This window comes from Falco peregrinus, chromosome 1 (genome assembly GCF_023634155.1).
Source record: "Falco peregrinus isolate bFalPer1 chromosome 1, bFalPer1.pri, whole genome shotgun sequence".
NCBI lineage: Eukaryota > Metazoa > Chordata > Aves > Falconiformes > Falconidae > Falco > Falco peregrinus.
Window position 1 is genome coordinate 123857457 of NC_073721.1, and position 282142 is coordinate 124139598.

The window sequence follows — 282142 nt, forward strand, 5'->3', positions numbered from 1 at the left end:
GATGGAAGCTGGCAGATTACACCAGATGTGCATCTGCCTTTAGGCTCCAGCCGGAGAGCTAAAATTAGCTTTTAGAAAAGAATGTGAAAAGCAACCAAGATGCATTTTTTTTTTATTGCACGTTTTTGTTTGTCATGTATTTTGTTGGTGTGTTGTTTTTTCTTCTAATAGTAGGTATGTGACTAATTATCTACATTTTCTCTGAGCAGTTGTTACTGAGGTTTATTAACATCTGGAGTTTGACCTGGACCATCAGTGTGTGGCACTGGTAGCAAACAGGATTATGATGTGGCAAAGGGACATTCTTATGTGCATAAAGAATTCTTGGACTCCTTCCTGCTAGGGATGCTTGGATCCCTCAGAGATGGGTGTGGGGTTTATGAGGAGGGGGAGGAGGGGTTACTTGCTGGTTTTTGAATCTTGATGGGTAACACCCTACCCGTGGGGCAAATAGCAGGCAAATCAGAACCAGGAAGTGATGTGGCACATGCACAGGAAAAATGATGGGTGGGGAATGTTAACCAAACTCGAAAGGAACTTGGGATAGGTGCCAGGCCATGTTCTGGTTCAAGCCTTTTGCTTGGCTCCTAGTTTGTCTCAAGTCGGTGGCCCGCTCAGTAAACCCCATACCTCTGAGAAGACTGATGCAGCAAGAGGCAGGAAGTCTCTTGTTTTTGTTTTTAGACATAATTTGGACCAGGATGTGATGGGGATTGTCCCTTAGATGATTGCTTACTCATGGCTGTTGTATTGCTCAGCACCCTTCCTACTCTCTATCGTGCAGTTCATCTTGAAAGCAGCTAACGCTGTCAGCATGGTGCTGATGTGATGGGAAAGGTTTCTAACGGATGCTTGGTTTGGTCAGTACAGTCTAACAGCAAGGGGTGACTCCAGGAGCCAGTGCTCAGCCAGCAGCTCTAACACTTCATGAGTTTTAAGGCAAATCTAGGAGTGGCTAGGCTTGGAAAATCACTGAGGTCACCAGCTGTCCTCCATGGTCATTAAACTTCATGGATAGTGGGTTCCTCTTAGAGCTTGATGTGCAATTTTCACTCCAGTATGGCTCCTTGTCTTCATAGCAGGGTGTTCTTTAGATACCTAATAGTGTCAGTCTTCTGTGCTAGTCTGGCCGCGAGCTGATGAAGATCCAAGTTTAGGGGGACAGTAGATCTTGAATGTATTTATACCTCCTTGGATGTATTTATGCCTCTGCCTATGAGCCCCGAAACCAATCGGTGCCGGATCAGAGCTTTTCCAGCTTCTTCATATGAGAAGGCCAGTTAGCCCTGCCATCGCCCTGGAATGATCAGGCCATAGCAGTGGTCAAGCCCTGCATCCTCTCCCAAGATGCTGGGCTTCAGGAGGTAGGAGGGCCTGTAAGAGGTGGAGGACAAGGATTCCCGCATTTCACGTGAGATCCTGTCCCACCGCAACAGCTGTACTGACCTACGACATCATGCGAGAGGTGCAAAGTGACCATAGTATGAGACAGGGTTTATCTTTTGAAGGTAATTATTCAGAGGAACCAAAGACTGTGGATTAAAGAATGTCCTTCAAGAAACGCTGAGTATCTGAGCCCAGGGAGTTGTTGGGTACATATGATCTGATGAAATAATTAGGAAAATATGCCTGGTTTCCTTCAATGAAACGTGCAAGCTATCTCTAAATGTTCATTCGTTGTGTAGAGATTTTACTGCATGGATCCTAATTTTTCACAGCTGTAAACAGAAGACAAAGGGTGGTGGAAAAAAAACCCCAGTCTTAAGTAGGAAGGAAGAGGTGTGTGATCAGAAAACCTTTGGCAAGTTAAGAGGATTAAGAAAGGCCCCAATGTTCTGATTTTAAGTTTTCTGAGTTGGACTAACATCATGGATTAGATTTGGGTGGTTAAGAGGAAGAAAATACCTCATTAAAAAGAAGCAATTGGGTTTAAAGTTGTTGCAAGACAATGGCTGAAACAGCTCAACTGGAATGGTCTCGCTTGCTTGATTCTGGGGTTTTGTGTGTGTTTTAAAGCCCTCCCCCACCTCCTCACTGCCAATCTCAAAGCCTACAGGATTTGCTTTAAAATATATCGCCTTTTTTCCCCCTCTCCTCTCTTGGCATTGCTGTATTTGGGCTGTGTCGTGCTCGACGGTGAAGCTGGGCTGATGGCAGGAGCAAGGAAACCTTTCCTCTGGGGGCTGTGAATGCTGAAAAGTGGTGCTGAAAAAAATAAGAGACCGGTCTTATTTTTATCCAATTATTTCAAGTCCACCTCTTCCTTTATAAAAGCAGTGTTGGATTTTTGCACCCTTAGTCTTTGCAAGGTGGTAAACTGGTGGTAATTAAGCAGATGACCGTTGCAGTGAGATTAAATTCTGCAGCTGAGAAGGGGGCTCGGGGCTGAACTCTGGTGGCCAGCAAAATTGTGGGAAGATCGGAGGGGATCCATGTTTTAGAGAAAGAATAGAATAAATACTGACCTGAAAGAGCAGAGGCAAGCAAAGTCAGCATGGCAAGAAGGCAGCCAGGAGGTTGTAGGGTGGTAAACAGCAAAGCGCAAAAAAAAAAAAAAACAACCCACCAAAAAACCCCAAACCACACAACTTAAGCTGTGTCTGTGACCCCCTTTCCTGAGAGACCACCTGAGAACCGTTTAGTGCTGGCTGAAGGCTCACGTGGCAGGGCTACCCACGATTTAAAACTCTCTGGTGGCTCGTTGGCAAGTTTCGATTTGTTCTTGGAAGCCACCAGGAGAAGAGCTGAGAGTGCCGCGGCTTGGGCAGGTGCAAGTCCCGTCAGCGTCCTCCCACGTGGAGCTCAGGCCAAGAGGGTGTCAGGAGGTACCGTGACCCTCCTCGAGAAGCTGGTTTGGGTTTGAGAGGGGCTCGGGCTCTTCCCAACGGCAGCATGTGCTGGCAGCAGCCAACCTCCGCCGACAGGCCGGGACCCTGCTCACTTGGACCACCGCGCCGTTACCTCGACCTTCTCTTGGCCTGCCCTCCAACCAGGCAGGCCTTCTTCATTTTCATGCTGAAAGCAGAGCGGTTCCTCTGAGAACAGCTCTCGCAGTTGTAACATCTTGCCAATGGAAAAAGTGACACTAAAAATAAACTTGTTTCGGAAAGAAGCAAAGGCAGCTTCCAAAAATCCCAAACTAAAAAGAAAAAGGAAAAAAAAAAACCAACCACCAAAAAAACCCCCGCCACCACCCCAGTCTAGACAGCTGCACTAGGTGGAGGCAATAACAACCAAAAGGAATAAATTAAACTGTGGTTAAGGGGAGAATTTGTCTCCCCTGATTGCAAGACAAAAGAAACCCAATTCCTTGTTTGTAGAAAGAGATGTTTGGGAATTTCTCAGGCCAGCTGAGGGCCTATTAGAGTGATGTGAACTGGAAATGGAGTTAGAGGGCTTTGGCTGGTTGCATGACCCAACTCCGGACCACACACAATACGCGAGGCTTTGACAAGGCGGCGAGTAGTGGTAGGTGGCAAAACCATCTGTTATTCCACTGAAGAAGAAAATGGATTTCTGCTGCGTGGCCTCGGCACCATCCGTGGCGGCGACGGGAGGAGAACGAGTCCCTCTCCTGCCACATGTCTGCCTCTGGTTCTCAGAACTGCCTAGCAGCTACAGCTGTGTTGGTCATTAACGGAGACGAGTTGTGACCGTGGTTTTAAAATCCACAAAGTGGTGGATTTCCCCGTTTTGTCCTTCCAGTTGCAAACAAACTGAAGTGGGTCCTGCCCGTGCTCTGGGTGGGTTTTGCTGCTTTTAGCTTCGTGTTATTCCTGGGTGTTGTGGCTGTGCAGTTCACAAAGGGGTTTGTGCTTTTTCGGTGTCCCAAGGCTTACACGTATGTGTGTGTGCCACACAAACGTCGACTTGTGTGCCAGCTATTTGATTCAGTGTGGGCAGGATTTCATCCTGTGTCAGTGCTCACAGAGACTTCAAGGGGAAAACTTTACCATGTTTGTTTATTTTTTAACTTCTAAGGGAACAACTGAAAACTCATCTGAAGAAATAGCCGTGGTCATGTTCTCAGTCGCCTTTGTCCTCTTAATGAAATCTGTCATTGGTCTGCGTATTATCTGTCTTGTGAAAATGAAATATCTTTTCAAGAACGGACATTTAAAACATAGGAAGGAAATTAAATGTTTCTGGTTTGGGAACCGTACCTGGAGCCTGCCTGCACGTCAGTTCCCATCCTGTGGCACAGGGAGCAGAGGGAGGACCTGTGGGGTATCACACGTCGTGTTTTCTGTCCTGGAAATCGGCGGCTGATGGACACAAATGAGGCCAGCTTGCCCACGTGCCATCATTAAGGGTCACTTGATATTTGATAAAAGCCTCAGTGTCCAGACCGAATTCCAGCTTGCTTATTGAGATTTTTCCTACATGAAACTCATCCCGTGATTTCAGCTGAAACCCAGATTTTTCTTTGCCTTCCCTGCAGCCGTGCACTGCAGAGGGGCTGCGTTTCGGGGGCAAACACAACATGGGTGGGTTTGCTACAACCGGTTGGTAAAGTAGCTCAAGTACACTGACATCCAGCTTGGAAAAAAGGGTTTGCAGCTGGCTTATTTATTCGCTGCTCGCAAGTTTCCTTTTTCTAGTTTAATTATTGTTTTAAAATTGGATTGTTACTATTTTTTTAAGGTAGTAGCTAGCTGTTTGCAGCCAGACACACAGAGCTGATGAAATCCCAATACCTTAGCTCAGCGGGGTTTTGATTCAATATCAAACCTGGCTCAGAATATGTGGAGTGTTGTGGTATTTTTGAAGCCCCGGTGAGGGCACTGCTGGCACAACAGGCGATGGCGGAGGCTAAACTTGGAGTTTTGTGCTCAGAGAGGTCCAGTGAAGTGTCCCCGTCCGTGGGCTTGCCTCCCGCTCGCGGTCTGCGGCGGGCTGGGTTTGTTTGCTTGGGATGTGGTAACGCCGCGTAAACGGTTTGGGTTGGGTTTGGCTTGTCGTCTTCCTGTGTCAGGCAGGTTGCACTGAGCCGTGCTGGGGGCTTAGCCAGCTTTTCAAAGGGAAGGAGCCCGGCACGAGCGCACCGGCTGTGTCAGTCCGTGTTCTTTATCTCCAGTGATGGTCTGCAAAACATGGGCTAGGGAGAGGCGAGAGGCGGGTGCTAGCTTCCAACCGAGGGACCAGCTGAGCTGTTGATGCACCCTGTTGTGCAATGCCAGGGAGCGGGCAGGGAGGGAGGTGGCGTGGGTGCTCCAGGAAAAGAAGCTTTACTTAGAATTTGCTCCTACATTGGCACAAAGCGACCCGAGATGCACAGCCACGCAAAATCCCTGCCTTGACAAGTGCTACTGCCGATAGGAAAACTTTAAGTATTTATGTTTGCCTAGAAGAAGGCACGCTGCTGAGCAGCAGATACGCTAAATAGTCAGCTCATTATTTCCAGGTGAGCTTAAGGGGGAAGCCATGAAGATCACTGCAATAATAAATCCACCCTGTGCAAACAGAAGATGAACAGGATGCTGGGAGCCGTGCAGTTTTTCCCAGCTGCTCTGCAAACATTAAACACCCCTGTGAGGTGTGGGAGCTGGACTCTGCCACAGCCGGGCTTACTGTACACACCGCAGAGCCCGGCACGGCCCAAGCAAGGCAGTGGGCAGATAATCATCAAGGTGTTGCTGTATGAACGGTTGATAAAAGGCATCGTGCTATTTCTCTCCCACCTGACCTGCTTCCTCCTCCCCAGCCCCTTTTGATGTTTGCTTTCATGGTGATTTCTTACAATGTGAAATTCATCCTGGTTTTAATGGTTTGGGGATGATGTGTTTTTTTCAGATGAACAGAACAAGGATGTAGAGCTCTGAAAGATGCCTCTGCTCTTTATCAGCGATTTCTTTCAAGTACTAAATGCTTTTTCTTTCCCTTTTTGTTCTGTAAAGGTGGATTCTTTCCCTGAGCTGTTTACTAATTAAAATTTAGTTGGTAAAGAATAAGCATATTGTCCCTGCCACGGTTTGATCTATTGTTATTAGGGCTCTGTGTTGTTACAGATGAGATCAAAGAATTTAATTTATGATGGGTGGATAGGTCAAGTTCAGTCGTCTGAAGCGAGTGCTGGGTAGAAAGCACAGTCAGACAATAACGTCTTAAGCAGTAGCCCGGATAATAAGCTCTTTCTTATAATGCAGCCCCACTTTCTCCATATTTTTTTTTTTTTTTTTTACTCAAAATCAAGGTGTCCTTTGGATATAAATATTTGAGGACAGTCAGATGCAGTCTGTTAAACCCTCTCTGCCTTTATTTGGTACAATATCCACAGGAGATAATACAACACCAGAGGACTCAGAGGCTTAAGATAGAGGAAAAATCACGGGACCATGGTGGCGTGTTTCAGCCAGCCCAGTTCACAGGTTTGTGTCATGTCTGCATGTAGGCTGCAACTTCCTATGATATTTTTAACATTATTTTAAAATACTCCTTGAGCTTGCAGCAAGAATCTCTAATTAAGATCTAAAGCTGATGCTGCAAAGTCTTAGTCACACCCTAATAACAAAAGGGGAAGGGGGCGGGGGGAACCAATTTATTGGGTCTGCTTATAGTCTCTGGCTGCAATATTTTTCTTGAACTCTGCTCAAAGAGGAATGGGTTGGATTATTTCCATTTCATCTTTATTTATTACACATCAGCATGCAGCACTGTTATGAAACCAAGCAAGACACCCACCTCTCCCCTATGCCTATGGAAACCATGAGGACTGGCTTGACATGCAAGATGAGTAACCTGGGAGCAGTTTCTGGACTCTATTATTAGTATGTGTCTATGAATGCATGGTTAATATAGCTGGATACGTGGTTTGTGCTTCCCTTGTATTCTGCCCAGCTGGAGCCTGGAAGTTGTCTTGGGTGGGAACCACATCTCCTGGCGCCTGTTTGGAGGGCGCTGGGCACACCAAGGGCTGGTGGAAGAGGCAGGGTAGCTCAGGGCTGGCGCTCTGCTCGTAATCAGGCAAAAGGAACTTTTCTCTCAGCTCCGTCACTGAGCTTTGCCTCTCCGTGTGTTTTTCTGTCCTAGCAAGAGCTGTGGTTGCTTTGGGCCAGGTAAACTCATCATAGGACAGCTAAGCTGTAGCCTGGGTGAAAGGGGCAAAATATCACTGCATTAAAAAAACAAACAAAAAAATCCCTTTCCATGGACTGCTTCACGGAGAAGGTAACCGCGTTAGCTCTGTGGATGGGTCTCTGTGGGCAAGTAGTCCCCAAGCCCCTATGTGACAGCTCAGTTTGCTGGCCCAGAGGGTCCATGTCTTCCTGGCTCGTGAAGCTTTGGTTTTGATCGACACTCTCATCTAAAGACCTGGGAGCCCTCTCCCGCTCTGGGCTTCTGCTCCATGTCCCTCTCTGTCTTGGCTGGCTATTTTTTGTCTAGTTGGGTGGTAGTTTCAGCTTGTCGTGCTGATGGCTCCACCTCCTCTCTGTCTGCTCCTGCTCCCAAGCTGCAGCCTCCACTCCGCAGCTGCGCATGGCACTATGGCCATGACCGGGGAACTGATTTGGGATTTAAAAACTAAAACCATGGAAGTTACTCATAAATTGGGGTGTTTATGTGGAGTTATTTTGAAGCCAGAGCAGTTCCTCAGGCTGGTTCCGAGTGTGGCCATGCACAGGGCTGTGCTGGGGGGGCAGAGGGATGCTGTGCACTGGGAGAGGAGGGGATGCTCGGGGAGGGGATGCCCCGTGCCCGCATCTCAGGGGGGTTCCCACCCATGACGTGACCTCGGGAGACTGGCTGCAAACCACGTGTGGTACAGAAACAGCTTTCTCCGGTGGCCGTGTCGGAGGACTCGCAGGATTGGCAGCAGTATTTCAGCTGTGTCAACACAATCACAGTATTTTCAGTTCCTGATAACATCCTCAGTTCCTGATTCACCCTTTCTAGGGACTTTTTTTTTTTTTTTTTTTTAAACATTGGGAGGTCAAACTCTGTAAGGTGTAACTGCAGCTGGTACAACCCCGTGCTGCTGCTTTCGTTTAGGAAATGCTTGGTCAGGGCTGTTCTCCAGTTGCTTTCTATTTTCTCGTTCATCCGTACCTGCAGACTGATAATCCACAGCCGTAACAGCGCAACATGGGAACAGATGATGCTCTTAGGGCACTTTTTTAACCCAACGCGAAGCTGTGAGTATGCGATACCTCGGCATGTCCTTGTAAATCTTGCAACCCGGGAGTTAGATCCAAGAAGCTCATACACTCCGGATAAGCCTCAGGGATGCTCACACACGTTGTGTTGCTCATCCAAGCCCAAGCCCCAAAACTTTTAAAATTTTCTCATTACAGCTCTGTCTGCCAGTCAGCTTGGAAGCTTTAAAAGGGGAACTGGTGGGTGGTACAGTGTCTGTCTTAGTGTCTTCATTGCATTTACTGTCTCTTCATTTTCTGGAATAAAAGCTTAAGATTTTATTTCTCATGACTTTACAATGTATCATCTTGGAAATCAATCTTTGCCTTTAGTTTACTTAATAATACTGTCAAAAGTCATCAGCTAGAAAGCATTCGGTGGCGATTACAAGAAATCTTTTCAAACCCCACTCCCCTCTATGATGAGAGAGACAGACACAAAGAAAATCTTTTACAACTTATTTTTTCTGTCTTAGTAAAATAAAAGCAGCCCCCTGAGAGGCATTAGTAACTGTTGAGAACCAATATTTAGAAGTAGTAATTTATCTTTGTGTTTATAGAAACCACAATTAAATATTTTTAAAATCTCCAGAAAATTATAATTAGGGATCTGTAGCCAAATTTTTGGGGAGGGAGGAGAAAAAAAATATGTAAAAAGGCTTTTAACGTCTAGGGATTTGTGTTGTTTGTTTCTGTTGACTAATATATACAGTAAACTGCCTGAGTCCTGAAGTGACTCATGGGCTGTGCAGATGGTGAGCTTTCCTCCGGGCTCGCTGAGTTAATTGAGTAGGAAGAGATGCTGCGTAACCGCCTCCTCCGGTCCCATGTCCTTGTCCCCTGCTGCAAAACAAGAGGGTGTGTGAAAACCCCTCCTGGAGACCCAGCTGCAGGAATATTGGGTTTTCCAGGCAATTACATTGTTGGGAAGCTTGTGCTCTGACCCGATGTGAATGAAACGAGATTAGTTGGGGTCTTCTGGAGGCTGCCAAGGTGAAAGCCAAGTGGAGGATGCAGGCGCGTGGGAGCAGAGCAGCTCCTGGAGGGCAGCGTGGCTTCCTTAGCGTTGAGTTTCTGAGGGCTGGTTCCTACCTGGGAGGGGTCTTGATGCGAGCAGTGCTCTGTCTTCCTTTCTCACTGCCGTAGCTAAGCGTTTGCCGCTTTCATGAAGATTTTGAGGGGAAAAAAGTAAAAATAATAAAAAAAAAGAAACCCAGACACACCACCACCACCCCCCAAAAAAAAAAACCTAACCAAGAAAACTACCCATGCACAAAAAAACCCCAAACCCAACCTACAACCAAAACCCCCTTACCCTGGGTGACCCCCTTTGTTGCCTGCCCCTGCTGCTCTCGCTGTTGTGCGTGGACCATGTCCAGGGAAGGGCAACGGAGCTGGGAAGGGGCTGGAGCACGAGGCTGATGGGAAGCAGCTGGGGGCACCGGGGGGGTTTAGGAGGCTCCAGGGAGACCTTCTCGCTCCCTACAACTACCCGAAAGGAGGGTGTAGGCAGGTGGGGGTCGATCTCTTCTCCCAGGTAACAGGCGACAGGAGACGATACTGCCACAAGGGGAGGTTTAGACTGGATATTAGGAAAAACTTTTTCGCCAGAAGGGTGGTCAAGCACTGGAACAGGCTGCCCAGGGACGTGGTGGAGTCGTCATCCCTGGGGGCATTTAAGAGACACGTAGAAGTGGCATTTGGGGACATGGTTTAGTGGTGGGCTTGGCAGTGCTGGGTTAAACAGTTGGCCTTGATGATCTTAAAGATCGTTTCCAACCTAAATGACTCTGTGATTCTTGTGCGCAAGAGAAGGGGAGCTGTGCTTTGTCTCGGTAATGAACTCTGACTGTCCAGGAAAGCATTTATTTTTGCAAAATTAAAAAAAGGGTGGGGGAGAGGGGGAGTCAATGGGTCTGTTTATAGCTATATAAAAAAGGCAGAAAAGTTAATGCTAGCATATGTTGCTTCATGTTCCCAGAGCAAAAACATTTGCAGGATAGTAGTCCAGAGCGCAGGTGGTAAGCGATCAGTACCTTTATTTATTTATTTTTAAGGGATGGCAGGACAGCTCACGCAAGGGAGGAGGTGAATGTATACAGCCCCTATCGACACATTATATTAATGCGTGGATACTGTAGGCATTGCATTACATAGACTTTATGGGTCTGTACCCAAGTACGAGGAGCTCTAAAGCTAAATCATCCATTTAGCAAGTCTAAGTTCTCCTCTGCTTGTCCTTCTACCTGCTACGGGCATCAACAGGCTGGGCTGGGGAGTGTGCCCACCCAGCCCCCCGTGCAGAGGTCCTCCCAGGAGCCTGGGACAGGGTTTCTCCATCTGCCCTCCCCCTACCACAAGGTTTTGTTCAGCAAAAGGTGTGTCCCCCCAGCATGGTGGCTTGGTGCTAAAGGAATGTGAGAACAGGGGGTGCAGTGGGGCAGTCGGTGGAGGACTGTGCGGGGGCCCCTCTCTGAGTCACGGTCACGGCCGTGTCTGCGTGGCCGTGGAGGGTGGGTGCTGTGATGGGCAGGGCAACAAATGGGCAGTAGCCCTTGGGACTGCTGGGTTTGGTTTAGGAGATCCTGGCTAAATGGCACAAATACACCACTTCTGTGTCACAGCTCCTGGCCTATAAAATGCTGAAAATACTTTCTTTTTTCCCCTTGTTGATGCAGGTTTTCGGGGCGAGGGACTGACACCTGGCACGAGCTTTTAAACCGTGTAGCCCAAAAGGTACAGGCTCTAGTAGGTCGCTAACCACGTGCTACCATGATGATGGCACCCAGACATGACACCTCTCTTTACAGATCTGCACAGACTGTATATTTTTCTTCAGGGATGCACATTCCTAGAGATAAATCTCTTTCCTTAATCTCAAATATTTGGTTGGTGATTACTTGTGTATCTTGCAGATTTCACTGGAAGTGTCCTTTGGTGGTTTTGTGACAGAAGATGAACTTTTTATCTTTTCTGTTGCTGTAAGTGATCAAATAGAGACAAAACCCCATTTCCTGCCTTGCTGTGTCTTCTGAGGGGGAGGTGGGGGGCTGCTGGTGAGAGATCATCCCCCTTCAGAGGACGGTGACCTGGACTGTGAGGCCACCATCCAAACACAGGTAACTGGCCAGATAACTGGCAAGGCTCCAGGACCTCATATATCCTCCCTGCCTTCAGGATCCAGGTGTTGCAAGTTACAGAGCTGATTCTCCTGACATCAAGTAGGGTTTCCTCAATTTGTCAGACCAACAGAAGGGTTGACCACAAAGATCCAGGGCTTGGAGGTGTTGTGATGATTTGATTTGCAGGGCATGTAGCACTGATGTTATCTTCCATGGTGAGGGAAGGTCCTAAGTGCTTGTTGTATCAGGCCCATAGTTTGCTTTCCCATTCAGACCAGGGCCAGGTACTCCAGTATAAGTTGGGAACTTTGGAACTGGGACTCATAGGCTCTCTGCTTCCCATCCCCCCCATAAGACTGTCCAGGAGATGGTCTGGTGTGACAGCAGGCAGGACTCAGATTGGTGTGACAGGCTGGGCTCTGCTGGGACCCTGCCTGTTTTCCCTGGGACTGTTGTCCATATTGACATTTTCATGGAGCACTTTGATCACTGACAAATTGTTTTCTGCCAGAAATGTTCCACCAGAGAGTTTGCAAACCGACCTTAAGAGTAGGTTAACTAATAATTAATGATGCTTTTTCTACATGCATTCCCACAGGACCCATTGCTGGTGGCTTGACTGAAAACATGAATGAGTTAAGCTTTACTCCATCTCTGCAAGTCAGAGAAATATGTCATTATTTTTTTTCGATAACACAAGCAGTCGTTCAGCGTGCTAGACTGGATGCAGCACAGCGCGAGTCAGGAGTTTTGCTGATTTTCCCGTTAACAGAGCTGAACCTTATCCCGGTGTAAATAGCAGGACCCTCCTGTGCCAGGTACGAGGTCAGCCCCCATCCACCCCACGTCATGTCGCACCCGTGAAGAGGCCACCTGAAGACCAGCTGAGCCAGGCTGTCTTGGACTGGGTGTAGTAAAGAGGGTTGGGGAAAACCACGCCAAAATTTGAAGGCTTTCCTGATGTCTTTATTAGCAATATCTGTTTTAAAATCGAGTGAGCTCTGGCTGGGGTCTCTATCTGTTCCAGCTGTAGCGTTATGGCACGAGGACAGAGGCACTCTCCTGAGTGTGAAATACTGCGAGGAGTGAGTTCATTTTGAACACGAGGGTGGCCTGGCAGCGGGCAATACCATGGAGAGAAGCAGTTAGACCAGGAAGGAGTCTGAGCATTTCAAGTTCTCTGGTTTTGAGAGCATTTCCTAGGTTTTTTAATTCATCGGTTTGCTTGTTTTTGTAACGGGAATGATGGCTTGCGCTGGCGGAGGGCGCTGGGGGAAGATCAGTCATTGCTGTTGTTGAGGCTTCACCGATAACCTCTGCCTGGGGCTGGATGAAGCTGCAAACGCTGAACGCTGCCTGGTCTTCTGCGATGGGAAAGCGCTTTTTTTTTCCCTCTCTGGTTTATGTATTTTCTTAATGCGTGTTGATGCTGTGTGTTATTAAAATCGATTACCTCCTTCACTTATTTCCTTTCTTCTGGACTCAATTACTTTCCATCTCTCTTTTTTCTTTTTTGCAAAGTGGGTTGAAGCTGATACGGAAGAAATAATATCCAATCTCTGTTTCTTAAGGTACAGGACCAGTCTGTCAGGCTGTTGGCACAAAACAACAATTGTTTTATTGTTGGGGTAAGTAAATAAGAACAAGAAGTCTTAAGTATTGGCATATGTTGATACTTGGCCAAAAAGGTCTCTAAACAATACATTTTCTATTCATTCCAGAAACCTCATACTCCGTTATTTTTCATTTAATGCTGTTGGCAAATACCCATGTCACCATCTAATTTTGACTGTAGTTCAACTTTTTTAGTGCAAAGCTAATCCTCATTATAGTTGTAAACATGTGTTTCATTTGGCCTCGTGCTCATGTGCTAAAGTGACAAAAGCAATCTAGGGTTTCTATCAGAAATGGAGATGTATAGGTAAGCATTTTGTTCGGTCTACTTCATCTTTTATACAGTGAAAATCAGCCCAGTTGCTTAATAGGGAAGAATGTTTTTATAAGCCTCTCTGTGCTCTCGTGCTTGGCCTGTTTCCTGCTCTGCATCTTTTTTTGGAAAGATGGGACACACCAAGGAGGAAAAGAACAAGTGAAACTGTGAACGATCATGAGAGCCATTAGGGTCTTGTGTGGCGGCTCTGTGTGTGTCTTCTACATCTTCATGTGCTCTTCAGGCACCAACTATTTTTTTTTACTTTTTATTTCAATATGCCTCAGTTTTCATGGAGATCTAAAAGTTCAGTCCTTAATGAGGCTTTACTCAAAGTGAATCTTCTTTAAAATGAGACTTCATGTAAGGGATCACAAAGCAGCATCCCTGAAGTTACAATTCACTTTCAGGCAATTTTATTTTGCACGGTTTATAGTTTTTAAAGGCAAAATTCAGCCTGACTTCCCTGCCTCTAGTGGAGCAAGTGACAAACTGTTTATCAAAATAATCAGATTCCCAGAAGCCTGGCGGTGACTACACCTGAGGTTTAAGTGTTGTCGGCAGTCACCAAACTCCTTAAATGCAGCACCGCAAAAAAAAACCCCAAAGCCCTGAGCCTTCCGAGGACAACAAGGCACCGCTTCTCTGAGTCAAGTGGGACCGGACCTGGTGACTATGGTTTCTTTCATAAGGACAGGATAGAATACAATAGCACAGAATAAGATCTTTCCAGTTGGAAGGGGCCCCCAACAATCATCTAATCCAACTGCATCAATGTCCAACAACAAAAATTATCCCATTGCAGTGAAGCTCCTGACTGAAGTATAGATTCCTGTTGGCTCTTTTGCTAATTACTGCTAAGTTACGATGTCACCTAGGAATAGGTCAGAGGGAGAAGGCTGGAGGCACATGGTGAAGGAGGAGCTTTGGTCCTGGCTATGGTCTGCAGTGTGATGGGGGTCAGCACTGGTGGTTGCAAACTATTGCCGTCCTGCAGTGGGGATGGTGAAATAGGAAGTCTCCTGAGAAATTCCCCAGCAGACACAGTCCATCTGCTTGGACTGGGGTGGGTACCACAACTTCAGCAGCTGGCAACTTGGTCAAGTTTGCCTGTGCCAAAAGAAAAACAGTTTGCCGCAAAACATTCCTCTATGTTCAAATACACGCTTTGGCCACAAACATTTCTCTGTGTTTGCATATACCACTGAGTCGCAAATTGTCTTCTTGTATTTAAATAGGTCCCAAATTCAATCCATACATTTCCAGCCATTATCACCCCATTATCCTTTCTCTTTCTTGCTATTTTTCTCACCAAGCAGTGGTAAACCCCAGGCCCTTTCTCAAACATGTGGTTGATATAAGAGGAAAGTTCTTTTCAAATATTAGAATGGTTTTAAATATTGTTTTATAGCAATCGTGGTCATCTGCAAGAAATCAGTTTTCAAAGAAGTGTTTGATGGACTGACAACCACTTGAGCCTGGGATGAGATTCAATGGTCCAGTACAAACTGGGTTAGGACTCACTGTTCCGGAGAGCACCGGAGTTTAGATGAGACTGATGGAGCTGAATTTTGAAACTACCCATTTGCCTTTTGAAATTTGTTGGGATCCAGGCTGGCAACAGCAAAATAACGTTTTACACCATGAAGTGGTCACCCTGATTTGACAACGATGGAAAACTGCGGCTGTCCAATAGCTGTTGGAGCGCCTGAAGCATCCGTCCTACGGCACTTGTCACCACGTTTAGCACAACCGTGTTGGTAACCAGGGCAAAGAACTGGACGAGTCTTGTGGTGACTGAGGCTGGAGGAGACCTGGTTTGTGTCAGGCAGGCTTGGAGGTGCAGCACACGGAGATTTCACCCTGATGGTGCCGTGGGAGAAGTTCAGGGCTCTGACATCTCTGATGTCTGCAGCAGACACGTGACCGTGAAATCGGATCCTAGAGGAAAAAAATCTCTTTTCTGCCTTTTAGCAGTTCCCTAGAACCCTCATCATTTAGGTGAGGGGTTTTGGGGGACATCGCTCTTGAGCCTAGGTGCCTGCTCTGTGAGGATCAGAGCTAGCTGAGACCTTAAGAGTACGGAGGAAGGTGGCATGCTGTGCACAGAGGGCAGCGGTAAGGAGAAATGAGAAATGTGTCGGACAAGTCACACCCTCTTTCACTGGCCCAAGGGACAAATGCAGTCATGACCTCCCATCCTCTCGATTAAAGCTCTGCAGTTTTTACTGCTTCCACCCAGTATATCTATTTTTGTTATATAGCTTCCCCTAACAACATTTATCACCCTCCAATGCACGCAGGTTTGTTTCCTACATGCTTCAATTTATGCTTTTTGCCATTAACTGCATGTTGTTTTGTCTGTCGATTTAGAGGACTTTCAATGTGAAGTTTCAGTGTGTTAATATGGAAGAAACTCAAAAAAAACTCTTTCTTGGCTAGAATTCATCGGGTTCTCAGCAGAATGGTTGTGTTTCGAGTTGCTATATTCACTGTGCTGCATGGCTGATGTACCCACAGGATGAGCTACCTGCTGAATTTTCCATCGTTTATATGGGTTTTACTGGACACCCAGGTTCAGAAGCAGCAATGACTTGGGGTTGCTTTGGTTTTTCTAGTTTTCTTTTTTATTTGTTTGGGTGCTGGAAAGGAGCAGTCAAGGCTTTAGTGATCAGGAGCCGACACTGGCGCTGCTTTAAAAATCATTCATGCTTTTCAGGTGCCCAGCTTCCAAACTACTTAGGGCACAAGGGGAAATGTAAACATTGTTCTGTTATTCAACCTACTACACAAGAGCATTGAGCCTGACAAGGCTGCAGGTACCCCCGTGTCCCGTCCTTACCTAGATCAGACGCTGATATCCCTCCCCAGTGACACACAATCTGGCAGGCTGCTTTTCACTGTAACAATTGGCCACTGTAAATGTTGGTTATGCTTCTTCATGCCTGCCCTGCCAGAGCTACTTCCAGGAGCTTTTCGCTGCATTTCTCAGGATTCAAGCTTGTAGCAGATCTTTCTTAAATGCCGTTTGAGGGCATGTTGCATTTAATTGATCTGTATAAGGAGGGAGGTGATTTTAGATATTCTTGTGAACCTCATATCAAAAGGCTATCCAGACTTTTTTTTTTTTTTTTGCTCTCTAAGATAGATATACGTGGTATTAAAAATTGTGAGACTTCGTGGTAGAGCAAAGGTCATGATGGATGAAGCTGTTTGTAGAGCCCAAAGCTGGCTGCAGAGCGTGAGATGGATTTCAGGTTGTGCTGTTAATAGGCTTTACGCTGGACACGGAGCAGGTAACGGGGCTAACGAAGCTGAAAGTGCTTGTCGCAGAAACGAACACAGGGAGGGCCTCAGCAGGAGAGAGCGGTGATGAGCTCAAAGGTCGTTATCGAGAGCAAAACTTGGTGTCTTTGCTGGTGCACTGGTCTTGGAGGGAAAGCAGAGGAGGAGCCATCCCCTCTGGCCCGCCACTGGTACACCCTGCTCTGCCTTTGATGAACATGTTCCATATTTATACCCAGGCCAGCAGAGATTGCAGGGCCAGGTCTGGCAAATACTAACGGTCTGACTTTGCAACAGCGTAAGAGCTTTCAAAATGCTAATTTAAAGTATAAGACATATATAAGAATTATAAGCAGTAATAAATGTGTTCCAACCCAGGCAGGAGAGAATTACTTCTTCTGATCAGCTGGCAGAGCTGGATTTAGAACAGGACTCTGGGCTTTGGTGTAGTTTGAATTAAGCTGGATTTCTGCATTTTATTATTTTTATAGTCTCTTCCCGTCCGACAGAGATCTCTATTTCTTTGCTAACGTAAAGCGTATGACTCTGTGTTGCGTACACTGTGCATAGCTCAGGCAAGAAGGTGGCAGCAGCCCACTCCTCTGCCAGGGAATCATTGTGCGTGATGGTTCAAGGCTCCCCAGGCTGGTGGATGCTCCCAGGATGGTCCTCCCCAGCGTGCCGGCATCCGAGGGGAGACAGCCTCTTCCCAAAAACCTACCCTCTCTTGCTGTGCTGAGAGACCTTCTCTGCTGGCCCTGGAAGCAGTAGGGAAGTGCTCCCATCTAGAGCAGTTTGCTTCTCTTTGCTTACCTTTGGCCTCTGGGTCAGGAAACCTTAATAATTTCCTTTTTATTAATTTAATCCATAGTTCCTAGTAATTACCATAAATTAAGCCTGCTGGGGGGGAAAACACAGCCAATAAAGTACAGAAACTGCTAGCTTTATTTGGGTAACGTCAGTACCTGGAGGATTGTTTCCTGTAGGTCAGTCCCTTGGTTGCTGTGATTAACTTCGGATCAGACCAGACCGAAAGGCAGAGAGTTTCCCATCCACCTTTTAAACGAGGCTCAGCCGTGCCAGGAATTCTGCTAATGCACAGGGTCCTATTAAACGCTTAACCTTGGTGTGAAGTGAACTTATTCCTGCCCCCGTGCAGGTACCGAATGTTTCCTGAGGACTGTTTCTGTCTGGTTGGAGTGGACTCGTCTGGAGGCACCGGTTTGTTCTTCTCGATGGTGTTCACCCCGGTGAGCTGACAGCAGCGGGCACGGTTCTCCTTTTAACCCCCTGGAGCTCAGCATATGGATGCAAATCGTGCGTTATCTCCCGAGAACAACAAAAAATAATAACCTGGATATGCAGCAGGAAAATATATAGCGGTGTTTTGCAAAGACCCTTCTTTGGTCCTCCTTAGCAGCACCTTTGGAAATGGGGCACTTGGAGCGTGATGAAGAAAGTGGGAATTATAACAAGCCCTTGGGATGAGAGGCTGACTCCGGGAGCCCGCGGAGGCCCCACTAGTAAAGGGTTGCTGGTTTCCTTTTCTAACTGGGCTGAAGCCAGGCATTCCTGAGTGGCACCGGTCCTCCCAGCGCTGGAAAGGAAACGTTCCCGTTTGTTAGCTGTGGAAGTGCACGCCTAAGCCAAAGGTTACCAGGCTGAGGTGATATTTTTGCATTCCTACAATGTCTTAGCTTTTTTAAATTAAATTCTTGCAACATGAGGATTTAATCCCTTCTGGTATATACGGCGTGTGTGTGTGTATGTGTATGCATGCATATATATATATATATATAATTTTTTTTTCCTACAAGAATTTCATCAGGCAAGTTATTTGTGTTTTTGAAAATTGGCTCAGATACAGGGTCAGTAACTTTCCACCCAGAGCCCATGGAAAGGTTTGGGGTTTGAGGCTGAATAGAGGGTCAAGTTTTAGGGCTGTGCTTGAATCGAAACTGGATCTGGGGTTGAGAGCCACGAGCGATGAAATCTGTTGAATTGTTCTTGATTTTTTTTTTTTTTTTTATTAAAAATAATGGAAATAAGCAGTTTTCCTGTGCCCAAGTCTTTTAAAAGCAGAGTTCTACCACATCGAAAATGGTACAAGGAAAATTAGTGGTTTCCAATATGGAATTGAGTTTGAAACCCAATCCCAGAAGGGTAAGTTTGGAGTCATAGACTGAAAATTAAGCTCCAGCAAAACAAAAGGCATTTTGATTACAGTACTGTGATGGGAGGCGGGGGGAAGAACACAAACTGTACCCTCTTCCTGCTGGTGCGGAGTTAGAAATTGCTTCGGACCAGCTGGATGCCCCCGCCGGGGCTGTGGGGTGGTGGCTGCAGGCGAAGCCTCTGTGTCCTGGGCTCCAGCCGCAGGCATTCCAGCCCGGGGGGCTTACATGAACTCCAAGCTTTAGCTTCAGAGCACAGGCTTTTTCTGTGGTTGCCTTGAGCTTGCACGCTCTCTGTCCTGCTTCTGTCGCCGGGAGATGAAGGTAGCGTTTCTGTCTTGGTAGGGGAGAAAAGAAAAAGAAGTTAATAACTCCAGCTGTGATCGAGTGTATTTTCCCTTCTGCTGAGCTGCCTTGGCAGTCTTCAGATGATCAGGCTGTTCTAAACCCATCTGCACCAATGCCCTAGGGAAAATACCTGCAGCCTGTTCCTGTTAAGCCAAGGATCCCGCAGCTCTGGCCATGCAAAGGGGACAGCACTGCAGCTGGATCCACACCGTAGCATAAACATGAACCAGACCCACAGCACCAGGAAATAAGTGCCCGATTGCTCTAAGCCAGGGTCAAGTTTTTAAGCATTGACTTTCTACTGAGGTGCCTTCAAAAATCTGCCTCTGTTGCACTGGGGAACCACAGTATTTCGTTTCTGTGAAGGCTTTTCTCCACCAAAGCGTGTAGCTTGAGCTCAAATCTGTGTTAATGCCAGGGGAAGTGCCCATGCGTGTATCGCTAAAAAGACCTGGACGATGCAGGTTTGGCTGTATCCTGGCTGAAGGTGTCTTGGAGTGAAGATGCTTGGCTGAAACGAGGGTCATGGTGCTCCAGGAGCTGGTTCTCTTCTGGTGGCTGTGCAGCTGGGGACGTCCCGCCGTGTGGCTGTCATGGCCAGCTTGGGTTTGCTCAGTGATGGGAAGGGGTGTCTGGAGCTCTTCCCTCGCCTTGGCTCAACTGAGCCTTTGTGATGGGAGAAAATGCAGGTTTTTGCTCAATGAAGGTACATCTTTTTTGTCACCACTTCTTTTTTTGGAAGAAAAATGGTTCCTTCTGGTCTTGACATCTGCTGCTATTTAAAGGAACAACATCATCACCATCACCCATCCATTCCTCCTGGAGTCTCAAGGTATGTAAAGCGTTTTTCTTCCCATATTTCTGATTGAAAATGGGTATTCCATGACTGTGTCCCTTGAAATGCCGTGTCGGTGGTGGGAAGCTTATTAATTAACAGTTCTGCAAGCCAGAAGCTGGCAATGCCCTGGGGGAGGGCGGCGGAAGGTTCTAGGCAGCATTGAGCCCCCCAGGGCAGGTGGGTGGTGGCCATCTGTGGGCATCCTGCAAGAGGAATCTGCCCTGCTTGCAGCTCTCCCATTGTGCTGGTATTTGCATTCTCTGGAGAATCTCTTGTGACCTCCAGCGGTTATCCTTTGGGCTCTGGTGAACAACCAAGTCAGAAGAAGAATTTCCCAGGTTAGCCCCCTCTGTGACTTGTCATTCCCTCGTCATTGTGTGCCCACGTGCACATCCCTACGGTCCTGCAACTAAGAGAGCAATGGGAAGGTGCTCCTGGAAGCTTCTCCGAGGGTCCAAGCCATGGAAAAAGCTCATAAAAACATCTCCTTGAAGCCTGACTCTTGTGAGAGGCTGTGCGTAACCTCCATCTTCACCCTTCACCAAACAGCTTGTATGGGGGGAAGGCTACAGCTACAGAAACGCCATGAGCACCCCCGAGCTTGTAGGGAGCAGGCAGCTCCTCTAAAATCTTGCTCTGTATTTAGATTTTTGCAGGTTTAATGGTGATGGTAATTATTTCTTCTAATTGCAAGCCACTGCAAACGAAGCAGCACTCTGAAGCCAATAAAAGGAGACTGCTGTCTGCGCAATTAGCCTGTTGTTCTGACGTCCTCCTCGAAAGATACCTTGCATTAATTAAAAGTTGAGCTGCTCAGCTTAGTGCCAGGAGAGCTGCCACTGCCTTCCTCCACCCTCCCGCCCTGCCCTGGGCGTGCAGCCACATGCACGCGCAGAGCAAATGCAACGACTTTGCTGATCGCCAAGTGCTTGCACCCGGAGCTGGCCAGTTCTGTCCCAGTGTTCTGGCACAGGGACCTGCACCTTCAGGGATATTCGGTTCCTTGTGCTTTCCGCATCTAAAACGTTTGTCTTGTGCTTTGCCATCCTGAGGAAGCAAATTGCTTCGAAAAGCATCAGGAAGGGTTCAAAGCCGAGGGCTAGGGATGGCAGCACTCTGGTGCTGTGCGTTTGTTTTCCTCTGCAGGCTCCCAGCAAATAACCTTTCAATTGCCAGGGCAATAAAAAATGTCAGGGGTGATTAAAGATGTGGCAGGTGGTGCATGTATCTCCATGCAGTGAAGTCCCTCAGATTTTCCTTGGTCCCACTGGGACAGACTCTCCGAATACTCATTATTGGTCTCCAGTGCTCCCCACAGTTGCTGCCTGAGCAAGCTGAGGTTGTTCAGCACCCAGCAGGATTTGGTCCAAATTCAGCACATCTCCCCGAGCTTCTCATATTCATTTCAATCTGAACTGTGTCTGTCCCTGCAGTGCTGGGTGTCCTGCCTGTGGGCTGAGCTGGGGAGCCTGTGGTCCTTACGCAGTGCCTCATATATTTGTTACATCTGGTATTTTTCTATGCAAAACGTTTTTTTAAGAAATAAGGTGGTTTGTTTTTTTTTAAACAGACTAAACTTTTACTGGGGCATCTGGGTTTGCAAATATTTGAAAAAGTTGATTATATTATTTTTTTTTAAAATTCTGGGCAGTAAAAATAACCCAGCTTCTTGCCCACTGAAGTCCAAGAACTATTGAAAAAATGTTAAAGCAGATCATTGGGAGGTGGGGGCAGGGTGTATATAACTATTTTAATGGTACTAGATGAACAGAAGACACTTTTTCTCATTAGAACTGGTTCAGCATCCTAAATTCTAGTTACTGATTTCTTGGCTGATGTAGACCTATGCGATTTATTAAGAATTTCTCACAAAGTTTCAAGAAACCTTTGGAAGTGTGAAGCAGAAGAAGAGGAGCTTTTGTTTTCCTTCTGAGATATTAATATTCTTGCTGAAGATAAGAATTTGCTATTTTTAACCAGGAGACTTTAACCAGCCTCCCTCAGGACGCAGGTAGCTGAAGTCAGGCGCTGCAGAGAGCAGCTTGAAGGTTCCCCGGGAGAACTGAAGGGATCTGAGGAGATTTAACATGGCCACTGCAGCTGCCTCAAGCTTTTGCCAGGTATTGCCGCTTGGGAACGGCTGTAAGGTCACAGGAGCTGGCCTGTTTGTGTGTGACTTTCTGACCTGTTGAACTGTGATTTGATTTTTTAATATTTTTTTTTCTCGTGCCTGTTACACTCAGATATAGTTTTGGCAGAAGCTGAAAGAAACCCCCTGGGGTAGAGGGCGGAATCGGACCTGCATCTCTTGCATCCCAGCTGAGTGCCCCAACAACTGCATGTGGTACAGAAGGATAACATAAATGCTTTTAAAAAAAAAAGATAATAAAAGGAGTGGTGGGGGTGTGGGGGTGGTTTGTGATTAGGAATGGGTGGGAAAAAAAGCAGCCTTTTATTCAGCGCTGATCTTGTGCCTGCGTGCTAGAAAACCCTCTGAATGTGAAAGCTCTGGGTGCCAAGGTGGCAAACCCTCTTGGGAAACTTCAGATATAGCCAAGAGAGAATCTGGCATGCCAAAACCAGGTGGGTTTTCAGCTTATTGTGTGGCTGGACAAGCCTTGGTGCTGGCAGGAGCAAGGTGGCAGAAATAAGGATGAAGGTCTGGGGCTGGCAGAGCCCCGCAGCGGCAGCTCGTCCCTAGCCTGGCTCGTGGCTGTCGTTGCAGTCACCATAGTTGGGGTTTGCTGATCCGTAAGATCCAGTGGAGCTGCAGCTTGGCCAAAGGGTCCGTCGCTCATCTGACCCAGGCTGAGATGGCTCAGGGACCTAAACAACCAGAAACTCAGCCCTGTGCGAGGAAGGGAAGGAGTTTCACCTGGTTTAGCCAGCTGAAGCGGCTCTGGGTGAGGCTGGGCTGACGGCGGTGCCGCGGGATGGTGCCGGTGGAGGATCCAGCCTGGCCCTTGGGGTCAGAGCAACCATCACCTCGGCACAGCCACAGCACCAAACCACAGCCCTGGACACCCCTGCTTTGCAATCTGGCCTCGCGCCTGGATTGTGAAAGTGCGGTAAAGGGCAGATATGTTGGTTTGGCCTTAATGTTTGTCCCAAGCATTGGGAAAAAAATTATCTGGAGAAGCACACAAGGACAAAGTCCTGAGATATTTGGTTTATTTAGTTTTAGTGAAGTGGTGCTGGGCTTGTCTCTGCCTGCTGCTGGTGCCAGGGTTTCTGAAACCCTCCCCTGGCTTTGCACATGTATCCACACACGTGTGTGGAATTAGTCACATATATGGCCTGTTCAGTGAGATTTTAAGCATCCAGTAGTAGTACAGAACAAGATGGACACTTACAGATTTTGACCGTTTGCTCTGACCGCTGGCAGCCCTGTGGGCTCAGAGTAGCTGAACAAGCTGCTTCCCCCACTGGCCTTGGTAACCCGTAGCTGCGCTGGATCACATCTCTGCAGAAGAGAAATTCACTCTGTGCTTTGAAGACAGCAAGGGCTGAGGCATCCGCCGCATTCCTTCCTGACGTGTTCCAGCGGTTGGCTGCCCTCATTCAAAACCAGATGTCTCCTCTCCGATTTGAATGCTGCTGACTTTGAATTCCTGCCATTAGACCTTCTTCCGCCTGTTCCTGAGGGAGGTGAAGAGCCCCAGGTTATCAGATATCCAGACGGCCACCGCCACCCAACGAAGCACGCACCTCAGGTGTCCTAATCCAGCTTGCTTTCCCTCAGTGTTACTAAAGCAGAGCTATCGGGGTCAGAAAGATCAACGACATCGTAAAACACTTCAAGCGTATTCCTTTGCATTGTGTCTTGGCTGTGATGGCCATTTACTGGAAGCAAGGCTTTAATGTGCGCAGCCCTGGTCTGGTTTTCCCATCGCTGACTCTTCTTTGACATACCTGCTCGGTAAAATGATGTGCTTTTGTCCTTAGTTCAATTTTCCTCCTCTTAGAAAGTGATAAATCTGTTAGAACGTGAATTTGCTTTTTTTTCCCCTCCTTTTTTTTTTTTTTATTTATTGCTTTACAGCTTGCTATAAATATTCCATAGGATCATCTTACGATGATGCTGGTTGAGGCTAAGAGGTTGATCCAGTTTCTGGCTGAGCAATGGACGTTACTTCCACAAGAAGCTCCCGGCAAGGCCTGGGGAAGGCAGTGGACAGCCTGACCACCGGTGCTGCTGAAGCTGGCATGTGAGTCCTGACAAACAAGAAACTAGGGATTTTCTTCTTATTGATAGTTTAAAAAGTCAGGCTTGGGTTTTTTCTCTGCTCAATGTACCGAACAATTCAGTTTTTCTCTGTGGTGCTGTCATTCCACCTCCTTCCTCTATAGATTTTGCTCTTAATGTTAATTTGTTTGCAGCCCTACCTTTGGTAGCCAAGGGAAAAACACTGGCAGAGACAGTGTGTGAGACCAGAAAATTTCCCAGAAGGGGTCTGATTCTGCAAAACCTGGGGCTTTTGCTTTCAAGATTGAATGTTGGGCTCCTCTAAATGGAGGGAGCACCTGCTCTCTCGTTTTAAGCAAGATGGGCACTTTCTGAAGCAATTTAGGAAGATTAAAAGGAAATGAGGCTGTGTTCATAGAGCCAATGGAAGTATTTGCGCTCTCTTCCACCCTCTAAGTACATCACGATAATTCAGAGAAGTAGCACGTGCTCATTTACAGAATATGTGCTACGGAAGAATTATCACTCGTCAGAGGAGATATGTGCCTAATGCAAAAAAGAGCCCAAGATTGCAAAGGTGCTCGGTGCAGCCTGTAGCTGAAGCATGTTGTGATACCCCTGGGTAAAGATCAAACTGAAAAGGACTTGCCGACATCTGATTCTCCTCAATTTTAGTTGGATCCAAGTCTAGCAAAAGGGCATTTTTATGTCTGGTCACAGTCCAAAAAGATATAGCAAAATCACCTGGAGTTACAAATGTGTTGCAGAACCTGTCCCTAATCACATTAAGAGCTCTAAACTGTAAGGCTCAATTGTTTGCCAAATGAAATATTCTCCTCCGGTATTTGCAGAAAGAAATTACAGTCTGTGAGTAATGTTTTTCATTTGGTATTGAAGTACAGTTTCTGTTTTATGGACCCAATCCTGAGCTTGGGGAAAGGGCTGTTAAAAAGGCTTTGTTTTGTTGGGGAATAAGGGCAAGGTTACTCCGTATTCACACCCACCTTGGGACTGGCACCCTGAGACCTAGGGGCTGACCCCCCCCTTGTCCCCATGGGGCTGGCGCTGCCTGCCTGGTGTGAAGCCGTGGTGTTGGTGACACCCAACAGTGGCAGGTCTCAGAAGATATATTTTGGGCTCTCGGTTTCCAGGTGGGCTTTTGAGCCCTTGAGGTTCACGATGCCGAGCTTTCTTCTGCAGCTGTGACAGAGGTGGTGGTGCTTGCTGGATTTGAGGTAGTGCTTAAAAAGAGGGGAAGGCCGTGTAGCCACAGGACTCTGGTCTCCAGAGGTTAAATGACAGCCCCTAAGGCTGTGAGGCTCACTGCAGAGATGCCTGGCAGCTGCCCCAGGCGTGCTGGCATCCCTCTGGCTGCTTCCATGAGTCACGGTGACCACTGGACTCTTGGCTTCAAGCTCCAAGCGCAGCTAGCCCTTTCCTTTGGCCCACTCTGACACGAGCAGCTGTTGGCCTCCAGCCATGGACTCTGGTCTGCAAGTCACCCATGGTTTGCACGTGAACTGGGCTCAGTATCTCCCAATAAACCGATGAAGTGGGTGACACGGAGCTCTTGCAGCGGGTGGGGAGGAGGGGAGAGTGAAACCCAAGGAAAACGTTCAAAGCACCAACTCACCTGCCGAGAGGGGAAACAAAGCGAGATGGTTTGGAGCACTCCAGTCTCGCCGCCATCGCGGATGTACCTTGTGCAGACTTGTACCTACGAGCCTAGAGCCGGGAGCGCTGAGCCAGCGCCGGGGCAGCGGGGAGATCTGCTGGCTTAAACCAGCCCTGCTGCTGCTGAACGAGCTGCCCGTCACGCCGCACTTCATTCCCTTCGCGCTGAAACGCTTGCCGAGAGTTGCCCCGTGTCCCAGGGGAAGGAGAACCCAAACTGGCTTTATACCACCTCATATTTTAAGCTAGGGGCAGGAGGGGTGGGGAAAGCACGGTAATCCCTTGGGAAAAGCCGAGCAGTCCCTCCCGGGCTGCCCGGCGCGCCGCAGCCTGCCCCTGGTGTGCCCCCTCCTCGTCCCGGCGGAGGAAGCTGGGTCAGCAGCCGTGCCCTGGGGATTTTGGCCTGACTTCTCGCACTGTCTTAATATGCCCCAGCTGGCAGCAATAATTGGAGAGTTATTAAATAACTGTCTGCAGTGACATACAATCTGCAGAGCACTGTACCAATTATTTTTCATTTGCTTCCCTCTATCTCAACGTGTCTCTATCTACCCATCCCGCCCTGCCCGCGGTTCCCATGAACAATTTACTGTAGTGATTGCAGGGTAGCGAGATCTTCTGCAACAAAGAAACTACTTTATTTTCTGCCATGGTTAATGCCCCAGTTTAATGAGTCCTTCATATCATTCTCACCACCCTAAATTAAAGGGTAGGCTATGCAATTAAACTGTTTAGGTTTCAGAATGCCCCTCTCAGAGTTATCTGCAAAATGGCTTGAAATGCAGCTGCTACTAATATTGCTCGTATTAAAACTGGCAAAGGAAAAACCGCTTTCATCTCCTTACTTTTAGTGGTGTGCCTTGACTTTCAATTAAATTAATTATTTGCACCATCTTGTTCCTGATCATTGTCCCACAAGATTTTGCTAGCCAGGAAATATTTTATGCAATACATAACTGTAGATGCTTAGACTTTAATGTTTGTCTTTCAGGAGTGGGGAAAGAGGTGGGATTTGCAGCTCTTAGTCTAATTGACACCAGTATTAATCCAGAGTAAAGTCATAGTTTGCAGTGGATTTACTCCAGATTTAAGCTTTGTTAGATCAGAATTTGCTCCCTTTTTATCTTTTTATTTTTTTAAATAGAAGCTTAATGAAGAAAAGAAGTTCCCCAAAACCCTTCTCCCCAAAGCTCTTCTTTCCATCTGGAGCCTGTTGCTGTATTACTAAGGGTCAGACAATGACCTGCATTAATAGAGCATCCTTGAGGACCCCCAGATTCTTTCCATCAGGAGCTGCTTCACCCATCCCTGATATCCAGCCCACTCGAGATGAAAAGTAGCTGCTTTTTAAGAAGAAAGAGGTTTGTCACTGCTTGGTTTGGGAGCAGAGCAGGGACGCCGCCAGCACCCAGCAGCGCTGAGCAAACCAGGGGGTGACACCCACAAAGCCCTCCCAAAGCCCACCTCACGCTCTGTGGGATTTACCAGGGTAGGGAAGGTTTGGGTCCATGGAGAGACACAAGAAAAACGCTGAAAAACTAGCTGAGGGACCGGAGGGGGTGACTGCCTGTTTATTTTTAGGCAAAATGTATTTACTCTCTGGATTTAGCTGAGTCAGTGGAGGTGCAGATCCCAACCTTGCAGCCCTTGCAGGAGCCGCGGTTTTCTGCACCCAGAGTGCAGCACTGAAAGCAGCAGGTCAGATGCATCGGATGGGAGATTCCCAGCATCGGTGTAAGCAGACGAGTCCAGCCCGGCAGCCTCATCTTCTGAAGCACTCACACAGGTAAGTGCTGTCGTGTGAGCAGGATTGCCTCTTGCAGAAAGTACCGTAGACTCCAGGAGTCCCAATTTCTTTTTTCCTTTTGTCCCCAAAATGTCAAAACAGAGGCATAAGTGACAGAAGAAATAGCTCTTTTCTGCCATTTAGCTGCGAAAGGCTCTGCAGCAATCCAAGGTATTATATTTGGGAGGCATCTGCAGTGAAGTTTCTTCCTGCCCCAAACCTGTCAAGTTCCAATATTCATTTTAATGATCTCATTTTATAAATAATGGAAAGAAAAACAATACATTCAATAGAAATGAGATTAGAAAATGGGAGGGGAGTGAATTACAAATGCAAGAGTCTGTAGTTATTCCAAGGGAGATAAATCTCACTTTAAGTGGTCTCCAGTGAAACAGTGTCTTGCTAAGAATAAGGAAAAAAAAAATGTTTTTGTTGATAAATAAAAGTGTGAGGCAGTGGCAGGCAGCGTTTTCTAACACCAGCTGGTTATCATGGTATCTTGGGACTAACGATACCTGGGGTTTATTCTTGGCCTTGCCAGTGTCCCTCTGCAGTAAATCATTTAACACACTGTGCTGAAGTTGCAGCACAATCTGGAAAATCAAACTCCAGTGAACAAATGTACAAATGACATCAGCGTGTAACTCTCGGTAAAGTTGTCACTGCCAGGCTTCTACTGCCCTGATAGGATCAGGAGGTCTGGAGTACGTAATGAATTGGAAGGTGCAAATTAATGTCATTTCACTGGGAGAAATACTTGAATTTGGCGCTGGATCTCGTGGCGATGAACCTCTTGTATGTCTCCCAACACAGATGTGATGCCAATGATGGCTTGAAAAGGCTTTTTTTTTTTTTTTTTTTTCAGTCTTATGTTGTGCATTTGGTCAGATTTTCTCTCTGCACGAATAGCAGGCAGCAGAAAAGGTGTTTGCTTTGCAGAACTCTCCCTGAGTCCCTTCTCCACCTGGTCCTCAAGCTGCAGTGAGGAAGGGCTTGGGTCAGGGATGGATAATAGCGACTGAACAGCAAATAGCCAGCAGCGTGGTAATGCCACCACGTTTGTTCTCACCTAATCGAAAACAGATTGGCCTTTTCCACCCCGCACCTGATGACTGGGAGGGAAGCACTGGCATGAGCCGTAATGGGATGGGGTGAGGTATCTCTAGAAAGGATGTAAACCCGCGAGCTGGCACGCGCCGCGCCAGGGTATGGAGAGCTGCGCGAAACGCCGCCGTGATCAACGGCCACATGGGCTGGAGCTGGAGAATGGCCGACCCTCCTAGCTGGGGAGCTAATGATTCCCTTCAGGATTGCATCATTAGATTCAAACTGAGTCATTATGAGGCAATTTGGGAAAACAAGTTAGAATTCATTACTGAGGAGACACGTTGGAGCTGTTGCAAGAGCCTCCCGTCGGGTAGGTGCTCCAAGGCACAGCCAGCACCTCGCTCCCGGGGCCGTGAGCAGCTCTGCCTCCGGGGCAGGAGCCGAGATCCATGTCCAACGTGGGCTGGCAGGATTCTCCTCTTATACCACCCGCAGCTGCTTTCTGCTTGCCTCCTGCCATCTGCCTTCCCCAAGACACCCATTACCAGGATAAACAAAGCCCAGAGCAGGCAGAGACACTGAAATCATGAAATCTGCACCTGTGCAATACCTGGGCCAGAGCCTCAGCATCCATCAGCAGGTTTGGCTTCCTCCCCTCTGGTGGTCTAGCTGCTCATGGCCCCTTTGCTCTGGCTGACCGATCAGATGTTTGCCCTCCCTGCTCACTGCCTGGTGCCTCTGCCAGTGGGCACAGCTTTGCACAGTTCTTCGCAGGGTGAGTCTCTTCTGCCGTCAGGAAGCATCTTCGGCGGGCATAGCAGAGGGGCTGGAAACAGGGCTACCTGCAAACTGCCAGACAGTTTGTAGCCGGTTTAGCATTTCTCTTGGAAACCCAACAAAACCCCATGGCTGTTATCATCGGCATTTGGGCTACAGCTCATTCTGCAAAGCCGCCGCTGAGCCACAGGAGGATTTCTACCGCAAGGTCACCAAGTGTTGGCTTCAAAATGCTGGGTGAGGACAGCGACGTCCTTGATGAGGGCAGAGAATGTGGAGCGAAGGACGAGAAAAGGTTTGACAGAACAGCTAGAGAAAAGGAGCTTGGGGATCAATCCAAGGCTCGGTTGTGCTTTGGCATGAAGACCGACACTGACACGCCTACCTGATCGTCAGTAAGCAGACATCAACTACTCAGGAAGTTTAAACACATACCAGGAGCGCATCTTAACATCAGCTTCATGACTAAGAAAACAAAGGCATGGATGCAGACCAGGGGTGGAAGGATACAGCCCCATTACTTGCCTCTACTGAAAAGTTTTATCCTGAAATCACTGCTGTGAGAGACTGAGCTGTGGCCACTGAAGGTGAGCTGGGGTCTGTTTTGTAAAGTTGTCAGGCCTGGCTGTTACTGGAAAAGCAGATACTCATGTCTTTGCACGTACAATAAGCGAATTATTTGCCTAGTGAGGGGGAAAAGTAATGGAGAAATACAGTGAATAATGGAAACTCCTCAAGAATTAAGTATGGTGAAACAGAGACCCCAGTGAGGTGAGCCAGCCGATGGGTAGCAAAGACAACAGAGGACAGACCCACTGAGCATCTCCCATCAGTCATTTTCTAGGGAGCTCCACGCCACAGCTGTGTGAAGAGATGATGGACGGCTGATCCCAGGTAAAATCTCCGCCACCTCAGCATGACTCACCAGGAATGAGGAGATTTAAAGGAACAGAGCAAGGTACAGGGTGTAGAAGAGGATTTCAAACACAGGGCTCAGGGCATCGCAGCTCTGGCTGCTACTACCCCACGCGGTACTTACTATAGGACTGGTAACAGAAAAGGCTTTGCACGTCCTCACAGCTGCATCTGCCCACGATGCCAAAGCCACACAGCACAGGTGACAAGCTCACCAGAGAGTCTGGGGCACTGGAGTGGCAGTCCACCCTCCGCCCAGTGGCTGCAGGCTTGGGACTGGCTGTACGGGGTTGCCCCTTCGAAACTAGTGCCACAAAATCAGGTCACCTTTGTGAATTACAGGTTGCACCTCAAAGGGTGGGTTTTTTTTTTTTTTTTCCTCAAACTTCTAGCAAAAAGCAGCAGCTCCCGATAGGGTCAGTTGTTTGTATGAAGGAGAAACAGCAAAAACTTGGTGGATTGGGGTATAAAAGGTTTCCTTTGCTTCCTCAGCAAACAATGTCTTACCGCAAATAACTGCATACCCCCAGCCCTGTTCTGTCCTGGGCAATGCTTAAACTGTCAATAATCATAAGGCTGCTGTCACAGTGCTGCTCAATGGGGTTGACAGATTATATCTCTAAAGTCCCTTTATTGGACCTTGTTCCCAGAAAAGCTTGCAAATTGCTCTGATCTTACCAGACAAAGGCGTTGCTCACTCTCGGAGTCCTTGGATATCCTACACAATAAGGTAGGAATTGGTGAGAATTACCTGAGATAAAATATCCCTTACAACATCAAAGTTCCTGATCTTTTAGCTGTCAGCCATAGGTATGTGAAAGTCCTGACAGGCTGAAGATAGAAGGAAGAGATAAAGCAAAAAAGAAAAGGGGAGAGGGGGGAGAAATGAAGAAATTCTCCAAATGAAATGTTATATCATTGGATTTGGCACAAAGATTTCAGTGCAGCAGGTCTATACGGCTAACCGGGGCTTTAGCCTTTTGAAACGAGCAAGCAACAGCTAATGCCAGGTGGCCAAGGACGGATCCTGATCTTCATCACACTGATGGGTAAGGGAAGCAGGAGTAACAGAGATCACGATACAGCAAAATCACGGTCGTACAACCTCCCCCATCTTCCCCATCTCCATACTGTCAGCTGTTGGTTGCTTTTTTCCAGTTAGACAGCTGAAGTGGGTCAGCTACCAAGGGGGGAATGCTGGTGTAACACAAGACACAGTCTTTTTACCATCTTTGCTCTGTACGTTTAATAATAAGGCTCCCTGTGGAGGGTTGACTGCCCTGGGTTGTTCACAGTGGCTGTGGCAGGAGAGCTGGGGTCGGATTTTTACCCAGTGCAGCCCAACCTGGATTAGTAATCCGATTGCAAAAGCCCATGTCTTTGGCAGTGAAGTCACAGGTTAAGTCTGAGACAGATTTTTACTGAAACAGAGTCAAAGAGGTTGAGCTGAAATGAGATCTGGCTTGTTCCTTTAAAATCCTGCCCTTTCACGCTGTAAAGACTGGACAGACCTTCCCTCTGCCCACTACTCCCGCACACCTAATCCTCCTCCCAGGACTATATTTTAGAGCAGATCAAATACCTTTAGGTTCTTAGAAAAGACTGGTTTTGGCAAATACACAAAATACTTTTCTCAAATGACATAAATATTGTATGTTATTTGCTGCCTTGCCAAAATGCAAACACACACGTGCACTCCTAACTAAGCAACATTCTTTAAAAGTTAAGATCATTGCTTAGAAAGAAATATATAGGATTTTATAAATCCAAATTGATCACACACTGTGTGTGTTGAAAATATGTACAAAAATGGGACCCCAAAACTCCATTAAACCACCTCTGAGACAATACATCACTGCACCTTTATATTGCACAGAGGGGTTTAACAACCCTTCTCCAGGAAAATATTTTACTAGGTAACAAAAAAAAAAAAAGTTATTGAAAACACATATATTTGATACTTTTGGCAATTCATTTTACTACTTGCATTTCCAATTCATTGGTATAGTTCATGAAAAAAAAATATTTTTGCAGTTGGGTCATGTTATTATTTCTCTAATTTTTTTTCTACTTGAAAGTCATGATATGATTTCTTTCTGTGAAACAACAAAGACAGACAAAAGCTTCTTGCCCACTTTGGTGATTCTGTAGATGCTTCAGGGAAATGGGGTCTGCTGGAAATGTAGAATACACACAGACGTGCCTATAGTAAATTATGGCATCTTTCTGCATTTCTGTATAACCAACATTATATCTGAAGCAGCTAGAAAAAGAGCCAGGAGAACTTGTATATTGAATCTCCTAAGGAACAAAAAGAAGGTATCATTTACTAGGCAATACTAAAATCTTTTAAAAAAATTAGACAATTTTGCATCAGATCACTCAAACTGTCCCTGGCACTCACCTGTTGTGTGACTTGGATGGATCACTTCATCTCACCCTCTAGTACTCCTCTTGGCTGTATGGACGCACCTCTTCAGGTGAAAGCCTGGAAATCCCAGAAGAGGGCAAAGGAAGGGAGAGGAGGAGATAAGCTCTTCTAAATCAGACTAACAGCACATCTGCACTGCAAACTGAACTTGGCCTCAGATTCAGGTCTGCCACGTCCTTTTCCTACATAGAGAATGACTTTTCACCTAAAGCTGCTTGTGCTCATGTTAGCTGGCCGGCATGGAAATGTGGACATGTGCTGGGCTTTTGCTTTTCCTTGGGCAGATAACATCACCATTTTGAAACAAACCTAAACAATAGGCGTGACCCTTCGGTGCCTGTCTGCAATCCATCCTCCTATCTCCCTCCTCACCTGCCTTTTTTATAGAATCACAGAATCATTTAGGTTAGAAAAGACCTTTAAGATCAAGTTCAACTGCTAACCCAGCATTGCCAAGTCCACCACTAAACCGTGCCTATAGAATCATTTTCCTTCCATATCTCCAAGAAGACTTTGGAGCCTTTTGAGTCTCCGTTTACTAATGTGCAAAGAGCCAAGTGACATAGGCCCTTGGAAGCACTGGTGACAGCAGAAGCACAGAGCCACTTCACAGGCTGTGGTTTCCCAGGGTGGCCTCTGATTCCTGAATCCAAATGCTGCTCATCTGTGAAGACCAACACTGAACATCCATACAAGGATTTCTGCTTATTTAACCAAACTCGTCCTGGACCATGTGTGTGCTTACTTCTGAAGAGCTTCCTTCTTACCACACTACAGGTAAGTCTAACCTTTGCCTTGGCAGAGATACTGCAAGTACCCACGAGCATGATGTGTCCATGTTTGTCCGGAGAACAGTGATTTTCCATTTTAATTGCTTCCTGTATGACACGTTTTGTCAGGTCCCAGCTTCCTGCCAGTTGATCTCCTCACAGCATTTGTTTCCTGCTGTGCACATAATTACAGCCACTAAAGTCCATCAGCAAAAGTGCGATCAATTTGAAAGATTAATGAATCTCATGCTTTCTCTCTCTCCTCCCCCCAGAGTTAGAAAGCCCACTCCGGAGTTTCCAGCACACATCTATCATTACACACTCCTGGGTCTCAGGTAAATTAGCAACCTGATTCTTTTCCCTGCTGTCACTTAGAAGAAAAGGGCTTCTTATTTGCCATCCAAGGAAAAGTACAGTAAACCTAGAACTAGATAAAAGGGAAGTAATCAAATATATTTAACTGTACTCAGCCAAATCCCATTATTTGTATAGATGTTAGCTGGTGCATTTGAAGAATTAGGATAGCCTTGTCTCTAATAGGAAATCATACTGCTTGATTGAAAAACACAATTTCTGAGCTAGTGTTCTACTTAAAATGAGAAGTTCACCTTTATATATACATATATATATATATGGCGAGCTTGGCAGATACTAAAAAAAAAAGTTACGTGTTGTTGCTCTTCCACTGAGCATGTGCATTTGGGTGAACACCACATCCCTCTGCTTTTCTTTCATAGAGGAGAAATGTCTCACCAGTGGGAAGTTTCCTTGGATTGTCCTTCTCACATCTACCTGAAGGAAGTAGGGAAAATAACTTTAAATAAGTCACCTCCTACATACCAGAGGGCACCATCTCTTCGTTGTTGTGGGGAAGAACAGCTTATGGGGTATAGGGAAAACGTAGGGGCAGACTGAGCAGCTACGGTAAAGGAACATGCTGGGAGTATCTCATGGAGATAATAACTGTGGTGAGGGTTGCAGGAGACCACAGAAAGCCTTCAGCTGGTGCTAGGACCACAGGTTTTGAAAATATATGGACGACATCAGGGCAGTGCCTATGCAAGGGGTTCTCCTTCCCTTGGCAGCTGGTTGTGTGGGAAGGGAAGAATGTGCCACCTCTAGACAGCTGTGATCGATGGTCACCTGCGCAAGTACCTTCCTCTTCAGAAACCTCTCCGGTACCAAAACACACAGAGTACACGGATCAAGACTAATCTAATTGGGAAGTAAGCAAAACCACCTCCTTACTCTCTTCCACAGGACCAAATTATCTTTCAGGTTTCCCTGTGCAAGCAGCACAGGTTTTGCTGTAAAACCATTTGATTAAGGTGTTCCAACACAAGTATTGAAATTTGGGTCCAAAGATTGAGGAAAAGTCTTCTCTCGGCTGTGCTCATGACAGCACACAGCTTTTCTCAGCTCGGTTTTGTGCTCAGAAGACACTGGTTAGTGTGCTAACCAGCCATGTAAGGAAGTGTGGCCCTGCAGGAAGCCCTGGATCTTGAGGATGATGAACTAACTCACCCTGATGTAAATGGGCACAACGAGATGGGGCACATTGCGGTCCCAGGCTCCAGTTTTACTTTGCTCCGATTAAACGTTACAACTCAACATCGCTTTAGTACTTTAGGGAGAAGAAGGGGGGAGACAAGAGTCCCCGCAATGTTTTTTTACATGCCTGAGTCAAATTACCCTCCCTTCTGCGGGGCTTCTTCTGAAATAACAGATCTTACTGTAACCAAATATTGCCATCCAGGAAAGCCATTTTGCAACCAGCAAGGAGGCTTCTTCCTTCTCAGCAGCCACTGAAAGGCCCTTTGTTCTCGGGCTGAACACCTGGAGAGTGTTATCAGCAGTGGCCTCTCCGGGCTGGCCCGTGAAGCAGCTGCGGCAAGACCCAGTGGCATTGGCATTGGCAGCAGCACCTGGGAGCTGCTGGCACCCAAAAGCCATCCCATCTGGGCCATTACCCAGGTAGCTTTGGGTGGTCCCCCTCTTCCATGGGGACCGGGGAAACCAGCCTGGTCTGTGTTTTCTTTCTTTTCCCATGCTAAAATGAAGAGCCTCGCTACAAAGGGTCTTTAGACAACCTGGAGGTGGTGACACCTCTGTAGAGAAAGGAGAAGCCTTGGGCATTACCATGCCTTTCTGGACAAACTGGTAATGTGAGTGGCCAAGGGCTGACACAGAGCACCGGCATCCTGGACACATGGTTTGAAACTACACCTCGAAGAGTACAAGGTGGAACCGTTGACTGGCATGTGGGGTAGGGCATCCATCAGAGAGGGAGTCGCCTGATGTGACCCAGGACAAGACTGCACACCAGGCTGGCCCCGGGCACAGTTTTCTGCTCTGTCTGTACAGTCAGCACCACAACAAGACAATCAGATCCACATCTGCTCAGAAACTCGAGGAAACCCAACTCATTCAACCCAGCACATAATTCCCTGAGGGCAGACAGTCCTTTTCCATATGCCTGACAGTAGAACTGTACTGCATAAACCATCACTGCCCGGCACATCAGCCTCCAAAACCAGAAGGTTTTCTTTCTTTCACGGCATTTGACATGATTAAAAGAAAAAATCTGACATGATAAAAAGAAAAAAAGAAAAAAGGGGGAGGAAAGCTAGAAAGTCAGAATGCAGGGGCTGTCTCCTGGAGACAGGGTCACCTGGAGAGTTGCCTGCACCACTGAGTCTGTGCTGGGTCTGTGAGAATTTTATGCAGCCTCAGTGGAAATTATATCTGCAACTTACGAGTTATCTAGCAGGTCCAGGCCTTCAGGCCTTTCTCTGAGTATTCATTTTCCACTGAAGTGGAAAGGCCGAACAGCCTGTCACAGAAAAAAAAACAACCACAAACCAAAAAACGAAAAACAAAAAACAAAACACCATCATTCTTCCTTTCCTGATAATCCAGATAAAATACTGACTCCTACAAGGGAGTCATATGTTGGGGGATTTCAGCAATGCCTCATCGCAGGATGTGCAGCTCTGCAAAGTATTCTTTCTGGAGTAGTTCTGCCAAATATTGAAAGCAAATTGCATAATGTGAGAAGGGGCAGACAGCAGTGAAGCTTCATCATCTGTGGTGGCAGTTCAGCATTATCACAAGTTCTTCCATACACAGCGGCATCGTTTTGGTTTTCTTTGGTCTGCAGCAGTGAAAGAACAAACATTTCAAAAGGTTCAAATGAGACCTTTGAGTGCCAGCACTGAGTCCCTATGAGGTTCAGATAAACTGACAAAATAACATCCTGCAAAAGCTTTACCTGGGACAAACCACCATTTCTGTGTTCACATTCAGGCAGTTTGTAGCATACGGGCCACTTTAAACCTTGGTCTCTGTCCAGACAGCAGTACCAACTCTCCCATAACTTTATGTTTGCATCTCTTTCTAACATTCCTCCCTTTCTTCCTCGCGAAGGGAAAATTTCCAGGTTTGTTCCTTTTAACTTTGTTTGTGGTAGCACTCTTGACAGAAGGACTTAGTGTCTATTTAGTGTCTTTGCAAGGAAAAGGGAGAAACTTCTCGGTTACATAAAAGTTTGTATCAAAATTCAAGAATCCGGATTAATTATAGGAGACTTGCCTTGTATCATTCAATTTGTTTGAATAGCTTTAAAGATTAAGCAGATCCAAGGCCTAACAGAACCAGAGCCAGTAAGACAATAGCTGAGATTTCCCTTTGAAACAAAATATACAGGTGGTTTCTGTGAGTTTCTGTGTCTATCTGCCTGGCTTTTTTATTTTTATGCCGTATCCAATATCACAGAACCTGGCAGTAGAAATCATATAGCAATTTGTGAAAGCTTGTTGCTGTTCTAGATATCATATAGTCTGTTCCACACCAGCAAAGACAAAACCAATGCCTTTACTCCTCGAGTTTTCATTCAAAGGATAATGATCTCTGGTAACAAAATATTTGGCAGTAGCATTATTTAAAATGCACAGAGGAAATGTTTGTCCCTAATTCAAGGGACTGTGGTCACACAGTCTCTATTCACTTGCTATTTGCCAACGAATGCCAAAGGCTAATCTGTAAAAAGCCCAGGGACAGAGTTAAGTTTATCACACTCCATCCTTAACTCATCCCATTGTAAAGGAGAGGAAAAAAACAATAATTACTGAATTTCTTCGTGGCCAGAGAACTTACAAACTCTGAGTTATGCCCAGCAGGCTGTAATGGTTCCTCCGGTAAATATCTAATTAGGCGGTTGGGGTGTTTTGTGTGTTTTGTTTTGGGTTGTGGGGTTTTTTTTCTTTCACCGCATACTTTTGTGTTTAAATTCCCTTTGCAGTGAACGACTTCTCGAGTTTTCCAAATTTCTCACACGCACAGAAGAGGGAAGTAAGAAAAAAAGCGGAGGGGAGATTTCGGTCGTGGGAACAGGAGTCAGAGACGGAGATTTGCAAAAGCTAAAGGCAAATCCTCCCCGAAATCTCCATCTGAAACACCGCAAACCGCAGCCACGACCTGCCCGGGACCGCTGGCTGTCTCGGGAGGGAGAGACAGAACCAGCCCGAGGGGGTGTCCACTTTTGGGGGCGGAGGGGTCTCTCCTCAAAAACCCAAAGCGGTTAAAACGCGGCGAAGGACACGGCCCCTTGGCAAAGCGACGGGTCCGTCGGTAGTTGCGCAAATCCCGAACCTGGGAAGCGTTACCGGCCCCGGCCCGGCATCCCCGCCCGCCCGGCACCGCGAACCCCGCTTCATCCCCCGGAGCACCGAAACGTGCTGAGCGGGGTCAACCGACGGCACGATCGCGGCTGGCCCTGCTCGGCGATGTCGCGACGGTGCCCAGCACTCCCGGGATGGGGAGAAACGGCCCCGGGGGTGGGGGAGAGGAGCCGAGCATCCTCCCCGCTCCACTCCTCTCCTGTAGGAGGGATGCTCGGCTTCGGCGAGGACGGCGGGGAGGTGAGAAACCTGCGGGTCTCCGGCCCAGAAAGCTCGGAGCTGGTGCCCGGGGGATGCTACCTGCTCCGGGGACGGTCCCAGCCGCTGCCCAGCTCGGTCCCCGCAGCCTCGCTGGTCCTGCGGGCACCCCGGGGACGCCCCCACCCTCCCGGCCGAGCTGAAAACCGGCGAGATTAATTTTTTAAATTTATTTATTTATTTATTTATTAAATGGAGCCACGGCGAGGTGCTGGGGCTGGGCTGAGTCCCCCCGCGCCGGGAAGGCCGGGGTCAGCCCCGCACCCCGGCTCAGCCCCGGCGCACCTGCCCCGGCCCCGGGGATGCGGGTCTCTGCCCGCGGGGACGGAGCCGGGCCGGGGCGGCTCCTCCCCCGCACCCCCGAGCTCTCCTGCCCCTTCTCCCTCGTTAGGAAAGTGTTAGGAAGTTGCTGAAGTGCGAAATGAGCCTGCGAAATCTCGTTGTCCTCATTAAACTCTGACAAGGAGGGTGACAAGAAGCAGCGGAGGGGAAACAATGCGGGCAGTGTTGGGGAGAGCCCCGCGCCGGGGGCAGCTTTTGTGCCCGCCAACAAAAGCTCTTGTTTGCATGTGTTAAAGTCCATTAAACCGCGGCAGCCCCAGGTGCAAACGCCAGCCCGGAGAGGCCGCGTCACCTTCCGCGCCCGCTGAGCGCGGCGGCAGCACCGCGGCTCTGCCCCGAGCGCCGGCATTGTCGGGGCGGGGGCTGCGAGCGGGCAGCGGCCGGGGGCACGGCCCGGGCGGCGTGTGCGCGCCGGGGCCCTCCTAATGAGCGCCCGCGGCTGCATCTTCATTAACAGGCGTGTAATGCGAGCGTGCAAACCTGGGTGGGTTGCACTCGCTTTTTTTTTTTGTGTGCCCCCAGATTTGTCTGTCCCCCGCCTCGCCGTTAGTGGAAGCGAGGGGCTCTGCTGCGGGAGGGTGGGACACAATGTCGGTTATTGTGCTGCTCAGCCCCTCACCGGAGAGGACACGGATGGGACCCCACAGGCCAGGGTTGTGGATGAGCGGACCCAATGTGAAAGAACCCGGCGGACATGTGTCATGATTCGGTTTGTTCCATCGTGGCTCGTCAAGGTATGTTGGAACATTGTAAAAAACAGCAAATCCCTGAGAAAGGACCCCCAAGGTTAGGAGGGCAGCAGTTTTCCAGCTCCTGGTTCAAACGGCAGAATTCAACCCAAAAGGTGGAAAAGAGAGGGACTGTGCAAAGATTAGCCATTAAAAAAAAAAAAAAAAAAAGCCTTGCACAGGTCAAAGCCTATAAAAACAACCTCGCTGCAGTACGACTGGCACGGCACTTTGCCCAAGAAAAAGTATTTCCAGGTTCTGTTGCAACAAGTCCGCATCACTTTATCCCCAGTGGGTCTGCCTGGGATCTGCCCCACAGCTATTTTAAAATGTGCTGTTAATAACAATTCATTACAGTTGATAGAACTGGGAGACTTGCCTTTTATTTTGCAATTAGACATAAAGGCTCTGATCTGGCAAATGCTGTGCACTGTAAGCATGTGAGTAGCTCTGCTGAAGTCATCTGGGACTGCTCATGTGCTTAAAGTTAAGCCTGTGCGAGTTTGCAGGATCAAGGCCTGAGACAGTATCTTCTCTAAGGATATTTGTTTACCTGCTCTGTTCTGTATTTCCTAGATTCGTTACTGTGCCCTGCAAAAAAAGTTTGTCTGGGAGGACCTGAAGAGACTAGAATCAGCTGGGCACAGCTCACCAGTGGCATTATGAAGCCAAATGATTCTTCCCGTAAACAAAAATTGTTTGCAGGAGCTTGATTCGGGAAGACATTATGGTGTTGGGTACGTTGCATTGCGAACTGTTCAGCTGTGCAAGCCTGTGTGTACTGAGGCGTTAATGCAGAATTGTTGGGCATTGGGCCCAGAACAGATGTGATGATGAGGGAGAGCGAAGAGACAGGGAGGAAGGAGCAGAAGAAGAAAGCACGTTTTAGGCTCCTCAATTCCTGACTAGGCAACCACGGCTTCCAAAACCTGGGCACTGGCCCCAAATCCCTCTTATCAAGAGAAAGTAGGAAGCAACACGATCTGTGGAGAAAACAAACATATTTGTTTTTTCATTTGCCAATCCTGCAAACAATAGCTGTTTGTGGGCAAATAATCCTCAGGTCTGCATCGGTAGATCAATGCAGGGAGGGGTTCCCATCGGCTCCGCCGTGCCAGACACACTGAATGGTTTGTAATGAAACAGGTCCTTGAACTTCTTCACAGCGCAGACACTATCTTAGTAGGTTATCATGCACTTGCTTCTGTTCCTGCTCCCACTCTCCTCATCTTCCAACACTAGGTAGGCCTGGCAGGGAGAAGTGAAGGCAAGAGGAAATAGGAGTTGTTTTAACATAAAAGGCTTCAAAATGTTCAGCTGTTTGTTATTTCCTTGCCACTAACTTTTCCAATTTACCCTTGGAGCCAGGCAAACTAAAGGGGAGGCCAGTCCTTGTGCACAGTCACAGTTTAATACCTATGATATGCATGAAGAAAATTAATTTGATTGAGGATTTCGCTTCATGAAGTAATTACAGTGCAAAGTATAAATAGGCTGTGTTTTGTCTTGAGCCGCCGAAGTCCTGGTTTGCATCATGAGGTCATATTTAGGATTACAAATGCTCACACAATTACCATCTCACAGTATCTTGCATCGCTCCTCTTCCCCTTCACTGAGAGATTTTGTGGAGGTGGAGGGGAATGGGAAAAGAAACTCTCCTTCAGCCCCAGATGTGTTAAAATGGAAGCTTTAACCTACAGGGCACAAGAAGGGCCATGCAAATACGGGGGGAGTGCTGCCTTCATGGGGTAAGGCTGTTTCAGGCTCCCAGATACAGCCAGTGCCAACAACCTTTCCCCACTAATACCATTCAGCACAGCCCAGGCAAGGCTGGAATAACTTAACACCCCCCCACCCCCACCCCCCATGTAACATACACGATTTCCAAAGGATCTTCAGTACAGACTGATTTTTTAATTATTTTTTTTTAAAGGCATCTCTCCGGATTCCAATCTTTTTGAAATTGCATGTGAATACTTTGATAACCTGAATAGAACTTGTCTTGGTATAAAACGGCAGATTTCTTCATTAATTTTGTGTCATTTGCAATGTCTTTCACAGCTGAAGACAGCAGTTCAGTCATCACCATTTCTCCTACTTGTTTAATACAGCTGCTGATCAGGTTTGGCTTCAACGAACTCAGCAAAAACCTGTGTAAAAGCCAAACTCTTAAGCAGCAGTAATTGCCATTAGATAGCTACATAATTGTTTAGACAGCTAAAGAAGCAAGAGCCGCCTTTGTTACTAAACAGCTTCTTCCAATGGGTATCTAAGGGACTGTTTCTCCATCTTTGTATTCCCTGCATCTGGAATAAAGAAGCAAGCCTGGTAAGAGGGGACCAGGTTGAGGGAGCTCACTAGAACCTATTTGTTTCTGGGGTCTGGAATGGATCTTGGGATTTTGCAGACAGAAAGTATTTGGAAAAACAAAGCAAACCAAAAAACAAAGCATATGTCTCGCTCCCTTCAAATGGCCAGCCTATATCAATTAAACAGTCCACTACTGCTACCAGGGAGCCTGTAAAATGTCAGTCATATAGTAGTTCAAAACAATCCATCCTGCTGCTAACCCATATTGTGGTGAATTTGATCAAGAGTGATGAAATTTATGATTTTAAAGTTTGCTTAGAAAAATTAACTCAAACCCTAGAAAACTACCCACAGAAAACAAAGTTACAGGAATAGCAAGTTTACAAAATCTGGCACAGAAAAATAAGAAAATTCCTTTGATTAAAGTCACTGGGGAGCAAGGCCCAGTCAGCCGTGTGTTCTGCTTCATCTGGACGTTTAGGTGGGAGATTTTCAGGTCCGGCTTGTTGCGCAGTTACTGCCGTAGCTGAGCTCAGTGGGAGCTGACATCTGAATGCCTATCATCTAAAGTACTCAGTCTGTAGGTGACTCACATCGGGAATCCAAAACGATGAACACTTTTTTTTTTTTAATTTATCACTGCCTGCTTTCTTTCCTCACTGATAATACAGGGTCAGCATCACCTCAAAATTACTGGAAATGGAAATGCTGCATGTGAAACACTCAGACACTGCTGTCATGAGTACCATGGAAAAACCATACGGAAATGAATAATTTTGTGCCCAAAGCACAGTTTGAATAACAGGCAGTAAAAAGCCCCATCGCTGCACATTAAACAAGAGGAGAATAAATCATGAGGGGAGCTGCTCTCTGAGGAGCAGCAATCATTGCCAGTGTGGAGTGAGTGGGATGCCTGTGGGAAAAGGGCACGGATAACTCAATTGCAGTTCATCAGGATGCACAAAAACAGGCAAATTCTGATCACTCCTAGCTGTGGAATGCTGGAGCGTACAGCCTCAGTAGCCTATTAGAGTATATTGTTTCACACACATATTTATGTTTGTGCGTGTATATGCTTCAGGGTATATGTAAAATAAGCAGAGTAAGCTTTGGCTCTGTGCCATGTTAACTGCTCTACACAGCTATGAGACTTCTGGCCAGCTTGAAGCATAGGCTGAGGTCTAGATGCAAAATATCATTGAAATATCAGCTGATTAACTTGCATAGTAACTCTCAATGGCTACACCGCTGCTGACTGGGCAAACCACTGTCCTGGAGGTGAGTATGTGCCCCACTGCCAAATCTGTCTTCGTCCATGGGGCAGGATACCGAAGTTGTCCAGAAGCATCATGCTTTCAGGTGATCTGCAAGCACCTTCACTGATCCTCTGGATACAACCCCCCTGCACTCCCTGTGTGCAACATAGGACTCATGTATACAGGAGTAGAGTGTATTTGGAGGAGGAGCTACCACCAGCAGTATTCCCTTCGTTATGTTTAAATGAGGTGAGGAAGTCAGAGAAATTAATTCCTACAGAGACCCTTGGCATCCATAGCAGATAGGGAGACAGCTACATCATAGCATGAGCACATCCTGTGACTGCGCTTGGCACGGACGGACAGACTGGCACGGAGAAGTGCAGTCAGGTCTAATTCATGGTGGCAGATTTAAGAGAGTATATGTCTGACCCAACAGAGGCAAGGCAATCTTTGCACTGGCTGGCAGAGAAGAGCTGGTGTACTCACAGTCTAGAGACTTTCTGTGAGATACAGCTCTGCAGAGCGGCGCAGCACCAGGGAATTCACAGCTATTGCGTTCAGTGCAGCAGGTTAAGGATACATATTGCAGACATCTCTGCAAACACTGCTGCAACAGTAGAACATAACAGGGTGACTCAATAGTAATGTGACCTTGCATTAACAGTCACTTTTCCTCTTGTGTCTGTTTCTGACACATTTATCAACTGTTACAAACTTAGGTAAAACCCGTTTTTTCAGTGCTTCGCTCTGAATGGTGGTATGGCCCTCCTGGAGCATGGGGATGAATATAAAACATCTCTCACTTGTTCTGATTGGGGCTCTGCTGTTGCTTTTAGGGCATCTCCTGCTGAGCTCACCATTCAGCAGTCTGGAGGAGCAAGTGTTTCCACCTCTGTGGATCTGACACAAGCACCAGCGACAAAAGACACATCTCCTGGAGCTGGTGGAGTTGTTCCTGTTTATGGTAGGACTGAGTTTGCCCAACAAGGGACCAGTCATTGTCTGCAAAACTCTGTGACGGTGGAACATTTTGTTACTCTCCTTGTGACGTTACTAGGGGAAATATTGCATACAGCTATGTATATTGGTTAAAGTTTATTATTTCAGCTCATTGATATGTCACTGACTCACAATTCATTCACTTTGTACAGCCTTTTAAAAGTCTTACACACACCCTCAAACCCTGCATGTGGAACTTTTGCCCTAGGTATATCTCACACTGCACCAACATTAACTTGAAGAAGCAATAGCACCTAAAATAATTTCCCCCAGGAATATCTTGTAAAAAAATCTTCCTCATGAGACATGAGACAAGGTCATTCCACATGAGACAACCCATTGGAATATCTCTTTAGACACTGCTTGTCCTGGAACTTCTTATTCATCATTGTCTTAATCCAGGTATTTTGTGCTTAACTACCAGAGTACTTTCCACTTCAGTTGAGCATTTCTGTGGGCAAAATCAGACAGAAATGGATAAATTCTGTTGATATTGTGTCATCTTTGTAATGATTTCCTCCTCACTCCCTGATATTTGAACTATCAAGTTATCACCTAGAGTGTTGTGATACGTTCTGCGAAAAACAGAAATGGCAAATTACTAGAGGCCCAAGAAAGTTCTGTTGCCAGCCCATGCCACTGGCCCTAAAATGGATCAGTGGCCATGTCTTTTCCAGAGCTAATAGACAGAAATGTCTTCTGCCTCAGACTTCAACTTGCACATCCTATCAGTCACCTGATTGCTTCGTTGATGACATCTAAGGATAACTTGGATCCAAAGTTGTCTTTATTGGGACCAGGAGTGTGTTGGGGCTTGGTTAAAAGATTCTTCTAGTTTTGATGCTTTTGTAGCTTTTTCAGGAAATAGGGACTGGATAGCTTAGAAATAAACATTTCTGCTTTTGTAATGAATCCCTTTAATTTCTGAGAATGCTCATTTGATTCCGCCATTGCATTCAAGGATATTCACCCAAGTTATTTATAACTGAAGCACCTTCCTATCTAAAGAGAAAATTTTATCTCGTAACCGCTAGGCAGGATGAGTCCTTTAGTACTGGCAGTTCAATAGAAATTGATTCAGTGTGTGTGTGTGTGTGTAAATCTTCCTTTGTGCTATTGGCAGCTCTCAGGAACCAAGCACCATCAGGCAGGTTTTCACCTGGGCAGAGGACCTCCAGGAATATCCTGCAAGCTGCGAGAAGCAGGGTTTGATTAATCAGTGGTACTTTCCCTTCTGAATCAGCGCTAACTCTTACGCCGCTATATCACAGGCTATCTGCCTTTGGAAGCACTGAGTACTTTTATGCATTCTAACGGCAAAGTGCTGACTATTGCTGGGGATTACAGATTCTGTGAAACATTTTGTAAGATAACTTCTGGCATCTTGCCACTTGTTATATGGAAAATATGTTGTATTATCTTCCATGTGTGTGTGGGTGTAAGGGTGCTCCTAGCATCCTGGCCCCCAGCCTACAAAGGCTTACACATATTTTATTCAGAATGAAGTTAAGCAATACATAATGAACTTGTTCAGGCGCAGAGCCTAGATCTGTCACTTTAGACATGTTCCATATCCTTTAGGACTTCTTGAAAGACAGCATCTTTCTCGATGTTCCGAGTATGCTACTACGAGCACCGTGCTGGAGGTTGCCCGTGTGGGATGCAAGTATGTTGGTTAACATTGTAGGAAGTTACAGCCAAAGTCCTGTGACAGGGATAGTCAGACTGAGGTGCTCAAATCGGTCCTAGACTCGTGTATGCACCCTGGATGTGGAAGAGTTGCTGTTAGCTATACATCAGACATTTGATGTAACGCTTCTTCCTTCTCTCCCTGATCAGCCCTGGAAGGCTCTGCAGGGGCACTGAGGGAAGGACAGGGTGTAGCAGGTTGGGGCAAGGAAATCAGGGCACCAGGAACAGCAGAAAAAGGCCCTTGTCGCTGGAGGTAGATGGTGTACCATGACAAGTGAGGGGAGAGCCTTCCAGATAGTCTGCTTCTGGCACCACGCCTGGGAAGAGTAGAGGCATTCCCGTGGAGACCCATGCAAGCATCCTCTGGTGACTGACTTCTGGGTGGGTTTTGGTGGGACAGAGAGGCAGAAGGCAGCAGAGGGCACATCCTCCCACACCCACCCTGATGCCACCCCTTGGAAGAAGCTGGGGGGGCTGCTGTGTGCCCCTCAGCCCACCTGGCTGTGGCGCGGCCCCTTCCTTCACCATCCTCAACCGGGGAGAGGGCCCGACTGATGGCTGCCTCCGAGCAGAGGGGTCTGCGGGTCTGCCCCTGCCTCGGGCCTGCAGGGAGCCCTGAGACAGCCCCAAGGTGGCCAGGAGCCCTGAGGTAGCCCTGAGGTGGCCAGGAGCCCTGAGGTAGCTCTGAGGCGGCCCCGACGTGGCCAGGAGCCCTGAGGCGGCCCCGAGCTGGCTAGCACAGCCCTGCTAGAAGCCCCGAGCTGGCCAGGAGCCCTGAAGCATCCCTGCGGTGGCCCCGAGGTGGCCGGCATAGCCCTGTGGGGAGCGCCTCGAGGCAGTGGGGAGCCGTGAGGCAGCCCTGAAGTGGCCAGCGTGGCCCTGCTGGGAGTCCTGAGCTGGCCAGGAGCCCTGAGGTAGCCCTGAGGTGGCCGGGAGCCCTGAGGCGGCCCCGAGGTGGCCGGTGTGGCCCTGTGGGGAGCCCTCTGAGGCAGCGGGGAGCTGTGAGGCAGCCCTGAGGCAGCTGGCACAGTGCTGCCGGGAGCCCCCCGAGGCAGCTCCGAGGTGGCCAGGAGCCCCGCGGCGGCCGGCGCAGCCCTGCCGGGAGCCCCTCGAGGCGGCCGGGAGCCCCGCGGAGCCCCGAGCCGGCCGGCGCGGTCCGCGGGCGCCCCCCCGCCCCGGCGGCAGGCGCGGAGCCTCGGCGGGGCGGCGCCGCCCGTTACCTGAGGGCCGCGGCCGCGCGAGGGGGCGGGGCGAGGGCGGGGGCGGGGCGAGGCGGGGGCCAATGGGGGCGGGCGGCGGCGCCCGGCGCGCGCCGCTCTTAAGGCGGTGCGGCGGGCTGTCAGCGGTAGAGGGCGGCGCAGGCTCGACGGCGCGGCCATGGCCGCCCTCAACGGCGCCGTGGAGAACGGGCAGCCTGACAGGAAGGTGCCGCCGCTGCCGCGGCCCCTGCGGAGCCTGGAGGTGAAGTACACCAAGGTGAGCTGGCGGGGGAAGGCGGGCAGCGGGCTTTGCCGCGGCATCGCCCATGCTTGGTAGAGTCAGGCTGGTGGTGAGGTATTTTTTTTTCTTTGTAATATAGAATTTTCTCCCTTGCTTTATTTATTATTTTTTGTTCTTCCTGCTGCCCTAGACAGTAAGCTTATGGGGGTGTAAGTGCAGTTGAGTGATAGGAGCAAGCAGGTGACTGTGGCATTTCTGTGGGAGCTGCTGTTGCTCCAATCCCTAAGGCCCAGGAAACCAACTTTTTTTTTTTAAGGAGAAAAAAACCCCAACAACCCACCACACTCGTGGTGCTGCCCAGTGGCACTTCTCCCTGGCTGTGTGGCAGGCCTGGGGCCCACCGGTGGCAGGCCAGCCGTGTGAGGGCCATGGCGTCACGCTGGGCTGTCCCCTCCGTGACGGCCATCTTCCCGAGAGCCCTGTGCTGCTCTTGCACGCCCACCCGGTAAATGCTTCTAGCATCACATTAGCTCTCAGCAAAATCGGATTTGGATGGGGTGAGCTTGGGCAGAGGCAAGAAGGGGTTTATCTGTGAGGAAGCTGCCTGCCTGGGTTGTGTTCAGCTGTCCTTGACCTGGTGTGAAGCTCCCGTCTCTCTGGTGGATGGGGCCCTGCTTGGAGAGGGGCAGCACTAGGGTGGGCTTGGGTCGGGTGGGTGATGGCAGCATGGAGGGGGGCCAGTGTCCTGCGGGACTGGGCCTTGTGAAAGGGCTCTGTGGTGGGCCTGGGGCCACCCTGCAGCTCCTGAAGAGGAGTGCTGTTAGCACACATCTTGGTGGTGGCTTGCTGTCCCAACAGAACTCTTCCGTGGCCTCCCCGCGGGGTGAGGACTCGGGCAGCAAGCTCACACAAACCCGCACCTCTCCATCGAGCTTCCCTTTCAGCAGTCGCTTCTGATCTTTTGGATTTAACTTAAGGCTCCTGAGCTCAATAGCTCGGTCGCTCAGAGGTGAGGCTGGCGCTGGTGCAGAGCTGAGCACTACTGCAGAAATCCCTGCTCCCTAACGCAGCTGTGGCTCTGTGATAGCAGAGTCGCTTTTTGTTCCACAACAGCCTGACCCCACTGTCCTGCGCAGTGGGGAAAATATTCCGGCTGGTTACGCTGCTCCGCAGCCTTGACTGCCGTAACTTGAATTATGTGGCTGGACTAAAAGAGCTGGAGGGGCTCAATGAGCATATTAATTGCTGTTACGTTTCTGTATGAAATAAAAGATAGCAGAACTTAAAGTTTTATTTCTTGTGGTGAGAAGGAGTAAACAGCAATATCTTATCCAGTGAGGTGTTGACTTGAATTATGCATCTGAAGACTGAAACAGATTAGCAATTAGTGGTAATCACTGGATGAGATTAATTTTTAACATCCCAAATTTATCTACTCTTTCTTTGTAAGATAAACTTGTCATTTAGCAGCAAATTGGATCTGCAGCTGCTGACTACAGAATGGTGTAATGCTGCACAAACAGCTCTCTCCTGCATCCAAAATGGACACGGCCGTTAGAGTTATTCTTAAACATCCAAATGTTCTGGTTTTTGTTATTTTTATTGTTGTGAACACTTTTAAATACTCCTTAGGGAGCTGATCCTGCAGCCATGTATGTTTTAAAACACACAGTTTTTAGTCTCCAGAGTTTTGCTGGAGATTCTGTGCACTAAACGTATCAAGGTACTCTCTTAAAAGGGGAAACCAATGTTAATTAAAAGTGTGAGTTGGACATTTGATCTGATGCTTCCAGTGCATCTGAGAAAGTAATGAGCAGCAGTCAGTTTTCATAAAACTGTGAGGGGTTTTCTAAAAGCCCTGAGTTTCACCAGATGTTTACAGCTGATGGCACACTTTGCTTAGTGGAGATTTTTATTTTCGGTTCTGCGACTCATGGGGCTGGGGGAGAGGAAAAATTCTCAACAAAGATCTTACTCATAAGAGCAGCTTAATGCTTGTCATGGATTGTGTGATGGAAGTTATCTGTCCACAACTTTGTGTCTCAAATCCTGGGTATGAAGTATGAACGGCTAATATGCTATTCTGTTCAATTTCAACTCCTGGCACCAAAGACTCAGGCTATGTTGTGTGATTCCCAGAATGATGCCAGCGTGTATGTTGCATTTAAAACAGCCTGATCCTGTCACTCTTGTGTTTTACTGCTTCTTACAGAAACGTCGCTTTCCTGTCCCAACCCTTTCACATAGAATTAAGGTTGAATGTGGAGGAAAAGCTGCATCCTTCCCCAATCCTTAGTTTGTGAGCATATACCCAATTCTATAATGTTGCAGTACCTGCCCTATCTCCCACACTTATAATGGGACTTTTCGTCAGTGAAACAAAGGAAAACTGAAGTTAAAATGTGTAAATGTTAAAATGCAACATTTGGATCATGGTGGTAGTTTAGGAGCATTAGTGTCAAATTAGTTAATATTTCTAACATTGTATCTTTCCTTGTGGCTTCACTTGGAATTGTTTTTGGCAAAATTTTATTTTTCTCTGCTTGTCTGCAACAGGTGGGTCCAAAAGTTCAGCTTCTACGCCAGTCACAACTTGAATGATTTTTGCAGAAATAGTAAGGAGAAACTCATTTGGGGGGTGTGTGTGTGTGTGTGTGGAAAAAAAAAAAAAAGCTGCCCAAGGAAAGAAAACTATGACCCAAAGCAGTGGGAATTCCAAATGTAAGGGATGCAACATTAATCTCCTGGTGGTGTGTAGAGACTCATAAACAAGATTGCAAATGTGGATGACTTCCAAGTAAAAGTACTAGCTTACAGCCACTAACAGGCTACTAATAAAGATTACTTCATCTAATCTTACTTAAAGTATATTTATAAAATATAACACTGCCAAGTTAGATCACAGTGTGGATAAGATGCATGTTGAATCAATTAATTGTATATAGGTATTCATGTTCTGTTTACAGTGAGTAACAACACTCTAGTATTTAATGCATTTTCAGTTACGCAACACTGGGACTGTTTGTTCTTGCTCTGGAAATGCAATATTTTGAAACACTTAAATCTTGTCACAGATGACTCCAAGTGACGTGGGAGGCTTGATCTAGCCTGTGACAAGGCATGATGGGGTAGAACTGAGCCAGTATTTACCCACCTCTGATGGGGGGTGGGGATGCGGGGGGCAAGTTGTGGAAGTAGCCCAGGACCAGATACAAACAACCAAGTAACACTGTACACTGACATCTCATTTGTAGCGTGTAACAAGGGGCTCCTTTTGCCTGAACCATACGAGCTTCTCTCGGTATCTGCTTGCTGTTCCCATGGAGATGTATTTCAAAAACTGTCTGTTTCTCATTGCCAAGTTATGGTGTTATACTGTGTGGGCCCCATCCTCTGTCTTCTCTTGCTCAAAACTAACTGGGTGCACGAAGGTTTTTTCATCTGTTCTCTGGCTGAGGTTCTAGTTTGGATAAATGCTGTCTGTATCGCAAAACAGTCTCCCTGGGAGAGAAACTGAACATGCCTGACTCTGCCATCAATGGAAATTGAAGAGCCTTGGACCTTTGAGGAGTACTTGTGGGTTTTTTGCATTGTCTACATTGTTTTTTATTCTTTCTCCTCCCTATCCCACTCTCCTTCCTCTCTCTTCAGATATTTATTAACAATGAATGGCATGAGTCTACAAGTGGAAAGAAGTTCCCTACCTACAACCCTTCAACGCTGGAGAAAATTTGTGATGTTGAAGAAGGAGACAAGGTAAATATTGTTGGAAAGGCAGTGCAAAAGACAGTTTCCGAGGGACTCCCTTTTGTAGGGAAGCACACAGAGGAAAAGCTGTCTTAATGACAATGTACATCTGGCCAGACTGAGCTGGAGGTCTGGGACACTGGATGTGCTGCTCAAGTATTACCCAGGGTGGGTGGGATCAATCCTGTCCAGCTCTGCAGAGTTCCTTTCCCTGGTAGGAACTGCCTGCTGAACACTATCAGAGAAATGAGATTTAGCCTCATTCTTGTGTTATAGACTGGAAGAAAGCAGCTGGTCTGAGAAATAGCAATGATGGTGTATGCACATCCCTGACAGAACCTGGGCCTTGTGTTGGGAGTGGTTTATACATGGTGACCTGGCAGCCTGTTGGAGGCAGAAACTCACTCTTATTTTTAAACACAATCAACAAATGACCAGAGTGCTTGGGGGAATTCAAGCTCAGTCATACAAACACTGCCCACTTTCTGCTAGAGGTGTGGTGTTGCTTTTCCAACTGGTATCGTGGGTTCTGGCCTCCTGCACAAATGTGGTAACTCACAGTTAAAACCAAACCAGTATCTCTCAAGAGCTTTAGTAGTCCCTGGCCCTGGTGTGCTGTAAATTAGCCTGGGATGTAACTGCTTGGATTTGGTAACAGTCTGAGGTGAAAAACAATCAGATGTGACACTTCATCCAAAACAGCCCATCGCATATGGGCCAACTTGGCCTGATCTATGGGAGAGGGCTGGCCCAAGAGCCAGCTTTTTGCGGTATGTCATGGGAAGGTGATTCACAGCTTCCCTGCTGTACCAGGGCTTTGGCTGTTCATTGATGTGGGCAGTAAGTGATGAGTGGTGTGGGCATTTCTGCTTGTACTGTGGTGTCTTTTTCTGGGTATCTAAACCTGTCTAACAGTTCTGAGGCAGAGTGCCTGGTTTCCAACCAGGTAGCTGCCTTGAGCATCCTTTCCTGGCAGGATTGATACTAGGGGCAATGTGTTTTCTGGTATTATACTGTGTAAAGTGTAGAGCCTGACTCTTCTGGAGATGGGAGCAAGCTTGCTTTGCAATGCAAGTCTCCAGCCTGCATGAAAATAATAAGGTAGCCATTCTTTTTGTATGGCACCAAAGCAGCCTCTGAGACATACGGCCATGGGGGATCTGCATGGGACAATTGCAGATCGAGGCAGAACCAAACAATGTAATATGTAACTTCTTTATACTAACTGGGCAGGACACAACTGTGTTTAATTGCAGTGGCATGTAAACAGCAGAGTTGAAGCTAACTCTGATGCAACCGTATATTACTAGGCAGAAATGATGATGTTATTGTTCTGAGCTAAGTGTCTCCTCAAGCATTACAGAGTATTATGTGAGTATCTCAAGCCAGCTTCTTAATGGCTTGGTTAAAGAAAATTGTTATGCAGAACTAAAAGGCCGGTTCTGCAGCTTGCCTTCTTGAGACTTGTCCCTGCCTGAATTCAAGGATAACTTGCAGCTGTGGGAGATTCACTGTACACCTCTCCTTGGGGCTAGTAAGTGGAGCCCTCTGCCCGTGGATACTCAGCATAGGTGGCTGACTCCTTGGTGCACAGAATAATTGCAGGCAAGAATATAAGTTATCTCCACCTTGGGGTGCTGAAAGCTTCTTCCACCCCTCTACATCACACTTTAAAAATAATAATTTTTTTTCTCTAAGTAGGTTTTTGGAAGAGACTGAGTGGTGTTAGACCTGGATCTGGATTAGTTAAAGCAGAGTCATGGGTGAGAAGCATCCCAAACTGGCTACTGGTGACACTTGACCATGTCCCACTGTCCTGTGGCAAACTGAGTCCCCTGAGACTTCTTTTTGCCCTGATTGAACATCCCCTCCTAGGTCTGTAACTCCAGCCTGTTAGAGTTACTGCTGAAAGCAGTGAGTTGTGTTTGGTGGTGCTTTCCAGCATCGTGCCACCGTACTTGGTTGTGCTGGTCAGTACCATGCAGGGGTGGCAGTTCCTGGTGCTGGCTCTGGCTTCAGCTGTGCTGTGCCAAGGTTGGCTCTCCATCCTGTGCAGGCTGGGAGCAGGACTCCACTTCTCTAGCCCTGAACAGAAACCTGCCCCTCCCTGGCTGTGCAGAGTGTGTTTTGCTTAGGCTGCATGTGAGGGGTGGGAATTTGGCAGCTGATATCTCAGAGACTGCAATTTAGTTTAGTGCTGAAACTTGGCCAATGCTTTATGAGGTTTTGTTGTTTGTTCTTTAGTTATAGAATTTACCTTAATGGGGTAGTTGGGGGATAAAGGAAAGTCTTGTGTGGAAAAAGAAGCACCAAAAAGAAAATGGCAAATGCTTCCTTCCACAGGAGGCTTGGAGTCTTTCTGCCTCCCAAATAATGGCTTAGTGGCAAAGTGTTTGCTAGGTTGGTAACAGAGAAGGAATAACGTCATTAGACTTCTAGCCCCAGAACTTCCACCCTGTCTTCGTGTTACCACGTGAAGGCAAAAATACTTGTGCCACTGTCATTTCTCTGGGGCTGTCAATAGCACTCGAAGACAAGCTCTTTTCTTCTAGCAGCATGTTAACAAGGGGGGAAAGGACTCGAGCGCCCAGCTCAGCTGGCTGCCACAGAGCATGGGGAGCAGGTCTACAGCTGTGACTGTTAAGCAGACTTGATGCCATGGAGCATCTGTCATGATCATTAAGCAGTTCTCTCCTGTGTGGATCTTCGAAGGGTTGTAAGAGGGTTTTGTCCACAGTCATCCTGCCCTCCTCAGATTGCAGTGGCAGGCTGAGGTAAGAGGCTGCAGGAATATTGTTCCCTACAGCAAACTTGCAATGCCCTCAATAAAGGCACTTTGGGCTTCTAAGTTGCTGTTTGTACTGTTTTCAACTTAGGCTTAGAAGTTAGAGCAACACAATGTGTAGATTGTTTGCAGGGGAGGGAGCAGGTCAGGGAACCTCTTCTAATTAAGAAACTTGGCATGCTTATGCCCTATGCCAGAAATGTGCCTTTCCAAAGACATGCATAGTGGAGTCTTTTGGAAAAAGTTAGTACCTCAATAGAAGAAAGACAATTTCCAGTGAGTATGCTCTATCCCTGGCATGTCTCCTTACTGGCCAAACTGAATTAGTGTTGTGCACACTGAGCCTGAAACAGAGCAAGGCGCTTTTGCAGGCATTTTCTCTACTCACAGACCCAGTGAGGTGATGGTCTCCACCATGCTCAGCAGCCTGCTGTGGAGGCAGGAGAGAGGAAAAAGGGGCAGGAAAGAAATGGAGCAGCAATGAGCAGGACTTCAGGTGGAGGAGGTAGCTTAGAACAAAGAACGGTGTGAGTTTGTTCAGGGGAAGATGATATGCAGTTGTGTAACTGGGGGTTGTATCATAATGCAAACATCCAAGGTGGGTATGACAGTTTGCAGGCATTTCCCAACGCTGTGATGCTTGACTTCGCAGTCTTAATATTCTCTTAGTGGAGTTTTTTTGTATAATGCTCAGTAACTCTGTATAGATCAGAACTGAGCACCCGAATGCACAGAACTCCTCCTTGTTGTTTGTGTACCACAGTGTGTCCCTGGCACCTTGACAGTTACAAGTCTTTGTCACGCCTTGTGCCTACCTATTGCAACATGCCTGCAATGAACATGCCATTCAGACTCCCCTAATGCCTAGTCATAACAGGATGGATTAAGAATGGCATTTCAACCTTTCTGAAGAATTTCCTTGTTTTTGCTGGTCTCTCAGGCCTATTGAGGCTGTGCAGACTCACAAGATCTCACTTGGTGGTGTTACCCCTGAGGCTGTTCTGGGAAAGCCTTTTTGGTTGTGTGATAGTGACTGCAGTCTCCAGGCTGCTTTGTGTAGCCAGCACATGCGAGAATGAAGACAACTAGTATCTGCAGGGCTCAGGTGCTCCCATATTTAGATGGTGGGAAAAATCTGGGCATGCACTGAAGTCCTCTGCCCACAGAGCCAATCTCATCCTTGTTCTGTGAGTGCCAGGGCAGTGGAAAGTCCCTCAGTACCAAGGGCATGCGGTGCTGTGGCCTGTGCCACTGCAGACCCAATGCTCTGCACCTTAGTTCTTCCAGCCTAGTCACAGAAGCTAATTAACTGCTGCTAAGGGAAGACTTGTTTAAACCCAACACACTTCCTGTGTTTCTTTGTCTGCTTTGTCACATAAAATATTGCCTTTTTTCAGCTTTAGCCTTCATTCCAGCAGGCAGGATGGGGAGTACCTAAGTGTGCGGTGGCTGGTAGCGCCTTCTGGCTTTTGTGGTGTGCCAGTTTGAATCTGGATGAACTCAACTGAAGTGAACCATTCTGAAGGCCTGTTCTGCCTGTGGGTGATGGGCCCCAGGCAGGACATGCCTGCCTTTGTGCTGTGGCTGCTTGCCACCTCTGTCTTGCCAGCACCCTTGCTTGACTGGAGCACAGATCTCCTCCATGGTTTCCCCCATCAGTGCCCTTCTAAGAGGGTGGATTTCTTTTCCCAGCAGTATAGGTCAGACTATTTTAAAGCTGTGTACTCTTCTTGTAAAGAAAAGGTGCTGAATTTAGTGTAAGGTGCCACTTCCATGGGTGATGACTTGCTGTGTTGTCCATGAACTTCTGCTGTGGGAAAGTGACATGCCTCACAATAACATTTTTCTTGTTTGACAACCACACACTTCCCCATGAGGAGAGAGTGGCCAGACCTTGTTGGATCAGTGCAGAGGTGTACTTTTTCACTGTATTAAGACAAGACTTGAGATAAGACATAAGTGAGAGCAACTGGTGAAGTGCTATGAGGACTGATAAAGGCCTGAAACCCTCCCTCTTTTCCAACCCCCCTGAGCCACATATTGTGGCGAGGTACAAGCTCTCCATCAGCTGAAGTGAGGCGTGGGCTGTGCCAGACATTACATACAGCAGGATTCTGTTGAAAGCCAGGGCAAAGTATGCTTTATGTATGCTTGGGGTACAGTCTTGGCCTCATGGATGTTGATGGCAGTGTTCCCATTGATTTCATTCTGTCGGGAGGTTGCCCTTGGCTTCACTTTTTTTTTAAATCAATGTTTGTGGGGGGAAGGGAGGAGTCGAGGGCATACTGTAGCCAGAGCAATGCATGAAGCTTCTCTGGCGGTGTCAGTGTGGGAAGAAGGAATTTGCTGCCCACCTGAGCATTAGTAACTTGGGTAAGCAGAGTTAGATTTGGTCCAGAGCACAGTAAAACAGCTGGGAGACAAAGGGAGAGGGGCACAGTCTGTGTAGGTGAAATACCTTTGTTACAGCACTGAACGACAACCCCCTTCCAATCTGGTAGAAATGTTCTGGCAGTGTGATCTAGGATCTAAGGGGGCTTCCTCAGCGTGTTAACTGTTACTGGCATGGGTTCCAGTGGGACTGAATGGTGAGATCTGATCTGTGATTGTTCCCTTGGCTAAGACCGTGATCTCTTTTCATGGGGGGCTTTCCTTCCCACACTTGTTTAGAGGAGGATGATTTGTGCAGGCCAATAGCCTGCCATGCTTAGAGAAGCTGTAATGGGAGCAGAATTGGGATCTTGTTTCTCCATCCTCCCCCTGTGTCACTTACATTCTGTATTGACAGGAATGTGATTCTAGATTATTTTATAAGCAAACCAGTTGCATAAAATTACCTTTGAAAGACCCTATTGCTACTCTGACCTCAAGATTTTTGAGCCTGGGCCAAATCAGAAATGTATTGCAGGCTTGGGTCCAAATCCGGGAGCAAAATGGAAGTGGTTTTGTCAGACAACGTGGTTTTAGCCACCACAGCGTCATCTAGGAAGCAGCCTGGTGGGGTTTCTGTGCCATTGTCCACCTCCTTCCCTGTAACCTAAAGTTTTCTTGTGTATGTGGCTGTTCCAGCCTGATGTGGATAATGCAGTGGAAGCAGCAAAGGCAGCATTCCAGAGGGGGTCTCCATGGAGACAGATGGATGCCCTAAGCAGAGGAAGACTCCTTCACAAGCTGGCTGATCTTCTCGAGCGAGACAGAGTCATCTTGGCAGTAAGTACTGTGAGCAGTGAAACTGGCGACAGCTGGCTGGTAACTTGGCTCCATCCCTCTGATTTTGCTGTATCCGTACCTACCTAATGCTTTTCTTTTCTCTTCCTTTTTGAAGGGCAGAAGAGTATGCAGGAGTCATGGCTTGCCTTCCTCTTTCTGCAGGATGATTTTAGGGAGTCTTAGAAGGCTGGCTGTTCTTCTATATAGTTGACTTCTCCAAAACTTCAGCTAGTTATTGAAGTGATTACTTAAACATTTTCTTAGTTTATTGCTTTGAAAACTTATCAGCCATCAATGTTCATAACTGTCCTACCTCTTCTCTTAAAAAAACAAACAAAAAACCCCCACAACAAACAAAACCAAACCAAACAATGAAACAAAAACCCCCACGAACCACCACAACTGACTTGATCCTTTATTACAAAAATGCAAGGCCTGTTCAACTTCTGTGCAAATTGCTTCCCCTAAAATGGGGGTCTGGAAAGAGAATTTTTCTCTTGCTGGATGTCATCCAAAGTTTAAAATGTATGTAAGTGGGAACTGTTTCTTTCCCTACTGAATGTACTGGCTCGGGAAAATCTCTTCATAACCAAGAAGCTGTGTTAACTTGGACTTCTACACTGATGAGCTTTTGCTGATGATTCCCCATCCTGTCCTGAAGGAGTCCTTCTGGTGCAGAAAAGGGGAGTAGGACCTGAGCTAAAATATGCTGCAGTTGGTAGAAGCCTTTAGGCTCTATGGGCCTTGTACATCTTTCCAAATTGTGCCCACAGATCCTAGCATCTCAACTTTAAAGCTGCTGTCTGTTCATACCTAAGGTCTTGGATCTGAGCACTCACCAGTTCAACACTGTACTTAGGCTCTGATTATCTTCAGGGGAATGACATTTGGTGCTGTTTGATGTGTAAGTTCCTGAGTTAATGTCCCACTGAGGTCAGTGGGACTTAAGCATATCCCCTGTATGTTAGGAGCCTGTACTTGCACGACTGTTTTGAGCTGGATCACTTTCTCTAACACAGTGTCTCTTAACCATGTGACAGCTTCCAGTTTCAGCAAGACAAACTGAAAAAATCCAGGTCGGAAGGCAGTTCTATCCAGCAACTAAAAGGGAAGAAATACATATTTGTGTGTGTGAATACACCCTGTTCATTTTCTGCTCGCTTTTTGATATGACTTCAGAGGACCCTCCTTTTTCCACAACCAGGGCACTCATTTCAAGCTTTCTGCTGTCCTTCTGATCTGGGAGGGCTTGTTTGGCATTGTTGTTTTTACTGCAGAAAACAAGCCATAGCTGCCTTGGCTGCATGTTAAGTAATGACTTATAAAAAAATCAGTTGTTCGAGCAGACATTCAGAGTGGATAACAATCCTAGTCATTCCAAGGGGAATGTCTGTTTGAGTGCTGTTTGGACCCTAATGTCTGTGGAAGATGACAGGGTATGACTTCATATGTAAACAAAGATGTTTCAATCTACCAAGGGATAGTACTTCCTTTATGGATGTGCTGGCTATTTGCACCAATATCACATTTAATGACCTGAGTAGAGAACAAAGCATTCACTGAACTAATGTCCAGAACAGTGAGAGGGACACAGGCTGAGACTGGACTTCATTTAGAGCTGCTCAGCATCAGTGCAGCTTTAGTGAAGCAACTTCTGCTTTGCCTTCGTCTCAGCACAGATCTGAGCCCAAAGGTTACTTTACCAGAACTCTGTGAGAAATGTGTTCTCTATCATCCTGTGGATAAAAGAAGCTTTTCAGCAGTTGGTTTCAGGGCTGTGAAGTAGAAAAAATAGATTTTCAAATAAAAGGAAAGTGGGTCTGACTGATTTCAGTGACACCATCTGGAATCCAGAACATCTCTGTCAGAGGGTCAGTTACAGTGAAGTCACAACACTCACATCATTTCTGACCAGTGCCCAAGACTGCAGCCCTGTATCCCACCCACAGCCACCTTCTGGGGGCTTCCAAAAGATGTGCTTTCATTGCAGTCACTGAATAAAGCAACTTGTGCATGCCTCGGGGTTACTGGGTCTAGTCTCCCTTCTACCTTATTTGTGTTAACAAGCTCGTTCTTTAAATAAAAGGGAAGAAAACCCCATGTCTGCAGCATAAAGCAAAATAAAGTTGAGAAAGTTTCTCAAAAAGCTTTTTTTTTAAGGAAGAAAACATTCACTTGTCTGACAGCGCATGCAATTTGTTATTTCAGACTCTGGAAACAATGGATACAGGAAAACCTTTTCTGCAGGCTTATTTCATTGACCTGGAAGGCTGTATAAAAACACTCCGATATTATGCTGGATGGGCTGATAAAATTCAGGGCAGAACTATCCCAGTGGGTAAGTTCCTTCAGACCCGGTTTCACACCTGGGATGGGATCAGGCTTGAGGGAGTGGGAGGGAGGCCTGCTGGGAAGATGTATGGAAAGGTTGGCTTCTGAAAACCTACAAAAACAGCCTGCGCTGGGTTTCAAGATTTACACTAATGAGAGAACGATGTCAATGCCTGGATAGATCTCTGGAAAATAATGGATGAGCTCTTTTGTCGCTTTTTTAACAGAGAAACCTTTTTGGTTTAAAATTCAGGGTAATTCTTAAAGAAAAAGCCTGACGTTACAGGGGAGTATATTCATTAAGTATCACTGACATTAATTAAGATGGCAGAGAGTGTAAGTACGGTTTCTAGGGAGAATTGTATGAAGGCAACAGAGCATGTGCTGTCTTAGATGCCACAGGGATGTGGAAGAGGGTTGATGTGGAATTCACCATTATCTCTCACCTCGCTGACATTCCTGCATCCCTAACATTGCCAGCTTACAGATGTTTAGAGAGATTGTGTAGTGCTTTTTTTAACTTTTGTTACAGAGAAGGTCTGAGATGTTAACTCCTCTCAGGAGCCAGAGCACTGAGCTTAGAGGGACCCTGTCAAGTTTTCTGACACTTGAAAGAGGTTTTTCAACATGTTTCCTAGACTGCAGGGCCAGAGCAGTTGCACGGCACTGTTGTGGCAGGGACAGACAGAACACTTTAGCTCAGCTATATAAGTTCAAACATGGGTTTAGAGAGAACAAGTTAAGACAATGGATGATCCATATGGCACAATGAACAATATGATGTATTTTCAAAATCAGCCTGTTTTGTTCCTGCGGGTGGTCGTTGAGGCGATAGGAAGGACAGGCACTGCAGACAAAAATTAGTCACCAGAGGAAGGATTCTGAAGGGCTGAACTAACAAGACTAACAAGGGCTAACACAAGACCTAGTCCCAAAGAGATCTTCATCTGCCTGGGATGCCCCAGAGGCATGAGTTAAGATGAACAGACATAGGCTTCTTTGTCTAATATGGTTTTAGTCCTGTCCCCAAACTGTTATTTTGCAGATGACTTAACATTTTTTCTGTAGAAGCAAGGGGTTTGACTGTTTTGTCATCTTTTCTTCTTTTGTCTCGCAGATGAAAATTTTGTCTGTTTCACCAGGCATGAACCAATGGGTGTCTGTGGAGCTATAACTCCAGTAAGTAGCAGTGATGGTGCCCTGCATCTCCCTTAGAACTGGAAGAAGTACACAACCCCATCTTTTACTGCAGCCATTTGCTTCCTAGTTAAGTACAGCTGTTCTGCAGGGAACTCCCATTTCAGTTGCCTGATGTAGTTTATTGGTTTACCCCCATGCCAATTGCTCTTGGCAACACAAAGTCCTCTGCAATGGAAGGGTGGGTCTCCTAATCAGATGCTCTGTTCCTCTAAGGCTGACACCAGCCACCAGAGACCAGTCAGAGCTCTCTGACTCTTGTACTGCTGGGGCAACCATCTTGTCATTATGTGTGCTAGCTTTTTGCTGCCTAGTTCTGATGCATAGTTTTGGGTTTTAAATCATATCCGCTATTAATAACGCCTGACTGGTCTCTGAGCTTTCTGTGATTAAATCTCACTGAATAGAGTTTTCTTTTCCTTGAGGTCTCATTCTCTGCTGAGGGGACAGTGTGGCTAGTTTGTGGAATACCTCCATTTTCAGTGCGTGTTGCTTGCTCTGTTTAAACAGACAGCTAGGAGGACTTTACAGCTACATGAGAGACATAGTTGGTTCCTGTCTGGTTGTAAAATGCTTTGAATGTGGTATCCTACAGGTCATGAGGCAAGTGGTGTTGTGCCAAAGTTTTCTGTTGGGATACTCGGATCAATAAGAATCCATGGGATATTTTGGCTTTTGGGATAAGGTAATAGGAGAGACTGAAAGAGGTGTTTGTGGGGTGTTGGATTTGCTGGATCCTGGGAATACCAGGTCTGGACCACTTCTGAAAGGTATCTGGGGAAATTTTGCATTTTCCTTCAGCAAGACTGAGTTTATATCCCCAGTGATAAGATGGTACAGTCTATCCAGTGATGTCAGGTTGAGGCAAAGTGGGAGATGGTCAGTACTAGTTATCGAATGTTTGGCTTGATGACTTCTGCACAGCTTTTCTGGCTGACCAAACAATGTGACTGCTTCTGAGCAACTAGAATTTATGGTTTGAGATCAAAACATCAGTTTCTTCACACTGATCGCCAATTAAAAGTTATCTCCCTGTCACACTTAGCCACCTTTGGCACTCAGCAGTGCTTTAGAAGCTATCCCTTTAAAAGCCTACACGTAGGATGCTTTGGAAGGCCACTATAAGGGGACATAGTGGGACTTTTGACATATCAGGTTGACTCTGTATCAGTGATAAATACAATAGAACAGAACCAGATTTGATTCAAGTTCAACACTGTGTTTGTAAAAAGGATGATTTGGGTCAACAAAACCACATCTGGTTTCAGTTTACTTAGAACAAACCCCCTTCAATTTTTTCCCCAGTTTGATCTCTTAACACCAACAGTCTGTGGATTTGTATATTCCTACTTGATTTAAAGAGATTCTGTCACTATCCTGCATATGTCTCCCTAGACCAATTAACAGTCTCCCTCTTTCCTGTGGCTTCACTATATTTAAACCAATGTTCTGAGCAAGGGAAGTGCTTAGAAAGTGCAGCATATGACTGAACTTTATCCCAAGGTGATGTCATGAGGCAGCCCTGGAGTCATTTACCATTACTTTCACCAGCCATTCTGCCATGGAAAGCTCCTAATGGAGTTATGTCATACTCTGAAAGTGTAGAAGAGTAGCGTAGGTGTGGATGACTCAAGCTGCAAAGTCAAGCCTTCAAGAAGGCTTAGGAGAAGAAGACAAATGAGCAAATCATGGGATGCGGCCATTGGAGAAGATCACTCAAACGGAACAGGTCTGGGAAGGAGGGAGAGGCAAGTTGAAGAATAGCACATTAGACTATATTCTGCTTTGTCTCAGGGCTGCTGGGTTTGAACAGAATTCATCTTTTAAAAGTTCCACTGCAAATCTATTTGTAAGTGTGAATTTGTAGATTCCTAACATATTTGGCTTCTTTGTCGATAGCTGAAGGCCCTTGGCTTGAGTCTTGACGAGAAGTCCCCTCACTGTTGGCCTGCTTCCATCATCCCTAAAGCAGCATTAATTATTTTTAATGAAGAAATCCTTTCTGCTGCCAAATGACCTTTCTGAGATTCAGTGTGAGCTAGATTTTCCACTTCTTGCTTAGTCTCCAAGATCTACAAATACACATGACCATGAAAGAGATTAGCACAGAGGAAACTGATGTGGACTGGTTCCTAATTCCAAATAAGAAAACTAATTGGAAAAGAGGAATATATAGTTTGAAGGGAGTCTAAGACCTCTCCTGGATTTCTATGACTGAACAACACACTGAAGTTTCCTAGTTATAAACCTGGAATTTAATTATATTATGTAAAATTATATTATGTAACTCCAAACTACTCAGCCAATACTTAACACAGAAAAATGATTTTTTTTTTTTTTTCCAATGAGCAGTTGCACCTCATAATTCCTCCACATAAGGACACTGTACAAAAGTGAGCACTGGGACACTGCCTCCAATGCTATTTCTGTGAACAGCCAAAATCCGATACAAAGTGTGATCAGACTCCTGTAAAGAATGAGGTCACATCATGCAGAGGTTTGTCCAACTTACAGGATTAGCTTGAGGATTGCCAGCAGTATTTGGGATCTCAGGGGGAAATCAAGGAATTTATACTCCATAGGCCAAGCAAACACAGTATTGTAAGCAGATGCTTCTCTTTGTGCCTGTTCTCCCAGTTGCTTCTTTCTCCCTGGGCTGTGTGAAGGTGGGGGAAATGCTGCATGGAAATGAATTGGTGACTGTGCTGGGCTGATCTGACACCAGCCTTGTTTTCTTGCAGTGGAACTTCCCGTTACTAATGCTGGTTTGGAAGATGGCACCAGCACTGTGTTGTGGAAACACTTTGGTTATTAAGCCAGCTGAACAGACTCCTCTCACATCGCTGTACATTGGCTCGCTGATCAAGGAGGTAAGGCAATCTGAACATGCTGTCTAGATACTATTCTTCTAAGGTCATAAGCAAGACTGTATTTTGACTTGGCTGTGTAGGTTTTTAGGTTTAAAAGACATTAAAGCCTCAGAGAGGAAAGAGAGAACAACCTCTGTCTTCAGTCTTTTCTTAAAAAGGCCTTCATGACTGTCAGAAGTTGGATGGCAGGCAGCAAAGGTCACAAAACCTGTACGGTTTTTTTCCTTTCTTAGGAAGCTGCACAGAGGAAAAATGGTGCTTTTATTCCTCTGCCTTGTCTTCCCCTCTCCCAAATGAGGGAAAGACTACCGCTCAGTTTTATTAGACAGTGGGACAAAACCAGGGTGTGATTAGACATGAGCGTTGTGTTTGTACCGTTTTAAAGTGGCATGATAATTCAACCAAGACAGAGTGCAATGGAGAACATTCTTCCTAATTTCTGTAGTTCACAGAATAATTTAGCTATGCCTGGCCTGTAAAACCAGTTTGATAATGAAATAAAGGGAAGATCATAGGCTGTGATTTCAAAATGTTGGTTTAGGTCTTGTCAGGTACGATCTCAGGTGCCCTCAGATCTATTAATCATACAGAGCTGGCAGGAGGTGTACAGTACCTTCCAGCACTGGTCAGCACATCAGCTTCCTGTAGCTACGTGTGTAACAGATTGTGAGGAAAACTAAAAGGATTGTAGATACACTTTTGCCTCTCAGATGGAAAAGTCTGTTTGTAGGCTCAGTCAAATGATAATGATGATTTTGTATTTTCTTGGTTTAGCCTGGGAGAAAATAGAAGGATATGTTAATAATTGACACTTAGGACTCCTCCATCAGGAAAGGCAGTGCGAAAATACTACCAGTTAAGTATCTCCTACAGTTAATTGACTTAGTAAGATTACAGAAGAAGAGTGAGCATAGGGTGCAGTAGTCATGACTTCTAGTTAGACCTGCCACACCACCGCTTTTTTCACTCTGATGTACAGCTCCCCAAACACGAACATAGCATTCCCCCCAAAAGAACTATTCAGTTGTGGTGAAATTAATTTTTTTTGACCTGAAAGTCTAAGCTACCTGTTTCTTACAATTGAACTTCAAGGCAGAAGTGTAATTAGAGCACAATAATTTTATTTGAAGATTCTCCTTTGTCCACCCAAAATTATCTAAATTCTTTGCAGTTTTTCAGAAGAAAAAGTTAAACTTTTTTTCCCCATCTTTAAAAGGATGCAGGAGATGTTACCACACAACAAAGCTATGTGTCAGGTTCAATGAAATAATATTGGGCCAACCGAAATATTTGGGCTTTCTTTTTTGCTGAAAAACAGAAAAAACTTTTTGGCTCAGGATGACCTGAAGCAATTTTTTGTTTCCTTGTGGCTTTGCTGCTGGCTCCAAACACCATTACTTGCACAGTTTGACACGCGATATTTTCTTGAAAACTTTTTAGCCAAGATGTAAAGTCTATTAAACTCACATTTATCATTGTCACATCCATAGAAGAAATCAGACTGCCTTTTCAATTTATGAAAAGAAAAAATAGGAAAAAAAAATCTTAGGAAGATAATTTTTTGCAAGATACTATATGAGCAATTGCTTCCATTTTTTTCTGTATTAGGAAGGAGCAACTGCATTTATTGAGATTTTATATTAAAAAGCCACAAGAAATGAAGTGACCGTTTAATATTCTGCAATTCTATTGTTAGAAATTGTGGGGAAAATAACCTTGTGCAATCAGTAGTAGGAGAAGGCTAACCTGAAAGAGCATAATCCTTGAAACTCTTGTTTCAGGAAGTAAAAACAGACCAGTAAGTCCCACAGTTCTCCTCACACTAGAATTTCACCTAAAGTTTTGCCATTTGTCTCTCTTGGCAAAATTACTAGTTGGCTAATCTAGGTTGTAAATGTGGTGGAAACTGGCATAAGTCTGTTACCATCTGCTCTTGTATTCCTGTTTTATTAGCCTCATCATCTAGTGAGGTTTTACTGACTTCTTAATCCCTCTGGCCCCTGAAGAACCACAAATGTCAACCTTTGTTCAAAACAAACTTTCATTCAGTTACCCCTTGGCTCCAGTTGCACAGCAGTAGCTGGGGGCCAAGTTTGGCCAAAAGACTCACTCTCTTTTGACTTGAAACTGGGACTTCTCCAAGAATTCTTACTGAAACTTGGCATTTCTTAAGCATGGCTGTTAGTTTCACCCACATCTGCTCCAGCTGGTAGCACACAGCCATGTTACTGGAAAGTCTGGAAAACAGTGATGTATCTGGTATGGGCTTCTTGTCTGCAATGTGCAATTCTTAATTGCAAGGAATATAGTGCAACTAATTCAAGCTTCCTGAGAACTGAATTGCACTCTCCAGAGTGCAGATCCGCGCCAGAGTGCTCAAACTCTCTCTCTACAGAGCTGTATTTAACCTCTGTTTTAGGTGGGTTTCCCTCCAGGTGTGGTGAACATTGTGCCAGGCTACGGCCCCACAGCTGGAGCTGCTATTTCTACCCATCACAGCATTGATAAAATTGCTTTTACTGGATCAACGAAGGTAGGTGATGGATTTCTCATAAAACACCTGCTGTTCCTTTTTTGCATTCTTTTCTAAAACTGTCATCCACATAAGACTGGACCAATGAAATGTTGGTGATTTCTGTATACTGAACACCATTTTCCAACATATTCCGTGCAAAAAGATTTCTCAGAAGCATTTGGGACTTGTCTAATTCAGGTTCTTATGTTTGTGACAATCCCACATCTCTTTTAAACTGGGTTTTGCCAAACCACCACATTTCTGTAAGAACTGTAAGTAGTAGATGCTCTGATATAAGGTAAGACAGTCTACATGGGAGGCTGGCAGTGACTTGACATCATGTCATTGACCTGTTGGAGCTTCTGGGCAAGTTTGCCTGCCAGTCCTGCCCTGCAAGCATGTGCGGCTGGAAAACATGTCAGTCAGAGCCCTGAACAATTCTTCCTCGGCTTTAGTTACCTCTGAGGAACTAGGACTTAAATAATAACATGGCCCTGTGCCTGAGACTTCCTCTGCTGACGTGGATGGGATTAACATTTGAGCTTCATTTGAGACCTGCACAGTAAAGCACCTTCTGTTCAGTTTTTACCTGTAAATAGCTACAGCTGCCTTCCTTACGAGAGCGGTGGAAGTGAGTGCACTCTCAGACACCTACAGCCATCTCCTGTACCTACATGGGGGAAGGGAGCACATGGCTTGGCCTAGTCCATGGAATGGAGCACAGTTGTGACATGCAAACAAATTTGTCTCCAGTAATCACTGCTGAAAATTATGAGACAAAAGCTTGCTTAGAAATAGGAACATTTTTTCCACTCGCTGCTCTGGACACACACATATATATTCTTACCATATACACACACCCCCTGAAGACAGGCAATGTCCAAAGAATGGAAATGCTGACACCAATGGGTGCAGTTGAGGCAAATATAGTCTCTTCTCTTTTATTTCTTTGATTAACATTGTTCTTGTTGAGCATTTGCCAAATTCATGAATTCTTATGTCTGTCCTCATAATTGCAGAGTGTAATCTAAATGTATAATGATGACAAATTACCTTGAATAGTATTCTTGGTCGGTAAAGGCAACTCTTAACCAACCAGCCAAAAGCTGCTGCATTTAACAACAGTACCATCTAGTGGCTTCGTATACATGCTCACTGCTTTGCTTATCCCATAGGAGGAGGTGTGTTAAGCCTCTGTTTCTATATAGGGATCATGGGAACAAACACCAATGCAATACAGTAAAAGTTCACAATGAGCTTTTACTCTCTTGATAGTTGGAGTTTACCCAGTTACATGCTTCTCTCCAAATCCTAGATCATAAACTTTTAGTCCAGATGAGACGCTGGCTGTGTGAAAAACAATAGAGCTTATAGACTCATCCAGCCCACATGGATCTGTTTGGGTTTTTAATGAAAAAGGAGTATCCAGTGGATTAGGGGCAGAAGGAAAATCTCAGCTGCTGGAGCCTGTAGGCAAAAAACTCCTATAGAGCTGTGCTTGTCTTCCTAATCCATGGGTGTGCAGGAAACACCAAGGGAGACAGATTCTTTGCTAATGCATGTGTAATTTAGAAGTGTTTTCTTCCCCCTCCACCCATCTGTGAGTTCAGCTGCATCTCTGCAGTATTTGCAGCATAATGCTACTGTTTCTGAGCCAGGAAGTGAAGCTAATTCGAAATATATTTTGACTGACTTTTTAAGCCCCAGCTTGGGCTCAGTGCCAGCCTGGAAATACTGATCTTAAACTCCACGAGTATTTTCCCATCTAGATTTCTTCCTTTCCCTTAGTTTATTAACTTACTCCTCTTCGGCCAGCTAGCTTGTAGTAATGCCTCCTGTGAAGCTATGTGTATCTGCAGCATGATGCATCGCTTATTTCTGCTGTCTCTAGGACTAGGCTGCTGAGTGACTAGAGATGATCTGTACTTCTAGGTTCGGGAGTCTTGCTTAAGTTACAAAGGCAAACCGTGAGAAGTGCAGACGTGTAACTGCCAGCCAGCTGCCCCATGCTTTCCTTGCTCACAGCTCAACTCCAGGGCAACAGTACTTTTAGGCAGAAATAAAGTTAAAATTGCCATGCACAAAGGTAAAATAAAAGAAAACCAGTTACAAAATAAGGAAATTCAAATATAAGACCACAGTTAAAAAGTATTTTTAACTCATACTGTTTCTAACAAAATTAGATTACTAAATGATTTGGATGTTTGGTTTATGCTCTTCTTGTGAGGAATTTCATTTTTTAAAATGGAAAGAGAAATTGCTGTTTTGGTGTTACCAGTATAAAAAAGAAATAGCACATTCAGTCAGAATCTGGGGAAAACATTTGATATGAAACAATTTTCGGGGGGGGGGGGGGGGGGGGGATTTGACATTATTTTGATTAAATTCTGGAAGCAAAGTAAATCCTTTCCTTCAGGAGAGGGTGGCCAGATAAATTCCACCAAATGGTCAGAGCAGGTTCCTGGGCAGAAAGTGTCACAGCAGAGCTAGCCAGAGTTTGTCTGTTGATATCCTCAGGTAATGCCTTGGAAGAAACATGTCTCAACTGTTCTTGTGTGTGGAGCAGCTCAGCCTAAACTGTCAGAAAGAAGTAGTTTTCTCTTAAATGTCAAAATCTCTATATCGCTTTCTGGTATGGGAGTGGTAACAGAACTCAACTCTAAGAAGTTGAATTCCCAATTTTTAAAAGCAAAACTCACAAACCTCAGAGCCCCATAGTGAGCAATGCTGGCAATCTAGCTTACACTGCGTGGGAAATGCCTTGTTCTGCAGCTCTGGGTAGCAGATAACTTCAGTATATGGTTCCTTTAGCTCTCCCATATAGGCTGCCCTTTCAGATCTGCCTAAACCAAACATTAATTCTGGGGCTGGTTTTGACCCAACAGATCACAGCAGTAGGAAACTCAAATCATTTCAGTGTTACTGCTTGCTTCAGCCACCCACCAGGCTCTTCTGCCCTTGTTAGCATCACACTTGACACACCGAGTTAAGACTTTCAGGGGAAACAGCTCATGTCCTCTTTGTGTCTCAATGCTACAGGTTGGAAAACTGATCAAGGAAGCTGCTTCTAAAAGCAACCTCAAAAGGGTGACGTTAGAGCTTGGAGGGAAAAACCCCTGCATTGTGTGTGCAGATGCGGACTGTAAGTATTGGCTGCTGTGTTTATTTGCTGTAAGAGACTTTGAGCATGGTGCTTTTTGTGTGTCTCTGCTGTCCTTTGGCAGCTAGCAGGGCTGGTGTTTGCCACTGTATCCACCCCAAAGGCTGAAGGAAACCTCTGTCCCAGAGCAGGATACAGTTCTGCTTTGCTGGAGCCTCTTGCCCAGCACAGGGACCATTCCCATGGCAAATGAACAGATCATTATACTGTTGCCTTCCCTGGGGATGGCTGCAGTTGCAGATCAATCTTGCATTCATGCATTTCTGTTTTTGTGGTTCTTTCTTTTTGGTTGGCAGTACTGCAGAGCCTAAGCCAACCGCTGGAGAAAAGCAGTTTTCTAAAACGCAGCCCCTCTGCAGGCATTCCTGTGACAGCAGAGTTTTGTAGGACCTGATCTAATCCAGCCTTCACCTCCCTCCTGGGGGTCTGCAGGACTCATTTCGCATGTTCTGTTGTGACTTTGTTGCATTAGTGAGTAGTGCTAGGAGATACGTGTGACTTGTGACCACCAAAGTGGTTGGAAAAAACTTACTTGGCTTGGGGAAAATAACTTTCCACTCTCCTGCAGAGCAGAGGTTGAAAGCCAAAGGTATTTGTGCCATCTGCTAATAGTAAGCATTGCAAGGACCTGGTCTGAGCTGGCTGTACAACAGAAGGGCACCCTGCTTTCCAAACAACGGCTACTGAAACTCGTCTTCAGGAGCCAATACACAGTATCTAGGACTCCACATCTGAATTCCCACAGCAAGAAAAACTGGTTACTGCCCTCAGTGAGTCCTTGTGGAAGAAAGTATCAGGAGCTATGGCAAACTAGACCTTGAGACAAAAGGCAGGAAGGGGGCATGGAAAGAATAAGAGATCTGGTTTGGGGGCAGTATGAGGCCTTGTGAGTGCCTTCAATGGGTGTGGACCATTGTCAGCGTTTTTTATGGGGGCTTTTAAAAGAGAAGGAAAAAAACAAGTCTGGAAACAGTGGAAGGCTGAAACTGTGCATGTGGTAACACTTTCCCCTCCTGGGCTGTGTTGCAGTGGACTTGGCAGTGGAATGTGCCCATCAAGGCGTGTTCTTCAATCAAGGGCAGTGCTGCACGGCTGCCTCCCGAGTGTTTGTGGAGGAGCAGATATATCCGGAGTTTGTCAAGCGCAGTGTGGAGTATGCCAAGAAGCGACTTGTTGGAGACCCCTTTGATGCCAGAACTGAACAAGGGCCCCAGGTAACTGTATGTCTGAGAACAGTTGTTTGGTTTTTGGTTGTGTTTTTGTTTAATTTTCCTTGTGTAAATATTATCCTTACAAATACGGTCCCAGAAGAACTGCTGAGGGGTGAGTAATGTACCATGGCTCTATTTTTCTATTTTAAATATCAATTAATCACAACCGTTGAAATGTTATGTTGTAATTTTTTTAAACACAAATGTATTTAATTGACTTCTTATCCAGCTTTATGGAAGGGGCTGTCTCTCTGGTACAGTAATACGAAGCATGTTGCATTGAGCTATAGCAATGCACAGAAGAGCAGCACAGCTGTGGAAATGGCCGTTCAGCTACTTGGCTGTGTTGGTGATGACAGTTAGAGCACAGGGACTCACGAGTCCCCACTTTCCCTCTCTTCCTCTGCTCCCTTTCTGATTCTTTGGAGAAGTTTCAGCTGAATTAGGAGGAAGAACTATGCCAAGCTGCTGTCATGACCAGCCTCATCAATGCTTCCAGAGCCTTCCTCTTATTTTTAACTTCCAAAGTAATCTGAGCTGTGGTGGAGAGCTCTAGAGAGGGATGATCCTGGGGTCAGATCTTCTAACAGGACCACTGTTGGCCACCAAAAATAAAGGGGGAATCCCAGGAATCTATACCCTAGGCCTCCTATTCTCGGTACTGCACTGTGAGTTTTTCTTCCTTGATACCATATAGGATCCCTCAGAGAAGGGATGGCTATGAGGATGTCTGCCTCCCCTTATCTGGATCTAGGCCCATTTGCACATGATTCATGCATGGCAAAGCCTCATTGCATGTCCTCATGCACAGGGAATAAGGTGATGTACATCCCCTGTTCGTGCTAGGGCAACATCTGTCGCTGTAACTTGCCTAGAAAGAGATTTCAAACTGCTTAGCAATTTTAGGAAAATAATCCCATGCTGGAACTTGCTTCAGCAGAGATGAGCTGACCCTCAAACTCTTTTAAGTTCTGCTCTTACCTTCTGTTAAGGGCTGTCAGCATTTCAGGTTTGTTTGTTCATTGTTTTGTTTCTTTTTTTTTTTTTTAATATTACATCATCCTAAACCTTATCCAGCAGTAGCAGTAAGTGAGCTGCATTTATGGTTTGTCCCATCAAGACAATGTTCACCTGACTGCTGTGACAGACACTGTTGATTCTATGAGAAGAGCCCTGGAAATCACAGGGAGTAGCTGTGAGGTTTCAAAGGGTGAAACACTGCAGTGAGCAGAACATATAGAACTGGGCTGCTTATTTCAGTTCATCCCAGTTCTTACCAGGCTGTCAGAGCACTTCCCAGTGAGCGCTATGGCAGAGCACCATCCCCTGGTATCACTGCTGGGGCTTAAGGGAGACTGTGCATACAGAGCTATAATTAAGGGTAACTAAGTTGAAATAGCAGCATCTAGTCAGATTTTAAGTGTGGCCCATCTGTCCTCTTTCCCTGTTCTGGCTTACCTGTTACACTTGTAGCTAGGAGAGATAGCACCCCCCCCCCCACCCGCCTGAACTTCTGTGCATGCAGCTGTCAAGCCCAAGATGGGAAGGTGTTGCTGGAGTGGGAGGGAACCATTAATCTCAAAACTTCCATGTGGCTGCCAGTGCAAAGGAACAACCACTTCCTATGCAGCTATGGTTGCTCACTGTCTGGACCCTGTGCTGTACAATGGAACACACAAATTCAAGCAGAAGAGAGAAGGGATGCAGTGTCACAGGGGCTTCAAATACCTCCAAAAGTAGCAAAGATTCACACCTGCCCACAAGTTACTGTTCAAATGTGACGTTTCCAGATAAGATTTTTCCTCTGTTCCTGAAGGTAACCTGTTCTGCTGTGAGAGTTTTTTAATCTCAAACTGATGGATAAGGGAGAATCACCAGGAAAAATAATGTCTTCCTCTTCTCCTTCATCTCTCTCTGTCAGGCCTCAGTGGCTTCAGATCCAGGCCGTTACTTTCCTCCTTCTGTGTGGGTCAGGGTGAACATACACAGCAGCATTACAAAAATGGCCACATACCTCTATGTAGATCCCACTCTGGAACGATCACTGGCTTAGAAGCCAACAGTGGGAAGGAGTTTGAGCCAGCCTTTAGGCTGACAGTAGTTGTAGCTCATGATCTTCCTGGTCCTACATCAGCTCCAAGTGCTTGTAGCCAGACAATAGGACCTGCAACCTATAAAGAGTTCAGAAAATGTAAAACAGGAGAGCTTCTGCAGTCCAGACTTAGAGCTAGTGCTTGGTGAAACCAAGCCGCACCGTGGCTGACCATAGTGCTCTAAGTAGCTGCTGAGACAACCTGGTGCAGGACAGCATGGGGTGACAGATAATGCTGTTCCCCAAGAACTTAAAGTTGCCATAAGCTAGTCCTGCAAAAGTGGTCCTGTGTGCAGCTGTTTCTTCCTAAATCAATGCGCTTATGAACTAGATTGGGGAACTGGATAATTCAGGTCTAATCCAGCCTTTTTGGAAGCGAGGAAGAAAGGTTCTACTCAGGTCAGTTCCCTGATGTGGATTACTGTGCACTGGCATGGATGCTCGTGGCATGGGTGTGAGGAAAAGACCGTGTCAGTTGCAGTATTGGGTTATGCTGATATAAGCTGCACTGTTCTGATCAAAATTAGGTCACATTTGAACAGTATTAAACTTAAAGAGAAATGAGGCATGCTTCTGATGAGACTTCTCCAAAACTCACATGTGTCTGACTATGTTGGCTGGCTGGAATTCAAAGGACGCCACAAGAAACCTGAGGGGCGATCAGGACTGTTTGGGTAGGGTGCCAGCCTCAAATGCAGACCAAGGGCATTTTTAAACGTTGGATTCCTGTGAGCTGTATCACAGGAAGCAATAAAGTAAATCTGCACAGATGGTAAACTGGTTAACCAGTGCATTATACAATTGTGAACAGCAGGCTGTGTTAGATGAGACTAACATCCTCATGGACTAGAACAGGGATTAGATTAGAACAACAACTAGACTAGTTTTGCTATTGTAGAACCCCAAATACTGGGATTTGTGGACTATAAGTTCTGGTCTACAGGCACAAAATAAGCACTAAGGATGCCTCATGGCACTTGCTAGCCAGTAGTCATTCAGACCCAAACCTATTGTTTGATCTTTTAAAATGGTGAATATTTTCCTTAGACTGTAGACACTTGTGTTCTTTAGGATTAAAGCATGAAAGTAAAATATGTAAGTAGAAAGAGTCTGTGTCCAACAGTCTGTTGGACACAGTTGTGGGGTGATTCTGTAGGATTACAAAGGCTAGGTTTGGAAAAGGAAAATCTGCTCCTTGCAGTCTTGACTTAAATGAAGCAAGATAAGGAGATTTGGAGGGGTCTCAGATTTTCAGTATTGCGGTGATCCTTAGAAGCCACCTTCTTTTTTGAATTAGATGGACAAATAGTAGAATTTGCTCTACCAGGTCATGTGTTTTTAATAGAAGTCAATGCTCGATCCATAAATAATAGTGGAGTAGGGGACAGAATTTAAACAAGCCTTGCAAGCTCTAGTTACAATGACAAACAGTTCCACCCTTGCATGTCATTTTTACAAATGTTTTCTTTCCCCAGTGTCTTTTCATCTAACTATAGTTTGCCTTGCAACAAGTTACAGCTGTATAAATATCCTTGTTTTGTTTTCTGTGATGTGAAGTGGATGAACTGGATTGGTCTGGATCACAGACATGCCAGGATGGAAAGCACTTGCAGATATTTTCAAATTATTTACATTTGGCAACTAAGCAACCAGACAAACAGACGATATGTATGACACCTGCCAAACTTACTATCTGACATGCTGTATCCTACACAAGGGCACACATTTCCTCCTGCAGTAGCATGTATTAAGTGTTTTCTTGGGTAGCATCTTAACACATGAGAGCACATGAGTGCTTAGTACAAGCTGTCCACAGTGCATATGATACGCACATCTGTGTGACAGGAGATGTGCTGTTCTCTGTTTTTGCTGTGTACCAGAAGTACCCCAAGGACACCTTCCTGAAGCTTTGATACTTGTCTAAAAGCATGAAAACTTGGATTGCGTGTGGCCAGGATTAACTAGGGACAGGATATAGTCTGTAATCTGGAGGAGTCGAGCGTGGAACACTCCATGTAAACAGTCCCAACTGGCAACTGGCCCTGCTGAAATAAAAACAGATGCTTAGAGAAGGGTATTGAGCCAGTACAAGCATCTGGAGATACCTGGCATCCGGAATAACCTCCCAAGCTGCCAGGGCACCTTGAACCAATGGGTGAAGTCTTTCGTTTAATCACCTCAATGAATTTGTCAAAGTTTCTGTTAGTTTTACTTTTTTTAAACATCTCCATAAGCCTTATACCATCCACAGTGTGCAGTGGTGAGGTGTTTCATCGCTTAATTATGCATCATGCGAATAGCCACATCTGTTTGCTTGAAACCTGACAGTACCTGCAGTACACTGCTGCATGTGGAACGCAAAAGAAGGATCAGTGCTGATCAAAAGTGCTGTGGGCTTCTGCACCTCTTCCCAGCCCATGACCCACTGTGCTTGTGGAGTATGTGATGTCTCCTCCAAGTCCTCACGCAGGGCTGCATAGCTGTGCAACTTCAGTGTCCTGTAACTGGGCTGGCCTTTCCCTACCCCTACTGAAACCTGTCTTTTAAAAGGTCGTAACACAACAGTACTGGCTATATGAAATTACCGTATATTTAGGTGTGGGTGAGGAGGAGCTAGACAAGGTTGGTAGTTAAAAGTGAGGATATGGCTCCCAGTCCAGAGAACCAAAAAATGCTGGCATGGTACTAGTCTCTAAGATCTGTGAAAGGTGGTTCTGATTGTAAAAGTATCGCTTCAGTGCAGTAGTTCTTCTGAAGTAACCCCACTAACGGGGCTTACCTTTGAGGCTGTTCATATAGCATGCACGTGTGGAAAGAGATGGAGGCAGAGCTCGCTGGGTTCTTCCAGCTGGGGACGAATAGCTGTGGGTGAAACTGCAGACTACAGCAATGTCAACTTAATAGTTCCTAGACCCTGAGTCTCCCTCCCTTGTGCTGATTCTTTTGCAGTCAGACCCCTTGCTGAGCTCGCCGAGGTTGCTAGCGCAGCAAACCCTGTCCCAGGCTGTTCTCATGGTGCTACTGAGCTAAATCAGTGCATGGAGAAGGCCACTAAGTCCCAGGGCTGGCATGAGGTGAGCCATGGGAGGGCATATCCGGGATGTGGAGGAAGGGAAAGCAGGGATACCCCTTCCATGTGGCAGCAAACAATTAGATCAGATTAAACTATCATGTGTAACTTCACCTTCTGTTTTCTGTGGCTCAGGGCTGTGCCCACGTCCTGTCTTTCAGCGGGCTTATTGCCTGACTGCTGTGTAATAGAATGAGATGTAAACTTACCTGCTTTGACAGTGCCCTGCAAATGTGCCCCTGGGCCACATACCATGGCTCCGGTCTCTGGAACAGGGATAATAAAGGCGCTGTCTGTTTCTTTTCATTTTGTGCCTGACAGATTGACCAAAAACAGTTTGATAAAATCCTGGAGCTGATAGAAAGTGGGAAGAAAGAAGGAGCTAAGCTGGAGTGTGGGGGTCTTGCCATTGAAGACAGAGGCCTGTTTATAAAACCCACTGTGTTTTCGGAGGTCACTGACAACATGCGTATCGCCAAAGAAGAGGTACAGTACAAGTCACCTGAACCTGTATATGTGTTTGCTGCTGTAAATGGGAAAGAAAAGAGGTATGGTTGTGGTTTGAAGTGAAAACCTGAGAGAAGAATAGAAGTTTCACTTATTTCAGTGTCCTAACAAGTGCCTAATGCTGAAATTGATTCCACTAATGAAGTATCTGCAAGGTTGGCTTCAATTTGGAGTGTATGAGTGTGTGTGTGGGAATTGTGGGAGGAGAAGAGGGAGAGCAGAACAGGCATAAAAACTGTCAAAATGTTTTAGCAGCAATTTTTGTGCAATTAATAGATGTCTGTTTGCCAGCCCTTTCTCACGTCTTGCTGCTTTCCCTCATTTGTTTGTTTTTCCAAAAGGGAAGTAGCTCTGTGAGTGCATTCACTGGACAATAAGAAACCCAGATAAGAACATAGTAGATAATACTACCCTAAAGTTTTTGGGTCTCATTTCAGGAGAACTTGATAAATGCAGAATATATAAGTACATGCTTTACTTGTGTGAATGCTGCTTCTGAATAAGAAATAGTGTTGGTGGAGGGGTTTCTGTCTGAATCCTTGATTTGAAATATAAAGGACGGAATAAAAATAACTGAAACTGTGGCAGGCTAGAGCAATTCTATGTATTCTTTGCCCTGAAGTTTGAAGGTTTTCTGGAGACAAAGTTAAGCTCTCCCACTCTATGCAGATGGATGGTTGTGCATCCTGTGTGTTCTTAGGCACCTCCTGCTGAGCGGACTTGAAATTGCTCAGCTGCAGAACATGCTGATTCGAAGTGACAGAGGTGTTCTTGCTCTGCTTCTTTGTAAAAAAGGAATTGCTTTATTGCAGAAAGGTAGGACAAGAACTCTGGGATCTGAAGCTGGTGAGAAGGGAAGGGATGGCCCTGCTACACTGCCACTGAAGAGCTTTTCTCGAGTAGCCGTAGTGTCTGAAATAATCCCAGATTCTGTTCTCATGGTGAAATCCCCTGAGGCTGACCGTTTTTTTCCTATATGAAAACATGGTCGAAGCCAGCAAAGTGCAGATCTAATACTCTGGTTTTCATTATTCATATGCAGAAAAATTGAACAAGCTGCATGTGATTAGATCCTGAGATATTCCTTTGAAATAGAAGTTAATCTACTTTTCATCATGTTTCCCAAAGGAAAATAAGTAGTTGCCAAAGTCTAACTGGCACTTGTATTTTATAGTTTAGCCTAGTGCTTTTTATGGGGCTGCTTACTGTTCACTCCTGGCAAAATGTTTAGATGTCTCAGATCTGCCACAGAATCTCTAAGGAACCTGGGAAAGATATCAGTCAGCCTGGGCATGAGTTACATTCTAAAAATAGAGGGAATAAGAGCTGGAAATCCCATGACAGGCCTTTTTTTTAATGAACTGATTCCAAATCCCAAGTCATGATTCATGATGCTTATCCAGTTTCATTCATTTGCGGCTGTGTTGCAAATGTACATTTGTCTTTTGCCTAGGATCGAGGCTCCAGTTGAGTACCTGGGTCTCCCAAAACGAAGAAATTTAGGACCCTCTTTTAGTTTAAAACCATTCCCCCTTATCCTATTGCTACAGACCCTGCTGAAAAGTCTGTCCCCATCTTTCTTATAAGCCCCTTTTAGGTACTGGAAGGCCACTATAAGGTCTCTCCAGAGCCTTCTTCAGGCTGGACAACCCCACGTCTCTCAGCCTGTCTGCATATGAGAGGTGCTCCAACCCTCTGATCATCTCCACGGTCTCCTCTGGACTTGCTCCAAAGCTCCATGTCCTTTTGTTGGGGGCCCCAGAGCCGGACACAGTGCTGCAGGTGGGGTCGCACCAGACTGGAGCAGAGGGGGAGAATCCCCTCCCTCAACGTGCTGGCCACACAGGTTTTGATGCAGCCAGGTTACGGGGTGGCCGCCTGGGCTGCAAGCGCATATTGTCAGGCCATGTTGAGCTTTTCGTTTGCCAGCACCTCCAAGTCCTTCTCCTGTTTCTTGTGCTATCCTTCCCAGTTTATTGTACTGCAAGACCATGCAGCCAGAAAAGGGCTGCACCTTTGATACTGTACTTGATAAGAAACCCCATCCCAGAAGTTGGGAAGTATTGTGTATGCCTGCTGCCTTCATACTGGCAACCTGGGAAGCCAAATTTGTGGTCAAACAAATAAGTGGTAAATGCAATGCGTGCAAATAAACTGCATGCATTGTCAGAATCAGAGTTAAAACCAAGGAAGAAGACTTGCAATCCTTGAAATATATCATTTACTATTTGGGTATACTCAACTTCTGAGTTCAAAAGGAAAGTCGTAAATAGAGTAAGGATGAATCATTTGAAACGTGTCCAGATCTAACTCTGCTTATTTTGATTGTTATAGATGATCCATTAGTTGTTGGACCTTAGTATATATTAACTACAATAACACATCACTGTACTTCCTTTGAAGTCAATTTAATTAGTAGTTTTTAAGAGAGTCTGTCAGTGACTTCTAGAAGGCTAAGATGTAACGTTTTAAATATAGTATCCAAACAAAGGATCTGATTCTGATTACTTCAAAATTACCATGATTTGCAAAGGTTTTCCTGTAGTAATGTTTAATTGATATGTGCAGATTTTTGGGCCAGTTCAGCCAATTATGAAGTTCAAGAGTATAGAAGAGGTCATAAAAAGAGCCAACAGTACGGAGTACGGACTTACAGCTGCAGTGTTCACCAAGAATCTGGACAGAGCATTAACGCTAGCTTCTGCACTGCAGTCAGGAACAGTCTGGTAAGCAGTGTGGGACCAGCGTGTGGGTTGTGGTTTTGTTTCCTGGGAGGGGAGAGACATCTGTGATTTGGAATCACGTGCAAGTGTTGGAGGTAAGATGCGTTAGTAGTTTGCTTAATTCTTGGTATTCTGCTTAGAAGCAACATCTATTCATCCAAATGAGGTGGCAAGGACCAGACAGTCTGGCAAGAAATGAACTGTTTGTTAATTCAATCAGTGTTGTTCTTCATCTGGAAAACTCTGAAAATGTAGTAAGTTCCACCAGACATGATGCCTTTCAAAAGCCTGTATGCAGAAAAGTGCAATTCTTACGATCTTGAGGTAGCCTCAGATGAGGTCTTAGCTGCACAAATCAGTATGGACAGTAGATGGCATCACATCACTGTCAGAAATATAAGTTGCTATTTTTGCTTTCAAAATTTCTGTTTTACATTAAAAGCATTTTAAAGATGGAATCCTGACTTTTTTCCCCCACTCAAGATAGGAATTTGATCTGATGTCTGATTTTGATGCATACAGAGGATTGATCTCAAGAGTTGGCACCAGAACAATCTGCCTCTGAGTAATAGTTACGTGAAAATGGGATGTTGGGCTTTGAATGGTACCTGTGCTGTACATACATGAAGGTGCACGGCACGAAGCCATACCTGTCTCTCTTCAGTCATTTGATCTTACTGAGATGCTGAGGAAGTATCTGCATTAGCTTTTTCTACTTGCTATCTATAGAAATGGGGCTTGTGCTTTCCTTTTACTGCGACACAGTTGTCTAATGCAGTCCAACTTTTTTCTATACCTGGAAGTGGATGGTGGGGTCTGCTTGTGGGTGTTTAGAGAGCTTTCTGAGCAAACATGTTCATTTCAGAATGTGTTTCATGAAACTAGGGAATAGGTTGGACTATTTATTTTAAGCACAGCTCTGAACGCAGCATAAATTCCAGCTCAAGCATGAATGTCTTAGCCATTACAGACTATGAAGTGAGATGCAGGTCAGACTGAGTACCACTCAAATGTTTTCTTTTTCTGTAGGAAAGTAAGATTTTATTGCTAAAGTCCAATTTCTCAAGTGAATGAACTGTATAAAGAGAAAACTGACAAATTTCAGCCTTTTTTGTATTGTTGTTGTTGTCATCCTCATGCTTCTCCATGGTATGAATTGTCTTTTTACAATTGATGTTTTTATTGTAGGATCAACTGTTACAATGCGCTCTATGCACAGGCTCCTTTTGGTGGCTTTAAAATGTCAGGCAATGGCAGAGAACTGTAAGTTTTGCTCAGTATTTTGTTTATATGTGGATGGTGACTGCAATAATTGTGGCTGTGAAAATGCTGTTGAATGTGCTTTTAAACTACCAGGCTTGCAGTAAGCTGCACAGGGAGGTGCTAAGGCAGTACAGCGTGGATGTAAAGCACAGATGTGAGAATGTGAGCAATGCCTTTAGGAGTACCTTCACCTGCTTTATAAGCTCTTGATAACTAGAGTGCAACTAATTCCACTTGCAAGCATTTTTCCTTACTAGTTAGCTTTTTAGATCAAGGGATAAGTATGGCATTTTGGCTGGGGGCCACTGGTATCCACCCCAAGCCCCCTCCATCTTTATCTGGGCCTCCCTTGACCGCTGTATTGTTGCTCCTAGTTGGAACTCTTCCCACCTCTGACTTTCTAATCTCGGAGCTAGAACAACAAGGAATGATCTCCAAAATCATGCTACCTCCCACCTTCCAAGCTTCCTACTAAATTATAGAATGACCCTCTGTCCCTCTTCCCCAGCCTGACCTGCTGCAGCATGGTTACCAGACATTCCAGTCCTAATCACTTACTAATGCAGAAATTTTTAAACCAAGTTCACCCTATAAGTTAGAGGTAGAGCTGAGAAATTGACTTAAATCTTAATTTTCTTCTTGTAAAGAAGAGAGGCAGGTTTTATTGCACCATTCAGAAGACTTTTCAGAGGAATCTAATGTACCTTTTCTTTCATAAGCCAGATTTATTTCCAGGAACCATTTCCAGTAGCAGTTCTGGTGCATCTGCTGCTCTGAGACATTCGATGTCTCACTTGCTAAGCACAGCAAATGAATGAATCCTTGTGGGGATATATATATTGAGACCTTATGGTTTACTTTGCCTGACTGCCTGGCTAATTAAAGGTTGTCAGGGGTTTATCCTTTGGGCAAAGCATGGGAATAGAGCTAGTTTCCACCAGCCAAGACATAATGCAGTGGTGGGGTCTGTCATTGTTTCTGGAGCAACCATGCCCTCTTGATTCTATGCCATCTTGTAGATAGAAGCTTACTTTCAGTGAAAAAGTAACTTCACTTACTGCCTAAGCACTGGTAACTATATTTACATGGATGTTTCTTCTGTGGGTTCTAGAACAGTGCTTGGTTTTCACTAGGCGTAGAGGCACAAGGTGTCATCTTGTGCGTTACTGTGACCAGAAGCATGCCATGTTTCTTTTACAATGGGGTGTAATTGTGTGTGCTTATATGCGTGTCCTTAGTGATTATTAGAAGTGGTGGGCCAAACTGGTAGCTGGTGTAAGTTAGTTCAGATCTGATTTTAGTGGCCTGATGTCATCTACAGGAACTGCCAGTCAGAGGCTAACATGCACTTGTGTAGAAATCCCTAATTACTAGGGAAGTACACATTAACGTGCTACAATTGTTTGTCCCTTTCCCTCCTCTCTCTTCTTTTCCAGCGGTGAATATGCTTTGGCAGAATATACCGAAGTGAAAACAGTCACCATTAAACTCTCCCAGAAGAGTCCATGAAAACAGAAGGCCTAAAATGCTGACACTCTGAATGTGACACATGGGGGATGTGTTCAGAGCAAGGGGGAGGGGAGGGGTAGGAAGGAAAATGGAAACACCTAGTTTTATTCCTCTAGAAACACTGAATCTACTGGACTCCATTTTGTCAACTGGCTCTTTGAAAACTGATTTAACTGACCCTACTGGCAGCATAGCACACACTTGTACTGTACAAGTCCCTGGCTGTACATCTGTCTGCTACCTGTGACTAAAATGCTGGTCAGTCACAGCATCTGCAGGACATCTGCTTTCAAACTGTACCCCTGAAGGACATGGACATCAATGGCATGTTAGAGAGACTTTTGGTACCGTTAGCATGGACTGTTAAACACCTTCAGAGGCATATGGGTTTCACTTGGTGTAAAGGGACTTGAGTGGTAGGGTTAATACAACTTGACTGAGGTTGGCAGAGTTTGTGTGAAGACTGCGGCTGGAGTTTGGAATGGGAGTGCAAGCTTTCGTGGAAGGATCTGTAAGAAATTATCTTTGAAAGAGCTATCTTGGTCTCTCTAAAGATACATGCATTCTCCACATTAGTGATACTCTAGCCCTGAATGAGATTTGTGGGAGTTTCCTAGAGGACTCCTTTGGGGCCAGGATTTCACCCAACAGAGCTAGACTTTCAAGTGTCCTTGGAACCTGATGTTGGCATGCACACATTACACATGCTGCAAATGCAAGTTACTGACTTGCTAAGCCTTCTGGCTCCGGATGAGTTACAATTGTATCTCAGACCTTCACTGTAGCACTTTTTGCAAGAGGATTTTGCACTGTACTTACCGTGAGGACACCAAGTTGAATGCTAAGCATGTAGCATGGTAGATACCCCATAGAAAACATCCCACGCCAGTCCTTCTGATCTGGGGGAGGGAGCAGAAAAGCTGCAAGAAGCTGTCCTGCTCTCTCTTTCTCTGTAACTTTCAGGCTTTGTGAAAATTCTTAATTATTTGAGCCAGAGCTATTATTATGCGAGTAAAACTTATAAGCTCTTCTCACTGTTTCTTTATCCCGTATGAATGTAGCTTAAAATACATTTCTGGAAGTACAGTATGCAAAGGCAGGTGCTCCCAAGCACACGCTGAGTGCTAAAGATGTGGGTGTACAAACCAGTTACCATGGAATAAGCTATGGCTGGACTTAAATGTGCCAGCAGCTTTGCAGTAATTGTCCTCGTGAGTGCTGTCATCTTGTGGCAAGAAGAGTAGTTGATCCTTCGCTGAGAAATAAACGGCCTTACAGTTGCATAAGCATGCATGTACATGAATAGCACCCATGGAGTGGCTGTCACACCAAATTCATGCCTTAGTATCTCCTGCAGTAACTTTTTTGTGTGCCCAGAATTTACAATGAGGTTAATGACAAGCCACATGCTGTCTTCAGTTCCTGGGTTCACTACTTTTCCTCTTCTTCCTCCTAATTCTGTACTGGAGAACCACTATCAAACATACAGGATGTTCCATGACTGCAGGAGCTCTAAGTATGCAGGAGTCAGCGGTGTCAGCTTGTTAAGAAATTTAGCTGATCTTGTTGGGATTGTCCTCTGAGAGCAAACTGGTAGAGGTTCCTTATGGCATATCAACAGATCTCCATGGAGCACTGGTAAAGGTTGCTGCCTGGAGTTTTCCAGATGTCAGCACTCAAACCAGGCATGCAGGTCTAACCGCTGTTCTCTGATACAAGCAAGGATTTAACTGGTACCTTCCTTTGCTCACGGATATACCCAGTCAGCAACGAGTTTTGTTGCATGAGTGGACCTTTTTTTAGAGGAGGAAAGAATGTGGGTGGCGATAAGTAAGGAAAAAGTTTGCATGAGCCTAAACTTCCTTATTAGTCAGTGAATGCTGAAATTGCACTTCAACACTGCTTCACTTCTTAAATGACATACCTCCAACAGTCGCGTATATCTAGGTGCCTGTCCTCCCATGGGTATGTGAGACAGGTAAATCTCCCCATCCAGTGAAGAAAACGTCCTCCCTTCCCCATGAAAGGCCAAATGGGAACATTGTAAATAAGTTTCTATTTTTGTAAAACACTTAGAGTGCAAACATCTTCTCAGACAAACATTTTACTTTTGCCTACTTGACAGTTTTTTAGGGCTGCAGTCAGACAGTAGGGAGGTAAGGCAAACAGTAAAAGGCTGGTTATCTTGATGTATCTCTGTATTTTGGGTATATAGTAGTTGAGACTGAAATCATCTGAGACTCTTAAAATCCTACTATTCTGGCTTTATATGTATGATATATATTTCACCTCTTTTTTTTTTGTTTTCCCTTATCAAGTTTTTAAAAAGTCAATGTATCTCTTATTGTATAAATCAGGGTTTGACTTTACACACTGAATTTTCTAAGTTATATAACACTAGACACTAACTTTAAAATAACCCCTTAGAGGGTATATATTCTTTCATTGCACAGTAAGGCTTTCATATGAAATACTAGTTGTTTTTTTTTTAAAAAAAAGAACTATATTTATAAATTAGGATACAGTTAATCTAATGTATTTTTATAGCTAAAGGTACATGAAAATGCTATGTTTAAACCTCATGTATATATTTAGACTATGGGTATCTTTTTGTAATAGTTCTTGTTCCTAATAAATGTTTAACTTTGTGAAACGGTTTCTAAATGCTACTTACTGATACTGCTCAGAAAGGAAGGTGGGGGAGCAGGAAACTTCTGTTGACTTTACTCATTTTAACAGAGGAGTAACTTGAATGCCTTTTTATTTATGCTGATTAGTGCTTTAAAATAATTCCAGCCCCTCTAATGCAGGTGTTAAGACCCCTTCCATCAGCAAGCAACTTCCACTCAAGTCAAGTCTCCTGTCACTGTATTTTTATTTCACTCTGAATTTGGCCCATTGTGTCAGTAAAAGTAAACACTGGAAAGGGTTAGAGTTTCATGCTCCTAAAACAAAATGGCCCTGTATTGCTGTAGTTACAGGGGGCTCTTCCTTGAACAGTGTTGTGTCTGTTCCCCTTGATACAGTGACCCAGCAGTAGTCCCCAAGTGGAAACATGCACTGGACTCACAATAGACAACATAATTTCAAGGTACTTTTTCCACGTGACAGAACTGCATGTGTGTATCTGGGGGTTCAGTGTCTTACTGGGGGACTGTAAAGGAATCTGAACTTGTATTTATTTCTGCAATTTGTGAAGAATTAGCCTATTTTAAAGAAGTGCCAAAGTGTGGTCAGTGCTCTAACACATAAAAGCTGGAGCATGCGTCTGATAGCTTGCCCTTTAAGCAGTCACTTTTATAAGTTTTGCCATTTACAGTAAGCGGAGGGAGGAGGAGAGCAGAGCTGCTGCTGGCAGGGTTAAGCACAGCTTCTTCCTGTTCACAGTCAGATGGATCCTTTTTGCCTTCTGAGGTGAGCCTCAAAATGGAGAATTTTAAGGGATCATGGACCACACTGTCAGAGGAGGCTTCCTGCCTTGGTCAGGCTGCTTCCTAAACCCCTTTAAGACACATCCATCAGGAGTATGATTCTGCTAAATGTGTTCCCATCCCTGTCTTATTTCCCTCATCTGCAATGTAGATAGAGAGCAAGAACATACCATTGTGATTTAACTGATACGTGTTCGAGAAATACCTGTCACCTCCCTACACAGGCCAAGCCAACGTCCTTGCATTTTCCACTTGCTAACAGCAGCACTCAGAAGCTTTTAGACTTTAGAAGGGGGAAGGCTGGAGATGCAAAGGAATTACTGTGAGCTGACATGATCAATGGAGACATAAGCCAGGAAGAGTGGGATGAGATCTGGGGGGGAAAAGGCAAAAAAAAATTAATTAGCTTGAATCTGTGGAGAAATTCTTGCAGGGGAAGTTAGAGTCTCTATCAGAATAAAAGGAAAAAAGTTATTTTAATGGGTTTTCAAACAATCGTGGTAAAAAAGTTGTAAGAAAGGCCTTGGTAAAAGCCAGGCTACGAAGCATAAAAGCCAGCTGGGTAAGAGGTGGAAAGGGTGCTAAAAGCAGGTAACAGTACCATGAGTGCAGCTAAAAGCAGATTAATGGGGACCTGAATACAGGTGAAAGCACCAGTGAGGATCCATCCTCTCTGTCTCCATAATCACATCAAAGAAATGCTGTAGGCAAATCTCAGCCCACAGCAGCTGTTAAGTGAATGGATATGCCTTTTTCCATCCTCAGCAATCATCAGAGAAACCCATCTCTTGGTATGGACCAGGGAAGGAAAAAACCCTCTGTTCGTAATTTAAGAATCATTCTGAATACCAAAACAAAAGGCATGCAGAAAGGGTCTTTTCTTATTAGGTCCCACGGGTGGGGAAAATAAAGCAGTACCAGGCTCGTTAGAGGTTCCTGGCCCCTGGAGACAAGTGTGTTTGTGATGGGGAAAAGCCGTGCATGCGTAACGCCAACACACCCGCCGCAGCCCAGCACGGCTCACGCTGTGGGCAGAAAGGGGGCAATCTCGCTTTGCTGTTCTGAAGAGGAACAGGCACACCGAGGTCTGGGGAAGGAGCAACTTTCAAAGACAGAAGTCTTGGATCAACCCTGTTACGGGTAAGGCCAGGCCTCTGTGGCGAAGTGATGCCCAGAGAAGATGGGTACCGGTACCAGCGCTGTGCACGCCACTGGCGCCCTGCCTGGGGGCTGCACGGCAGCTGGCTGTGGGGGCCAGCTGAGAGGGCCCTGCTTCAGCCTCCGCACCTCCCACGGGCTGGCTTTTCCTAAAAAAAACCAACCCCAAAAAACCCAAAAAAGCAACCCCGCGCAGGGCCTGTGTGGGGAGCAGGCGGGCACCCGTGGCGGGGGCTGAGTGGGTGCCGGCTGGGGAAGGTGCCCAGGAGAGGGGCTGCTCCGTGCCCAGCGGCCGGCAGCTCTGCCCTCGGCAAAAAGACGAGGCACCGCGCGAGGCCTGCGGCCCACGGCCGGTCACCCTCAGCCGCCCCCGGCCCCTCTGGGCGGCCAGGCCCCGCCAGGCGCCGGGCGGGCCCTCAGCGGGCCGGCGGGCCCGGTGGCGGAGGAGGCGCCGCGCCGCTGCCCCGCTCCTTTTCCTTCCTCCCTCCCTCCGCCTCCCGCGCCGCAGAGCGAGGCGGGCGGGCGGGCGGCCGGAGGAGGCGGCGGCGCGGCCGCAGGGACCCCGCCAGCCCCGGGACGCAGGAGGTACCGTGGCTTTGCTGCCGCTTCGGCCGGGCCGCCCTGCGGGCACCTGCCCCGCCGTGAGGGGAGGCGGCGAGGTGGGGGCTGCTGGGGCACGCCGGGGCTTTTCATGTGGAGAAAGCGGGGGGAAAAAAAGCTTTTTAAAAAGTTCGGAGGGAACTTTGTGGAGCAGCCAGCGCTGGCGGCGGCGGCGCAGCCCTCCCCGGCTAGGGCAGGCGGGAGACTGGCGGCCCCGCCCGGCTGCCCCGGCCCGGCGGGAGAGGGAGCACCCGGGGCTCGCCCTGAGGAAAAACTCGCTTCCCTGCGAGCGGGGCCGGGCTGGGAGCGGCTCCCTCTGGCCTCCCCCTCCCCGAGGCTGGCTGGGGCTGGTTCCCCCGGCCCCGGGGGTGCCCGAGCGCGGCCCTCAGCCCCTGGGCTGAACTGGCAGAGAAGCGGCAACCGAAAAGTGACTGGAAAGGCTTCGGGGACACCCGGCATCGAGGTGCAGCGGCTCGTTTCTCCTCAGCCGGCCGCTGTGGTGTGGGGAGAAGCGGGCTGCTTTGCCGCTTTCTGCGCAGGGCTGGCCAAAGGATGAGGGGAGCATGGCCCGGCGGGCATGGGGGTCCCTGGCGGGCATGGGGGTCCCCGGCGGGCATGGGGCAGGCTGCTGCGGTGCCAGGCCCGGCTCTCCCTGCCTCCCGCAAGGGCAAGCCAGCGGGCCCGCAGCGCCTTTCCATCCCCACGGTGTGGTGGGCCTCTCCAGGTCCATGGTGATTCCCGTCGCCAGTGCCCAGCCCCAGATTGGGCTTCTCAGAAGCAGCAGGTGGTTTGAGCAAAGAGCTGAGGTGTTGGCGGGGCTCTCGTGCGCTGGGAAGCAGTGTTGGGCAAGCCGTGGGGTTCCTGGGTGCCTGCTGCGTGGGGTGAGGCTGGATGGGCTGGCAAAGCGGAGAGGAGGTGCTCGGGATGGTACAGGCACAGCTGGATGTGCTGGGACACAGCTGGCCATCGCTGCTCTCCCTCAGGAGAGAACCCAGGAATGTGTGAAACGGGGCATAAATCAGCATTCAGGTGCGTTCTGTGTGGTCCTCCTCCTTCCGAATGAGATGCTGCAGAGCCCGTAGGATCCCTCTCCCAAAATCAAATTAAAACATGGTGTTTGCACGTTTTACGGCACTGTAGGGTTTTTCCTGTTATATACACAAAGGTCCTGAAATAGGGAAATACTGCTTACATGGGTGCTGTGTGGCAGTAAATCACTTGCCTACAGCATTTAGTGCCCTACTTGGAATTAAAGGGAACTGATGATCAAAACCACACTCTGATTTTTCCTGAAAGGTTTTTTTCCTTTCAGTGTATATGAGGAAAGTTTCATCCTGGGGAATAAGCAGGGTAGAAAGCTAAAAATCAGGAGTGGGATGGTTTTCAAGCCTCTGTGTTCCACAGTGCCCCCCCCCCCCCCCCTTCAGTGTTTCTTGTGCAGTTGCTGTGAGCACACATGGTGTGCCTCTGTCATACAGCAAGGAAATGCCTCAGAAACCAGCATCTGCTAAAAAGAGCTAGTCTGTTGGTCTTAGCATGGGGAAGTATTTATTCTTACTGTAGCTGCTCAGTGCATTTACAGCAAGGGTGCAGGGAAGGCAGCTGCTGGAAGCATCACATCCCCTCCATTTTCAGAGTTAACAACCTGGGCAGCTTTTGGGAGGCATGAGAACCTCCCTGATACCTCTGCCTGGGGTATCACACCCATGGCATGGCAGAGATGTGGGGTCCCAGCACAGCAGCTGTGCCTGCCAGTGCGGCTGAGAGAAGCTCGGCCCAAGAGCTGAGCTGAGTCCGGTGGGAACTGGGCATGTTCTGGAGCAGAATCTGATCCTCCACCAGCATGGCCCAGTTCACCAGTTCGCGGGCTGGTTCTGAGCTTAGGGACCACCTCCATCTCAGCCTCCTGCAGCTATCCACAGCCTTCCCTCCTTGTGTGGGTGAAAGCTGCCAAATTCAGCCTCGTACATGTGCCCAGCTGCTGCTGCATTGGGGTGCGAGGTCTGCCGGGGCTTGACCTGGGAGACAAGCTGCTGCTGCAGTCTCTGATGGGGAGGGAGAGATGGATGCCTGGCAGCTCAGACATCGGTATCCATCTGGAGTTGTAGTCATCCCTCTGCAAAGAAGGTGTTTAGCTGTGGCATGTGTGTGAAAGTAAGTGCTTCACGTATCTTGGCCCAGGTCTCTCTGTCCATACCTTTGTTTGCCATATGGCACCCAAATTATTTTTCGTACCTCTGAAAAAACCCCAAAGAATCAAACTGGCTGTGGTAGCATCCGATGCCCAGAGCGCAGGGTGCAGGGGTGTGTGCAGTGCTTGGGGTGTGAGTTTTGGTTCCTGCTGCCAGGCACCACAAAGTAAGGGTCACTAGAAGTTGGATTTTGCTGTAAATGCACCAAAACTTCAAATATTTGCCTAGAAACAACTGATGTAGCATGCAGTGATTTTTAACGTTGGCTAGTGGTTAAAACTCTATGTAACAAGGGAGGAGCAGAAAGCCTCCTGCAGAGTGGTGATGGATCAGTATATTTTTATATTCTGCTTGACCTTTGATCCCAAATCAGGAAGCTAGCTCTGCTCAGGGAAAGTTAGGGATATTCTTGGGCCTTGCTGACTGATGTGGGCGGTGGGTTACATGCTTTGCCAAATTAGAGCTTCTAATCAAAACTTCAGCATCACACTGATGAGAAAAACTTATTAATAAGTCAAAGATGAGGGGCATCATGTTACATCTGAGAGGCGTTTACTGACTGAAACCAAAAGCAGAAAATGAAGGAGCCCTGATGCTTGTTGGGTGCACACTAAAAATGCATCCTAGTTTTAACCTGTGGGGGAGATGCATTAAAAGAGAAAATTACAGGTGTGCAGCTTTGAAGAGGTAAGGAGTAGGAAATGCTTTGGGAGACTGAGCTGTGCAGTTTTCTGCTGGCTGTTACGCAAAGCAGTTCAGAAGAAGCCAACCATTAAAGAGGTCCTAAGGGCCTGATTTGCCTCCCTGAACATGTTTGAAGAAGCCTGATGCTTCTAGGATAGTAGAGTTCTCTAAAAGGACTGGACAAAGGCGAAAGGAGCTGGTGTGTTTCTCTTAGCTCTCTTTGCTTTTTTACAGAGGATTGTCTCAGTAACCACGTCAGTATTTTTCAGTTTCTCACAGTGGAGTCTTACAAGAGCCGCAGTCTTCTCTGTGGATGGGAAGGGTTTTGAGGTTGCATTTAGGACATTTCCAGCTGCACTGCATGGTTTCAATGCTCTGCCTTTACACTAGCCTGTGGAGAATCTGAAACTGCAGCTGTGACCCATGCCCACCCCCAATACCCTCTACCCAAAGACTGAGCGGCTTTGGCGGAGAAAAATTGGGAACATTATCTTTCTATAGTAGAGACATTGTTAGATTCCTCTGTTAATTCATGTTATATTCTTAACAAAACTATCATGAAAATAATTGTATTTATAGGATAAGTGCATTTCTGCAAAGTAACATTTAGACACCTGTGTTAGAGTGCAAAGGAGTAAGCATCTTGCAATTTCTATGCTAGAATGATTAATTTGTTTTGCTGTTGTTTTTTGAACAGAGTAAATGATGTTTCTTCGGGATGGTGCTTACTAGCAGCCTCTCTGCTCCTGCGTTTACTTGACGGAGATCATTCAACTTTGACAACACTATTCAGTTTTAAGTGCTGCAGAAAGTTTGTCTGTTGGATCTTCACAACTGCGACCCAGAATGTACTGGTGTGTGGGAACTGAGGAATCCGCAATTTGCAGAGAGAGCAACATGGATCCACAAAATGGTAAATAGGAGGTTTTCTTTTCTTTCCTGTTCAAATTGGGAGTGAAAGTTTTTTAAAGTACTCAGTAGCTAGCTGCCACTGAGTTTCACTGAAACTTAAACATATGAAAGATCTTTGAGCGATTTGAGCCCTAATCTTTCAAAATTTACAGGGCAGAACAAGGATTTTTACTTCCGAGGAGAATGATGTTGAACTGCTCAGGTGATAAGAATAGCATTCCTCTGAAGACTGATTTTCTCCAAAGGCCTACGGAATTAGTCAATATATGTGTCACGTCTCACCAGTTCCTAAATATGTTTTACAAGATCTGTGCTTTTTCAGCGTGTGAATGCAAATATGTTCCCAGCCACTGCTGCAGTGTGTATTCAGGGTATGAAAGCTGCTAAAATCAGAGCGTCGTTTCTCAGGCTGAATAGATATTAACCTGCTCCAGTTTTACTGTCAGCTTTGATTCAGTGGCTTGCAGTGATTTATTGTTGGGCTAGATTAGGAGGTCTGTGTTTATGTAATGTAATAAATCCATAGGTGGAAATGTCTCTTTCAGAAGGAACGTATGCTTCAGGTTGCTTCCTGTTAATTTTTTTTGTGAACAGCCGAATTATTTCTGGATTATTTTTGTCACTGAAACCCTCAGCTCCTAGGCACTGCTGCATTTCTCTGAGTCAAAACCTAGTTATGTTTCTGCATCAAGAAATAGCCTTCTGGTTATTGTATAACGGTATTCCCCCCTTGCAACAAGCAGTTCATTAGGAGGCAGCATCTGCGTTTTTGAGTGTGGGATGAAGGTGTGTTTGACGCTTTGTAGTGAGTAAGCAGGCTTCAGTAAAAGCTAATGTTTCTGCAGCCTTATTTTGGATTTTATCAGCAACTATGAAGCAAAACCTGATAGTTTATTCAGAGGCTGCCTTATCTTGTTTGAAGACGTTTCTCACCAGCGTCACAGGGAGCTGTGGGAACTCTTTCCTTTCTCTGTATGTATTCTGCTTATTCTGTGATACTGATTTTTCTGTTTGGTTTGGCTTTTGTTAATTAGCATTGTATCTTTCTATAATAATCAAGAGTATTTGGTTATTGAATATTCTTAAAGTTCTTTAATTCTCTCTTCTGAGTTTCTCTCTGGAAGAAATTATCTCCACTTGAATACTAAGCTATAAACCCTGAGAAGAATTTTAATCTGCACTAATGATTTGCAAGTGTTAAGAATTGCTAAATTTTGGTACTGCAATAGCAATTCGCACTGCTTAAAAATACAGTAAATAAATTAGTTTATGAGTGAATGTGAAAGTGAAGTGAAAAGTAGAAGAGGTATATTTTCTACATTGTGAGTTCAGTTTTTCGTCTGAGAACTTTATTACATGTTTCTGTTATGTAAATATAATCAGTTAAACTGGTTAACTGGAAGCGTTACAAATCTTCCTGGTGTAACTCTTCTATACTTACATGTCTGGGTTATTTTATTTGATAAACAGTGTTGGAAGACTGGCAAAGAGATGCTAGGAAAGCTTAATATCCGTACTTCCCTCGTGGATTTGCTTTTTATAAGCATACTGTACATGTTCAAACTCATTTTTATTTTGGGATTGTGTGAGTCCTGCCAAGAATAATTGTCATTAGCTAGCTGGTCCACTCCCTAAGTTAGCTGGTCCTTGTTCTGCATTTGGATCCTATTACACAGCTTGAACACAGGAACGCAGTGACTCATTCAGCCTCCACATTTGAACCTATTGTTTACGTGCATTTATTAACAATCTAGATGCAGCCTTCTGCTTCCATTCACAGGGAGCCACTGGGAAGTGGAGTGAGATCACAGATAATTTCCTTAATGCTGATGACCTCATTAGTGCTCGCAAAGCTTAGGGTCTGGTTTTTTCGGGCAGGAAGGACAGGTGTGTGGATGTGAGAGGTTTAACAAACAGCACGGTGGTGCTTGTGGCACCGTGACAGGTCAGTTGGATCGGTGCAGCATTACAGCTGGCACAGTGCAGGAGGCACCTTCCAGCAGGTACCGTGTGTACCCGGTGCCTGGATCATTTGAAAGCCTTGACATTTTTAGGGTTTTTTTTTCCTGACAGCTATACATTTAGCTAGGTCTTCATGTGGATAACAGGTTGACAGCATCATTGACTTTAGTTAGCAAATATAACATTTGATGCAAGGGCTCACCTGACCACTCGTGTCTCCTGCTGTTCCTCTTGGCTGCAGCAGTGATCGTGTCTGTGTCCCAGCAGGATGCCCATTTATCCTGAGAGCGGGCAAGCTGTGTTTCAGAACTGGACCCTCTCTACCTTCTGGGGAAGGTGCTGGGCTTGGCTTGATGCTGGCCAAGCACGCTGATCCACAGAGAGGGTTTGTCGCTGGAGTGCAGAATAATGCTCCGTTTTGGGTGCAGTCAGCATCTCTTGCTTCCTCAGACCCTGCTTCCCCTCTCCTAGATTTGTTCATCCTGTCCTAATTGAAAGAAAGAAAGTGAGCAGAGATATGGGAGTGGCTGCAGTCTCTCATGAGGCATGGGGTTTCGGTTTCTTTAAACTTGGTTGAAGAGCTTTATGTAATGTAGTGGAGGTGACATAATATGAATCTTGTAGGGAATACAATGGAAGCCCAAAGATAACACTGTATGAATGCCTAGAACAGAATAGAAATTCGTCTCCTTTCTGCAGGCTGGTTGGTTTTTTTGATTCTTACGAGATTTTACAGCTAGGATTTAATTCTCATATGAGTTTCTAGGAGACAGTTCAGCAAAGATGTAGAAAAGCAATCATTGTCTTCTGAAATGTAAGGGTAATTTTATTAAAGAGCTTATCGCTTTCTTACTGAGAGTTTTATTCAAAGTTGCAGAACGTTTGTATGCCACTTGTGTGTGTCTTGGAGGTAGAATTGGATTATCCTTCAAACACACCAGATGTCTCTTCTCTCCTGCTAAATCTAGAAATGAGCATTGAAAAGGGGTGTTATGTTGTAATATAGATAATGTTATGTAATTAGGGACAACGATGCCAATGATACCTGTTTGAAATATTATAGTAGCTTTACAGATATTAACTGAATGAACCTTCATAACTACTTTTGAGGCAGATCTGTTGTAAGCTGGTGTCTTTCAACTGTCCAGGGAGGCACAGATAGACATTGCAGTATGCCTGGAAAAGTGACCTAAATATTAAAATGAAGGAGCAAACAAGTAATGAGAATATAATGACTTCAGCTGGCATTTGGAGTGGACCAGAGGTTCTTCAAGCTGTGCTTCAGAAGTGCTGTGGTGACCCTGCAGTTCACAGGGCTTTATATTTTATCAGAAAGACACTACCCAAGATGGTGGTGACCTTTGCAATCCTGTCTGGGCCATGGCTCAGCTCAGTACTGACTTGGAGCGAAAGCTGCTGCCTGCAGCACTGCTTCCTGAATCATAGAAAAGTCCCCAGTGCAAGTAAGAAGAGCTTAACTGGAAGAGTAAGAGTCATTTTAACAAGAGGGATTGCTCAGGAGCTAGTGCAATTTTATATGGAAAGTTTCACAATGGATTGAATGGTGACAGCTTAAGGTTAGCTAATAGCAAATGAAACAGCTTATTCTCTTGGGACATCACTTAGTGCATCCAGCGTCGCTGCCCTGTTTGCATTAGGGCAGGACGTTTGCAAATGTGGCTGGGGCAGCCGTCCTAGGGTGGCAGTTTGAGGTGACGGGACTGTAGGTGGAGGGATGGAAACTTTCACAGAGACTCTGCCCTTGCTCTCCATTTTGTGGATAAGCTGAGCCTTCCAGGCTGACAGTCTGGCAGTGTGAAATCCACTTAAAAAGATAAAAGTCTACAGGAAGAACCTGACTTCTTTATAACAATCAAAGCAGGCAGAGCTCACCCGCTCCTGGATGTGCATGTACATGGCCTCCAGATGAGACCTTTGCTGTCATTTCCTCATAGTTGTGCACAGTTGATTTGTTGCCTTAAATGTGAAGGGCAGAAACTTGCATTTGGTAGTGTTAATATCTTGCTTATAAATCTCTTCTGCTGAGTAAAGGAGGAAGGGAAAATCAGGGTTGGCGGCACCACTGATATCACTTTGTTCTTCATGAAGTCACCATGTAAACCTTAAAAATCTTTACATCAGCTGTGCCCATGGGGTTAGGGCCAGCAGCTAGATCTCGGGGCATGTTGAGTTAGCCCCATCTGTGGCACATTGTGCCGTATAACAGGGAAAAAGTACCTGCCCCCTCTGTCCTGCTTTTTCTACACATTGCCCTGTAGTAACATTACCCTGAATCTACTGTGACAGCGTGGCAGTGAGGACAAGGAGAGCATCTGGAAGGTGATCTGGGTGCACAGAGCACGAGAGACCTGTAAAGTGTGTTGGTTGCTTGAAGTTCTGTATAATCAAACTAAATGAGCCTTGTAGGTTTTCTGGTTTTCTTCCTGTTCATTAAGCTGTGAGTTAATTTGAGTCCAAACAGCAAATTGAAAGTTATTCCTACAAGAAAAAAAAAAAAGGGGGGGCAAAAAATGGAACGGGTATCTTATGTGAGTTAGTCTTACTGCATAATGCCCTGCAGAAGGAGAAGTAGGAAATGCTAGGCAGGAATAGGAAGTACACTAGTAAAGCAGTAATAGGCTTATATTTTTAAACATATTTAAATACACACTTCATACAGAAGTGGTACAGTTTCTGTACATGGGGCCAAAAGCTAATGCGGAAGGCTGGTCTGCAGCAGAAAATGTGTGTGGTTTAGCCTGCTCTCCCATGCAGACTGTAGTAGAGCTGTGTATTGTACCTTCTCACCAAACTGAGCCTGCATTTCCAAAAAGGGCAATGAATGCTGGGACATTTACAATTAGGTGCCTAATTCAAGACACTCCGAACTAATTTTCAGAGTCTGGCTACTAAGCAGTGTTCTTTAGACACACCCCTAGAAGATGTCCCTTGTGTTTTGAAACAGAGGCATCCGGAAGAACCATTTGCCTTTGAAAATGCCGTCTTGTGTGTGTCGAAAGTGGGAGTTTGGCTTGCGGGTGCTGCATCCTTCTGGAGTCAAGGAGGTATAAAGGAGCACTTAGGCCTTAGTAGTGGCAGGACCAGCTTCTTCCCAATAAATACTGTCAAAACCAGCCTGCTCTTGAACTTGAGGGCTATAGCAAGGAGGGCAGAGCTGCTGGGAGTGCCAGCAGTGCAGTGCAGACGTTGGGAAGCTAATTGAGTCCAACCTGAGAGCCAGTTTGATTTACAGACAGTAGTAAAGTGTTGATATTTATCTGAGCTGTATCTGGCATTGTCTGCTGCTATACAGCTTCATTTTTCCACCTTTCAGTTAAAATGTATTTGTGGTGTATTACATTAAAATGTAACTTGTGACAACTCTTATCAAGAAGCCTGGAAAAAAAAAAGATAAGGTGATGAGGTAGTAAAGAAAATCCTGTACACAGGGACTCCTCGATGTGTAATTATAAGGTAGCTCTCAGGTGAGAGTTGATGTTGTGCTCATAGAACCGTTGTCCTGTTTCAGTGTGAAAAAGCAATTGATTGTATTCACACCAGCTCAGTCTTTACCAGGCCTGTAATTGATTTATTTTTTTGTCAGTGATGTTGCAGGCGGTTTTATACTTGCATTAAAGAAAGTGCTATGAATTATTTTTTTTTAATCCTCTCCAAAGCCTATGGGGGCCTTATCCAAAACCCATTAAAGTCTTTGCACTGACATAACAGGCTTGGATCAGATCTTCAGGGATCCTTACAGCATTAAGTCTGCGGTTTGTTTGTTTTTCATTTCTCTGATCGATAAAGGGGCTGCCAGGGCTCTGCTTGGCAGAAGGCAGCTAACTGGGAGGAAATGTTTGCATTGCCGATGAGGGTGCGGGGGATGGATTTTATAACATTCAGCTCCCAGCTGCTGTATAGAATCATAGAATCACAGAATCATGTGGGTTGGAAAAGACCTTTAAGATCATCTCGTCCAACCGTTAACCCAGCAGTGCCAAGTCCACCACTAAACCATGTCCCGAAGCACCACATCTACACGTCTTTTAAATACCTCCAGACATGCTGACTTAACTGTGAACTCTGTCTCTTAATAGGAACTGTTTCATATTTTACATCAAGTTAGGCTAATATATAATTCCTTTCCTTAATCCAAATCTGTGTGCTCATTAGTGGGTCAGAAGCTGGTTATTTGCATGATTATGTGTCACCACAGCAGTAGCCCTTTTATCTAAGCTGCTGATAGTTTCACAACAGAAGTGTGTGCATGGTTTGAGTTTGAGCCTTGCTCTTACTCAGAGGGAGAACTTACAAAAGAAGCCTTTAAGTGTTGAGGAAGGCCCTCAACCTTCAAAAAGCCCTCCTGCAGTCAGAGGGGCTCTGGGTAATGGCAGTTTCTGGTTCAAAAAAAAAAAAAAAAAAAAGTGTGCTTTCAGAAATTACCAATTGCCTTCAAAACATGTACAACTACATGTAGGCAAACTCAGTGAGTCTGATCATGAATCTGAAATGGAGTCAGCAAGGACATACTCAGACCATGTTAAAGTACGGCAGTCAAAAAAGATTTCCATTTGAAAACAGCAGAGCTGACATAGTAAAATCTCAGGGGTTATGCTGCATTTTTTGCAAATAGTTGATCCCTCCCAGTATGACAATTAGCCACCCTGTGCATGTTGGAAGAGAAGGCGAAACCCAGTGATGTCTTTGTAGATTATGTGTTTTTTACAGGTACCTGCAAGTGAAGGTGCCTAGACAGCCTTCCCTAGCCTGAGCTCTTCTGGTATAGGTACTTGTGGTGGTGGGACGTGTTGCTCCAGAGAGACAGACTTGTGGTCTGCCACGGAGCTGCACAGAGCAGTGTGAAATCTAGTGCAGGTCCTTTCTTTTTTTGGTTCACACTCTCTGGGTGGGGCGGGCAGCAGATCTGTGGTGAGCTTCAGGAACTTCTCGGCCGCAGACAAGCCCCATGTTGTGTCACCCAAGGGTGAAGGCAAGGGTCAGTCTGCTACAGGAAGGGCGGGAGGAAGGCAAAGGGTGAAAGGAGCAGGGAGCTGGGGTTGGTAGCTGGAGGAGCAGCTTAATTTTGTTTCTAATTGTCAACATACGGCTCCCAAGCATAAAGGTTGGCATTTTGGATACTGCTGGGGAAAGCTCAGTCTCAGGCTGTCCACAACTCCTTTTCAGTGCGTAGTTGAAAATCATGGAAAAATAACGAACCGAATCAGTGATTCAATCAAGAAGTCTGGATAAATTTAGCTCAAATATTCTTGGTATGTTTGTGGTCGCTGTGGAAATTACATCACTGCTTGTTTTAATGATCAGAGTATCGCTTGGAAAACTGGCATGGCTACCCGAGAAGAGCTCAAAATGAAATCTTTTAAAAGCATGTATGTCTTTGGAATTGCTTCACCTGCAGTTAGTTGGTTTTGGAGTTATTTGTTTTATTCCCGAGACTAGAGGTTATTGCTGCTTAACTGAAAAGCCACAAGGTTTAGAGCTGATACACTCTGCAGTGTGATTATTGACTTCACATAAAAATTCTGTCTGGGGAGTAAAATTCAAAAAGAGTGCTGGTAATTGCTGAAGACAAGACCTCCTCCAGAATCTGCCTGCATGTCTTTCTGTCTTGCACATCAAAGAGCCTTTGAAAATGCTTTTATTTTTGCATCAAACAGGAACTTCTGTTTTTTATTCCCCCCTCCTAACACTAACGGACAGGATCCCTTTTCAGATCTCATGTAGCTTGAAAAACAAGAATGTCTAGCTCCTCAAGTGGGCTTGTAATCATGGTCACGATTCTCCAATGTTTTGCACCTTGGACCTTTCATGCAATGGCAGAGTGGCAATAAAAACTATCAAATCAAAGTAATTTGCATGGATTGGACCAGGTTCTCAGGTGCAGTGGGTCAGAGCTCATCAGAGGTTGGTGGGAAGGGGATGAAATGGACCTTGCCTGATTTTGCTGTCTCTGCCTTGGAGCAGCCACCTAAAAATGCTGTGGAATGCAGCGGGTTCACAACATGTACCTTCATTTGAATGCATCCTCCCAGGCAGAGTCCTTGTCCTCTGTCCACTGAAGTGAATGCTGATATTCCCAGATGTCAGGAAGACAAAAAGGAAATACTTCTGCAAATGCAGGCACTTCTGCTGCTTGTAGGTTTTGTCACAAGTGAGGGAAGGTTTAGCTTTTTTTGGTAGCCCCTTTTAAAGCTTTGGCAGCGCATTGCTATGCAGCCTGGTTGAGGACCAGCACTGTCTGGGCCAACAGCAGAAGTCTTTTCATCAGGCTTTCTCTTCTGCCTCAGACACAGCTGTTAAGGTGATCTTCCCTCTTAGATACTCTGTCCCAGAAACTGGCATCTCAGAGGATCTGCTCCTACTCACATGGAAGCTGGTGGAAGTGCATGCTCACATTGAGTTCAGTAGAAGCTGGAGTGGAGCCTCGCATTATCCGCTAGTTTGGGTGTTGTTGGTTTTTTTTTTCTTTTCCTTTCCAGACTATTATATTAATCTCTTTCCTCTGATGTTCTTCCCAGCTCTGTGCTTCCCTTGGCTCTGCTGTTGCCAAATTGCCTGTTCAACACTCTTGATGCCTAACCGTATCCAATATCTTGATTGCATTTTCTTTTCCTCTGCATGCAACACTTTTACCTAAACTAGAGTCGTTATCTTGGTGATAAATGAGAAGTGAGGGCAGTAAAGAATAAGGTGTTTTATTGGGCTAGCAGGTACAGTTAAAGAAGCACATTGAACTGTGTCTAACATACTAAGCTTGGATTTTGCTGCAAGGGGTGTTTACCTCCTGAAATCTCTTGAAAGGCTCTTTCCCTTAGATGTGTCTGCTTTTCCTTAGATCTATCAGTTTGTTTAATAAAAGGTATTCTCTCTTTCTACAAACTTCCCTCAAAGTAGCCTGTGGAGCTTTAATTGTCTCATTATGACTGTTAGTGCTTGGTAGCTGGGTTAACTTCTGCACATCAGTAATGTGGGAACACAGGCTGTAGGGCTGGAAGGAGTGTGGGGAGGTCAGTGTTCTGGTGTCCCCACTCCTAAACCTTATGCAAGGCCTGTTTTAACCAGGTTGGCTTGTCTGTTGCTTCTGCTTTTTCTGGAAGACTGTTCCAGAGCCTCTTTTCTCCCACATTTTAAACTTTCTTCTAATTGGCAGCCAAAATGGATTCATACCCTGTACATAATAACTCCTCTTCTTTCCAGATATCTCCCTCTGGATGTATTTATAGACAGTACTCCCATCCCTGTCCAGCCTTCGTTTTTCCAGACTCAAAAAGCCAAACTCTTTTAATCTGTAGTCTTATAATTAGACGATCCATTTCTTTGATTATTCTTCTCCACCTCTTTTAGATTCTCTTAATTTTCCTTGAACATGATAAACTGGAGTCATGCAAGGTATTTTACAGATCTTTTTAATGTTGTCTTCCCTTTTTTTTCCTCCTCTCTGACTAGCCTTTCCAAAATCTTCCTACATCGCAGATCTGTAAGAGACCTGCTGTGCTCCTTGGGGAAGGGAGGAGGGACACTGGTAGCCACATAGGTGACAGCAGCTACCCAGGACCCCTGCCATGTGATGGAGGGGTGGAAAATTAGGTTTGCTGCTGTGGCCCAAGGGGTCCTGTTGGAGCAGCTATGAGCTTCATCCTACCACTTTCACCAGCTTTCTCTGAAGGCCCCACTAAGGTTTGTCTTTCCTGGTAGCATCTGTGGAGGGAATGTGGGGCTGGAGGGACGCTGCTTCTGTGCTATTATTTTTGACCAGCAGTTGGGTTGCAGTGTTGTAAATGGGTTTTCCATTTAGGAGGGTGTTTATGTGTGTTATGAAAGTGAAACATAAGCTTAGGAGCTGCTTTTCTCAGGCTGTGGAGTTGCTGGATGTGTCTTTGATAGAGCCAGTAGAGGACTTGGACTCAGAAGAGACAAAGAGACCTGGGCAGAGACCTTGGGCTCATCCTCCTCCCCTCGCATGCACACAGGGAGTCCCTCCCTGAACTCTTCCAGATGTAACCTCTCACAGCTGGGACTCGCAGCATTTGCTTCTTTCTAAAGCTAGCTTTAAATAGATGTCTAAGGAGGATGTAGCAGAAGGGAGCTGGCCTTGAACTGGTGCTTCCCCAATTTGAATAATTAATGACTTCTTTTAGAAGAATGTAGAGCAAATTATTTCTTTGAAAGAGAGAAAACACTGATGCGTGGAATTTTTCTCCTTCTGATGAAAGCTTGAACATTAGGGAAAAGTTTCAAAGGAAACTGAAGTTATCCATGAAATTTTATTTTATGAAGTTTCAAATGAAATCCAGTTTTAGTTCGGTTTCATGGCTATAATATTTGATTCAGTTGGACAGGAATGGTCTCACTAGAGACACCTTTCATCATTTAATAATCCTCTCTTTCCAGCCATGCCTGGAAACGAACACGAAGAAAATCCAAAAGCGTAGTCATGCTTTTGCATGCTTAATGTATATCTTCCAATGTAAAATTTGGAAAGCAAGAGTGGCATAGCTGGCCTTGCATGCAAAAACATATTTCTGAATGATTCAAGCTGTAGGACTGGAATCAAATTACTGAGGCCAAAAAAGACAAAAATAGAAACTTTCACTTAGAGCTGAGTCATTTGTATTTTCGATACAGCAGTTGGCACTCTGGCCATTTGGAGCTCTCTTGGTTCCCTCAATCTCTATCCCTGCGGGGTGGAAATTAACACCGTCAGTGTTCTTTGTGGTCTTTGCTGATCCTTTGTGCCCCAAAGAGGGCATTTCGGGAGGGACGTGGGGTAACCCTTTCTCTGTGCGAGCTAGCCTTTGCCTTGTGCTTGCCGGAGGTTGTCACCGTTCTGTTCCTTCCCTACCCAAAAGTTAGTAGTGTGTCCAGCAGTGATGATGGTGCTTTCATGAGACAACCTGACCACTGAGAAATATGTTGTGGCCCCTGAGTGCTCCTACAGTTCAAAAGGGATGAACATGTGCACGTAAAGCTGCTTAGTCCTCAGGGGAGAGAGTAAAAGCATCACTGTCATCAACAGCGGCCCAGTTCATTGTGCTGGTAAGCTGGCGATGGCATAGTTAGCAAAGGGCTGCCTGCTTGTGTTCGGTTCTCAGCCGCTTGGTGAAAAACCAAAAGGAGAAGAGAGGGGAGGAGGCAACAGCCCTGTGTTTGCCGTTGGCTGCTGCCATTTTTTCGGGATGTGGAGGTTGTCTTGTTGTTATCTATTGCAGCTAAGGAAGCTTTCTTTATAAATGGAGAGGGTGAAACTAAAGGTGGGGGGTGGAGCAATAGGAGTCTTGTGTGCTGGTATGCACAGCCTGACAGGGATTTGTGTAGGCTTTATCAGTACACAAGGGGCTGGCTGCAGCCCCCAGAGACCGAGCGTGAGGAGGGGGTCCCAGTCATGGTGCTGATGAGCTGTCTCTGCTCTGACTCTGTGATCACAGTCCTGCTGCCCCTCTTGCATCATGTATAGCCCAGGCAGTAGAAATGGTGCATGCACTTAAAAAAAAAAATAAAACAGTGGGGAGCATCATGTCTAAAGTAGAGCTGTTGTCTTGCAGGGTGCAAGAAAAGAGGCATATCCCAAGCTACTACATGTAGTATTCTTATACATATTACATGTAGTAGCCCTTGTTCCTCTTTCCTGGATAGCTGTATCGATCGTGACCCCGAAGCTATCTTGCACTTTCCAATGTGATTTGCACACTGACATGATGAGTTTGCTCTGACAGTCATATTCCAGTGTGTAATTCTTTGTGGTCTCTCTAACCTCCCCTCCTTGCCTTGTAATGGCTTTGTGTAGCCTCTTTTGTACTTCAGCAAAGTAAGAACAACCAGCTTGGTTTCATTTTAACTTCTTGGACAATACAAATAATTTCCAGAGTCCCAGGGCTCTGCAAGGCACACAAAAATGCAGGAGCCTGCTCAGATCTGGTAGAGCTTTTCAGCCTCAGCTCAGTCCTGGCTCTGACATACAGACAGCTTCACACAGCCATTCAGGCATCTGTGATATTGCCCACTAAAGTCTGCCGAGTCTCAGTGATACTAGTATCTGAGGCTTTTCTGTCCCCTTTTCCCCCATTGTCTTGGATGATGAAGAAATGATTGTATAAGTGTGGAGCTAAAGCCTTTGGAGGTGTCTGTTTTTTGTCAGTCAGTTCTGGAGCCCCTTAGAAAGGCAGGAGTCCAGAGCATTTTTCCATCCGGGACTTATTATTTTCCTTTCAGGTTTGCATTAGCAAACGCGTTTTTCCTTGCAGGTTAATAGTGTTTCTAAATAGAAAATTTCCAATGGCTGTGGTGATAATTGGTCACTTTGCATGGCTGTACCTAAAATTGTCAGCACGCCCTTTACAAGATCCTCTGTGCTTGCTGGAAAATGTGTAATGCAGATCGGCACTTTGCGTGAGTGGTACTGGCATGTAAACAATTTAAAAATAATTCCAGATTATGCAATAATAGTGAAAAAGATCCCTTCAGTGCTGGATTTTTGTCTTTGAAGCATTCTTCTGTGGTTTAGATCTGGTCTTTTGTAGGGTTGTAAGTTTCCTTTTGGGGCAGTGAGCATTGGTTGTAAGCTGTGTTGTAGATGCGGGTGTCTTTTGTACTCAATACATCATCTTTTCCACTGCCTTGGCAGAAGGATCTTAGTGCAGAGCCACTCCTTTAATTAGCTGAAATAATGGATGTTTGTGTGAAATGGAACCACAAAAAATAGACAGAAAAAGTGTGTGGAGGGTTTCCACTGTCCTGAGAAGCTGGCACGTCTCACTTGTTGTGAAGAGATACTAATCAGGGTCAGAGGGACATGGCCCAGTTCTGGTGGTGTCTCTCCAGTGAGGATGCTGAATTTCCCAGATAAACCATCTTGTTATCGCTGGGTTGGATTTACCCTAACTTCCTCTCCTTCCTTGACTTCTCACAGCGGGGTTTATAAGTGGTTCTGACCATTTTTGAATCCTTCTGGGGACATTTTCTAGCAGAATTGGTTGAGCCATATGTATTTTGCCTAAATCTTGCTGCAGGACACTCCTTTGAATGGTTCTGGGCCAAGTCCTGGCTGTGGGGCCATATGGACTGAGGGCATCTGGGCAGGTGGGGGGAACAGCTTCCCTCCTGGGTCTGTGACTTTATCTTTTAAGAAATGAATGAATTGAATGAATGAAATCTTGTGACTTTTTTTTAAACAACAAATGAAACCCTGTTTTAAAGTGGTGTCATCTAATCAGAGAAGGAACCCAACAGGTAGCTGTTTCATAAAGCAGTTTTACTGACTTGAGCTGACTTTAAAATCTTAACCTTTTTTTTTTTTTTAAATTAAAAACCCTAGGATTTGGGGTTTTCTGCCTGGTTTAGGATGGGAAATATTTTTCGGTATCTCAAAGATTTCTAGAGGACTGAAAAATTTTTCTTACCCATCTAAGTGGAAAGAGCAATGTAGGAAAGATCCATCCTTTGAAATCCCTGGATGCTTCCCGTTGGCTGTTGTTCAGTTTAGGCTGAAGTTTGTCAAAGCAACAGAAGATACACGAGCCTGTTGCAAAGACTCAGAAATAACGTGGCTTTCCATTAATTTCACAAACCAGCTGGCCAAAGCTTCTGTAGAGTAGTATTGAAAAATATTCCGTGAACTTGTGAGTTTTTAAGCATTTGGGGGGGTTGGCTTTAAATATTCGGCACATCTTAAACCTCATCTCTGTCCCATTTTTTTATTTGCTTTGTGGCAGCACTCAGAAGTCAAAATGGCAAAAGATTAAGCTGGCAAAGGTTAGCTGTAGCCATCTGGTGCTGTTGAGGAATTAATGTCTGAGCTCAGCCCAGAGAGGCAGCCTCCCTGCCCACCCCCATCCTCAGATCCTCTCTGAACCAGAGGCTTAGATTTCACTGTAATGGGACATAGAGATGAAAATAACTGTCAAGGCTAAAATGTAGTGGTTCATTCAGACAAAGAAGCAGCCAGCCAGCCAAAAGACATTTACATCCAGTGGCCACTATAAGAGCTGCTTGTGCTGAGCAGAGGTGGGTGGCTAAGTCCAAGGAATTAATAGCTTAATTGAGCATCACTGAATGGGATGCTATGTCAAAGTCATCGTTTTGATTTGCTCCTGTCTCTGGAAATACCTGCACACATTATGACAAGGTCAGTAGCAGTTTTAAAGTTTTATTATTATTGTAATTCTGGTTTGGAGTAAGTTAGCTTCCTGCCCTGTTTTATCTGGTGTTAAGCATCTCATTTATATCTTTCTCTGCTAAATAAAAATATCCTAGTTAGTTGCCAAAGAACTCCTACTTTATCGAAGGGACTAATGTAGCACTTACAAATTCTGTGAGTTTGTATGTCAGAGACAGGAATGCAGTGATTTGGGATGTAAAGATGATAATCATCTACACAGTGTGCTGTTTTGTTACGCAGCCGTTTGCTGATTCACAGCATTGACCTGCAAACCCCCCCTCACCTTTTTGCTGATAATGGCATACTGTCAATTTAGAAATTTTAGATTTTTTTTTTTTTCACCTGCTGTAATAACAAGGCCTGAGGCAGGGTATAACTACATATATCTCTGAAATTCTCTTGATAAGACTTATTTTTGTTTTGTTTCTCTGGGCTGGAACAGCAGTCTGTTGCACTTTAAGATTGACTCTCTTGTAACCTTTGAATGGCAATAAGGTGTCACTGCTTTTTTTTTGACAACCTCTGCCTCCATTGGAATATTTTTCTAAAAGAAAATTAGTCTCGCCCTAGCTGTTGTAAAAGGCTGTTACTGCAAAGCCAAACTTAAAAGGTACTTCCAAAGTATAAAACATAGAAATCAGGAGTGGGTAATATTTCCAAAGTTAGTTGCTTTGATACGAGCTGTTAGGTGGCATGAGGAATAGATGAAGAATGTGGTTTTAGTGTTGGCAAATACCTCCCATTTTCCCCTTACAAACAGCGCTTGGCTTGCTTACATTCATTAGTAGAAAGCAAGCAAAGAAAAGAAGCCATGGATCTATGGAGAACTTAAACAAATAGGATGTGGAGATAAGGGACTGAATGATAGGGAGTAAACCCCATGGCCTTATTTTCACTGACATTCAAACACATTAGAGAAATGAAACCACACCATACCACCTCAGTTCAAATAGGCTTCATTCATCTGCTTTCCTGCAGCGAGCTCAGAAGAGGGATGCTGATTTGGGGCAGTGCTTTTAGATGAACCTGTGCCGACACAGGAATATTGTCCCAGATCTGTGTGCAATAAAGCAAAAACTAAAAGAAATCACAACAGATGTGCAAGAGTTTCTGGAGTTTCTAGTAGCCTTTTATTACAGGAATTTATTACAAGAAGTACTGCTAGAATGTCATAACTTGCTATGCCGTTTTGCGTATAACAATGTAATGTAACATAGCCTGTGTTGTGCGAAGTGCAGAAGTCAGTTCCTAAATCCATGCAATCTAAGAATTAAAAGTGCTTTGTTACATCCAGGCTTAAGTTCTCAGCATGTTGCACAATCAAGTCCAAAAATAGAGGTTCAATATTATTCAGCTTCAATATTGCTCTCATAGCATGTTGTTCAAGGCTATATGTAAGTGAGGTGAACCTATTATGAAAACTGTGAAGAGGTCAGGTAAAGAGCATGAGATTTGTAGGGTTAAAACCATAGGCAGAATTTCTTTGGATTTCAGCGCAGATTTTTGCTAAAAATGGCTGATGCATGTATTGGCAAAACTTTATTCCCAACCTACATGAATGCCAGTACTGATGTTAATTCAGTCATGCATCTTGTAGAAGTAGAACAGTCGTTAGTCAGTAGAATGTAATTTTCCCGATTTTTTTTTCCTACTGGTAAGTATAAATTAAGCTTATAAAACATACTGCTGCTTATTTTCCATTTGTATTTTATAAGTCAATATATCATTTACTAAGTTACCAGGAAGTCTTCTGTGAATTGGGTAATTTGGTTGGTGAGATGCTTAGCTTTGCAATGGATGGCTGCTGTGGTTTTGGGGAATTTAGGAATGGATGGCCCACCTCCTTTCTTTTAACCTTTGAAAGCTCAAGTTAAGTTTGACAGAATCATGTGAGTACAGCTGTTGGTTGTCGGCAAGCTTTTTTATCACTCTATCAGTTTTACTCTTTTCAGGCTTGTGATTAGTTCAATTGCAAGACCTGTTTTTTCCTGAAGACCTTTTGCAGCTTTTTCTTCAAGTCTTAGGCAGGAGGTCAATTTATTCTGCAGAATGCAATCATAGAAGTTGTGATGACAGTTACATAAGAAACTTGTATGATGAGCAGTATTATCTTTCTGCCAAGAATATTTAAATATATTGGTTTCAAACAGTAGAATGCTCAGGTTTCTTACATTCAGTGAAGCTTTTATTGACTTGTATTTGATGGATGTTAAGATGTTCAAACTGGGCAGTTAGATCAATAAAAAAATGCCTAAGGCAAGACTGAAATCAAGCTTAAGGACTAAAATTAATATCCCAAGACTCTGATTACACTGCCAGCTAACTCTGGGAGCATGTGAACTTCATGAAGCCAGCCATTTGTGACATTCCTGCTCCTGGACAACCTAGAAGTCTACACCTGAAGCACATGAGTAGACTGCAATGGTTGATGGCCGGCCTCTGTTCTCCAAACAGTGGTGATGGTAGCAGTGGTTGTAACTAAGCCATTGTACTACAGAGGACTTAGGAAATTTTGAGGGGGGCCAAAAATGTAAGAGGAAGCATGACACATTAGCCAAGTAGTTTTGTGAAGTAGTCGTTTGATAAAACACAAAAGCAGTCTTGGGTTTAGGGTCTAGCTTGCAGAGTTCCTCCTTCCCTTGGTTACGACACTGTGGTCCTTCTTGTGCTCCCTGGCCAACTGATTTGGTAGTCCTCCCTTCAGTGGGGCAGTTCCGGTAGGAGAGGTGGAGGATGCTCCTGTAAGAAGAGCTCTGGTGTGCAGGATGCGTGAGAGGTTGGCTGGAGACCTCTGTAATAAATAGATGAGGACACGACACCAGCATGTCCAAGACCCTGAATGAATCTCTGACCGTGAGATACTTGAACCTCCATCTTCCTTGGCCATGATATAAAAAGAAATAAAGATGGCCCTGCTCAATTCTTGGACAAAAAGGATGTGCCTGTATATGTGGAATAGCTGCAGATGTGGGTCTTGAGTGATAGTCCCCAAAATCAGGATTGAGGCTGGAAGGAAGTAAAACTTGTCTGTCCTTTCAGCATTTTTTTAGGAACCAGATTAAAATTGCTGTGCTCTGTCAGCCCTGATTTGCAAGGCTTCCTGCTCAGCTTTCCAGCTGTTTTGTATCTCTGATGTGAGGCATTTTTTCCTCCAAGGGGGAATTCCAGTGCTTCTCTTTAGGTTCAGGATTTCATCACAGGGCGCTGAATGTGGGGAGGCTGCATGTTCCAGTAACTGCAGTGTTTGCTTGATTTGTACTTTCTGATTTTACTTAGTCCAGTTCTGAGTTGTGTAGACTGCAGAACTATTTTGCTTTAACGTCCTGTCTTCTATCATGTTTTGAACAGTTACTTGCCCAAGAATCATTTGCATTTCCTACCTCTGGTGTCCACTGAAAAGAGAATTAAATCATATGCAGTATACTTAGAGATCCCTTACAGGCATTTGGTCTGCTCTAAAAGACAGGAAAAAATGCTGGATGAATTTCTTTTCCCATATACCCCCTAAACCTACAGAATTATGAAGGCACTGCACCTATTAACGTGAACTCTGATATGCTCTTTATTATGCTGTAATGTAACACCACATTTATCTGCCGTGATTTCTGCTGCTTGTCCTTCACAGGTTCTGCATCATCTAAGAAAGGTTATTGATGTGGGCACATTTTTAATGGCACGAATCTCTGGAGCCGTCTCTGATGTCTGAGTGATTTGAGCTTCATTTAAATAATTGATGAGAAGCGTTAGTCAGAATATATTGATGAATCAGACTGCATTATTCAAAGATATTTACTGACAGTTAAAGATTAGTCCAAATTTACTTCTTTTTTCAGGCTGCATTAAAATAGGTCCTGCCTGACATACATATCTATTTAGAAAACAAAATAAATCCTTGTTAACATGTGAAAATCTGTGGGCTGAAGGGTTTTATTTAACCATTTGCAAATAAGCAGTAATAATTAATAATGTTTTAGCAGGGAAAATTGAGTATGAAATGGTCTCTTTTCAAGTGAAAAGTGCTTCTTTTCTCTGTCTTGCATGTTGTTCAGGAGCAGACCTGAATATCTTATTCGTAATTAAGTGTCTTTCCTGCAGCTTTGCCTGTCCTGGTAGTTGGGTCCGTAGGTGGGCGTGAGACTTCATGGCTGCCTTTTTGTTATCCACCCACCACAAGCATCATCTTTAATGGCTTGCAGCTTTTAAACTTTGACATGTAAAAGCTCTTCTGGCTCCTAATGGCATTTAAAAAACGCAGAAATTTAGCCTAGGAGATTCTCCAGGATTGATCAGGGTGACCACTAGACGTCTTGTGTAATCTACTTTTACTCTGTTTTCCCAGAGTCAAAATATTCCCGATTTCTTTCCTTTCACATTCATAGAGGTGTATAAAGCTCTGATTGAAAGTGCTGGAGAAGTACAGTGGGGTTTTGTTAGGCTGTTGTCTGGAGGTGGAGTGTGACTGAAGCAAGGCTAATACCAGGATTGCTTTGCAGGTCGTGCAGACTCCTTGCTGCATCAGAAGTACTGCAGATGCCAGTCTCATGGAAGCCCTTCTCTTCCCTGGTTCCTGCAGCAGGAGGTTGAGTATGGCAGTCTGCTGCAGGGCGTAGGTGTCTCTGCCTGTGTGAGCTTTCACACCATCTTTTGGAAACCACCTTTGGGAGCAATTGAGGAACTCGCTGTCCCTTTTAGTTTCATGTCCCTGTTGGAAAGTACTTTTATATATTATCATGTTCTTTTATCAGGCAACTGAGTGTTCAGGTTTCTGCCTTTTTTTTAAATTGCGTGCAGTAAATACTACACTGAATATAATTCGCTCCCTTTTTTTGTTGCCAGGATGCATTGATGTTGCAACTGTGCATGAGTAATGAATAGGTTACTTCTTCCTGACACCTCTTTTCTATTTTTACAGCAGGAACTGTGGACATGGGTGGCAAACAGTCCACAGTTGGCGAAGTCTCCGTAATTCAGACACCTGTGACAGAAAGCATTCAGGATGCTTACAAAGCTGGAGACACCAGTAAGGCCCAAGAGTTGATTAAGTTGTCATGTGAGGAGACTGCACTGCAGGTGGAAAAGGTAGGGTTAGGTTACTACTCTTCTGCAAATTTTTTGGGGAAAGAAACCAAAATAGAAGAAAGAAAACAATCCATTGTTTGTCATGCAGAAAATCCATTCAGTTATATATGTTATCCTGATGCTGCAGGATCCCAGACATGGCTCTGTGGGGCACTTCAGGAACATGCTCAGGGATGGTATTTGCCCTTGAAAACACTGATCAGAAAGATGAGACAGACCACAGGGAACAGCATATGTAGGAACAGGGGGCTGTGCGAGGAGGGGTGCTGGTACTGTGGTCACTAAAACAGGGAAATGCATTTTTCCTCATAAAAAGGAAGCTGTTTATAGACTTAGCAAAAAATTTACTCCCCTATCAGTACAAAGATGGGTAATGGCCCCCTGGGAAGATTTTGCTGCTTGTGTTTGGAGCTATATCCTCTGTGCCAGCTTCTGCACTGCTTTGCCTTCAGAGCCCTCATTTTGAGCCTGCTCTTTGCATAGAGCTTATCTTAGTGTTTTGGGAGAGTACCGATGTGTCAAGTCCAAGCATACTGGCAATCTCCAAAACAGGAAATACTACATCTTGTAGCAGAGCTGTGCAAATGCTTTTTCTGTTCGTCCATGAAAAATGGATTTACACTCACCATTCTGTGCCTTGAGCACTTTTGTGGTAAAGCCATACCAAAAACTAGGAAGCAAAAAAACCAACAAATTAATATATTATATCGACACTAATTATTATAATGGCTACTAGCGTTTATGACATTCTCAGTTAACCACAGTGACACTGGGTATGCATTTGCATGGGCACAAACAAATACATAGCTCTAGAAATGCTGTCTTTCTCTGCCCACTCCCTTTACAGAGTTTTTTTTTTTGCTGTATTTTCTTTATCAGTGTCAGCTTTTAGGTATTGCAGCAGCATATGGAGATCTGCAGGCGGTGAGGTATTTACTGCAGGAAGCATTAGTGGTGTTACCAACAGAACCTAATGATGACAATGCAGCTGTGGTGGCTGCATATTTTGGACATAAGGATGTTGTGAAAGAGCTGCTGGATTCCTTGCATGGTAAGACCGTTGGGTTGCCTCTACCTTTCCTCAGGCTTTTTCATAGCTGTGTGCTATAGCTTCAAGCAGGCATTTATTTATTTTTTGTCATTCCTTGAGAAGGGAGGGACCTAGGCATGGGAAAGTGCGTGGAGGGATCTAATCTCTGCTGTGTTTGAAGAAAACTTCCCCCGTAGGGGGGAAAAGCACATACATAAAAATATTCCATGTTTGCAGATTGGAAGTGGAGGAAGATGCCATTTAGACAGTTCATTCCCATCAGCCCTCACAGCTGGGTAACATCCCAGATCCTACAGAGAAATCAGGGGATTTTCAGGAAACTGCATCATACCACTCTGCTGATCCAGCAGACACGGTGGTGCTGGGAGTGAGAGTGCAGCATGACTGTATGGCAAGTAATAGTTGGGTGCACAGCTGGCAACATGCTTTATGCTTTCTTGTTGGCTTTTTTTTTTTTTTTTTTTTTTTTTAACTTTCAGGGTAATTCCTTCTTTGGAATCATCATTACATTTTGGTTACATTTTATTTTAAAAATTATTATATAGCAGAACAGAGACATTTTTAGACCCAGACGCAATTCTTAAGGCAGCTGTGAGGGCAGGGGTAAGAACAGTACTCGATGAGTCAGTATCAGGAATGGTGTTTGGGTCCCTTGTTGCTCTCTTGGTGTCCTGCAGGCCTGGCAGTTGCTTCTCACTGGGACCCTCTGTGGATTCAGGGTCTGGCAGACCTGCACGGCAGCCAGGGTGAGTTTCTGTCATCTTGACCTCAGACACTGCAGTAACCACAACAGCTAAGCTAGGCCTCTGCAATCGCTGACCTCAGTATAGCTCTAGGTCCCCACTGGAGCTATGTGCTTGCCAGTGACCTCAGTGAGAACGGGAATAACCTGCTGGGAAACCTGCTTATCTGATGTTCTTAAACTCTTATAATGTATAAACATAATATATGTTGTAATAAGCAAAAGAAACGTTCCAGTTTGGAGAAGGCAATTAAACATAGTATTTCCTTCAGCTAGAAAGGAGGCTGACAATGCTGGTTTTGTAACCTAGTAGCAAAAATGAAATTATATTAGTATAATACTCTCAGTAATGAAAAGTGACTTGAGTAGTTTCTGGAAACTATAGCTCAGTTTTAGAACTGACCAAATTCCCTTAAACCCTTGCTTTAGGGGAGTCAAGGGAGGTGCTCTATACAAACAGCAGCTTTGGGAAGTTTTTATGCAGGACTTCCCATTTGTTTCCCTTGGAAGTTACATAGAAATCAATCACAGAGCTTAGGGATAAATTGCATGAATTTGCAATTTTGTTAATGCACTGCAGTGATTCTGTCTGGCTCAGTGTGAACTTCTTGTGTCTTACAGCTGAAGTGGAGCCTGTTTTTTGCAGCATAAGGGTGAATGATTTAGTCAAGTTGTTAAGAATGCAAAGAGCAATGTAATTTCCGCATGGAGAAACTGCAAAAAGAAGTTGACTTGTAAACTTGGGCTTGTGGACGTTTCTGTAAGCATTTCAAAGGGGATGTGAGTTTGTAAAGTAAAGGGAGGTGATTCTGTGGATCAGGGAAGATTTGAGGACTGCTTTCTGTTAGCAGAAATAATCCTGTCATGGGCATTTAGTTATATGCGCAGAATTATGCACACCTAGAGGAAGGCAGTGTTCTATGGGCAAACATTAATTCAATAAAAAAAGCAGTTTGGGGGTGACTAAAACATTAGCAAATTCCTGTGAAATCAAAACAAGGTATTTTCGGTTTTAGTCCTAAATGACGTTTGTCTAACTGCTGTGAAGGGATAGTAAAGAATTCACCCAGAATGAATTATTTCAAGGGTAAATTAATTTTTTTGTGAGAGACCTTAGGTTGCAGTGAAAAGACATTAAAACAATTATTTTGTGTTGTCTGAAACATTTATTTTTGTTTTATTCATCCAGTAACACGAAAGGTCAGCTGGTTTTCCCATTCTTTGCATCCCCTCTCAGGAACTTGGAAGAAGTGGACTATCTCAGATGTTTGGATCTAATGTCTGTTGGATCAGGCCTGTTGTCTCTGGATGCAGAGATAATCCTGGTCATCCCTTGCCACCTCTGTTTGGGATTCAGTGTTTGATTTTTCTGCTAGTAGCCTAGCAGGCATCCTCAGAACCTTTCACTGTTGCTAGCTTAAGCGTGCTTAGATCAGGGACAGTCAAAAAAGTTTGCCCATTAGCTGGGTAAGTAATTAAGAACAGATAAGCAAAGCTGAAAACTTTGTGCCTGACCATCTTAGGGCTCTTCGGTAACACACTTTTGCAGTGCAGTCTGCTCCTTTGTCCTCAGGGGCTTCATCCTACACCGTTTTCTTAGCCATTATTTGTGGATGACTCTTGCATCACAGTGGGGTGGCATCAATTAAGTCAAATGCCTTATCTTTTCAGTAGGTCCTAGTGCTTGCCAGCAGCTCCTGAACTGGATGCTGGCTATAGCCTGCCAGCAGGGACATTTGGACATAGTAAAACTTCTGATTCGTGCATACAGTGCTGACCCAGAGAGCTGTGCAGTCAGGAGGAATGAGTTTCCAGTTCTTATACGGTTGCCCCTGTATGCTGCTATAAAGGCAGGTATGTATTCGCATGCTTCAAAACTTTGCCCCTTTTGTGCAATGTCTTTTAAAGAATGGGCTGAGTTGTTCACATCTAGGAAGGTATCGGTGTAGATTGGCTTGCCTGGAAGTGTCCTGGATTTCCAATGGGATATATTAAAATAAAATTGGCTCTGCCTTTTGACTTAGCCAAATTTAAGTCAGGGCCCTCTTAAGTTAGATTACTGTAAATACTGAAAGGCTGAACTTTCCTCTATGAACTCCTAGGGAAAAGATCCTTCAAAAACAGAAACCTTGCAAGTAAAAGCTTTATTGTTATGGACACTCTGGCACACATGCTTGATTCAGGCTGAATAATTTACACTTCAAAGCACAGCTGTGTGTATAATAAGATAGGAAAAAAAGAGGGAGCCTGGGCCAGTGCTTTTACATAGTGTCTTTGCTGTCTCAGTTTGACCAAACTAAATCCTGTCACTGGAGGAAACAGCCTTTATATAGTTCAGTTTCCTTTTTGCACACACCCATGGTTTTTTTCAGAAGTGGTTATTTCCCAGGATTTCTGTTCAGCTCCTTGTTGGTTCATTTACATGAGAAGAAGAGAACAGACAATCTGCTTTTCTCTAAAGGGAATGAAGATGTAGCTGTATTTTTATTGCGGAATGGAGCTTTCTTTTGTTCCTACATCCTGATGGACAGTCCTGAATCCAGCAAACACCTTCTGAGGAAGTATTTCATTGAGACAAGCTCACTACCGGGTAGTGCTCCAGCAAAACCAGTAAGTAGCCATTTATCTGTCTAAAGAGATGTTCTTTTAAAGGAGCATCATGTTGATTTGTATTTGTCTTCACATACCATGTGGCTGGTGATTCTTCTTCTCAACTAAGAGCCTTGTGGTTTGCTGCCCATTTAGAGAACAAGCTGTGAAAGTGGCTTTCATGCCAGTGCTGAACTGCAAGGTGTAAAACATTAGGCCTTTAAATGGCATCATTGTGCAAGACGCTGTGTGCGGCAGCTTCTGCTTGGCAATTTTAACATCAGCGGGTGAACTAGGCATATGCTGTGGAAAGGAAACACTGACTTTGTGCTGAAAGTCTTCTAGAGAAATAAGCACTTCCACAGGCTTCCTCTGTCACCCCAGGATAATCACTTCATTTAGGTTTCTGTTATGCATTCTCCTTGCAAGGTAATACCACAAGGTCTGTGCTGTCCAGGAGTGTTGGCGTGGTGCAGAGCTGAGTGTGTAAACCCATCTCTTCCCCTGTGTCTGATAGCTCAGATACAGCACGTACAACCTCAGAAACAGCCACGTACAATGTGGCTTTTTGGTAACATGGAGCATGAGTAGAGCAGGCTCATATCTGCTCAGAATAGCTTCCCTACTTCAGATCCTCATTAGTAAAAGATCGCTGGTAGCCTTTACTGTCACTTGCTCAGGACAGATCTGGCTTTCTGGAGCAGCATGGAGAGTATCATGTCATCAGATCATATTAGTTGAGCTGTGCTCTTTTCACAGAAATATTTTTTGATGGAACACAGAGGCCAACAAAAAGCAATTGAAGCCTTTTAGGTTGGCAAGACCTCTGTTCACTAGTTAGCCACTTACCACCTTTTGACAGTTTTGGTAATTCATTTGTATCTCTATTTCTTCCACTGTAAAATGGGGACATTTAAACTCACAGCTGTTGGAAGGCTTAATACAGGATGATGATGTTTTGAGATCTACAGATGAGTGGCATTGTTTTCATGCAGGGTATTATTACATTTCATGATTATCACATATCTTTGTATAACTAGGCTATATTCTTTGTTCTCTCAATCTCTATTATCCAAGTGTCTTTTATTCAGAACTGAAAAATGTCTCATGACGCACACTGTTACTGATTTATAGGGAAGCACATAGTGTTTTGTTTTATTTCTAGTGTTATCCAGCAATTTAGTTATCAGGCATTTTTTGTTTTTCCGCTCAGTATGTAGATTAACAGACACTGAGTGGGAACATCAGAGCCTTGAGCTTCCAATAATTTTCACCGGGTCATAAAATTTTGCAGTGAAAAATTGTGAGCGAAAATTTTTGATCAAGGCCCGGTCTGCATGAATCCTGTTGCCAGTGGAGTATCTGTTGGCTCAGCTCATAACATTGCAGAGTGTTTGATTTTTCTGCCGGTAATTCTGCGGGGTGATTCTGCTTTGGTGTTAAGTAAAAATAAGCAGAGAGGTTTTCATAGTTTTACAAACTTCTCCATTCTCTGTTTTCCTGCCAAAATCCTGTCTCACTCGTTTCGATGCTGTGAATGTTAGAGACTACAGTCCACAATTGTGAGCTTGACTTTATTAGGTTCAATCGGCAGATGTAGAGAGCCCTCCCCATGGGATTCTTGGTTTCATTGACAGGTAAACAAAAGGAAGCTAAATCCTAGATGTTTCTGGATAAGAGTTGATAAAACTACATGCCTTTTAGAAGGAAAAAAAAATAATCCAACTAACTGGATAATTCAGCTTGAATAAACTTGAAATAATTGTTTGAATCACAGGGAAGAGGTCTGTTTTCCATGTGGACTTGCTGGCAATGTTTAACTTAGCTGCTGTATAAATGACTCAGCTTTACTGTTGTCACACCCTGACTGAAAAAGAGCGCAGCCTTAAAACATCAGCTAATTGCCAGAAGGTCTTGGTTTGAAAAAAAAATAAATATAAAACCCAAAAAAGCCAGACCCAGAAACTTGACTTTGATTCTTCTGGTAGCTGTTTATTTTTAATATGTTTGCTTATTTAATGCTTTTTCTTTGAATTCATTTTGGCAGACTGGGCCAAATCCCGGAAGATTTGTCCTAGTTTGTCTGCAGAGCTCAGGTCTCTGGGAAGTGATAGTCACACACCCTGGTAATTGTTTAAAACATGACTTCTTGGCTTGCAAACAAGCTGCCTCAGTGCTTTCTTCATATCTCATAAGGTTCATGAGTGTAAGTCTTCTTGTGTAAGTGCTGTGATGTATTTTGAACTGGGAGGAAGTGAAAAAGGATTGTATGGAGACTGCAATGTGTATGGCAGCCAGCTGGATGTCAAATAGACTCTCATCTTGGACAGGACAGGCTGAGCACAATTGTTTCAGAATGAGTCCAGAACTTCAAAAAGGTTTGTCCCATCTGTTCTATCTCTGAGTGAAAACACTGCACAGTTGTATCTCCAGTTGATTTCACAGTGGTAAATGCTACTAGCTATGCATAAAATGTGGTTGGAGAGCTCAGTTTAGGTGCCACACCTTCCAGGCAGCCATTGCACCGTGCAGTGCTGCCCTTTATGAGACAAGAGGAGTTACATCTTGTTTTTCTGATATCTATTTCTCCTTTTTTTTTTGGACAAAACTTTATCCCCACAGCAAACCACCGTCTTGCTAAAGAGAGAAGTGTTCCATTAACAAATGCCAAAAGGACCCCCTGCAGTAAATTGGCTGGGCACAGATTCCAGACTTCAGTAGGTTACTCTGTATGGAGATACACATGTAACTTTCCAGTGTGTGCAGTGTGAGAGATGTTTATTTTTTCCTTTACAGATCAGAAAAGAGCTTAAAATGCTGCATTTTCCCTAGGAAATGTTTTGCCAGTAAATTTATGTGCAAGCATACAAATGTATGTGTATGTGTGTGATCCTCCTCCGATTTATTTATCTGCTGCTTGGCTAATCTTAGTTACATCACCATCAGTAAAGAAATCTGTAGCAGTTCTACTCAAGATTCACAGCAGCATTATTGATGGAGGAATTAGATCACCGTCCTCAGAATATCCTGTCTACAGCAAGAGAGAGGTTCTGTTAGGGCACGTCACATCATTTAGGAGAAATGCACAACAGCCTTTTTTAATCACTTTGCCAAACAGTCTCAAATCTAAGTAAATATTTTTCGTATTCATAGTTCGTTGTTTTCCCAAGAGCAGCAGGGTTTCTTGCTTCTGCACAATTTCCAGCTTCTTGCCTTCTTCAGTGCATCCCCTGACATCACTGTGGTAGAAGATTTCAATTTAGTTTTCAGGACTTGTATTGAGACATTCTTTCCTTGGCAAGAAAGGGAAATCTACAGAGGTTTTTCTTGCCCTTCTGAAGAGCAGTAAGCCACCCAGAGTCAGGCTGTACCCAGGAGCTAATAGCCTCTGAACACCGTCTCCTGTTTGAGTGCAGAGCTCACCAGCCGGTGCCAAATGGAGGAGGGTTGAGCTGATTACTGGGCTCTGCAAGTTCAGCATCATACAGCTTTGGCATCAAAGAAACGGGCTTTTCTGGGAAAGTAGTGGAGATGATTAAGTATGAGTTGGGGAGGAAATCCCCTCTCTGTGGCATTGCTGTCAGGCTTTCTTTCTTTCAGTTAATTATGTTTTCACCGCAGAGTGTTGAGCCAAGTAAATCCCTAAGGTAATTCCACTGACATCGGGTTACTAGCGCCAAGATGAATTTGGTTCACTGTCCCTAAATCAGATGAAGGGGCTTGGCTGATCCTCCAATTTGCAGCACTCAGGTGGAAGAGACGCTGTCAGTCCTTGGCTCTGGATGTGGAAGAGCACTTACTGCTGAGATTCAAAAAGCTGCCTAGGAGATGGGGTCACCTACCAGGCAGTGTTGACAGCAGGTATTGGATTTCACAATCTTGTCTGTGGTTTTAGAAGTCACTATCTGAATTCTGCAGGTATCTTTCTATCACATTAAATACCCTGAGGCCATGTCTCTGCATTTTTGAGGTAAATGATACAGAGCAATCTAAATGCAAAATAGAGATGAGTATCAGTCTGAAATGAGCAGTAGAGACACATGTCCTGCTTGCACCCGTGTAAAGCAGGCTATGGATCTTAGTATTACTGTGTTGGTTGGTGTACTCAAGGGCAAGTACTTTTTTGTACTGTAAAGAGCATCATCTTGAAACAGAGCAGGAACTGAAGGAGGGGATAAGCAAGTTCTTTTTTCCTTTTTTTTTTTTTTTATTGCAGCTTTGTTGTACACAGTTTAATTTAGCAGGAAGAGAAAAGAGAGAGTTGGAGTCTGTTGCACGTTTTTTAATCCTGGCTCCCCAGGGAGAAGGGGAGATGTTACTGTCCCATTGTATGGACCAGCAAACAGAGACTGGGTAGCTGGAGACAGTGACTGGTGTCGCTCAGGAAATATGGGGCTCTGGAGTCTGAATTCAGGATCTCAACCATAAGAACTTGCTTTCTCCTGTGAGGGGGAAACCAACTAAACAAGCCAGCTCTCCAGGCCTTTGTTCCCATTCCTGCCAGAATTTCAAAGCCCTGTATGGTTATACATCCTTTGTGTGACTGAAGGACCTGTGAATAGCCTTTTGCGTGGAACATTTACTCAGATTCTTAGCTGTAATTCTCAATTTTCTTGCTTCTTTTTGTTTAGGAGAAATATATGAATAGTTCAAGGGGTTGGATACTCTGGTCATGGGTGCATACCTAGGAAAGGTGCTACAGGGCATCGCAGTTCAAATGAAATACTGAAAGATGTTTAAAAAAAAGCCAGGAAAATTTTCCTTCCCTGTTTTCTTTCTGAGCCATGGTGTGGATCCTGTGCATCCACAGCCATTGTGGTGATGCCGTTGCCAGAGGAGGAAGTGCCAGGATGCCACCACTTCCATCTCAGTGTACTGTTTAAAGTTGTCCTGAGCTTCTGGGGTAAATCTCCTCTGGACAACATCTTTGTTATGTGTCTTGCCCAATGTGGTGCTAGTCTTTGGTGATCATAATATACATGGGGTAATAATTAACAGCTTGTGATATCAGTGCTGAGGCCACCTTTGAATGTAATGTCACTGTTTTCCTCATTGCAGAGTGAAAAGTAACTTCAGTCTCACAGCCAGATCTTCATTCCAGATCGATCTACTACCTTGGTAGCGTGGGGCCAGTAAAAAGCTGCTTCAGCCACTGCCTGAGGTGTCAGTGAAGGGCGTTGCTGTTCCCCTCTGTTGGCAGATGGCAAGTTGCAAAGGGAAATAGAGGAAAGAGCATGGCTGATCTCCATAGCTTAATTTTTGAGGTTTAGACTCCCTCTGCGCAAGTTCTTTGTGATGATTACAGGAGATAATTGATGAGTCTGGTAGACAGCCTGAGACTAATCCACCTTTCTGTAACCCTCTGTTCTGTTAGCAGTTCCAAACCCCATGTCTTGACAATGATATGGGTAAGTGGGAAGTCTCTTCCTTACTGGCAGTTAATTTTTAAGACCATAGAAATGTTGTCTGGACCTGCTGCTTTAAAAGCTTGGATTTTCCCGTATTCATTCTGATTTAACCCCTCTTCCCCCACATTGGCTGAGTCTCAGCATAGCTTTTGGGAAAAATTGGCATTCCTGGAAAGAAGGGATCAGGACAAACTATGCGTTGCCAGCCAAGGTTAGTTCTTAAAATGTCTGATTCCCTTAAAATGTTTCTTGCATATCTAGGCAGACTGTGCTTGTATTATACCTTCAGTAGCTCGATCTTTATTACACCTTTCTCTTCTAGCCGAAAGAGGCCATTCCTGTTAAAAATCTGCATGAAGCATGAGTTGTTGGGGATTGGGCCCTTTCTTAACTCCTTCTAGGCCAGGAGATTTGTGGTATGTGGTTTTGCTAATGCAGAGCATGTGATTTTATCTAGGACTGTTAAATAGGAGAGTGATGTTTTTGTCTCTGTGTGAGCAGAAGTCATGGTGTATATTTAATTGTCCTGACATAAAAAGGCTTTTGCTGGCATCACTGTAAACCACAGTATGGTATAAATGATATCAGTAAGAGAATTTCATTGCTGATTAAGCTATATTTCTGTCAGGGACAATTTTAGCTGATCTAGGATGGAGCTACAGCGATGCTGCCTTCCTCCGCTCCCAAGCCATGTGCTCCTCCCTCCTCTTGCATCCATACCATTGTAAGTAATTTTTTGGTGGCCTTGGCTGGGAGCTAAACCAGCTGAAAATCCTTTCTCTAAAATAACCAGTAATAATGTTATAAGGTAGGGTAGTGCCCTGAAAGTGCATGTAAGTAGCCAGACAGAGATCAATACTACTTGAGGATTTTATTTGTAGTGTAGAGGTGTTTTTTTGCATTATCTGAATTTAGGGATCTGGCTCCTGTTATGAGCCCTTGGGAACCAGAAAAAACTAATCAGGTGCCTTAGCACAAATGTGCTCTCTCCGGTGAGGTTTCCTCATACTGGGAAGATCTTCCAGTCTCTTAGCATTAGTACCACATCCCTACACCTCTCCTGAAGTGTGGGGTAGCTAGGAATCAAAAAGGGAATCTGACCTGTGTGTTTATACTATTACCATAACTCATAACTGATTGCTGTCCAGTGATGTAAATAGTTCTTGGGCTGTTACAGGTGAGAGAAAATTACAGAAAACTACATAGAGAATTTAAAGCGAGTTTGTAAGCAGGAAGCTGTTAGATACTCTGCTTTACTGTTAGATTTTCCAAGTTTGTGTATGTTTAGTGCCAGTGTGAAAGCTTTGCAGCGTAACTCCCATTAGGTACTGTACATTTTGCAGTAGCAGTGAATACTCTGCTTAATTTGATTTCTTGTTGCTGCTGGCTTGCTGTGTGTTACATGGATGTCTTGTGGCGTGACGGTGAATGTAGCTTCAAAGAGCTTGTGCTCTTGTCCTTGGTTTCCCCAGTGATACAATGGGCATAATATTTTTATTCATATTTGCAGGGCTGTCCTGAGGCTTCACTACTGAATGTGTGGAAAGCGCTATGTCTACACCAAGTGCAACTGCTGTTTCTAAAAAGTGCAATTGTTTGTGCTTATCCTTTATTCCATTCTCCTAGACATTTGAACTGTGTGATCTACATTAGTTGGAGTTCTGAGTCCCAAACAAGCATTTGGGATAGACCTTTGTTTCCCTTTTCCTTTTCTCCCTTCCCAAAATATATCCATTTTAATTTTAGATTTGGGGTTCAAAGTCTTAAAAGCTAAATACTGGGCACTGGAAAGCAAATGAAATTTGCTGTCGGGTCCTTGCTGCCTCCTGGTGGAGAATTAATGATCACTTTATTGAAGCTGTCTTTGGCATGAGCTAAGACAAAAACACTGGGCTTATGAAAATTTTTTGGGACTAACATTTTTAAAATGTGTAGTTTGGAACATAGATCTCATTGGTATGCAAGGATATGGTACTGTAAATGAAGCCTTGGCTTGTTTACTTGCATTGATAACCATTGTGTGTTCACGTTTTCTTCTGTCCAACCTGGAGCCTGAAATAAGTAGTTATGCCTTTCATAAGAGACTGGGGTTTTTTCCAAAAGAGGATATAATGACTTCCTCATCTTACCGTCAAAAGCAGCAGAATGTTGTCTAGAAAAGAGGCAACTGCCAAAATAATGTCTCTCAGAAGCTAAAATATCTTCCTAAATGATACTGAGCAAATTTCTAGTGATTAGAAATACTTTACGTGGGGGGCGTTTGCCTTTTGTTGCTTTTCCCAGATGTTGCTTTGCAAAACCTAAACTTTCACCAGAACAGTTTGGCTGCTTGTTGTTGGAATGTTTAAGATGGAAGAGCAGTGCCTGGGCATGTATTAATTATTCCAGCAACAGGCCTCTTCCTAAGAAATCTTTACCACACTCAGCAGATCTGTCCCTGCCCTTTCTACAGATGCACGAGCAATGATCCATAAGCATTTCAGAGGCTGACTGCTCCACAGTGCTTCCTCTGGACCTGCCTGGCCTCTGTTGGTGTTCAGAGTCCCCTGGAGATCTGAGCAGCAATGCAGACCATGTCCAAGAGACATGGTGGGGGTTGGGCTGTGGAGTCTGTATTTAAGGTGGTTTCCATGATCTGTCCATATTATGCTGCTAGTGTAGGATGTGAATGCATCTGGCAGGGAGCCGAGTCCCGTGGAAATCACTGCACATTGTTGGATGAACAAACTGTTAAGAGTCTGTCCAGCTCTCAGATGAGAGTGCTGGTTTCAGGCAAGGGCAGCTCACCCTTTGTGGGGCACACTGGAGCTGGTGTAGAGCTGGTGGACTAGTGAAGAAGTCCAGCTCCTCTGCTTGTGTTTGCTCATGGTCTTCGGACTGAGATCGTGGAGCAGCTATATGGTGAGGGCTGCTGATACCCAGGCACGGTTTCATCTCTGAGTCAATTTAATCCCTAGAAGCAGATTGGAAAGTGAGCAAAATGTTTATGGTCTATGCTCTGATCCCGTAGATTCCCAGCAGTGTAACACAGGCCGAGAGCAACTGGTGTTTTACTAACATGGTTTTCTCTTCCTTCTTTGACATATGCAGGCTTTGTGTGTGAACTGGTCAAACCTCAAACTGCCCTGGGTGGATCTGGACTGGCTGATTGATATCTCCTGTCAGATAACTGAGCTTGATCTGTCTGCCAACTGCCTGGTTTCCCTTCCCTCCGTCATCCCATGGGGCCTGATAAACCTTAGGAAGCTCAGCCTGGCTGACAATCAGCTGACAGAGTTACCCAGCGTACAGTCATCTGATGAAATTATATGTACAAGGTGTGTGTGCTGGATGCCTACAGCAAATGAACCTGTACAGAGAGCAGGTGCAAATGAGTCAGTTGTGCTTGTGCGAAACTGTGCAAGTGAAGAGCATGTGCAGGAGCTTCTTGGTTTATTTTCTGTCTGCTACAGGGTTTAACTTAAGATTTGCCCTTTTGCATTTTCAGTGTTTCCAAGTTAGTTGTCAGGACAATTGTAGGGACTTTATTCTTGTATTATCTCATGTCGTTTCTCCTTTTCTTCACTTCTGGTGAGCTCCACTCCTCTAAGTCTAAGCCTTGAGCTGACTCAGATTGATATTTGCTGGCTGGTATCAATTATCTGATCTGCTGTCTATCCAGACCACTTCTGTCTGCCCCTTGGAAGGGTTCATTTTCTAAGTAGGGTTTTTTGCTTTGCATTGTGAGGACACATTCCAACTGCTTTCATTTAGATCTAAAGCTGTCCTGGTAAAACAGCTGTCTAGGCAACAGGAGTCTTTGCTAGCATTTTATGGATGCCTGACTGAGTATCTTCTGTACTTACAGGTTACTGGAGATTGATGTGTCCAGCAACCGGCTCTCTACTCTCCCTTCTGGATTCCTACACCTTAAAAACCTTAAAAAACTCATCGCTTCCAAAAACTATATGGAGAAGTTATTTGATGAGGAAAACAGTACGTACAGTCCAGTATTAATGCTTAACATTTCAAGGCCTGGTCTGTAAAGGCAAACCCCAAACTGTTGTAATAATGGCTTAAAGAAAGTATTACCTGGAGATGCTGAGCATCTCGCAGTCCGGTGTCTGAAGTACACAAAAAGGCCTGGTTGTTTGGCTCTTATCTAACAAGTATGCAGCATCTTGCTGGATCAGACCGCTATCATACTTACACCGAGTCCGTAATGTTTGGTGTTTTCTAGCAACTAATTGGATTGGTTTAAGGAAGCTGCAGGAGTTTGACGTCTCTGACAACAGGTTGGTGGAACTTCCAACGGTTTTTCTGTACTGCTTCAAGTCCCTCAACATACTGAATGTTTCCAGAAATCAGCTGAAAGTGTTTCCAGACCCCTGGGCCTGCCCCTTGGTAAGTTGAACTGCTCTGACAGAGTCATAGGCTGAAAAAAATTCTGAAACAATGCAAAATAATAATCTGTCATGCTTAAAAAGCTATCAGGCATCTTAGACTAAAAGGTTGTTCTGTTTCTGGGGAAGTGCCCCTGCCTGATTCAGTTTATGGGTCTCTGATCAAGTCTTTCTGAGGCTTTACCTTGATCTCACCATGTTGATGACATTGGTGGAAAACTTCTAGAAACATGTCTTATATGGCTGTGTTCATTTTCTCTATAGTTCATATGAGCAGAAGTATTGTTAGGATCATTTTACAGAATGCTCAGCTTACATTCAAGGTTAACTTTGCCCAAACCCATGGCTAATGAGGGCATCTCTATCCACCTGTCACTGCCACTTTATTCCTCATTATTACAGGGGTAGCAGGAGAACAGTTTACTTTGATGAAGTGTTGGTTTATGGTTGAAAAGCAAATAGGAATAATTTTCAAAATAACTGTTGAAATACCTTTTGCCCACCAAAGAATTTGCCCATCAATTAAGTGAGTACATGTCCTCAGCAAATCCTATGTGCCTGCATGCATAGTGATTTATCTAGATCAAAATATCTTAAGAGATCACCTAGAATAAATTTATTAGTGCCTTAAACATGTGACAGCTGCTTTACCTCGTTATTTAAAGAGACGATTACTGTGCTATAGGTGTTTTTTCTTTTATGTTTTCCAGAAATGTTGTAAAGCATCTAGAAACTTACTGGAGTTTCTGCCTGACGCATTGACTATTTTCTGGAAAAATCACCTCAGAGAAGTGGATTTTTCTGAGAACGCACTAAAAGAAGTTCCACCAGGACTCTTCCAGCTTGAAGTAAGTGTCATTTCTTCCAACTCCACAGTACTTCTCTTGACACGTACTCAGACCTCAAAGCTGTAGCAGTGGCTACATAGGTAGGTAGGAGACAACCTGCTGTTTTGAGTTGATGAGCACAACAATTGCACAGAGCCTCTGAGCAGCCCTAACCCCCTGAATGGCTACATTCAGGCCCTTGGCCGGTGTGATACGGTATCTAGCTTTTGACACAGATCTTCTGAGAACTCTGGATATCAGTGGTTTTCTGATTTTGGGAGTGCTGTTTGGAAGAAGGCAAACCACTGCATTGCAGCTGCAAGCTCCAACCACTGCAATAGAGATGTACTCAAGCGTGCTCACAAATAGTTGTTTTTTCTTAATCCGGCACACCGGTGTTGTGTAAGTAAGGATTAGTCTGTGTTGAAAAAAGCATGTTTGAATGCCCTAAACAATGCTAGTTGGCATCTGTCTTATCTTTAAGCTTGTAGATTAAATACTTGCCAGTGGGCGTCAGAGATCCGTAGTTTTACTTCAAAATCCTTCAGAATTTGTGGCTTCACATGGTTTCAACATGAAACCAAGCAGAACCTGCAGGTTTCCTCCAAGCTTCCCTTCCAAATTGTGAAACTCAGGGTCATGGAGATGGAAACAGAGGTAAATCTTTGTGCGGAAGTTTCTTGATTTTCACTGCTGGCCTCTGCAGGAGGGATGGAGAAGTGATGGCACATATCCATGTCCAATTTGGATCTCAGGAGTCTGCTGCAAAGGTGCCTCTTGCTCCTGCATGGAAGAAAACAGCTGAGGGTCATTTGCTCCCTCAGTTCTTTTTAATGATTCCTGCAGATTTGGCTTTGCTTTCTGGTAACCATTTGTTTTCAATTGGCATTTTCCCTGAAATAGAACAAATCGTATGGACTATTGTCTCTGAAACTTGTTTTTTTTTCTGAATGCCTTAAAAATAAGCTCCATGGGTGGGAGCTACCATGGTAGATACTAAACACTAGATGGTGCTTCAAGGGCACGTTTCTTTGGATGCCGCTGCTCAGAGGCTGCAGAGATGTGAAGGCACCAGTACAGGGTGTCAGAGAAGACCTCAGTACAATCTCTGCTGATGCTCTGTCTTGTCTTTGAAGTTAGTGACAACTTAAATAGTGCCAGTTCTTATGCATATCTCTTCAGCCTTATCTTCATAAAAGAAATGGCAGATATTTTCAGTCCCCCAAGGGCTACAGTGTGGTGAGCAACTGGAAGGTGAAAGCCTATGCCTAGATCAGCCCTGACTTGGACTACTCCTTGATTGTAGAGTTTGTGTTGGTGAATAGGGCTGCAGTCACGCTCCAGCCCTCTCCAGAAGTAGATGTGGGAAGGTGAGAAATGGGCAGTAACATGTTCCTACATACGACGTAAGAAACATTATATGTTCCTACGTTAGTACGTAGGAGCAACAGTGAGCTGTCTTTTCCCTGGGAAAAGCTGAAAGCAGAGGAGGCCTGTGACTTGAAAGCATGTTTCTGACCTAGGCTGGTAGGACATGTAGTTTACCACTGGCCTTTGCTTGGTTTGTGGAGGGGTCTTAAGAGTAGGACTAGGATCAGCTCACAGTTGTTAATATGATGTATATACTAGAAATGTGGTGTTAAGAGAAGCAGAGGCTTTCTTGGCTTTCTTGTCACCTTCTAAATGAACCATCTGTACATGTTCCAAGCCACGTCTTGGTTCTCTAGACTAGTTTGCCTCTTTTGAAGAGAACTGACCCTCTCTGGATGGAAGTATTCAGGTAAGGCTCTGTTCAGCATTTCCACGTCATGAGGTGACCGAGGGAGCTTAAACTGGATGCTGCAGTGCTGTCCCTCTGATATAATCTAACACACCAGAGCCCTTTTTGCGCGCTGCAGCAGTAAGTTTGAATGAAGTTTGCTGCTGCCATTGTCTCACTTCTGGAGGCACACGTTCTTTTCCTGAAAGGCAGCAAAAATGAAGAAGTTGGAGATGAGAGAGAAGAGCCAATTGCAAAACAAGGACTAGTGATCTTCAGAAGTACAGAAGAGCCACAGCCAGTTCAAAGTCACTAATTTTCACCCTATGGAGCAGGCACATAAGCAATGCATATAGTCTCACCAGGCTCTCAGCTCTCCTGGAGAGTGTCCTTTGTTAGTGTTGGGGGGGATCATGTAACATGGATACAGTTGACTGAAAGTGAAGCACCCCGGCTAGACCACACAGAACCAAGTTTGTGCTAATTCTAGAATGTGTAGCCTCCCTTTCCTCCAGCCCCCTGCTCAGGGGTATTTTGGGGGAGAAGTTTGAAGCATTGTCATTGAACAGCCCCATGGAGAGAGCTCGACGCCAGGCGCCGGAGGAGGACTGCGTCTTCCTTCCAGTGGGAAGTTCAAGCCAGTGGAAGACTAGTGATGGTAAAAGCATTGGCTGTCAAGACTCAGGTGTCAGGGAGACTTTTATAGTTTGTACGATTGTGCAGCCCTTTCCTCTAGTGGTTCGCTCTGCCTATCTGCAGTTCCGTGTCGTGCTGTACCCCCCCCCAGCCCCACCAAGGCGCGGTGCTGCCCCTCTCCGACCGCTAGAGGGAGCGTTTTGCATGGCAATTGCCATTCCAGCAGCTGCTCCTTGTCCGTGCCTCATGTCACATGGATACCTCGTATTTTTCCAAACCGAGAAAAGGGGAGGAAGGCCAACAGGCTGGCTTCGTGAGACACCGTTAATTGTGCTAGGTGAAAACGGGCATAAAACTTTTATATGATGTGGAGGGCATAAAACATTCAATACACTTAGAGCTGAAGTCTCTGCTGGTAAAGCATGATTTCCACGGGGTGTAATTCATTAATACCACTGGACTTCTAGCACGAGATAATTCAGCTGGCATTCTGCTTATCTCAGTTTTCATGGGGGGGGGGGGGGGGGGGGGGAGTTGCAGAATAAACCTGGCTGGAAACTTTGCATAGAAGACTTTTTCAGTGGAAAATTGGATTTCCAACCAAATTAAAATGATCATGTGAGCCTTGATAGTATTTTTAAGGACAGATGGAAGAGAATAAACTTTATAAATCTGAATGGGAACTGCATTTTTTTCTGTTAAATTTATTAAATTTAAAGTGGAGCTTGTGTTTAACCTTATTCATGGTGTTTGCAGCTGAGTCCTATCTGTATAATGTTAACTATATGGTGTTAATCAGCTAAATTTCTTGTTTTTACAATTTCTGTTCCTGGTGTGAGGGGAAAAAAAAAGTAGATAAGTGACTTGTATAAATCTTTAAAAATATTTTCCATTTTAATATACATGTATTAACAAAACAATTAAAAATTTTCCTTGAGTGAAATAGCTCACATTTTTAAAATTGATTTTATGCTTGCACAACAGGTGTTAGCTCACTCTGACACGAGCTTGCATACACATATAAGACCTCTCATCCATTATGTGTCATACCGCATAGGTAAATCATACTGTTCTTTTCCATTTGGAAAGGTTTCCTCACTGAAAGTAAAATATCCTTTTATATGGGTTGTTTCCAATTGCATCTGTCAGCAAGTAGGCTAATAATCTCCCAGAACTAATAGTGGTGTTGCTTCGTGCAGAAAATATACTTGCTGGAGACAAGAAGGAAATGTTTGCATGCTAGGCAGCATGAACAGGGTGTTCTGATGAATAAGATGTACTTTCTTCATGTTTCTGTTATTTAATAGCCATGCTAAAAAATCTCTTTCTGTATGTTTGATGGACTCTGTCTTCTAACTGTAGGCTATTCCTCTTTTAGGCTTTGGTGTCCCTGAAGCTTCTAGGAAATCATTTAGTTACATTGCCTTCACAAGATAAGTGGAATTGCAAACAACTTAAATCGCTGGATCTTTCAAAAAACCAACTTGGGAAGTAAGTGTTTCTTTCAAATTTTGTCTGAGAAAACAAAAGCTGAAGAAATAATAGCAAACTCAATCCCTTGTGTAATACAAAGGGTGTCAGCAGTGAATTAATTACCTGGATAGAAGGCATTGATATCCACATACCATGTCTCTAAGTCTATTGTGTGTCTGTGACAGTGATAAATTATCCTTTTCTGATTTTTTTTTTTGGCATTTAGCACACTATAGCATTTATTAAGTAGATAGATTACTGATAAGAGCAGTTTAATTTCAGAGCATGTAGAAATTTCTTTAGCCCGGTGTGTGGTTCATCACTACAAATACTAGGTTGGGGGAAGGATATCTTAACCATAAACCATCTGGCTGGACTGCAATTTGTAGTTAGCGTGGGAGTATTGTTTTGGAAAAAATGAAAAATCTTTGGTTTTTAATTGGAAGTATAACCAGCTGCAAGTTTGTAGAGAAGACTGAATTAATAAGGTCATCCAATAAAAGAGTGGTGTTCTTCTGTTTAGAAATCACAATAGGGATGTTTAACATAGAGTGTTAAAGGTCCCTTATCTTCTCCAGAACTGCACTGAATTGTGTCATACCTTCTCATTTGGGTGTCTGTCCAGCAATTTTTCTGGATTCCTTACGAGTTGCCGTGTCAGTTGCAAAAGATAAATTACTGGTATTTGAGTGTCTCAGTGCATTTCTAGAGCCATGTTATTGGATCATCTTGTCAGAGACTCTGGTGAAAGAAGGGAACGGCAGCAGGCCGGTTCTCCAGCGTTTCTCTTGAAGCTTGTTCAATTTGCTGTTTGACAGCCTACTTAACCTTGACACCCATAAAGTCGGGGGTCAAGTGCTCTCACCCTGGGAGCTGAAAGTGCTGCCTGCAGAGCTCTGTTAATTTGCCAGAGGAAAACCATTGGGCTTGGACAGGTGTCGGTGCTGTCTAGCTCTGTCATTGAGCAGCAGGTTTCAATCCCATCTCTCAAAAGCAGACAGGAACCTGTAAGAGCTGTGCCATGAATCCCACGGCCTTGTCTGGGGCTGGACTCTGCACTGCATGCAGCTCCAGCACAGTTCTCAGCTGCTGCGTCCAAGCTCTTTTCTGCACATGTTACCATTTTGTTTGGCCTGCAGGAGTGACGAAGGATTTAAAACAAAGCGGATTCCCTTTTTCACCACGAAGAGCAGGGTGCGCTGTGGCCCAGAGGCAGGTAAGGTACATGACAGTGCAAACACGGGAAAGCAAGTGCTGAGAATGCCAGGTGACCTGTGAAGCAGCAGGAATCTGTGGAATTTGGTTGGAGGGAAATCAGTGTAAATTCACCTGCAATTTTAAGCGTAGCACCATTTAAATTAAGAGGAAATATGTTTAGGTTAAATGTTTCTAAAGAAATGATGCAGCTGGTTTGTACCATTAATATAGAAAGATGAATGAGTGAAATGTGTTTCTTTCACTGAGCTTTTATTGTTTTCATGAAGGTTATTCTTTTTAGCCAGAGGACTAACTGGTGTGTTGAAGGGGAATTAACTCATAATTAGTCTTAATATTCTTAGGACTCCTTCTGTTGCTGAATGCATGTTTTCCCCGTCTCTGGGATTCGCACCCACAGTTTGGGGCAGAGCAGAAGAGATGTTCTGGATTAGTTCACGTGAAATCCCAGAGAGAACAAAGGAATATCTGAAGATATCTGTACTGCTTCCTGCTCTCTGTGGGATTCATCTGCATTTCTTTTTGTTTGTTTGTTTTATTTTAAAGCACTTGGAAAGCTTTCTCATTTTCTGCTGCCTGAAGAATGGCTTGCTCTGAAGCATTCTTTGCAAATCGCAGAGTGGAATAGAGCTGGCGTCTTCATGACGCACATCCAAGCAGCCTTCAGCTGTTTGCGGCAGGGAGAGGCTCTCCTGCAGCAAATGCCTTCCTCGGTTCCCCTGAAAATTGTGCACAAGCTCAGGTCAACATGGATAAGTAAAATTGGTAAATGCACCAAGTACAGCCATAGCTATGGGTTAGGACTGGAGGTTAGGTCCTGCTCACCTGGGTGGCAGAGGCTGTACCTGGACCGCCAGGCAAGGCTAATCCTACCTCATTTTTCTGTCCATGGAAGTAGAGGCTGCTGTGGCAGCAGGTGCTGTGTGTGCATTCTGAGGAGGTGAAAGGATTGGTCTGCACTGTTTTGCAAGTAGGAGATGGAAATAGAAATGGTGTCACATTGCTGAAATCCTGAACATGGAAGAACTGGAAAAGGAGTCTGAATCTTGTGAATCTGTGGAGTCTGACATATTCTCAAATCTTCTCTGTGAAGTGCTACAGCAGCGTTTCCCAGTGGGGAGAGAAGGGCAGGAGCAACAGACGAAGGCAGCTAAAACCAGCTATAAAAGGGAATTGCTGTCCTAATGGAAATTTCTATGTGCTGCAAACCCAGCATAACCCCTCTACATAAAGGAGGGGAGCGTGGACTGAGCATTAGTACCACTTGAAAAGCCTTGGCACATCCTATCCTGGTGCAACGCTGAGCTGCTGGAGGTTGCCTCAGGTTGCAGGAGGGTGCAGAGTAGCCTACCTGGCTTGTGCTGTGCTTGAATAGCCACAGCGACAGAGCAAAGCCAGCTCATCTTTTTCTGTCTGTTTCTCTGCCAAGTTTAGCTTGGTGAGACTAGAGGATGTGGCCAAGAATTTAAAGAACATCGAGAGAAAACAGAAGCTGGAGTTCATCAGCTGTTCACAGAAGTCTCCTAGCGAGGTGGGGGGCAGGTTTTCATATGATTTTACCAATAAAGCTATTTACTTAAGTCTAGATTATTTAAAGAGAATAATTTATGGATGCTGACTATATTTGATCGATAAATCTCAGAATAACTCCTTGCACACGCATGTGGTGTTGGTGGCGTTTACTCATCCAAAAATATATTTTCAAGATGGGATTTGTTTTATTTTTTCTACAGTTCTTTAAAAGAAAATTTGAGCTGAAGCCAGAGAAATCATAAATAACTCATGAATAAATAATTACAATTCATAAACACCTCAGGCTTGCTTCCAATATAGTACACTCCTTTCCACCTGGGACTCTTCGGTGAATTGAGAGTATTGCTACTATTTTAGGTGCTTGCTCCTACGTGTCCAAGAGGACTAAGTCTGTCTGTGCCAAGGTGCATACTGAAGAGAAACAATGAAAAGTTTAAGTCCAGTGATGAGGCAGAAAGGAAGTGAATTAAATCCATGAATAAGCCTGCTGTTCTCCTAAAATAATCCCAAAGATGATTTTTTGTTTGAAAACTCAAAGGCGGACTGTGACAGCCTGCCCACACCAGAGAGTCCTGTCACGTATATAAAACAGCCCTGCAGACAGTGGGACTCTATCTTACTTCTTTTCTGATCATAGTTCAGGCTTGAAATGCTGTTAATGTTAGAGCTGGGGAATTTTCTCCTGAGAAAACTTCTTCCATTTTCTTTTTCTTTTTTTTTCTTTTTTCTTTTTCTTTTTTTCTTTTTTTCTTTTTCAGCTAAGTCTGGTTACAGTTCCTCAAGTCTTCTGTGTGAGGGAAGGCGATCTTGGTGGAAGTGCCACTATTCTATCCTTGAAGAAGGGTGTGTCTTGCATATCAGGGTGTTGCTTTTATTGACGGTGGAAGCAGCAGATGGTGCTGGTTGTACTTTCCTAATCAGAGACTCAGAATTTGCTTGTCCCTGTGTGGCCTAGTTTTCCTTGACTTCAGGATGCTTCTTGGTAGATACATGTGACATTCTTAAGACAGCAACACAATTCATGGCAGCTTTTCATGCCCCTATCCCAGGAGTAATTTGTGGAGCGAAATGATGCTCTTTGAAATCAGCTGAATTTCCCTTTGTTTGAACTTCTCCAGCAGCAGCAGCAATTCAGCCATGCAGTTGTTGTGATTATTGCTTGGGTTACTCCCAAAACATGCTGGTTGCTGCTTAGACATGTAGGAAGTCTGAAGTGCCCTGAGACCTTGCAGTCTAAAACAAAACAGGGGGGTAGATGCGAACAGTTTTTGGAGGCAACATAGGTTAGCAGTCTGTCAGCTGCAGTTTGGGTTTTCTTCTCTGTTGTTATTGACTTTGATCCACCATAAATTGCTCCAGGATGCAATGTGGGGGCCTGAGCATAAATTTTGACCGGCTTCTGGCTTTTCTCAGGCAACATGGAAAAAACATGTTGAAAACCAGTTGTGCCTGCAGTTAGGCTGCCAGCAGTTAGGCTGCAATACAAACAGTTCACAAGGTATTACCAGCTATTCAGCAGCAAGAAACACAACGCCACTTGTCCTCTGATGTATAGTCATCTTGGCAGGCCTAGAGTTCCTCCCTCAGCACCGCAGAATTCAGTCACCTGGAGCCCATCACCTTCAAAGATGCGCATCACCATGATTTTAAAAAATTGAGATGTGAGCATTGATGTGTAATTGCCAGTGAAGGCCATTTGCTTTTCTGCTGTTGCTTCATGGTGATTCCTGCCAAGGAACATGACCTCATGTCCTGCCTACAAAGTTAAGGTGAAGGCTTTTGGTTCAGAGCCTTGGTGCCTGTTATGTTTTAAAGGTGCAATTTGTTTCCTGTCTTGTTCCAGGTCCTTTTTTGGAGTTTCCAGCATTTCTGAGTGATTCTCTGGAAGTCCTTTATCTGAATGACAATCAGCTGGACTCTGTCCCGCAGTCCGTTTGTCATCTGAAAGGTTTAACAGAACTTTACTTAGGAAAGTAAGTCTGTGTCCTGAAAAAGCTATGCAGTATTATTTCCATGTTGTTTTAGTGACCAGTCTTCTGTGGAGCCCCACCCCAGATGTCCAGTGCTTTTGAAGTCAAAAAGCTGGAAATAGTCAGCCCCTTGTTAGAACCTATGCCCATCATTTGCTTTAGATAAGGAGGAGGCTAGCCTTTTGAATTAGGGAAGATGATCTAATGCTTTGAACACAGGCCTGGGAATCTAATGTGCCTCTAGTTCATTCTGGCTTTTTGCTGTCAGCTTCTGTAGCATTAAAGTCAGTAACTCATCATTTTTGCCTTTATTTCCTCAACTATCCAGTAAAGATGATTAGACTTGTCTGCCTCAGAGGATAAATTGAGGTTATACATCACTTTTAGGATGGAAATTACTATTAAAGTGCTGAGTAGTTTTATTAAAATGTTAATGGAAGATTTCTGCAAGGAGAGAATAGTGTAATCTGAGAGTCCGTGAGAGCAGCTACTTACACACAAAGCCTGGTTGTTGGTAGATTTATTTGTTTTTGTACAGTAACCCTGGTATCCGAGAGCTTCCTCCAGAACTTGGACAGCTGGCTAATCTCTGGCAGCTGGATATCGAGGAACTAAATATCAGTAACGTTCCTGCAGAGATCAGAAAAGAGGGTAAGGCTGATCCTGTGTGTTCTTTATTAAATTGACTGAACATATAATGAAAATCGCTTCCTTTTAACGGTCCTGAACAGGAACAGACAGTGTGTGCCCAAGCCCTTGTTGCGGTTAACTGGAATTGCATAGGGAAACCTACACATATTTGCAAATTTGATAACCAGTGCTAAGCTCTGGCTATATGATCAGTTTCAGATAGATCACATGTTAAAACGATGACTTATAAATGCAATATTTGATTTGCAATATGCATGCCGAATAAATTCCATAGCTTGCTTCCTGAATGTGTGTACTTCAGGGTATTTAGAGAGTCTTTCTAAAGACTGAAGTGTTTAGGATCAACAGTCACAGTCACATTGAAGTGACTATTGTAAGCTGCTAGATTTTTGGATCTATTACAGTACTGTCTTCTTTTTTGTGTGTTTTAATAAGAAAATCCTGTGGGAACAAAGTTATTAGGAATTAGTCCTTCTCCAACACACTGTTGAAGCCTAAATCTAATTTTAACTGGAAACATAAAAGTAGAAGGAAAAACTGAGTATTTTCCAATACTAAATTAGTATTTTATGTTTCCTTTCAGCTTCTGAAGCATACGAGCCACAGCATTTGTTTCTTCTTACAGTGCTCCATTGTAGAGTCACAGAGCAGTGACCTTTTTCTGGGGTCTCTGTCTCAGGTTTGTCACTAGAGGTTTCTTTGTTTATTCTCTGGGTTGCCTCAGCCCGCAGCGAAACTGTAGGGAAAATATTAATTCAGCTGATGTGTTTGCAACAGTAGGTTTTGTGCAGTCCTGCTGTACATATGTATGTTTGTAACTGCTAACCACAGATAAAGCCTGTTCACTTCCCCCCCATAGGCCCTAAAACAGTGCTGGCATACTTAAGAGCACAGCTGCGCAAAGCAGAAAAGTGTAAGCTAATGAAGATGATCATCGTCGGTCCTCCACGACAGGGAAAGTCAACGCTGATTGAGATCCTACAGACAGGAAAAGTCCCTCAGATGATGCACAGCGATGCCACCATACGTACAACAAAGTGGGAGCTCCCCAAGCCAGTGGGACACAAGGCAAAGGTGAAAAACAGTCAAAGATCCTTAGCCTCACTGGAGTATTTGAGCCCTACAGTGTCCCTTATGGGCTGAAATTGCATGCCCTTTTACAAAGAACCATTTCCATCACCTGTGAGCCAGACGTTGCAGGTGATGTGGTTTAGACCCATCACAATTCCTCTGTTTCATTTCCAATTGGTAGTAGAGGACAATTCTCTTTTCCTGAGCACTCAGCTTTGTGTCCTAAAGAGAAAAATCCATGTGTAGGCTGCCCAAATTACTGACTCTATACCAGCTCGAGTGGGTTTTGGACACCAATTCTGAGAGAATGTTTTAAATCAACTTCTCTAAAGCAGATTGTCCTTGCATTTGAGGCCAGAAAATGAGACATCAGTACCTAAAGTTGGACTTTCTCGATATCAGAACTGTCCTAGGTGGGGAAGGTGGGTAGAAGGTAGGATGCCTGACTTCTGGTGTGATCCAAGGATGTCTACTGTGTACCTTAAACTCCCAAATCTCAGATGGCTCATTCAAGGAGTGTGTCAACCCATACTGAACTCATTTGGACAGCACTGAATTCATTCAAGCATTTGTAGGTGGCCCTGTCCACCGCCTGCATGGTAACACAGGGTTTAGAGCGTGCAGAATTGGTCCTGAGGGTCCTGAGGTCTTGTAGAGCTGAGGGTGTGCAAACACATGGCTCTCCCTTCCCGGATGACAGCCATGACCGCCAGACTGTTTTGGAAGGGACGAAGGAGCCTGCTGAGTTCAGCTCTTGTACAGCAAAGAGTGCCAGGCCAGAGACAGAAAGAAAAAAAAGCAAGCACAGCCTGACTCCTTAAAGAAAAGACTTTGGTGGGAGAAGAGATTTGTGTATTTTCTATTGAAAAGCAATTTAATAAAATAAAAACCTAGACAGCCTCAGAGACCTGGAGTGGGATCAAGGTGCCGAACGGGCTTTTGTCCCTACCTCTGAGTCTCTGTCACACCATACAGTCACCGACACCATACAGACACACAGCTGAAGGTTTTTGGGATGAAAAAAGCAGTCCTTGTGCTAGTTAGGACTTGGTTTAAACAATATGGAAGTTATTCCAGCTGTTTCTGGGAGGCTTCAAACTGGGACTATGCGAGGAGCCCTGCTGAGATACTTAACTCCTTGCTGAAATCTCATAGGGTAACTTGTCATGTGGGATCAGTCAGTACTTGGACCTGGACCAGTAAATGGAGCCCACTTGGTGTTTCGTGATGCTCTGAGGGTGATGGCTGGAGCAGAGTTTATTTTTCTGCTCAGTCACAAGCTTCTTGCCTCCCCAGGGCCAAGTGATTTAGGAGCAGAGACTTCAAGGTATGTAGGTGCTTCCTACTGCAACTGGGAGCCTGAATACTGTGTCAGAGGAGGGCCGTGCTCCATCCTAGCGCTATTGTGGGGCTGCATGGAAGGATGGCTGCTGAGATACTTGGAAGGGAGCCAGGGCTAGAGGCCTCCGTTTAGATGATTCCCCAAAAATTAGCGAGTCAGATTTACAGTGGCTGTAATTGTGGCCCATCTCTGATGTGACGCACCTATCGGAAGCCTCAGAGCAACATGCAGGAGGTGTTTATGAAAAGCTTGAGAAGTTTCTCATCTTCTGAGCATCTTATATTCTGTTTGGCTCAGTTAGGGCTGAGCTCAGTGGAAGTGATTTCAGCAGGGGGTTTCCTGTTCTCCATAGCAGTGCCAGATAAGTAGCTGCAACAGTCCTGTCGAGCGTGGCACAGACAAGGATGAAACAGTTTCTATTCCAGATGCAGTGAAATACTGGGCTCAGAATGAGACCCTTGTTTGTACTGGAGAATCCGCAGCATTAACTGGAGATTTACCAGCATCAAGGGCACCTCTATCATTTTAGCAGCAAGTAATTAGTCTTGATTTCCTGTGGGGAAGTGGTAGCCATGCTTAACAATTGCTTGTTGATTTATCTTTCCTGGAGGCACAATTAGGACATTGAAACCCTTCTTGTGTCATACATTATGCAGGCGTAGGTTTGTACTTTGGCTATTATCTCCCTGTGATTTACTGCAACCGTTTGATTTGAACACTTCTCTTTGTCTAAGTAGGTTGATTCAGTGGAGTTCAATGTCTGGGATATCGGAGGCCCAGCAAGCATGTCTACAGTCAATCAGTGTTTCTTCACAGACAAAGCATTGTACATAGTGGTATGGAACTTGGCACTGGGGGAAGAAGCTGTGGCAAACTTACAGTTCTGGTTGCTGAACATTGAGGTAAGAAGTCACTGGTGGACTCTGGGGTATCTATTTATCAAGTAGTAGCTCAGCACAAAGATACGTGATTATTACAGATTCTTTTTGGTCTGCTTTCAAAAATTCCGCAAGCTATGATTTTTTCATAGCTTTTGGAATTAATTTTCCATTATGCTGTAGGCATATCGTTATATTTAATGGTTTAAATTTATCATTTGCTTTGTTCTCCCTCACACACATCAGAGAATGAAACAAAAGCTGATTTATAAACCCCTGCTAAGTAAGGCTGAACATACTTAGTTTGGAATTAGTGTTTGACCACACTGTGCTCCGAGGAGGGTTTGAAGCATTTTCTTTCTTGTGTGGGTTAGACACACATTAGTCTTGAGGTTATATTTTTAACACTTTAGATTCAGGTAAGCTAGAGAGTATCTCCTAGACAGCTCTCAGCTGGGACTCAGAACTGCAGTGAATTCATTAGTGTTGGTTGATTTTTATAATACCATGTTCATAACTTTTTGTAAATGTTTATTATTTGATATCTGTCTTAACATTGCATACACAAAAATGGGCTCTGAGCCAGTCCCTCTCAAAAAAGAAACATCTTGATGTTACAAAAATATTAGCTTAATGGTCAGCAGCAGTCAAAAACCCAAACTAGGTTACAAAGCTGAAATCATAACTATGATATTTCAAAAATGTATGATGTGCCTGTGTCCTTAATGTATCCAGCAGGTACATAGTAGCATCAGAAAAGTTACAGATAAAGATGAACATCATGGTTAAAAGTATGGAAAAAGTTTCTGAGTACACAGCAAGTAAATAGACCTCTTCAGCTTGGGAAAGGCAAATGAGGAGGGCTGCATGTAGACTCCTCAGGGTAAGGGGAAAAACCACAAGGGAGTCTTTGTTCATGATCTTTTATTATAGAAGAATTAGGAGAGATCAGATGAAATAATGAGATGGTAGCTTTGAAACAAACAATAGGAAGTATCCTGAACACAGCAGATAGCTAACCTGTGCAATATATTGGAACTATGATGTGCTGTGGATATCAGAAGTTGAAAAAACAGACTGGTGGGAGAAAAATCCATCAAGTGCTATTAACTGAGAGATACCATCTCGTGGTCAGGAAATTGATGAGCAGCCTGCTGCTGGATGCTGGGAGAACACACCAGGGAAAATAATGTCTACATGCTTACCCTGTGCCTATACTCTCCATTAGCCTCTAGGCAGAATATTGGGCCAAGTGGGCCCCTTGGTCTGGCATGGTACAGCCGTCACTTCTGCATCTGCACAGGGTTTGAGTTTGGTGTCGTTCAGGTTAGGATATTTCAGTGGGCGTCATAAGAGACAAATGGATTGACTGCAAATAAGCATGTATTTCTGCATCTGAATAGTCTTCTGTGGTCAGAGTAATTTGGATCGGCAGCCTGACCCCTGCTTAAGCCTGTGCAATCCCATTGTATTTGGCAGCATGGTCCCTGAAATCTGGATACATTCCAGTGCTGTAATGCAATCATGGAAGGGTTGGAAGAAACCGCAAGATCATCTAATCCATTCCTTTGCATTGATTTAGGATTAAGTAGATTGAGACTTTTCTAGCAGTTTATCTCACCTCTCCATATACATCCAGGCAAAAGTATGTGTAACTTCCCCAGGTATCCATTCCAGAGTGTAACTAGCCTTTTTCAGGACATCAGAGTTAGATCTTCTGGCTACAGGTTAAGCTAACTTATTTTCCTTTGTCTGGGTGGACATAGTCCCACCATTTAACTGACTTGTAGCAACTTAATGCCACATAGCAACTCCCTTTATGTTAAGCCCTGATGTAATGAGGCCAGACCGACAGTCTCCCTCTTTGCAGTAGCAGCAGATGATTAAGGCATGTTCTGTAGGAGAACTTCTGTAATACCCAGATCACTTGTTGCTGTTGTCAAGCTGCCTCCGTTTTACATACATTCCATTTTATTAATGTATATGACTACCCCCTCTTAAATATTATACTTTTCACATGTCCTCGCTGTATTTACCACGATGTAATCTGGATGATATCATCATCAGTGTTTCCCCTTACAGGCCAAAGCTCCAAATTCAGTGGTGTTAGTGGTAGGAACACACCTTGATTTAATTGAAACAAAATTTCGCGTCGAGAGGATAGCAACTCTGAGGGCATACGTCTTGGCTCTCTGTCGGTCTCCGTCTGGATCCAGAGCAACTGGCTTCCCAGATATCACATTTAAGCACCTGCAGTAAGTCCTTGTGCCTTTATGAAGCTCAGTCACTCTATTTTATGTCACTTCAAACAATTTTATAATACTTGATCTCCTTGGCAACGGAACTGATTTAAAGGCTCGTCAGCATTGCGTTTCATCTATTTTTGACTGAGATAATGTAGAATAATCAGAAGTACAGTGTTGCTCAGGGGTCTGAGCGTGGGCCTGAGAGCTGGAAGATCCAAAGTCATGACCTTGGCCAGTCTGGTTTAGGGCTCCTGCTCCACTCAGGTTTCTCACCATTAAATGGTGATACAGTTATATTAGTCACAACGAGAGAAGTAATTGATTAAAGATTGAGTAATTAATGCTGCAAAGCTTGAGAGCATGACTGTTCTAGTGTGGGTGCCACAGGTTTTGTTAAGAGGGGGCTGTGTGGTAACCTTGTTCTACCTGATGTGAGAAAGCTCACGTGGCAGTGTTGGCAGGATGAGGAGTGGGTCAGCCCCCTGAGCCCCCAGCAGTTCAAACCTGTGCCATCTGAGTTCACCGGGTGGGATAACGGAGGGGTGGTGCTGTCTGGAAGATCAGTGTCAGTCAGGCCATGCAGCCTCTGCAGCTCCCTCCCTTTGGCTAACAGAGAATGCCCTTGGAGAGAGGAGGCTTCTCTGGCTGGGAAAGAGGTGAGTCTGCCAGCCAAGGGAGCGCACAGCACAGGTGGAGCATGGATTCAGCAGGCTGACACCAAACAGTGTGAAATTGCCAATGCCTGGGGCAAAAGCAGGTGGTGGCTGGCAAGTAAAGAAGGGCGTTTGCAATGTCCCCGGCACTTTGCATCTGCTGCCTGGCAAAGTCATCAGGAGACCTCCCATGCATGCTCTGCTCTGCAAATGCAAGCGCTCAGTCGAGCATCCCAGTTGGCTTTTTCCCATTAGGAGAAATACCAGGGACCCAGCATGAGGCCCAGAGACTCACGATGAGAAGGAGAAAGTTTTGTGCTTCAGTCTCTTCAAGCCTCTTTTCCTATCACCACAGAGCATCATAACATGATCTCAGTCATTTTTTCTCAAGGGGATTTTCTTCCACCTGCCACACATCCTGCACGTTCCCTTTCACCTTCCTTTTCCCCTGCATTTCTTCCCACTGGAGTCATGCCTGATTTCATACCTCCTCCCTCCCGTGCCTCTCCTTCATACCCCATTGTCCACCTGGATGGGGCTCCTCTAAGCAGTGCTCTGGGCATCCGGAGGAGTGTAAGGAGTGTTTGTTGTGAAAGCCATGTGTGGGTGAGCCTGGAGTGCTTTTATCAGTGCTGGTCCTCCAGTGTCACTCCAGTGAGTGCACACTTCCCAGTGCCACTGACGGCTAAGGTTTAAGATAAAGCATATTGCTTTAGAAAACTATTTTCTGTCTGCCATGGGAACATGTGTAGGATCAGTTAGAAAGACTCTTTGTTGGGGAAAGTGGAAGAGAACTGTTCTTATCCTGCCCACAGCAAGACCAAAAATAGTAGGAGTTGGAGAGAGCAGGCTTTTAGCTGTTAAAGAGATGATGAAGGCCAGCTTTTAGGATCTAAGCATCAATTCCCAGATCACAGGTTCCAGCTGAGCAAGGGCCGGAATGAGGGTGGGAAAAGGTGTCTGGTAGTCATCATCGTGTCTCTTTGATCTAAGGCAGGGAGAACTGGACTTGTCTCCAGCGACTGCTGGAGCACCATGTTTTCCTCCCTCCTGCAGTCCCTTCCAGGATGTGTGCAGCACTGAAGGGAAAGTGGGTGATGGCTTTGGTTAGTCTGACAGGGAAGTCCCCAGAGATCACAGTGCACAGGGGATAGAAAAGCAGCGCACAGTGAATGAAGCAGGCAGAGCGGAGGTTGGCCTAATATGTCTTTTCCAGGCGTCTTTGTATTTTTCTCCAAAGCTAAAAATGCTCACTGACAGCCTTCCTCCCATTCATCTGGCACAGGAAATTTAAAGTCGCTGATAAGAGAAAGTGGGCCTGGAAAGGAAGCCAGTGTGCTGATAAGGTTTGATAATCTTCACCCTTGCATGACTTTTGCAGTGAGCTCTCATGTAAGACTCTGGAAGGCCTCGATGGACTCCGACAGCTGATTTTTCACGTCACTTGCAACATGAAGGATGTTGGCAGCTCAATATGCTCACAGAAACTTGCAGGGAGATTGGTGAGAACTGTTCTTTCTAGCGGTGATCCTTACCAAAGTGGGGCGTTTTTGAGGATTGGTTTTGGATTGGGAGGTGAACTTCAGGAGTTACTGTTGATGCAGGAGGCATGTGAAGTATGTAAGATAGCTATCTGGCTTTGGGAAAAGACAGCACTATAGGATCCCTAAGATGACTGAGCCAGCTCAACTCCAGCAGAGTGATTGCTGTCTGATCCTGATCCTGCTGTTTTTCTTATGTTGCTTGTAGATACCAAGAAGTTACCTTAGTCTTCAAGAAGCTGTCCTTGCAGAACAGCATAGAAGAAGTCAGAATGATGATGTCCAGTATTTAACAGACAGACAAATAGAACTGATCATTGAGCAAACACCTGAAAATGATATCAAAGACTATGAAGACTTGCAAACTGGTAGGTCAGAGCAGACCAGTAATTTCTTGGAAATCAGGAGGTGTGATTGAAATATTCCATGAATAATAGAAAGGGGAGGGGAAGGAAGCCCACCAGGTAATTGCTGTGCAAAAAAACAGTTACGGTGTGCTCTATACCAGTGTTGAAGTCACTTTGGAAATTGCTAAGATACAAAATTAGTAATGGGGCTTTGTGGGGAGAGGGCTGGGAGGTTCCAAGGGTGATCTGAGGCTACTAATTTTTATTTTTTTTTGAACAAGCTTTGTCTGATTTTATTTCTGCTCTGTGCAGAATTAGCGTTGCCATGTTTTCAAGGCTATCTTCTCTGTAGGGCCCCAGTCCTGTGATCTTTATGGAGGCTTTGCACTGCGGGAGCCTGGGGGAGCCCTTCCCTGTGAGGATGGCAGGAGGAGGGTAAAGGGGAGGTGTGATGGGGACAAATACTGGCTGTAAAGGGGTGAGATGTGGGTTTTACAAGTGGAGTGCCAGATAGCAGCACTCCTCAGATAAATGTTACTCTCTTGGCTTGACTGCATGCTGGCTATATCTGGTATGCATAAAACTGCACAGACTGCCTCATAGCCTTACTCATCTGCACTGTGGTTTCCTAATGCTGGTCTATTGCTGATCTAGAGTTCTTTATTTTTTGCAGCGATTAATTTTCTCATAGAAACAGGTACACTGCTGCACTTCCCAGACACAAGCCACGGCCTAAGAAACCTCTACTTCCTTGACCCTGTCTGGCTCTCAGAGTGTCTGCAGAGGATTTTCAACATCAAGAGCTCCAAGTCTGTAGCTAAGAATGGAGTCATCAGAGCAGAGGATCTCAGGATGCTGCTGGTTGGGACGGGCTTCACTGAGCAAACCGAAGAGCAGTACTTCCAGTTCTTGGCTAAGTTTGAAATTGCACTGCCTGTGGCCAATAACAGGTATGTTGTTAATTAGAGGCTCAGCCAGGCGGGAGGCTGTCACCGTAAGTGGTTGTCTTGACAAGGATCTTCCTGTGAGAAAATATTTGAGTTCGTTACATAGTATAATGGAAGGCACCCATCCATTTGGGCTGCATTTCCTGACATGAGCATCCTTTGCTCCAAACAAGCTAGTCTGAAAACTTTCCAAGGCAGGTCTTTGTCCACTCGGTGCATTGAGGCTGCCGACAGACTCAGCCACCAGCACGGAGGGGCAGTGACACTGCCAGGGATGTGGCAATGAGCAGGTGGAAGCTGTAAGCGCTCAGCTGGCACAGCTGCAGCTGAGAGAGGATGTGAGGCTCATGGCTACTGGGCCTAAAATATAGATGGGATGGAGTCATCTGTTTCCAGTGGAAGATCCTCACTCCAGACTATAGCAGAAAACTTTGGGTAATCAGTAATTATGTCAGCCCTGAAAGCAGTAGTATTTTATTTCTAGTGAAACCAAAGAATTATAGCTTTAGTGGCAATGTGATTTCCTTAATTTTTAGCCTCAGTAGGTGTTGATCAATAGTTTTCCTAGAAATGGTCTAGGAAACCTCATTCTCTTTAAATGTTAATGAGGCCTCCTCCCCTCTGCCCCCCATCTCTTTTGCTGTGGGCAGAGTTCCCTGCTATTTTTCTCTCTCCCATCTGCTTGGCGACAGCCTGTTGTTGCGTTAATGGTGAAACCATAGCCGTATTGCACTTTTGATGTGGCATTTGCATTTCACTTCCTTGCCCTTCCAGGACAGCATGGCTGCATTGCCCTGAGCCTCTCGGGAGCTCTGAATGCCAGCACAAGTGCAGCATTCTCTGTGCTGTCATTATGCCTGTCACTTATCCAGTCCCGGATGCCAACAAATTTTCTCAGGCTTAACACAGATAAAGCAGCAATGTTTCTGCTTAGTCCAAAATGCCTTTTGGACTCCTTGTCACTATCTGCCATTTTTCTCCAAGGCAATTACATTGTCTGTGCCTCGGGAACAAGGAAACTGCTTTTTCACGGCCTGCCCAGTCTTTCTTAGAACGATCCAAGCCACATTAGCAGAATATTCTTTCCCACTGATGGACTGTAGCTATAGCAGGTTGGATTAATTTAATGTTCTAGCCAGACACAGAGCAGTTATTTGTTACTGTGCTTCTGCAGTTATTGTCTAGATTGCCAGATAGGGTTTCTGTGCAGTCACTAGAGAAAGCAGCTGCCAGTTTCCCTTCTGAAAGGGTGTATGGGGGCATGTTTCACATATTTTCAGAATTTGCATTGGCTGTTGTTCAAGAGCATTGAATCACCATCTGTATTATAATCCACTATATAGTTGTGGTCCAGAAGGGCCTCACTGGCCTTCTTACACTTGTAGACCCTTTCTTGGATGCGCTAAGGAAAATTTACTGGCTGTCACAGCATGCATCCACTACCTTTATAAAGCAAGAACTTTTAGTTTGATGCACTCCACTTTTCTGCCTAAGGTACATGTGCTTTAGCTTTGTTCTGCTTGTTAAAACAGAGTTGAAAGTATGACCGTTCTTATTTTAATTTATAAGTCAAAGAGAAATTTGTATAGGTTTTGCATTCCAAAGATGTTTCATAGAACAGATAATTTGATCATGTAAAATGTCATCGGATGTTATGGACTGTGACATATGGAGAGAGCTGTTTTCTAGTGATGGCTGTTTTTTCTGAGCTGATATTTCAGGTTTTACAGAATACTGCAGCTGCTGGAGAGAAAACATGATAGGCTTAAAGCATTGGATTTGGACCCAGCATTAGTTCTAGTTGTGTGTCTAGTCCCTGCCACTGTTATTTTGGTCAAGTCCCTTGGCTGTTTGCCTCATTTCTGTCATTATGCCCATCAATGATGATCTCCAGATGCCAACACATTTTCTCAGGCTGAACACTGATAAACCAGCAGTGTTTCTGCTTATAATCAAACAAGATGTTTAGGCATCTTGGAATGTATTTGGTACAGAAGAGTATCACTGTCAACAGATTTATTGGCAGGTATTGAAAGCCATAAGCTAATAATTTTCAGAACAGTTCTAGTCTTCCAAAAGGTTTTAGCTTCCCAAATACTAAAGATCAGGACAAATTAATATTCTGTGCTTACTAGGAGATCTGAAAATAATTTGAAAACTTTGTGGTCTTCTACACCAGTGTAGCTCTGTTATTTCTGATCAGTCAGGCTCAGATAGCACTGTGTCTCTTCCACATTTGGGCAAAGAACCAAATAACCTGATTGCAGGAGGAGACAGAGCAAGGCAAGTGATGTCTCTGCTGGCATTAGCCTGGCAAAATGAGCTCTTGCCCTGGAGTTTGTCAGGGATGTGATAGGGAGTCCATCAGCTGCAATATGGTGCAGTGGGAAACCCTGTCATGTTGACCCATGAGATGCTCTCGTTCTGGGACTGGGATGAGAGCCCAAGCAGTCCAGTCTCTGCAGCCTGCAACTGCCTCCTTGCCACCTCCCACAACACCTCCTCTCCCCACCTTCAAGCTGAGCTGCTGTGGGTTGTTTTTGCGTTTGTCTTCTGTTGCACATAGGAGCACAGGTGTAATTCTCTGCTTACTACCAGGACCGAGCAAAAAAGATACCAAAAAAAAGTCCCAACATCACAACTGTTCTAATGACTCTTATATTTTAATGCATTTAATTTGTGATTGCACTGATGTCCTGCTCATTACATCAGTTTTAGCCCTGTCCAATAGCCCTGGCTGAATTATGTAATGTCTGTTTTGCCTCTGCTTGATTCCATAGTGTAAATTAATTTCTCCATGTGTTGCTGCAGTGCCTTTAATCTAAAAGCTTTTTTATATGCAGTAGGCTCTGACATTAAAAATCTCTTTGGAAACTGAATTGCCTTACTATCCAGTAACAATGTACTCACTGTTACAAGCTGTAGCTAAAATTTGAGCTGTTGAATTTGATGTGTTTCAGCTACCTCCTCCCTCATCTGCTTCCTACCAAGCCAGCACTAGATATCCACGGGCTCTGCCACCAGACCTCAAACACAGTCCAAAGGGTCTTCAAGATGAGTTTTGTCCCAGTTGGCTTTTGGCAAAGGTTCATAGCCCGAATGTTAATTAGCCTGGCAGAGATGGACCTCCAGGTAGGTTACTGTATCTCTCTGCAAGCAAAAGACAACAACTGAAGTTGTTGTTCAATATAACTGTAAGTGGGTGTCTTCACATCCAGCTTGCTTCAGTCACAGGCTCACTTTATTTGAGTAAATAGGGAGAGATGAGACTCTGATTCTGTTTTCGTAGTAGGTGTCATTTAGAACAACAAATTGGCGCTGGGGAAGAAAGCCAGTGTTCTCCACAGCCTCTTTATAACATGATCCCCTGGAAGGTCTCAGTACCTCCAGCATCTCCCAATTACAAGTAATTGGAGTCCTGCCTGCAACTCTTGTCCATGACTGTTCCACTGGCCCAGACTCTGCTCATGTCATTTGCCAGAGGACATCTGGACTAGCTCCACCGAAGTCAGCTATCTGAATCTGTATGGCTTTAAATCAGAAGAAAATTACAGGACTGTTGCCTTAACGGGATAATGAGTGCAAGCAGGCACCCTATTAGTGCAAGTGGTATGCATATCGTTAAAGTAATGTGTGTAAGGTTCTGAAAGCTAAGTGAAATGTGATGTTGTTAACAGACGTATTTTTGCAGCAGCTTATATCTGAAACATAGCCCTGCTGGAAACCATAATAAATGCCTACAAAATATTTTTAGTACTACTGTGATAGCTTCTTAACAGCTATCCATTTAAGCTGTGATCTGTCATTGATGTACAGAACATGGAAAACACGATACCTGTTTATGGAAGATCCTCTGTGTTCCAGGCTTCTCAATCCATGGAATAACTTCACCTGTTTTAACTCTCTGTCTTGCCAACTCCTTGCTTACATCCACAGGGGCACTACATAACCCTAGAGCACCTTTGTAAGGGACCTCAGCCAGTCCTCACTGAAGTGAATGGAAATGATCCCAGGCACCAGTCCCGTCTGCAGACAAACGTGTTAGAGCAATGAGTACAGTGGAGTTCTGCAGATTAAGTCTTTGCTTTTAAAACAAAAATACATTTTGCTTTAAGTGCTGGTTTGAAGTGTCTTGGAGAAAAGCCATATTCCTCCTACTGAAACAGGTGGAAAAGTTAACTCTCCACATTGAGGGCAAACTTAGTCATTCCCTAGAACATTTAGCTCTTCTTTACGGTTGTAAGACTTTTGCAAATGCAGAATTCATATAACAAATGCCACGGTTATACAATTAACTTTGTTCACAAATACAAAATTGTTCCTTTTTTTGAGTTGAATTGAAAAATACTTCCATTGCTGCAAAACCAACTTCTACTGCATGTATTTTTGTTCCATTGCAAAATTTTTTCATGAGCACAAGTTGCTCCATAGTGGAGAAGGTATGACAGCACGTGTGAAGGCCAAAAAAAGAAGTCACCTTGTTGCTCAATTAAAACAACACCCTTATAAGAAATTTCAATAGTTTAGTGATTTTCATCTCAACATCCTTATGAGAAATTTCAATAATTTAGTGATTTTCATCTTTTCTGCTTGTTTCAGCTCTTTGAAAACAAGAAGAACACCAAGACAAGAAACAAAAAGGTGACCATCTACAGCTTCACAGGCACCCAAAGGAACCGCTGCAGCACGTTCCGAGTCAAAAGGACTCACACTGTTTACTGGCAGGAAGGTCTGTTCGTTACCTTTGATGGAGGCTATCTTAGGTAATTTGTGTTTGTAATGCAGCATGCATGACAGGGGACTAATAGAGTGTATGAAACATGTCATTTGAATGGAGATGAATGGGCCTGACTCGTGCTGTATGCTCACTCATCAGTAGAAGAGGAGGCTCTTCTAATGGACATAATTCATCTGGTAACAACTGGTGACAAAAATGATGAATAACTGGTTGTTTGGCAGTTCCGAATATACGAAACGTATGTGTTATTCAGCCACAAAGTTAAAGAAGCCTGAAAACAGAAAGTGATATTCAGAGCAGAATTCTTTGCCAGCGTAAAATCATGCATTTTCACATGCAAAGATTTCCTTACGTCAGTGAGTTTTCCACTGAATCCTCAAACTTCACAACTGAGTGGCAGTAATCGGGATCAGTGGAGGTGTTCTATGCTCTCAGACCGTGTGCAGCAGGGACTATGGACTGCTGGTCTAAGCTGGCCAAGGCAGAGTGTCTACTAGCTGCAAGCGTGAAGAAAACCTGCTGTCACTGTTCTTTCACAAATTCAGAGTAGACAGCCACTTAAGACTTTCTTCTTTGTAGTATCTGCAGATGCATTTGCTCTTTCAGTCCCTGGCAAGATAGGGAGGAACCATAGGAACCATTGGTGCTGTTGCATGGTTGGAGACCAGAAGGGCATAGTGATTTTCCTGAGTTCATCTAGGCTGTCTGCGGCTGAGTAGAGACTTGCAAATCTCAGGCTGGAATCCTTAATTCTGGACCATGGTGGTGTTCATACTCTTATCTCCCCACATACTTCAGGGAGTTACAGAACTCAGCTCTTTGTATTAAAGCTTTTTTTTTTTTTTTTTTTTTTTTTAAATGGGAATGGCACAAAAATTATTATGTCCATAAACTTTTCCAAACAGGTTTTAGAAGTTTTAGTGTTATTATTATGCACCGGAGTTTTATTACGAATTTTTAAAACTCCTAACCTTCCATCATTCTGTATGGGCCATTTCTGTCAAAACTGGCCATCATATTCAGTTCACTTAGGCCAGAGTTTTCTCCTGGTCTGACCTTCTGTAGCATTTACGTATTTTCAGAATTCTCTGCTAAGAGTCATTTGCAGAACAGACTGAAGTGAAAATCATTTTCATACGTGTTATTGTGTAACTCAGGTTTCCTGCGAGAAAGAAAGTCTGTTGACACTGATACTTAACAAAAGCTTTATGTGGCTGTCTTTTGGCTTTCTTACAGTGTCGAGTCTTCTGATGTGAACTGGAAAAAGAAAAAAAGTGGTGGAATTAAAATCATTTCCCAGTCAGAAGTGAGAGACTTCTCAGCAATGGCGTTCATCACAGATCATGTCAACTCTTTGATAGACCAGTGGTTTCCTGGTAAGAGAGCTACTGCAATTTTCTGTGCAGTGTTATGTCTTTTTAACAGAAGGTTCTTTGACAGAGCTGTCCAGGTGCGCAGTATTTTGTGTTAATTGAAGACGCCTCAGGCTCTGACAGTCTCATGCCAATAACATTTGATAAAAGCTCATAAACCTGCAGACAGATCAAGATTATTTGCCAGCACACCTTGGTCGAGACATTGTGTCTTTCAGTCTGTCAGTCACAGCAAGCACAGGTGAAACATGACAGTTGAAACAGGACCTGCTTCTGTGGGAGTTCGAGACTCTTCCTGTTGCTCATAGCAGGGGCAGGATTTGGCCTGAGCTACTTGGCACTGTCCCTTGATGGCAGAATTCATTTTGGCATCAGCTTGGATCAGCATTTGTCCACCATTTCTAACACCCTATAATTTATATAAATTGTGATGCGAGAGGCATGAGTGAATATGATACCAGGGACTCTGTGCCAAGGTAACTTCCTTGACTCCTGCAGTTGTTTTTCCTGTGATCAGGACAGATCCTGCTGTTACCCAGCAGGCTGTTTGCAACCCCAGTACACTTCGTTTAAAATCAAAACAAAATCTGAAGTGTTCTTTGTCATCCCACACTGGTCTAGAAAACAGTGCCAAAATCTCTTAATTGGAGGCTCTCTGGAGGAAACGGTTGTGCACTCTCACATATTCGTGTTCTGGATGTTATGCAGATAAAACAAGATTTTATTTGCCTTCGAATTAATGATAACATTAATCACTGAAACTTGAGAGGAGTCATGACTTCAAAGGCTGTGTCCTATATTCACCCTGGCTAATTGTAGGCACTTAATGGAGCCTGTCCCTGTCACCACAAAATCCTTCTGTAGTTAGTGGGAGAGGTGTGAGCCTCCCAAAGGTTTAGTCTTGTAGAACCCGCATTTCCCCCAGCAGGACTGAAAACATTGCCTGGGAGGGAGCCCACAGGAACTGTGTTCCTACCCTGGGTGCTGCAGGTGAGTGCTTCACTCCTGGCCTGCATCTGAAGCGCTCAGCCTGAGCACTGCGTGCCTCCCAGTCCACTCCCACTCCCATTCCCATGCCTGCTCTCCGCCTGAAGCCACCCGGCAGCTTGCAGTCTGTGAAGCAGACATGGCTGGGGCTCCTGGGCAGCCTCACAGCTGCCATCCTTCTACTGCAGGGTCATGCTCTTTAGCATACGCTGTGATCCCTATACACAGCTCACAGACACCCAGCAAGAAGGAGGTTCTCTCCGATGCTTTATTCATATACTTCTAATTTCTACTGGTCCTGCATTTTCTTCTCAAGCCTGTGCGTTACCTGTGACCAAAGCAGAGCAGCTGTTATGTCAGCAGTCCTGTCTCCTCAGTGCTGGCTGTCTGTGTATATTTTGCAAAATGCTGTTTTGTTATTCCAGTCAATACACTGCAGTAAATTGCTGCTTTCCTGAGTGTGACCATTTTCAGCCAGTGGATCCAGGTAGTGACTGCAGGCAGTTGAATGCACTAGGAGCTGTTGTTCTTTCTCAGTTTGTGTGGGTTATGTTGTTCTCTGTTTGCTTGCTTGCTTTGAAGCACTCACAGCCACCGAGAGTGACGGTACGTTGCTGATGGAGCAGTATGTGCCCTGCCACATCTGCGCAGCTTCCAAGCCGGAGGAGAATGAGTGTGGTGAGAAGGCGGAGGACGTGCAGTACTTTAACATGGAGGACTGTGTCCTGACTGCCATTGAACTGGACTACATCACATGTCCTAACCACCCTGACATCCCCGTTTCTCTCCAAGAGCTGGTCCCAGAGCTTTTCATGACTGATTTTCCTGCCAGGTAATGTTATTTGATAGCCTTTGGTTAAGTTTCAGTGTACCTGTGTAATTCAGTTGGGTTTTTTTCCTAAGTCATCTCTGCTAGAGGAACATACTGACCACAGGAAACAAATTCATCTGCTCTCAATCCCTACTCTGGCAATTCATCCTAAACTGCACTCCTGGTGGTCAGCATACTTGCTTAGACAATTGCTGTGTGCTGACCGGAGTCATTGCTTCAGGGGATCCTTTGAGATCATTGTGGTGCAATACGAAGGTCTCTTTTTTGAGTCATAGCTGTCCTGCATTGCCCAGTACTCTGGCCAGAGCTTTTCTGTAGGCAAAGTCTTTCGGGGAACCCAGAAAGGAGATTTTAATATGGCAAAACCAAAAGGAAGTGCTGCTTCGTCACAAGATTGGCACTGAAATCACCTTTAGTTTTGAAGAGTCTGTAGGTGAGTGAATTTATATAGAGACCACTAGAGAATTCACATTGAATCGAGGCTCCTGCTCAGCTGAGGGCTGTCAGATGTATTGTAGTAGTGTGGCAGTCGAACAGCTGAAACAGCTCTTCCCTACCCGTAGCAGTGCTGCCAGATCCTTAAGCTGCTTAACTGCATTCCCAGATGGGTTCAGTCTTACACCCCTTATTACATAGCGTGTAGAGCAAGAGACCTCCTGATAGCGGGCAGGAGAGGAGACCAATGTCTCTTTTGGTTCACACTCTCTCAGACCTTTCTGTGCCCAATACAGAGCCATGAGACCTCTAGACCAACTGTGTCTTGTTGGCTGCTGTCAGAGCTTTCTGTGCTACCACTGGCCCCTGTTCCTTTCTTGGGGTCATTTTATGATGGGGCAAACACCCCATCAGCTCGACATGACAGCCCTCCTCACATGTGATCTCCTAGACATCTATTTGATGGGCATGAAGCGAGTGGAGAAGTTTGAAGTGTGAACAGCTGTAAAAGTAGTCTCTGGAAGAGCAGGGAAATGATGAATTACAGCCTGGAAACAGTAAGCTGATTTGAATAATCAGGTTTCAGAGTGTGGGGCTGTTCATGAACGTCCTGTCCTGCCCCAGTGGAGAAAAAGAGGAACAGGAGGTAAATGAAGCAAAAAAAAAATCATTAATACAGATAAATGGTACAAATATCTGTACCTGTGTCATCTGCTTGGAAAAGGAGCTTATGTGCTTTCCAGATCTGTTTGATTCTTGTGGGATAAACTAGTAAAAAGCTTTTTTTGCTTATTTGCCTGAATTACTTTTTTCTCTGAGAAACCTGTTATACCATGAGCCAGCAGAGAGTATACTGAGATGACCCAGGTAGTTTAGCTGATCCAGTCCTCTCAGTAGATTAGACAAGAACCTATTAGGGATTTGTGAAAATGTGAACACATTAAAACATTCATTTACAATGTCTTTGAAACTTTTAATTAAAAAGCTCCAATCTCTTTTTGGCAGACTGTTCCTGGAAAATAGCAAACTGGAATGCAGTGAAAATGAAAACAATGTTCTTGGCCAGGGTGGAAGTGGAACCGTTATATATCGGGCACGATACCAAGGAAAACCAGTGGCTGTGAAGAGATTTCAGATTAAAAAATGCAAGGGTTCTCCTACTTCAGCTGCAGGTACAGTACACAGAATCAGTGTTGGGAATCGGCTCTTGCGGTCTGCAATCCCAACTTAAGACCAAAGAGCCTTTGCTCTCCAAAGTGCTGGTGGCACCTGTTTAAATACAGCTTTGAAGTATATAGCAAAACTGATGCGTTTCCATGGAGGAGGAGGCTGCATCTTAGAGTCCTTCACGAAAGCACTTGTGGCAGTGAAGGTCATTGGCACTGCAGGAAGCTTCTCTCCCGCAGGTCAGTGGGTGGACTCACAGGGTGCCAAGGCAGAGCCCTCAGGTGGGATGGGAGGCAAGATTTCATCTCCTCTTCCCAAGCTATTTGGCAATGCGAAGTCTGGATTTGCATGGGTTTGCATGAAGGACTTGTGGGTCTCCACTTCTGAGTAAGTCTTTTACTCCATCTGTGCCAGCAACTACAGAAAGCATATTGGAAATCCTTCTCATCCTGCCAGCTCCTCCAGGCAGGGACAGGCTCTTGCACTGCACATGCTGTCTGTCCAGGTTTCCAGCAGAGCTTCGGTCCGTGGACAAAGGAAAGGGGAAAGTGCCTCACTTCCCTCATTTTTGTTAGGAAAGGATGTAGTGAACCCCTGAGCTGTGGAGGAGGCCAGCTGCTGCCCCAGTGACAAATGACCTTTGGAAAGAGCAGACCTGCCTGAGCAGCCTGTGGTGTCCGATAGCAGAAGGACAATTACTGTGAAGGGTCCTTCTTCTGGCAGAGCATCTGGGAAAGGGTAGGGAAGACTCCTTCCACCAAAGGGTCTGCGATGTGGCATCCACACCCAGAGAGTCCCTACTTTAAAAAGCACAGCACGAGTTTTCCAAAATCATCCAGGTGACCTGTGAGAACAGTGTGTGCCAGTCGCACTTGAGGTTGGTGTTACAGGACCAGGGGAGCACTCTCTTCCTGAGACAGCCATATATATCCTGCTTATAGCCAATAAGTTCATGCATCAACATGACAATGCGACTTAAAGCCTTGCTGTTGGCATGACCCCACAAGCTGCCTTCTTCCTGCAGCATTTGCCTAGTGATTAGCACCTTCCGAATTATTTCTGACCTTGTTTCTCAGCTGGGGAGTGAGAAGGGGTTCGTGTGTCTTGCCAGATACCATGCTGAAACACCTGAGAGCTATGGATGCCATGAAGAACTTCTCCGAGTTTCGCCAGGAGGCCAGCATGCTCCACTCTCTGCAACACCCCTGCATCGTCTCCCTCATTGGCATCAGCATCCATCCTCTCTGCTTTGCCCTAGAGCTGGCCCCTCTGGGCAGCCTCACCACTGTATTGTCTGAAAACTCCAAAGGTAAAAACAGGGTGTCCCTCCTGGGAGAGCTCACTCTCCAAGTCATGGTAGTGGCAAATGGTCAATAGCGTTTAAATTACTGCTTGATTTACTGAAGGGGATTTTTTTTTTCCAGACTACGGGAAGTGGGAGGGATGGACTTGCTCCTAAACTGTGCCTTTGGGAGCCTGGTAAAAATTGATGCAGGATTTTCAAAACTACTTTGGAGACCTGGATTTTCAATTTCTCTGCAGATTAATAAGAAATGCATCTCGCTTCAGTCCTGCGTGGGTAATGCTCTGTTCTTCCCCCTGCAGATGGGTGTCTGGCGCTCTAAATTCTCTCGTAATTATCTGTATTTCTGTTGCTGTCAAATGAATGACACTAATTCCAAGATAGGTTGAGGCCATCTCGCCCTCTTGGCACCTTGGCTTTGTGTCAACTTTCAGTCAAACACTTACTTTCACCAGAAGATTTAGGGGTCTAGAAGTGAAAGGGTTTAAAAAAGGCATCTAATAGAACTGTCAGACATGTATAGTAACACGAACAGTGTCATTTCAAATGATGGCATTGAGTGATGTTTTAAAAGTTTGTTAGTTATTGTTCTGGAGTTTAAAAAAGAAAGAAAAAAAGATTTTAAAAAAGCAGTTATTGCTATTGCAAGAACTGAAGACAGGCTGTTTCTTTGTGCCAGGGTCTTCCTTTGTGCCACTGGGGCACATGCTGACACACAAAATAGCGTATCAGATTGTAACAGGCCTTGCCTACCTGCATAAGAAGAACATCATCTTCTGCGACCTGAAGTCAGACAATATTTTGGTGTGGTCCCTGGACGTTAAAGAACACATCAATATCAAACTCTCTGACTACGGAATCTCCCGGCAGTCATTCCACGAAGGCGCGCTTGGTGTGGAAGGCACGCCGGGCTACCAAGCTCCTGAGATCAGACCTCGCATAGTCTACGATGAGAAGGTGACTGTGGTACATCTTTGGGGGCAGCCTCTGCGTGACAGCAGTGGGTGGCTGGCTTCGTGCATGGGGCTGAATTCCCTCAGGCATGGTGCTGCAGCACTAGCTTTCCCGCTGTGGTCTTCCTTGCTCTCTGCTCCGCCTACCAAGGGAGCTCTGCCCTGGTTTTCAGTCTCTGTTTCTGGCTCTAGGTTGACATGTTCTCATATGGGATGGTCCTGTATGAGCTTCTGTCTGGTCAGCGGCCTGTGCTGGGACAACACCAGCTCCAGATTGCAAAGAAGCTGTCTAAAGGGATCCGTCCCGTTCTTGGGCAACCAGAAGAGGTGCAGCTATATAGGATGCAGGCACTCATGATGGAGTGTTGGGACACCAAGCCAGAAAAGGTACAAGACAGCCCTCGTGACCAGTGCTTTCTGATTTGTAGCTACGAGGATCCAGCAGCCCTCTTCACACAGGACAGCTGAGCTTGCTCTTCCTACAGCAGAACAGCTCAGTTGCGCATTTACCCCTCCTGCTGATTTGGCCCAGCACTTCTGTTGACTTAAATGAGAGTTTTATGAACGAAATGATGGCAGATTGGTGGCCTTAGACATCTGCAGTGACATGAAGGTCCCTTGGCGTCAATCGCAGTTAGGCTATTGATTTCACCAGGGCGAGACATTACCCATAATTTCCAGAAACAGCTACAGCATCCTGCTGTCAGTGTAACTACAAAGACTTCAAAATCCCCAAGATTATAAAAAGTGGTATGAGGAAGAAAAGGGTTCAAAGTATGAGAAAAGGATTATGCTGCGTTACGTTTTTGATTAATTACAAGTTGCTGTTTCAGAGCTGTTGTCCTTCAAAGGCCAGCTTGACTCACAAACAGCTAGACACTGTCATGACAGTGGGTCAGCTTCCAAAACTTGTCAGCCTGAAGAAATTAATCAATAAAATATGTAGGAGTCACAGACCAAACCATGGAAGTACAGAAGAGATTTGGCTTCAGTGTCTGAGATACAGAGGATGCTAAGAACCAGTGAGGTGGGATTTGTAAGGAGAATTTGATGCAGATTTGAGAAAGTAGCAGAAGCATTTATTGAAGTAGGCCTACTTCTTGGCTCTCTAGCTTTAATCAATAATGATTATTATGAGTCTTTTATTTCATCTAGACCTCCAACTGTCTCGTGTGACGTATGTCTTTCTATTCTCCTTTCCCCACAGCGTCCACTGGCCATTTCTGTGGTAGGACAGATGAAAGATCCTACTTTTGCAACATTTATGTACCTGCTATCCTGTGGGAAGCAGTCTTCCTTCTTCTGCTCCCAAGGACAGGAGTACACTGTGGTGTTCTGGGATGGGAAGGAAGACACCAGGTGAGATGACTCACATTAGTAATTTCTTTCTTTTTTTTCTTTTTAAGTAAAAATCCTTCAGCATCTTCACTTATGCTTCTGGGAGGGAGGTAAAGAAGGTGAAAGTGAATTTGGGTGAATGCCAAGGAGACGGTGAACACGGTTTTCCCAAACTCTTTTAATTGGGAACAGTGGTTGCTTTATAAAGGATATTTAATGAGCTTAACTCTGCTTCAGTTAATATGAGGAGAAGATTAGGGCAGTGTAATGATTCACACACACAGGATGAAGCATTTGTACATGAGAACAGATGTGTTCTGCCTTTGCTAATGAGACCATTTAACACTAAACCTTTCCTAATTGAGGCTGCAGTTCCATCTCTGTTCTGCAAAGCAATTAAGCACATGCTTAAATCCTGTTGAAATCATCGGGAGTTAGCCACATGCCTGAAGCTGTGTGTGCATCCAAGTGTATACTACCAGTAAAATGTGTGCTATAGTGAAAAGGCATGTGCTTTAAATGTTATTAAATTGTGACTGAGATGATGGTATTTTGCTCAGCCACATGTGACCCATGGCTAGTTAGGTTTATTTTTATGGTTGTTACTAATTTTTATAGCCCCGATCTTATTTGGAAACATGCACAATCTGATCTAAATTTTATATTAATGTGTTCATTATTTGTAACCATTAACCTAATGGGAAAGGTACATGGTTTGTTCATGAACAATTTGCTTTGCTGTTTGTGGTGCCTGGTCAGTCGTTCAGTGCAGACAGTATAACTATTCCTGCTAAAACTGGTGAGACACATGGGACTCACAGATGTATTTTGAATGCATGGATGTTGTCCAAATATTCGCAGCAATATATCTCGGTGAATCTGCTTCCTGACTGGACAGTCCCACTTGCTGGAGACTGCTGAATAACAAATTACTTATATGTGGCAGATTTCAGGATGTGTAATTGCTTGTGCCACAGTTGGTAAAACATCTGGGGCTCACAGATGTGGCTGTGAATATCCAGTTATTGTTCAAACACCCAAACCCAATAAACTTCCCCAAACCCCAAATGAACAAAAACCTTTTAGTTACGAAAATGTTAATTAGTCATATTTATAAATTATTTTATCACGTTACAGATCTTTGCTCTTATTTGGAAGAATCATGCTCTTCTGTTTATTTACTAGAATAAATAATGAAGCCAGATAATACTGAGGCAGTGCATTTGGAGAACGAGCACATACTCTCTTGAGAAACTAATGGGCAAGATGGGCTGAGACCTCCCAGCTATTAATTACTGCTATTCAGCTGGAGCTATTTGTCTCACAGCTGAATTATAGTAACAGACCATGTAAGTTCTCCTAATCTATTTCTGTGCAAAGTCAGATAGCTGAGTTTAAATTTTCACAGAAGCAATTGCGTATCTGCCCCCTGAGGACCAGCCGTGGCACATCTGTATTTCTCTTCCTTTACAATGACCGTTTGGAGGGGTGTAGATCCTTGCATCATCATCCACATCTGGACAGTCGCGTTAAAGGCTTGGCCAAAAGTGCCGAGTCCCATCCTGTAGCAGTGTGGAGCCTGAATGTTGGCTATAGGAAATTATTGTTTGCTCCTTTCAGAAACTATACAGTGGTGAATCCGGAGAAGGGAGTCATAGAAGTGGAGAGGATGAGCTGCCCAGGAATGAAGCTGTGCTGCCAACTAAAATTCCAGAATGCCCTCTGGGCTGCCACAGAGGTGAGCCTTGCCTGCACTTCAGTGCCCCACTCAAGAGGAGCCTCGCTGGAAGAGATACCAATTAAGAGAAAGAGAAATTAGTAAAGCTAAGAGTGAGACGATGGGCATCTCAGATAAGCAGGGAGGCTTTGCATCTGCTTTCTCTTTGTGTATTGTTTCTACCTGTTACATAGCTGGTACCTAGACCAAAATCGTGCCTCCTGGTGTTCAAAGTGATCGTGGGAACCTCGGCTTTCCGAGGCAAAACTCTCCGGATTGTAGCATTTCTACCCAGGGTTTCATCTGGGAAATGTCCTTATCTGTAAGCGATAAAGCAGTGAAAGAAACCATGTGTTTAAGGGTGGGGTTTTGAAAGCGCCCCGAGGGATCTGCAAGTCGGTGGGAAATGGGTACCCAAGTTTTGTGTTCACCGGGGAAAACTGCAGCTAAAAAGATAAAGAGTGAGAGAGCACGGCTGGTTTATCCCTCGGAGCCCTGTCCACCCGTAAGGGCTGCGTTAAGTGTCAGCCGGTTCTGACACAATTGTTTGACACAAACCAAACAAAAAACGGCTGAAACAAATGGAAATGTTCCTGAAGTTTGGTGTGTCAGAGTTGGGGGAAAAAAGGCCACACTTGCTGAATAAATAATTTGTGTTGGTTCATTCACTCCGCCCTAGCATGGATGCTGTAACTGAGTGACAAGATAGAACTCTTTTTTTTTTTTTTTTTTTTTTTCCCATAGGAAAATAAGATATTTTGACTTTTTTGGTCCCCAAGTAGAAGTAAAGTGTGAATATTCCTATTTTTTTTATAATAGTTAAATTTCAATAATCTTAAAGCATTGTATTCCCACTTTTTGATCAAAATGAAATGTGTTGCTATTCCCCAAACCAGGTGCTTTATATCAGTTTAGTGGATTTATGAGGTGTAGAGCAGGTGTAATTCCACATACACTGTAATTAGCTTTCCTTGCATTGACAAATTAATACAAAGTAACATAAAACATGTTTCAATTATCCTGGAATGTTTGGGATTTATGCAGTCAGGGTTGTCAAATGCTACTTTTAGATGTGGTGATAAAACACCTATAGTGGTGGTTTCGGTGGCTTTTGGATCGTGCGTATGTTGCCCACAACTCATTCTGGGGAAGGCAGCACCTGCTTTCTACCCACAGGCGGGGCAAATGCTCTCCAGGGAGCACAAAGAGAAACCCAGGGTTTGGATATCAAGAAATACAAGTAAAAACTGGTTTTGGAACCAATTTGATCTTGTTCAGGTCACAAAATATGAAAAGCATGGAAGATGATTGAGACTTACAGAATTTCTTGTGCTCTTTCACAGGACCAGAAGATTTCTGTGTATGGATTGCAGGGCATGTGTCCTTTAAAGTCTCCGCAGAAGGGTTTAGACACTCCTGCTACTGTGAGCTGCTTTCTAGTAATGCCTGTTGTGAAAAAGGTAAGGAGGAACCTAAAGGAAAAGGGGCATTAGTGAGACTAAGCTGTCTGCAGCTGGGCCCAGCTGCCAGAGTTTGCGCGGCTTGTCACTAGCTGGTGTTGAAGGACTTTGCAATGCCCAGGAACATTTTGGCAGTGCGAGGAGGTTTGCAGGTCTTTGTGCCTCTGCCAGAAGACAGAGGTGTGGGCAAGAACCTGAGTCAGGGGACCAAAGCTGGCACTTCCAAGCCTGCTGGGAAAATAGTCAAAATAGATCACATTCCTCTGCAAGGAAGTTTTCCAGCTGTGTTTCCACATCACTGGAAGGCAAGGTTTAGGCTGATCAAGCAAAATAGAGGGGACAAGAAACAATAATTAGAATGGAGATTTATTAACTGGTAATGCAGGACTTGGTTATATCCTAGCTCTTGTACCCAGTCCTTTCCTGGTGTGTGTGCACGCTGTCGTTGGTGTGCACAGTCGTCTTGAAATATTATCTAGGTTCAGCCATGCTCCTTTTTTGGGTTTGAATGAGAACACTTAGGTAATACAGCTCTTATGGGTAATATGGATAATTACTCTTATGGGTAATAACAGAAGTTATATACTATCTGTCTAGCTCTGGATTTGCTAACATCCAGTTACGGGCAAGAGAAATCTGACATGACTGCCTATTGCGGGCAAGTCTTGGGAGATGTATAAAAACTGTTTTCAGGCTAAATTACCTCCGGGTTGCTTACAGCCACCTTAAGCGAAAACATGTAATTATGTTCCGACATTATTGGTAGCTGTGTAGTTTTTGCAAATGCCAGCAGACTGGTATGTGTCTAAAAGCGCAATATGGAGCAGGTCTCGGAGTGACAGTGGAGCTGTTTTATACCGCACGCCTGTTCTGAGTTATTGTCCATTTCTGGCTCATTTGCTCGGACTGCCGCATCGCTGACTGGATCCAAGGCAGATGGTTAGTGTAAGGTGTACTGCTTCACTTCCAAACATGGTGTAAGTAGGACTAAAGTAGGGCATAGATGTAAAGTTGGCACGGGGCTGAATTTCACCCGCTGGGAGACTGCATCTGTTGGCTTGCTTTGGCTCCCAGACCTGCAGCGTTTCAGTGCCGTGGAGTTTCATTTCTGATGTGTAGGGCAAATTTCTTTCTCATGCTGCATGAGGTTTTGTCCAGGATAGTCGAACGAGTCTTTCACTTTCAGCTTTTCCACTGTCATACAGCTTGCAAAGCCATTCCTCAGAGATTACAAGTGGCTTTATGTCTCCTGGTTTCTATTTTCAGTTTGTGGCTTGCCTAGAAAATGTCATAAATAATGCCAGGCCCTACAATAGTAATATTGAGTCTAGACACCTCCCTTCCTCCCCCGACCCTACCCAACCTTCCAGAAATCCACATCCCTTCGGCGCACTCCTTCTTAGTTTATTGGACTTACTTTTTCCTCTCTCCTTTCTATGAATGAGTTTGGCAGTGAAATAGCCAGAGCAGCAGCCATAGGGATGTGCAGACCAGGCTGGCAAGAAACTAAACCGTTTTTTGAAACAGCCAGTTCATCCAGCAAAGCTAAGTGGAAAACTTATGCTTGTCAAACTTTCTGTATGGCACAGTAAGCTGTATCTGAGCTATCACACAGTCGTTATTGCCCAGCAGAGAAGAGAATTGCTTGCATTTCCCTGGGAAGAAAGCCTTTAGCTGATGAGATGTGAGGTAACTTGCAGTCAGAGAATTGCTGAGGGATGTTGCTGGGAAGGGGAATTCTTTACGACTGCCTTGGGAAGACTGATCCAAAAGAAATAGTTTCCAAAACTTGGGTTTTCATCCAAAGGAAGCATCATGGAAATTTAAAAGCAGCAGAAAGGGGCCCAGAATCCAAAACTCGCCAGCCAAGGAAAAGCCTTATACAATTTAAGCTTTTTTTGTTGTATGCTTTCTGTCACCAGTATCATTGGTTTTGGCAAACAATAAAATTTTCAGCAAATTTCCTTCCAGAAAAAAACCAAATGAGCAAAAAAACAGGTTAAGAGCAGCAAAACAAGATGCTGTCTGAATTGGTTTGCAATCTTCTTACAAAGAGATGTTGAGGGAGAGAGAAATTTGAATGGGTGCAAGCCTCTGGCCTCTTGCAAAAACCTGGAACATATGAAAACAAGAGCTACATTTAAAGGCTGCAGCCTGCCGCAGCGTTTGCTGCCAGCAGTGCTAGACCCTGCGGGGAAGAGAGGAGGAGGTGACCAAGGCTGTGGTGTCGGGGGCTGTATTTTTTTTTTTTTTTAACCTGCTTGCAGTGGCCGTCCCAATGGCTCCAAGCCTTGTGCTGTCCTTAGCTGCGAGGACAGGACGTCTAGTGCCAGCTCATCTCCTGCACATCACATACCATCACAGCCCCGCTCAGAGGCCTTCCTCCCTGGCACAGTGGGACTTCTGGCAGGACGGAGACTTCAAATGCAGTTTTGTTGCTGTGTGTTTTTGTTGGCTCTTTGTGGAGCCCAAATGTTGAAAATGAATTCTGAGAAAGTTACTTAAGGTTTCTGGAGGCTGCTGCCCTGCCTGCCTTTGGTCACTGTTGTAATACCCAGATTTGGAGAGTTTTGTCTCACTGCCTGGCTGCACCAGCACCTAATAAAGTCTGGCGAGTCAGTGGCACCCGTGGCTGGGTGGCCTTTGCCGTGGTCTTCTGTGAATGGGGTCACCTCCTTGTCTCAGTCAGGCAAGGGATGGCAGGTTAAGGGCATTTCTCAGCATTTGAGTTCCTACTCCTTGTTCCTTAAACAGAGAGATAACAACAGATAGGCTGGATGGAAACCGGTCCTGATAGCCAAGGCAGTGAGCAATAAGTGACCCAAAGCATAAAACATCTTCCAGATTTGCTTCCACCATTGTGCCGTGCCAGACAGGCTAGAATTTGGCAGAGTTGGTATTACCAGTAAAGCTGGGTGGGGATCGCTGACGCAGCTCTGCTCAGTTATGGTGCCGATTGCTCAGCGCTGTGGAAATTTGGCCTGTGGAACCCAAAAGGGAATCTGGATTCTGTTCTGCAGTAGCTGACGCTAATCAAAGAAATCAAAATATTTTTTATTAAGACTATGTTTGGATAATTCAGCATTTTCAAATTGAATGAGACAAAAGTAGAGACATCTCTGAAGACTTTAGTAGTGTCCTGTGTCACACTAGGAGCAGTTCAGGTGACGTACCCACATTTCGGTTAATTTCAGATGTTTCCATTTCAATTTATATTTTCCATTTTTAGTAGGAAATACCTATTGTTCAGGGTCCTTTGGACTGGAAAATTGGACCATTTTCACCAGCAAAATGTGGGTTGTTCTGCTTTGTTTTGTTCTGGTTTAAATAATCAAACTCCTTTCCAAAGAAAAAGTAACCCAAACCCCAGCTTGTGTAAAGCGTTGTGCCGTGTGCCAACCTATTGATGCAACTCCCTGGCAAAGCCATATCCAGGAGCTTTTGCACCAGATCCACATGGCAGCGGGGACACGGCACTGAACGCTGCAGGTCATTTGGGTTTCTTTTAATTAGTGGTTAGAGAATTGGGACTAGACTGAGTTAAAGTCCAAGTCCCATTTCACAACTTTCCACTTGCTTCCCTAGTTTTTCCCATTACAGTAAAATTCTGCTGTGATTTGGATTAGTCATACGGGCTCAGCACGCTCATGGCTTTACTCATACTTTTTATGCAGATAGTGTCTTTTTGTCCAAGACTCTTAATGAGCCTTGCAAACAGTGCTATCAATTAAACTAATACTTACCCCTGTGCTATCTGCCCCTTGCTATCTGAGAGCAATTCACATTGGATTGATTTTGGCCTTTATGGGTTTAAACAGCCTGGGAGCGACCTTTGAGGGCTGGCACAGCTGAGATCCCTGGAAGGGCACCGGCTTTCCCTTAATTTATGAGCAACAAGGGGTGATGCTGAGTCCCCGGCCCATGCTGCAGCGGTGGGCAGAGTCGCTGGCGCCCCAGGCACCCCAGGAGGCAGGGCTCTCTGCCACATCGGGGCTGCGGAGGGCTGAGGTTGTGTCGGTTCAGCTGGCAGTGCTCAGTCTGGTTCTGTTGGTTTTGCTTTGCTTAGTCCAGCCAGATTGTAACAACAGCAAAAAGCCCTGGGCAAAGGGTCTTTTTTTAGAATTTATTGCTCCACGGGGAGGAAATAGAAAGGCCTTTGAGGTAGGTATTGTTTTATCTGCTTCACAGATGGGGGAGTTTCTGGTACAGACCCAAGGTCATGGGGAGTTTTGTTCCCGAGGGATCCATTTCCCAGTCTGTTTAACAGCATTTTGCACTGATGTGATGAGCTGGAGGAGTCGGAGACCCAGTGAGCCATGGCCTTCTCACCGGCTCCTGTCCATGCGACGTGACGGCATCCGTCGCAGCAGTGCCGCGGAGCACTGCACCAGAGCTTGACGCCGGCCGCAGCTTCCGCAGCCAACACATCTGTGCATTTAGGGGCAGGTTTTTAACTACCTGTAGAATTAATTGTTCATGGCGCTTGGCAGCTGCTTTGCTGAACTGCTGCTGCTTCTGCACCCTTCGCTGGGATGTCTCTGAGCTGCCAGGGGTCCCAGACCCAGAGCATGTCCCTGGGAAGAGTGGTGCTGTCAAAGCAGCAGGCATAGGATGCAGAGCGATCACTGCATGCACTTGCTTATGAGAGGATTGCCTCCCTGTCTTTCCGTTTTTACTGCATCTCTTCCATTTCTCTCCTGCCTACACTGACAGCAATAGCTTTACTCCTTTTTGGAAATGAGCCAGGTTTCTACAGCTGGATTCTTAGGGTTGTGATGGCTGTCTCTGAACATACTCCAGCTTGAGTTTGTTAACCTTCGGGGCAGGCTGCCAGGTCCATCTGTCCTCCCTTGCCAATAAAGAGAGAGGTAATACTGGGTGAGAGGAGTATGGCTCTGCAGCAGCTCCTATGTAATCACTTCTTTTTATGTTGATGTTATCACTGAGTGATTTGAGATAAGTTACTAGTGTACTTGCAGAACTGTGAGAGGCAGCCAGAGTCTCTGGGATCGAAAGCTCCTGTATTGCAGAGAAGTAAAGAATCCATATGGAGATTTTGCTCTCTCTTTCTTGCAGAACTTCTATGTGGTGCTGGCTGGCTTGTCAGATGGACTTGTAGCGGTGTTTTCAGTGTCCCAGGGCATCCCAGGGGACAGCTGCTCCTACCTGTGCTCCCACACAGCAAACAGGTCCAAATTCAACATTTCTGATGACGACCCCCGGCAGAACCCGTACCCCGTGAAGGCCATGGAGATCACCAACAGCGGAGCGGAGGTCTGGTACAGCAACGGTCCTGGCATCCTCATCATAGACTGTGCCATGATGGAGATCAGCAGGAGGCTGGAGCCGTTCAGCCCGCCGTCAATGATCACATCCATCGCCTGCAACTCCGAGTGTCACGGGGAGGAGGTGGTGTGGTGTCTGGATGATAAAAGCAACTTCCTGGTGATGTATCACGTTACCACTTACCAGCTCTGTGCGCGCTACTTCTGCGGAGACTGCAGCCCCCTCAGAGACATGTTTACAATCCAGCAGCCTTCGGCAGCCATCCCCGCTACGGCACCTGTGAACCACAAAGCAGTGGAGAATAACCCGCTGGTGGATGTGAGCATTATCTACAGCCCGGAGGTTGGCACCCAGATATTAAACCACCAGGACTCGCTCACAGATTATTGCTCTGTGTCTTCCTACTCCTCCTCACCTCCTAACAGGGTAACCCCATGCCCCTCCAGCCTACCCAGCTCGCCCATGAGCTCTTCCAGTGCACTACTCTCCACAGATTTTGAGGAGTCTGACAAATTTCGTGAGCTGAAGCCTTCCCTGGATCATGATGCTGTGCCTGGAGGTGACAGCATGCAGCATCTCCAAGCTGTCAAGATTCTTCCAGTAAAAGATCTCATATGGATCCCCAGGTAAGCGGGTCACTTCCTCAAAATCCCTCTTGGGCTGAACCTGAGATCAGCTCAGGCTGGTTTGGGAACTTCTGCATTGCCAGTATGATTCACCTGGCCAGAAAGTCAAGTTGCCATGAAGAACTTTTGCTCCCAGTACAATGGTACATCGATTTTCTACCCCCTTTTAAAGGTACCTAGCATTAAACAGAATGGCCACACCTAAGGGCTTGCTGGATTGATTCCAGCAGAATGAGAAGGCAGGCGGTAAGAGTCAAAGCCCTGTTTCCCCAGCTACTGAAGCAACAAAGAACAGCAGGCAGCTTCCTTGCTCAGATGCAACCCTGGCAAGTCCTGTTGCCTCCTGCTGAGCTGGAAACCACTGGGAGTCTCATTTTGCCTGTCATGGGGGCTCTCACTGTAGTGGATTCAGGATGCCCCTGCGTGGCATCACAGTGCCCCTCTCCCTGCAAAATGTCGTGTAACTGCAGGAGGGAGTGCAGCAGAGATCCTCCCTATCCAGCGTGGATCTTCCTCAGCTGTCAGCAGTCCCCATTGCTGAGTACATGTGACACGTCCCTCGTTTCTTTTCTAGGAGAGGAGGGGATATCATTGTTATTGGACTGGAGAAGGAATCCGGCACCCAGCGGGGCAGAGTGATTGCTGTGCTGAAGGCGGGGGAACTGGCTCCGTACGGGTGAGGCTGACTGGGCAGTGCCTGTCACACCAGTCTCCGGGGGCACAAGGGGACTAGGAGGCAGAGGGTGGCTCTGTGGGCTCCGGGGGCTCCTGGGAGCTTCCTCTTGCCTTCCAGAAGCATCTGAAAAGGTCCCAGCCAGAGGAGACACACTTGCTGGTTGCACACTGAGGCATGTACACGCTCTTTATAGCCTGACAGATGGTGAGGGGAAGGCACTGCAACCACGGTCTGGTCTCCAAAAGCCACAGAGGCCAAGTACCCCCATAACAAGACAGGCAGGAGTGTCTTGCACAATGCAGTAACCACCGGTCTGATCCTACCTGGTGCTGACTGCTGGTGTTCTGAGGGCACCTGGCAGAAGATCGGTGGAGCTTGGCAGACTCGGCCCCTGCGTTTAGAACAAGAGGTGTATTTATGCAGAGCGCAGTGCTTGTCTGTGGCTGCATTCACGTGGATCAGGTTGATGTTCTTGCTCTAAATGAGTACCTTTGTGCTGTCGGCAGTGACGGGCTGGGGGAAGGCTCCTGGAGCCCAGGGGAGAGCAGTTATATACATTAATCTAAAATGTTTCATACAGTGAACAAGAGTCCAAGTAAATAAATACCTGCTAGAGAGATGGGGGTGTTTCTGCTGATCACTTAAACACCAGGCTGGGATTGTACTATTTGTGTCCAAAGAAATGGAGGTTAAGCAGTGCTGAAGATTATAAATTATCATTTATTGCCACGAGGCAAACACAAACAAAGAGATCAAAGTGCTCCTGCCGTTCCCTCTGCTTGTGAACTGAGTGTCTTTATCAGCTAGTTGGGAGCGGAGTATTCTCTTTACCGTTCGCAGGTACTGTTAGGTTGATATTGCTTTCCCCAGATGAAGTGAGGACACGGCCATCTCAGCCTTGCCCGGCTTCGCAGCCTGGCTGGTTCAGGCACCATGGCCATTGACTCGCCCTGTTTTCCCAGTAGGATAAAGCCCAACCAGTAGTGCTTGCCTCCTCCAAGCCCTTCCAAGTGCAGAGGTAGGGTAGGGAGGTGAGGTGGCTTCTTAGGGGCAGTTTGTGATGAAAGCTAGCTGCCAAGGACATCCCTTGTTGCTGGTGCTCCCCATCTAGGGACCTTTCTGGAGAAACAGTTTGGGGCCGGTCTTCCCCCATCCTCTGTCAGAGAGGGCTGGTTTCCTGTCCCTTTAACCCTGCGAGGACGAAAGTATCATCTTCTGCCTGGCCACCTCCCTCTGGGGTATCTGCAGGGCCTGCTCTAACCCCGTTGTTTGATCAGGTAACGTGCTGGGAGACCATGAAGGGAAGCACATGCAACATGGTGCTGCCGTGCAGGACTGCTTCTGCACGAACCTTGCGCATCCCTGGGCTGTTGCCATAGCTATACCTGCTGATCTGGCCTCAAAGCTCATACCCTAAGCTGGCACAGCTGGGCTCCGTCCCACTTCCACACTGTATTTCAGGTTGCAGAAGCTCTGGGCAGCACGTTAGCTGGGGCACGACAGAGCTGTTCTGAAAGTGCCCAGCTGGCAGCAGGCAAAAGAGTCTGGATTTAGCAAATAGGGAGAATAGCAGCAACTTCAAAATGTCACAGCAGACTTAAGCACCCACCTGCGTGTTTAGGCACCTGAATCCCTTTGAAAATCTTTTCACATGTCACTGAGCCACTTGGTTTTGCCTTGACATAGTTTCTGATCCCTCTTTTTGTTACGTTCTCCTTTCTCAAGGATTTGCAGCTTATAAAAAAGAGATTCGATAGCTGGAAATGAAAGCTTGTGAGTCAGTGTCTTGCGGATGAGCAGCAGTGTGCCGTGTTAGCAGAGCTGCTCTCCGCTGTAATGCCCTTCCCTGCTCTGTTCTTCCTTTCCCAGGACGCTGGTGGATGCTGCTCTTGTAGCAAAGGACACAGTTGTGTGCTGCTTCGAGAACGAAAACATGGAGTGGTGCCTGGCTGTCTGGAGGGGCTGGAGTGCCAGAGACTTTGACATTTTCTACCAGGCCTATGAAGAGCTGGGAAGGCTTGAAACCTGCATGCGAAAAAGAAGGTAGTGCTTGTGGCACTGGGAACCGAGGCTCGATGAAAGCATCCTGCTCTGAGCACGCCTGGACTCCGAGACACAGCCCCGGAGAGGCATGGGACGAGGGGTGCGTGGGGGGAGCGTGCGTCTGGTGTGCTGCTAGTGAGCACTGTGGGGTCTCCATGGCTGCAGCCCCATCAGGGCTTTCGGGGACTGAAGAAACTGGTGTGAGCAGGGCAGGGCTGAGCCCAGGAGCTGGAGCATCTCTCCACTCGCTTGCTCCATCACACCCTCCCCTGCAGTAGTCGAGAGCAGAAGGTGGAGGTGGCTGCAGTTCTGCTCATGCCTCTATTTCCAGTTTCCTCTTCCCATTTTACATTCCTTCCTCACCTTCAGCATGCCCTGGCTGCTGCTGCTGCTGCTTTTATAGTGTATCTTGTCAGCTGGGAGAGCTCCGTTAACCGCAGCGGGCTCTTTCCTGGGAGCCTGAGCACGTTCCAGTCCCCGCTGCCTGCTGGCCGGCAGTGCGGCTCGCTGTGGGCTAATTCACGCTGCTCCCGGGAGAAATGCACCTGCTGGATGCCCTGTGCCGCGGGGCCACTGACCACCTCCTGCAGGTTTGTTAGAGGCTACTTCAGGTGTAGCCCCTGTTGTGACTGCTGTGTAGAGACGTCCAGGTGTTAAGAACCAGCAATAAGCTTTGGCTGGCCACTGCGTTTCTGGTTCCTAAAAGCTATTGCGTTACAGTGTTACTGTGAGAGAGCCTAAAATAATCTGCCGATAATACTGCACAATCTCCGTGCGTGAGTGAGCTACTTAATTGCACTGTTGCAAAGTCAGTTGTAAATAGAGCTGATACAAAGCAAAGCCACTCGGTTTGACAGATACTTCCTGGGGTAAGAGAAGGGAGCCCTGTGGCCAGGAAGGTTTATAAACTGTCTTTGCTCCACTCTTTCTCTTGGTAAATGCACATGGGGTATGGGGAACACGATGAGCTTGATTTGCCTGTGTATCTGTGCAGCTTCCGCTCACCACAGCTTTTATTTTACCTTCATTAGTGGCCCGAGGTGATGTATTGGTTCTGAATACAGTTGCACTTAGTTATCCCAAGCATGTACAGCAGTGTAAAAAGAGCCTGGCTAAGCACCCTGTAAAAAGGTGTACAGTTTGAATTTTGGACCTTTTTGTTTTCTATCCAAGGAAACTTGTGTGAGCATCGGCAAGGCTGGCCAAGGCCGAATGGGCAGGTTAACCCTCTGGTTCACATTTCTGTTGCAGGCTGCTAAAATATCCTTCTTCAGAAACAGAGTGTATCTTAAAATAAACAGATTCCTCCCCAGGATGATACTGCTTTGGTGGCACTTTTTATTGGCAACTTGTGCCTGCAATAGCTGCCAGGACTTTGGGGTTTGCAGCGTCTGATTCAAGCACAGGTCCTGCTGACGAGCACAGCCTGAATCGGGTTTGCAGGTAGTGTCTCCTTACCCGGCCTTGCCTGTCTCCATCCCCCTGCGGCTCTTCCAGCAGCTTGTGAAGCAGCTATGGCAGCACCACTGCATCCCAGTTTGCTCTCCCGCACTGGGACAAGCTCTCCTGCCTGTTGTCTCGGGGACGGGGAGGAGGTGGCTCAGCCCTTCCCGGCGGCTGCGGTTTGACAGGCGTTTTCACAGCTGCCCCGAGAGCTTATCCTGACTCAGGCTTAGCTGTGAAGTAGCTCTGTGTCTGTGTCTGTCAGGGCTAATTAACTGTGTTTCCCTGAAATTGTGTCACCTACCTCCTGCCCTGCTGCACAGCCCGAAGCCTGCACGTGGCTGCCACGCACAGCCCTGTCACCTGAGCTGGGGTCTAACCGGCTCACAGTCGCCTTCTCCAGGTGCCAGACCCCTTTTACACACACGTGCTGTTCCATGACCCATGAAGCCCCAACAGGGGCTATAGAACAGCTCGTACTTCCATTCCGCCTTGCGGTTTCTCTTGAGAAAATCCCATCTGGAATAGCTGCAGCAGTTCCTTATCGTCCCTCTCGAGCGGAGCCCCCTGGGCGCCGCGCTGCTTCCAAAGCCAGCGTGGGGCCGTGCCCCCCTGGCTCCCAGCGCTCGCGGGGCTCAGCCAGAGCCTCTCCCAAACCCTCGGTGGGCACCAGCCAGGGCCCCGCCACAAAAGGGGCTTTGTTCTGTTGGCTGCCGCGCCGCGGGGCCGCTGCACGCAGCTGTTGCACACCCCCTCCCCCCGACACACCGAAATCCATGTCCCTGCAGCGGAGACCTCGCTGCCACCCTCACCGGCCACGTCCTGACGGTCGGCTGCGAGGGGACGAGAGGCTGCGGGCGCCGCGGTGGGAGAATGGCAGCCGGGCTTGGGGGGCCCTGTGGGGAAGGGTGAGAGGTCCCTGCTGCAGGGATGGGTGCGAGAGTGTCCCAAAACCTGGGGGGAACGGGGGGGGGGGGGGTCCCAAAAGCAACGTGAGAGCCTGAATGCTGCTACCCTGGAATCAGGATGAAATTCCTCCCCCTTCAGCAAACCTGAAACCTCGTTAGCACAAGGCTCCATTAAGTAAGCAACGCACGTGCTGCAGGAATAAATCCCCAGGGGCAAAACCATACAGAAATTAAAAACAAAATAAAAAACCCCACCGGTTCAAACAGCTCAAGTGAGATTTCAATGCTCATTCCCAGCCTTCCCAGGCCAGCAAAGCCTGTTCTGCTCCCAGCCGGACTGGTGGCAGATGAGGGGCATCATCCGTCCCTAGGGAAAGGGAGGGGGTCGAGGCCAAAGGCAGGAAAAGCCCCAAAAGCCTCGGGGCAAGGGGCTGCCTGAGCTCCCCGACGCTGGCGATAAAACCCGTTACCGGCACTTGGCCTGGCGGAGCTGCGTGTACCACAGTCCCCGCTATTTTATTTCAGCTTCTAAAAATAAGCCTGAGCAGGGGCCTGGCGGGGGGGTTAGTCCTTCAGCTGGGCGAGGGCAGACCAGAAAGCAGCTTAGTTGTGTTTTGTCAGCGTCAGGTTTGCCCCAGCCTGTCTGGGAGCAGCGGGAGCTCATAGAAAGGGCCCCGCGCCGGGAGGGAAACGGATGCTCCAAATGAGATTAACCCCACGCAGCGGCAGCGGCAGCGGGAGGGACGTGGGTGCCGGGGCCATTAATTACTCACCGAGGAAGCGGTGGGACGCGCCGGACCTGCTGCCACCGGGATTAATGGAGCCGTCGGTGCTGGAGCCGCTGCTCAGCCGTGGCTGCCCAGCACCCCGGCTTCAACCGCTCAGCCAGCCGCCCCCTGCGCAGCAGGAGCCGCACGCTGCACCCCTGGGTCCCCCGAAGGGCTCAGCTGCTTCTTAACTCCTTTAGAAGGAGTAAGTGCAGTGACCATCTGGACACGGACACGGACGGCTCACGCTGGCACCGTGCAGCGGGCAGGGTGCAGGGGCAGGCGCTGGGCCGAAGAACGGCTGCCGTGCCCAATACCCCGGTCCCGGCAGGGCTCGGGGCACGGCCTGAATGTTTTTTTGGGGGTGCAGGCATGATGCGGATGCAAACTGCTGGTCCCCCCCATCTCCGGGGCCCCACACCCTCCTGCTCGCTCAGGGCTCTTTGGGGCCCTCCGCACTGTGGGCGCACCGACCCCACCAGCTTGGGGCTGCCCAAAACCAGCCAGCTCCTCTGTGTGCAGGAAAACGGGGCAACATCAAAGCTGATTCTGCCAGAAAATGGAAGAAGGGCTGGTTCGTTGCCCCACTGCTCACACTGCCCTGGGCAGCAGTGCAGGATCGGGCCCAAATACCCACGACAGCTCCCAGAGCAGCCCGGCACCCTGGTCCCATCCCACTGTGCGAGGACCCAGCTGATGGGACTACACCCTGCAGGCCCCATCACTGGGCACATCCTGACGGCTAATCCAAGCACTGCCTGCAAAGGAAAACTGCAGGAAGGGCAATTTAAAGGTATTAAAAGTTTCTCCAGTCCCAGCTGGATAAAATAACCTTGGCAGAAGACAGGTGCCCTGAACGGTGCTGTCCCAGTCGCACCGGTCGGTCCCAGCCCCAGAGATGCCTGGGGCTGCGGCTCTCAGGGTATCCAAAACCGGCAGTTCCGCAGGAGCTGGGGTGCTGTGGGCACTGGGGGCGGTGGCTGGGCATCAGCAGGACAGGGAGGACAGCAAAGCCAATCATATTTTCTAACCTTGCAGCATGATTAGAAATTAGAAGCAGGACTTTATTTCCCCTCCCCTTGAGCAGATCGGCTCTTCTGCAGCTCCGCCAGCGTCCAGCAGCGCGGGCAGGGCTGGGGCCGGCCGGCGCGGGGCTGGCGTGGGGGCTGCTGCCCCGCTGCCTCCACTCACCTTCCTTCTGGCCGTAACGCCAGGCTGCCGCCGAAACCCGCACGGGTGTGAAAACGCCCTGCGCTCGCCCTGCCCGGGTGCTGAGCTGGGATGCTCCCTTTTCAGCTACACATTTCTGAGCTGGGTGACTCAAATGTTTTTTCCCTTCTCTGTTACCTTCAACGTGCAGAAAACTCCCATAATTTAATGTATTAGAGCCAAGCCCACCTCCATGCCCCAGTGACAGGGGCAGGCGGCATTTACACGGCAGCTGGATGCTCCCCACATCCCGCATGGCACCGAGGGCTCCAGTGGAAGGAAAAAATAAGGCGATTTTCTTAAGGGACGTGGGGAAAGGGGCAGCGCTGGCTGCTTTGTATTCTGCTACTGAAATGACAGAGGAAATTAGTTTTCTTTAAGAAATCTTTAAAAAAAAGACAGGAAATATCATGGCTATTTTGGGCTGCCAGCCTGTCCTCAGCTCACCCCAGGCCGGCGGCGGGGTCGGCAGCACCGTCAGGCTTCGGCGGCTTAACCAGCACCGTGGCCCTGCCTTGGCTTTGCCGTAGGCTGGAGAAGGTGCTGCTCTGCCAGGGCAGGTGGCTGCTCGTCATCACCAACACCTGGCAAAATGATTTTAAAAACCCCGCCACCACAAAACCTCTGGGAAAGACCCTTTCCCAGAGCCCTCAGCCAGGTTTACACCACCCGGTCCCACTCCCCCCCAGCCCAGCACTGGTGTCCCTGGGAAGATGCTTCACTCTGCCCATGCTGGAGCGCTTCCCTGATATTTTTTATTCCCCACCCCTGTTTGTGCTTCTGTGTTTACAGCAGCCCCTCATCGGCCTCCTCCGAGCTCTGGGGCCTGCTAATGTCCCCCATGCCAAGCTGTGACCCTCTGGCTCCTTCCCCAGCAGAGCCTGGCATGGAGGCAGCTCACGCAGTGCCACCACCCCGGTGTCACGGAGCCTTGGCTGGCCCCGGCAGGTTGTGGGGCCCCTGCAGGTCCCCTCCTGGTTGCCCCCTGGCCAGAGCTAACGGGCTGGGGCTGGGGCTGGCCCTTCACGGGGCACTTGGGGTGTCCCCAGCCCCTGAACCAGGCAAGTCGTCTGCCCTGCATGCACCTGGGGAGGGATGAGGGCAGTGGGTTAATGAACATTGATAATACGCAGCTGTGGGCTTGCTTCGGAGGGGTGGGCTGGCTGACTTGGACGATGTGCAGCTGTAGCTCGTTCCTGCTACGTGGGTAAATAGCCCTGAGGAGTTGGGGGGTGCGTGTGTGTCTGTCTGTCTGTGTCACACGAGCAGTGGGGTCTGACCTCTGGAGAAACAGCACAGACAGTAGAACCTGATCAACACGGTAAATGCATGGAGGGATGCAGGGAGGGAGGAAAAGCAGCTTGGATGGATGGAGGGATAGGGGTTTGGAGGGATGGAAGTGGCTTTGGTGACACACGGACACGGGGAAGTGGCCACCATATGCCCAGGGGGCTGGTGGGCTGGCAGGGGGAGCTCAGGGCCTGGACCCCATCAGGGTCTGCCCCTGTCCCCACCTCGCTCCCGTGCCGTCACAGGAGCCTGTCCCTCTGACTGCTGTACTTTGGCTGCCACCAGAACATCCTTCACCGTCCATTGCTGTTCTTACCCAAAACGGGCTGGCTGCCCCCGTCTGCCACGTGCTTTGCAGGGAGCAGGCGGAGCTCAGCACCCCCGTGTACCTGTGGGAGCCACAGACTAACCCACGTCACGCATCTGCCCCTTCCTTCTCCATTTTCCTTCTCAAAAGTTATGAAGCACCGCCCTGCTCAGAGGATTAGAGAAGAACCACCCCCAAAATAAGGTCCCTTGGCCACAGTGGCCTGGCTGCGTTCAGCAGAGGACAAGTGGCTCCTGCTGCCGGCAGGGGACATGTGGCCCTGGCTAAAGCCCCTGTCCCCAGCCCGTCCCATCCTGTCCCGAGGATCCTGTCCCGTCCTAAGGGTCCTGTCCCGAGGGTCCCGTCCTGTCCTGTCCTGCGGGTCCCGTCCCGAGGGTCCCGTCCCTTCCCGAGGGTCCCGTCCCGAGAGCCCCGTCCCGTCCCGAGGGCCCCACAGGGCCACGCTGACTGAAAGCAGCACCGAGGTGGCCGCATCCTGCGGCAGGGCCCCCTCCCCGTCAGAGACACCGGGCGCTGCAGGCTCCTCTGCGCGGCTCCGTCCTGCTCCACCTGCCCCCGGGTCTGTTACACGCGGGTCAGAGGACGGCGCGTCGCAGGGTGGAACCCCCCGGCAGCTGGGCTGGGGGTCTGGGGGGGGGGGTCCCAGTGCTGGGGCCGAGCCCCCACCGCAGGCGAGGCCGGGGTTCCCTCAGCCCCCCACGCCATCACCCCAGGCTCTGCTTGTGCCCCAGATGCAGGCCCGTCTCCGCTACTCAACGCTCCCGCGCGATCTCCCGGCCCCTGTACACCTCCCCGGGGACACGCCGGCCTGACCCCTGGGAAAGGGGGTTCCCTCCCGCTCCCACCGCGCCAACGTTCTGCTGCTCACACTGCGGTGAGTGGAGCCCCGGGCAAGACCGAGACTTTTTAAATTGGGCTGAATTTTTTCCAAAAAATAAACCCACCTGGTCTTCTCACGCAAATGCCGCCCAGCCCCTCGCTCCTGCCTGGCTTCTGATGCTCAGGGGGGCGGCAGCTCCGCACACCCACGGCCCGCGGGGCGGCGGGAGACCAGGGCGGTGTGAAATCCAGCTCCGCTTTGCCCAGCAATCGCCCTGAGAGCTGCAACCCAGCCCAGGAGTGGAGAAATCCCCCAGGAGAGCCGTGGTGGGGAGCGGGGCCAGCCCCCAGAGGTGCCCTGTGTGTCCCGCCCCACCCCCCTCCTGCCCCCCAAAGCGATCCCAGAAGGGAGCGAACCCCAAAGGCCCCGCTGTGCCATGGGCTGGGGCAGCTCCAGCACAGGCTCAGAGAAAAAGCAATTACAGAAATGCAATTTTTTTTTTATTTTTTTTTTTTTCCCCCAAAAAGCTCTTTCCACCAAGGCTCACACTTCCAACCACCGTTTGCATTTGGACATTAATTATCTTTGCTGTGTGGGCAGGTGGACGAGAGCTGGGGGGATGAGGATGTGGCCATGGGTGGGGGTGGGGACCGAGCTCACCTGGGGCAGGTGCCGCTCCTGAACCCCCAAACCGCCGCCTGCAGAGCCAGCGCCAGGGAAGCAAACAGCCCTTATCTGCCCCGTGTCACAGCCCGTTTGCTTTCAAAGTTTGTTTTACTGCGTAATTACTTTAAACTGTGCCCTTTGTGCGAGACCTCTTATTGAAAAGTCAATAAAGCACCAAGGTGGTGATTTTTTTTTTTTTCTATTTTTTTTTTCTTCCTTTTCTAAAACAGCCGGCGAGAGGCGCAGCAGGGCCTGCGCAAATTCCTCCTGGCACCCCCAGGCGCGTGGTGGGGACCCCTGATTTCCCAGACACTCGAGCCCAGCACGCTGGAAATGTTGGAGCCGATTCAGGTCAATTAAAGTTGAGGGGTTTATTGAATTAGAGTGTGAAAGTAAATACAGCCAGCCCTGTATTCAGTCTGTTATTTTTCTGATGTTAATTCATTTTTTTTCACCCCGCTCATAAATGTGATTTAAAGGGTGGTAGAGATTCATGGGCTGGAGGAGAGCTGGGAGATGGGTGTTGGAGCTCGGAAAAGATGTGGATGGGTTCTTGCACCTGGGCAAGTGTCAGGCGCAGTTTGGACGTGAGGAATAAAAGCGCTTCTGGCAGCAGCAGCCAGGTGAAATCCAGTAAAAGAGTCGGGAGAGGATACCTCGTGGGATGTGGCTGCACTGCAGCTCAACACGCCTTGGCTGGGGACTCTGGGATGTCTCCAAGGCTGCCCATGCCCCACGGAGGAGACCAAAAACCCCTTGAATTTGCTCCAGTCAGCGCAACGACTCACATTGGGCGAGTGCAGACCTGGGCACAAAAACATTTGTTTAAACTGGGCCTAAGGTGGGCGGTGTCCCCCCAGCCCAGAGAGCGCCCGAGCGGAGGAGGAGGAACCCGGTGGGACCTGGGAGCATCTGCCCCAGGCAGGGCACTACCCTGCTCTCCATTTTTGACGCTTCTGAAAGATTTTCTTCCCAAAAAGCTCTCGAGTGAGGCTGGCTGTGCAAGCGGAGTATTTTTAGCAAGTATTCATGCGAAATGACTTAGGCTAATAATTTGCAATGTAAAGTTAGAGCTTCAACAAAAGTTCAGAGTAAGCAGATTTGGGGTCAGCGGGACTGACTTGCTGATTTTGCTGAAAGGAGCCGTGCAGCCGGCTTCGGGGAAGCTGCACGGAGGCTGGAGCTGGTCACTGGATTTTCAGGGCAACAAAACCCCACTGTGCCTAAATTCCCAAAACCTGAAATCCTTCCATGGACTGTGACTCTGCAAAGTCACATCTAGTTAACCTGTAAACAGCCCCATCGAGCACGACGGTCACCAGCAGTACCACGCCGCCTTTCCCGGCTCCGCGCTTTCCCTGGCTTGTTGCCTCCTTTTGCCATCGTCGAGCCGTGAGCAAGGAAAGGAGCTGTCGGAGGGAAGTGCTTTTAGAGAACAGCGGTAATAAATCTGGCTCCCCTGCTGTTGCCTCTGCCTGAAGTTTCACATGCAATTTAACTCCAGTGACTGAACAAAGAGCTAAGTGCAGCCTCCAGACGCCCCAGCTCAAGGCTTACAGTGAATTTTGGCCGTTCCCCCTGGCAGCCCACCCTGGGACAACGAGGCTCTCCAACCCGCCCCACGAACGTCCCTACCAGAAGGCAGGACCAAGGCTGGCTTTAGGCTCCTTTGCAGGTGCCCCCGAAGTTCACCTCCGCCCCTCCTGTTCATTAGCTCCATCTTCTGCTGGTGATAACCTACCCCAGAGCTGAGCAGCCGTCAGGCTGCTGGAGGACAACCCCTGGGGACGGTCACTGCCAGAGATCAGACCTGGGGAGCATCAGGGTGGGGACGTCAAGTCCCTGACAAACAATGTGGGGCTGGGGAGCAAAGATACCCAAAAGGCGAGGATGGTGACGGGTCATTGCATCTGTCCCTCAGAACATGGGCCCTCGCCAGCCACTGGTGGGAGGTGGCTGCGGCTCAGCAGACACGAGGGACCCCCAGAGCCCTGCGGAGCCACCAACCTGCCAAGCACGAGCCACCAGCCACAGCCAGCGGTGCCAGCATGGGTGAGACACTGCGGTGTGATGCTGTCTCTCGCGGCAAGCCCTGGGAAGACAGGAATGGCAAAGTGTTTCTGAGCTCTGACGACAGAGCTTGCGCCCATGGGCGTCCGAAAAAGCGGCAGGGTGTAAACCCAAGTGCCGAAGGGCTGCAAAGCTCTGCTTGCGCGCGTTTTGTTGCTGTGAGCGTGCCCACGATCAGCGCGGCATCTGGCACGAGTTACGTACACTGGAAGAACGAGGGAAAGAAGTGTTTTGTATTTTTAACTGTTTTAATGAAGAAGCATCTCAATATATAGCAAACCTCAGCAAATGACTCTGGGTCACCACGTTCTTCAGTTTTAGGATGACACCATCTCTCCTTTTCTCACACCGTGTTTTTTTTCTTAATGGACCAGAGGCAAACCCTCCCGGGTTTTCCAACACCAACTGGCTCCTCGGCACGAAGCAAACTTCTCTCTGAACCAAACAACCAGAGTAAACTGTGAATGAAACGTTCCAGCCCCAGGAGGGATTTTTGTCAGAGGCTGGGTTAGCACTTGCCAGCCGATGACTTCCACCTGGTCAAGCTCCTTACAACTTGGGCAGCAAATACCGCTTACTTTAGTATAAAATGGGTTTTATAAGGTTAGACCTTATCACAGATGGTTATAATTCAAAATTTAACTTTAAAATGGATTACTCTTAAGTTGTGACTCCATAAAATATGTGGTCAATTAAGATGTGGGCCCTCAAGAGTCGCCTGCAAGCTTGGTGTAAAACATGCTTTTAATGCTGGACAGATTTGGTAACTGAATCCGAACTGTGGCAACCGAGCGGACAAACACCCAGTACCAGGTGGGTGCTTTTCATTAAACAGCTTTTTCCATTTACGTGCATCCTGCTTTATCGGCTGTTATGGGCTAAAAAAAGTCCTACATAATCATAAATGTTAATAAATACAGTATAAGTACAGGCCTTCCCCCTCCCTCTCCTTCTTTTGGTATGGTTCTTTAGGGTTCATATTCTTCAAGCTCTTTTCTGCAGCCACAAATGCCAGTCGCTTCCCCCCACCCTTTTCCCTTGTGTGAAGAAACACTTCTGTAATCCCTACAATTTTTGCTTTGGGACTTAATTTTTACATAAAAAAGCCTCACACCAATATTGAACAACTGTGATAAAACAGGCAGAGCTATTAAAAAATAAGTGCTTGACACAATAATTATTTTTACTGTGCTTCAAATACACAAAACATGATGAAATTATTCAGCCTTGTCATCATATGCATTTTAAATGTACAGTTATGGATGTTTTCAGACAACAAAAGCACTTTTAATCTTTTCGTGAGGAGAAAGTCCAAGCCCTGTGTTAGAGCCGACCAGCTGCCCCACGGAATCACGCAGCTTGTCAGCGCAGGCAGCAACGGCAGTGGACACCAGAGTCTGATGAACGGATCCGTTCTCCCTCTCCCCAGAGCCAAGGTATGCGGCATTAAGTTTATTCCAGGCCAAAACACCAGGCAGAGGTCAAACCCCTTTGTAAGATCCTTTTACCTGGACTTATTTCCCCCAACTGCTTTGCCTTTGCGGCTGTGCCCATGCTGTATGGAAAGATACGGACTGAGGCAGACGACATGAGGAGCTCCGATTGCAAATCAAAAAACTTTATTGCATCTTAGAAGCAAGTCTTAAAAAAAAAAAAAAAAAAAAAAAAAAAAGAAGCTTTTCCATGCACTGAATCCATCCAAGTACCTACATCCTTGGGACTGTCACCAAAAAACGATGAACATTATAAGACATCGACTCTACACTAGTTGCAGTTCATATTCCATACACGTGTAAACAATGGTTTTTTCTTCTACTGGAATAGCAATTACTCCGTAACATCCCTTCAAACATGGCAACAACCTAAGCATCGGTTTCTCTCCGTTCCTTCACGAGTCTCCACTTCCCAAAGAGTAGGCAAAGTGGAACTGAGAGCAATGAGACAAAATGGTGCTGGAGGATACGATAGAAAAATATATTGTTCGCTGGTTTTTATTTTTTGTTTCTGCTGAGCAAGATATTTACAGGTAGGTACGTCCCAATAAATCATCTGCTTCAACGACAATGTCCATTCACTGTCTGAATCTCAGTGTAAAGGGTTCCCTTTCTGGCTTTAAGGCACTTTATTTTGTGTATTTTCTCTTACCTTGCTAGGTGTTAATTCATAGGGATCACACCTTCCTTGTATTCGGCCTCCCCATCCCCAGTTCCGCTTAGAACACCAAAAAAATTCCTACGCTTGCTGAAGTCATTCCAAAAACGTTAAAGAAATTTGGGAAAAAAGATCCATGAAAAAATATTTTAGAAAGTAATCTTTGGAGATCATTTACTGCAAGTATGATGTACACTACCTTATCAGAGAGAAGATGCAATACATTCCTAATATATATATATATATTTACACACACATATATATATATATAAAATATTAAAAAGACTAACAGATATTCAAGGAAAGGTCAAGAACCTAAAACAATGGATATTAAATAAATTAACAGTCTATCAGATACAGAAAAAAATAATCCCAAAACAAAACTAGTAATCAAATGTAATAATTGTTCCCATTAACATCACATAACCGACTGAACAAAATCAATGCAATCAGGTGCAGTACACTCGGTATAGGAGATTTTTCAAAGTTCTCGTTAGGGATCTCTAATTGTTCGTTGCGTACTGTCGCTTTGCTGCAAGAGATTCGCATTTCCCGTCCTCTTCCCCTCCCTCACGATGCTTCAGCATTTCTTGATCACATCAGCACAGCGGTTGAGGACAACACACAGAACCCACCACGGATTCTTAAAACATGACATCCATATATATGGACCAAATATAAAAGACAAAAATTTCTACAAGGACTAACTGGCTAGCAGGTTGTGCTTACTTTCTTCCCTCCCTTGAAGTCGCCTGGCCATAATAAGTGGAAGTGTATTTTTAAACTGAAATAATCAGCCATTTGGAAAAAACCACCCTCCTGTGATCAATACCTTTACCAGCGCCACACCCATTCGTTTTGTTCTAACGCAACTTAAAAAATAATGGCTATCCTTAATAAAAGAAGCAGAATCTTTGCACGGTAGCAGTCACAACAAAACATTTTAGACACACCATTTTGTCACTTGGCTTGCACGCTCAGGTCCCAATTTACAGAATCCCAGCAACGAAGACAGCAACGGAAAAGGTACGAAACAATCTTTTGTTTCATAAGGAAATTCTAATTCAAGTCAGATTTCCGCTCATCGGTCAGATAATGCTTAAACAATTTTTTTTGTTTGAAGGCAAATATTGATCACAGTTTTGTTCGAAACCAAAAACACAACAAAAAAACCAACGGCCTTGTTCTTCTCAAAACGAGCGCTTTGTAAGAAAACAATGATGATTTCTAAAATATATCCTGTGTGGTCTTTTAAAAGTGAATTATCAAAAAACATTTTCCCAAAAATAAATTAGATAATTAAAAAAAAGTCTTTTCCAGCATAGCTGGACATTAGGCTGTCCTCACTGAGCCATTAGTATTGCTGCTTTTCCCAAAATTTGGGTCATTTTTTTCAAACCATATTTCAGCCAGCTGTTGTGTGGACCCATAAGTTGAAGCTTTGGACCCCAAGCACATTTTGTATTGTTTTGGATCAAGATTAGGGTCACAAAAAACAGGGTGATGCACATGGACTACTCCAATTTCTTGGCTTCGGAAAGTTTTTAAGCCAGCTTGAATGACTTTGTTAAACAGGTCTACGTCTTCAAGGCCCCAACCCTGGATGGAGACATCAAAGCCACCTGCTCGAAGAAGATCACCTTTGTAAATACAGGTAATACCAAAGCCATAGTTCCTCCAGAAACCTGTTTTCTGGGTGAAGGCAAAATGATTGTCACTAGGAACTTTTCCACTATAAACAATCTTTGGATCATACTGGCTAAAAATGATGGGAAAGTATACTTGTTGACCCAAAACTGTATTGGCTCTACACCGTTGGAGGAATTCTGTGGTAAAGACTAAGTCAACATCACAGAAGAAAAGTAAAGACTCGTTCTGGAACTGCGAAGATCCGACTTCCAGAGCCAGTGCCCTTGAGAACTCCCCCGACACTGGTAAAACCTGCATGTCAGCCTTGGGGTATTTGGAGCGGTAATCTCTCATCAGCTCGATCTGTTTCGCTTTGTCAGGGTTGGAGTTGGAATTGAAAAGCAGGACAACCAGCTTGACGTTCTGGTTTGGAATGAGGCACGTCTTTTCAAAATTCCCCATGAACCTTGCAAACATGTCGAAACGTCCAGAGAGAGGAATCAGGATGTTGATCTTCTTGTCTTTGAGTTCCTTCCTCTCTACTTTTGATCTGCTGAGCTGGAAGGGAACAAACATCTTCAGCGAGTTGGAGAGGAAAGACAAGGATCCAGAATCCTGGTTGATCTTGCTGGCCAGCTCTTTGGCATCCATCTCTTCGTGCTCCAAAAACTGGATCTTGCTGAACGTCTGCTGCAAGTACGCGTGCCTCCTGACGGGGACGGTCATCTTCTTCCCCTTATGCTTTTTGTACAGAAGCAACAAGTCAAGAACATACTCTGCTCCGTACATCGGATTTACTCTGCGATAGCCATACTGTATTTCCTTGAAATCTATGATCCTCCCCCGGGTCTTAGCGTTAGCGTTGATCATTTCCATGACCTGCATAACGATGTCGTCCAACGCTTCACGCTGAGAAGAGTCCATGCCTCTCCGAGGGGGCTGCCCGTCGGCACCCGAATACAGATACTTTCCCGTAAGAAACTCCCACTCCAAGATTTCTTCCCGGTGGCGGGGCTGGAATCGCATGAAGGAGGGTGGCATCCCCAGCTGCAGGTCGTCCTTGTGGATTTCTGTATTGCTGTATTTGCTCATCAGGACAATCTCCCGGTGCAGCTGTACAGTCCGGTGGCGCAGCTCGGCTATCTTGCGGCTCAGCATGTAGCTGTGAAGTCTGTACTGGTACGGGGGATTCTTATTGGGGTGCAGCGTTATAGCCCTGTGTATTTTGCTGTTCCTCAGGTCTCGGATATAGCCTTTTTTGTTCTTCTCATAATTTTCATAAAACAGCTGCTGCATCTAGAAGAGAGAAAGGAGAAGTTAGCACCTCGGCAGCGCTGTCCTTGTGAAAGTCAGCCCACGCAGCCCCCTCGGGGAGAAAACTCCTCCCGGCTTGCAGGGCCAGAAGGCTTTCCGAATACGCTGTTCTTGGGTTTAGGCACAGGTTGTAGCAATACCAGCTTCTATTCAAGGAAATTAAGAGGATTATTCGTTGTAAACTGGTGAAAGAAACATCTACCGTGGATTCAGGATTACTACAGCCCATCCTAGAGATAGCACCGTTGGTCCAACAACAGAGCAGTAAGTGGATTGTAAGCTCATTTTTTCACGACAACACAGCATCACCAGGAAAAAATAAACCATTCAGCGTTCACTACAAAACTCCTATTATTCATCTGCTTCCCATGGGCTTTAATAATAATGATAATAACAATAAAGAACAATAACAAAGGATGCCATGTACATAGTAAGCAAGTATGACGACACCTTTTCCGTTACACCCAAATGTTGTTTAGGCATTAAAAATCCAGCCTGCGGAATGTTTTAGTCAAGATGCCAAATATGTTATCTCAAGTGCTGCAATGCAAAGCTACAGTTCCTCTCTAATTTTAAAATGTCAATAGAAAGTAAAATGCACCTGAGATTCCTAGCAGTAGTTCCAGAAGGCAGGTAATACACGATGCATATGTACACTAGAATAAAAACATCCTTAAAGTGGAAATTGCTATTTCAAAACACGGAAGATAGTGAGCCAAGATTAGATTCACAAGCCTTACGGAAAGCTACGACTTGAGAAAAGCAAGCAAACCAGTTTTACAGCTCTCGGTAGCTCAGGCAATAGCTGATATAATAAAAGGCATGTGCAAACCAGGATGATAACGTGGAAAATAAGCTGAAAAAAGCCCCAAAACCTAGAGAAAAAAAACCAACCTCAAGGCTGAAGTTCTATACCAGCCTAGATAATGGACATTTTAAAAGCTCACGGGCTCATTCCATGTCACAACAAAAATTCCATTAACCTGCCAGAGGAGCTGACACGACAATTTCATTCGATACAGGATCCAATCTATGTTATTGGCAGCAGAATCTGCTGTAGGTAATGCAGCCAATAAAGCACAAGTAAAAAGGCTATGAAGATTAGCAAAGAGCTAAAACCCAAAAGATGAACAGAAGAGACAATGATTCAAATACGATGGCAATTAAACAGAGCACTAAAAGGAAAGTCACAAGCACAGAAAGCCTCCCTTTAACAGACAGCACGAGTGATGCTTCTACCAGCTGTTCAGACCCAGCAGAAATCCTGTTTTATTAGGCCTTCAGTTGCATTTTTCCCATTATTGTGGACAGACATCGAATCTAAGGGATAAACTTACACCTGGATTTAATTGCCGCTATCTTAACAAACCAGATGGGCGCATACTGAAACCTGAAATTCAGCGTATCGCTGCGGACGGCACAGGAGCAAGCTGTGTCTACTTGAAATGGGCAGCACGAGGTTTAATCTGAAAATGTAATTCATTACAAAGAAGGGAGGGAGGAATTTCAGCTGGACTGAGGAAGAAAGGCCATTTTCTTCATGGGTCGTCAGCAATCCCTGACCCCTTCTCCCTTCCTGCTCATGCTCACCTTCTTGCCCACTCTCCCCCGAGTGATTCCTGCGGCTTTCGTGCTGTCTGTGAGCAATTCGGGCCAGAGGCTGTCTCTTATTAGATAGATCCCACAGAGCAGCGCAGCCAAAGGAGAACGTCTTGGTGATGGCCTCTTGGCAAGCCACAGGTGAGCTGCCTGTCGAGATGTATATCCCTCAGAAGTCTTGCAAGGTTTGAAGGAGCGCTACGGGCAGAGGTTAGTTGATCCAATCCTATATTCACCAGCGTTGCCTAGATTGAACGCACCTCGCCTTTCCCAAGAAGCATGTTTTTCTACTCACCCAAAGACTGTCCTTAATTTGTATCCCTGTATTGTTTCCTCTAGTAACACTTTACTTTTTATCCACACTTTGAACCTCTGCTGCTTCTGTTAAGGGCTCTAGGAGACCTCAAATCACGCTCATTACAGCCAGACCTGTAAGCACAATTTATTAGAATGGAGGGCTCACACTGCGAGAGCAAGGCCAGTCCGACACTGTAGGACCCCACATACATTTTTACCGACTCCACTGATCTATCCTTTCTAACACTGTATGTATAGAACTAGAAGTATTAAATGTGTACAGTAACAGATTTCACTGGCATTTTAACTACGAGACAACTATAGGCACACTTTTCCAGGAGTATTGTCACGTTAGATAAAAATTCTTAAATCACATCATTAGGCAATTATTGTATAAAGGAAAACTGACAATAGGACTTAATTTCAAATCTTGTTTTGAATTTATAAGCAAACAAAATCAAGACCACGCAGCCTGAATGCATTTATTCCAGAATTGCCATCTAGGGCATTCTGAATTCGCTACAAGACAAAACCATGAAAAGCAGAAAGGCTTTTTGATTACACAACAACGTTTTAATAGAATACCGATGGGTAGGAAAATGTTATGAAACTTCCCAATGGAAGTAAAGATATGAACCCTGAGCAAATGGCCCTAAATAAAACTAACAAGCGTATTTTAAAGCTCTGGCTTGCCATGCAGAAGTAACCTCTCAGCGAGGCTGGTTAACTTCTGAACTTTTAATACTACTTCTTGCTTCTTCCAAACACCAGCTAACTTTGAAAACTGAACTGAAAATAAAACAGATCTCAGCAAGACTTTACTGGTGCTTCAACACAAAGCAATTTACAACTGAAACATCTATTAACGCCCACCTTGCTCCAGCCAAAGAGGTGACAACTGTAACAAATGCTGTGCTCTGGCCAGCCCTGCAGTACAACTAATGAGAAGCACCACAGCAGCCAGGCTTTTATATAATCCTATTTTTCAGAAGAATGCCTTGCAAGGCTAGCACTTTCATTGTTTTTCCAAGGAAGTTTCCCCCTCTCCTACTCCAGCATCCCTCTTGTCTCCTCACATTCAGCAAGCTGCAGCGGGCAGGGGACGTGCCAGCGTCCTGCAGCCCTGGTCCCCCACCAGGAACCAAAGTACACCCCACGCCACCGCCAGAAGGAAACACAGGGAAGGGTATCAGAAGGAGTTAACCGATTCCCTACAGAGAGTACAACGACTATACAAACTGTTCTTGCAGTGGCATGAAGTGCTGTAAATGAAGTCCAAGCGGCAAGTGGCCAACAGAGCAATTTAACCCTTCCTGGGCTGAGGTGCCTGCAGATACCAGCCCAATGCCACCGAAGCACTGCGAAGCCCGCGGGTTTTCCCTCACAATAAGGAGCCCCACACGGATTTGTGTTTTCTCACCCACATCTACAAAACTTGGAAGAAATGAGCAGCTCCCTCCATGCAGTTTGACAGGTCTACCAACATTAATTTGCTTAAATCTTTAGGGCAGTGCTAGTCCTCGGCACTGGGTTCAGTCACTAACAAGGACAACGCCTGACTATCGCCCATCACTGCTAAAGTAGTTTCTACCTCATCTGGGTCCAAAACACTATTGCTAAACATTACCTATTAGCACCTGTGGGCTTTTGATTCCATGCAACACTGGCAAGCCATAAGGAAGACAAAAATTCCTAATTATCTCTTGTGTACATCATTAGTAGGTGGGTGGGAGAAGATGACAGAGAAAGTAATACCTGTAATTTATTCCCCCCACGTAGCAGCCGTTAAGCACACACTTGGGGAAAGACACAAGCCCAGAACATGCACGTCTCTAACAGACATTACGTGCAAACTTCCCCATGCCTGTTACCAGACTCTTGTGAGTTGAACTCTTGCAAACTCTTCTTTTAGTGAAACAGGTTTCTCTATGAATCTTTTCAAAAAAAAGAACCTTTCATGGGTATTAATTTTGCAATGATTATATTCTAAGCATGCTTTATTCTAGTGCAGAGCACTGAGAGCGTAGGGATACAAAGAAGAGCTACTCTTTATTGACCACTATTTACTCTAGACCTGTTGAAGCCTTAAAAACCCTAATGTTCCCCAAACCATTAGAGACTGAATGTTTAAACTGTGGTACAGCTGTTGTGGGCACTACTGGCTCGTGTCCAAAAGACCAACTGAAAGGAGAGAGTGTTACGTTCTTCGTTTTAAATGAAGAAGTCTTTTGCAGGCCAAAAAAAGTGTACTGGAGAAAATGGACTTTAAAAATAAGACCAGTTTATGCAGAAACTGGCCCGCAGCCACGGATTAGCCCCTGAGGGCTTTCTCTCACAGCTCCAGATTGTACTACCACAGCCCAGAAAACGCAGCCCCGCAAGCCTCGTGAAAAGCAATCATGGGCAAGACATGTCGTATGGCAGGCTTCAAAATGCCCTAGATGTGCTTTAAATACAAAGCCAAGCTAATTAAAAGCTCGAAAGATGGCTAATGTCACCTAACTCCCGAGCACCTCGGGGGGAGGATGAGCATGCATGCAGGTCCCCCTCTGCAGCTGGAGCAGCGCTGCTCTCCTGTGGGAGTAACAGCCCCTACCCTGCCCCACAGCTCTGCTGCCAAAACTGCAGGATGCTCGCCCGCATCTCCGCCTCGCTCCTCCTCCCAGAGATGCAGCTGTAGCAGTGCAAGGGGGCAACTCCTGTTGGTTGGTTGGAAGTGAAATGAAAGATGTTTTTACCCACATCCCAAGTAACTGTATGAAATAATTGTAGCTGCACTAACACAGCTTTGCCACTTTGGAGCGATTAACCAAAACAGAGCAGTTTTCTGGTTTTTAAATTACTGATATAGGTAAATTGATAAAATATTTTGCACCTAGATCCCATGGGAAGGAGCAGTGGGTCTTACTGCTGACTTGCCTATGGTGGGGGGGGAGACCGAAGTGACCTCCCCTGGATACAACTCTGTGTATTCAGGGTTCTTATTAACGATGATCTTTTCATTTTAAATCCCAATGCTTTACGAGTGATCCCACAGCTAACCACTGACATGACTGAAGTCACTCTTAGGCAGAATTATTATGGTGGAGACAAACACGGGGAAGTAATGGATAAACACTCATTTCCAGTGAACTTGGCCACTCGATCATTCCTGTAACCTCCCCAGTTGCCACTACAGGAAAGGATGCAGGAAACACCACTCGGCACCGGGAGGTCAGACTTCCCTCTCAGCTGACAAGCAAAGCCCTGAGCTCTGCAGAGTGATTAAACGATGTGATTCCTCAGATGAGTTACTTCTCGCACAAATTTCATCACGTACCACTGGTTCGCATTTACTTTGTTTCATAAGCTAGAAAGGGGTAAGAAAATCAGCTGGACATCCCAAACAGCCTACTCAAAATTTCCACAGCAGACTGCTGGAGAAGCAGAGGCAGATCCAGCTGTGATATACTGCGACCTCTGAGTGCAATAACTCCAGGCATGTTCTGAAGCAAGAGCTTTATTTTGTACAACACAATTGGCTCTTATACGATACTAAGCGAAACAGCGCCTGTCTCACTCAAGAGCCTCGTGGTGCCTTCTGCACCGCTCTCCTCTCCAAAGCAGTCAAGAACAGAAGCCAAGTATCTAAGGCAAGTTTCAAGCACAGCAAACTCAAGGTCATTGAATTCCCAAGGAATCTGTAAATTAGGAGAGTTACTGCTCGAGTTCAATCTTTTGTTAACAGTACCAAGTAGCTGTTTAATTAAACAACTGCCCTTCTCCCAACCCTTTCTTGTTCAAGCAAGTAGAAGAGCTTAAAAATTACTTATTCATTTACAGTTTCTCAAACCAAGTAGCCTTTAAAGTATTTGCAGCTTGGCAACAGAAAGAAGAAAACCTGCAAAAATGAATGTGTCTTCAAAACTGGCATCATGTACTTCACCTCTGACCCTGAGCTTGACGATCTCATTACCAAAACCTACACGTGGGAGCAATCCACCGCACTCGCGAACCGAGATCCTCCAGCTATGAAGCAGAGGAAAACTTCCCTCCCCCTGACCCTGCATTAAACTGAACTTCATCCTCCTGCTCTAAACAAGGATACAGGATCCTGGTCTCCTCTTAGTAATGCAGCAAGGATTACTTCCTCAGGTCTCCCCTATTTTGGATAAGGGGGACAAGTTGTATTAGACCTGGTGTGTACAGAAAAGAAAGACTAATGCAATCACGCAACGCTCTCAAAAGAAGGCGGCTGCCCATTCAGTGAAACACCCTTCCCCTTGGGTGCAGCTGACACAAAAACTACACAGGTGCCATTGTGCACTCCATGGAGCCTGGAACTGCTTCTCTAGAGACACAGATTTATGTTTTTAAAGCAAAAAGCAGAAAATAACCTGAAAGCATTTTGTACCTTAGGAGTAACCAGATAAAACAGAGCGTGCCATTTTAGAATATTTGGATTTAACTGTGCAGACCTTAGGAGAGCTGGATGGAATTGCAGCATTTTCATCCAAAAGGTTCTGATTTAACAGAAACAAAACCAAATAAAACGCCACTAAATATTAACATATGTTCTATGCTACAGCTATTAAAGAAGCAGAACATCATAGGTGCTAATGACTAATTATCATTGCTATTGCTCGAGAAAGTGTGCTCAAAATTTGTTTCTAGCATAATGTCAAAATTACGAGCCCTGGTGCACACTGCTGTTCTGCACATGGCTCTCCCTTGCTCAAGTTAAAGCTTCGACCCACGGGGCAAATGATTCAGCTCTCCCACTCCAGCTGAGAGGGACAGCCTCTGTCCCAGATCCAAACAAAACCAGGGATACAGGACTCGCTGCTGATCTGTTCATTTCAAGGCCAGACTCAGGGGTGATGCCAAAATACTGGCCCACTGAATAGACAGCATCCCGGGATTTCTTTTCCTTGTTGTCAACTCCACACTTTAACACTCCGCAGTACAGGCACAGCACAAGAAAAACTTGGTTTTCATTAGGAATTTCAGCAGGCCCATGAAAGAAAGAGCCGCGGCTTTGGAAGTGTGTATCTGCTCTTTCTCATGCAAAGTGCTAAGATTTCAGGGGAGCAGCACATGACCCTTGAAGGGTAGCTTCTTGGAGATGATGAGCAGAAAGCTTCTGATACCCTGGCAAGTATTTTTTTGGATGCCGGAAACAGAGGGACGCAGTCTCCTCAGAGCAGACTATAGAAAAGACGACCTCTTCTTGGATTGCTCTTTGATTTTCCACCATGTGTTTTCAAGAGGCAGTAATGTAATCATTTAGAAATACTTTTATCCATGGAATTCAAAGATCCCTATTTGGGAGCTACTTTCCACATCCAGTGGTTTTGTAGGAGTTGTGAGCCATGAACACAATGAACCTTTTTGGTCCCAAAACACTTGGCAAGGTTACCATAAGCTGCTGCTTACAGGAGGGTGGAAAAGAAACCCTCTGCTTGGAGAAACTTCAGCTGCAGTCTCGGCATCCACTCATCATCTCAACAACAGCCCAACACCAGAAATAAAGCCGGAGCAGCGTAGCCTCTCTGCCAGACTGGATGGGGAGTGCAGTGATTTTGTAGCACACACCAGCCCACGTCTCCAGGTCTCTGCCAACACCAGATTCTGCAAGAACCCTGGGGAAAAAATCAGCCCCAGTGAATCCAGCTGCAGGATCCAGCCCCTTCAGCCTTGCCCACATCACCAGCACAGCTTTCTTTTGATGCAAGGTGTTTCAGGAACCCCCACCCCTGAGCAGGGACGCAGTACCATATATAGAGACAATGTCACAGTAACAGGTCTGGGCTGAAGGACAGTACCGAGGCAGTCACACCACTGCAAAGCTCTAAATCTCTCTGAGCCTTCACAGAAGATTACTGTGAATTTAATTAGGCAAAGACTTGGCCTCACAATAGCTACTGTTGCAGTTCCTTCCCTGGGTGTAAAAAGGTGGGGTGTATTTTAAAAAAAAAAACATTAATTTTCAAGACTTTTGGCACTTCCAGCCTCAGGAGCACCATTTTTGATGAGGAAGGACACAGCTCCCTTTTTTATGGCAACAGGCCCACTTGCTGTTTCTGATCCCTCACGAAGACTTATGGCAGGAATACATCTTTTGGGAAGGGGTGAGAGGGGAGCTGGGAAGGCTAAATAAAATCCCCAAGACAAGGCCAACTGCTGAACTGCCTGTGTCAAAGCTGTGGCCCTTCCAACCTGCAGCGCCAGGAACAGCCTCAAAGCGACAGAGCATCTTTCCTAACTGCATTTAGAAATGTCTGCTTTACGCTTTCCTAACAACCGATGGTAAAACCACTTCTCTGCCAGCAGCATCAGTATCGGCTAATGAAAACTGACAGAAAACAGGGAATATATTAGATTTCTGATTTCTCTGCTAGCAAGCCCTCCTCCCAGCCACCACAAGAGCTGCTCCCATGGATGCTGCTGCGCTGTGCCTCTGCCAGGCAAGCCGCTAGAAGGAGGGATGTTGTTCAGGACACACTCTTGAAACCTCACCTTGGCTCCTTTCAAATCGGTGGTGACCTGTCCCTAGGAGGTGGCAGCTGCACACCACCTCATGCTGGCAGCGATGTCTGAAACACCGAGCAAGCCAGCATTTTAAAACTTTGAGAGTGGGCTCATTCCATCCACTTGGTCTTGCTGGGTCTGCACGGACAAGCTGGATCAATGCTCGGCTCTGCTCACGTTTCACCGGAGTCACCCAGTTTGCAAGAGCATAAAGGACAAGGTAAAGGCTAAACTGGTGCTGTGTTAACAGGATGGCACAGCCGTCTCTCCTCCAGGCTTGGATTTTAACAAGTGCTCCACCACGATGCTCACTAACTGCTTTTTCCAGGGTCGTGCTGAAACAGCCAATTCTTAAGGCATTGAACACCCATAGCCCCTCAGCAGAAAGGGCATGCAGCAGCTCCGAGCTTGCAAGAGGTGGGGACCTCCATGGGAATTCAGCTGACTTCTTTCAGATGAACAGTCACCCCCGTCTGGCCGCCAGCCCTGTTAGTAATTCAGCACGGTATGAAGGCCGCTGGCCACCCCAGGTGTCCCCACTACCCCTCCAGCTCAGCAAACTTAGGAAGAGCCACTGTGGCTGAGCACAAGGCACCGGGCCCTGCGATTAACTATATATCTGCCCCCCAAAAGCAAAAAGCTTCTCAGCAAAGACCGCGCTCTCCCTCTGCTTGCCACAGCGAGGCCGCCTGCCTTTGTTGGCCACCGCTGAAAGCTGGCCTGCTCTGAATGGGAGGGGAGCCGGCAGCACGAGGCAGCGCTGGGTTTCCTGCTTGGGACTGCTGTCAGCAGGACACCCCTCCCAGACATCCAGCAAAGAAGTGGGAACTCACTCCGCAGTTCTCTGGCTGCTTCTCCTAAATTAAGCTGGGTTTAGGAAAACATCTCCTTTTATTCCTGTTGGTGGAAAATAAGAACAAGCTATGGTATTCCTTACAAACTCTGTGCAGAACTGGTGCCCAATATGTAACATTTGTGACACAGGCAATGGTTCCACTGCTCCTCTTTCACCAGCCTGCAAGCTCAGATCAGTTCTTCATCTTCAATCTGGTTTTTCAGCTGAAGCCACCATTTCTGGAGCTGGTTTGAAGACTGTCTACAAGGGCCTGGACTCAATCACCAGCTTGTTTCACATGGGGAGCAGTGCAGGATGACAACTTCCAGCATTCACTAAAGCTGCGCAGCATTGTTCTGAAGTGTGCATTTTAAACGCATGCTTTTTTTTTTTTTTTTTTTTTTTTTTTGCCAAAAGAATTGTTGAATAATTGCTCAGAGGAGGGGAGGGAAATAAAGCCACAAACCCTTGTTTTATGTGGAGAAGCCACATGTTTCAGTTAACCCAATGAGGATCCTATAGCTGAGCCCTGGCCCTGGGATAACGCAGCTTTAGGAGGTTGCAATGGTAAAGAGCGTCATGCGGTAACGCCGCTGCTGCAGACAGAATTTCCACAGTGAGATGTCACGATTGCGAAAGTGTTTTTCTTGTGCTCATTGCACTACCACGCAGGCCTTAAAGCCTGCCCACTACTCTGTGCTGAATTTAAAAGCAAAATCTATCCTTTGTCTCATTGCTGGAAAACATATGTACACCGTCCAGTGTAGACGTGGCACTGCCAAAACCGTACAGTGACAAGGTCTCTGCCTCAGTCCTGCCATCTAAAATACCTGCAATACACAGGGGGGGTCAGCAGAGGAACTATGCCCATTCAGAGGGCAGATGATCTCTCAAAAACTTGACTTTCATGCCCTGTATTGCAAAAGCCCCATAAATTGTGCATTAATAGCTCTAACCACAAAGCTCACCTTTTTTATTACTTGCTTCGCTGAAGCACAAGGGATAATATCTTTAAAATAAGGCACATTTTAGGGGGAAGTAGCAATGTGCTAATGTAAAATGGAGCCTCATTTGGATCAGGTTCGCAGAGTGAGTGCAGATTCAACACCCCAGAAAGAAAAGCAGTGAAAGAATGGAAAAGCACAGCTGCACATATGCAGATTTGGGACCAGCATGCTCAGAACTAGAAGAAAGGCAACATCTTTCTACGCAGCCACAGCTTTTATTGTCCTCTTGTCAGTGGAACAACTTTCTCATTATTAAAACGAGCTGTCAGGCAGACTGGCATTTCCCTCCTCACAGTGTCCAAGTTAGCCCGTTCGTTCAAATATGGTTAAAGATTTTGTATAGTGTTGCTGGCGAACTGTATATGGTCCGAGGTTTTCTGGAAGTTTGCTGTCTGGCACAGTTTGGAAAAGCAACAAGCAGCGCCACTCTGCAGCGCTCTGTAACCAAGTGCCTCTTGTATTACACACGGTCTGTCAAACTACGGGGCTCACCTCCGAGCGGGTGGGTTTAAGCTTTGCTGATGTACGGCATCCGTCATGTAGTTTTGACAAAAAGAATATTCAACTGTTGCTTTTGTAATGCCCTAAATTAAAGCAGATGTCCATATCAATAAATGCAGTTACGCTGAGTGTAAATGTATTAGCAGCCATTAGAAATGGAAAGGAAAAAAATAAACGCTGCCTCAAATATTCCCAAGCTTGGTGAAGGATTTGATATTCACACAATGCACTGAAAACTCTTTTGAACATCAGCCACACACACATGAAGACTTTTCTGGTCCCTTTGTAGGGTTTTCTTTGCTCCTTTGCTTCTGACCTGGAGGACACTTCATTCTGCTGGTTGTGACCAAGCTGCCACAGGTGCAGTTTTGGGAGAGTGGATCCAGTTCCAAAACTTGTGCCTGTTACCTGCAGCCACTGCTGCTTGGTCCCTCCATCCCTGCACCCAGCTAGTGTTTTCTTTCCCTCTCCCTTGAACGCTGCAGCCCTTCCAGATTTGGAAACCAGGCAGCTCGGAGGAATTTTAACAATTTCATTAGTGATTTCCCCTTACCCCGTCAACACTTCTCATCATCTGGGAGGGGGAGGCAATGGGAAGAGCAGGGAAACATGGAGATCTTCTGGGTGGTCAAAGTCCCATTGCTTCAGGAAAACTTGTGGGTGCTGAGCACAACGGAGAAAGGCAGGGAAGGAGGAAAAGCCATTGCTGAGAAAGCAGAAGCAGCTTTAGCCAACAGATGGAGAAGGCTGGTGGAGTTAGCAGCTTCATTCACCAGACAGCGATGCCTTGTCTTCTTATGACCCATTTTTAGTTGTTGATCGAGGACATTTCAGGGATTTGACTCATGAATAGCAAATGACTTATGCTGGGTTTGCCAAAAAGCCTTCTCCTTGCTGCAGGAAGGCAGGGCTGCTTTGAAGTAGCTCCCGAACCAAGACAATTTACAGCCTGACAGCTTAAAGCTGCATTGAAATGGGTACTCCCTTCCTCAGGGTGTTATAAATCGCCGCGGTTCAGACGCAGGCGGGCCACTGGCCCGGGAGGGCAGGGTGCATGGATGGGGACTGTGTTCTTCTGCTGTCCCACGAAGGCACGTCCACGAGGGAGCCAGAGCCCTTCAATGGGGCTTTCAGAGGGACACACAGGACTACTTTCTGCTGCACTTTCCTTAGTACTCTTCTGAGATATACTTGTATCATCTGAACTGCAGGTTGTTCCCGAGTTCAGTGTGGTTTTGAGCCGGAGCTAATAAGGGCTCTGACGTGAACCCAATGAGCAAATAGGTGCGCTCCCAACTCACAACCGACAGCAGGCTTTAAAACCGCTACTGAAAGCAAGTTTTTGCAAACAGGCTCAGCTGGCGGCAGAGAGACATGTTCCCCACTGCTGACTCAGCCCTGGGGGTAGCACCTTGTGTCAGAAAGCAAAGTAGACACTGACACACTATTTGCATCTTAAAATAGCAGTACCGTTCAACACAGCTCATCTGGCAGGGCCTGGAGGCACCCAGAGAGCTCAGGGTGGGAGGAAAGCTCTCCCGCCGCTCAAGGACATCTGTCAAGGACATACTCTATAGCAACAACCTGATGATTAGGAGGCCAAATCCAGCACTGTTAGTATTTTCCTCTAAAGCCTACAGAGCTACGCATGTACCCCAGGATTCTCACCCCTCATTTCATGCCTGTTTTGCCCATCGCTGTTTGGGGTTTTTTTTAAAATCAAAGCGCCAGCGGGTCAGCACGCAGGGAGCTGGGCCATGCTTTTCACCAAGCCGTGCCGCTGCCGCCTTTGCCTTGTCTTGATGCGAATGCCAAAGTCAAATACAATCCACCCACCCGAAACAGATGTTAGAAACCTGCCTCTCCCTCTTCAGATGTCCTCTGAGGTCTGGCCTCCTGTCAAACACCCGAGGGGATACTTTTCTTTATTGTTTTTAAGGCAATGATAATATGTTCAAAGGCTTTTTTCTGTTTGGAGAAGGCAAATCTACACCTGGTCCAGAAGTGCTTCAATACACACCAGTGAACAACAACCCTCTGTCTCTCAGGGAAGTTTGACCTCTTGACTTGCAAAATGGTTGTTTTCCACCTTCACAGAAATTTTAACAGCTAATTCAGTAGTTCCACAGGAACACAGGTGACAAACTGAGCCTAATCTATTCAGTGTGCCATCCTTTGATGCATCAAACTGTCAAAAGAGAACTTTTATTTTCCCTTCCAGAATGACATTTGTTTCTACAGGTCTTTAAGCCAGAAGAATACAGAGATGATCTCCTGGGCATTTTGTTCTTCATGGAAACAGTGCATCATTATGATAATTCCCACAGATAAAAAAAGAGAAGCAAAGGATGGGAAAAGACGGAGGGAGAACGCATAATGGCAGACCAGAAGAGGCAAGCTTACAGCACCACTGTGTCATCTAACCAGTACTTTTTAAGCAAGATCCTCCTTTTGGGTACGTTATGTCCTAAAAAACCCCCAAAACATAACAGCCGTCTGTGTTGCGCAAAGATGAAAGATGGAAAGCATTATGCTAACTTTAAAATGCAGCTTGGGGGCCTGGTGCATCACAGACTGTTTAGTATTAGCGTTATCCAGAAAAGCACTGAAAAATGCATTGCAGGATATTGAAGAAATCTATATCCGGATATTAAAACTAGTATTCAGTAAACTGCTAGGAGTGACTACCACAATATGGTCAGACCACAAGCTTAATGAAACCTAGGAAATAAAGCACCATGACTAATTTGAAGCACATTAAAAGAAATCACATACAAACTCCACTAAATCCATCAACCCAGAAAGAACACTACTTTGCCTTACTTGGGATGGGTGAGCAGACAGACAGATGTGATTTACACAACATGCTGGATTGCTCATTATGTTGATTTTCAACAAAAGTACTGCCTGTTCTTGAGGTCTGGGATTTCACACTCAGAAGATTTCTAAGGAAAAAGGTTTTATGGCTGGAATTGAAGTGATATGGTCCAAACCTAAGGACGCAGCACACTCGGCACCTGCCTGCTGCTAACTTCCCATCACACAAAGCACTGTCCTCTTTGGCAGCAAGGACGAGTGTCCAGGTTTTTTGACCCACTGGCAGAGTAACAGCATCATCTTAGCAGATGTAGCGTGTTATTTGCAATGAGTCAAGAAGCAGGTCAAAGCAAGCCTTCCACACACACCCTAAGAGCCCAGCTTCCTGGGCTCCTTGCAGGTTGTTCTTTCTGTAGCGTAACCCTCCTGCCCATTTTGAATGAGAAAGAAACCACCCAACTCATTAAATGTCAGCTTCTCAATTTTGTCAAAGGGCTAAAATACACTGGAATAGTAAACCAACCCCACAACATCAAAAGCACGCATCAAAACATAACCCTATCCAAAACACCCTTCCTATCTTCATCCTCCAGACAACGCCCACTTGGTACTGAGACTGGAAACTGTCCTGAAAGGACATTTCCCTGAGCTGGTCTGCTCTGCTCTGGTTTTGCTTTATGTGCCGTAAGAGAGCAACTAGACAGGCATCAGATGGTTCACGGGCATGAGAAAGTGTACAGTAACAACAGCCGACGACTTGCTCAAGGTGGCAGTTGGAGCTTTATGAGCTGCAGGGGATCATACAGCAGTTCTGCACAGAGACCATGTTAGACAGGAAGCGGTGTGATAAATGCCAGCCTGGAAATTTCCTTACAGGAAAAGAGATATACTGAAGACTTGAAAAGAGCAGAACACAGTAAGGGGTTAGAGTTTATGAGAGTAGTTGGGACTACTGCTAATAATTTGCGCTCTGAAATGCCAGAAACAGTGAACTGCATGAATTGACCAAGAAGCAGGTTTGTAAGAAATGCACCAATTCATGTCATTGCTGAATGATGTCAAATCTGAATGTCAAATCCACTCGCACTGTGAGTTAGCCAGCTCTATATTAGGTTTTTTTCCTCACTTGCAAGTTACAGAAACCATTACCCTGACATAATGGTTAAGGTTTTAACAGCATGAATCTTTTGGTCATAACCATGAAGAAAAAGAAATAATAATAACAAGCTGTAAGCCTCAGTGGCAAACAGAAGAATGTAATCTTTAGTCTCTTGCCCACTAAATAATTATGCTTACATCATGCTAAAATAAAAGTCTACGTTGTGCTTTCTGTTATTAAAAATACAGAGATCAAACTGTCCATATACATGGAATTATAAATCCAAGTCGTATATAACCCAGACCAAAGTATGTAATCAGGACATAACAAATGGAGTTTAATACTCAGAGGAAACCACAGCTCTGGAAGACATTTAAAGGAATATTTCCATTTTCCTAGGTACTATATCAGGTTCTTGGCCAGACATTTTTGATTGCACTGTACTAAAAATATAGTCCTAGTTTCAGAAGACAAAAATTTTAGAGGCATGATGAAATGTGAAAGGTAATTGCAACGTACCACTGAGCTATTTTATTACATTATCTAACATCTTTAAAGAGTAGATTAGCTCACAGCGCAAACATTCTGGTTTCCCTGATGTTTAAGTCCTGGCGTTGACACAAGCAGCAGAAACAACTGTGCCCGAAGATGGGGGAGTGGTGCTAGTGAGCTTCTGGAGCAGGTTTCCTCAGCAGAACGGGCAATGCTTTCCATCCAAGAACTACGTGGAAGAGCTACAGCCCCTTTGTAAATGCAGTCCGGGAAGATGGCTGGGAGAGGTCTGGGATCACTTGCCAAGCCCTCCTCAGCAAAACTGAAATAGCCAAACAGTTACCGGCATCGCGTGGGTCTCGCTGCAGACATAAACCCAGGGGAAGCTGACAGAAAAGCTGTGGGAGGGCCCGCAGGAGCCCACAGCCCCACAAAGCACACACGCTGGCGGCCGAGAACTGCCTCCCCCCCTTATCTGCCTTCACTTAATCCTAACTCTTTTATCTTCCCAGAAAGAGAGGGCACAGTACTAACGTGACAGTATCTTAAGAACTAAGACTGCCCAAAATCAGATATTCAACTCTTAAGAAAAGGTAAAAAGCACAATTCGAAACAGCAGCCGTGGCTATAACAGAGGGGACTCCCTATACCTGCAACAAGTAACACATTTCAGAGGATGACATTTGCCCTACACGAATCCCTGTTTACCTAGGAAATCCGTAGTTCCAATGGCTGCAGTTACACTTCTGCTCTCTTCGCCGTCCCCCCCGTTACGACATGAAGCAGCAGGAGCCCCCCTGCAGCCGCTCTGTGCTCACAGTTCCCTTCCCTTCCTCTTCCCTCTCCGGCTAAAGGTTAGCGCAAGAAATGGCTCTAGTCATCAGACAAAAAGCAGGGAGATCAGCATTAGTCTCTGTGGAGGGAAACAATAATCGCCAAATGAACTTTCGTTTCCTTTGTGCAGCCAGGCTCAAAAATAACTGCTCCCCCTCCTTAAGCAGAGGGTAAACCTCTAGGGAACCTACGTGCAGGTGAATCCAGCACGGCATGGGATGCAGGGAATAAGCAAACATCGCTCAAGAAGGGAAAATGGAGGAGAAACATCAAGGTCTTTAGTTAAAAGTACGCAGTAGCTATATGTTACTACCATCTGGTATATGACATAGTTTATTGCTCTATAAAAGCCAATTTTTATCCTGAAGGCTGTCTTCAAGCAGCAATTGAAATGTAGGGTTTCAAACGTGATGTTACAAAACTGAAGACTCATTTTAGATGAGATTGAATGAATTGTGTTTTGAATGTTGTTTTTCTAAAAATGTGCCGTCTTCCATAAAAATTAGTCAAAGAAACTACCTTCAGAATACGAGGCATCAATGGTCATGGTCAAGCGTATCCTCATTAGAGGGTGGCCAAGTTATATTTATTTAAAGTGTTATGCACTATGAATTAAACATTTATTTTGTATCACCCAGTAAAATATCTGAACCTCATTTTGGCAGCTGTGCAAATTCTACCCTGACTGCATTGACGACTGACTGTACTTCCTTTGACTTTCATACAGTCTCTCTTCTCGTTTTAAGAGAAAAACTTAAAAATCAAGAATGCCAAAAATGCAAACATTCATGTATCAGCCCACAGTATGCAAAAGGAGGACGAAAGCAGATCAACCCTCAAGACATCATCTTTATTAAGGCCGCAGATGGAATTACAGCATGATAATTAAAGTCTTTGAAGACTTGGCAACCTCATCCTGTAAGAGTGACTCTTCTAAAAGATCTGGGAACACAGACTTTCCACTCTTGGACTGATGGCTTACATGGGGACCATACTAAACATAATCTTGGAGATCTGACCATCGGTTCCTTTTCCCTGCAGAGAAGGAGCCTCACAGGTTTTGGCCAGATAACCCCTGCAGATCCTCCTGCCCAAAGGGGCTAAAGTTAGAGTTGACAGCCTGCAAGAAACTCATGTCAGCCTGCTATTAATATTTACCCAGTCTGGAAAGTGATTTGGCATGGTTTTAACAAGATTGCAAGACTTATTCCATTTCAAATGCTCTTTGGACCACAAAGCAGAGCAGTGCTGCTATGTGTCACTGTTTTGTTGAATTGGCAGTAGAAACGTGCCACTTTTTCTACCTCAGAATGGGACTGGAGGGCAGAATTAGCCTCTGCTACCCGAGGGACCGTGACGGCAGATGACAAACTAGTCAATATAAAAACTCTTAAGAACAAGAAACTGAAATAGGAGCTGTTGACACCTACTTCTCTTGGGCAAAGCAAATTCAACATTACTTCAGCGCCTGGCACACAAAAGAATTGTCACCACAAGTACTGCCCATTGCAGTGTGGTTTTATGATGAAGCAGGAGTAACAGGGTAGGATGTTCTTAAAAAGCACAGGAATGGGAAAGAAGCGGTTGCAAGCGAGACTGCTGGGATTGCCTTTGTTTTCTTTAGTTGAATGGGTATTAGCTTAAGAAGAAAAAAACATTTACAAAGGCCAAGCCAAAAATTAAACACTAGGTGTGGGCAGTTACTCTCTGACAATATGGAAATGAGGTTTCATTACTGATTTAAAGGTGTAATGAGATCCAAGAGCCAAAAACAGGGGCACCACACTGTCAAAGTGGCTAAACTTTTGAACTGCTTCACCAGAATTGTGATAGTGGGCAAGATAATACAGTACTGCCCAGCTACTCAGACTTCAAAATTAGATTAAAAACCTTTTTTTTAAACAAATATATACTTTAAGTAAAGTTTCTGGGAGCTGTTGCATGGCCTCTGTGCACAGAGCATCCCGGCTGCTTAGATGTGACCATCCCACCTGGACTGGAACCCACAAATTCTCTGTATAGCTCATTACTTCACTCAATTGCTTTTATCTTGCTCTGATTTTTCCTACCGCTCACAGCCCTGTGTTACTAAACCTTTATTACTAGATCTGGTATTCTGGAGCTTCAGCAGCTGTCCACCAGGATCAGGGAAGATCTGGTGCCATTAAATGTATTTGTGGCAGCAAAAGGTATTGGTGGAGGAGATCAGAGGGGCACAGGTGCTTTGCTCTGAAAAGCTGCTGAGCATCTCATGCCAGACCAAGTCCGACTGTAAGATACAGTCCTTTTTTCTAAGAGGTCTGGCTAGTTAGCCATGCTGATGGTCACTGTTGGTCACCAGAGCTGGTGTTAGGAATAATTTCTATCCCAGGACAGATGGGAGAATAAATCCTTTCCCTACAGTGCTCTCCTACTGCAAAGTGGGATATGCCTCTCTCTGACGCCCACTTAAGCACCTCTCACCTAATCAATCATCTGTCTGTGGAAAAGATCAGGAATTAACCTCTCTCTTGTCTCTCCCTAGCAAAACTGGATCAGACTGAAATTCTTGAGTTAATACAGAGATACCTGAGTGGAACTTAACAGCCTGTGATGCACGCAAGATCAAATGAGCAAAGTCCATGAGGGGACACGACTAAGTGCTCTACAAGCTACAACTCTAAGTGCAAGCACTGCCTGCTTTTCCAATTGCTTATGCTCCATGCAGAAAGAGCAGACTCAGAGCTGTGGCTGAAGGCTGCAGCATGGTGGATCTGCATCAGCTGCAGCATGGTGGATCTGCATCAGCTGCAGCATAGCTCTGCCTCCCTCCCTGCTACGGGGAGCACGGCACGGTGGTGCCAACCACAAGCATCCAATTTCATAACGAGTAATGGCATGACAGCAGCCAGCTCTAGGCACTGCCGTATGCTGCACCTCGTGGAAAAACCATTGTCAAACACTGCACAAAGCCAGTTAGTTAAACGCTGCCAAGAATTGGCTGAAAGCAGTCACAGTCTCCCCATCAACGTGGACGGGCGACTCCCATGAACCTGCAAGGACACAATATTCCTCCCGGCACCGGCAACTCCACTTGCACATTTTATGCTGCTTCAGTAATGACACTGGTTTGAAGTGATCCAAGCCTTGACCCCAAAGGACAAGTATCTGAGAGCAGGAGCTCCAAGTTAAGCTGTGGGAACAAAAAGTGACTTGGGCTTAAGCAGCATTTTGCTTTGCTTAGGCGATTACCCTGGGTGGAGCACAGCAGCTCGTCCAGATATCCCCGAAAGGCACTTTGCTGTGCAGTACAACTGTATCCTCTGTCAGCGCTGGAGACCAAATAAACCCTAGTTTGATTTTAAAAGAGCAGTGCATAGGGAATGCTGACTCAGGATTTTAGCTTCGCCCCACCACATCTCAGTACTGCTAGAAAGGTGCTGTGTTCCCACACCCAAAGCAAGAGGATAAGAAAGAAAGAATGCTTTGGGCTATTCCAACAGACAGCAGAAGACACTCAGTGAGAATCTGTATCAGTGCAACACACCAAAACTCAGCAAACTGTCATTAAAATACAGCCTCATTTGTGTCCAGCCAAAACCAGTATTCTCTACAATTTTTTTCCCCCTCTCGCAAGACCTGCCAGCAGCGCATGATGCCTCAGCTGCACTGTGATGTGGGGAAGCTCTGCAGACAGCGGGATGAGCCTCAATAAATGAGAAGCAGCAGGTTCAAACAGGGGGGAAGGGAAGGGATGAGAGAAGGAAGCAGATTACTGGCCGCAGCCAAGGATATACTCATTATATAGAAAGGAGATGAAAAGCTTTACTTAAAGTGCCTATGTCAGTTCAATGTATTTATAAGGATTCAAACAAGTCCCACCGGTGCAGAACAGCCCAAAGGAGCTTTGCGTTTGTGTAATTTAATGGCTCTTTGTTCAGTGCAGTCAAAAAGCAGTGGCGGGTTTCATTTAAGTCCCTGGCCCGGCCCTGCGCAGCTTCCACAAGTAAAACAGACATCACTGGAGAGTGCACGGAACTGTGGTGGGGCAGCTTGAATTAAAAGGCTGTTGTAAAATACATTCTCCGATAAGAGCAATTAATGCTATCCTAATGACGTCTTTTCCCAAACTTGCCACTATTATTGCTGGCTGCTGACATGTATAGCCATGAAGGCACTCCTCCCAGGCAAAAATAAGAAACTACAGGCGAGCTGGGGACTTTAAAAATATACTATTGCCAATTTCTTTTCAATTCAGTGTACTGAATACAAGCTATAAAAAAAAACACTCTGCAGTCTTTTGTTTTGTGATGTATTTTTATTGCTGGCAAAACCACTAAGTTTGAGGTTTTCTTATTTTATCTTTGCATTCCGTTTTTTGGGGTGGGGTATGCTGGGGTGGTTTTTTTTGGTAATCAAAACGGCAATAGTTTATTATATGCTTTGAGGTTTCCTGCACACAAAAAGAAAAAAAGGCTGTGCTACTATTCCTGTCTCTAATTCAGCGCTTTTGCTTGCTCTGCTGTGGGCAAAACTTCAAATCATAACCAGCAATTTCATCTGCCTCCTAGTTACCAAAAATTACTGCTGCACCCATTGGTGATTCACAGACCGAGAGCGACACACATGCACACACGTTTGCTACCAGGACATGCAACTGAACTAGCAGATGCCTCACAGCTATTATCTTTTGTTCATTAAAACATTAAAGCAAGCCAGCCTAAAAAGTCTCCCCAATAAACTAGTGGAAAACACACATGCACTTTCAAAGGGGTTTCAGGCTGATTAGTTGGAATAATATTTTGATGATACTGGAGCATTATACACCCTTGAGATATGTTATCTGAAATGTACCATTCTTGTCAAAATGGATGTCTCCAAAGGCAAAAATCAAGGCACTTCTATGAAAAAGATATCTGCCAGAATATCTGGTTGTTTCTACGGCAAGGGAAAGAAATCCTTCCAGTATCAGTGTATTTAAACAAAACTCCAGCTCCGGTCAGGCAGGATATCCCTCAGCCTGTCTGGAAGATCATCCTCCAGTGAGGCATGGCTCAGCATTCCCCTCACACACTCGGGGAAGTACTGCCTACCACTGAACTGCATCGCCATCTTACAGTCTTTGCAGAAGAACACTCTCATTTGCATCCCCAGAACAATAGAGAAATTAACGGAGATGACTGCAATTCATACAGCCTTGTGTCTCTAGCAGTGGAAAGCTCAAACAAATTAAGGCTCTGAATTCTGGGCAGCGATTTCAAGCTGGCTCTCTAACATTTGCAACACAAGGGAATAATTAGAAAACATCCATCAGCTCCATTTCCGTTAGAAAGCCCATTTCTGTTAACATGGTGATGAGCTGTCCTCTGCATAGCTAGATCTGCTGTCAGATTATGGTCAATTATTGCCCCTCAAGTATTTCAACTTGAGAACACAGACTTTACTTCCTTCAGCTCTTAGATCTCAGACACACCGACCACACACAATACCCCTCACAGAAAGAGCACCAAAGCCCTGCAGAGCCAGTGGACAGACCGAGCCCCTGCAGAAAACCATTGCAGCTCCCAGGGACATCAAGGAGGGGGAAATGGTCCTTGTGCTAAAAAAATCTCTAGGTACTATAAAAAAAAAAAACCAACAAAACAACACAATTTCCACACTGAGCACAAAAACCCTGCAACGCCTCCCTCCTCATGACTGTGAATTCAAACGTTCAGTCCTCTTTTACAAGGAAGCATCCTGCCGAGCCCATATAATGTTTTGAGATCAGTGGACAGGAGAAATACAGGACACTGCAGCTTAAAACGCACATTTTATACGAGCTGTTCCATGTGATAGCTTGTACACCCCGACAGTTCGCTCCCCACAGAGCTGGCACGACCTCATTTTTAACACACCAAACCAACCTGTCCCCGGTGGGACACAGAAGGCTGCTCAGAAGAGCTCTGCTGTTTTGGCAATGCCTTGAGACTTCAGGCTTTGCATCTCACAGCTGAGAAGATGACTGCGAGTTTCTGGAAATCTGGGTAGGGATCCATAACCTGACCAATGGCCCCAGCTACACTGCAAGGAAGGTGCCAGGAAAGATTCAATTCAGGAGCCTCAGCAGCATGGCCAAAAGGAGACAAAACCTGTTGCTGCCCTGGCAAGGAAAATACTATGATCTGAAGACATGACCAAAGCCTCTTCTGCCTCTGGAGAGCTCTTAGTGAGAAATCATGGGTGGGGAAAAGAGAGGAGAAGCCCAAGTGAACGATTTCCCCACTGCACTGCTGCCGTGCAGGCAGTGACAGGGCACACATACCTGCTCATTACACGGCTGGTCTGTCTGCTTTCTGCAGGGTCTGTCTCCATAGTGAGCTCACACCGAACCAGCATCTCCTGTGATGCCTCTTTTTCCCCCCATGTACTAAACTTGCTTTCCAGCTCTTGACAGATACGGAGATCAGCAGCAGAGTCCCACCTGGAGCATCAAGCAGCAGACAGGTCCAGATCTCCTTGGATCTGGGATTCCCAAGAATGGGCACTTCCATTCAGCACCGTACCTGCGCTGAAAGAGTCACTCTTAAGCCCACTTACTCATTAACTTATTCTCTGGCACAGGAAAGCTCACAACCAATGCACATTTTTTTGTTGTAGTATGGCTGCCAAGGCTAATATTGATATCTGGCCATAATCCTTCCGAACCCCATGGAGGGCTTTGGCAGATCAGCATGTTGCAGCAACAAGGTTTAGGGGTTAATGGGTGCTACATAAAACGCATGCCTTTGGAAGTTTTAAAATGTGTTTCTTCTCAAACGTTATGACGCCACCTCCCACCGTGCCCTTTCCATGCCGTCTGGCTGAGCAGCCAGCTGCAGTGCTGCCCTTGTCCCAGTTTCCCAGTTTGCATTTGAGTCCTTTCCCTCAGTTTTATTTTTTTTTCATTTCATTTTAAATGTTTGTAAGTGCTGGGTTAACTGAAGCTCCCTTACCTAGAAATGGCACCAAAAGACAAAAAAACCCAGACTTTTCTGCCTTTGGAAATAAAAATGGTTTGGCTGCCAAAAAAAAGAAAGAGTTACACCCATGTAAAGCTTTCACTTAAGAAGAATTAATATAGCCAGCTGTTTTTGGATGGACTGCCAGCTAACTACAGTATGAAAAAATTTAAGGGAACAAAAAAAAAAAAAAAGACGACCAGCCCCAAGTCCTGTCCTCTCCCATTAGACTCACTCCATTTTCTAGCTTCTACTGGGTTCCTGTTCAGAGGGAAATCCTCCATCACCTCTGTCTAGACTACTTACCTGATTTTTTTATTGGAAGAAAAAACGCTTAAAATTTATACTCTCAATAAGCTGAGATACAGCTTCCAGGACCATAAGCCTTTCAAAGTACACACTGTAGAACACACATACAAGCTGCATTTTATACAGTTGCAATATTTCATATACATGTCTCTGTAGCATCAACCCTAGCCAAATTCCCTGCTGTGCTATTTTCCTTGCTGACCATCAATTCAAACGTTCCCATCCACAAAATGCTTCAGAAAATGACCCTTTAAAATAGATGGAAGTTGCACGTGCAATTCCTAGCATGACGTACTCTACATACTACAGGATTCTAGCTTGATCTCTGAAACCTCCTACCGAGCAAGCTAAGCTAAAGATCTGTCCAGAAGGATATGTAACCTTGAATATAATGGTTGCTGAATACATAGCCATACTATCACAGCTGAACTCCCAGCCTGGATAATTAGAGATTTTATTCCTTTACTGTACAATTGCAGATTTTATTACAGACTCTATGAATGCCTCTCCTTTAACTTCCCTGGTAATCACTGGCAATAATTAAGCAATGATGATGCAGAAGACAGATATAAGAAGTTTATCGGGAGGGAGTAATTTTGTTTTCCTTTTAAACAAGTCCAGTGCCAGTGTTCATACTCATGAGGTGTTATTTTCACAACTGCCCAGCAAAAATACGTAGCACAGGGGAAAAGAAATCCTGGAGAAATCAGACTTTTTTGTCCCCCTTGGCTTTAACACCGAGAAGCAGTGCTGAGTGCACAGCTCATTAGCTTGCTTTAGCCTGTGCTACATACGAGGATCTGCTTCAAGGTCTTTCCTTGTGTCAACTCACAGTGCAACCGGGACACTCTTTTTTGCCACCTTGACATAAGCGACTTGTATTACAACACAGCGCTGGACAGGCCGTCAGAGGGGCTGACAGCAGCTGGACTTCATTACTCATTTTGTGTCCTCACTTTCCTGCAGCACTGAGCATCCCTCACCTCGGCACTGCAAAGGATCTCGCTGCTGGTCTCTCATCATTCCGTGCTTTCTGCTGTCTGCCTGCTCCCCAGAAAGAGCACTAAGGGATTTTAACATGAACGTGAACAGCTACTCAACCTTTCTTCTGGACAAAGTAGTGAGATAAAGAAGATTCTCTGTATCGGAAATAATTATCTTTAGCAACACGAGCTGAAGGAAAAACATTAAAATGCATCACTTGCAATTAAAAGCTTGCTGACTAGAATTTTTCCACGTAAAATAATAAAAAAATTCAGCTCCTGAGTAAGTTTCCTTTCCTTCCTCCCTGATTTGGAAGTTTCAAGTTCTGAATAATCATTATTCTGAATAATTCGCCCACAAGCACAGCCCTGAAACTCCTCATAAACTAAGACATCTCAACTATATTCAAAATTCCCAAGTGCTGCTCTAACTTGCTTATCAAATGTCCGATTAAGGCAGCAGTGGAGACAATCAGTCTATGCACTGGTGGCTCAAGCATTACACACTGTTGCTCAATTTTGTCCTGTTTTTCTTTCTAGTTTCCTTCAAAAAAAGGGCAAGCAGCTGTTCCAGCAGACAGCTCCTGGATTTCCCTCGATGTGCGTCAGTGGTATGATGCATGCTACTTCTCAATCTGGCGGCCATCCTTCAGACAGAAGGAAGTAAGACCGTGGTCATATCTAAGCTACTGAAGATTTTGGACATAATCTGTAAAATAAGCCAGACAGACAACTTTCCGTGCTTGCACTGTCTAAAAATGAATCACGAAAAGTCACCACACAAGATAGAACAGTTTAAGCCAACCAGTCAAAAATAAAGCCAAAGCAGAACAGTGCTGCCAATGTTACACCACTGTGCCATTTCACATTCAGGAAGGTCTTATAAGCATTTGCAGAGTCTTAAATTAAGCCATCAGTACCAAACCGGACAGCCTGTAGACATGCAGGAACACTGCTCAGCAAAGCAGTGTGGTCAGCCTCCAAGCTTTGCCTTCCTAAAGCCATCTTCTCCTTAGTGCCTTTTAACAGTGTATTTTCAAGCACAGCTTCACCTTTAATTAATACAAGATGTACCAACTGCACAATAATTTCTGCATCCTCTTGCCTCTTCAAAAATACTCAGCCTGAAGGTCAGCTTATCAGTTTCATATTGAAAACCCAAGATAGAGCCAAGAGTGCAAGACACAGCTGAGCTCTGACTTCCTACGTAAAGGAATCAGGCTTTTCAGCCACGCCATGGCACGGCCAGGCCCGTAGCAAACAATGGAAATGATTCAAAATAGATTCACACAACTTTGAGGAAAAATCTCAAGAGAAGCAGTGTCTGTCCTGGACTCACTTCTTCCCACAGAGAACGACAAACTCATGCTGAAGTCAACAAAAATTTGTCAGATCCTGCGAGGGAAGAATTTATCCCATGAGCCAAAAGAGGAGAAATAGCTGCTGGCCTGCCCTGACAAGGTGCAGCTGACCCAGGATAGAAGCCAGACCCCATATATCCTGACATCAGCTGATAAGCCCTAAATGAAACTATTTTGTCCCAAGCAATATTCTGACAGGGCAAAACCATGTGCTTAGCAGACACTTTCTTTACCACATGCACTGCTGGCATGCTGAGAAACACGCATGAATGTTAACCTAAAAACCTGTTGGGTGTTAACCTGACACGCACAAGAGGTTCTACCTGGTAGTAGTAGGGAGGAGGGACTGCAGTGGAGTATCTATGTCATATGACATGAAAACAAGATCTGTTTCACTTCCTCACCATGTCCTGCCTAAAAATTCAACCCTGACAACAACATCCTAAAGTTGTCTCCAGCGCAGGCAAGCCCACAGAACGTGTCTCACTTCAATCCCTCATGCACCAACCGGTTCCTGCCTGACATTCAGATCAGGATTAAAAAAATGCTCCTACCCATCACCAGAAGGCTCATCACAATTTGGATTTTAATAAAATGCAACATTAAACCAAACACAACCAGAGTCACAGTCACATTAAATAGGTGCAAGTGGCCAAACAGAAAGCCAAAGTTGTAGGCAATTTGGCCTACAGCAGTGACAACCCAGATGTTCCCTGTCCGTGCCTACCTCCCACCTCCTCACGGCATTAGTCACTCAGAAGACATCAGAACAAAGCCACATTCAGGCTTGTCAGATCAGGTTTTGTTTGCTTCAAGACCACAGCAGTAGACAGCTGTTGCACATTTTACCCTCAAGTTTGAGTAAGCTCTTCACAAGATTACAGAACCTTTGATTGATGAAGGATCTCTGAAGGGCTCTAGCCCAAGCTTCTGCTTGAAGCAGGGCTACTGGCACAGCTTTGAACCCTATGAGTTTCATTATGTGGCCGTTGCTCCTTGTACCATCAGGCACTACCAAAGAGTTTGGTTCCGTCATCCTCACATCTGCCCTTCAAACAGCTGTAGGTGGCCGTTAGATGACTCCTTACCAGCTTCAACAGAGGAAACAAGACCAGCTCCCTCACCTCCTCCTTGGAGGTAATCCGTGACTCATGGGTCTCTGGCTATCTTGGTGGCCTTCTGCTAAACTCTCTGCAGTTTCTCCACGACCTTTTGAACTGAGAGGATATTATTTTAGATGTGTATCACCAGTGTCAAGCAGAAGTGGTAAGAACTTCCCTCATCCTGCTGGCCAGGCTTCTAACATAGATAATAAACATCTTGCTTTATTTGTTAGAATTGCATTCTGGGCTTATACCCAACCTAATGCCCTTTCCAGCCAGTACTGTCACAGGCATCATTCCACTCCATGTGCAGAATTCTACATTTTTTCCTTCTAAACCGCACAACATTTGTGTCAGCCCAACTCCAAGCTAACTGAAGTCTCTACAAACCTCTAAGTCAAAGGAAAACAGTTTGCTTCAAAATACATTTTTTGCATGATCCCCCCCTCTATCCTTCATTGGTCTGAATGGATCCCCACCACCACGTTAAATCCCCTATTGATAACCTATGATACCAGATTGAAGAGTTTCTCCTCTGTCATCCACTTTCCCCATTTAAAAAGCGATAAATACACACACAGATACATGCATAAAAATCTGGGTAACACAGCACTTCCTCGCCTTGAAAGTTTAGGTAATGTTAAGTTTATTGGTAGTCAGACATTAAAGATGCAAAAGTAACATGACAATATTAACACATGTGCCTTCCCCTGAACCAGTGTTGTTTCATGCTTAAAACAAACTGTAGAGGTATTAAATATGTTTAAGGCACAAGGGTTATAAACAATTCAATTTGTAACATTTTTACTGTTAGACTACATACAAACCAACCTTTATGTAATCAGAGAAAAAATAGGGCAGTTTAATCCATAATGTTTTTCTCTGTAAATAGACACTTAATCAACAGTAGCATCCTGAAAAACCACTTAAATGATCAGATTTGGCAAGGAAAGCCCTGGTCTTCCTTACATTCTCCATTACTTCAGGGAAAAAGAGGAAAGAAAGAAGCACTGGACTTCTTTTGAGAACAGCTGTTCACCTTAAAGGAGATATAAAGAGCTGCTGTTCCGCATCACACCCTCTTTTGTACGCTGGCTGGAGAGCTTCACACTCAGCAGCACAGCCAGGACATGGGTAACAGCTCAGCCTCTTTGCTCTCACAGGCTACTGCATCTGCTGAGAAAGGAGGGGTAACCCCCCAAAACTAAAACAGGGTCGGGTTGGGGGTTTTCTTTTCAAATAACTAATTCACATGCCATGTCAAGCTGCAGGGGAAGAAAGCACAGTCAAAGTTACTGTACACGCTTCCAGGATTGTTCAGCTTCAGACATCTTTGAGTTCCGCCAGTTAGCCCTGAGACTTTTATCTTTTTAACCTCCTACTGCAGCCTTAAGCACTGAGGGTTCAATGAGCATCACCACTGCCACAGATCCCCAGGGACCCCTCAACAGTTGGCAGTCCACCACGGGCTGCCTCTGCATCCTGCTGCGCAACTGCAACCATACACCACATCCCAGCTGGACTGATGCCTTCCAAAGGGCTATCAAGGAGAGAAGCAAAGCCCAGATGTATACATGGATCAGCCCCCCCAAAACCAGGGGATCCCACAGCTGGAGAGGAAAGATTAAAGAAGGGATGGAGGTGGAGAAAACACATCTTTCTCCCTCCTCCACATAGCATATATGCCTGTCTGGTTTTCCCTGAAGTTTCTCCTACGCTCTTCAAAGCAAGCTCATTTCTGAGTCATACAGGCTGTGCTGGGAGCTGCAGGCTGGAGGTCTGTAGCCCTGTTGCCCCCACACATCCTGCCTGCTAGGGAGCGGACACCGTGCTGGGGGGGCTCCAGCCACACAGAAGGGAAAAACCCAGTGTCAGCCCTGCACCGCTGAGCCCTGCGCAGGTGCACCTCCCTGGGCAGTAAGCGTGCTGCTCGGTAAGCGAGGTGCTGGATGCATGCCCCAAAGGGATGTGTTTTGACCTAAAGCTCACCCCAATGTCCTCAGGACATCACCTCTGAGGGCTCCCATGCACTGGGTCCAGGCACTAACCACCACATCTCTCTGCAAGTCCTTTGTTCTCATTTATGGCCTCTTGGACTGACAGTTGTTTAAAAGCTCTTTTTTCACCTTTTTTTAAAAAAAAAATAAAGGAAGATGCTGACACTGCAACTGACCACCCAGGCTTTCAAAGCACTGCAGGAGGTCAAAAAGGAAAGTCACCCATCAAACTGCTTGTTATCCTGATCTGTCTTTACAGGAAAGGCAGTTCCCACAATCAGTCCTATTTACTGCAGGCTGTAATTTTGCCTGAATGGCAGGACAAACTCCTTGGGTACCGTGCCAGTTGTGTATGAATGCTTTTGAGGCAGTATTTTAAATTAATGAAGATAGGTTTTGGGTTGCCCCCCTGCAAATGTTCAACGTCCATGTGCTAACTAGCAGATTAAACAGACTTGCATGACACTTGCTGGTGCAGACCACCCAAATCCCCAGCCTGATGGGGAAAAAGTCACGCGTGTAATGGTGCTAAAAGAGTAACAGACCTGTAACTTCTAACGTCTCAGCCTCTATCTCAAGACCACAAGCCCCAAGAACAAGTGCAGTTTTACTTGGCACAAATAGGGATGACTGAGCAAGACGCCACATACAAGGAAGCCGAAGATTTCAATCTTTTCGGAAAATCTCTGCCTTAGTAAGCCAATGACAGAGAACATATGGCTCGCAGCCATATTATTTGTTTTAGTTTATTATGCATAGCACAATACACACAGTAACAAGTGTGTGTCAAGATGTGGCCCATCAAATGTGTTGAAAACATTTACTGGGCCATTAGCAATGAAAAGGTTCCCTGCCCTTGTATTACACAGATAGAGGTTTACCGCATGCAACCCAAATTTAAATGTATTGCCCAATTTGCAGCCAACAGCCTCGAGTCTCAGATGTTTTATGAGCAAGTAACTTGGCCTCCTTGTCTTAGATACATGTAAGCAGTTTCAACTGGAGTTGCATTTGCAATTGCAAAAGGATTGCATTTTCCAGTGGTTTAGCAAAAGGTAAACTCCAGTCTGAAGGCCATTTAAGACACTTCAGTAACTTAAACAGAATGAATGAGGCAGGGAGGGACCTTTAGAAATCGTCTAGTCCACCATTCTGCTCAAAGGAGGGCAGCTTAAGCAGGTCACTCAGGACCCTACCGAGCTGGGTTTTGACTGTGTTCAAGGATGGAGACTCCACAGCCTCTCTGGGCACCCGGTTCCTGTATGTAACCACCTTCATAGCAATGAAGTTTTATCTTATGTTTAAATGTAATTTCCTGTATGCTAGTTTGGACCCGCTGGCTCCCATCCAGTCAGTGAGCACCACTGAGAAGAGACTGGTTCCATCTTCCTTACCACCCTACCAGGTATTTACACATGTTGATGGGGGAGATCCCCCCAAGCCTCCTTTCTCCAGGCTGAACAGCCCCAGCTCTCTCCGCCTCTCCCTGTACACCAGGTCCTCCAGTCCTCCCAACTTTCTTGAGGCCTGTGTATAACTGTGTCTCACTTGTACTTGGGAGCCCAGCGCTCCAGATGTGCCTCACCACGGCTGAGCAGAGGGGAAGGACACCCACACCCCCCCCGCCCCCGACCTGCTGGCAATGCTCTGCCCAGCGTGTCCCTCTCCTGCTGCACTGAGCTGTTAGAAAAGTCCACCAGTGCAGACACCTGAAAGGTCCTGGTCTTGGTGTGAGGGAGGTACAAAGCTCCCATCAGATACGGATCAGAAAATCAGCCTAACATTGTAAACAGTGTAATTAAATGGGCTTTGAACCGTTGAAGGAGGAAATAACACTGTAAAAAGCATAATGACAGTGTTAGCACAGCAATTACTGTTTTCAGACTTAGAAGGAAAAAGCAAAGTAACTAAGAGTGGACTGGTCAAATCAAAGCTTGAGACAGCATATTTAAAAAACCCTCAAACAACCTTACAATTGTGTCACTTTGAATTTACATTCTCTCAGAAGATGATTACAACCTTTCGATTTCTGCAAGCAAGATAAATTACACTCTTGTGATTAAAAATTCAGGCCCTTCTGTTGCACCATTACATTGGACACACATGGCATGGCAGTGTGCTGGCCCCTGCTACAAAGGTGCCAGAGATCAACAGAACAGCACAGCATCATTTCTTCCCTGAGACATCCCAGCTTGTGGACACGAAAGAGTTAAAGTCATAAGCTGCTACGACTTAAGGATGTTCAGCTCCTTCACCCAGAGTGCAGAGTACCACGATGACCAATATAGGAAATCTCAAAGCTCTCCCAGAGGTGAAATTGAATTGCATGCACTCATCATTTGATTTCCAGCTGCACATGTAACAAAATTAAAAGGGAAAGGGGGAAATCAAGTTAATTTTACCGAAACCTAATTGGGAAGGGAAGCCAAACAAACTACCACATCTCCCCTTTTCCTTTCAATAAAAGCTCCCTCTGTCAAAGCCTTAACATCTTATAAGTGCATGCCAGCAAATCCATTTAAAGCTCAAACACAGAATTTTATTCTTCTGTGCCTGCACAGCAAAAGAGATCATTCTTCCTTTGTCGTGCTGGAAGGATTTGGGCTGAAAACTGGCAAGAACCAAATTTTAAAGCTGGGTCATTACTTCACCACCACCACCACCCTGCCGCTGCCCTCCCCCCCCACCCCCACCCCCCCTTTCATCCTGTTAGGGTCTCAGCAGCAACCTTCAATTTCAGTCAAAGGAGATTAAGGAGTGGATCAGGAGCAGCACTGCAAGAAAACTAGAAGTGTTACCTTTAATAATTACCAAAAAAGACTTTCATGGTGTTACCATAGGAATTAATCCCTATATTAATATTTACAGCATGAACAAAGCAAGAACACTGGAAGAAATGATGGGGGGAAAAGTACTAGCAGTTTGCCATTGCAATGCACTAATTGTAACTTCAGGGGAAAAAAAAAAAAGATTGAGACCCCTAAGGAAATTGTGCTGTCTGGATGACAGGGTGAGCTCAAAACCAGAACCACTTTCTTCCCCTAGATGTCTTCTCAAGTGTGCAGCAAAGCCTACCTAGATTTTCACAGGTCTCCATAACTGCACTCCTTTCTCTAAAGCTTTTTGGAAACACACACCACCACCACAGAGCACTCTTAAGCAAACTGTATAAATTACAAGGCAATGATATGCAATGAAAAAAGAGGAGTTCTCAAATTCTGCAGGGTTGTTCTGCAGGGTTGTGCAAAGACAAAGCCTGGCACCACACCAAGTCCTAAAAACGCAGCAAGGTGTCAGACCAAATTTTAAACTGTATCTTTAAAAGATTAGAAATATCAGAAATCCCCCCTTTGGATTATTGCTTCACAGCAAGTCTGAACAGCACCTTCTAAAATGAAGTTGGGCAAACCTCAAACAGCCACAGAAGCCAAACCTTAAGGATGCAGCAAGGATGATGAAACGCAGCCGAGTGTGCGTGCAGAAAGAGCTGTACCACTACTGCAGAGGGCTGCGTGAACATGCTTTTAGTCAGCTCTCTTTTTCACTTAACTCTCTTTTAAACCAAGAGGGAGGCAAAAGCAGGGAAACGATTTTGTTTCTAGTGGTGATATGTAAACCTAACTGCTTTCAATAGAACAATATCCCACGTTAAGTGCTGTGACATGGCAAGCGTACTAAAAACACGGGTCATGCGAGATGCAGAGCCATCAGAAAGGCAGGGGTCTAGAGTAAGTCTCCCTTTAAAACCCGTTATTTCAAGAGGGCTTGCAGATTTCAACACCACTCCATGCACAAACTGTGATCTCCAGTCTCCTTTTCCCTGCCAATTTTCCTCAGTCTTTTGTGCTGTTTTTTTAAAAAAAAACTGTACACCAAATGCTGCGTTTCCAAATACTGCACATTTATTCTCTGCTTTACCAGTCTGTTATAAGGCTTCTTCTAGATTCATTCTCAAACCATTTTAAACATTTGGAATACCTCCCATGTGGGGGAAGAGCACAGAGCTCCTGGTCTCTTCACAGACATCTCAGAAGTGGAAAAAACCTTTAAGCAGCTATTTGGATATTAAAGAACAGGCCAGGAAGCAAAACACCTTATTCCCTTCAACTCACAACAGAAGGTGAATGTTTCATTTTCCCTGGCATCTTTGAAACAATCTGTATTCTGGAGTTTGTTGGTGGCTTTAAGATGCGAAAGCAGCTGCTCAAGGAAAGAAAAAAGATTTTTGTCTCTTATGGCATATAAATCAGTTACTGTGGTTAAAGTGAATAATCAAATGCTTCAAAACCTCACGTTACAGAATACTGCAAAGAAGTTTGGGGGAGCATGCAGGGAAAGGAGAGGAAGACTAATAGCTAGTAAGAGAGCTCTCCAGTTCTAATTTCCTAAAGCTGATGTCCTGAGTACTGCTATGACAGCAAAAATAACAAGTCTCTCTTTTTTTTCTTTTTTTTGCCCTTTCCCTGTTAGCAACAGCTATAAATGTCATCAACAGTACCAGCAGGAAACCTCCACAGAGGGTAGGATGTGAAGAAATAAGATGCTTGCTTGTTTTAGAAACCATTAAGTTTGCACTGAACTCCTACAGTCACTTCTTCCTGAGAACTTCAGGGACTCAAAAAAGTAAAAAAGCCTTCCCAGCAGAAAAAGAAACTGCCTCTGCAGCAGAGGAGTAAGCAGTGACAGTCCCACCCATCTTCTGTGGAGTCTTCCAACTCTGATGGGATCATGACTAGCCCCTGTGGGCAATGGAAGAGGCCAAATTCCTCTGGGTCAAAAGGTTCAGAAACTGAAGACTAAGCCCTCTGTCCTCACCAAAAAATGTAAGATGATTTCAGAGGAAAGACCTCACAGCCCAAAGGACCTTGCTCTCAAATTCCCATGCAAAACCTCCCTACTCTGTCTAGATGACCTAAGAGGAAGCACCAGCTTTTTGGAAATCAGTTATTTTCAACCTTCAGATATTCAGCACCACTGAGTTCAGTCTACTAACTTTGTTTTTCTCAGAGATACTTAATGAAGTTTACAAACCTCTTTATATTTAAATTGAAGTTTGTGTGGAATTGGAAGTCAGTAGGACACAGAAGCTAAGAAACGGAAGTGCCTGTGATAGTTTTAAGTGTGCTTCTTTAGGGTCGGGGAACTGAACAAATTAACTAAGTACAGGAAAAGTACAATTAAACCCAATTTTAGCAAATGCATTTTCAAGGCCAAATCTACTTTTGGAAAACTGCAGCATTCAAAAGAGGCCTGTACAAGCAGCATGAGAAAAATCAGATGCCGCTAGCTTCTTCAAATACAACTTCTTTCACATTGCATCTTGCTGCATTCGTGTGGTCCTTTCCCTGATGGTGGGATACAAGTCTAAGCCACACAGAACAAGTAGGGGTATTTACAGCCCAGCATAACAACACCCAGACTGACTTGAAATGCCTTAGCTCAGGTATCAGGCAGTTTTACTGTGGGAAGAAAGCTTGCTGCATATGTACACAACTGCCACAGCCCATGTGTTTCTCAGACCTTACTGCTCAGGCCCCTGCTTGTACACCGCCCTACAGCCTGCACTACAGATCCATCCACAGGAGCCGTTATTTGTAAGCCTGTAACTACCCACTTTAAGGAAAAAAACCTAGATCTGTCAATACATTCAAAATAATTTTAAAACACTAATGTCAGTAATGCCACTGAAAAGCAGACCACTGCATGCTTGAAAGACAGATCTTCACAAACGCCAGATAGCCAGATCCAGCTAATATATACCTTCACTCACCAGATTAAAAACAACATTAATTTTAAGAAAGATCAGTCGAGCTGTCTCATAGACTACAGATTCTGGTACACTGTCACTTTGACAAAGATTGCTTGTTAATACAAAAAAGCAGTGCAGCAAGAGCAAGAACCAGCTCCTCGCAGGGTGTTTAATTTTCCTGCATTTATGGAAGGGAACAAACCCAGGGCTGTACTAACTTTTCCATGTTCTTCCTTCCCTGCATGTTGCAAATATGACCAAATGCATTTTCTTTTAAAGGTCAGAATTTGTCACAAGAATGTTAATGGTTTCACAATCCTTAAAGTAGCACCTCTAGGCTCACCTGCTGAAGGTATTTGAGAAACAGTGGTCAAGAATATGGTTTCTCAGCTAATACGAAAAATCCTATAGCCAAGAACATGACATTTCACAGCATCCATGTGTTTGGAAGGAGGGGACACCCTCCTCAGCACACCACCTTGGCACAGCCCTTCTCCCCACTGACAACAAACCCAGAGCAGCCCCAGACCTGGTGCAGGCTGGACTCTCATCCCTTGCGACATGTCCACGGTATTTTGGGAGCTATTTTATTGAGGTGTCCGTTCTGGAGGGATTATCAAGTCTGCTGGCAGCAAATGCTAATCAGGGCACATCACCTCGTAAAGCAGACGAGCTATATTACATAGGAGCTGCTGGCTAAGACCATGTTTCAGTGCTTCCAAAAGGCAGGAACGTGCGGATATCTAGTGGAAAATGAAGAGTTTTGTGAGTTCAGTGAACAGTAGCACTAAAGAAACCAAAGATTTCTGCAGAAACACATAACAAGAGCTGCAGGTAACACTAGACAATGATGCAGCGCAGGCTCCAGTAACTGCAAAGCCCAGCTGCATTAAAAGGAAGAAAAGCAAAGCAAGCATCTGCTGCTGAGTAGTGATTAAATATACACCACCTAGACTTCAAAATGAGAGTGGTTTTCAGTAACGGAAACATTAAAGGCCTCTGTATTGTCCATACAATTTTACCACTCACTTAAAAAAAGCTGGATAGCATTTCCAAATTCATCTTCATGATTTAAAGGCTGTTCAGGAGTGTTATGGAAACCTGCCTAATTAGCCTAGACAGTTTTGACAAATCCAAACCAGTGTGTTCAAATGTTTAGTGAGGAAACATTTTTCAGGCGATGTAATACCTTTTATTAGACCAACAGATACAAACAAGGTGTCTGGGGGGCTGGGAAGGCAGAGAGACTGACAAGCTTTCAGCATCTAAGTCTTCTTTTCCAACCCGAAGAAGGGCTGTTGGCCTGAAATCCTCTCTGCTCAGACTAAATAATATTAAAAAGAAAAAGAAAACTTGGCTCCTCCTCTAAACTTCACTTCATTTGTACCTTTAAACTGTCAAGGCTTCAACATTACTCCATTAAATGATAAATACACCTTTGGACAGTGTATTTGAATACACCAAAAGGTTTGCAAATCCTTTCTTTACACAATGAGAAAACTTAAATCCATGTATGGGAAGTGTACCACATCATCTCTCACCAACCTTTGCTTCCCTGTCCCACAACACCTCAGCCCTAATGTCCTTCACCAGCACACATTAGACTAGAAGTATCCCCAGCCTCAAGCTGTTAACGTGCAGGACTGCCAACCACTGCTCACTTCAGTAGCCAGAGAACACTGAGAAGATGCATATTCCTCCAGACTGAAAGCTTCACAGAAAGAACCCTTTTTTTTGTTGCTGTGTAGCTAGGCTGGGTTGCAGGGAAGCAGAGCTTACAAAAGCTTGTCACTGCACACATGACGTACTGGAACACACTAGTATTCTCAAAGAAGATGAAAGAGGGAATATACAAAAAGTCATTTTGGAGTTGTGTTGGGGGAAACATGACCTCAGCGTACCTCTGGAATTTCCTTGCTGTACCTGGGGACTGCAGGGTACAGGAGCAGACACCAGCCGTGTGCCCTTCCTGTAGCAAACGCTGCAGGACCACGAGGTGTGCTCAAAACGGCAAACATCTCGGCTGGCCACCTGGCTTACTGAATGAGCCATTCTGTGTCCACTGCGCAGCCTTCTAAAGGAGGCAGTTGTCTGATCACCGGAGACATTGGAATTCCTGTGATCTAATCAACCACCAAGGACAGCTAGTGGCTGTTTTATGAGCTGTGCTAAGGATATTGCTAGATATGAGAAGCTCACAAGTATCTTCTTCACCAAAGGTCACTTTTAATGGTTTGATATGTTCTGGGAGGGTTTCACATTACAGCCACCACCACCAAAGGCATGCTCTACTGGCAGGAATAACAGATACACCCTCCCAGCCAATTACTCTTAGAATCTGGTCACCTTACCCAAAGAAAGCAAATTATGGTACTGTCAGGAGATCTTCTCCAATAATTAGGCATGGTTGGATAGCTCAAGCAGCAAGAAAACAAGATCAGCACGGTGACAACTGGCTTGTGTGATTTCTCAGATGCAGCAGAGACCACAGCAAGCTACAGCTGAGGGACAGAGAAGGAAACCCAGAACTGCGCCCATCCTTGTGTCTGGTCTCACACCCATGCAGTTCTCAGAAGAGAGTTTGATCTCCCTGCCAAGCAGCCACTTCTGCTTCCAAGCCCGGACACAGAGAGGCTGCCCAGCGTTAAGCAGGAGGTTAGGCACTCAGCCTGACATGCCACACAAAGCCAGCAAGGACTGCAGCACTCCAGTCCTTGCAGAAAGGCAAGGGCACAGCAGACGGATCTCTAAGGGTTCTTACCAGTATATTCACATGCACCCTTCAGCAGGGCCTGAAGAGTGAGAGCTAGTGATGCTGGAAATCTGTGCCAGGTATAGACAATCTGCAGTAAGACTCACCACTGCTAAATGCTTGGAAGGCAACCATGAATAGAAGACACACAGATATTTTAAACACCAGCTTCCCTCACTCCTCCTTTAAATAATAAGAACCAAAACAAAGTCCAAATATGAGGAACTGCAGGCTCATCTAGTATCTTAAATAAGAGAGGTCAATTTCGCATTTGATTGGTATTCTAAAATTGCATTAATTTTTTTTTTTATTTTTTTTTTTTTGCTGTGCTCCTTAGTAAAAAAAGTCTTAAATAGGTGCCTGAGGTCTTTTGGGCTGTTACTAACAGCAGAGATGTGTCTTTGAAACACACACCCTGCAGGGATCTCTGTGCACGTATCCAATTACATGCAATTCTATTTCCAAAGTTTTTTCCTGATAAGTGTCTGGAAAAATCTGAAATTTCTGCAGCATGCAAAACTTCTGGGATGAATTTAAATGAGTGTCTCCAGCATTTTAAGAACAATCCCTTACAAAGAGAAAAAATAAAAGACAAGCCCTGTTGTTCAAAACAGGTTCTAGTCAAGGTTTTGCTATAAAATTCCTTATGACTTCTGGGAAATGTCTATTCCATAGAAATTGGAAATGGAAATACGACAGGTATAAGAAACTGCTCTCCCATGCATCCAATAAGCCAGATGAAAGACTGTTTAAGTGGTATTACAGATTGGGCAGAGCCATCTGTAACTAGGCACGCTCGCTCTGCCTGTGGGAGAGCAGGAGATTTGGGAAGCAGTCAGAAATGCCCACTGTCAGAAAGAAAAGGCCTATTTTTTTTGTCATGAAGGCAGGACCTGAGATCATGTGCTGGAGTCAGAGATGGCTGAAATTAAATAAAAATTAAAAAAAAAAAAAAACAAAGAAAGAAAGAAAAAAGAAGAACTTGTCAAAAGATACTTTATTACCACAGATTCCAAGCCAACTGTACAAGGATTTGCATGAAGCAGACAGCTCTGCCAGACAGCTGTGAGAACTTCACACCCATCAGACAACCAACCTCAGCTCTAATCACCACCTCCAGTGCTACTCCAAGAAAGATTTGCTCAAAATCTGCAAGTTAAAGACAATTCTTTTTACAATTTATAGTCTTGGGATAGCCAAAGGCTCTCTCTTGCCCCAGATGAGAATCCACCAGGCTTGGTAACAATATGAAAAGGGAAAAAAAAAACCCCACCAACCAAGCACACACAGCCCAAAAAAACCCCTCCAAACCAACAACAAAAACCCCAGCCTCTCTCTGACCTCCAAACTTAACAAATCAAAAGTATGGTGACACACAACGGACAAGTACAGACAGAGCGGAAAGCACAAGGCAAAAGGTGAGGTAATACCTCAGCACCACAGGGCAGTGGTGTCAATAAACCAAACACGTACATCTGGAAAAGACATACAAAGGAAATGGGGCTACACACTGATAGTACACAGACGAAATACAGATCCTTCCATCATACTTTATCCCTTAATGTGGTGGTCTTGCAGACTGAATACGTTAAGCACACACCCTATCCACAACACTGCTGTTCACAAATAACAGAGTGAACGCGAAGAACAAGTAATTTTCCTAAGCTTGACTCCACAGAGACAGAGTATCATTCTTTACTGCCCCCAGCTTTGCATTTCAGCTGTGGCAAAAATTAAGGACAGGAGAAAGACACCACCTCACGTGGGTGCACGTTCTTAGACAGTTTTGTACGCAATCCTACCATTTTTAATCATAACCGTGGCAAAAGGTAATGTATTTGCTCGTTATGGCTTACAACCGGGAAATATTTATGGAATTAGCAGCATGTTAGCATGTCTTTATTTCCAGCAGTTAAATGAGGCTTCTGAGAGTCCTCCCTAACATTGTGGACATTTGTTTCATTGCATAAGACTTTGTACTCCAGTTTAGGATTAAACTGTCATAGGGGGATTTACTGATTTAACTGAATACTTGCTTTCTGAGAGAGAAATTCCAGTTGTCTGCTTCTCAGCTCTATCTAGCCATCAATAAAGCCAATTTCAATTTCAGGTTTCCTGAATGCCTGGATTAAAAGAAAAAGAGGTGAAAATAAAAATCCATTTTTTCATGAAAAAAATCAGCCAAGACAACAACAACAAAACCAACACAAGCAGCATTTAAAAAAAAAAAAAAAAGCATACAGTTCTTCCTAAAGATATTGAGAAGTCTCCTCTGCTCAGCCTTTATTACTTCCAGCTTCCTCAAACACACAAGCTTGTCAAAGCCTGACATGCAGAAGGGACTGTTGCAGGCCTGCCTTTTGTCTGCTGTCCAAACTTGTTCGATTCTCTGAGTTGCTGCAGAATGGAAATGAGGCAGAAGCTTTAGTAACACAGCCCTCACTGCCCCGGGCAGATGAACACCCATAAAGCACAGGAAGGCAAGCTCCGTCTCAATAGAGCTAATCAGATCAACAATTACTTTCCACGGTGTCGTCATGTTCAAGCATAAACATGCTTATCTTCGTGCTTAAGATACAGAAAAGGCAAAGCACTGCTGCAAAAATCCCTTTTTCATGTCTGATTCTGTTGTGGGAGCTATAATCCTGAATAGAAAAAAGGATTACGAACAAGGACTAATTTCATTCTGTCCTTAAAACTCCAGCATTTTGAAAAGTCTGTGGGACAGCAGGTATTGTAAAATTTGGGGTGGGGAGGTGGGTTTGCTATTTGCCTTTTCATAAGGCAAAGCAATACAATTTATTTTAAAGGTTGCAGGCAAAGCAAAAAGGACAACATTATTAAGTCAATACTATAAAAATATCATGTTCCATCTACAACAAATCACCATTAACAACAGATTTTTATAAAGGAAACAACGCTTAAGCTGTTCACTTTTCAAAACTTTTTTTCACAAAAAAAGCCTTCAATTTAAACATTCAGTTTCATGTCATCAGTTTAACAAATATGATGATCTACCAAACCCTCCCCTTACTCCACATGCGAAACATTAAAAAAAAACCCACAACACAAAGAGAATGATCAGTGCACAACTGGAACGAACACCAGCCTAACTTTATCAGAAATACCTATAGCTTTACAGCCACGATATGACTATCTGAATAATATCAGAGGTAGAAAGGAGTCCACAAAGATATACTCCTTAGCTTCTGACGTAAGTGACATCCAACCGTCTACAAAATTCTTGGAAAATTACTTTACTACAGGAGTGCTCAAATCACAAAAGCCTTTGCCTCCATCAAAAACCTAACTAAATTTGAGCTGTTGGTTTAAAACTAAACACTGATACACACTCATACCAAAGAAATCACTTTCTGAACAAATGAAAAGTTCAGGCAGCCAGGGTGACAGTGCCCTACTTTCACGGCCATGCCAGCACTTAAGGGCTATCTAGTTTTTAATGAGCCACCATTTCAAGTTAGATAGGTTCAGCAGGTCAGGTCCATAGCTGCTTTGCGAGAAGTGCAGCAGCAGGGAAAGGGCACTGGACTCTGGAGCAGCCTGAGCCTATTTAAGACCCAGCTGATGCTGCTGGAAAGAGCCCACCTTCCTTCCCCTAGCGCTGGCACATAGAGGTTGTGGGAGCAGCCAGCTCAGATTGCTGATCTGGCTGAAAACTTACCCCTTGGTGTGATAACTACCAAGCATCTTCTCTGAGACACCAGACATCTGTTGCACTCCTTGCACGTGCCTGCTGTTTCAGAAATGCCTTCATCTGCTAACATCACCCTTACACAAATGGGACACCAGTTCATACACAATTTGGTTTCCAAGGGGTGACAGGAATGCGAAGGTGGCTCTTCCCCTGGCAGGGCCAAGCCAGTGAGAAGTGCCATCCTCCCACACCCACCCTGCCCGTGCTCACACCAGCTGGGGTTTTCCAACTAACCGCAAGGGTAAAAAACATGTACTGTAGGTTAGGCATAGGTCAACCAGCCGTACAACTATTCAAAACACGGAACAGTTTCCTACAGAAGGGAGAAGAAACACAAATCTGACCAAAAAACATCTAAGAGCCAGAAAACCCAATTCATCACTAGTCTTGATCACCAGAAAAATGAACAATCTAGGCACTGTTCTTAAACCATTAGACATCAGTAAAAAGAGCAGATGTGCCTTTCTGTCTTTCCCACCTGCACACACCCAGCCCCAGGCCAAATTTTTTGAAGAAAGGTTTTTAACTCAAATTTAAAAGGCTCTCAGCTTCACGTTGCATTGTTCAGGTGTTCCCTTTCTGCTGCAGTGCCCTTTGGAGTGCTGTAAAGGACAGGGCAGATTTAAAGAGAGGGAAGAGGAGAGAAATGAGAAAAGGCATTCTAATTAAAAGCAACCCAGCCCCATCTATAAATTGAAAGTTCAACTAACAAGATTTAGCATTGCAGACTGGTCAAGGAAGTTTTCCGTTGAATGCTTCATGTTCCCAGGACACAGAGGAGGAGGAGGAAAGCACAAGATCTGTAGGTGAAGACCAGGAGGCAGCACACATTCAAACAACTTGGTACTGGGTTTGGGCAATCATGCAGAATACTGCTTGCAAATCTACCGACGTCCAGTGAGCAGGTAAGAACTGAAGCCACCAACCTGGCATTTCTTAGTATTTCCTAATATAGGAGGGTCCCTTTGGTCTATTGTCTCCAAGTAATCTCCTTCTCTGAAAGCACATGAAAGACACAATCTCCAACATCTCAGAAGTGCTTGCATAACCTTAAGATTGATATCACTGGTATATACACATTCAGATGCCCATTCATTTTCCTAATACCAAAAAGAATTCTATAACATGAAGCTTCATTAATCACTACCTTCAAATACAAAGCACTAACCTTTATTAAAGGGTTTTCACATATCAGCAGGAAGGGCAATACTTGAAACTGCATTAAGCAAAAGGAAAGGAAACACTACAGATATAACCCTCGCCCACCAGCAATTAAAGAGGCTCTTCATGGAAAAGCTGCCCTTTACAATGTTTGCCCTACTTAGCATTAGCTCTCAATTAGTAAGAGGCAATGCTCCAGAGGATGGTAGGAATCCAAAGAAAAATATTAACAGGTAGAGAGTAGAGGTTGAAGACTGTTAATCGAGCTCACAAGATCCTCCAGGTGGCAAGAAGAGGAGGAAAACAGGTTGATGTAAGCTGAATGTCACTTCTCGGTACAAAGCATGGAGCTGAAGCAGTGCAAATCCACTACAACCAAATAGAAAATGGCACACAAGTCATTTGGTTGCAGGGAAAGACTGAAAAGCACCAGAAATTAAAACCTGCGGAGAAATGGGTGCACGGGAGAAGATGAACCCAGGATGCAAAGTAGCAGTACAATTTTTTTTTAAGAGCAATGCTCTTGAAGACGCAAACATCGCCAACAGTTTAAACATCAGCAGTGACACAAACCCATCCAGGAGAGGGAACGTTCTGGAGAGGGGGCTCATCACTCAAATATGGAGGAAGAAAGCAAAAGGTGACACTGAGCCAGTAAAAGTCTTCACTCACATTTCTCATGAAACAGAGAAGCTTGCAGTGCTGGAAAAACAGGGTCAGAGGAACAGTTAATGCATTTCATCTCGTTTCATCCCATTGATGCAGTGAAACCAGATGACACACATCCAGAATTTACAATCCAGCTGGCAAACAATTTGGACAACTCAGTAAGACAGAGGCGGTACCAGAGAGGAAGAACTTAAGAATATAAACATATAGCAGACCAGCTGTGCCAGATTAAAGGTCCACCTGGCTAACGCCTTGTCTGCCAGTGGGCAGTTGTGAATACCTCCAGGGAGTCTCTAAGTGGCAGGGCAGAAACAGGATGGTCCTTGCCCTTGTAGTGCTTTCCAGCTTGCCACAGACAGCAGTCAAAGAGTTTCCCGAGCTGGGGACTGCATTTGGACCATTACGTTTAATAGCCCCTGACAGACCTTCCCACAAAAGGACAGCCACAGTGCTTTTACATCTTAACAGCATGAGCTAGAAAGCAATTTAATCAACAATGCAGCAGAAAGTCTATCGCTTTGGGACGTATTAATGGTATCCCCATATTCAGGGCCAGGGAGCTGAAACCACACATTTACGCCAATATTGCAACTTCTGAAGACATTCCTGGCAGAAAGCTGGCTGCAAAGCTAGAAGAGTTAGGGAAAAACCCAACAGAGCAGCAAACTACCTAAGCACATAGCAGACCGTGGACAGATGGACGAAGGAACGAGTAGTGCCATTGGTCTGAAAGAGGCCAAGGTATAATCTACTAAAATGTCTACAGATATTTGTAAAGCAGTAATCTGAAAGTGAAGGGACCAGATAACAGTGTAAATAAGGTATTCTTCCCTGATTCTAAGACAAGACACTATTTGGTTATAACTTAAAGGGAAAAACCAGATCTCCAAGTGATTAATGAAAAAGTCACTGAAAAAGTGCTTGAGATGCACAGAAACATCCAGAACATAGCACTTACAGGACAAGCAAGGAAGAAGTCTTGGGTTCTCCCTTGAGATTTCAAGGAAGAGGAAAAGTAAAGTTTATAGACATCATCTTGAGTCCCATTACTCTCTCCTATTACAAAAACACTCTGTCCCATTCCATTTAGGAAATTTCAATTTTACTGCATAATTATTTTTTCCTGTTACTTTTCCAATCTGTAGGTCAGAGCCCATGCCAGACACCCAATGCTTTACCAACACTTCAGTGGGATGGTATTTCAGAAATTTGTGCATACAATCAATGCAGACTCACAACCAGGCATTTTAGATCTCAATTTATGTGACAAAGTGCGACAGATAACTGTTCATTTCTTCAGTTGTGTAAGTACTGAACCAGTCAGTTGTACAGAATGACTGCACGAATCACAGCTATGTTGTCATGTACACCTGCTCTATATCATGATACACCGAAAAATTAAAGACAGTGCTCAAAACAGTTAGATTTATATTGGTTCTGCCCAATCGCTATATAAATAATGGGAAAATGGTAAACAGACTGCAGTTCTCAGACTATTAACATTTACTTAAAAACAAACACAAAAACAATTAAAATTGAGTAGAACTAAAAAGATTTGCGGTTGCAGCCAGTTTAACCAGCCAAAAAAAAAAAAAAAAAAAAAAAAAAAGGATTTTCAAAGGATAGGCCGATGTTCAATACAATGCTGGTACCAATCAAGTTACTTGCTCTTCAGAAAAGACATCTTGCACTATGGAACTAAGGTTTTGCAGTCATTATTTGCATGTCTGAATTAGCACATGGCAAACGATGCAGAAATACTCAATGTCTTTAGGGGTTGCAGGAAAGTATTTCTTCAAGTTACAGTCATCTTGGAGGCTTTAATGTTATACGTGCATTTTATAAGAAATGTCATTTATTAACGTATGGAATAGCTTCAGTGATTTTACCCATGTAAGAACATTTTTCACATCTGTAATTTCTCATTTCTTTCCTCCACTTAATTTAACCTCCAAACAGCAAATCTAATATCCTAATACTGCTAATCTCTCCCTCTGCCAATGGAGACAGCAGGCAAAACAGGTAACAACCCGTAACAAAATTGCTTCTCCTACCTCTCCAAACACAAAATTTGCTCCCCAAGTTCCCATTTCTTCCCAAATTGAAGTACATGCAAGACCTTACTGACATCTCCTACCAACAGCAGATCTTACATGGTTAATAAAATATTTTACAGCTTGACACACATGCCCCACACACCCCTTATTTATAAAGGGGTTTATGCATCTCAAAGGGAGATTCCCAGCTAGATAATGGAAGAGTCATTACTGGAGCCTAGTCCTGCAAAAGCCCAAGACACTGAGCTTTAAAGTCATGCCAATCTTATGTAGAGAACAGTTATTTTGGGTAATTGCAAAAGTTATAATAATGTCTTTGGAGTCCCATGAAATTGAGCTCACTCCAAGACATGCAGTCTTGCAGGCAGAAGCTTTTTCAAAAGAGATTCAATTTGTTTTAATAAAATACCGAACAAAAACATCCTTTAGACCATACTGTTTTCTTGTAGTACTTGTATGTAGTCACATACAAGATTTCTAAGCCTAATCTTTAGCTGATGTAAATCAGCATAACCTTGCTACCTGATCAAATTACGCCCATTTACATCAGAGGAAAATTCAACCTTATGCCAGGTTGTATTTACAAGTAGCTCTTGTAATTCATTTGTATTTCACTTTCAGTATGAATAAATTAAAAAAAAATCTTAAATGTTATCTGATGCAGCACTTGCCATTTTGAACTAAGCCCTTTATTATAGCAGAATTAATTTCCTATTGTGTATATATTAAAGACAATTCAATCCAAATTGATTAAGACGTGTCTGTAGAAAGTTCAAGAGCTACATTTCTAAGATTGAGGCTGTCTTTGCACAAAGAACCAGAGTGCAAAACCAGCCCTTATGTTGCACGACAGATGAAGGACAAGAGCCTCAGTACAGCCCATGAACACGGAGGCTACAAGAAGCAGCTCAGAGCTTTTCCTGCTGGTCATTCATGTACCAGGTCATGGAATAAGTCTTAACCCTCCAAACCTATGGAGAGGTTGTGTACCACATTTTTAGTTTCTGACAAGCAGCACAAGGACCCACACACCTCCATCCGTGGGTGTTCCTGTGTGTGTATTTTGTGCTGGTATGTGAATTTTCAGGTGTTCACTCAAAAGCCCAGAAGCTTCACCCCTTAGTGCTCTCCGGAGATGAGAAGACTGCTCTCTTCCTTGGAGGGAACAGTCTGTTCTTCAAGCAGAGCAAGAAATTAAAAAAAGCATGACAAAATACTGAAAGCTTGTTAGCTACTGTGCACCTCAGTTTTCACTGACGTCTGTAGTGCAGCCTCCACATTTTCAAGTCCCTTCTGTTAAGCGGGCATGATTAATTCCCCTTTCAGTTTTCCAAGCCTGCTTCTGCTTAGAAGCCAATTTAGCAATTAAATTAATCGTCAAATATTTCATGCCAGAGAATAAAAATGGAGTTTCACCTCGTCTGGGCAAAATGTAATTCCCAAAGGATTTGAGAAGTTAATGAGCAGAACAGTTATAAAAAAAATGTAAAAACTGGGAAATCAGACAGCCAAGAAAGAGACAGGAAGTGACAGATTTAAGAAAATACCTCTAAAGTAGAGGAAATGAGTCGTCTTTAAGAAGAAATCATACATATAAAGCACATAAAACAGAGTATTCTTTGTAGCCTCGACTGAAGAAGGGGAAAAAAAAAAAGACACATCCTGAATAGCATTAAAAGCAAGACGGCTTCAGTGGTTAGCCTCATCTAGTCAAGATGGAAATATGAACAATTTTAAAAGCAGTCGCCAAAACCTATCTGTAAAATAAAAAAAAAAAAAGGGGGGGGGGGGGCGGGGAAGAGGAAAAAAGCAACCAAATGCATGGAGAGGAGTGACTCAAGCCAGTAAGTGGACACACGGCTGCTCACATTAAGCAAAGGGAGCGCCACTGTGCGGTGTCTGCTCTGTGCATTGCAGGTAAAGTCCTATGGGTGATAATCCTGAATGGATAAAAGAAATTTTTTAAAAATACAACATGCGTAGACTCCTCCTGGGAAAGATGTGCTGAGAAAAGCCTCGCGTTGAGCTTCCGCTCAGATGAAGTTCTCCTCGACTGAAAGGCTTCTTCAGTGAGTTACAAACTGGAAGCCTTTGTTGTAGCAAAGGGGTTCAAGGCACAGCTCGGGGAGTACATAAAGATACACCTTTATGACAGGCTGCTCCAAACTCACAACAGCCAGAACTGCCTGGCTGCATGCACTGAGCTCATGGATACCCCAATGCACCAGGTCTGGGAAGGGACTGGCAGCAATGCTGAGGAAGGCATCAAGGGCTTTGTTAAGTGACACTGACATTTTTAAAAGGAACCACAAGCTAAGTACAGCCTTGCTTATGTGAAGTCTGACTTAAACACTTTCTTTTAAAGCTAATTGCTCTAATGCAGGAAGTGTGTGTAAAAGAGCATTCTCTGAGTGCAAATGCCTTACAGAGCAAATGTAACCTCCCAGATTGTGTTCATCCCTACAAAAGAACATTTGTTGTCCAGACATGTTTAGCAAGGTTGTGGGTTTTTTGGGTTTTTTTTTTGGGGGGGGGGGGGGGGGAGGGGGAAGGATCTTTACCATTTTATGACTGCAAAAGGCCAAGACATTTCTGTATAGCTACCATGTTCCCTTTTGTTATAATGTTATCCCATTAAATATAAATTTACCTGGACTTGATTCTCTACTTTTGGGATGACTTAAGACGTCTTTCCTAGGTAGAGAAACTGGACCAATTAATAAATGTGAAAGCCTTCTACCACAAGGATTCCCCTAAAAGGGCTTTAACAGCAAATTTAGCACTGAACAGCTTCAAGCAAGCTCACTGCCTGGTTTTCTCTAGCTATGAAGGCAGCAGCAGTTATACTGAGTAACAAGCCTGCTACTGTAATACATCACTCATCACAGCCTAACTGGCATGGTAAAGTGTTTGCTCGTGAGAGGATTGTGTGGCCAGTCCAAACAAAGACCACTTCATCTTGCATTTCCTAGGAATCTTTTTTTTTAAAAAAAAAAAAAAAAAAAAAGCAAGCTCAAATCCCAAGCTGTGCCTATGGAGAGCACTGGGAAGCCTGAGCCACTCCCCAGCCTTCACTTTTCCCACAAAGCAAGAGTGCTGCCCTCCTGCCCATTCATATAACCGCCCTGTTGCAGCCATCCCCTATGTATTTCATTCAGTTATAAATTAAATAATATTATAATCACTTGGAGTTTTATTACTGTTACCTGGAGACATAGCCAGCAGTTTCCTCTAGCAGCTTGCTGAGTGGATGAGATTTGCAGCAAACCTCAACCGATCAAGCCAGCAAGGTCATCTTTATTGCAGAGCAAGGAATAAATCTGGATGAGCCTCCCATGTTATTTTGCCCCTCACCCTCCTCATCTCCTCCTGACAGCTCCAGTTCCCAAGAGCTCCCAGGGAGAAGATTTAGCAGAACTGCTGGGAAAGCATCTCCCCACCACTGACTGCAGGGTACCTTCTCCCTTCAGGGAGCAGGGAGATACACACACACCCCACATGCACATGTGCAAATTCCTAATTGTCCCAGCATTTCCCCACAAACAAAAGTCAGAGAAATAAACAATGTGATCTATCGCCTCTCCAAACTATTATGCTCTTAAATTTGCTGTGGTTTGGGCAAGTGGGCATTTGCCCACCAGACAAAGCCCTGTGCAGTGGTAGCTCTGTTTTAAAATGTACAATTCACAGATGAGTGTGACCCAGCACTCTCTGTATGGCCATTATGTTTTAATTCCCCTTCAGATCTTATGACTTTCCTGCTTCCACTGACATTAAACGGCAATGAGTTTCCCAGACTATCCTGGCATGAAAAGCAGACCTCTCAGCACTGACCTTCAACCAAAGTGCTGGGGGGCAGAAGGGAAGCTGTATTTGGTGACCTGACATGGATCCTTCCTCTTGCTCTTTCAGGAGGCCGCTGTGACATTTGCTATACCTTACACCCAGGAGGTGTGCCATCCCAGCCTGGTTAACTGGTACATTTGAGTCCCCACTCTCAAAGTCTAAAGAACAACTGCCCAAAGCTGGTAACACAGCAAAGGCGTGGGATGGAAGATGCCAGCCTTCCCAATGCTATGTGCCTCATTCAAATACCTTCTTATGTTCAAGAGCCACAGGACAGCTTATGCCCAAGCTCTGGCAGTCTGCTAGCCCACTGGCCTGCCTCCTTTTGAGTCTGGGGTTTCCAGTGAGCCCAGGCTCACACCCAGCAGATCTCCTGCAGGGAACCAGCCCTCAATCCCACGGGAGAACCAATGGCCACTCCATGGCAGCAGCCATGGGAAGTGACAAGGCAAACAGGCCAGATGAGAGCTAAGGGGGGCGCAAAGCAGCCAGTGCAGCCCACAGTACTGTGTGGTGTCCTGCCATTTACTGTGCCTCTCTTACGTCTCTCGGCATGTGAGCTTTCCAAAGCAAAAGCTGCAGCACACAGCGCTCTGCACTTTCTTCACCACATCGAGACTCCTAGCAGGGACACAGCAACCCTTACAGGATTACAGACTCCATGTTGCAGCGGAACAAACACAGAAGGAACTCTCTCCATGCTGTCAGTCTGTCACCTTCAGCCCAGGACTGCTCTCAGGGAACAAAAAACAACCCAAATTGGATCATACATATAACCACAGCACCACGGGCCAACAGGGATACTGCCCTAACAGGATACAGCACCAGCAACTTCTCTGGCAGGATGGGCTGAAATCCACCGGGCAACTGGATCTAAGAAGAATGGACAATCCCATGGTTTGTTTGAAATGTTATAGAAGACACAGGTTGAATGTTAATCAGAAAGAAAAAAGTACTGATCATCAACATATCAATGGGCTCAGTTTAGCTTTCAGTGCTCATTATTGTGTGCTGTGAGATGCAGGATTGAGCCTGTACGGATATTTCCCAGTTTCAAAGTTATAGCTATGGTTTTATTCCTGAAGGCTGATGCAGAAAGGAATGCAGCAACTCTACAAAACACTTGAGGATTTAAAAATGTAAAAAAACCCTGCCATAGCATCATCCAAGTGACAATGCTCAGGAACAGCGTCTGGAATATTTTATAGTGATTCTGTTATATTCCAGCACACACAAGGATGTGAACATTTACTTAAGCTAACCACAGAGTGCATGAGCACACACAGTTACATGAAAAGGGCTGCTTTTCAATGTGTGGCAATCGGGGAAGTTTAACCAGAATACCAAGAGACAGCCATATTTTACTATTATTTACCATCAAGACACCACAAGAACCATCGCAGCTCCTTTCTTCTGCATATAATCACCATATTGACAAAACTGGCACCAACCCCAACTGGACACGCCTTTTTTGTCCCACCACACAAAGAGAGGCACACACAAAGACAACCAGTGATGTTACACTGGCTACCAAAGAAAACAAAACCCAAGCCAGTGTTCTTCATTGCACACTTTCTGCTTGGACAGGAAGGAAACATACTCATAAGTCATCACTTTCAAACCTTGTTTTTGGATAAGGAGTTGACTGTTACGCATGGTAACTAGGCATGACATTATACCAGCTACAATGCATGCAGCTCAGTGTTTTCTCTGTTGGCCATCAGGAGGTGCATGAGTGCTCCCACTTAGATATAACTCAGATACCATGCCAGAACATGTCCCATCGGCACCACGCTTGTCACTTTAGTGCAGGATGGTTTTGCTGGCATGCCAAAGCAGCTGAGTCTCAGAGCACACTGCTTTCTTGGCAGGTATTCCTCCTTGCCTAGAGGAAACAGACATAGAAGAGTTCTACATCTAGAAAAAATAAGATTACTGTAGCCCACCCAGATATGATTTCTGGCTTTAAGGATTAGAGCTGTGTCACAGCAAGAGCCAGGGAAAACAGCAGGTTGTTCCTTAGCTTGCACCTCATAACATTTTACTGTTTACTTGGCACTTGTTTTAGACCAATTTCCTTTCTGAAAGCTTATCTCAGTCCTTCTCCATCTCCCCCCACCACATGCCCAGCTCCCATACACTCATTAGAGAAATTGTCTGCCACTAAGGTTAAGCATGTTCAAGATTCATATTGTCCTGATACTCCTTAAGGAGACGGTTTCTTCAGTAACTGCAAATGACTGCTTGTTCTCCACTTTCAGCACTTCCGACCTCAGCTTTTATCACTGTGTTGGCCCTCTGCAGAGGTGAGCACCTGTAAAACAGCTCCCTGATCTACACAGGCAGCCAGACTCCCTCATGGCAAGAAACTGGTTCACTTTGAGCAGTAGTTACAAAAGGAGCAACATCTGCTCCATAACCCCTCAGCAGAGCGTTGCACAACAGCAGTAACTTTAGCCAGTCTGACATTGCAAATGCCAAAGGAATTTGGTTCCCTCGTATCTCTACTCACGGGACCTCTGTTTAGAATATTTGAAATTACTTGGACTCCACCACACTAATAAGACCCCCCTGGGTTTCACTCTGGCTCTCTTGCTTTCGCCACCTTTCACCTTCAGGAGGTTCTTCCCCATTCCTCCACTTTTCTCCCCAGTGTCACCAGAGTCTCATCTGCACCCTGCTAGCTCAGCTCCCCCCAGCTTTATTAAGAAATCATCTTTAACGAGCGCTCTGGGCCATGGTTCAGAAAGGTTGATGAAGGACCGCAGCTTTTGTCTCTGTAGGGCGCTCTGCTTCCAGCTCAGTTCGTTCACTCTGATGCCCTCTGGGAACTGAAGCAGACAACGCTGATTATTTTTGCAGTTTCTACCTGTGACTTTTCTGTACCTCTGGGGAGGGGACATCTCTTGAGCCCACTCTGGGAAAAGGCCCATTCCGGCTGAAAATTTGGTTTTCCCTCTCCCTCCTGAAAACAAGTCTGCTCCTGCTTCACCTCACTTGAGCCCTGACAGTGGAATTTTAATTGAAGTGACTGGTGAAAGAGGGGAGGGAAGGTGTGGTTTGGCTGCAGGACACAGAGTCAGGACCTCTTACACTCTACACCTTGCCCTGACGGTACCTCCTCCTGTGCCCTGGAGATAACCCCGTGCCATGCAGGGAAAGCTGTCGTTCCACAGGATAGAAAGAGCATGGGAAAGGTTTGCAAAGCACTTTGATGCTGAAGCATAAAATTCTAGACCTGAGGTAACAGTTCCCTCAATGTACTGGGAAATCAGGTTCCTCCATGTTTCCCTGTGAGCAAGGTCAAAACCACACTTCAAGCTTGCTTAAGAATGACAGCCAGTCTAAAATTAAGTTGAAAAATAACTTCTCACCCTCTTGTGAAAGAAGCCACAAAAAGCCTAAATGCATCTTCAAAGCCTAAACAGATCTTCAATGAGAAATACTCCCCAGAGAGGAGAGCAAGTACAGGCACATGTCCATAAGCCAGAGCTGGGTGCTGACGCCAGGGCCTGGGCAGGGCAGAGCTGCTGCTCTGGAGGGACACGGACTCAGTGGTGGAACACACCACGGACCTGCCCCAAGTCACCTTTTGCCACAGTCAGCTACCAGATTTCAATATTCATCACAACTAATGGGGCAGAAGAGAACATCAATGTCAAAGCATAAGAACTTAACATGAAACAGAGCATATCCCTCTTGTGCTCTTCCTTTATCCCATGAGACCTATCTCATGGCAATCTGATGAAAAATTGTTTTTCCACCCAAGCTCTACTTTGAGTCAAGAAGCCAGCAGTGACAGCATCAGAATGCTATTTGGGAATGGAACTGAAGAGCTGTCAGATAGCTTTGTGGGGTTAAAGAAACCAACATAGAAAACCAAACACAGGAGCCAGGAGATGGCAAACCTTAAGATGTCTGAAAGCCAAAGGAGACAACATCAGAGATTTAGAACTCACCAGGACTTTGTCAGCTTACAGAGCCTCCTCTCACTCACTCCCCTACATTTCAAAAGATGACTCTGCATTTCTGGGCAGAACCGGTTTCAGCAAAGTCTCTTTGTGAAATAAGTATGAGGACACGTGCAGGAGAAAAAATATCGGGGAGAGGGGGAAAAGATGAGGAAATCAATCCAGAGGCTGCAATACAGTTCAAAAACTTTAGGAAGTCAGGCTTTTTTCTTCCAGTTGTTAAGTACCCTGTGAAGGACGGGGGTCCCTCTGCACTGGTGCACACACTGTCTTTCAAGTCAGGCCTGTCTCTGAAGCAGAAATTCAACACACTTTTTTTTCCCCAGAGAAAGTTCTATTGTCCTGCAAATTGCCAAATTCAGACATTTAATTCAAAGTGTGAAACAGAAGGATTCCAGTCCTGCTTTTAAAGAGAAAATCTCCAGGCTACCACTCCATCGCATAACTAACACCAGCTTTGTTCAGGGCGGGACACAGCACAGCTCCCTGTCCTCAAAAGGAAAGGGAGGCAACATATAAACAACATATCACTGTGCATCACAGCCTCAGAGCCTGCATACCTCAAACAGTAACCAGTGCTAACAGTCTGAGGCACCTTGACAGATGTATAGCCAAGCAGCTATAAAAGAGCCTTTGTGCTGGCTGAACAGAAACAAGGCATTTTCTGTAAGGGAGACGGCCTTGACCACCTAGCAGAATAAATGGGGTTACACATTTCACACTTCCTCTGCACCAGGAACTATGAGGGCAGATGGCACAAAGCAGACGCCGTGGGCTAGAGAAATGACCCGTTTGCTTCTGTGGAGCTGCATCAGGGATCTGGAGGATCCACATTATAACCAGAAGGAAGATTACATTGCCCTCACCTTCCATCTTCCTTGCTTGCAGTTCCCATATCAAACTGCACCACTTGGTTTAAATTTGAGCAGACCTGCAATTCAGCAGAGACTTGCCCCTGCAGGGGAATCCATGCAAAAAGATCATCACAAATCCTTCTGATTCACCATCCAAAGGTCCAGACAAAGGCTTTTTTCATCCTAATGTTTAGGCACCCAGCTCCTATGTTACATATTATGAAATATCCTTTTCATCTTCACCCTAGTTTCCAATTCTGAAATTAGGCTAATTCTTTAAGGCCGCAGGAACTACAGTGTTATTTTTAGTCTAGAGAAGGTAAGAAACTATGTGGACAGTTTCTTCTCTGTACAAGCACATGCACCAGCAATGCTACCATCCACAAACTTCAGGATTCAGCCAAACACGTTATTCCATACAATCAGAGGTGGCTTGCAGTTGAACCCAGTAAAAAGCAGCAAAACAAAGTGCAACTGCAAGAGGCTCTTGCAGGGACTACAGCTCACATTTCAACTCTAAGGAGGCAGAGAGGGGAAAAAAAATTATTTGAAAAAGTCAAAGAAAAATTCTTTTATCCAAAACCTGCAAACACTGCAGCTCACAATTTCCAGAGAAGCAAAAGCTCTGCTGCCTTTACAAAGATTAAATCTGCAACTGCCTCTCTGTTGTTGGTTGGTTTTTGTTTTTTTTAAAAAATAAAGTTTCCATTGGCCAAAGATGTTAGGAAGCATCTTCAACAGGAAAAGGACGTAAGCCCAAGTATGTCAGTTAAGTAATCTGTGATAAGGTTAAACAAACAAGGTAAAGTAAGGGTAAGGTTTCTTGACAAATCATCTGTGATAAGGTTAAGTAAATGTCTCTCTCGTCAGGACAGCAAAGATAGGCAATGCAAGGGAATATTATTTCTGCTGACCTGGACAATGAACGTGAGAGGTGTACATTCTGGAGTCACTCCTGTTGGACAGCATTGATTTTAGTGAAGCATCTGGCCTGAAGGCTGTATGAAACCATTAAAAAAAAATTGAGTCAGGCATTTAACCCACTCTGCACCCATACATTCAGAGGGACCATAGGAAAAAACTCAGACCTAAAATACAGACAGTTCCCCAGCAATTATTTATGCAGAATTACACATAATATTAATTCTTAACACCTTATTGAGGACAAAGAAAATTCTCAACACCTACTACTTATTGAGGACAAAGAACATTGCCCTTATGCAGAGATGCTGAGGAGTGAACTCTGCTGTCCCTTGAGCAAATGTTTTCTCTCTCTGTAAGACAGAAACACACATTAAAAAGTATGGTTACAAAGGATTAAGGCAGCTCAGTTAATGCAAACTAGCACTCTCTCCTGCATTCCTCACTAATACAGTGGTGACATAACCAGCCAAAACATGTAGCTTTAATTCAAATAAGGTTTAAAGAAGTTACTGCCAAGTAATTACACCCATTGAAGGCCTATGGAGTAGAGGAACCTTCATTAACACTCTGCTGCTATTCTCTGAGCACTTTTCTAACCAGTTGCACCAATCTGAAGTGGCAACCACAAACAAGAGCAGGCAACAAGTTTTCATGAAGAAACTTGTGCTTGCCTTTCAGAAAGCACACCAGCACAAGGTCTGAGCACAGCGGGCAAGGATGGAGCATCCAAATGCTGGCTGGCTGCCTGCCTACCCAGAAAGGCTGGGACAACCCAAAAGTAGATGAGTTTTCTGATTAACATGCTTCGTTATTTTTCTGATAATGTGCTTTTCTTTGCTGGAGGAAGGTGACAGTAGTACTTTTGGAACTGCAAGCAGCTTCCTACTACCCTTTTCTGCTTTCTAATGAACTGCTGGCTGAACCCAAACTATGGGTTCCCATTTATTTTATTGCTAATCCTAGCCTCTGTCTAAGAACCTGTGTTTAATCCACAAAGAGTACCGGATGCTTCTGAAGACTGCTTCCAAGAACAAAAATATAGCACTCAGCTGGAGCTCCCTAAAGCCATTCAGTAGGAAGGATTAAACCCAGAGACTTGGATGGAGCTTAGATCCAGTGGACATGACCCTACCTGTGCTCTCTTCATTACACAAGGGTATGTTGTGCCTCTTCCTAAGCCTCTTTCTAAACTACTGACTCTAAAGGACTGGCTCTAGGAGCCTCATCTCACAGCTCTGCATAAACATTCAGGGCTCCCATCCTGTGCTGACATGTGCTCTCAGCTATAAACCAGAACAGACATTAAATTAAACAGTTTGCTCTACCCTAGCAATGCTCCCAGGACATCAGCCCACCAAGCACAGAAGCTGATTGCTGGAGCTTCATCTACACTGCAATCCTGGGAGCAAGTCACTGCCAGCAGCACCGGCAAAATGGTATTACGCAGAATGCAAAGCTTCCCATGAAGCAGAAAAACTGTTGGGTGCTCAACTGGAAAAGAGAGCTCGCTGTAGTGCCTTTCCTCTTATCAGCAATACTTCACATCAAGGTACAACACTGCAGTGTGGACAAAGCATAATTCAAAAAGTCTTAAAAAACACTTTGGGTCCCTAACAGCAATTTAAATTACATGCAGGCTTTGACTCTTTTACTGAAGTCACCATTAGCACACAAGCTGCAAGTAACTGGCATGAACTTCAGCTGGTCCTCAAGAATCCCCTGATGTAAAAGTTGTGACTGATTTTATTTTTGCTTCATTATCGTGACAGCACTTTTAACTTGCTCAAAACACATCTGAAAGAACCACTGACAACTAACTTGCTTTCACTGAGGTCACCAGCAGAAATTTACTTCTACGTAATAAACTAACCAGAACACAACTTTCAGTTCTGCAAGGACTCCCAAATAACACTTTCCGCTGAAACTTCAGGATTTAAGAAAACAAAACAAAACCAGTTATTCCCCAAACACTTCCAATTACATTCCCAACTTATTTGTGACACATAAAGGTCATTTTTGTCTAGGCATGCAAGAAGATAATCCCCACCCTTCAGGCAATCAGGACTTCTGGCAAGATTTTAAGAGGTCTCCAGCTGATAATCATGAAAGTTCACACCGCCAGGAGTCCAGGCAAGCTTTTAACACAGGAAATTAGTGCTAAAATGTTTTAAGCATTTTAAGGATCAATTAAAGATGGTGCAACAGTCCAGCAAAGTAGAACTGAGCTCCCTGCTCCAAATCAGATGGTTTTAGAACACAAAACAGCAGCAGCAGCTCTTCAGCCAGGAGACATCTACAGGAAATGAGGTTAGACAAATCCCGGACAATTAATCCTCTGTGTAGCCAAATTACATACTCACACTACCCGCAGAGCCATCAGACAACAGCACATAGCACCAAGTCAGACTGCTACCTGTCTGCTGCAAGGACTGGGTGTTGCAGGTTGTCATCCTGCATCCTCCCTGTTCATCCATGAAACCAATGGTTCTCTTACCACAGCTAAAAAGCCAGGCTCCTTACTGATGTGTAAGTGCACTTGGGTACAACTCAGGGCAAGACTCCCAATATGCAGCTCTCATTAGCAATTGCAGCTGCAAGCTATCAAAAAAGAAACACGGAATGCCATCTTTTGCCTTGTCAGCACCGGGGGACCACGAAGTCCATCGAGGATAATGACTCCAGAAGTAGGCCACTGGGAAACAAAAGGGGGCTCGGCAGTTCCTGGGCTGAGGTGAAGTCACCTGGTGTCAACAGTTCTTTTCAATACATGTCCCAGCACCAGCAGCAGACCGGTGACTGCGAACAGAGTGAACTGGCAAAACAGAATGGTACAGATCACAAATGCGTCCACAGAGACTGCCCGCATATGCTGTCAGCGCAGAGAGTGGGGAATGCTCACGGAGCAGCTGCTCAGTGCTGTGGCAAGGCTGAGTTAGCCTGCTATGTACTAGTTACACCAAAAGCATCAAGAAAAGTCTTCACAGCAGGTTAGTGCTACACACCAACATGGCTGGCTATAACCACTGTCTAAAGCGACTCTGGATAGTTATCTGTGTTCATTCACCAGAAGTTCAAAAGAAAAGGATGTTTTACACTAAATTCAGGGTCTTTTAAAAAAGTAATAGATATCTCAAACCCCATCATATCCATCCATCCATTTAAAAGATTCACCTTTTGCTTCTTCTCTGTAATAATTCAACTTTTTTTATTAAAAATGTATTTTTCAAAACACCATACTCCGAGTATAATACAGCTAGCACTGAAACTATTTCAGCTGAATAGGTTTCTATCATCCCTTTGGTGATCTCAGCTAGTTTTTATTAAGCCCCTTCCCCACATCAGCATTTAATTTCTATTTCCCATCAACAAAGAAGTCTGACTTTTCTCCTCTGTGCTTACAGGCTCTGATACTGCCATGCTGTTGGTGCTTTAAGCTCCTCACAGAACTTGGTTTTAACAGACTGAGGGGAGAAAAGCAAATATTCTCACCAAATTTACACAACTAACCCATCTCTGCCCCAAATATCCAGATCACACTTACCCTGAACATATCGATCAGCTAAAATCTTCCATACTGAGAGCCCCAGCTGAAGACAGTTCATGTCCACTTCAGCTAAGAAAGACAATTTTTTTAAATTTCTTTTTGCTGTCTAGTCACGTGGGACGTTTCATAGACATTCTGTTTATACAGAGGTAGTCATGAAGTGGTTTATTCTCCCACCCTCATCTTTTACACACAGAGATAAGCACCAAATAAAATGGAAAAGGAAACTTGCCAACTCAAAGTTTGGTCAGACATAATTGACCCATGGGAGTTAACTGACTACACAGGTATTACTGTGTTTTCTGTTGATTAGATTTGGAATGTAACAGTGTCCTTCCAAGGTCTCCAGCCCAGCGGAATTCACCTACAAGAGGCAGTGCAGCATGCAGCTCTGATCACAGCACGTCATTTCCTCCAAGTACTGGGTTTCACAGGTATCTACTCAGCAAAAGAGGGATGGCTTTCCCATCAGTTCAGAAGACTCCCATACATAAGAAGGCTTCTAGTCTCAGACTTGCCATCCTCTGCCTATTCTCATTGCTGCTCAACAGAACAAACTCAAATCCTCAATTATCTTCTAAGTGCCTTAAGAAACAGGGATGATGAGATATTTTATTAGTTCTTTGTTCTGTCATGCAATAAAGGATTAGCCTTTCCTGACTTGTCCTCAAGATAAAAACTGATCCTGATGGCTCCCTAAACTCAACAGGCTGCGGAAATCTTGATTTCTAACTGACCCACTGCACTTCAAGATGACAACAACAGGGAAAAAAGCAGTACTTCTGTTTGCTGGATTCACAGATGAAGCTTCCTTAGAGTCTGCACAACACCATCAAAGTCCCCATTTCAGCAACTCTCAGCTTAGGCATTAGATCAAGTCATCCAGCTAACCTGGGACAGATTAACCATGCACTCACAAAAACTAGGTCAGTCTCAAACAGTCCCTATAGCCTGGAAAGGCACGTATGTGTAAGCACAGATCACATAGCCTTCCTCTTTTAAAATGATGGCCAGCAGAAAGTCACGAAGTCCAGACTCAAGTAACTGTTACAACACTTAGCGCTACATACAAAGTGGTTCCTGATTTCTACAAGAAACAGGAAACCTTTACCAACCTGAGTTCAGAAGTCACTAAGAAATAACTTAGTGATGTCAAGTTTTCCTCTTTGAAATATTTGGTTCTCAAATATTTAACTATTTTCTGAAGTGAAAGAGCTACCTCAGGACTTGGGTGCAGATCTAAGATCTGTCACCTGTTCCAGACCCTCCTAACCCACACCTTGGTTTCACAAACCCAGACGGCAGCCTTTACTCTCCTTTGACATCACCTTCCACCCTCCTCCTCAGCAAACACTGCTACTAAAATTAGACCGCAGTGGTCATACCACACTGCCTCCTCGACTGTCATCGCAGACTCCCTGTTACTCAGTCATGTATTTCAGCCTCACACTGAGCCCCATGCACCACATTCCCTGCCCAGATAACGGCTCTTCTCTAGTCTTACCTGTCTGTCCTCCAACAAAATGCCATTCCTCATTACCGCCGTGAAGCTCAATCTCCATCTATCCCCAGAAGGGATGGTCATCCACTTTCAATTTACTCTGAAGCCAAAAAGACATCTCTGAAGTATTTCAAAGATTAAATTTTGTGCTTAAGAAAAGATGATTTCTAAACATCCACCCTGAAACACCGGGCATGCTTGTACCCTCCCTCTTGCACACACCTACAATTTGTATTGTATGTTTCGTGAATGAAGAGGTGCAAAGGGATACACGCACACGCCAAGACAAGGTATCTGCTGCTGTCAGGGTCTGCCAGGTTTCTGCGTTCTGACTTCAAAACAACATACAAGCTTTGAAGCTGGGACAGTACCTATGTCTTAAAGCATCTGATTTCAGAAGTGCTGCTGGATGCTCCCACCTCAAAGACACATTGAGTCTTACATTTGCTGCCTAGAGTCCAAGGCAAGGGTTCACAGAACAAAAGCGACACCGTATCACAGTCCAACGCCACTACCCGGCACAGACTGCAGAGAACAGAGGTGCTTCAGAGCAACCTGCCCAAAGCACCTCCTCACAGACCCCATCCTGCCCTGCTTCGAGACGTACAGCTCTTGCTGCTGAAGTCACTGCATGCCACTTACCAGCCAGCTACAAACAGGATGAATCTCCTTTTCCACTAATGAAGGAAGGTTCTTTCCCAGAGGATAAAGGCAATTGAAGGTTAGCCATTAACAGTTGCATTTGTCCCCAGCCTTTCAGTTCTGATCAATTGCTGCAGGACTTTTTTTTTTACTTCATGCTATCTCACAGAAAACCATAAACTTCAGGTTGGCCCATGGGAGAGTCCATTCCAGAAATGGTATGTTCTGGCACTGCCAACGTACTTGGCAGATATAAGGTGCGCTTTAAGGGCTTTCCTAACTTCAGTGAATTTTGGAGTAGCAATTATCTTAAGTTACTCCAGATGAAAGACCACACAAAACGTTAATTCAAACCCCTCTTCTGCCAGAAGCCCCCCACTATCCCTAGTCACCACTGCCCTACTTTTTCCCCTCGCCAACGTCCAAATAGTTGGACTTGCTCTTCCTTGATGCCCATGTCTCCTGAAGTGATCACTCCCTTTGTCGTAGCTTCTGTTCCACGTATATTATAAAAGAATCCTGTCTCACTTCAGGACATTTAAGAGTACTTGCTGCTAGTTTGGAGGAAAGCACTGCCCCCTCCACACAGACACACTTGCTGCTTCTTACCTAATTTCTCCCTCTACCTCAACCAGAGCAGAAGGAAAACCGGACAAAACACCTGGGCATTTGCACCAGTAGTTAGAGGTAGTGTAAGCTGCTCCGTTGGATCCAGTTATTTCTATTGTGCTGTAGGATACAAAGCTGTTAGTACCACCTGAAAGCAACGTGTGCCAGAAGGGTTTTATTACTGAAGAAATTAATGGGATATATATCAGCACTGCCCTGATTTCTAGCAGCTATGAAGAGCTTGTATCACAGTTACCAGCACTGTTAAGGTGAGGATATTAAAACAAATTGGAACAATGTGCAGCAGCAGCTACGAAACAACACTAAGCTATAGAGCAATGGCTTTGTAATTTAGGTGCATTTACAGAAAATGTAAGACTCAAAATGAAAACTGAGATCAACAATACACTGGGAATGTTTAAATCGCAAATGAGATAGCTGTCATCAAAGCTGAAACCTGTTCCAGGCTGAATAGCCAAGACTGTGCATGGCATGACATGGCAGTGTATGAGAACACAAAACCAGCATGTCTCTGCGATCCATGCAAGATGAACTAGAGCTACTAGTGGGAGGAAATGAGAAAGGAAGGAGACAACTTTTTTCTGAGGCAAACACCCAGCAGTGGGCCAGAAGTCCAAAACAGCAATATTCATTAGAAACGTAGAATCACGTCCTAGGAAGTGTAGTACAAGCCTTTTGTCCTCTCGAAGAGGAAGGACTGTGCTCTGTACTGCTTCATAAACTGCCAAGCTCCCATCTGCAAGCTTCAAAGACTTCACAGCTCCATTCTTCTTACGATTTTTTTTCTTTCAGTTTGCCATGTACAATCCATAGCTTTGGCTGCTCCACCCTATAGACGGCTGAGTTTCACAGCTATCTGTCAAATAGCAGTAACAGTCTTGGGTTTGTTTTTACAACGATGATAATCTTTGCCGTTAAAACCTGAGACTTTAAGAGGTATGTCTCATCTGTGACTCACTTGAGCCAGTAAGACAACAGCTACAAGACTGGTCAGAGGACCTAAAATCCATCACGGGCTGCAAACTGCTCCCAAAGCAGCAGCCTGGGTGCATCCAACAAAGCTCCCCAGAGCCCACGAAGCTTCCATCCTCCTCAGGCTTGCACGTCCTGTGGCTGCCTCTTTTCTGGGCTGAGATGAGACAGGAAGTCCAAAGAACCAGGGTGTCAATTCCTTTACTGTATTTGCTGAAAAGCTCCTGATGGCAGAAAGAGTGTGAAAAAATCTTTACAAGTCTTGAAACGGGCAATAACTGGTGCCACTAATGAAGTGGTCTAAGAGGCACGGCAGAGCGGCAAAGTAACAGAAACACAGGAAGGGGGGAAAAAGGGGTTTTTGAGACAGACTGCCGCGAGCAGAAAAAAATAACACAGAGCCAGGCCTGGAGACATGTTTGGGCACACCACCAAAGCCAGACCCAGGGAAGATGAGCAGCACAGTAAAGACATTGTGGGATCCTAAAATCAGAGAAAGAGGGCAGTGACAGACATGGAGATGAGTAAAACAACTCTGGGCACAGAGCCCACCGCAAGAACAGCACAGGGAATAAAATCACCCACGCTGAGGTCCAGCAGGGCATTCCATGTCTGAGATGCTACGAACAAAAACCAAAGAGTTGGGGGGGTGACTGCAAAGACCTGAGCTCCTTGTTTGTGCTGCCACTTGAGATTCTCCAGAATAGGAAGTGCAGGAAGCGAAGGAGAAGCCTGGAGGTTTCGGCTGTCTGAGGCCAACACTGTTTTGTTTGCTGAGCCTCATGCTGTCGCTGCTTCCCTTTCAACAGGAATTATACAAATGTGGTTGCTGTGCCCCGGCAGAGCAGGCACAGATAAACTTTTTGCTCCATCAGAAGCTCACTGAAATACAACACTTTCCAATTCACTTACAGTGGCCTGTTACTTGATGTTCGTGAAGGTACAAGACATGGAAAACGTCATTTTGACACCAAGCTTTCCTAACACAGCTGTCAAAACAGCTGTATTATTTCACACAGCTATTGCTTTATCTTAAATAAAATACCGGGCACATTTAATCTAGTTGTCTGGGCAATGAAAGGACCAGATCAAAAAAAGGAAAAGATGACAGGTTTTTAAATCGAAAAGCCTTAACTAAACAAGAGTGGACCTACTCGTTGCAGAAGCAGCATGCCTTCAACACCAAAACTCTTCCCTCTCTCCAAAACAGCTGAGCCTTAACACCTCGCACTCATGGGTTACTTCTGAACATCTTACAGTTTATACACTTCACACAAAACAATTTTAAGTAATTCATGGCACTTGGGAGAATACAGCACTATGGATAATTTAACAGAAGCTGATCAAACAGAACTGATTTTGAGAAAAGCCCAATCTAATTCTGCCTGATAGCATTCCTAGTACAGTTGTGTGCTATCATTAGCCATTTCAAGCCAAAATTTGATCACATCAAATTTAGTAGGTCTTTGCCAGTTTTAGTAGGACCAAAATGCTGACTTTGAGTTATCAAATGCCACATGGTACAGGCAATCACACCAGAAGTTATTTCAACTCAGAATGTCTACAGTAAAAATTTTATGCTGCTAAAAACTGCGGAAAAAGTTACTGACTCCTTATGAATGGCTAAGCATGATGTTGGCAATACATAAACTAGCTCCAGGTCTGTAAGCAGGGAATGTGGAAGGCCAGTGTTAGTTGAAAAAGTCTTAATGTACAAAAGATATGAATGAATTACTGCAGTTGGAAAGCTCCCTCCCCTTCCTCAAAGGCTTTCCCATCACTGAACTGTAAACTGAAATGAAGTGTCAAAAGTTTAACATGTCTTGGCCAGTGAAAGAACAGGCCAGCAGCAGTAATCTGTCGTTATCTATTACTAGAGCTACCCTGTCACGCGGGCAGAAGAATCCTCCTCTTTACCACATCTCATAAAAGGACAAAGCAATAGTTGCATACAAGTCATAAATGTTTGTGTAAAAAGCCAAACTGCTCATCCCTCTCTTCTGCTCTCAACTTCTCCCTTATTTCTAAGACAGACCCACCAGCATTTTGCCTGGTACTAGCAGAGAAACTTCAGCTCAAACCCAGCAGGTGTTTTCAATCAGACAGTCTGTAAACACCCAGGACTCAGTTCAAAAGCCCAGCACACGTGGGCAGGAGAAGCCCCCCTCGCCTCTGGGAGGAGCCCCCAATAACCAGCAGGAACAGCAGCAGGAAACTGTCCCACAAACAGGCTGGGGACTCATTTTTTTTTCCCCAAGGTGTCAAATTTGCAGCAATATCAGTGTGGGCAGACCCCAAGTTTCGGTGTAAAAGTGGTGGTTTGTCTCTGCTGACGTCAAGGACCTGCTGAGCAGGCGTCTGCAGGATGGGGCTGCCAGCGAGTCCCCTGAGCTGTAGCAGACTTGGGCTGCCGGCAGGCTGAGAGGCAGCACCAGCCACCATGAGACATTTCTGCCATGGCTGTAGTTTGGGAAAAAATTGTCACTGTCAGGGCAAACATCTGTCAGCCTTGCGCATTTCAGCTGTAGTAAGAAACACAGTGATTGTATCATCCGTTTTCCACACTGATACTGTGACATACCCAGCTAAAGAAGATAAAAGAGGCCTGGACAGTCAAGATGGCAGGGACCCGTGGCTGTTTTGATTTAAGCTTACTCCCTTTCTGTCTAAATGAACACATCAGTTATGAATGATCAGTGTTCTTCCCCCCATCCCAGTGTGCCTGATGTCAGGCTCCATTTCCCTCCTTACTGTTGCACTTCCGTATTTGTGTAGGTCTTTCCCAGGGTGACACTTGTAGGAAACAAAGAGTGTAGAAACTGCACAGTTGGATGGTCAAGTTGCGAAGGGAGGTGAGCTCTGTAGACACTGCTGTGCAGCCGTACGACAGCAATCCCCTGTCGCCAGCCTCTCCCACCCTCTCCTCCACCTCCCCCAAAACACATGCCTCATTCTCCATGCCCTCATCCTTACCTCATAGGACCATACACACTGCACTCCCGCAAACCTTCGTACGCATCTCCCCACTTCCACGTCCTCGTGGGTGGTGTACATCTCTCGCAGACACTCGCCAATGTGGGGCACCATTCTCCGCAGGACTTCCCGGCTCATGATCACTCCTGGTCCTCCCATGCAGAAGTTCTCACCTGGTTCCAGCGCCAGCTTCCCCATCTCCTCCGTGGTGCCAAGGCCAGTCTGCCCAAGAAAGAGGGGCTCGCTGCTGTTCAAGCTCCTGAGGAAGTTCTCCAGTTTGTCCCCTTTGATGTAAACATCGTCATCAGCTCTCATAAACCATTCGTATTTGTCCAAGTAGTGGTCATGCATGTATTTGAGCATCATGAAAGATTTTTTCTGGGGTGGGTAAGAGTCATCAACACCTGGAAGCGCCACGATGGGGATGGGAATAGAGGTGTCCGAACCCTCGCTGGAGAAGAATTCAACCTTGCCAGGAATGGTTTTGGACCACGTTCTAAATTGAAAAAGACAATAAGGACTAATTAAGTATGTAAACCAAGGCAGGCAGAGTGTGCTACCAGAGACCACGCAAAGGAAATGCACCTCATCTGCTTTACAAATTTTCTTTTTACACACCTTGAAGGGTTATTTTTTTCCATGCAAACAAGGACATTCACATGGTACCCACAGCAACTGGTTAACACACAAGAAGTTCTGATATGACAAGCATCTGAATATCATTTTTGCATCTCCATCTGATCAAAAGGTAATTCAATAGAGTAGTTCACTAGTGGCAAGCAGGATTTCTTAAGCACACTCTGTAATGGTTTAATAGGTGTTGGTTACAAGACACAGAGCGAAGCCAAAAGGAGCCATAATGGGCAAACAATTCACATACAACTGGATTTAATGCCTCCAAAGCATCCCTGCAAGTTATTCAGCATCACATCCACCTTCCATTCCCTCCAAGTCCCCCAACAGCTCAAAGCACTCTGAAGTTCTGACTCTAGAGAGTAAACAGAGGCAAATTTTGCACGAACTTGTGAGGAATCAATATCCTTAGAGAAACCAACCAAACAGCAACTTCTCCAGATGCTATGTGGAGAAGCATGCAGGGCTTTGACAGAAATAAAATCCTCCTGCCCGTTTGCAACAGCCAAAGAAGCACAGAGCATGATAGCAATGGTAACCTCAAATGGGTCTGCCTGCACCAGCAAAGGACTAGTGGGAAAGTAGCCCCATGCATGCAAATCATGTAATCCCAACAGATGACCTGTGCTACCAACACCCACACCTCCAGCAGCTTTCTGCATGCTTCAGACCACATTTTAGTAGAAAGGAACAACACGAAAGAGGAGCCTTTCTGTGCGAAGCAGCACAGCGACGACATCTGCTCCATACCTTCCATGCTCCTCTCTGCCAAATCCAACCCATCTGCGTGGGCAAACTGGGTCACTTATACTGCAGGAAGAGATGTAGGATGATTCCTCAAGGCAGACTGCAGAACACTTAACCTCCTCCAGGGAGGATTTTCAATCATGTAACTGGTACAGCCTTGCCCTAAAAATCATAAGTTTTAAGCTTTCAGTATCATTTTCTCAGATTCTACCTGGGGAAAAGCAGAGCTCACATATGCTTCACAGGAGCTCACAGAAAACTACGTCCATTGGTAAACCAACAGGTTTTGCCCCTGTTTGTATAGGGGGAGAATATGTTCTAGTTATGTTTGGCGACTATGCTCAGAATATAACCTACACTCAAAGCTGAATGTAAAAACACTCTCAAAGTAAAGGACACAGTATTCCCTCAATCCATCACTGCCACTTTTACCAGATACCTCTCAACACAGGTTTCTTGCCAAAAGCAGAACAGATTTTGGGCAGTACAGACCATCTGAAATTTGCAATCTCCAGAGGTAGCTACCATACAAAGTCTGAAATGTAAAAATATTTCAGAAGATTATTCCTTAAGTTCCACCAGGAAATGCAAATGTATTTAATTAGTACTAATTAAACATCAACTTCAACACCTTAACAGCTACACACTAATTCAGCTTTGTTTAATGAATGTTGCCCAATTACTTTAAGAGCTTTGTCTTCTGGATTTCCTACTGCCATGGGTAGTGTTTCATAGGAAAAGTTTAGATCCCAGCTTCCCCGAAGAGGACAGTAAAGCTAATGGAAACATTCCTGTTGATTTCACCACAGAGTTGATGAGGCCTTTAATCATCAGTGATGCAACTAATGCACGGTACTACTGATTATATAGTCACATCCTGTTAAAGCACTGAAAACTGCCCGTTGAGACACGCTCATATTTTGAGCTTTCACTAACCATTAAGGAAGTCCTGCTGTTTATTTTCTGACACCCACACTCCAGATACAAATCATCTGGTCTTGAACAAAAGGACTACATGGTAAATTGCTCTTCCCGTATCAACTCCCAATCTAAGTTTAAAAGGCTTCTCCATTGAAGTGCTTGAGGCATTCAAATTTTAATCTCATAGATAAGGCAGAAGAAGCTACGGAGAAATGCCATCTCACCTTATCCACTGTGACCAGTTCCCAATGCAGCTGCAGGCGGACACAGGACACTTCCCAGACAATCACCAAATGAAGTTATAAGCTAAAGTCTTATGGAATTTTCTGCTTATTGGCTTTTTTGGTTCAAAAGCAAAAATGTATTTTCAGACTTGCTCTCAATATCTGGAAAGATCTGCCTTTGTAATGATTACAACCTATGGACAATGCAGGATGTCTTCCATTACTCCAAGCTTTAGCTCCTTTCTGGACCCTTGAGGAGCAATCTTCAACACTTTTTTTTTTTTTTTTTTTTTTTTTTAAACCACCCCCCTTCTGTTGATTTCTAGCTTAAATTTACTCCCTGCACTCCAACCAGGTACCTAAACCTCAGGAACCCCCTAAGTATTGTCAAGAGAAGACTTCCCATTCAATGGAGAAGGAACAAAATGCACATACAACCGTAAACCCTGGCAAACTTGATTCCCAGTCTTCCCATTACACTAAACCCCTCACTTCAAAGCCAGTTTGACCCCATCTTTTCCTGGAACAGGGCCATATTTAAGTTTTATATTCCCCATATATTCGTGCATATGTGGGGAGCACAACGCACACAGAAAGACCATACCCTAACAATAACCACACCCCAAGGATCAGCATGCGACTTGGGTTGGCACCACATTACTTCAGCCTTGGGATCTCATGTCAACCATGCCTCAGCACAGCTTGACTAAGCCTTTGTTCATTTCCTGCGACAACGCAATTTCTAGATGAGACAACTCGCCGTGTTATTTGTGACTGTAGCTTTGAGCATTTGTTCGAACTCAGACAGATGAAATATGCTCCCACATCGAAAAATTGCCTGTGTGCCTGTGTCAACGCAAGCGCTGTTCGGCAGAGACTGAAACAATGGGAGTCACCACGTGCTGCTCCTTATGCCTGAGCCACAGCCCACTGCTGGATGCGGTCCTTTTTGGGGGAGAGAATACAGAAAGAACACTTAGCTCAGGAAACATGTTGCTGCACTCAGCCAAAGAAGCCAAACCACAAATTGTAAGATGAACTGTAAGGACATTTTTCTGACCCCAGCTATCAGCAGAACTAAGGACTGGTCAGTGCAGAGATGAATTCTGATCAAAGCTACTATTAACTTTTTTATCTGACATTGTGAAGAATTGGACCTGGCTCAATCACAAGCTATTTTCCAGATTGTGTTTTAAGAGCTACATTTCTTGCCCGTCCTCCCACCTCCAGTTCAGTTTACCATGTCTGCTCTCAGGTTATGGGCAGCAACCTGACCCCGCCAGCTCCTTAGGCAGAGCTCTTGTGTCAACACCTTCCTGCTTCTCTGGCCCCACCAGCTGACATTGCTTCCCTGGTCAAAACTTCCCCAATATAAGACTTGCAGATCGTATCTGCAAATGAATTGTACGTTTGTTAATTAATAATAAAAATATATATATATTTTTAGCAAAACTTGATGCCCTCCTTCCGCCCACAAGGTCTCCCCATCACCCTCAGCTATTTAGAAATGCAGTCACAGGAGTCTGGTGGCAGAAATGTTGTATCTACATGTGCAAAGACCACCTCCGCTGCAGTGATCACTGGTGGCTTCAGGCAGCTTAAGGCCATCGTGACTCTGTCCAGAGAGAAATATCAGGTTCTGAGTACAACCGATACGTGTACTGAACTGGTCATTTAAAAACCCAGCAACTGAACTGCTCTGACAGATCCCAGCCTTATCTCCTCTGTGTAATCTGAATCTGCTCAGTTAAACAGGAGGATGTGCATGAACCAGGACAGCAAGCCTCTCTATTACTTTCCCCAGGAGCAGCGCTGAAAACATGCACGACACTGTGCGACCTGGTTTCTCTCAGCACACAGGGCACATAACTCCAACAAACCAGAAGCTAGTGTTGACAAGGGAATCAAAGTGCAATTTAAACAAACACAAACATAGAAAAATTCAGTAACGCTTCCTTGGAAGAAACCTCATAGCAGAGGACGTTAGTCCAAGTAATGTTCCAGGATTGGTGGCTACCAACTCGATTTTACCATCCCTTAACTGGTTTTGCACACTGGATATCCTATGAGTACCCTAATCTGAGCAAGTCACAGGGAAACTAGGTGCAAAGATTTTGTCACAGCTGGTACAGGTATTCATGCAATGCAGAAAAATGCGTGCACAATCAGAATGCTAAAAAACCCCAGTATTTTCTAAAAAGTGACCACTACTATAGTCACCAAATGTTGTCATAAATCATTTCTTCATTTAAAAAGAACTTTCAAAAGCATAGCCTGGAGCAGGAGGAGCAGAGATCTGGAATATTTTACCTTCAGTTCCCAGTGTTTATTATTTATTTGTATTACCTTGCTTTGTTATAAGCTCTGCAGACTCAGCAGAAGCATAGTCAATGGTCTTATGCAGACAGTGCTCCCTTTGTAGAGACCCAAACTGGAGACGATTACAAAAAAATCTATTTGTTTTTTGTCTGCAACTTGGGAACCTCCCTTTGAGAGGATCAGAGAAACCATTTAAAGTTTTGAGAAATAGTCATCTTGTATAATTATGCTGAATAAAATCATAACTTGTGAAGAACTCAGTGAGATAACGAACAAAAAAAGACTGATTTCTTGAATACATGGTTCAGCTAAATTTCATGTTGAATTATGTCTAGTTTTATATAACTGTTCCTCAAGGTCCCATCTTTCCAGCAATGCTTCCTACAGGGGAAGCAATGAACCACAGCTTAGCCAGGACTGAGCATGGAAACCACACACAGCTAGTGCACATGGTACTGCAGATGACTGTTATAAGAGGTGAGAAAAACAAGCTGTTTCTTAAAACTTACAAATAGGTCTAAAAGGGCTTGTCAGTTAAGATCTGCATTACAGAACTCACGATTTTGAGGGAGAGTTCCTTTCTATTTTTTACAGGACAGCTTGGTATCTAGCTTTAACAGCACACCCAAGCAGCTTCCACAGCTCTTTAGAGTCATAGAATGTCAACTTGGAAGGGATCCACGAAGATCATTGAGTCCAACCCTTTGAATCAAACTCCTGCAATTTAAAAGGATGGCAGTTTTCTGTCCACAGATATCCATCCACCTTCCTTGTGGAAACAGGGACAGAAACCAATCCATTATCTGTAGGCACACCAATACTCAGTGGGTCAGACTAAGACCAAAGCCCAAGTGTCCCAGAGCTTTGAGCCACATGGTTATTTTGGGGTATGTAGGCGACTTTGTTTCCCCTTTTCCTCCATGCATCCACGCTGGTTGCTCTCACTGTATTTGTTTCCTCCTGTTCCTTAAACATTCTTGCAAATTTTAGGTAAACGCTTACCACTTGGAAAGCCCAGGTATGTCATAGTTCTGCTAGAGGATACAAGAGCAGGACACATTGAGTTCTCACTATTTCAATACTGCAGTACAATTGATACATTAAGCAAAACATGTATTGTGCTGTCACGATGTTCAAACTCACCTTACATGACCTTGTCCTGCCATCATCTTACCTCACTAGCAACCAGAAAGGCCCAAAACCACCTAACACCCAACAGCTTTGACCCAGGCTCTGAATTTAAAATAAGCAGAAAAATATGTTTTGTATTACACTTCTGCAGCAGCTAGTGCAGGCTTAGACAGATAATACAAACTCTTCTAAACCCCAAATCCTACTGGCTGCCTTTCACTTAAGCTTTTCCAAGCACTCAGGTGTTTAGATTCCAGTGCAGTCTGTTCCCTCCGAGCCACCGCAAACCGTGTGGCAGCATGTTTGAAATGCAGCCTCCCAAAGGGTATCCTTCTGCTGCAAGAATGGGACAGCTTAGCACAAGCCCCAGCATCGTTTGATGTCCTCGTGCGTGTGGCCTCATGGCACTTGAAGGTGCCGTGGAGACTGTCCCAAACTGAGAAGTGCTGCGGCTGTGTGCCTGCAGAGATACTGCCAAAGGCCAACCTCTGACATCTTGCCATTAGCTGCATTCACACTAGTCTCCTGCCATGTTTCCCAGGAAATCTAGTTGCTATGCAAAAAAAAAAAAAAAATAAAATAAAAATAAAAAAGGTTAACTGCCTGATATTTCTGTTCCTGAGACAGCAGACTTAAATCTTCTGGGAGACTGCTTTTTCCCATCCTCTCCTTCCTGCAGCTCTTCTAGGACAACTCCCCTCAACTGCAAAACCATTAGCACATGCTGTTGCACTTTCCCTGAACCCCAGCCATACCTTAACTCCTTCCTGAACGGCTCTTTTCCTGACTGTTTCTTGTCCTTTGATGTGACACCGCAGTTTCTGCTGCTGCACTTCACTGGCCTCCTGGAAGGGGAAGCTCTGCTAACCTGGCTGTCAGATGCAATAACTGCTGAACCTACAAATCTGCCCTGCGAAAACTAGTAGATCTAAAGCTTATTCTCTGCCTCCCAGACTACAAAAGCACAACTGTTTCAAAGAGCCGGCATCTCCTGAAAATCCAGCAGGCCTGTTTTGCCTTGCAGTGGTCATTTTGCTCATGATTGATGTTCAGGAAGTGGATTGCTTCCCCTCTTGTTAGACCCTATCTAGATTCACAGCAGCAAGGATCAGCAAATGCTTTCCGCTCCGGTCCCTTTTAGCTGTGTCTGTAAATGGCCTTTGAGCCACAGCAATTTGGAGGTATTCAGCCTCTGAATCCCTAATTCCTTTCAGTGCTCTGGCTAGCGTGGTATCAAGGCTCTGCACACGCTGCCACCCCGGGAATGCCTTGCTAGCAGCTTCCCATTTCACTCGCTGTGCCAGCGATTCAGCTCACCAGGATGCTTTGTCAATGTAGTAATCCCAGCAATTGTCTGCCTGAGTACTTCGTGGCAATCAAAAGCCCTTTAAGATTTCAGGTTTGTCTTCCTCTTCCCTCCTCCCCACCTTTCCCTCACATCACCAGGACATTAGGCTCATTTCATTTACCAAAGGAGATGAGAAAAATGCATTTAGCCCTACCACAACGTTAAGAGGTCTCTTTATATTTGTCCCTTACGAGAGCAGGCATCATCTCCAGAGGTTAAACCAAAACAGCAGTGCAGTAAAAAGCCATACTCAGATCTCCTTCTGAGGACTGAAGGAGCCCAATTCCATTAGCTGGATTTGTTAAGTTGCATCTTTAGCTGGTTTTTTGTGCGAGTAGATGTCACAGATCTGGTTCTGTAAACCCAGCTCTCCCACAGCACAGGACCATTCAGTAAGCACGGGCAAAGCCAAGGACAAGAATCCTTCAGCCACATCAGCAAAGTGAAATGCTTCCCAACTAACACCCATCTCTGGACAGTATTGTGATAAATTTCCCTTTCTTGAATTCCTGACGCAAAATCTGATGGATGCTAGACAAATTACTCTGCACAAAACCTGTTATGTGATGTCCCAACACGACTCCAGTCTTTCTGTATGTAAATGTAAATTACATGGCTCATGAGATTTGCAATCCAAAATGCTCCATCCCACATAGTGAAAAATACATAACCCTGAAGAAACACATTCTTTCACCCATTTCAAAGCATCAATCATGCACTCTCTGTAACTTAATTACAAGTCTACTGCTGAAAGAAGGCATTATGCTTCTATTAAAACCATCGCTGGTGGATAACATGCTTCAGATTGCCCAAATTAAGCAATTTTACTGCATTTGATGCCGATATAAAGAGAGCTACCCTCTCCCCAAACCACAGCTGGCCAGGTGGAGGAGGAAGGGGGAGATGGTCCATCATACACGGGTCTTGCCATCCTGTTCTTACTGGGCAATAGGGCCAAGTGCTTTTCAACCTGGGCCAGCAGGAGGCAGAGAAGGGTTTGTTCTAGCACAAGACTAAAAGCGATGTTTTACTAGAGCAAAATCTGCCCCAGAGCACTCCTGGCTACTCCTCTGATGGCAGTGCTCAATCCTAGTCGGGGTATATACCCAAGCTGACATTTTAGCTCTGAACTCTTTCAGATTTCCCAAGCAGGCTTCCTGCACAGCCTCCCAGCACGGCCTGGCGGTGCAAACACCAAAGCAATAAGCACATTTCAGCAGAGCAGAGTTTCACCAAAGCCACAGACACATCTCTCACAGAAGAGATGATTATCCCGATGCTGCCGAGGCTTTGGACAGGACTCCCGTTAGCACACAGCACTCATGGCCATACCCAGCTACAGCTGGAGAGCACGCCACGGGCGACGGCAGGCGGTGCAAAGCACAACCATCATCCCCGCTCCAAAACCAGGCACACTCAGGTAATGAACACATGGCTCCGAGACTCCGGTTCCTGCGCTAGCTTCACTCGCCGAAGCCGCCAGCGTTTCACCCAGGCTTCCCTATTCGAGCAGTTCAGCTACCTGCTCCAGCCTCAGCGACAGCTGCGGCAAACAGAGATGGATTTTACTCTTTGTTCCCAGATGTGTTTTCTGAGTCTCGTTCCTAAGCACACCCTCTCAGCTTGGCGCAGCGGTCTTTTCTGAACCTATCCATGGGGTGACAGTGGTCTCCAAAGTTTATGGTTATTGTTACGCTCAGGCCGCCGGCTCCCTCCTGAAGTGGCAGCTGAGGGCTGCACCAGCGTGACGCAGCCGTGCCCAGGGCACAGGCAGTGAGGGAAGCGCTTTGGCGACCACGTCTCCCCCGTGATGGGCAGTAGGTGCCCCCTCACTACGGCGGGGCTGCCAGGACCGCTGGCTCCTCTGCCAGCCCCCGGCTGAGCCAGGCCCCGCACACCGCCCCTGACCCGCCCAGGCGGCAGATGAGAGCGGGGGCACCTCTCCTCCCTCACCCCACAGCCCGGCCCGGCCGCCCGGTGAGTGCCCAGGCTGAGGCGAGGGGAGCCGGGCCTGAGCGCGCCCGCAGGGACCCCTCCGGCTCGCTCGCACCTGCCCCGGGAAGGGCAGCGGCCCCCGGGCCGGCGGGGGGACCCCGGCCCTGAGGGCCCGGCCGCAGGAGACCCCCGCCCGGCGGCTCTTCCCTCAGGCGCTCCTCAGGGCCGGCCCGCCCCGCGCCCGCCCGCCCCCAGCCCGGCAGCCCCAGGCAGCCGAGCGGAGCCGCCCCCCCCGCGCCCGCTCACCGGTGGGCAGCCACGGCGCGGCTCCGCAGGTACTTCTGCGCCGTCATGACCCCCACGAAGAGAAAGCTCTGGGCCGGCGGGCCGGGGCGGCGCGGCGGGGCGGCGGCGGGCGGCGGGCGGCAGCCCTGCGGGCGGGCTCGGTGGGGCCGCGCCGCCGCCGCCAGCTCGGAGGCGCGGGGCAGGACGAGGCGCGATGCGAGCACGAAGCCCAGCACCAGCCCCAGCAGGACGCTGAGCCAGGCGCGGCGGCCGCGGCCCGCCATGCCCGCCCGGCGCCGCGCCGCGCAGGCCCCGCGCGGCTCCTCACAGCGCCGCCGCCCCGCGCTGCGCCGCCGCCGCCAGCCGCGCCGAGTCGCCCAGCGCCGCCATGGGGGAAGGGGCAGGGACGGGAAGCGGAGGGGAGGGAGGGGAAGGGGCCGCCCGCCTCCCCGGCCCTGCCCCTCGGCACAGGCGCCGTGTGCGGCCCGTGGCCCCGCCCGGCCGTGGCGGTGGGGCCGCGGCGGAGGAGACCCCGCGGCGGGAAAGGCCGGGACCGCCCCCGGCCCGCACAGGGACAGGGGGCCTGGGGCGGGGGACCGAGACCCCCGGGGCAGGGACCGGCCCCGGGAGCAGCAGGGGCCGGGGACCCTGGGATAGCACCCCAGCCGGGGACCCCAGAACCACGGCCCTGCTGCCCAGACCGGGAGGCTGGGACAGGAGCCCGGGAGAGCGTGGGTGCTCCTGGCACAGGGACTGAGACCCTGGGTGTAATCTCAGGGCAGGGACCCCAGCCCAGCGCCCTGCACCAAGACCCCAGGACAGAACCCTGGCACAGGGACCAGCACTGGGACTCCAGTTAGACCCTTCGGGCCGGGATGGGGAGGCACTGGGAGACCAGTTCCCCGACACAGGCCAGGCACCAGGTACTGGTGCCCAGCAGCAGAGGTCCATCGCCCATCCCCGCAGAGACCCAGCACAGCTCGTGCCGAGTCTCCGCAGGCAGGGACGCAGCTCCCCAGCCCTGCACTGCCGGACCCTGCAGCCCAGGCCCTGGACCATCCCGCTGCGGCCCATGGTGCGTGCAGGGCCGGAGGGTCACAGCGGTCAGGAGTGGGCCCCCAGCCCTGGTTTCACCTGGCGCTGGTGTGTTCATGCAGCATGTACGCTGGTGCCAAGGGGAGCAAAAGCACAGGCAGCTTTTTCCCCATCTTGCTAATTAAACCGACCAGAAATAGGTCAGTCTATTTCCATCCAGGGGCTATGATGACTGCTCAAAGGAGTGAATAAGTTGTTAGCTGTAGCAGGTGAAGATTGCTTTTTTCTTTGTCTGCACTAACTCTCCAACTCGTTTCATCTACAGAGTGCTTCAGCTTCAAACACTGCAGCCCCAAAACCCCTGACATCTTGGAGGAAAAAAAGCCTCCAGTCTTTACAGAAGAAACATATCTAGTGCAACCCGCTGACCTCCTGCTTATCGTGGCGCTTTCTTGCATTTCCTATGCACTTTGACATCTCCAACTGCCAGTCTTTCCCATTTTAAAATTTATTTATATTGTGGTGTCATCCACAACAAACTGAGAAGAAGAAAGCCTCAGCATAACAGCAGCCTGCTCTTGAGCAAAAACCGTTGCAAAAGAGTACCAAATCAAAACTGTACCAAATCAATGGTGTATATTAATAAGCCAAAAAGAGGCATACATGAGAGATTTTTACATCCTTGTACCATAAGTAACTGTCACGCCTCTGGGCACTAGCAGGTAATACCACGATCTGCTTATCTGATGAACTCTGTGATATGTCTTGAAAACAATGCTTTTGTGGGGGTTGTATTGCTCTTGTGATGGTGCAATCCTCATACAGAGGTCAGCACCAATGAACTCTCGTGATGTCAGGAGCAACAAATAACAGGGGAAACGCCAACACAATTTCTGGTATTAAACAAAAATAAGATTAAATATAAATAGAAACTAGAGAAGAAATACAAGTAATTAACAGGAAAGAAAAGCGGGAGTTCTGCTTTCAGTTGCCCACAGGCAGAACACAGGAGCAGTGAGATGTATATTTGCGGGAAGGGGAATGTAAGAACTAAATGGTGAAAGACAGGAAAAGGAAGAAAAAGTCCAAGATGGAACAGATGGAAGGCAGGTAAAGCCAGGGAAGTACAGGAGCACCATCCATCACTCGGCAGAAGCCAGCTGGAAGGCAAGAAGAGTTTCTGAGGCTGAGGCCGCATGCCTTTGAGAGCTACAAAACACCAGGGAAGGGCTACAAACACAGCACTAGCTTGGGTGCAATCGATGTTAACAGCTTCCCAACAGCTTCACGTGTGCTACCAGGCGGAGAAGAAGTTGATGAACCCAAAGGACTCCTCAAAGGCTGCCAATGCACAAGGCGTGGAGGTGTTCCCCCCGAGACAGGCACCGGGGAGACCCAGGGCTGTGCCCCTTGTGTTTCTGGGACCTTCCTCCAGGGAACAGGGAATGGGATGCAAGATTCACCTCAGTTCTTTCCTAGTAAAATAACCCCAAACCCCTATTTATACCAAGAAAACCTTTTCTCCTATCTGTCCTTTCCATCCCTTCCATATGGGGAAATCCTCCCTTCTCCACACACCCCCACCGCCACCCCCCACCCCGTAATTCCTTTCTGCTTCCCAGGATTTGCAATTCTTCGCTATTATTTCTAACTACTGGTGCCCTGATCCCTTTCTGCAAAGCCTGGGGTTATCCTCAGCCTGTGCCGCTCTGCACACGTGGATCATTTACCCCACCTTCAAAAGCCTCTTCAAAAGGAACCTCATCAAACACTGCTTCTTCCCCTCCTTCCCCACAAGCCTGATCATCAGGTCCTGAAATACAGGATTCAAGCTAAAATAAAAAGTATGGCCACTCCTTTCCAAGAGAGGCAGATGTGGCAGGTCCATGAACAGGAATGGGATTACTCTCGGTGTGCTCCAAATCAGCAGTAAAAAACCTCCTGATTCAAGGGAAAGCCACTGTGGCCTATGAATTACAGGAAAAGGCAGAGCTAGCGTGGTTAAAAGGCAATAAAAAAGAGAAGGGTTGGGGCTGAGGAGCTGTCACTTGGCTTCTTCCCATGAACAAAAGTAGTTAGTCATCAGAATTGAAAACTTCATGCAACTTCAGCACACATGGAAACGATGAAGCAGAGCAGTACAGTCCCGTGTTAAGATCTCCTCTGCCCCAAGTTCTCTTTTGGCACGTTCCCACCGCCCCCAGCCTCCAGAGAAATTACAGTCCTGGACCTCGCCACATGCAGGGGGTGAGCAGAGGGCACATGGGGAAGGGGCAGGAGAAGGAAGGGGTGCTTTCTTGGTGCCAAGATTAAACCCAGAGAGGAGGCACACTTGGAGTTCACACTGCTGCTGTGTGAGATCACACCACCGGCTGTAGTCCACCACCAACATCCAGCTGTAAAGAGGGGGTAGCACCTGGGAATGCTGTGATGCTCACACATCCTTCCTGAGCACATCAAAATGCCTCGCTTTATTTCATTTATTGCACCAAACTCACGTTCCAAAATGTTAGGTGGGCAAATGCCCCTTTTACTGCTTCTGCCCCCTCCCCTGTTCTTGCATAGAGCAGCCGCTGTTTCCAGTATAGGAAAAAAAGGAGAGAGAAAAAAAAAAGGAAGATCAAGGGAAAACTTGAAGAGCATAGCTTAATTCTTCCAGCTGAATTATAACCCTGCCGTTACCTGCCTAGAGTATGTTTTTAATCTGGTTGGCAGAGAAAGGTCATACTGCATAATCACATTTAAGTGCCTTCCCCTATTAATACAGCTCTTAGTCTCAATACATAGTTGACACTATATATTACAGCTACTATGTATGAAAAGGCACAGTATTTTTCTCATATAACACTGCACACAAGCATAAACACATTTTTATGCAGCATGTTTTCTATTCTGTGTGGGAATGCATGAGGAAATGTTCTGAGGGCTCTCCAAAATCAGAAGAGGATGCACGTCATGTGTGCTCCGTCTCCGTGCTCCCATCCCACTCACTCCAGTGAGATTAGCACCCAGACCAGCCGGCAAGAGCCCACTTGACAGGCCCACACAGTTTAGGTTCGTAATCAGATTAACAAAACAGTAATCCTATTTTTAAAAGATGAAAAAGCCAAGTCCTTGAAGTGGCGAGCTGTTTTTGTGCATACAGAATAGATGTCATCCTTTTGGAATAAAGAAGCTTAATACTAAAAGAAAAAAGTTTCTTCCACGTAGGAGACGAGACTCTATAGAAGAAAGAGGGACCATCTCACAATATAACCACTACTTTTTCCTATCTGTTTTGACCTCCAATTTTTCCACATTGATGAGCCCACTCTAATACAGGATGCACCTTCTACAATATATATTCTTTACCATATTTTAAAATAATAGTTAAAGAAGTGAACTACTTCCCAAGTGCTCCGGAAACTTTAATTATGAATGTTCCAGTACTTAAACTGATACTTTAAAAACTACCCAGGCACTGGAAAATGAGCATACTTCATGTACTCAAGGTAACAGACTCACGGTGGAAAAAATCTAGCTGGGCAACCAGCAGCATTTGTGTCTGTCACAGTATTTCCAGCGCCGTTGCATTTTCCCAAATGATGCAGAAACTCCTTCTGCAGCTCCAGCACCCACTGGGGGTTTTTTTGTTGTTTATTTTTTTTCTTCCCCCCCCCTCCCCATCCTCTTCTGGTCCTCCCACGGACCAGTCCCAACCTTTCCTCTCAGCTGAATCACTCAGCGGATGCCCGTTCAAGGGACAAACCCGAAATGTCACCGGTCGCTCCTGGCCCGAAAGCCGGGCCAACATTGCCATCGCACGGCGCGGCCCCGCAGTGCAGCGGGCTGCCCGGCTCGCCTCTGTCCCCAGCCAGTCCAGTCCTGCTGCGGGTCGGGCTGGGGGAGGCGGGGGGGCACCCCCTGCCCCCCCCACACACACACTCCCCAGCTGCCTGCCCAAGCCCCCCCCGCGTCCCCACCGGCCGGCTGGCGGCAGCCGCCGCAGCAAGGCGTTTCAGCGCTGCATCGCGGAGGGGAAGGCGATGTGTTTTTAAGACATCACCGCCAAACCCGAGACAACAAACCACTGAAAAAGTCTAGACCGTGTGTTTTAAAAGCAAGTCTTGGGTATGCTGATACTGATACCTAAGCAGCAGGACAGCTAACGGAGTGGCAAGTACAGCGTGTAAGCAGCAAGTCAAATTTACATGGAACGTCACCCCTTCAGCATATGATAAAGTAACAACGCTTTGGGACCCAGGTCTGGGTCCGTTTTTTTTTGGAAAGTGCCTCTTGCAGGCCAGCCTAACAGTAAATCCCCATTTGGGTGCACACAACAGAGCACTAGAACTAGATTGAAAGGCCAGGTATTTCAGTACATCCATTTTCCCTCCACTCTCTTTAAAAAGAATTTTCCAAGTTCTTTTCCTTGCCCTCCCCACATTAATGTTACCCACAGTACCAGCTCTGAAGCTGATCTTGGTAAGTGGCGCACAGAAAGAATCTTCATTAGTAAACTATGGCAGACACAGAGGAAGGAATGAAATTATTATTTTATCAGTGGAGATCTTGCTCCGTGCTGAAAGTGCTTTTTAGCAGGTATGCATTTCAAAATACAAATGATCACAGAAAAAAAAAAAAGAAAAGAAAAAAACGTACATCACAGCAGTGGCTGCACACCTGCCAGCCCCCTTACCAACAGAAATCTGCAACGAACATTTGTATATTCACAACTGAAACTGAGCTGAGGAGACCTATTCCTTTGCAGCCATTGGTTGCTTCATAAAAACTGATGGAAGTTTTGAAGTCACTGGCTCTGGAGCTAGGAATATGGGCAGGGTGTGTGTCAGCCCTGGAACAGCTGGCTTGGAAGCTCACACAAATCAGCTACAACTGTGCAATTGGGCCAGGACACCACCCAGCCAGCAGCCATATGCTTTTCCTCTGTGGCTGTAGAGCTGTTCCAAAGCTAAGCTTTCATTCCAAAAAAAAATAAAGTGGGGGGGGCTGGGAAGAATATAAATCCCAAGTCTTCAGCCCATCCAAGTCTGGACCACCTTTTTCTATACTTGGAAATTAAATAGTTTCTGTGTTCACAATAGTGTGGACAGAAACACGCTGTGCCCCACTCTTGGCTAACCTGATCCCTGAAAAGGTGTCACTTTTTAGTCTATACAAGGGCAAAAATCATCCAAAGGGTGGATCTGATCTGATGCAGAGATGTGCGCTGATGTGCAGCCAGGCTTGAAAAAACACAACCACCGGAGATGGGAACTGCCTCGTTGAGCGCAGGAGGCATAAAGGACAGCATTAAATGGTTTACATGCAGCCATGAACTATAGTGCTGCTGGTAACATGTACAGGACGCTGCCATGCTAGATGCCATCCTCATTCAGAGAGCTCTCTGAATGCTAATGCTCCCTTTAGTCATCTTCCTAGGGAGGGGAAAAAGAAAACTCAGGAAAAACTTACCAATCGAAACACCTGAGCTGAGTATCAGCACAGTCTAAGATTAGGAAACCAGACTGGGCACAGAGCAACTGCAGAACGGCCTAATTCCTCAAGCAAAAATAGTGTAGAACCATACAAAACACAGATTAAATTTTTTAGTACTAACAGTTCACACCTGCATTCGGTGTCTGCTAGGAAAGTAGGTCCTTGCAGACATGGGTGCAATTATGATTTTCATTCATAGTGATCTTTGATTAACACACAGGTAATTCTGGAACACCCAGGAACAGCTCTACTGATAGATTCTCTGCTTGTCCTCACTCTCCCAAGTCCATCTTCTGTTCTTTGTTATTAAGTTTCCAGTATAAGAAACATATTTAAAAAAAAAATACATATGCGATATCACTCTTAAAAGCTTTCCTTCATTGCAGTGTTTTTGAAAGGCATAAATAAAACCAAATATATTTTATAGGTGATAACATGTTTTTCTGTTCAGTTTTAACGCCAGTCCAATTTAAAGAAAACAAAAAACTTTGTTCCTCCAGCATATACTCATCCAAAAGATAATGAAAAATACTTAGCTGCATTTCTTTAGCAACTAACATTTTCAGGATTTTTTTGTGCCTCTGAACACTTCCTTAACTTCAGATTTTTCAATATCCAAAATATTTTACTTTTCAGTGGTTAAGTAATATTATATAGCAGATTAACAGCACTGCATTAACTCTAAGTTTGTTAGCGAGTCTCTTCCAGATAAAGGTATTTCCAGAACATCTGCATCGGTAAGAGGCTTCTTGCATAACTGCTCTAAACGTGTGTGTGGTGGTGGTGGTGGAATATCTCCTGAAGGCTTTTTATATGATCTTTCATAATTCAAGTTCTTGGGAATTCATACCAAAGTACAAACAATGGTTTCATTACATAGTTCACTTTTACCTAATGCCTTCTGTATGCTTCACTTTTAAGCTATAAAGCAACAAGCAACCACCTTTCCATACCTGTTTGTGGTCAAGGCAGAGCTTTCTATTTGAAGTTAGAGGAAAAACCCTTCCATCTGCTTGTGCAGGTTGTGAGCCAAAAGAGCAGTTTTACGAAGTGAGGTTCTTCCTCCCACCTTGTTCAACAGCTTAGAAGTATCTGATCAAGAAAATCCTAAGAACTTGAGGATTAAAATTAAAAAAAACTAAGGAAGAAAGAAGCCTGAAGTTTCCAGAAACATGTAAATCATTCTTACTGGATAAGTCTTAATAAATCTTAGAATTGGGCAAAAGTCCACATCCCCAGTCCCAGCCAGAAGCAAGTCTTGAGACACAGAGAAAGATTAGCATATGCTCAGTTCAGACCTGCTTATTTATTTCTTAAAATGTTTTTACTGAATTAAATCAACCCATCCTTACCATTTTATCAACACAAAGAATTCTGCTTCTTGAAGACAACCACCTCCCCCAGTTGTTTTTCTGAAGACAACACCTCAGTCTGTTGCTTGTTTCCCCAACACAAGGGGAAAATGTTCCCCAGAGGCATGAGTAAGATAACAGCTTAGTTCTCTTTACTGATGAAGAACCTTCAGATCTTGAAAATATCCTTCCCCACTTCTATTTTGGTTTTTTTCCTTGTTAAAGAATAAAACCTGACGTTACATACACTGGTCTATGTTACAACAATGGAAATATAAGTTTACATACCAAACACACAGAAGCCAGGAAATGACAACTAGTTTCCATAGGAACATTAATAGCCTTCTCACTTCATCTCCTACAAACACTTGAACGCACACTTCAAAAGGTTCTTCACCTTTCTATTAGCTGGCAACTTTAAAACTCACTAGTAACACAGTCCTGTTACCTTTATAGTCAAGAGAAAAATCCCAGATCACCTGACATGTAGAGCAGGAGATATATATATGTATACAATGTATTCAAAGTTGGCACTCATACTTACTGACAAACACAAATATTCCAAGCTTAAGTATTTAGAAACAAGTGTTCAAGCAGCTCTAAGCTATGGGAATGAAACACTGATACATACTTTAATGCCTACATACAAGCTCAGTAACAGTAATCAGACACAGGAACACTTGTAAAGCTGACAGCAACTATTTCACTCTTTATCAGGTAGCCTGGATTTTACTTGTCTGTTGCATTTTGTGCTAGAAAGTCTACCAAGGGGATGGGATGTTTGGAAAGCTTAATTACGATGACCAGCTTTAACTTTATTTTCTATCCACAGTGCTAGTTACACCAGAAAGCCGAAGACAACACGAGCTTCAAGTACTTACTCCTTACAGTCCCTCACTTGCAGGTTTGACATGTTTCTAGCCAGAGGCCCTTTTAAGCACGAACCACCTTTACCTTTTGTGCTGCACAAGCTGGCAGCAGGGTAGGAACTCACCTCAGCATCTAACTGGGCTATTCAGGGCAGCCCAGCTGTCAGTTCCCACCCTGAGACACATTCAGAACAGAAGGTAGTACAAAGTGAGTTCTTAATGTCCCCAGGGTGTAACCCTGATACTGCACTGCTAAAGCCATACACAGCCCTGCTGCTCACAACAGGCAGATCTCAGCACAGTTTGGGCTTTTTCCCCTTTGAGTACCCTGCAGTGTTTAAGTTGACCATGCCCACAAATACCCTCCTCCTCAAACCCTACTGGTCGACAGTTATTTGTAAAGAAACCCACTCTGCTCTATTAGAGCATGCTTTGTTACATGTTTTCTTGATTTAGATTCAAGTACAGCTGGAGAGCTTAACAACCAGTAATGCAGTCTATCCAATTTCAGAACCACACTTACAGGGGGTGTGGAAGAGAACAGGGAGTTTCACTTTTTAAACCTGGGAAAACTTGACTTGTCTTAACTCGGAAGTCATTCTTGTAAAAGCATGGTTTGGAACATAGAACACCCAAATAAAACAAAACTGTTAAAAGCCAAAAAGAACAGCTGAAGAAACTCTTTTGTTTATGGTGGCAGTCAAATGAAACTAATTTCATTTGATCTCTCATCTTGCTTTATACACATTTATTGCACTAGAATATATGCCTTCTATATAAAAAGATGCTGTAGAAAACCACAAGACTGTAAATACTAGATACATTATTTGTTTGCAATTATATTTAATATTAATCGTATTTTGTTTTTACAAAGCAGGTGAAATTAAAAAAAAAAAAAGAATAGCAAGAAACCCCCCATCTGCTGTCTAGCATCAGTAATCCTCACTGGTTTGTTTACCATTTATAAGGAAAACATCATTCAAGGTAGCTTGTCACAGAGACTCTCCTGCAATAACTGGCCTTCACTGCAAATCCATGGTGTTTGGCAGTTCATCTGGTTTTTTTCTGAAAGTCCCTCTGCCTAAAATTCAAGGTATCTGCCAATGATAATACTCTTTCCCTCTAAAGTACCTTCCAGCAAAACACAATAGATCTGGTAACACATGTCTAAGGATGGTAAATATCCTCATTTTACAGAGGTAAACTGAGCATAGATAATTAAATTTGCCTGAGGCCAGATTTTCAAATAGCCAGCCACAGAACCCCAATCTCACAATCCCAGGTGATTCACCTTGGCTGGAGACTATGGTTCCTCTCTACAGAAGAGTGAAAATTAACTGATTACACTGAAATTATTTCTTTCTCCAGCCCCTCTATGAGGATTTTTCTTGTGTAGTATTAGCTTTTGCATTACTATTTGGAAATAGTGTAAATTTGTTTTGAAGGTAACACCTGCCCTAAACCCAATCCCAAAGGAGTCACTGTGACATGCAAACTGTAGGCAGTTAGACAGTGGGTAAGATCAAGCCTGCTAGTGACATGAGACACTAGGGAGGTTAGCCTCATCCACCTGCTGACGGGCCTCTCCGGCCTGGTCTCCAGGAACAAGTTCCACCTCCTTCTCCAGACAGGGGGTTATAGCCTAGAAGTACAGAGGAGAAACCCATCATATTAATATTCATCCTCAACAGGCCTTCACCAATATACAAGGAACACCAAAAATAAGTCTCACAGTTATTTCCACCTTGTTTATGCTTACTACATAGGCAACATTTTAAGGAAAACAAAAGCAGAGAAAATATCCAGACTTAAGATAATTTCTTTTTGTAGTTCTAATAGTAAAAGCCATTGCAAAATTAAAACACCTGTGGTTTAATTTGATCAATGTGGATTAATTACTATTTAATTTCTCTTAAATCTGCACTAAAGCTTTAATGCTGCTCTGCAGAATAAACAGAGCAGCAACAGTAACTCTTACAGTAAACTCTTTAAAAGTGTATCTGTTCCGCAAGTGCCCTAATAGTTAAAAGGGACTTAAAATAATCTTTTATTCCAGTCCTGCAAGGAAGACTCTGAAGGTCAAAAGGTAAATCCACTCACTACTGTAAGACACTTTTTAAAGAATTCGAAAAGGCCACTGTATGCAGTAAGGCAACAGATACTTTAGTTGAACATCCTAACGCTGTAACTACAGCCAACTTCAAGTACATACGCAGAAAGATAAAACTTGGCAAACATCCCCAATTTGTTTTGTACAAGGCAAAGAAAAAGACAACTGAAAACCTAGTAGCGTTGCTAACCAAGCAGGTTTCAAAGAAACCTGTTCCATTGAAACTTCAAGCATCACTGAAGTTTGCTTTTCTCATACTAGCCAAGTTCTGCTTCCTAGATTAATTCAGCAGCAGAATAGGGCAGATGGTTCTTTCCCTTCACGCTGATCTACCGCATAAGACAACCTCTAATTCTATAATCTATTACTTAAGGAAAGGTTTGCTTAGGATGAAACTATGACATGTAGCAGCTGGAAGGGTGCTTCAACCTAGCTGCCCCGATCTTGGTTCTTAGCACAGCTATTACCCATGCATTTCTCATCCCCCATAGCACTAAATATCCTCCACAAGAGCTATAAAAGATATTTGACAGGATCAGACATTAGACTGCACTCATATTAGGTAACATAAGACAAATCATTTGGTCACTTCCTTCAGATGTTATCAGTAAAAATATTCAAAGCAGACATTTCAGCACTGCACTGTTATTGAGGTTTAACATGTTTAATCAAGAATCTTTAAGCTTCATATATTTAACCAAGTGACTTACTCAGCACTGCACCCTAAGTGGATTTCCCTTTTAGCCTGATATGATTAAGGCTGTCTAGATGATTCCCTTCCACTATGGAAAATTGTAATTAAAATACTGTACCCAAATTAGCACTTGCAGGTATAGCACAGGCTGTCTGGTCAAGAGGAGAGAAAGGGGACCAGCTGCATGGCCGATAATGGCAGTGATCCTAACGTGGGCTATGTAGGGCCATAGAAAGCAGTTCATCCATCAAGATCATTTCAGCAATTGACAGTGAGTGCAATGATAAAGAGTCTCTGGTGGTTTGCAAGAGTTAATAAGAGTTTATATAACTGCAGGATCTATATATTCAATAGGTCATTATTGCGATATCTGATAAATAAGGCCACATTTTGCATAATGAAGTCTTTCATCTTCAACGTAATACAAAGTAAAACATCCTCTTCCTCTATTTAGATCGTACTACAGGTGGCTGAAAGACAGACTAGCTAACAAATTATTGAGCTTTTACAATAATGCGGGAGGAATGCCAGGAATATGGTAAGAATCAATAACTTTGAGTAACAAAAATCTCAGTAAATTATGGCAAAAGCATTTACAAGAAAATTGAAACACTGTTTTCCTGAGGAAAAGCACCATAGAAACTTCCTGCTAATTTTTGCACAAATTGCAAAGCAGACCACACTAATTAAAGATAAAGAGCTCATTTGTAAGGCACATTTTGTTTCCTCCTTGAAGGAGGGGGAAAAAAATGTACAATGACTATGTGTGTAGCTGGATAAATGCTCTGTTTCAACTCAGAATATCTTAAGGATTCCATACTTACCACCTCCTCGCAAGGGCTTTTTGTTTGGTTTAGATTTTGGGACTGCTGATGAGGTGGAGGCACCAGATTCTACTTCTTGCTGTTCACAAAAGCAAAAAGTTACTCAGAATGTAATCAACATGAATTTCAGCTAATCTAATCACATAAACATAATTGTAACCTGATTAACACAGCTGTTACCTGATTCAGTTTCAGGTTTCCTTTATAGCTTTTTCCTTCTTGCATACTTTCCCACATTGCTATCTTCTGCCTTCGCTTCTCTTCTTCAAGCTACAGAACAAATTCAAGATATGCAAGACTAAGATTTCAGAACTGATAGAATTGCCAGTGGTACAGAAACAGCTACAACAGACTCATCAAAAATCAAGGCATCTATCTTTATCTGATGCAGTTATCTCCAAGCTTATGGAAACATTTACTTTTTTAAACATCCACATCTTCCTAAGCATAGAACAACCACCCCTCCTCAATATATACGGACTGTGTCTGCAGCTTCTTTTGCCCACTTGATGATTAAAAACATTTTGAAAGTAAAACAGAACTAAGCAGCAAGCTTAAGTCCTGAGTTTATAAAAAGTACCAAGGAAAGAATATTGCGTATGATAGCAATTTAATACACAATGTAGGGTTCTGCAGAAAAAGAAGTTTTTCGAATGGACAAGACAGCCATCTACATATTTACATCCCAATATACATTATCAACAGTTCTCGCAGCTCTCTTCTAAAGCAATTTATCCACAAAACCAAATAAATTAGTAGTTAAGACAGACTGCCGCCTTCTCAACAAACAGAGAGGAAACGAGGTAGCTACTCCATCCAGTCAAAGAAAGCAAAGCTCCCCAATTCCACACACACTAGACCTAGATTTTCCACACAGTGGCTATTTCCTTCCACAATATCACTTTTCATTAGTTTTTAACTACTAACATTTCTTGAAGCATCAGCTATAAACAGAGGGCTGAATGTATCTGACTGCAAAAGTAAAAACAGAAGAAGAGTTGGGATTAATGAGCAATATTATCACCATGCTGATTCATATCTGCTTCTCTGTGCTGCCCCATATAGCAATACACTATTCCTCACTATCTCAGGCTGAAGTTCAACCCATCGAATTACAGCAATGCTAAGCTACATTTCTAAGAACTTGTATTTGTCATTAAGAACAGAAAATACATGTATGCAGTAGTACAGTTAATCTAAATGCCAGTAAATCCCCTCCAGCCATTTATTGTTCACATCACCAAGTTTCTCTAAGTACAGATTTGCCTGAAAAAATAAAATAAAAAAAAAAAAAAAAAAAGATCAGGCCCACAATGGCCCCCACACATAATTACTTGCAGAGAAGCAAGTGCCACAGAGACCAGTTACTTCAGGAAGCAGCAGAATACTATATGTATTAATCACCCTAATCAACAAAGAGCATCAAGGCATCAGGTCACTACAGCATATGTTTGTATTACTGGAGGTCCATCGTGATACCTACTACCCATTACTGCTCTGTGGATCAGACCCTATCAAAAGTGGTCCAGGTAAACGAGGGTGGGAAAAACCCACCACTGACATTCCAGCACAGAGCGAGTCTCCTATTCTTCTGGTATCTAGCATGGAATAAACCTTTCTATAACAGCAGCCAAATACTTGATTACAAATTTATGAGTTAAAGAAAGAAACGCTCTCTGGTTACCTGTCTGTGTTTTTCTTTGTATCTTTCTGCTTGTGCATTCAACTCCTCTTGCATCCTGAGGCGAGCTGCTGCCAAAGCTTCCTGCCTTCTAACCACCACATCCGGTTCTAGGAAATTGGAAAAAGTTTGCAAAGCTATTCAAAATAAATTGTAGATGTTAACCTCAAGGAATTGCAATAAGAAAAGGCTCACATCTCTCCCTGCAGCTGTTTTGCAGAAAATCACAGCTCAAGTTCAGTTTCCAGATAATCTTTTACAGTAATTTATACACTGATTTAAATTTCGTAACACTAATATTTTTGAGCAATTACTTTAATGGGATTATAATGAATAAGGACACAGATGTAACAAATCCATGAAAAATTAGAAGTCACACTTCTAGCATACTTCCTTCTATTTCTGAAGGATTTGTTTGATACAAATAAATTCAGAGATATTACCCATGCTTTGCAGGGATTCCATTTTTACCCAGAGAACTTCTTTTACACAGAAGCATGAGGCAACCAGCCCACATTCACTCCTACTCCTTCTGGCAATTGGCCCTGCTTTGTTTCATTATGGCAGCAAATCACTGGCAGATTTAATGTGCTCCATCAGCAGAAAAATTACTTAAAAATATCACACATATCTCAACAGAAAACTGGCAGTCTCAGAAAATCTACATTGAACCACCACTTCTCTTCATGACTGGCCTTTAGGAGAAGTCAAAAGAAAAATTATACCCAAAGAAAAGCAAATATTGCCATCTTTTTTTCCAGTAGCTGAAGTGTCTACACACTCGTTTGTCTACTTGTACATTTGCTACTATCCAGGGATTAATATGTAAAAGAAATTTCAGTACTTTCAGTGATTTCATTTTATAGGCAGTTTCGGCTATTAGATCAAGATTTAATTAGCATTAAAAAAAGAACACCAGTGGGATAAGGGCATCTAAGTAATATTTTCTGGGGCCCCATGTACTGCCATGCCAACATGGCAAAGGAATTGGTGATTCCATGACACCAACAATTCCATGTTGGCGTGGCCAAGCCCTTATTGTTTTGACAGATCTGTAAGCACAGCCTGTGCTTCACGGCAGCCAGTCTCCAAACGAGGCAGGATCACAACCCTGCAGGAAACAACCTATGCCCCACTTGAGAAGGTAACACAGGCAAGAGGCAGTTACACCCCAAAGGTACACAATCCTGCCAGAGAAGCAACTGTGAAGGAATAACTGAAAGGAGAGATAGATTATGAGTATTATTAAAAAAAAAAAAAAAATCAAAATATTTCACACACACACACAGTATTTCGATGTGGATGTTTTGGGTTTGTTTGACAAAAGGTAAAAGTTACTTGATAACTGCCACAACTACTTTTAACCACCATTCCCTCAGCTCCTGCCGCCAGGGCCCAGCTGTCCCCTCGTCCCGCCAGGCCCCGCTCCTTCACTCCCCACCGCGCTGCTCTGGGAGGCGGCCCTCCAGGGGCACTTCCCTGGGCCCAGCCTGTCCCCAGGGACGCTGTGACACGACGGCTGCCGGTTACAGGCCCTCAGAACCGAATCTCTTTGCCGTCGTTATGAAATAAAGCCCCTGAGGGCGCCGCCCCCCCCCCCGCCCCGCTCCAGCGCCAGCTCGCGTTTACTCACCCACCGCTGCGTCAGCCGCTGCCGCCAGGCTGCCGGGCCTCCCCGCCAGGCCCTGAGAGATCTTCTGGACGAGGAAATAGATGGCGACGGCGGCCAGGAGGATGTACCAGCCATAGTTGGCCAGCAGGGAGCCCACTGGGACGGGGACAAGCCGGAGGTGAGCGCAGGCAGTGGGGCTGGGAGCCCACCCAGCCGGGAGGAGCGGGACGCGGCTCCTCTCCTCAGCGGGCGGGCAGCTCCGCTGGGCCGCCCTCAGCCCGCCCGCCCTCACCTCCCCTCAGCCCGGGACACCCCCCCGGCCCCGGCGGCCCCTCACCCGTGTGCTGCAGGAACTCGAGGCCCCCCCGCCCCAGCGCCGCCGGGCCGGGGCCCGCCGCGGGCCCACCGCCCCCCAGCTCCATCGCCCGCCGCCGCCTCACGCCCGGCAGCCGCCCCACTCAGGCTGCGCCAATCACCGCCCTCCTCGTCCCCCACCACCTCACGGCCAGAGGACCAACCAGAAAGCGACGCTTCCCCCCCCCCCCCCCGCGGGCCAATGGGAACACGGCAGCAGGATGGGTGGTACCGCGGCCCTGCCAGCCAATGAGAGATGGGAAGGCGCAGGGGAGCCAATCAGGGCGGACAGGAAGGGCTCCTCCCCCTCCAGCCGCCATGGCCGGCCCGCAGCCCCTTCCGGGCGCGCCGGCGGCCCGGTACCGGGCAGGGAACGCGTCACCACCGGGAGAAAAAGGAAACGTTTTATTGACCGGCGAAATGCTCAAGGACAGCGGGCGGGGGCGCCTGCCCGCGGCGGGGCTGGCCCGAGCCCCCGCACGGAGACCGGCCTATGACAGCAGCGGGCGCCGGGGGAGAAGCGCCGGGCGCGGCCCGGGCCTACGAGCCGTTGGGAACTGCGTCCTCCTCCATTTCTTCCTCACCGTCCTCCGACGGGCCTGAAAGGGCACGACAGGCGCTTAGGGCGGTTACCGCACGCGTTAGTTTCCTTTCCCACAGGGACAGTATTGTCACCCCTCTGAAGAGGGGCAGCTCATTAACGTGAACCAGAAAGAAAAACCCACGTAGCACTAACAGGCAGCAAACAGGCAGTACTGCCAGTCTGCAGTTAAGGTTTGTGGGTGCAGAGACCTCCCAGAGACATGCTCCTGTAGCGCCACCTGAGGCACTACTCCTTAGAACAACAGACTCCAGATATCCTTTGTAATTAATCTCATTTTTTTAAATAACTGGGGTGAAGCATTTGGAGTTAGCCATGCAGCAAAGCACTTCAGGCTGATGTCTGGCACCTTGCTCTAGGGAGCCCAGGTAACAGCCCGGAACCTCCAGAGGCCAGGCAGGTATTATGCCAACTACAGAGCATTACAGATGCGGCTCAGTGTCATACTGACTAGATAAAAGTTACACTCGTTTTAAACCATTTTTTCAGTTCTCTAACTCTTTGCCCCTTCCAACATAACTCCCTACTGAGACCACGTAAAGCATCAGGAAGCAGCAAAGAGGTAGATTCTGTTTGGGAAACAAAAGTAATATAAGTATAGAGTTACCTGATTTTCGTTCTCTGCCAGGAATCTGACCAGCCTGTAGTAAGCCTTTCAGTCGCTCCACTTCAGCCAAAGTTGTAGCATTTGCTATAGCAGTCTAAAAAAACAGACAAAAGAACACGATGAATCTTCACATACAGTATGTCAGTCTGTTTAAACATAAGAACAAATTTTTTTCCAGTTAAATGACACTAAGCTTCCACAGGAAGTTCTGCAAAATTCCTAGTTCTAGAAAACTATAAATTGCAAAGCACAATCTTTCTTCTCCTCCTTATTAAACAAGCTGCTCTGACCTGGAAGAACTCTCAGACCAGTGTTTCATTTAAGCTCTCAAAACCCAAGTATGTTGTAACAGAAGAAAAATTACAGAAAAAGCACCTAAAGCAAAGTTAGGACACACTGCTGTATTCACCCCAACAGAGTCGGGGTTGCCAGGAGGAAGGACACATTTGTTCAGTTTGGATCCACAACAGTTTTTCTCCTCCACATTTGCCTACTGTCCTGACACATTTACCTTAATCGCCTCAACATCCCCAGGGGAAGGCCCAGCTTTCTTTTTATCAGTTGGCAGACCAGCACCTGGATTGAAGCTTCCAAGAAAAAATACAGACCCATTACACCTTTTGAAGAGTACGTGCTTCTCTAACTTCCAAAGCAGGTTTGGAAGCATTTCATTCAATCAAGTGTAGTATCTTATCTTTGTTAACAAACTGATACAGTGAAGAATTGCCTCCTTCAGAAACACCAGCAACTTGTCCTCGTTCCATTTCCCACTCCCCACCCACCTTTTCATCTGCTCGTAAAGAGAGGCAGACCTTAACTTTATGAATTAAGCAGCTGACAAAAGCTATTCAATTTGGATGTTGTTGAACACTCAAATGGTCTGTCACCATTACAAAAGCAGGGTGGATAAATAGAGAGTAACTGAAATCGCCTTTCCTGTTCTCACATCTAGTGTAAAGTACACAGCCTGTGTAAAAGCCTACACTAGACTGCATGTGATCTTAACACTTAGAAGAAAAAGGTTATCTGCTGCAGCTTTAAGAAAAAAAAAAGAAAAAATCTGTAGTATGCGAAAACGGATGTTACAGGCTGATCAGCTGGAAAGAATTTCCTGAAGTGCTGACACAGCCTCAGAGAGCTGCAACCTCTTCTGCAGCCACACTGATTTTCTTCACGTGTTTATTGAGCTATTAAGTTCAATCACCTACTTATTCTAGAACTGTCACAGAGCTGAACCTCTTTCCACTCATAAAATACAGCTAGAATGCATTTATTATAGTTTTAAATGTTAAATACGTTCAAGGTGGCTTATTTAACTATGAATTTGGAAATGCTGTTGCCATATATGATCCAAATTCTGATTTCCAAATAGGTTGATGAAAGATTAAACAAAATATATGATGTATCACTTAAGAATTAAACTAAATAAACATAGATTTGTAATAACTAAAAGATTCTCATCTGCATTTATCCTCCTAACTACACCAGATTTTGCAGCTTATATTCCACAGGAAAAAAAAAAAAAAATCAGTTAACAATCATCTATGGAAAAAAGAAACAAACAACAAAATAAACAATAACCACCTCTCTGCAGTTAAATAACAAAAAGAAAAAATAAAATTAAGGTTTCCTGCTTGTTGACTTAACTCAATCCACCCTGACCAAACATCTCTTTCAAAAATGTTTCTGAGATGTATTCAACACCATCCAAAAATCGGGATGCTTTGACAAGGCACTTCTAGCTACCAAAGCTCTTAAGGCACCCTTGCCAGTAGCTGATGTTTCAGTTTACTGCCTAATACCACACAAAGAAAGTGGTGTTTCTGAAGGAGAACGCCAGTGTAAATTTGGTTTTTTTATCTTACGTTTTTGTTCTCCTGGCAATATCCTTTGCAAGCTGTGCACCCCGTTTGCCCTTGAACATTTTCTCTGCCTCCTGTCGCTCCTACAGCGATACCACACACACAAAGTTAATTTAAGAACATTGCATTTTGCAAAACTGCTGTCTTTGCAAAGAAAGACGCTTTGGCTCATCTTCATCAGTGAACACTGGCATGTGGAGACTAGATGTAAGAACACGCACATAAACACGGCCCAAACACTCAGACTCAAGACATATCAACCTAGCGCTCTTAAAAGTAAGAACTCTTCCCCACATTCATCTTCACTGAAAGCAGAGGGTTATGCTGCAATTGCTCATTTCTTTCTCTAGAGGTCTGTCTTTCTACCAACACCAGAGGGCCAGAAAAGATTCAGACTAAACAAACAAAGGTACTAATACTTAATTAAACATAAACAAACAGACCATATCCTTAACAGAATGAAACCATGAAAGAAAACAAAAAGCATGTTTTAGAGCCACTTATGACACATAGTTTCAATACAACTTACAACTATGGCAAAAAGCTTACTGTTACAGCTGAATTGTCAAGAATGTAATATGAAAAAAAGAGGAATTCATCTTGTGCTAAATCAAAAGAAAAGAGACTTACTTTGAGTTTCACTTTTTGAAAATCCAGCACTCTGACCTGGGGAACTTTGTGGATTACATACAATCTGTAATGCTTCTTATTTGTTACAGGATTCCTTAAAATGCTATAAGTAAATAAAGGTTATAAAGAGGTTCTTAATATAAAATATTTTTTAAAACATGTATCTTGAAATACATTAGTATACTTAAAATGCATTCATGTACCTTCTACTATAACGGACAAAAAATAACAGCATTAAATATGCATAGTAACACTGTTCTTCGATATTATAAAAACTATAGTAAATCCTTGCACTTTATCAATTAAGTAGATTTTACTGAAGAACAACATAAAGAACAACCTCAAAATATTAAAAAAATCCAACAAATAACTAAACCATCACATCTCCTACCTGGACACTGGTCAACCAAAAAAATCACAAACTGCTTTTCTTTTTTTGTCCCTCATACCAAATGTAACATTACTGAAAAGTAGTTTTTTAATTTTTGTATTTTGTAACAACAGTTTAAACCTTTAGTTTTTAGTTTTTTAAAGGTTAAGGTTACTTCAGCGCTTGCATATTGGTTTACAGAGATGTTACATTTCATTGGTCCAACAGCCTGTCACTACTAGAAAGCCTCACCCATTCAATACCAGGTATTTCTGAAGTGTAGTGGAAATGCTGTTTATCGATTCAATTCTTAGGCATAAAGGTTCTGTCACAGGTCATAAAAAGGAGAGCATTCCAGGTCAAAGCAAAGAGCCAGGCCAGCAGCACAGTTCAAGCAGCAGAGAAAGAGTAGGTTTTCTTTTCAAGACCAATTACCTCAGGTAAGTCAATGATTTAACAGTTGATAGTGGATCCAGTTCACCCTACATAATGGGAACACAGTAAGAAATCTTAAGTCCATTTAGTGAAAAATCAAACATTTGAAAACAAAGTTCCTGAACTCATAACTACTTTAGAGACCAGTGAGAATCAGTAATTGGCACTAATTAGAATTACTGCAATTAGTTTAACAGGAAACCCATTAAGACTTTGTGATTGTTGTTCCGCTGCATGCTGCGATTTACGTTCATTAAAATATGTACACCATTTACTACTACTAAACCCATATGATATTACTCTAAAGAAAAACAACCAACTATTAACAAAAGCATATAACACTATTCTCAGGAAAAAGGTTCATTTAGAAAGATGACAAACACAAAACTTAAGCTTGTTTAGATTTATCTTGCATTGATAGCTTACCAATTCAGCAATGTTGTTGTTGGTAAGAATGAGCTCCGTCAGGCTGGGCAGAGCCTGTTCAAGGTTTTCACCAATCCGACTAAAAAAGGACAAATACCAAAGGTTTAACTTAGGCCAGAAAGTAGCAATGGTGAAAAGACACACACACACAGAGAAATATGATAACACAGATGATCTCCCTGTAAAACAACCCAGTCTGACACTAGCAGAAGTTTGGGTTAGCATCCACTACAATACTTTTTCTGATAAAGCTGGCAATAAATATCAGCTGTTGGTGTAAAAGTATTAGACGTAATATAAGATTTACATTCATTCACTTGCAGGTGAAAACCCCTGTTTTCTTGTCTTTATTTTGATTTTATATGACTGATGAAATCCAAAGTTTTGGCCAAATTTCAAATTCTGCATCTCATTGATGTCTGAAGAACAAAGACTGACTTTTGCACGGAATGTGCCAGGAAACTCAAAGAGGACTTATACAGGACTCAGGGCCAATTTTTCTCCCACAAAACTAACACTTCTACACCTACCCAGCACTAAAAGATGCAGGCACACTTCTCTCCCAAGACCATTTACCTCTGCCTCAGGGCCCCATCTGCCCAAAATACAACTGCTTACCAAATCCTATTGTTATTCATCAGAAGAGTTTTCAGCCTTCTCAACAGAGGGAATCCATCCAGTTTACGAATCTCATTGTCAGAGAAATCAATTGCATCAAACTGGTCCAGAGTGGCACCCAAGTTCTCAATAACTGGGATTTTATAGCCTGGGGAGAGAGCATAAGACAGAGTTAGATGATACGCACAGGAAAGCGGAACAAAGCATGAGACAGAGTGTGTAGGGGGCATATCAGGATGGACCAAGAATGCAGATAGTCTCAGCCTAAACACCTCCAGAATGACTCTCCCCCACATCACTCACAGACCAAACTCTCCCCCTCAAAGCCAACAGCCCCCACAGCCTGTTCCAAGCATACTTCTTCCTCCTCCTCAGGAAACACTCCAAGTCCCACCCCCACCACTAGCCCCTAATTCCCACTCCCTCACACACACACCGAGGTTCTCCTGCCACTGGGGCCTCTTTAACCTCCTCCCCTCGCCAAACCCCCCGGCCACAGCAGGCCCCTCCAACAACCCCCCCCCCGCCGGCTTTCCCTGCCCTGCCGCCCACTGAAGGCCCGAAGCCCCATCACAGGCCCTCCAAGCCCCATCACAGGCCCGTCTAGGCCCCCTAGGCCCCAACCCAGACCCCCTCCCTCCTAAGCCCCATCACAGGCCTCCCAAGCCCCATCAAAAGCCCGCCTAGGCCCCCCTCAGGCCCCAGGCCTCAACACAGCCCCCTCCAGGCCCCATCACAGGCCCCATCACAGCCCTCAGCCCTGCGCCCCTGCAGGCCGCCAGCCGGCACAGGCCGCGCCACCCACCCACGGCCGTGGGCTCCCCGCCGCTCCCCCCCCCCCCCCGACCGAGCCCCGCCGCGCCCGCGCACCGCGCAGGTCGAGCTCGCGGTCGCGGACGGCGTTGGTGTACTGCGCCGCCTGCTCGATCAGCTCCGCCGTCAGCTTCACCATCCCGCCGGGCCCCGCCGCGCCGCCAGCCCGCGCCGAACCAGCCCCACCGCCGAGCGCCGAGCCGCGCCAGGCCGCCCAGCCGAACGCCGAGGCAGCGAGCGGCAGGCACCGCCCCGCGGCCCGCCCCCGCGGCCCCGAGGTGACGGGAGCGCGGCGGCCGCCCCCCTGCCCGGGCTCGGGCGGCCTCTGCTCCGCCGCCTTCGCCGGGTGCTGCGCAGCCCCAGGCCGTGCCCCCTCGGAGGGTCCCGAGGCCGCTGCGCTCTCACGGGTAGCGGGGGGAGCCCTGCAGCGCCCCCAGGCAGGCCGCTCTCCTGGGCCTTTTCCCCCCCCCGGCCCGTCAGCCTCCCCCTCCTTGAAGGCCTTTCCCTAATCCCCCGCGCAGCTGAACCTCAGGCTGCGGGGAGCGCCGGGGCCGAGCGCCTGGGGCAGCGGCTCTCCGCCAGCACCGGCGGCGCTTCGGCGGCTCGTCGGCAGAGGGACCCGGCGCCCTGCAAACGCCTCTTCCCTCAGCCCGAGCGGCTGCAGGGCGCCCCGGCCCCCCGGAGCGGGCTGCCCCCGCTGCAGCAGCGCCGGTGAGCCGGGCAGCGATGGCCGGCGAGGGGAGGTTCCCCCCGCTCCCCTCTCCGGGCAGACGCCGCTGCCCTGCAGCCGGGGTGGGGGAGTCGTGCGGGGGGGGCACCCGGCCCAGGGCCCGAGCACGTCAGCGACAAACTCAGCGGGGGTTTGGCTTTGCCACAATAGTACCCTAAAGCGGGCAAAGATAACACTAGAGGTTCCCCCTCAGCTCCCGGACTAAACCTGCCGAAATCCCGCTGGAGCAGGAAGGTGCTGTGCGCAGCGACTGGCGGCGGGCAAGCTGCTGGCCTTTGGGCACAGTTGGCTCCGGTGTGCTCAGCCGGTGGGACCGTGCTTGTTCAGACACATGCTGCTCACTCCTTGCAATGTAGCAAGGACAGCTTCCCGCAACAATCACAGCTCCTGGTGTTTTCTCTCCTCCATCCAGGCAGCAGCTCAGCCTTTGCTCCTGGACGCAGAGTTGCACATGAACACCTTCCTTCCCCATGCAGCGTTTGAGACAGTCGCTCTGGCACTTCTGCGTGTGTTCCTGGTCTCAGAGAAGCTGTGATGGGCTGGGAACACACCACGGGCTGTAGCATGACATTCACCCCTTGCCTGTGAGATAAAATGTGTGTTAAAGTGTCACTATCCGCTTACCTGCTTTAGGAATTTAAAGAACAGCAAGGAAGAGCTGGGGGTAGCGCTGGGGGAGCTGAGATGGCTCAGCCTGCTGTGTCTGGCCAGGCAACTCCAATGTAAAGCAGGTCACTAGTTGGTCTGAGCTAGCATGCTGCTGGCAGCAGTGTTGGGCTGCTGTGGACGAGGCACTTGGCCCTGCTGGCACGGCTCAGCTGGTGGCAGTGGGGCTTTGCAGGTGGGTGGGTCAACCACAGTGCAGATGACCTGGACTGAAGGTGGCATGAAGTGGTTGCCCACCCCCAGGTCCCAAAGCCTGCTGAATATCACCAAGCTGCTCCTTCTGCAGCCCTGGATAAATACTTCCCCAGCTCTCAAGGGCACCCGAACGAGATGAGGCAGAATGATTTCTGGATCCACTGCTATCGAGGGAAGGATATTTCTGTGAACCGTGACATTTCTGTGAACCCAGAGGATATGATAATAGGTTAATGCTGCAGCCACGCTTGGCACTGCACAGTGATGGCTCATACTTTTCTTTTGGGAGCATCTAGCAGCATCACCCTGAGAGTGACGCCTGGCTCGTTCCCCAGGACTACAGCGTCAGAGCTGGCTCTGTTCTGACTGGTGATCCCTGCAGAGGTGTCAGCTGGGGTCAGGCAGCTCCTGTGCTCCCTACTTAAAAAACACACTCACCAAAACTGTATATGAAAGCACGTAGTCAGGTTTTTATAACATCTGCATTTGTGTGAAAGCAGTTAGGAGAGAGCAAGACGAAGAAAGAGAGCTGTCATAAGCAAAAATGAAATATTAGCGGCACTATTGTACGTGACACAGGAATCATGCAGCAGTAAAGACAGCAGAGTCTTTAGTCATTTCAGGCAGTCATTGAAAAGAGACACTCTTCAGCCTCCTGGAAAGCAGGTCCTGCGTCTCACAAGGCCAAATAAAACGCAGACCTAGCACAATACAGCTGTGTGCCTCAGCTCTACAGCCGTAATAGAACTGTAATTGAGAGCAGACAGATTCTTGGTCTCATATGCTGTACACAAGCTCTTAAAAGCCCTTTCTTTGTAATGGAAAGTCAAAGCAATGATTTTCAAGATGTGTGTTCCCCACCTGCCAACTACAAAATGGCAGATGGCTGTGGATGCAACCTCACAGCCAAACAGCAAATGAGGAGTCAGGCTGCACTAAGAAGATTTTCCAGAAAACAGCTATTATAGATTTGGCTTTGGTGCCAAGAGACAATAGAGAAACAGCCTTTAATAAATTGCCTAAATATGCATTTATCTTGAAGACACAGCCACTTTGATCCTCTGAGCATACCAGAGACTTTAATAGCTTCAAGCAAGCATTGCAATAACTTGGATAAATAATCTGAATTTTATTACTTTCCAAGAATGATTTCTGAGGGAGTTAGTGCCCTGGGAAACACTGTAAGCTGCTGTTGTTGCATGAACTTGATGTGTAGAATTTGTTTCTCTTTCCCTGGCAGGCTGGAGGGCAGCAGAAAGCGGGATAAAGCTGGGACTGCTGGGGATTGGTCATCTTAAATTGCATTGCTTCACCCAGCGTGTATTTTAAGTTATGCCAAGGATGTAAGGGTAAACATCATTTTTTTTTTAGCATTTCAGTACATCTAAATATACCAGTGAGCAGTATTTAGAGGCAGGCCTCTGTGAGCCAGAGAACTAGAAGGCAGAGCTGACGCAGTACTCCTGATTCACAGCTCCCAGTTTTTGACTGTGTGATACAGCAACAGAAATGAAAGTTTGTTATTTTACAACCGAAGGGGCAGAAGCCAGGAGCCTTTTACCCCAGTTCTGACCTCTGGTTTGGCCTGAGACCAAAAGGGGGATCCTGGAGCAACAGAAGGAATCACTGTATGTGATAAATCATCTGATCAATTCATATTTATCATCTGATAAATGTTAAGA

At 45.5% G+C, this 282142-nt stretch overlaps 5 protein-coding genes and 1 long non-coding RNA gene across 18 annotated transcripts; 3 read left to right on the forward strand and 3 right to left on the reverse strand.

Annotated features, from left to right (window-relative positions):
• The first annotated feature begins 7732 nt into the window (after positions 1–7732).
• LOC114013582 (uncharacterized) lies at positions 7733–18196 on the forward strand. Of its 7 annotated transcripts, none has more exons than XR_008744922.1 (5): positions 7736–8132; positions 10811–10880; positions 11048–11113; positions 12826–12882; positions 12976–18196. It is a non-coding gene; the product is annotated as an uncharacterized LOC114013582 (long non-coding RNA). The 7 variants fall into 7 exon arrangements; XR_003556639.2 differs by having other exon boundaries at positions 7738–8132; positions 14596–18196; XR_008744926.1 differs by having other exon boundaries at positions 7733–8132; positions 10811–11113; positions 12776–12882; positions 14596–18196.
• A 28823-nt stretch (positions 18197–47019) lies between these two features.
• Positions 47020–83965, forward strand: ALDH1A3 (aldehyde dehydrogenase 1 family member A3). Its single transcript, XM_005242443.3, has 13 exons — positions 47020–47158; positions 50774–50878; positions 56724–56864; positions 59073–59202; positions 60313–60374; positions 63134–63262; positions 65682–65795; positions 68817–68919; positions 69967–70151; positions 75632–75796; positions 78386–78543; positions 79729–79803; positions 81240–83965. The coding sequence occupies exons 1-13, from the start codon at positions 47060–47062 to the stop codon at positions 81310–81312; spliced, it is 1539 nt and encodes a 512-aa protein (XP_005242500.2). The 5' UTR covers positions 47020–47059; the 3' UTR covers positions 81313–83965.
• A 1797-nt stretch (positions 83966–85762) lies between these two features.
• LRRK1 (leucine rich repeat kinase 1) lies at positions 85763–169012 on the forward strand. 7 transcript variants are annotated; one of them, XM_055815049.1, is made up of 34 exons: positions 85763–85883; positions 90075–90290; positions 109336–109502; positions 110382–110553; positions 112967–113149; positions 113757–113905; positions 122383–122609; positions 123140–123267; positions 123512–123675; positions 124385–124522; positions 128275–128387; positions 129509–129585; positions 132961–133090; positions 133626–133738; positions 134598–134812; positions 136889–137053; positions 139112–139284; positions 141310–141430; positions 141678–141837; positions 142490–142766; positions 145724–145895; positions 147363–147526; positions 148738–148877; positions 150444–150693; positions 152134–152300; positions 153407–153604; positions 154278–154555; positions 154744–154938; positions 155759–155910; positions 157510–157627; positions 158950–159066; positions 164143–164978; positions 165553–165654; positions 167524–169012. In XM_055815049.1, the coding sequence occupies exons 2-34, from the start codon at positions 90224–90226 to the stop codon at positions 167699–167701; spliced, it is 6006 nt and encodes a 2001-aa protein (XP_055671024.1). In that variant the 5' UTR covers positions 85763–85883; positions 90075–90223; the 3' UTR covers positions 167702–169012. The 7 variants fall into 7 exon arrangements, with proteins under 7 accessions (XP_055671024.1, XP_055671019.1, XP_055671033.1 ...); XM_055815044.1 differs by lacking the exon at positions 85763–85883 and adding an exon at positions 86303–86486; XM_055815058.1 differs by lacking the exon at positions 85763–85883 and adding an exon at positions 86303–86486 and having other exon boundaries at positions 112970–113149.
• Positions 169013–178800: 9788 nt separating this feature from the next.
• CHSY1 (chondroitin sulfate synthase 1) lies at positions 178801–256905 on the reverse strand. Its single transcript, XM_055815088.1, has 3 exons — positions 256520–256905; positions 246956–247451; positions 178801–182274 (listed from the first exon to the last, which is right to left on the reverse strand). Exons 1-3 carry the CDS (start codon positions 256780–256782, stop codon positions 180682–180684), a joined length of 2352 nt encoding a protein of 783 aa, XP_055671063.1. The 5' UTR covers positions 256783–256905; the 3' UTR covers positions 178801–180681.
• Positions 256906–266051: 9146 nt separating this feature from the next.
• Positions 266052–272645, reverse strand: SELENOS (selenoprotein S). The gene is made up of 6 exons (XM_055815101.1): positions 272491–272645; positions 272175–272309; positions 270545–270651; positions 269041–269130; positions 268861–268939; positions 266052–266874 (listed from the first exon to the last, which is right to left on the reverse strand). The coding sequence occupies exons 1-6, from the start codon at positions 272573–272575 to the stop codon at positions 266795–266797; spliced, it is 576 nt and encodes a 191-aa protein (XP_055671076.1). The 5' UTR covers positions 272576–272645; the 3' UTR covers positions 266052–266794.
• Positions 272646–272897: 252 nt separating this feature from the next.
• Positions 272898–279090, reverse strand: SNRPA1 (small nuclear ribonucleoprotein polypeptide A'). The gene is made up of 9 exons (XM_055815093.1): positions 278927–279090; positions 278057–278204; positions 277439–277517; positions 277013–277059; positions 276208–276310; positions 275581–275660; positions 274227–274302; positions 273716–273809; positions 272898–273106 (listed from the first exon to the last, which is right to left on the reverse strand). Exons 1-9 carry the CDS (start codon positions 279006–279008, stop codon positions 273048–273050), a joined length of 768 nt encoding a protein of 255 aa, XP_055671068.1. The 5' UTR covers positions 279009–279090; the 3' UTR covers positions 272898–273047.
• Positions 279091–282142: the final 3052 nt, after the last annotated feature.

Coding starts and splice junctions, on each gene's coding strand:
- ALDH1A3 (XM_005242443.3), top strand. CDS start 47,060: ATGGCCGCCCTCAACGGCGCCGTGGAGAACGGGCAGCCTGACAGGAAG. Junction 47,159..50,773: donor TGGAGGTGAAGTACACCAAG/GTGAGCTGGCGG, acceptor CTCTCTCTTCAG/ATATTTATTAACAATGAATG. Junction 60,375..63,133: donor TCTGTGGAGCTATAACTCCA/GTAAGTAGCAGT, acceptor GTTTTCTTGCAG/TGGAACTTCCCGTTACTAAT.
- LRRK1 (XM_055815049.1), top strand. CDS start 90,224: ATGTACTGGTGTGTGGGAACTGAGGAATCCGCAATTTGCAGAGAGAGC. Junction 157,628..158,949: donor CCCTCTGGGCTGCCACAGAG/GTGAGCCTTGCC, acceptor GCTCTTTCACAG/GACCAGAAGATTTCTGTGTA. Junction 165,655..167,523: donor GGGGAACTGGCTCCGTACGG/GTGAGGCTGACT, acceptor TTCCTTTCCCAG/GACGCTGGTGGATGCTGCTC.
- CHSY1 (XM_055815088.1), bottom strand. CDS start 256,782: ATGGCGGGCCGCGGCCGCCGCGCCTGGCTCAGCGTCCTGCTGGGGCTG. Junction 247,452..256,519: donor CGCGCCGTGGCTGCCCACCG/GTGAGCGGGCGC, acceptor TTTTCAATTTAG/AACGTGGTCCAAAACCATTC. Junction 182,275..246,955: donor AGTGTGTATGGTCCTATGAG/GTAAGGATGAGG, acceptor TCTCTCTTCTAG/ATGCAGCAGCTGTTTTATGA.
- SELENOS (XM_055815101.1), bottom strand. CDS start 272,575: ATGGAGCTGGGGGGCGGTGGGCCCGCGGCGGGCCCCGGCCCGGCGGCG. Junction 270,652..272,174: donor AGCGGCTGACGCAGCGGTGG/GTGAGTAAACGC, acceptor CCAATTTCCTAG/AACCGGATGTGGTGGTTAGA. Junction 269,131..270,544: donor ACAAAGAAAAACACAGACAG/GTAACCAGAGAG, acceptor TTTGTTCTGTAG/CTTGAAGAAGAGAAGCGAAG.
- SNRPA1 (XM_055815093.1), bottom strand. CDS start 279,008: ATGGTGAAGCTGACGGCGGAGCTGATCGAGCAGGCGGCGCAGTACACC. Junction 278,205..278,926: donor CCGCGAGCTCGACCTGCGCG/GTGCGCGGGCGC, acceptor CTCTCTCCCCAG/GCTATAAAATCCCAGTTATT. Junction 274,303..275,580: donor ATTGCCAGGAGAACAAAAAC/GTAAGATAAAAA, acceptor TTTTCTTGGAAG/CTTCAATCCAGGTGCTGGTC.